This window comes from Plutella xylostella, chromosome 28 (assembly GCF_932276165.1).
Source record: "Plutella xylostella chromosome 28, ilPluXylo3.1, whole genome shotgun sequence".
Lineage (NCBI taxonomy): Eukaryota > Metazoa > Arthropoda > Insecta > Lepidoptera > Plutellidae > Plutella > Plutella xylostella.
Genome location: NC_064008.1, coordinates 8,345,521 through 8,595,544, shown reverse-complemented (window position 1 = coordinate 8,595,544; position 250,024 = coordinate 8,345,521). Strand labels below are relative to the sequence as shown.

General features: G+C 37.5%; 11 protein-coding genes and 2 long non-coding RNA genes across 21 annotated transcripts; 7 read left to right on the top strand and 6 right to left on the bottom strand.

The window, feature by feature from the left end:
- Nucleotides 1-10,159: 10,159 nt before the first annotated feature.
- Nucleotides 10,160-34,429, top strand: LOC119692059. Of its 3 annotated transcripts, none has more exons than XM_048631231.1 (7): nt 10,160-10,595; nt 17,249-17,604; nt 29,239-29,378; nt 30,977-31,152; nt 31,495-31,681; nt 32,203-33,747; nt 33,923-34,429. In XM_048631231.1, the coding sequence occupies exons 1-7, from the start codon at nt 10,531-10,533 to the stop codon at nt 34,040-34,042; spliced, it is 2,589 nt and encodes an 862-aa protein (XP_048487188.1). In that variant the 5' UTR covers nt 10,160-10,530; the 3' UTR covers nt 34,043-34,429. The 3 variants fall into 3 exon arrangements, with proteins under 3 accessions (XP_048487188.1, XP_048487190.1, XP_048487189.1); XM_048631233.1 differs by lacking the exon at nt 10,160-10,595 and adding an exon at nt 13,537-13,666; XM_048631232.1 differs by lacking the exon at nt 10,160-10,595 and adding an exon at nt 13,601-13,662.
- A 228-nt stretch (nt 34,430-34,657) lies between these two features.
- Nucleotides 34,658-43,290, bottom strand: LOC105384598 (titin). The gene is made up of 7 exons (XM_038111228.2): nt 39,640-43,290; nt 39,159-39,370; nt 38,585-38,789; nt 37,735-37,862; nt 37,133-37,311; nt 35,378-35,487; nt 34,658-35,030 (listed from the first exon to the last, which is right to left on the bottom strand). The coding sequence occupies exons 1-7, from the start codon at nt 43,079-43,081 to the stop codon at nt 34,732-34,734; spliced, it is 4,575 nt and encodes a 1,524-aa protein (XP_037967156.2). The 5' UTR covers nt 43,082-43,290; the 3' UTR covers nt 34,658-34,731.
- A 12,273-nt stretch (nt 43,291-55,563) lies between these two features.
- LOC105384597 (ELAV-like protein 2) lies at nt 55,564-63,085 on the top strand. The gene has a single exon (XM_038111227.2). It carries the CDS (start codon nt 55,692-55,694, stop codon nt 56,751-56,753), a length of 1,062 nt encoding a protein of 353 aa, XP_037967155.1. The 5' UTR covers nt 55,564-55,691; the 3' UTR covers nt 56,754-63,085.
- Nucleotides 63,086-68,794: 5,709 nt separating this feature from the next.
- Nucleotides 68,795-75,382, bottom strand: LOC105390159. The gene is made up of 7 exons (XM_038111002.2): nt 74,688-75,382; nt 74,347-74,492; nt 73,925-74,031; nt 70,691-70,812; nt 70,197-70,324; nt 69,584-69,671; nt 68,795-68,885 (listed from the first exon to the last, which is right to left on the bottom strand). The coding sequence occupies exons 1-7, from the start codon at nt 75,292-75,294 to the stop codon at nt 68,839-68,841; spliced, it is 1,245 nt and encodes a 414-aa protein (XP_037966930.2). The 5' UTR covers nt 75,295-75,382; the 3' UTR covers nt 68,795-68,838.
- Nucleotides 75,383-75,954: 572 nt separating this feature from the next.
- Nucleotides 75,955-77,532, top strand: LOC125490846. The gene is made up of 7 exons (XM_048631209.1): nt 75,955-76,052; nt 76,161-76,270; nt 76,396-76,627; nt 76,760-76,843; nt 76,936-77,109; nt 77,201-77,318; nt 77,498-77,532. Exons 1-7 carry the CDS (start codon nt 75,987-75,989, stop codon nt 77,530-77,532), a joined length of 819 nt encoding a protein of 272 aa, XP_048487166.1. The 5' UTR covers nt 75,955-75,986.
- A 1,088-nt stretch (nt 77,533-78,620) lies between these two features.
- Nucleotides 78,621-79,689, bottom strand: LOC125488593. Its single transcript, XM_048631207.1, has 2 exons — nt 78,995-79,689; nt 78,621-78,799 (listed from the first exon to the last, which is right to left on the bottom strand). The coding sequence occupies exons 1-2, from the start codon at nt 79,599-79,601 to the stop codon at nt 78,621-78,623; spliced, it is 786 nt and encodes a 261-aa protein (XP_048487164.1). The 5' UTR covers nt 79,602-79,689.
- Nucleotides 79,690-80,261: 572 nt separating this feature from the next.
- On the top strand, nt 80,262-81,839 carry LOC125490845. Its single transcript, XM_048631206.1, has 7 exons — nt 80,262-80,359; nt 80,468-80,577; nt 80,703-80,934; nt 81,067-81,150; nt 81,243-81,416; nt 81,508-81,625; nt 81,805-81,839. Exons 1-7 carry the CDS (start codon nt 80,294-80,296, stop codon nt 81,837-81,839), a joined length of 819 nt encoding a protein of 272 aa, XP_048487163.1. The 5' UTR covers nt 80,262-80,293.
- A 1,585-nt stretch (nt 81,840-83,424) lies between these two features.
- LOC125490880 lies at nt 83,425-85,489 on the top strand. 2 transcript variants are annotated; one of them, XR_007267947.1, is made up of 3 exons: nt 83,425-83,888; nt 84,430-84,589; nt 85,367-85,489. It is a non-coding gene; the product is annotated as an uncharacterized LOC125490880 (long non-coding RNA). The 2 variants fall into 2 exon arrangements; XR_007267946.1 differs by having other exon boundaries at nt 83,425-84,589.
- A 584-nt stretch (nt 85,490-86,073) lies between these two features.
- LOC125490881 lies at nt 86,074-86,846 on the bottom strand. Its single transcript, XR_007267948.1, has 2 exons — nt 86,555-86,846; nt 86,074-86,422 (listed from the first exon to the last, which is right to left on the bottom strand). It is a non-coding gene; the product is annotated as an uncharacterized LOC125490881 (long non-coding RNA).
- Nucleotides 86,847-91,849: 5,003 nt separating this feature from the next.
- LOC105390158 (endoplasmic reticulum metallopeptidase 1) lies at nt 91,850-115,146 on the top strand. The gene is made up of 20 exons (XM_048631303.1): nt 91,850-92,091; nt 96,019-96,126; nt 97,017-97,124; nt 97,399-97,579; nt 97,964-98,125; nt 98,674-98,801; nt 99,356-99,454; nt 99,884-100,028; nt 100,424-100,575; nt 101,757-101,904; nt 102,349-102,469; nt 102,973-103,075; nt 103,425-103,515; nt 104,018-104,119; nt 104,571-104,752; nt 112,375-112,521; nt 113,021-113,235; nt 113,852-113,970; nt 114,347-114,528; nt 114,924-115,146. The coding sequence occupies exons 1-20, from the start codon at nt 92,017-92,019 to the stop codon at nt 115,083-115,085; spliced, it is 2,730 nt and encodes a 909-aa protein (XP_048487260.1). The 5' UTR covers nt 91,850-92,016; the 3' UTR covers nt 115,086-115,146.
- Nucleotides 115,147-116,266: 1,120 nt separating this feature from the next.
- Nucleotides 116,267-136,065, top strand: LOC105390168 (bromodomain-containing protein 4). 2 transcript variants are annotated; one of them, XM_048631304.1, is made up of 19 exons: nt 116,267-116,318; nt 116,530-116,728; nt 117,156-117,329; nt 117,599-117,662; nt 118,183-118,275; nt 118,877-118,992; nt 119,488-120,022; nt 120,688-120,756; nt 121,450-121,552; nt 121,908-122,024; nt 123,353-123,440; nt 124,019-124,137; nt 124,943-125,165; nt 125,562-125,740; nt 126,240-126,370; nt 132,897-132,985; nt 133,228-133,299; nt 133,473-133,856; nt 135,858-136,065. In XM_048631304.1, exons 1-19 carry the CDS (start codon nt 116,308-116,310, stop codon nt 135,987-135,989), a joined length of 2,898 nt encoding a protein of 965 aa, XP_048487261.1. In that variant the 5' UTR covers nt 116,267-116,307; the 3' UTR covers nt 135,990-136,065. The 2 variants fall into 2 exon arrangements, with proteins under 2 accessions (XP_048487261.1, XP_048487262.1); XM_048631305.1 differs by lacking the exon at nt 120,688-120,756.
- Nucleotides 136,066-139,371: 3,306 nt separating this feature from the next.
- Nucleotides 139,372-170,800, bottom strand: LOC105390167 (endoplasmic reticulum metallopeptidase 1-like). Its single transcript, XM_048631298.1, has 20 exons — nt 170,626-170,800; nt 168,708-168,776; nt 168,351-168,404; nt 167,025-167,141; nt 166,497-166,677; nt 165,730-165,888; nt 165,454-165,581; nt 165,002-165,100; nt 164,368-164,512; nt 162,771-162,922; nt 159,568-159,712; nt 158,471-158,591; nt 153,002-153,104; nt 152,432-152,624; nt 150,933-151,114; nt 149,562-149,696; nt 143,847-144,052; nt 143,271-143,389; nt 142,547-142,737; nt 139,372-139,573 (listed from the first exon to the last, which is right to left on the bottom strand). The coding sequence occupies exons 1-20, from the start codon at nt 170,677-170,679 to the stop codon at nt 139,406-139,408; spliced, it is 2,721 nt and encodes a 906-aa protein (XP_048487255.1). The 5' UTR covers nt 170,680-170,800; the 3' UTR covers nt 139,372-139,405.
- Nucleotides 170,801-176,748: 5,948 nt separating this feature from the next.
- On the bottom strand, nt 176,749-234,819 carry LOC105390156 (insulin gene enhancer protein ISL-1). Of its 5 annotated transcripts, none has more exons than XM_048631345.1 (10): nt 234,319-234,819; nt 191,592-191,781; nt 187,162-187,292; nt 186,719-186,786; nt 185,626-185,713; nt 181,996-182,113; nt 180,510-180,684; nt 179,900-179,986; nt 179,221-179,328; nt 176,749-177,784 (listed from the first exon to the last, which is right to left on the bottom strand). In XM_048631345.1, the coding sequence occupies exons 1-10, from the start codon at nt 234,422-234,424 to the stop codon at nt 177,674-177,676; spliced, it is 1,182 nt and encodes a 393-aa protein (XP_048487302.1). In that variant the 5' UTR covers nt 234,425-234,819; the 3' UTR covers nt 176,749-177,673. The 5 variants fall into 5 exon arrangements, with proteins under 5 accessions (XP_048487302.1, XP_048487300.1, XP_011559701.3 ...); XM_048631343.1 differs by having other exon boundaries at nt 185,611-185,713; nt 234,319-234,818; XM_011561399.3 differs by having other exon boundaries at nt 180,519-180,684; nt 185,611-185,713; nt 234,319-234,818.
- Between the last annotated feature and the right edge of the window lie 15,205 nt (nt 234,820-250,024).

Genomic DNA, 250,024 nt, shown 5'->3' with positions numbered 1-250,024 from the left:
TCTTCATCCTAAACTTTTTGTGAGGAAGTTTTAGAATAGTAAACTTTAACTTTAAGTACCTATTATTAAGTATTTATATGAATATATATATTTCATTACTGATGAAATTATGATACTACTTACTACTACTCATGTTGATATTATTTTATTATTTTATTTATTTATTTATTTATTGGCATCACACAACAGGTACATTACACAACATGCAATAAAAATATATAAGTTCAAGCTTAAAACTAGTAATGCACCCTAATGGTGTGTAGACAGCATGCTAAGTTACTTTAAAAAAGTGAACGAATGACTTAAAACTAGTTACAAATTAAACACATAAAAGAATACATGCTATGGTTGAAACACTGATCGAAAATGGCAAAATCAAATAGCATTTTATTAATTGCGATCTGAACTATTAGATACTCATAGCAAGCCATACACGTATGTATAATACTTACATAATAATCATGTTATCTATACATAATAATAATTTTATTTCATAGACCTCTACTCGTAACTACTGTGCGTAGTCTCTCTAATAAATAAATAGACATCACATTCAATGCATTTTCAACTGTTTTTACTTTTGTGTGTACCTGATAAACACAAAATGGAATGCACGATAGAATTTCATTTCGAGCTTGAGGTACGGTTAGTAAAGATTCTAGGTTCAATCAGGTAGCTTCGTTCTCTCATATGCCAAATAGTTTAGTTCCATTGCCTATTGCCTTAGGTTCGATCAATGATAAAAATAATTCCACCTGTAATAGTCTGCATATAGGAATATCTAAAACGGAAATATAAAAAGGTATACTTATAGTATACATACGCATTCTGAAGAGGAGGTGTTAAAAAAGTAAATAGCACAGTCAGTGAACCTGGGTTTGTGTAAACACTGAAACCAGACGCTCTTCAGTTAGTAAATAAATATGTTTATTTATAAACAAACACCTCACATTACGAGACTCAATATTCTTATTAATTTGCAAAAAATTACATGTGATAAACAACGTAAATTTACAGGTTTTGATTACCTAATTTCCTGGACCTTTTGAAAACATGTTGCCTCATTTAGGTAGTTTTGATGATAACAGTTGACTTATGATGTATTCCGTGTTTGCAAGTTGTTGACAAGATCGAGTGTATCAGAGTGACAAACACAACAGCTACCAGTGGTTTGTCACCGTGGGGAAATGACTCGTCAGTAAGCGTCATTAAAATTTTCTGACTGCTTAGGGTTCGCCGGTAGAATAGGAGTGCGTTCCTCCAGAAAACCCAGAGTTAGGTTAGTGCGTCATCTAATGGCACTACTACACGTCTGCGGATGCATGAGCGCACAGGAACCTTTACTTCATAGAACAACGCTGACTCGGGTGGATAAAATATATATTCAAAGTTTGTCATGTAAGCCAAATAAAAATCGGCATAATAACATAACGTTGAATCCATCAATGAACAGTACCTATTAGTAGTATTAGTCTCTCTCTCTCTCTCTCTCAGCCTTCCGTAGTCCACTGTTGGACATAGGCCTCTCCTAACGATCGCCACCCCAAACGGTCACCCGCCATCTGCATCCAGCGGCTTCCCGCTACCTTCCGCAGATCATCAGACCAACGGGTTGGGGGGCGACCGACACGCCGTTTGCCGACACGGGGTCTCCACTCCAGAACCTTTCTACTCCATCGGTCGTCGGCTCTGCGGGCTACGTGGCCAGCCCATTGCCACTTCAGCGTGCTAATCCTTTTGGCTATGTCGGTAACTTTAGTTCTCCTGCGGATTTCTTCATTACGAATCCTATCTCGCAGGGACACGCCTAACATAGCCCTTTCCATAGCACGCTGAGCAACTCTGAGCTTGTGGATAAGCCCTTTGGTGAAGCACCACGTCTCGGCTCCGTAAGTCATCACTGGCAACACGCACTGATTGAAAACTTTTGTTTTCAGACACTGAGGTATGTTTTCAGTGAAGATGTGTCGTAATTTCCCGAACGCTGCCCATCCGAGTTGGATTCTACGAGCTACCTCTTTATCGAAGTTGGATTTACCTAATCGGATCACTTGTCCTAGGTAGGGATACTGATCAACAACTTCGATGGTGACACCTCCTACAGTTACGGGCGATGATGAAACATGTTCGTTCGACATGACCTTTGTCTTGTCCATGTTCATTTTCAGCCCAACTTGTTTAGAGGCATCATTGAGGTCTGTGAGCATTTCGCCTAACTCCTCCAGCGTTTCCGCCATAATAACTATGTCATCAGCAAATCGTAGATGAGAGATATATTCGCCATTGACGTTAATGCCCAGTCTTTTCCACTCTACAAGCTTAAAAACATCTTCCAGTGCACAGGTGAACAGTTTCGGAGAAATAACATCTCCCTGTCTCACGCCCCTTTGCAACTGGATCGGTTTTGTGCTATGTTCGTGTAATCGAACTGACATTGTGGCAGCATTGTACATACATCTCAACACCTCGATATAGCGATAGTCTATATGGCACCGCTGAAGGGATTGAAGCATCGCCCAGAGCTCAATAGAATCAAAGGCTTTCTCATAGTCCACAAACGCTAGACATAAAGGTAGATTATACTCCTCGGTCTTCTGTATAACCTGCCGAAGCGTGTGTATGTGATCTATGGTACTATAGCCTTTTCGGAACCCGGCTTGTTCGGGTGGCTGGAAGTCGTCGAGTCTTTGCTCGAGACGATTCGTAATAACTCTCGAAAACAGCTTGTACACATGGCTCAGAAGTGCAATGGGTCTATAATTCTTCAATAGGGCTTTGTTGCCTTTCTTGAAGAACAAAGTCACTACACTTCTGCTCCATGCCTCCGGGCTTGTGCCTTCGAGTATGACGGAATTAAACAGCCTCCGAAGTGCTATTAAAATCGGTCTACCGCCGGCTTTCAGAAGTTCTGTCGTTATTCCATCATCTCCCGGAGCTTTGTTGTTTTTTAGCTGTTTGAGAGCTATACTAATCTCGTCTAGACTGACGTCCGGAATATCTTCGGTATAGTGTCGGGTGAGTGGCGCTCGGCTGTCGTGAGCACCGCTGGTAATAGGGTTTTGTGTTGTGGTGTATAACTGTCCGTAGAATCTCTCAATTTCTCCCAGAATTTCGGGCACTGATGAAACGGTGTTGCCAGTGTCGGTCTTCAGTTGGGTCAACAGAGTCTGCCGAACAGATCGATCTCTAGCAAAGACTTTGGAGCCCTTGTTTTGCTCTATTGCGTCTTGAATGCGCTTGCAATTGTAGCGTCTCATATCGCAACGTCTTGCTTTGGCGATCTGTCTGTTTAGACGTCTGTATTCGACCATATTAACTGAAGACTGCAACCTCATTTCTCTCCGTTCTCTTATGAGACTCAGAGTCCCATCTGAGAGTTTTTGAGGTCCTCGGTTGGTTCGGGACGAAAAATATTTCGATCCTACCTCTCGGACAGTTTCCACAAACCTATTATTTAAATCGTCAACTGTAACGCAATTCTCTAAACATATCAGGCGGTCGCAAAGCTCAGACTGAAAGCTTTCGGGATCCTGGATTTGAGCAGGAGTAGGACGGAGCGTGGACTTCATTAGACGGGAGCGTTCTATTTTGCAGTTTATATTCAAAGTGCCTCTTACGAGTCGGTGATCGCTGCCGGTCTTAACCCTACTGATCACTGAGACATCATTGAATATGTGCTTCTTATCCGTCAATATGAAGTCGATCTCGTTTTTAGTCTTCCCATCGGGGCTAATCCACGTCCACTTCCTTTGTGGCTTCTTCTTGTAGAAGGAGTTCATCATATAGAGGCCCTCCTTCTCCAAGAAGTCAGCCAGCATTTGCCCACGATGGTTCCTGACTCCAAATCCATGTGACCCCACTTTCGTCTCGTCGCCTTCTTGTTTTCCGAGTTTCGCGTTAAAGTCTCCCATCACCACCGTGAAATGAGTAGTGAACTTACGCAGGGCAGACGATACGTCTTCATACGCAAGTTCGACCTCATCATCGGTGTGCTTAGATGTGGGTGCGTAAACCTGTATGACCTTCATTGAGTATCGTTTAGATATTCTCAGGATGAGGTACGCAACCCGTGCCGACACACTTCCGATTTCAACGATGTTGTTGACGAGGGACTTGTTGACGATGAACCCGACACCCCCTTGGGACAGTTGGTCGCCCTCCCGGTGGTACAGCAAGTTTCCGGACTGGAGAATTTCCGTATCCTCTCCCTCTCGTCGGACTTCGGATAACCCTATAATGTCCCATTTTAACTTGCTGATTTCCTCTTCCAGCTCCTTTATCTTCACGTCTTCCCTCAGTGTCCGTGCGTTATATGTTGCCAGGTGCAAGGGTCGGTTGGGCTGGTAGCCGACTCTCTGCCGGAGATTCTTCGCACCCCCTGCCCCGCCGTTACCGTGACCGCTACCGGAGTCCGGGATAGCGGGGCTGCCGGGGACTGGGGGCCGGGGCTTTGTTTTTTCCATCATTAGGAGGTGTATTTGCCATAATCACCGCGCTTGGCAGGCGTGTTGGTGATTCTCCTTTTTTACGGCGGGAGATCGCCGCCTCTGCTAGGAGAGGAGGTCGGGTCGATTTACCGCCGCCCGACATTCGGCGTTGTCACTCGTTAGCACCACCCAGTAGTAGTAGTATTAGTACCCAGGTACAAAGGTAAAATAAAATCATAGCAAAACAAGCAATAAATATTATGCGAGCTAATGCATGCATGTATATAAACCTAAGAATGTCTTAGGTTTATATACAGTATATGCATGCAGTGCTATTACAAAATGTTTTAAAAACATGTATTTAAAAGGACGTTAGACATGGTGATTTAATAAAGTGTATATTTTTTCGAATGGGTAGTTTTGTTACCTAGGCATTAACTATAATATGAATGCAACTCAAATATCCCACTAACCTACTCATATAAAGTAAACTGCAGTTTCTTTTAGTTTATGTAAATTTAAAGAACAGTAAGTAAGTAATTCATAAACTAAGAAAGCTAGTTTGTTTAACTACATATTTACTTAACATTTTTTCAAGTCTCGTCTATGAAATCACGTTTTTACATATTTGTATTGACAAACAAATATGTAAGGAAACGTGATATATTTGCTGAAGGCAGAAAATACTGTATAGGTTGTGGACATTGTCTAGAATGTAACACTCGATGTTTTAAATTAACTCGTATGGAGTGAGGATTAAGATCGATACAGTATGGTTAGATAAAGTTAGCAAGTCCCATTTAATGTGCTATGGATACAGTGGACTTTGAACCGGTCTTAATTCCTTCTTCATAAGATATAATTTCAAACTGCTGAAAGCTTTGTCTTGCCACATTAAAATAGTTACCTATAGCTATTTGAATGTGGCAACGTGGCAAAGCAAAGCTTTTTTACCTAGTCTAACTCAAAAGCTGTTAAATGTCGAATGAAAGTAGGTGGTTGATAGTTTACTAGGTACAACAGTGTTTAGCTTGTTATGGAGCTGACTGTAAAAAGGATTCCCCGGCGGCGGCTACGCACAGTCCAACACACAGAAAACACATATTCTTTACGTGCATTCATGCTACGTACCTACCTACCTATTATTCATGCAACATGCGTGAGAACTCTCTTCCACTGTGCATCAACTCATTTCTCGTATATTTCTATGACGTAAAAAACAAAAGAAGGCTTCTAACGTCATCGTAAAGTATGTTTTAATGAATAATGTGAACGAACTTCGAATCGGTTTCCAATGGCCTACGCCATTATCATGAGGGCGGAAGGAAGAACGCAATATTCGACGTCACAAATTATGATATCCCAGGAAATAGTAGCGCCCGCATGAATCTTTCACTGCGAACATTGCACTTGTATGATGTGATTTGTGATTACTTGTAGGTTAGGTAGTATACCTACCACCTACTTAAGTTAAGTATAACTAAGCTAATTTTAAAATTTGACAACAAACTTAGTTAGTTTTAAAACTGAACAAGGTTTGTAATTCAGCAATTTCAGAATTTGTATAATGCGTAATTATTTTTTATTTCGGTTTAGTTTACAGTTTTACTGACCAATATTTAATATATTATTATTTTACCTTTAATTTTATAACTAACTAATCCAGTTTAATTTTGAATGTTATTGGTTTATTTATTGTTAAAAGGTGGTCATGACCGTTAAAATAAACAGCATTATCCTGGATGATTCACAAAAATATAAGTCATGTTCCCATGTTACAGAACTTTCCATGTTTGCTAACAGTCCTTATCAATTTACCGGTAACTACTTATAATCTTTATAGGTATTTATTTTATATAGCTGTTCCCGCGCGCTTCGCTTCGCCTTAAAAAGTTTTCCCGTGGGAATTCCGGGATAAAAAGTAGCCTATGTTCTTTCCCAGGGGCTAGACCGTATGTATACCAAATTTCATTCAAATCCGTTCAGTAGTTTTGGCGTGAAAGAGTAACAGACAGACAGACAGACAGACAGACAGACAGACAGACAGACACAGTTACTTTCGCATTTATAATATTAGTTAGGATTTAGTCATAGATAGAATAACAATATCATTTCCAATAAATGGCGTAATTCTTCATTCATCATTTGAAAGATTTCCCATTGCTGAGAGAAGACCTAACTTTTAATGTTCCTGCCATCCCCCAAGGCAGCCATATCACACCATATTTTATTCACCCATGGGATAGGTAATGAACATAAAAGATACAGATAAAATTTACACACCAAAACAAACACTTGGTAAGTAGAATAGAATAGAATAGAATATATCTTTATTGAACACCACAAATTAAAACATACAAAGAGAACTTATAAACTAGGAACAATGAACAATAGGCGGCCTTATCGCTAAGAGCGATCTCTTTCAGACAACCTTAGTATATATGAAAAATAAGAAGTAAATGGGCAGTTCTTCTTTTTAACCTACATAACTTAGTCTCCATCAGTTGTGAAGAAAAAATCATGAGTTTTACAAATATTTATTTATTTATTTATATTTCAGCGTGCATTGTACTAAAAACACAACGGCTGTGCACGTTTACAAAAATATAAATTTATATTTTTGTATTTAAAATTACGTTACAGAGTGGTAAATCCGCGTGACAGAGGAGTATTTCATACGAATCTTGGCTGTCTCCCGCCACTTCATCCTGCGCATATTCGATAATGTTACAAAAAATATATATGACAACATAAAATATAAAAATTTATTTAAACTCCAGAAGATATTACCTATTTAGTAAAACAAAATATATATTTTTAAATGATTTCTGAAATATTTAAAAAAAAATTTGAAAAATTGTCTCTTACTACCTAATGTTTTAGTAGTAACATTCTGTCACGTAGGTTGCCATTTAAAATATTTGTTTGAGCCACTCGTCCTTATTGCCATCGATCTGAGTTTAAGGTCTCCTTTTCCCCTTGGTAAGATTTCCCCTTTGAGATCCAGACACCGCGTATCGGCCACCCGCAAAGTGTGACAGGAGGTGCGTGTGTTTATTCGGCGACAGCTTCGTCACGTAGGTAATTGTTAAAATAAAATACAATGAAATTATAATTTTGTTATTTACTCATTGGTAATAACAATTACTTTGAAATCAACATGTGAATATTACACTTTATGTTACTGTTTAAATGCTAATCGACTTTGCAACACATTTTACCCCTCTGTCACCCGACAAATCTGTCACATTCTTACCAAACACTCCAACCTGAGAATATTCATCAAAGAAAAATTGAAGAGAAACTACACGTTTTGGTTAAAGTACGAAGCGAAAGGAACGTCCAATACACTTGCGCTTCATTAATAAAAAGTTTCGTTAGTGAAAAAGCTAATTTCGTGCTATTTTTCTCAAGAACAGACGATGAATGTGGTAGACTGTTTAATATGGTGGAGAATGATTTATCGGATGTTTGATGATAACATTAAAGTCCTTCCAGCTTCTAAGGTAATTAAAAAAGGAAAGAGTATTTTTTTCAAGTTCTAAGAGCCACTGCTGTATTTTCGAAATATGGCTGATTAAAACTTTAACAAATTACGTAATTTCCATTATGTTACTTAAATTTTAGGTTGCCGAAAATATTAATTGTGCAGATAAACATTATTTTATGTACTTGGAACAAATTTGTCCTTTAAGTTCCTGAAATACGGATATTTCACTCTCCAGAGGTTCTCAAGTTTGATTTCATTAGTTGTACTAATAATAAAGATATCTCCAGTAAATTTTTTGACTAACTTGAAACCATAATGATTTATATGTAAGTTACTAAATTATTATTTTTAAATAAAACTGTTTTATTCCAAAACGCTGCCGCATATTTAATAGAATAACAACTATGTCACATCGTTTACCACTCTGTAACGATTGGTGTCTCCTGGTAGTCAACTTATTTTTGGTCGTTTATATGTTATGTTATAAATAGTGCGACTTTGGAAAAATCATATTAAATTTAGTCATTGATGTTAACGTCTATGCTGTTAATTTTTTACTGTAATTAGTAGCGAAAAAATATTTATAGCAAAAACAAGCTTCATTTTAGCTGAAATTGTGACAGAGTGGTAATAACTACTTAATAAATATTTTGTTATTACTAAAAATCCATTCTTTCATATGTTTTCTAAAATGGTATTTTGTTTATTAACGTATCAAAAAAGTTTCATTTTAATCGACGAAGACTATTTCGTTAAAATAAAATAAAAGATTCTGTGACGAAGGTGTAATTTTCTTTGCCTTATCCACGTATTATGTTCTGAAAATCTTGAAAAAATACTTAAACTTCGCGGCCAACCACCTTTTTCGATAGAATAGAAATGTAGCTATCATAAAAATTATAAGAGTTCACCAAAAAGCTAAAGTTATTTTTTTCAAATTCGGGATAATTTTTTATCCATTATGTAGGTTAAAAAGAAGAACTGCCCAAATACCACCTAAGAATATAATACTACCTAACTATCCTAAGATCCTACGGCAGGCTTGTTGTCTGATGATAGTGAATGTCTTAACTGAAACCAAAGAAGTACCTAATAACTTTATGAGTTGACTAACTAACTTTTCAAGGTTGCAACAATCAACGTCTCACGCGTGTATGCAGGCAGTGCATTCGATGATTGATTCCACGATTACTTACTCGATTAATTGGCAATAAAAATCGTTTCAGCATTTGATTGGATTATGATTAGTCACTCGTATGAATCATTTAGGTATTATTCAATGAAGGTTAGAAATCATATTATATTTTTCAATGAATACCTATTATGAAATGAAATATTTATTTTTACAGAAAAATTGATACATTTGTCACACAGTACATCCTTATTTCAACTAAACTTAACTATTGAGACTATTTGTGACAAGTAATGTATTATAACCTTATTGAGTAGATTGGTTTGTTTGTATTTTATTGAACTGAAACACCATAGATAGACTTGTTTTTCCTGAAATGATGAATCATTATCACATTTACCACCAATGATCTAATTAAAGGGATCTAATTGCTACTCTGACTATGCCAATTAGAAATCTCTGGTCAATTAGTCATGAGAGCTAATATTATAGTAGAGATACCATGACCAGTCTGGTATTAAATTGGTGCAAGAATTAGGATCCTTAAATGCCTTATGAAGTGCTAGTGTTAGCTTCCACCTATCATTATCGTAGGTATCAGACCACCAAACGAATTTTCAATAAATTTATGGAGAAACGACGTGGGAAATTTCTATACAAAGAATAATGAATGCAATGCGTCGTAATGTATGCCGAAAGGTGGACGCTTTATTAAGGATCCGTTCCTAGGAGAACTGTTTGTCGTCACTAGGCGCGCGTAACTCTACAAATTGCGTAGAATAAACGCAAAATTCACAAACTGCGTGATTTGGGACACTGGAACTATTTTCAGGGACAAATACTTGTTTTTTTGCGATGCAAAGTTTCTGGGCAAAATGGTTATTCACGTTGACAAATAAAACCAAACCAGACAAATATAATGTCAGGAAAGGGCTAAGCAAACATTTTTGTTAATTGAATATAAAATCCTTATCTAATCAAACTGGAACTCTTAAATTTTCAGGAAAACTTACACAACTAGGTTAATTCCAGCTGATAAAAATAAGTATATATTTTTGTCTAGAACTGATAATAATGATAAGGATAGGAAGGCATCAGACCAAACAGTTTTGTTATTGTTTACTCCTCACCTGAAACCTGGAAACGATAATTCAGTAGGCTGTCAGCGTTGTATCGATAAGAGAATCGTTCCTCGGAACTTCAGTTCCGGTGCTCGTGAATAAAACAAACATTGGATCAGAATCGAGTATTTAAATCAGTCATAATCGAGACACGAGGCGACTGCCCCGCATGCCGCGGCACGCACTATTCGTCAAAAAGAGGCGGGAAAAGAAAAGCGCGCGGAGAAAAAGAAAAAGAACTGTCAAAACTTTTTTCTTCTTAAATTGATAAATTGTGTTCAGTGCCAGTATTTTTTTAATTGTAGTTTTTCACGAATGGAATATTTTAGTTAGTGTTTGGAGTGTTGGTGTAATTTGAAAATGGAGTTGATAGCCGTTTTGTTTTTTATTTTGGCGGGCTGTGCGGTGCGGTGTGATGAGTCCAGGTTTGTATCAAGATAATTGTGTAAATTTAAGATAGATTTAAGTATATTTTAATGTCCTCTATATTCCTCATTGATACTTTTACGCAAGGTGTAATAGGGAAACTTTCTCTTAAACAGAACGTGTTAATAAAAATGCAAAATGGATTGTTTACAATCTTTCCACGTTGCTAGGCAACGACATGCGTCGGTTACAAACACTATGTACTGTCACTGTACTACGGCATTTTCTATCTTAAGTTCTTTAGAATTGGAGTTATTTTTTAATGTAGTACACAATTATAATATTGCTTACATTCTCACGTAACTTTATTTTATTTTAATTCACAAACTTATCGTCACTTTATAATATACATATTATTATACTTTGTATTATTAATACCAGACGCAGGTGCAAGTTCACTTCATCATCATCATTATATTTATATTTTCAGGATCAGGATTTTTCTCATATAGGCCAGCAATACTTTGTAGGTTATTAGGATTTTTTGTTCTTTGAATCATGTATTGTATGTAGGGTATGTTCAAAACCCCAAGTTGTACCTTATAGAATTACAACGTAACGTATTACAACGTAATTTGTAAAATTTCGTTGCACCATGTGCGGAACAAGGCAAGTAGGTAGATCTATACGTTAATAAATAAAGTTCCTAATTAAATGTATTGAACACCTGTTAAATTTTCTTATGGATGCAATAAAAGATTGAGTATTGAATACGTATAGGTAGGTAATTATCATTGTTTAGGTAAGTGACCAATACATAAAAAAAATATTATCAAACAGTATTGATCAAAAGTGTGCCGTGATATTATATCATAATTATCATACGGGTACCTTACTTAAAATTAAAGGTTAGTACTGAAATAAGAAAATAGTTAACAATTTTCTTTTACTATTACGTAGGTATTCTTCAGAGCTTTATGCCGTAAAAGAAATGGAAACCTGCATTAGGAAATTAAAAATACGTACCTAATTATTTATTTATTTATTTATTTTTATTTTATTTTAAATGGAAAACTTACAGCTATTTTGACAAAAATACTTATAAATAATAGACAACAGAGAGCTAATTACAAGTTTTCACTAGTAAACAATAAAATACAATATAAATTTGTCTTCTTGGGGTCACACATACGAAAAAAAAAACAGACAAATATAAGAGTAATACCTACATCTTAAATTAAATTAAGTAAGTTAATTTAAAAAAAAATGCTTCATAACTTTTACCTTATACTGTGTAAGCATTGTGATTATATCCTATACCGTAACCGTTGCCACTAAGCCAGCGATGCCACGAAATTACGAACGAATGCCGCCCTAACAGCCTCGAAATTGCTGTGAAAGATATCGATATCAGTATCGTTAGACTCGCACAACCGATTGACCATGATACTAGCCCTTACTACAAAAGAGTTCTGCCTGTAGTTCGTACTGCATTGAAGCACATGCAAGATATCTTTTTTACGCGTCAATCTCTCTGGAACTCTAAGTTTGATGAGCTGCAACAACTGGGGGCAGTCTATTTCACCTCTAGCGACCTTAAGCACAAATATAACGTCAGCCACAGATCGCCGAAGTTCAAGAGGTAAAAGGTGAAAATGCTCACACCGGTGCTCATAGGGCCTATAGGGGACCTTGAACTTGAAACCAAGATACCGTGTAAATTTTCTCTGGATCCGCTCTATTCTGTTGATGTACACTGCATATCGAGGGTTCCAGACCTGACTGGCATATTCCAGGTGACTCCGCACGTAAGCACAGAAGAGCAACTTTACCGTTTTCATACTCTTGAATGGCTTAGACGATCGCATAACAAAGCCAAGTGCCCTACATGCTTTACCTACCACACTATCAATGTGCTCGTCAAAAGTTAACCTGCTGTCAAAAATTACGCCAAGGTCACGGGTTGAATAAACCCTCGCTAATTTCTGACTTCGGATTCGGTAGTCAAATTCATATGGTGACCTTTTCCTACTAAATGAAATTATCAAGCACTTGGTTACGTTCAGATCTAGTTTGTTGTCAGCACAATATGCGTCCAATCTAACTAGATCTTCTTGAAGTGAAGTGGCGTCCGCTGCATTGTTGACGGTTTTATAAATCTTCATGTCATCTGCAAATAGAAGATGGGAGGAATTCGCGAAGCAGGAGTCAATGTCACCAATAAAAACGATGAAGAGCAGCGGCCCTAACAGGGATTATGAAGGACTAACTACCTATAAAATATGGTATTTTTAAAACTTACAATTTTTTTCAAACAATACATGTTCTTGGTAGGTTCTTCACTCATATATAAACTTACTTTCATGAAGCTTTTAAAATAAAATTTTAATATGTTTGTAAATTAGTACTTTATTAATTAATAACAGTGATAAGTTGATAACCTACTGAAACCGCCAGTTATCGTGCGGACTCAATCCACTAAACATCCAAATTAAATATTTTCCATACTTACTTGTTCGTTGATAAATAAACGATGTGTAAGTTTTTTCCTATGTTTGTTTTTACGCGGAGTCTGTATGACCTATTTATTGTATTTTACGTATATTGTTATTTTAAATCGTAATTCAGTAATTTACCAAAATCACCAATCCTATAGTGTAATAGATACGACTTTTCTCTAAATCATCATTTAGAATAGGTAATAGGTATATAATATATATAGTCTGTCCTCTGAAATACAGAATTATATTCTAGTTCAGGGGGCAATTCTCAACAAATTTGTACCTTGTAATTGGTTTAATAAATAAATTATTATTATACTTAAATAAAATAAAAAAACTGTATTTTAATGTTTCTTTTTTGGATACTGTAGCTTTATAGTTCATTATACACCTGATTAAACCACTTTATCAGTTTATAAAATAAATAAAGATGTATCGATAACATATCCTACAGATAAGCAAACCGTGCTTCTATGATTATCTATATTAGTTCCTTATTAGTACTAGGATAAAATAGACTAGTGTACAGTGAGTTAGTGTTTATACTGAGCCTATTAAAAATACTTTTTTAATTAATTATGTTGTTAAACCTGTGGTGTATATTTAGCAGTTTGTGTAACGTAATGTAGGTCTGTATGTTATAGTTATTGTTATTTCTACCTTATTATGATAATTGTGTTTTTGGGATACGTCTTAATAGATCTAATTATACGTAGTTGTAGGTACTGAGCTTGCTCTTTGCTAATAAAGGTATATCTTAGGCGGGTTTAAAATAACACTGGTGTAAAATTGCACACTGTATAGATTTTGCAGCATTTTTTCGGGATTCAGAGATTAGAGTTTGTCTTATACTGGAATTTGCCTGTTGGACGACACGGAAGATGCATTTTCAAAAGTAAAAAAAAAGTCTGGTAGGTAAAACTGTACGGTTTCTTAGCGTTTATTTTTTTTGAAAATATAGCATTTTCTGTATACATATATTATTGAGTTTTTATATCAGTACGCGCATATGCGACACAAAAACGCTGCGAAATGACATGACTGTATAAACGCGACTTAAAAATCGTGTCGCAAAAAGTCGACACTCGTTAAACATTGTTAAAAAAATCCACTACAAAACAAATGCCTACACATTGTTTTTTTTCTCTTGACCCTGAAATATTAGGTGTGCTCTAATAATGCTTCGTAAGTTTGTACGTCAAGAGGTCAATGTTCTGGGTGTTACATCACTCTGTGTGTGTAGAGATTAGTTATAGAATATCAATCTTTATTGACTTTAAATTAGGGCTTTATTTTAGAAAATAAGAATAAAATATAAAGGTACCCCTACCTACCATAATTATGTAATAGGCAGTAGGTATTTTCTACTTGTTGCTTTTCTCATGTCGACAATAATAATTACTGCCCATAAGAATAGAAGTATAAATAAGTCAAAGTCAAATATTTTTATTCATCGTATAGGTAAATAGGGAATATGCAAGTGGTTCAAATAAAGGTCAAATATTATATAAAATAAACTTTGTTGTTTCATAACTACGACTCCATCATTAATTTTGATTATAATTTATTTTTGAGCAAGTAAATGAAGTTGAAAAGTACAAAAAAACTTCGGTAAATTGTAACTTCCGAGAAACGTCACCCATTTTCTTAGGGCGGATGTGACGTCATAATTCTTTATATATCAATCTCAGAATAATAACTTCTTTGCGTTTGCGTATAGTTAAATAAATGTCAAGTGTAAACAAAGAAATGTTAATGTCACCGAGTATTGGTGATGCTCGTTGTGATCAGATACGATGGATCACATAAAAATTCTTCCAATACGAGTAGATCCTAGCCTCCTATAACCTCTCCACTTCTTGTTTGATATGCTTGTTTGTTTGCAAAGTTTAGTACTTTTTATATTTTTTGTTGGTAGTGTATGGGCTGCCACTAGTTGTTCTATTGTAATGAGGCGTAAACAGCCATTTGCTAGTCAACGAGCCACTCAAATATGCTCCATATTGCAACACAATAAAATTAAATTTGTAGGTATTTTAAGTATTATGACATGAACATGACACAAGTTGCTCTTTCTACTTTTAGGTTATAATGGCAGTCGTTAGTATATTTCAAAAGTTGTTATTTTTTTCTAAATTAAGTTATGGAAGAATTCTCGTAAGGGGCCGTCCATTAATCACGTGAGGTAGTTTTTCTCATTTTTTGACCCCCCCTCCCCCCTTGTGATATTTGGTGAGGTTTAGGACTACCCCCCCCCCCCCCCTCCCCCTGCCTGGATCACGTGTATTTTTTTGGAAGTCTATGTAAAGGCTATTTTTGTCTAGAAAAAATATAAGCCATACTACAAATCGTTAAAATTTTTGCGCCGTTCAAAATTTCGGTTCAGAAATAGCGCTTTTTGACAAAAAATTAATACACGTGATGTCTTACGAGACCCCCCTCCACCCTCGTGATGTTTTGTTAGGTTTTCCGTACCCCCTCCCCCCCCCTTTTGAGCCTCACGTGATTAATGGACGACCCCTAATCAGAAGAACTGGACACATTAAATTTATTACGTAGTATGAACGAGTAAACTGTGGCCAGCTGCGGAAAAGGACACCAAAGACTATTGAAAAGTCGAGAGCCGTGTGCCCAAATATTAGGGAATATGCATATATTTTTATACTCTTATTCGATAGTTTAGATAAGGGGGTTTAGACCTTTGAGATATGCACAATGGTTCCATTCAAGAGAGCCAGGTGCAGGTTCTTACACCCCCACAGATAATAGAATAGAATGACCCACTAACCCTAGTCTCTCTTACTGAGAACCAAAGTTACAGTAAGTACTTACATACAATACAAATATTACTTTATATTCATATTGCCATAATAGCGTAATATTGTGTACAAAGGTCCTCTGGTTTGCGCGCTCCCATTTCAAAAGAGCTACTAGCAGCTATTTACGAGCTCCCATTACAAAACAGCCACTGGTCACACTTTATTACCATTACAAAACAGCCACTGATCACACTTTATACACTTCCTTTTTCGTTTGTTACCATGACAACATTGGTTTGTTGAAAATACAAAAGTACTCTGTGATTACTTGATTAGGTAAAAAATCTATGCCGACTGACGGGACTCATTATTCTGAGCCGTGAAATTAAACGATTATGACGTCACGACAGCCCGCCATCCTGACGGGAATTTCAAAGTGGTCGTGATGGTTGTAATTTTTTAACTTTCTTTAAAATACCTTAAATTACTTATTTTGGCGTTGAATTTTTTTTTTACTATAATAAAGTGATGTAAAACTATCCAATAAAAGTATAAAAAAAAATTACGCATGTTCCCTATTATATAAAATTTTCTGATGAACGTCAATTTTTACAAACTACTCTATACTTAGGTACTTACCCTCAAATAAGTTCAACTTATTTGTTTTTAACTTTCATCCCAATAGTAGGTAAGTTTTTTCGCACTTACATGTGAAGAAAGCTAGCACACTAAGTGCCAATTTCTCCATTCTCGGTTAGAGCATAACCAGGGAGTAGTGGTTAACTTTTGACACATCTGTCATGAATTTTATATGGAGATGACGTTTAATTTATAAATCAATCCCAGTCGGTTAGATAACCGAATATGGAGAAATTGGCACTAACTGTAAAGATTTAACGGTGACATTCTCAATTTGTCGCATCCTCGTCTTAACTGAATCTAACGGACACTTTCTTTGTCTTCAAATGAAATCATTTCCACAATCACTCTTAATCCACAGTGGAATGACGACAATCTCTTCATTATTAGGTAATTTGCTGAGATGTCACCTTTTAATGTAAGTCATTGTAAGTAATCCAATCTTTCCACGTGAGCTTCGCTTGCCCGTAACAGGTTGACCTGTGCGATTTTTTTTATCAATCTTTGAACTTAGATACTTAAATATGATTAATTTGGACCAGGTTTTTCAAAATTAGGTAGGTAGAGATTAACCCCCTTATACATAAAATATATTGGAAGCTTTAGCTATTGAACTGTTCTGTCAATAGCTATAGTAATAGATTCCTACATCATTGTAAAATGGGTTAACAGGCATCCCTCAAGGTCGCATCATAAGCCAGACGTCCACAAACCAACACAATAAAAATTACGTTCGTAAAACGTTTTACGTTCCTCACATAACATCCAATATTAATCACCGCTAACTTTTTTTCTTTTTTCTCGTCTCCCCAGTAACTATTACGTCATCGAAATGCCAGAAGATGAGATACAAAACGAAACATCATTCAGAGCGAAACCTTTTAGCGTGTATTGGAACGTGCCAACGATGCAATGTCGTTCTAAAGGCATTCCATTCGAAAATTTGTACGAAAAGTACGGAATTATTCAGAATAAGAACGATGAGTTTCGCGGCGAAAAGATCGCCATTTTGTATGACCCGGGGTGGTTTCCCGCGCTTCTGAAGAACGAGACGAGCGGCAAGTTTAAGTTTCGCAACGGGGGCGTCCCACAGGAAGGAGATTTGGACAAGCATTTGGAGGTTTTCAAAAGCGTTTTGGAGCAGAGCATTCCTGATGAACAGTTTGATGGTGAGTTGAACTTTGTACATGTACATACGGTTATGTCGTCAATAATTTTGCTGATCCCATCCCTTTTGGCAGTTCATTGCTATGATGACGCAAATACCTTAATATTTTATTTAGGTATAGGTAGGTACCACATTCAATCAATAAGCATTAAATGCTTTTAATTCGTTAATAAAATTATTATTATTTCAACAAATTAATTATTTAAAAAATAACAACCTTATACAATAGCGTTAAAATGTAAATCAGGGATAACTAGGGTCATATATTTTATTCACGATGTATTTAAACCTAACGTCGTGTGCCTTTCGGCTAGCTACGCATTTTTGCATCACCCTGTAAAGAAGCTTAAAAGTTTGATTGATTAATTAAAATGTAACACCTACGACTAAGATCCATAAATAAATTACGGTTTAAGACATTTATTTCTCAAAAAGAATAACAAATTCACTTATATGAGAAACAACATATTTTCTAAGTACTAAATCTATCTATATTAACAGCATGCGTAATTATGGATAAGTACATTATATAAATGAAGGGTAGTCCTAAAATAAGTAGCATAAACAGATTTTAACAAAGAAATGTTTGCTTAGGTTGTGTTTACATTGATGGCGATTATGGCGAATACAAATGAAAAATATTACAGTGCGTTCTATAAAATTTGTGCTATTTAAAATATAAATTCATATTATAAATAGGGTATAATATTATATGTATGTATGAATTTACACTTGAAATAATATGTAAGTATGTAAATAGTTTTTTTTTTCTTAACATGGTCTTATGTAGTATTAATAGGAATCTGACGTAGTATTAATATAAAATATCTATATATCCAGAATAGGCTGGTATAAATCTTATTTTATTTATTTATTAAGTAACGAAAAGTCGTTTAAAATGTGCAATTTTAGTAGTTTCTTAAAAATTGTTAGTGTTTTTGCTTCTTTTATATCTTTAGGTAATTTATTGTACATGCGAGCTCCTTCGGCTATTATGCTACGCGTGCCGTAATTGGTTCTGTGGCGTTGTATGTAAATATTATTAGCTTGTCGGGTTGCGCGTGTTTGCAGTTGCATTTTTTTAGTGAAACATATTTGAGTGTGAATGTCTTTTGTAAGGATTTTTCGAATAATTACACAGGTATTATATTTATAAGTTTGAGCAATGTTAAAAATTTTAGTTTCTTTGTATATTTTAGCTGATTCTGTTAAATAGTCGTAACCAAATAATATTTTTACAAGCTTGTTTTGTCCAGTTTGCAGAGAACGTAAATTAGTTTTTGCAGCAGATCCCCAAACTTCAATGAGATATTCAATGTGTGGTTTTACAAGTGAGTTGTAGATCATGTAGCGGACTGGCGTTGGAAGACAGCGGGAAATGCCGCGCAATGCTCCTGTTAGGGATGTAAGTTTGGCTTTTATTTTCTTTAAGTGGGGTTTCCAAGTGAGACGATTATCAAGAATCAGGCCTAGATACTTTTCCTCATTGCTACTTTCAATGGTTTCATTGTTTATTGTAAGATGATTATGCTCATTAATAGTTTTGTTTTTGGTTGCAAATATCATATATTTGGTTTTTGATGTATTAATTGTTAAAAGGTTATCTTGAAACCACTGATTTAACTTGTTGAGATCAGATTGGGCTATTTCTACTATGGACTCAATGTCACTACCAAAATAGAAAAGACATGTATCATCCGCATAAAGTGTGATGTCACCACTAAGCCCAATATCTTTTATACTATAAAGATAAAAGATAAAATACACTTTATTGCACACAAACAGAAACAGTTTCACAAACATAGTAAAGAAAAATGGTACAATTGGCGGCCTTATTACTAAAAGTAATCTCTTCCAGACAACCACATTGAAAGGAAATATAAAGTATAAAGAAAGGGGTAACGTGTGACAAGACAAGAGAAAATACAACATAATTACTATGAACAATGTGTAAATACCTACATACAATAATACTTAAATATATTATGAACACATATAAATACTTTAAACCTACATAGCTATTAATAATTATATACCTAGACCTTATATGTAATAATACAATACATACCATAAATAAATATCTATATATATATATATATATATATATATATATATATATATATATATATATATATATATTATGCTGGTTTATTCTAATCTGGATAAGCTAAATTTAAATAATGCTGTCTGAGCTGGTTTTTGAAGGATGGTAGAGAGGGTGCGAGTCTGATTTCCATGGGCAGATCGTTCCATTATTTAACAGCCTGAAAAGTGAAGGAACCCTCATAAAACACCGTGGTGCAAGAGGGAACATGAAGGCGAAAGTTATGAGATGAACGTAGTGAGCGGCTGTGTGTAGAGCATCTCAACTCAAAACGCTCCTTAAGGTATGTTGGGGAACAAGGATTGAACAGTACCGAATAAAGTAGTGAAAGTATGTGAGTATTCCGTCGAAGACGAATTGGGAGCCACTTGAGTTTTTGTCGGAATACAGATACATGATCATATTTTCTTAAGCCAAATATGAATCGTATGCAATAATTTTGAAGACGCTCAAGCTTGTTAAGTTGCTCCTCAGTGATATCAAGATAGCTGGCATCGGCGTAGTCAAGAACGGGAAGAAGGAGTGATTGAGCTAAAGCAATTTTGGTGGAGGTAGGAAGGAAATTGCGTAGTCTTCGAAGTGATCCCCCGGATGCAAACATCCTCCGGCTAACCGCCTCCAGCTGAGGACTCCATGTCAGAAACTTGTCAAAAATAACGCCAAGATTCCTGACCGTATCACTATAGGGTACATGAACCCCGTCAAAATAAATTGGCGGCACCATCCGAAGAAAATTATTGTTCATCAACCTAGAACTTCCAATAAGAATAACTTGAGTTTTCTTCGGATTGACCATAAGGCCATGGTGTTTACTCCAGTCTACTATTTTAGTCAGGTCAGTGTTCATAGTATCAATTGCTTGAGCTAGATTAGAAGGAGAAGCGTGTGCATAAATCTGGAGATCGTCTGCATAAAGATGGTAGGAAGAAATCAGTTTATCAGAAATGGAGTTAATAAAAATAGCGAAGAGCAGAGGAGATAGCACACCACCTTGTGGGACACCGGCTGCGATATCACACCATTGGGAGTATGAATCCTCAATGCGTATACGCTGCCGTCGCCCCTGCAGATAACTGCGAAACCAGTCAATTACCATTGGAGATATGTTAAGTGATCGAAGTATTCCCAGCAAGATTTCGAAGTTAACAGTATTGAAGGCATTACTAAAGTCTAACAAGGAGAGGATTGTGATTTTACCATTGTCCATGCCCTGGCGAATGTCATCAGAGATCTTAACGAGCGCTGTGACAGTGCTATGGCCAGGGCGAAAACCGGATTGGTAAGGATTCATAAGGTTATTGCGGGTAAGGAAATTGGATAGTTGGAAATGTACAAGACGTTCTAGGACTTTTGAAAGGAAAGGAAGAATAGATATGGGGCGATAGTCGGAAAATGAGGTTGGGTTGGATTTCTTAGGTAAAGGGACAACTTGAGCTTCTTTCCAGGCAGAGGGAAATATACCACAGGAAATAGAGGAATTGAGGATATTTGTGATAATGGGAAGGATAATGTCTAGGATAGGGATTATCATGTTACGACTTAAACTGTCGCTTCCAATTGCATTGGAAGTAATAGAAATAATGACCTTCTTAACATCACAATTGGAAAATTGACTTAAATGGAAAGAAGGAAAGTCAGGGGTTGGTAAGGCTGATAGGCGACCGAGTGTACTAGATTTCACGGCATCATTCATGGCCGAAGACGATGAGAAATGTGAATTCAAGGATTCAATGTCTAAATCTTTACGGATAGAATTGTTACGAGATTTACCAACTCCCAGTGACCTAAGGAACTTCCAAACTTTGGCTGGATCGCCATTTTCTACAGATTGATGGATGTGGCGGCGTTGTGCATCCCTACACAACTTATTGCAGCGATTACGAATAGCAATATACTTCTCCTTGTTCGCTTCAGAGGCACGGAGTTTATACTTGGTCTTGGCAGAATTTTTTTCAAGAATAACCTTCTTAATCTCTTCAGTGAGCCAGGGAGCCGGAAGATGTTTTAACCGAACCGCTTTTACTGGTGCATGCACATCGTATAGGCCGGTAAGGAGGGAGTTGAATTTTAAAACCTGTTCATCAACGCTGGCTGCGTTGAGAACAGATGTCCAATCCGTACGAAGCGCATCACGACGCAAACTGTCCAGGTCCATACCACCAAAACTACGCAGCATGAGAGTTCTTGACTTCGCCTTAGGGGGGCGGACTTTATACGATAGATATATTAAGTCATGATAAGAGAATCCAGTGGACCCGCACTGGCCGTGCTTAGCAACATGATCAGTAGAAGATACGAGAATAAGATCAAGAAGAGAGGGTTCGCAATTAGGAAAATGATGAGTGGCACTCAGAGGGAGAATATTCATGTTGCTAGACTTGACTATAGATTGAAAGGTAGAAGACCGAGAATCATTTTTAAGGAGACAAGTATTAAAATCACCCATAATAATGGTATGACTATAATTAGGAATATAATTGACCAATAGCGTTTCAAAAGAGCTGAAGAAATTTACACGCAATGAGGAGCTGTAATACACGCCAAGTAATATTTTGGCGTGTGACATCGTTACTTCAATAAGTAGATGTTCGCCCGCATTGCCTGGTGGTGGTTGAGTGGACAAGCTAAGTATGGAGTAGGGAATGTGCGAGCGGAGATAGATAGCTACGCCACCGCCACCACTGCCAGTGCGATCATTGCGTATGAGACTAAAACCAGGCAACGCGTACGAAGCAGACGGGAGACATGGCTTGAGCCATGACTCGGAAACTAAAATTGCGTGTAGGTTTTTATTTTCAAAAGAAGTCAGCATATCAGAAAAATGAGACGGAATACTCTGGGCGTTTATATGAATAACGTTGAAATTATCCTTCACATCCGTGAATACGGAGTCAAGGACATCAGGTAGATCAGGAAGACTATGAAAGCTACTACCGGCACTGTTCAATTCATCTGACTCGGAACCATCGAAATATTCAGAAGCTAGTGACTCTTCATCACTACTCACGTCAAGAGCTACTTGCATTAAATACCAGCAAAAATAAATATAATTTACTATTACTATTGATGTAGATAAGGAATAGGAGTGGCCCTAAGATAGAACCTTGCGGAACACCATAGGTCACCTGTTTTAATTCACTTTGACAATTTTGAATTTTAACTACTTGGTGTCGATTAGTCAGGTAGGACTCAAGAATTTTTAAAGCACGGTCTGTGATACCTACATTCCTTAGCTTCATCAAAAGCAAATCATGGCTAACGGTGTCGAAAGCTTTCCTCAAATCGATAAATATACCCAAAGCAATGTTTTTTTTATCAATATTTAGTTTTATCGTCGTTACTAAGTCTGTTGCAGCAGAGAGAGTATTAGATTTAGGACGAAAACCATACTGTTTTTTGAAAAGAAAGTCAATAGATATTAAATGTTGTTCTAATCTGTTATAAATTATGCTTTCAAATATTTTTGATGCAGTCGGTAATACTGATACAGGCCGATAATCTTCAGGATCTGTTACTTTACCAGATTTGTTGATTGGAGCTACTCTAGCAAGTTTTAGGGAGTCCGGGAAGACTCCATCCAAAAGACACAAATTTATGCTTCTACACAATGGCTCAGCTATGAGATCCTTTACACATTTTATTACCTTTGGTCCTATTCCATCGATTCCAGAGCTTGTGTTTGGTTTAAGTTTATCTATTAATTTTGATATTTCGTCACTGCTTGTGGGATTAAAGAGTGTAGTTACGATATTTGCTTCCACAGTATCAAAAACAGGAACAGAATTACATGGCATTTTTGATAAAATATCATTGGCCAAAACAGAACCTATGTTTGCAAAAAACGAGTTAAAATGCTCACATATTTCCTTAACATCTGTGATAACCCCTGCAGCAGTAACAAGTCTGGTGGGATTAAGATTTGATTTATTTTTATTATTCGAGAGTGAGTTTATAAGATGCCACATTTTTCTAGGACTTTTCGTGCATTTTTTGAAAGATTCATAGTAGTACTTGTTTTTAGCAGATTGTATATTATTAGATACTAAGTTTCTTTTTTTCACAAAATCTTCTTTCAGTGTTTGATCATCCGGATTTGCCTTCATATTTTGCCAGACTACGTTTCTTTCATTTATTCCTTTAATGAGTTCCTTATTAATCCATTCGGTTTTAGGTGGGTTTTGTACCTTGTTTTTGATTATTTTACTACCAACCAATGCTTCTGTTATAATGTTTTCAATTGTTTTATAGTCGGAACAATCTAGTTCGGATTTCTGATCTTTAATATGTGTATATAGTTTATGGTAATCAATGGCTTCATATTGGACTCTTTGCAATGGTACAGGTTTGTAGTTATGAACTTCCAGATAAATCTGTTTGTGATCTGATAGGGACGAGTCAATTATAGTCATATGAAATTTATGCTCTTTGAGATCTGTGCTGATGTGATCGAGAATAGTTTTGGTCGTCGAAGTTTCTCGTGTACAATATTCCTGGCTTATTTTATTCAGTATTTTGAATCCATTTTCTTTAACAACTTTCTTGTAGTCTTTCACAGGTTTACCATTTGTCAGTAGATCCAAGTTATAATCTCCAAGAACGATGACTCTTCGCCATTTTGACAGAAAATATTCATATGTTTCTAGAAAGTCCGTGTCATTAGTTCTTTCTGGTTTGTACACAGCTCCAATGTTAAGTGAGAACTTATCAATATAGATCCAGATATAGTGGTTGTCATTTTCGGATTTTTGTTCTAGGAAATGGTGTTTAAGATTGTTATGAACGTAGATGGACACTCCACCTCCAGTTGTTGTTGTTCTAAAGTTATAGTAATGTGTATAATTGGGGATATTTAGTCGTTTAGCCTCTTCGTCGCTTTTTATCCAAGTTTCCGTAACAGCTATTACATGAATTTTTGGTAATTCTTCAATAACACATCTAAGTTCATCAATTTTTCCTGGCTTTGCTAAACTGCGTGCATTTAGGTATATAAATTTTAATGATTTTTTGTTAGATGTTATATTTGTATAGGTTTTAGCGATTTCGTAGGTTATACCTTTGGAAGTGTCTGTGACGCAACTTGGTGGGAGTTTTTTGGCTGTATTTTTACAATTTTAGGAACACCCCTAGTGTATTTGATAGTCAAATCATTTTCACCACTTTGGGTCCGTTTTTGTAATTCTTCACGTAAGTTTTTCACAAATTTTTGTTGATATGGTGACTGATCCGAATAAATTTTAACTGCATCAACTTTAGATCTATTTTTTAATATTTCTTTGGCAGTAGTTGCAGAGTCAAAACATACTTTGATTGGACGGGTCTTCCCTGCATCAATTTTTCCCAGTCGTGTAATTTTTAATGGTTTAGGTGCCAGACACCCGGAGAAAATTGCTGATATAATTTTGGATATCTCTCCTTTGTCGTGTTCTTGTCTTTCTGAGGAAATTGTCGATAAAGACTCTGGGATTCCAGCTATCACTATGTTTTTGTCTCTAATAGATCGTTCCTCCATTTCCGCTAATATATCAGCCTGAAGAGTTGCGCATTGTGTTTCAGAAACTGGTTGCAAATTCGAAACTGATTTTAATTGTTGCAGGTCATTTTGTATGTTACTAATCGTTTCATCAGTCGTAGTTTTTGATGATTTTAGTGCCGCAATTTCCGTTTTCAACATATTGTTTTCCATAGCAAGGGAGTCAGTTGTAGATTTTATATCAGCGAGTTGACTGTTGATTGAGGAGATATTTTGAATTATTGTTTGCATATTTTGGTTCTGAGAGGTAGTAAAAGACTTAAGCACTTCCATAATTTCACCTTTGAATTGATCAAATTGGTGCATATAATCGTCCTCGGGAGTCTTTCTCTTCCGAAAAGTAATTGATTGGTGGTCATCTATGCTGGATAAATCAGGTTGCGACTGCGATCCATTACCATCTCGTATAGTGATTTTTGGCGTCTTTGTAGGTGAGCGCATAACGTTATTCATGATCTTATTGTTAGGTATTGCTTGATTATGTTATTCAAAAATATGTGCTCAAAGAAATGTGGTTCAAAAAAAAGAAAATCGCTCCGCTTATCGCTCCGCTTAGTTCATATGGTCGCCTCCGATAAGACGGCAAGCACGGTCAACGGGAGTGAGCGAGATGGTTAGATGTATGCAAGTATGTTACCTGCGAGCCGGTCAATCACTCGGGGAGATCGCGAAATTTGCACTTGTTGACTTGAAGTTATGGATTAGAATGAATTGTACTCATTTACACATTTAAATAATAAAAAGTAAAAACTTTAGGACACGTCCGTGCTCGGCGCGCACTGCTGTTGCGAGATATTCAAGTATATTTCCATGTACACCATACCATTCTGACCTTGCTATTGATGTATTATCAACACAGTCATATTACAAAAATACACCTATCATCCCTGATAGATAATAAACCCTATTGTCAGCCATTAGGAGTTGTATTCGAGTGCATGGACGTAGGCTCGACAGTAGTTAATTTTGCTCTAATTGTTAATGTGCTAGGATTTATTCTGGGGTTACTCGCGTTGAGCGTTTACGTTTAAAAGCTTTTATGAATAATGATTTAAGTATTTATTATATTGTTATTGCCATCAACTCATCACTATTCATCAGCTAAATAACGACATTGCTGTAAATTAACCCTCCCTCAGATTACCAACACTAAAGGCAATAAAAAATCATTTTTACCAACTTAAATATCCATGATTCTCTACGTATGTAGGTACTTACTCCGAAGAAGACTGTAGAAGGATCTCTCAGAGTCAACTAATAAAATAAGTTTGACACAAGTATACTAAAATTGTAACTTCAAAAATCCAAAAAAAAAACTTATCAAAATATTTAGATTTCAAAAAAGTTCTTTTTCTCATGGTATCAAATCCATAGTCCCTCGCGCGAGTGTGGCACATTCCTCAGAACAATGACATCACCGCACCAGGTCGATGTGTCGGTGAAACCAATCAGTCCCTCAGTCTCTCAGCCAACACGCTTTCAGAGATCCTTAATTATAGAAAATGCAATAAAAATAGAGGACAATCAAGACTGCAATTAAACTCACATCCAATCTCTCCTAATACAGGGTGTTGCAAAAAGGGTAAGTATGCTAAGCCAAAAAAAATATTTCCTTTTCCATACAAACTTTTTTGGTCACGTGACTTTTTTACTATGGAGAACGAATATTTTATTTTGCGAATTTCCAAAACTCGCAGAACAAAAGTTGTTCAGAATGACCCCCTGAGTCACCCCCTTTCGGCTTAGTATACCCTTTTTGCAACACCCTGTATAACAATAGTATGTGGGAACATCTCACACGCGGCCATCCCACCCCAAGCTAGACAAAGCCTTTAATGTATCGGGTAGCTGATAATATCTATAAAGATATTATAATATTCATATTATACAACAACGAAAAGACCCGATTCAAATACTGTCTTTTAACAAATTTCTGTCGAACCCGAGACCTTCGGCATAGCAGTCAGAGTCACTAAACTCACTAATAGGATACCTACACCATTCGATCGTCATATCTTTCATTTCGTTCCAATCCCTCCTAATATATTATGGTACCTACATAATGGTGCCATGGAACTTAGATCTGCCTACATTGCCGTTTTGATGACGAAGACATTAAAACTTATTATATATAGCTCACACCTGAAATTACACCTTTTTTAAATTTATTTTTTATTTTAATTATTCTAACATTTTTATGGAGAACCAACAGCATTTTCTAAAAAGTTCACAACATATCTTAATAATAACTTTATGCCATTAATAGGTCCCCGCATATAATATTAACCAGGGTTGTTTAGTATAAAATATAAAACACAGTTAATAAGAGCTACAGAACCGTGGACGTTTTAGACAGTATACTTTTGCCATGATTTATTTAAAGCATCTCACAGGTACACTGACGAAGGGCAGTGAGTCATGGCACCAATCCTAACTAATATTATAAATGCGAAAGTAACTGTGTCTGTCTGTCTGTCTGTCTGTTACTCTTTCACGCCAAAACTACTGAACGGATCTGAGTGAAATTTGGTATAAATACGGTCTAGACCCTGGGAAAGAACATAGGCTACTTTTTATCCCGGAATTCCCACGGGAAAACTTTTTAAGGCGAAGCGAAGCGCGCGGGAACAGCTAGTTTGTAATAACATAACTCTAACAATTCATTTAAGAATACAATAATTCTACCATCATAATTATTATGACGCTAGTCTTACTGGCTATAGTCATTTAACCACGGTGGGACACCCTAGACGCATTCTACCCATTATTGCAATCCTACATATACGTATGTACGTAGTAATGTTACTTACAAGAAAAGCTTACAATAAAATTCTTCAGACGTATCCAATAAACCTTTCAATTCAGTTACCAAGCAAGAGTCATCATCATCAAAAACAATCAGTATAGTATTTCCCAGTTTAGATAAGGTTAATTGTGACAGATGATGGTATAGTTGTAGTCACTCAAAGCTCTGTTAGATTCAAGAACTAATGGAAACTAAACGGTGGCCTAATGTGTACAGCCTTGGGCTATATCCGATTACATTTAAAAATATATTCCTATTGTATAAATAAAAATATATTAAAGAATATGTTAGTTTGTAGGTGCAGTTTCATTTCCTTCTATTAAATCTTTTTTAATGTCTTCTGTTTCCGCAACCACAGATCAGCTGATCCTAGTTTAAAATTCCGTCTTTAATTTAAAGTTTTGTTAGTTGGTTGCTTATGATTGATACTTCAATAATTTTACCGAGCTGCTATGTGCACTTATGTACCTTCTATCTAGTAAGTAAATCGTAAAATTTTGAGCGAATATATAAACTGAATATGCACTTTTTGAACACAAAAGCTACTTATAAGCCGCTGACTATAGGTACTCTTATAAATTGAATATTTAGATTCTTACTACAATAGGTAGTGTCTACTCGATAAGCCTTTTCGGAAGAGCATCAAGTTATCACTCCATCACACACTCGACACAACAATAACATAAGTGATTCATCAACTTGTTCACTTCTTTGTAGGTATAAGTTTATACTTGATTACTTCAGCAAATATTTGGATTTTAGCACTCGGCTTTGTTATTTATTATTGTATCGTAATTCGTATCGTAAACATTTTTATTGTTGTAAGGTGATTATGTTTATCTTGGTTTGTTTCTATCAGCTAGGTACACTCCGTTCGACCAATTCCAGTGCAGTTTCTCTTAACTTCAGTAACGTTACTGTTACTTAGATGAAATAACAGTACAGTAATATAATACAGGGTGTTACAAAATTAGTATACTAAGCCGAAAGTGTGTGTCTCTGAACATTGGTCATTCTTGGTCATTCTGAACAACTTATGTTCTACAAGTTTTGAAAACTCGCTAAAACAAATACTTTTCCAAAATCAAAAAGTCACGTGACGTGACAAAAAAACTACTGTGGCATGACTTTTACAGAAACATCAAGTTCCCCTCAATTCTTCACACTCCCACCTACAACCCCTTTCCTCTTCCAGGGGTTGGCATCATAGACTTCGAGTCGTGGCGGCCTGTCTTCAGACAGAACTTCGGAGTCCTGGTGCCCTACAAGGATACCTCGTACGAGATCGAGCGACGCAAGCACTGGTGGTGGACTAATGACTGGATCAGGACTGCTGTGAGTATCATATTTATTCAGAAAACTATAGGTAGTAGTTGGATTGTGGACTTTATGTACTTACCGCAATTTGAATAGCATTTTAGACAAAAAAAAAATGAAAGGTCACGACTGTAATTCCCGAAGGGGTAGTCATAGGGTGACTCGCAAACGCAAGTCTCCCGATTTTCGCTGTACTTGTACTCACATGATAGGTAGCAAGACTCGCAAGCCGTATAGCCGTTTTTGAGTACAATGCACTTAGAGTCCCTGCACATCTACAATCTAGATGTGAAGGTTTCCTCACGATGTTTTCCTTCACCGTCAGCATTTTAGACAAAAAGTCTGTGACATAAATCACCATTTCCTGATATGCCTATAGGTACCTGCCTGTTACTGACGCTAATCTGACTGAATAAAAATTATCCAGATTTGCAGTCAGGGATGCGCTAATTTTAAGGTACACTCACCAGCAATGAAAAAGTTACACTGACAAAATACCGATACTAAATAATGTCCCCCAATGTTTTAAAACATAAGTATAAGTACTATTAAGTACCTATATAATTTAAATTTAAACAAAATATTTACATTTTTAGTTGGTTATATTCTGATGCACTGTTAAATGTACTGCAGACGGTAGCGTCATTAAGCTAGCCTTGTCCATTGACGAGTAATTTGGTGCTACGAGTATTGTCACTGAAACTTTTTCATTGCTCGTGAGTCTATTATCTTATCAATCTTAATAAGTAACTGTGACAGTTTCCATTCAACACAACTAATCAACCCATAAAAACCACCGCCCATTCAAATAATCATAACAAGAAATCATAATCTGTAACAATTATACCGGATGGCGTAATAAGACTTGAGCAGATGTGCAGTTATTTAGGTCACACATTAGCCAGTCAGGAATATCTTGCATAATAAGTGTGACTGTTGTTACGAAATACGGAGATCCGGCCATTTAGGATTATGATTTTTGGGCCAATGAAGTTTACTACCGATTTACACTGCAGAAATAGATGCGATTAAAAGATTTCTTAGACTTCATCTAAACATTACCTAAGTGTACCTAATAACTTAAACCTTAGATATGTTTTTGAAAATAATTAGGTGTATACACTGTGTAAGTACTTATTTATAGCCTATGTTATTTCAACTAACTTGGTAATTGGTAAGTAGGTACTTATACTCGAGGAGTTTTTCTAAAATAGCTACAAGGTACAGTCAGAATTATAAATAAAAAATAAATAAATACCTTTACGGTTTTGTATATTTTCAATTTCAAACTCACAAACCGAGTTTTGCACATTCAACCAAGATTCAACCTCTGACAGTGCATAAGTTTAACAAGTAATGTAACAAGGCAATCCCTAGTTTCACCATACCCGGTTAGATCATTAACGCCCTGTTATATTATAACAAGGGATTAGTTGTGAATTTTATACACATCTGTCAAGAATTCAATATGGAAATTTTATTTTAGATGACACTTTACAATGTAACAGGGGTACTAATGATCTAACAGACTATGGTGAAACTAGACATAATCCTTCCACCTTACAACCAAAAAACCACCCAAACTAAAACTACAATCAACGCCATCTACATTCCAGGCGAAGAACAACTTCGAGTCGGCAGCGCGTGAGTTCATGCAGGCGACCATCACGCTAGCGCGACGCCAGCGCCCGCGCGGCCGGTGGGGGTACTACGGGTTTCCTTACTGCTTCAACGGAGCTTCGGCTCAGAGCATGGAACATTGTAGCAAGGGGGTTAAGGAGGAGAATGATCAGTGAGTTTTAGTTTAGAACCGGTTTTACAATCTATTGATAATAATATGGCACCAAAAGAGCCACCGAGTGGTGTCAACTGACTATTATGTATGTCTGAACCTTTGTCTGAATAGACAGCAACGGACATAAATTTGGCTTTCAATCAGACTTTTAAGTGCAGTAATAAATAACTGTTTGACGAAGTTTTAGTTGTTTATGACACACTGTAGGTACAACCCTAGTTAGAAACATTATTAAGCTTAGTGCAAAACGAATACCTACCTCCTACCACTCTTCATCTATTTCGTTTCCGTTTAGCGTTTCCAATCCCCAAAACTGACCCATTCACCCCCCTCTTCCAGAACCAGCTGGCTCTGGTCTTCAAGCCAGGTGCTCCTGCCCTCAGTGTACAGCTCTCAAACCCTGGAAACGTCCCAGCTTACGGCGTTCATCCGCGGCCGGGTGACGGAGGCGGCGCGGGTGGCGCGGGGGACTCCGGTCCTGCCCTACTTCTGGTACCGGTATAGGGATGCCGGGTTTTTGACACAGGTAAGATGGTAAAGCTTTACTGATTTTAGCCCTCTGAAACTACCCACGTACTTTGCAATCATCTAGTGGCAGGCACTAAAACCAATGACGCAGTGAAAAAAAAAAGAGAAAAAAGAACAATATATATATAAAAGAAAGAATATATAAACTAAAGACAAAATAAATATATATAAAAGATAATATATATAAACTAAACTTCCTTACCGAGTAGAAAGTAGATAAAAGAATTAAAAACTATCTCATAAAAATTACCACTCTTCAAAAGGCACGGACATAAAGTCTGTGGAGTGATAATCATTTATTAAAAAAAAAAAAAACCCATGACGTTTACGTATAGGAGCCCGCTCTTAAGGCAGCCACGAATTCCCTGTGGCAGCCAATACGACACGCCTGTTTACACGGCAACAAAATGCCTATATAAAGCTTGTATTGACTACTTCATCATCATCAGATACCGTTATAAGATTATAGTTATTAGCTTACAAAATACATAACTAATGGTTCTCATTTCATGTTCACAGAGAGACCTGAATGCGGCGCTGCAAACTTTCTACAAATCTCAAGCTAAAGGCTTCATCATATGGGGTAGCTCCGGGGACGTCAACACGCCAGAAAAATGCACAAAATTACTAGACTATGTCGACTCAATACTAGGACCTGCCATAGCCAAATATGCCAAAACAGGAATGAGGGATGAAGAAAATACAAGTGATAGTGAAGTAATGAATGATGGGACCACAGAAGATCCCATCAATATGCATAATATTACTATAGAACCTATATTTGGGAGTGATAATACTACAGACGTAAATGATGATAAGAACAGTACACCCGATGCAGTATCTAAGAATCCGTTTGAAACCACCACTAGTAGTATTCAAACACAGTCTATTAATCCTGAGCCGGAATCTTTATGGGTTCCACCTGAGAATTATGAACAGAACATAATTCAGCATGTAGCTGAAGAGTTGGCAAAAAAATATGGACATGAACATGATAGTCCAGTTATTAAGACGTTTGAGGAAAGTGATTTATTACAGTTAATAGTTAAAGTAGTATTGAATGAAACTGAACATAATAGGACATCCAAACCAATTAATAATGATCACAGTGAACCAAACGTTATGACTTCACAGGCTGAAGTTAGTACAAAATCTGTTGCTAATCTACTTGAATTTACCACTCAAAATCCCTTACCTAATGTAGTGAAATCAAATCAAAATATTGTTATCAACGTTACTAAAGAAAGCAGTGATAACGCTTACAACTTTACAAGTACAACTGATAGTTATATTTCAATAGAAAATAAATATTCATTAGAAAATGAATACGCTGAAAATGAAGAAAGTTCTTTAAGTACAACAGAAAGTTACGATGATACAAGTACAAATACTTACTTTAAAAATGAGGACGACGCAACAAATTTTAATGTGGATTCTGAAAGTGTGACGAATAAAATTAATATTAATACACCAACTGAAGAAGTTGTCAAGGACACTGATGATGTATATACAACTACTAGTACGGACTCTTACAGTTCTACAACAGAGACATACGAAAATGTTATAGAATATTTTGATAACGAATTTTTCATGGATGAAGAACTTGACGTTAATAAAAACAATACTAGCACTACAGAAAGTACAGTCATTACTGAATCTCTTCCTACTACTATAAATGCTGATACGCTTACTACTGACACTACTTTAAGTACTGACAATTACAATAAAGACAACGAAGATAACCCTTATGCACAATTTGAAACAGATGTAGATCAGGAACCTTTTAATGATCTCAAAAAAGAACTCCCTTCACATCATCACAGACACAATAGAATGTATACTCCAATTAAAATTGATATAACAGAAACAGAAACTGAAATCACTAGTTCTAGCAATGATATGACTGAGCCGTTAGTAAGTAGTAAACAAACTTATAGTGTTGGGTCTAAAGATAAAAAGAAAGGTTTGCCAAGAAGGGAAGAAAGTGAAAATGAAACTACAGATGTTAAACGATCCGTAGATGATACAATCAGTCTAATGGGAGCAGATTCTACTATTGATCAGGTTAATATTTACGTTACAATTTAGAAAATAAGTTAATTACCTACATAATATCTAAATAATGCATGATCTGATTTACTTATATTTCAAATACTAACATTATTGTGTTACTAACTATTTCTTTCAACTATCTAGTCTATCATAAAATTTATGAGCTTTTTCTTTTTTTGTCACGTAGGTTTCCAGTTCTGCGGTGAAAATCAACAGTTTTAGCAAACACAAATATTTCTTTTGCATCTTCTTCTACTTCTACTCTATCAGCCGGTGTCTGTGTGATGTCTACAAACATTGTACATAAAACTCTGTAATTTATGACGTAGAACGGGTGAAATACTGTGAAATTGATATTAACATTGTGATTTATTTGAAAAAAATCTTCGTAATCTCAAGAGTACTCTAGATTGTTTGTTCCTCCAATAATATCTCCAATTCTCTTCTGTTAATGTACTTTGTTGTATTCCAGAACTAACTTTTTATATTGTTCTATAAGTACTTAGTCTATACCAGTGTTGTTTAGGGATCTCTTTATTCTTGTTATAATAATTATGTAAATAACTTTCAGTATCATTGTTAACTAACAATTTATCTGTGATATTATGAATTAATCGTTTTTATTATTTAGAAATAATAATATTAAGACAACGTTCAGTAATGCAATTTAAATACATAACGTATTTTAATAATATATTCTTGAGTTTTATTAACAAAAAAATGTTTCGATTTAAGTATGATTTTAATGAGAAAATTTAAAAGAAAATACTTTGGGTATTATATTTATTAAACAAACCTTACCATAGAATACAAAAAAACATCAACATTCAAAACACAATAGAAATCACTACAGTATTTTTAGGTTTTATAGATTGCACTTTGATAAACACAAAACAAAAGAACATAAATTATGTGACACAGGGATTCAGTATTGCCATAAACATTATTATCGATCCAAAATCTTATTAGAACAATAGTATAATTCCTAAAATCGATTCAAAAAGCACCAATAAGCACCATATAGCAATAATTCTTAAACAACAAAGGCATCTCATCATCGCTGATAAAATTCCTATCGGGCCTGACACTGGCAAAAGGATTGAACTTAGCTTCAGAGACAGTATTAAATTCGACCTTAGAGCTAGTCTTGATAGAGGTGAAATCCCTTAGCATTTCGTTCATGGTGTAGGCTGTGATGACGAAAGGGACCTTGAGCTTGAAGATACAGTTGATGGTGGATGACCAGGTGTCGTCATAGCTGGACGAGCGATTGATGGAGGGGTTGAAAGCGCAAACTGGAAAGTTAATGAGAATGTGAACTGTGAATCTTGTGATCGTATATCTTCAGTGATAGATGTAGCTTATGCTGAGTTTCAGGAAGCAACAGGAAACTATATGGTTAAACAACAGACAACAACAGAGTTACGGTCGACCTTGGTTTAAAGTTCCTTTACCGGACTCAGCATTTAATTGTTTTTGAAAGACAATGAAATAAATGAAACAAAAGAAGTAACTTTAGAGAGCTACGCAAAATTATAGCACTGGCGCTTATCATGAAACAAAAAATACACATTGGAGGTGCTACTCTCAATGATGACAAATAAGGATATCTTCATAGAGCTGGTAATAGGTGCAATCTCACCGATGTCGGGTCTGGTGAAGTCATCGCTAGTGGCGTACTGGTGGTAGAACTGACGGTCGTGGAAGTGGAATACCACGCGACGCTTCTCCACGCGACATGTCGGGCAGAGTCTGGGAGGAAGATAATTGAAATAAGACAATTTTATGTTTAGGTGTATTGGTGCAGATTTAGGAATGAACGTTGAGCGTAATGATTATGAATTATCATTTTCATCAGCCAATTATCGTACACTGCTTGGCGTATATTACATAATCATTGGTCAAATGGACATAATAATGTACTTGATCACACTGCATAGTCTCAGGGATCACCACTAAACACTATCCGTGGCCTTCCTCGTCCAATCTCCACATGTAGCTTTGATTTAATATGTGTTTGCAGTTTGCACCTTCTAGAACTAGATATATTTTTATTTTATTTTTATTTTTATTTATTGCATGGAAAACCAACAGCTTTATACTAATAACAAGTTAACCTTATTTAAACATAAATAGACAAAAAGCTAATTATAGGTTTTCGCATATGGAGACGATATAACAATAACAACACATACTCACCTAATAATAAATTCTACTTAGATTATACTTATGCTACTTATATATTTGGTATCTATTACGTACTAAAGTTGGTTATAATATGTTTTCTAATAGAACATAAGCTGCTGCTAAAGAGGTCCACACTATTACTATTACACATCTGGTTAAAAGTGTTACTAGCTCTTACTAAATATGAATTTTGTCTGTAGTTGCTGTTACATTGAGGAATACTAAGAAGCGGTCTGTTACGCGTTCTTCGCCACGGAACTCTTAAACCAAGTTTGCCTAGCAGATCCGGACAGTCAACGTAACCTCGAAATATTTTAATTAAATAAATTATATCGCTAACATCCCTTCTTAATTTAAGAGGAAGCAAGTGAAGTTTCATACATTTACATTCGTAACTTGAATCAATAAGTTTGAATTTAAAGCCGAGATACCTAATAAACCTTTTTTGGATACGTTCGAGTCTGTCGATATACCTAAATATCATACTGGGGATTCCAGATCTGGGAAGCATACTCAAGGTGGCTTCGGACATAGGCGCAGTATAATATTTTAACTGTCTTCATGCATTTGAACGGGCGAGAAGAACGTATTAAGAAACCGAGGGCCTTAGAAGCTTTTGTGATTATGCTATCGATATGTGAATCAAAAAGAAGCTTACTATCATGCACTACACCAAGGTCTCTAATTTCTGATACGCTTGTAAGGCTCTGATTCTGAAGCATGTACGTACTCATATGTTTGTTGCGTTTATATACTCGTGAACATCTCATTCACTCGTAAACATTTATCTAAATTGATGTCGAGTTTATTATTGAGGCAGTACACACTAAGTCGATCTAGATCATCCTGCAGGAGTACCTCATCAATTGAGCTATTTACAGCTTTGAAAATTTTCATGTCATCAGCAAACATTAGATATTCGGAATTACGAAAGCAATAATTGATGTCATTGATAAATATAATAAATAGAAGGGGCCCCAGAAGAGATCCTTGCGGAACACCAGATGGAATGTTTATCCACGAGGATACTAGGATTTGCCACCATGGTGAAAAGATTGACCAGTTACATTAGCATCAGTCGCTGACTCCCTAAGGTGCGTACTATTTATTTCGTACTATTTTTTTTTACATTTCGTACACCAGTCTTTTCAAGGCTTTCAATCCAGCAGTCTGTATGATCTAAAATCTTCCTGCACCAACACAAACTCACTTGATCTTCCCAAGCAGGTCCACCGGCAAGTTCGAAGGGTTCAGCTCAGGCCCCACCAGCACCACCCTGAGAGTCGCCACGTCTGGACGCAGGTGAAGGAAGAACGTCTCCCACTTGTTGAGGGAATCCGCCTCGAATTGAAGTTCCGCTCCCACCACGTGGATTGTGAATGTTGGGGACTGGAAGCAGATGGATTGAGTGGGTGTAAAAGAGGAGTATTCCTGATTGATGTACCTTATTATGGTGATTAAATATTATGGTGAAAACTGGTATGCCGCCTGAACTGCTCATAGCCACCACATAATCTGTAATCTGATTACAAAATAGTTCGTGCAGCCAATAGCTGCCGAAGAAAGACGAGCTCTGGAGCGGAGACCACGATCAGGAAAACGTACATAGATAGGTAGCCAATCATGGATGAACTCTATTAGGCCATAATTCTACATGGGAAAGCTGCTAGCATTGGCAATATGTACCGAATATCCAGAATATCCAGGGATTTATTTGTTTCGACTGTGACCCTCTTCCTGGCATGTCGGTAACAAACACTTGAGGGTTTTTCAAATGTTTTGTCTAATTACGAGCTAGGTAATATCACAAACCTTATGAACCCCGTTCCCGTTGACAGCGACAGTCTTCATCTTATCGCTGTAGAGCTGGTAGCAGTGCGCGGCGGTGAGCGGCGCCGTCGCGAGCTGGGTGAGCGCCGCGTACTGCATGTCGGTCATGTCTGGTGAGGGGAGGGCTTGATGAGGTTTTAGATTTGCACAATACACGAAGACAGAATAGAATAACACTTTAGTGGTCACTAAAAATAGCAAAACATACAAAAGAATATTAATTATAAACTAGGAACAATAGGATATTTCATCGCTAAGAGGGATCTCCTAAAAACAGCAGGTAACATTAGAGGGTCATACATATGGCCATACTATACCAACTGGCTGAATACTGCCCGTAAATACTTGTATGCAGAGCATGGACCTCTTCTTAGACTGGAGGATAATTGATATAATCACCGTAGGCGGACGTTTGACACTCAAGGAGAGATACAATTCTAGCCTTAGGGTCAAACCCTGAACCCTCGAAAGCAAGTCTCTGACCAACTCGAGATCCAATCCAGTCTTCGACGGCATTGCGCAAATTAATGTCTAAATTTACTAGAAAATAAAGAAGACTTTGTGGATACTAAACAGAAAAATAAGGAGTTTATAATTCCGGTATTGGAAGACCTGACGAAAACACAACAAAAGTTGTTGTTGTTGTCGTCCTAAGGTACCCCAGTGGTACAGAGGGCCTTCACGAGAGTGCGCCACGCAAACAACAACAAAAGTGTGTAATCAAAAATAATTCTTGAAACCATGTCGATAAATTATCGTTGGCATTTTCAATTCTTGGCAAGGTAAACATAAACAAACAACTTATTGCAAAATCAAAACAATTCACACGTACCAATTTTCTCGTCATACATGTCAGCGAGTAGTCTATTGATGTTATCTCCGATCCTCTCTCCCTTCATGAGTCTCCCAGGGAGCCGCGGGTCGAGGCGGCCGCGGGTCAGCTGGTATACCACCAGCTTCTGGTAAAGAGAGTAGGACTTGCACCAGCGAGCGTGGCTCTTGGGCAGATGCTCTGGGTGTTCACTGCAGTACGATATCTGTTGAAGAGGGCGAGGGTATGCAAAGATGTTTATAGGAGTTGGAACTACTATCTGCACTTATACTGCTTGCTTATAAGCTTATAGGCTTCAAGGAACGGTAGTATTATTTCATTAGCTGTTGTCATCTTGCCACTATGCATCTTACTGTCTTAGTTAGTCGGGTCAGAATGGGCTGAAAAACAGCCTCTGAATTATAATTTATAAGACTCTGAGACACGACTAATATACCAAAAAGATAATACATTTTCAAAGATTTATCCCTAGGACCTTCAACGATAGATATAATAAATAGACCCGCCAGCTTGCTATACGTCCGGTCCTTTGTGCGTCTATATCTATTCACCACATCAAGCAAATCTCTCTCACCTGGCCACAAAGCTCGCAATCCTTCAGCTGCCCCTGCCTCCACTCTCTACACCCGACATCAGCGCAGACCCTCGGGTACAACAGGGCCTCCTGCTCCCACGGCAGGAGCTTGCGTTTGAGGATCTTCTCACAAGAGACTATGGTCTGCATGCGGAGCAGCCGGTAGTTGTGACCGGTGACGCCTTGCGAGTCCGCGTAGATGTGCTTTAGACCTGAGACGAAGATAACAATAGAGGCAGGAATCCATACGTCAGTTACCGCTACCGAACATTAGCAATTAACAATCCCTAAGTAATCTGTGTGTGAGCGATGCTGCTTATGGATTGTTCATTGCTAAAGGTGGTACGGTAGGCTGAAAAGAGTTCATGAATATGCTTTGAAGTTGTATGTTCAAGGCATTTTGTCATGACATCCATAATTAAATTGATTAAAATAAGATAGAAAGACAATAGTTGATGGTAGTTATAGTGGCAATACGTACCTTTCAAGCGAATAATCGTGGAGATAGCAAAGCAAAGCGATTGGTGCTGATCATAGTCATCATCTTTATGTTTCTCGCTACAGTAGAAGGTGACATAGCAAAAGTTACAGGGCACCCTGGATTCCTTTAGCTCTTTCTTGCAAACGTGGCAGTTGCTTGACAGAAAAACCTTTCTAAAACTGTACTTGTACACATATTCATCGTTTTCACTAGTTACACAGGTAACTGACTCATTTGTACTCTTGTCTTTCAAAATTTTCGGCTTGTTGTCAGTCTGCGATTCTTTCGATTGCTTAATGCCTTTGTCAATTTCATCTGCGTCTTTTATTTTCACTCTAGCTAGTTTTGTATTCGGTGGTTTATTTTTTTCCTTTTTGTAGTCAGTTTTATTCGATCGTGCAGGAATAACGGGATGGCCTAGCAAGTTTTTTGGCTGCGAAACAATTGGATTTTCTTTTTGTTGCTTTTCTTCTTTTGCTTTTTCATGTTCATCTGGCGCTGTTACATTTATTTCAGGATTGTTCCGAAAATTTGACGTTTCATCTGTATTTGAGTCATTTAAACCATCGTTCACAATGATTTCAAATGATTTATTGACATCATCTACGCTTGAGGATGAAGTCATGGCATCTTCAAAGTTAACAATAGGATCAAATTCGTGTAAATCAGTTTCTTGAGTATCCTTAGACTTTTGTTCTGTATTATCACTTTCATCTTTTAATGATTGTGTTTTTTGTTTTCCTTTATCTTGACCTGTTGAAGATTTGTCTTCCTTTTGTTCAGTCTTATTTTCTTTTTTTGATTCTTGTGATGAGGTATCTTTTTTCTCAGTCACTGAAGTACTGGTTGTTGTGTCAGTAGCGGTTGTAGTTTGCTGCTGACTCTCTTGCTTGCCCTTTTTCTTTGATTTACTTTTACCTTTGTTGTCTTTTCTTGCCGGTGGTTCTGGAGTGGACGCTGATTCTTCTTTCTCTTTCTTTGTTGAATTATCAGTGGAAACACTATCTTGTTCAGTAATGGTCGTACCTGTGACCTGGGCTTGCTCTTTGATCGTCTCGTCCAAAATAGTTAGTTTCGATTTATCTTGCTTCATTTCTAGTGACTGAGCAGCATATTTGTCTTCTACCTCTTGCTCTCCTTTTTCTAAAGCTGTAAATTCAGCTAATGACCTCTCAATGGACCTTCTCAAAACCTCCATATCTTTATTTACTTCCATAACTTGAGATTTTAAGTCTGTCTTTTTAGGAACTTTTTTCTGACGTTCTTGAAGTTCTTTCTCAGATATTGGTACGCAAGTAGCTATAACAATCGGTGAAGGAGTTTCCCCTGAACCTTGTATATATGGAGTATCCGGAATAACGAAGGGAATGTGTAATGTTTGAGGTAAATTCACTTCTTGAATTACAGTCTTATTGTTATTATTACTGTCGATAATATCAGCACTGGTTGACCGTGGATGCTCTATTAAATCTGGAGTTATCTCACTGCCACCGCTTTGAGTCATGACTGATTCAATCATTTCACTTTCTGGTAATATCTTCGGGGGTTCTGTCGAAGCAGTCTCAGTTGTTTCTTTTTTCTGTTCAATTACAGCGGAATTCTTTTCTTCAGGTATGATGAAGGTTTCCTGTTTTTTCGAAGGTTTTGGAGACTTTTTTCGTTTTTTATTGGATTTATCTTCTGGAATACTCATGACTTCTGTCGCTTTTTTTTCTTCACTTTGTTTGATTTCTGTAGTAATCGGACTGATGTTTTTATTTTCTTCAGATTTTAGTGCTGTTTCTGATAAATTCTTGGAAGTAGTCAATTCTGGCACTTCTTCTATTATATTTAAACTTGTTTCTAGAGTTTCAAATGGTTTGGTGATATCAAAAGGAGGACGAGCTACGTCAAATTGTTTTTCTCTCTTTTTTTCGGTATCAGAAGTGATAATATCAGTTTTTTCTGGTGTCATAGCTTTGTCATCAATATTAAAAGTATTATTTTTGCCTTTCCCTTTTTTCTTGGGATGCTTGACTACTTCAAACGAATCCGTACTAACAGAGTCGCCTTCAAGCTCTTCAGATTTATTTTCTGCAGATTCAGGTTTATCTTCCGCTATTGATGTAGGTAATGTCGTTTGTACGTCAGTTTTAATTTCAGTAATTGTTTCAGTAACTTTGGGGACATCACAACTGAATACGTCAATTTTACTGTATTCTTTATCTAATTCACTTAGTTGATAGGCTTCATCTTTTTTAGATTCAGCCATCTTAGGACTCTCTTGTTTCGATTCTATTTCAATAGATTTATTTTTGTTTTTCTTTTCAACAGGTTTAGCAATCTTGGCTTTACACTTTGCGTCTGATTCTTCAGAAACTGTAGACTCTTTCAAAGGTAATATTTCAGTTACGGGTAGAATGTCTGATTCAGGCATTTCTTTCATTTCACATTTATGTATTGACTTAGAATCTGAGTCCGAAATATCTTTTTGCTCATTTTCCTCTGACTTTATAATTTCTTTTTGAGGCAAAATATTGCTTTGAACATTTTCATCTGCTGATGAAAAATGTTTTTTATCTTTTTTATTCTTCTTTTTATTTTTAGGAACATTATCATTAGATGTATCTTCTATAGCACTCTCCTTAATAATATTTTTATTAGCATTAGGGACAGCTGTGTCAACTGACAAATTTTCAGCTATTGCTTTTTTTACTTCTTTTACTGTCGGTTCAGATATGCTACTGTCACTCACAGCAACAGATTTTACATCATCTTTGTTTACCTCCTCTTGTTTTTGCTCACTTTCGGTTTTTGTTTGTAATATCATTTCAAAAGCTGAAGTGCAAGTTAATTCATCTGCCTTGTCTGATCTTTCTGAATCATTGCGGTGTTTTTTATTTTTCTTATTTTTTTTCTTTGCTGGCTTTATCTCACCTTCTAGTAACTCACTTTCCTTAATGTCAGTTTTAGGTTTATCACTTGGATTGATTTCGAGTTCCGTAGATTTTTCTGTTTCATCTATTTTTGTTGTTTCTTGATTTTTGTTCTTGCCTTTCTTTTTTCTTGCAGTCGGTTCCACGGGCTGATTAGTTGCATCAATTTTCGTATCAGCGACTGTGGATTTATCTGGTTTTATAATGTCTTTTTGAACGTTATCAGTTTTGATGTCTTCAGACAAACTTACAGTTTCAACAGGGATTTCACTTGAATCTTCTTTATCGCCCTTTTTCTTACCCCGGTTTCGTTTCGGTTTTTTCGGTCCTTCATTTCCAGTATTTTCTTTCTCTGCTACAGGAGGTACTACAACTTCACTCACTATTTCAGGAACTCTCTCTTCGGCTTTCGAAACATTTTCACTTTTTTCTGTCACATTTTCACCCTTTTCACTATCAGGATTCTGTGCCGGTTGACTTTGAGGCTTATTGGGGCGGTTTTTCTTCTTATTTTTTCCCGTATTCATGGCAACACTTCCACTGTTATGGCTATAAAACGGGTTTACTTAGAATATGATAATTTTTGACCAGTTTAACGTTGACACGGAAACGCGACTGGGCAAATCTAAATGTGGTGGCTCTCTGCCGCGCGTGTGTTTCTATTCTACCACTTTATTCTTGTCAGAGTCAGCTCTCGACACTTTGCAAATGTCAGCCAAGCGATTTAATCTCTAACGCCATTCGTCTCAACAGCTATTATTGTCTGGGCGGTGGTTTTATGCAACTTATTTTACTAGGAAGTGTCTGCTTTGCCAAAACTGCATAGAAAGCTATGCAGCGATGGATACAGTCGCTATTTATGTCCCTTTATTGATGTATAGGTATCGCATTAAGTTGATATACTGTGCAGATTATGTTCTCTACATTATTGTGTCTGTTGGATATCAATCATTTAGAGACAATGGGAATGTGCCAAAATATGTAGTAAGACACTTTAAAAAGGTATAACATAAGTGTCTGTTGATAAATGAAATCTATGGATTTTGGACGATTTGTTTCATCTGGAGTTTCTCCTTTTAGAAGTTTATTCAAAATTAATTAACTTTATATCAGAGGGAGATGAGAGGTGCCTTAGTTAATAATGAACCATCATGAGACATTATTTAAAATGAATCTCCATCACAACCCATCACGTCACCACGGCTGGGGCACGGGTCTCCTTCCAATGAAGCAAGGGTTTAGGCCTAGTCCACCACGCTGGCCAAGTGCGGGTTGGTGGACCCCAACACAAGCAAGCTTGTGCTGACAGAGTTGTCGGGTAAGTGGCAACCCGACTGTCACTCTGGAAGACATGGGCCTCCTCCGAAACTGGGCGGTTATTGCCATAATTTGACATTCAAGACCCGAGTACAAAATTTGTACTAATAAAATGTAGGTTATGAGTAAAACTTACAACTAAGCACGAGCTTCTACTTATATTTTCACATAATGCTGTTTGATATAAATGTAAAAGTTTAACAAATCCCCATTTCGCTCCTGTCTCGCCTTTGTTCTCTTAACTTTTTTATGCTTTGTTCAGTTTTGTGACACGAGTCAAAATTGTTAACAATACAATTGCATGCAATTTCGCTCTGACCTGCATACATTCATCTTTTATAGTTTTACTGCGGGGCCATTCTGTATTTAAACGGCAAGGGTGAGTAAATAACTTAACTAATATTATAAATGCGAAAGTAACTGTGTCTGTCTGTCTATTACTCTTTCACGCCAAAACTACTGGACGGATTTGAATGAAACGTGGTATACATATGGTCTAGACCCTGACAAATAACATAGGCTAAATTTTATCCCGGAATTCCCACGGGAAAACTTTTTAAGGCGAAGCGAAGCTCGCGGTAACAGCTAGTAATGACTATGAAGGTTAAAATTTGATTGCTTGCTAAACGTAGCATAAAATGGTAGCAATTTGACAGCGGTCAGCGCCGCCGTCGCTCTGTATCCTCACTTGGAAGATTAGTATCAATAACTCCAACTTAAACTTTTGCCTACAAGACTTTGATAAGTACCTTAAAGTTTCAATCTGTCAAAAATGTATGGTCGATTAACTGCCAGTTTCAATAACTCTATCTACCGAAGACTGGTACAGTGCCACAAACTTATCTGTTCCGGTGAAAGCAAAGTAAATTGATCCATATCTCATAACTTACTAATTAATTGTATATTTTAAAACATTAGATGGGTTTATTAACACCGCAAGAGCGAAATAACAATACGAGCAAACTTAAAATCTTATAGAATTAAGAAATTGACGACCGAATGGCGTAGTGGTTAGTGACCTGACTACTGAGCCGATGGTCCCGGGTTCGATTCCCGGCTGGGGCAGATATTTGTTTAAAGACAGATATTTGTACTCGGGTCTTGGGTGTTGATATTTATATTTAGTATCTATCTATCTATGTATTTGTGTAGATATATCAGCTGTCCGACACCCATAACACAGGTTCTGCCTAGCTTGGGGTCGGATGGCCGTGTGTGAGATGTCCCCACATATAAAAAAAAAAAAAAAAAAAAAAAAAAAATATTAGAGATTTATTTGAGCTGTCACCGGAACAGACAAGTTTGTGGCACTATAACTACCAGTTATCGGTAGATAGAGTTATTGAAACTGGCAGTAAGTCACTGTTCCTGTTACTGGCAGTGAGTTAAAGAATAGAACTGCTGTATATTTTCGCATGAGTTTTTTTTTACCGCGGGTCGGACGTGCCAACCCCTTCTTTTGAAAGCTTAATTTAAGGGCTGGTCAGTCATAAGCACTTCGAGCTGAGGGGAAACGTTTATTTTAATATTTATAATTTATTTTAATACGATAAATAGATGCATGAATTATTAAAGCTTTTGAGAGATTTAAAAATTTATGATTTTTGAGAGGCATAATATTATTCTACGGTTTTACATATATTTAAGTAAATACAGGTACACCTCTACTAAGTACAGTTACTTACTTATAAACCGGGGTTTTAATAAGTTTTTCAGTCACATATTTTATTTTTTTAGTTCGGACGCAAATATTAGGATGAACATCGTCACTCATCAATAGTCAATCTACTGATCATGATATACGCGGAGGCTACATGGGGATTAGCTTCAGTTGGCTGGATAATGTAAATACCTAAGTCCACATTGATGTTGACTCTGAACTCTGAAGGCACAAATTAGTGTTACTAAAACCTAAATTCTTTGTTAACAAATGGACTATATCAACGGATTCTGCACTAGTGTTACCTACCGTGAATTTTATTTTGCATAATTTACAGTTTCAAATTGTTAAAATTTAATTTTTTGCCGTGAGAATCGACATCATTGACCAATGTCCACGTCACGTCACAATTTCACTTCATTTATCATCATTGTCTGTAGTTTCCAACTCCAGCTCATATTTCACCATCCCTACTGAACCCACTGCAAGGGTTCACGGGTTGGTGAAGGGTTGGGCCGGACCGTGACTAGCCCTTTCTTTAGCCCTTGCTGAGGGGTTCACTCTAATCAGTGCGCACACGCACCGATGTAAGGGATAGTTAGTGTGGAGAGCATTTGTTGAATTTTATATTTCTTTTACTACGATATCCGCAGATGGATTTATATTAACTGCATTACGCCTGCTCTTGAAAGGCAATGTTGCGTCTGTCTTTCGTTCCTAAAATTAAAACAATCATATCTTCTCTTGCCTTTAAAGAGTAGGGGTAGGTACAGATCCAGCCGAGCGGCATCTTAACCTATACATAAACTCGTATAGTGCACCAATTACATAGCCATATTTTGAGAATCGCCAATTAGGTAAACAATCCGCGCCGTGGAGACATAATTATATACGTTGCAGATACTTTTCAAAGAGGAGTTTGTTTTTGGATTTCTTAATATTTTCTAGAGGCTAATAATCTGAATAATAAATAATAATACTGCAAGTACAGCTAAATTTTAAATTTACCTAGAACCGTGAGCGGTGCTGCCCTCTTGCATATCCGTACTCATAGTACTTAATTACCTATGTACAGAAGGTATAACATAATTGTTACAGTAATGAACACAAATTTCCCTAACACTTGTTTAGAATGCTACAAATTCCGTGCGAGTCACATAACATTCCGTCTCCATACTTGCCCAGCGTGTACAGTCGGCGGCGCGTGCCGGCCCCACTCATTGTACACTCGACGCTCTGTCCTATAATGCGGCAAGTTACTTGGCGACCCTCCTTGCGGGGTGAAAGAAGTGGCGGGGGCGAGGTAGCACGACATGCTACACACGTAGAAAAGTGTGCCCGGATTAATCTCGCGATAGCTTGTAACTATTTCTGACGTAAGTAAAATTTTATTCTATGAGTGTTCCCGTAAATGTCATATTTAGCTTAAAATTTATAGTTTGACAGCATTAAAATTTGGATGTTTACCTTCAGAATATCTACCAATTTGAATTTATTTATGTAAAAGTGTTTTATTTTATAAATCAATTTCCATGTCACTTTCATGTTCACTCTCTGTTTGAACTTGTTCATCGTCGTCGTCATCCTCATCTTCATCATCGTTTTCATTAACTTCAATTATAAATCTAAGACAAAAACCAATTTATGTTTAATTTACAATAAATTATAAATAAACAATAACATACCTGTCCAATACATCGTCAAATACTCTATCAGATTTATAATATTCGTCTTAATTTTTTATGACATGGTCGTCACATTTTCTCCACTTTTTAGGCGAATAATTAGAGAAAAGCAACTCTAAGTCTTTTATCTCTTTATCTAATTTAGAGTCAATCGACGTTCTTGCGAGCTCGCCTTTCACGTACCGCCACACAAGTTCAATAGGATTTAATTCCGGGTGGTATGGGGGTGGGCGAAGCACGATATGACCATTTTCTTTCAAAATTTCATCAATTTTGCAATTTTTCTCTGTGTTTTGCTCATTAATTACTTTCATTAAATCACATAAATTTTGGTTGCTTTCCTAGTTACAAGAACTGACAACTGACGCACTGTCATATGGACTCTTCGTCTTTGTTGTTTACTTTTTCGTATCTGACTGCGCAGTACCAACCTTTAGCCGCGTAGCATGACTGATCCGGTACGCTGTCTGTTCTACAAGAAGCCCCTATATTGAGACATTATACGATTTGTTGTTATTAACGTTATTTTGTTGACGAATTATAGATACCTAATAATAATATTAAAAAGGCCTCAACACTCATCCTAAGACTAATGGTCTCAGGATCAATGATCTCATGTGGGTCGCACTCAAATTATGACAGACTATATAAGACATGTGGCCGCCTCGGCTGCGCGGCCGAGACTGCCGTAACAATGACATGCAGTGCACGCGTTGCCCTTCCCCGCTACCCTCCCGCTACCCGCTGTCGTCTTGGGTACCTCGTCCCCTCCGCGTCTTTCACCCCGCAAGGAGGGTCGCCAAGCAACTTGCCAATCTATAGAGTACAGATGTTGTAGAGACTGATAGTATAGATAATACTTTCATATAAATAGACACAGAAATAACAAAAAGCAACGAACAAGACATACAACCAGTAGGTGGACTTAGTGCTAAAATCATTTCTTTCAGTCAACCTACAGTATGTACAGAGAGTGGAAAAGGGCGGTCTTATTACTATTTGTTATTTATTCCCGACTACCTCGGAGTGCTTTACAGTGTATGTTTAGTCCAACTACCTAACTAGTCCATGAAATAGTTGTGTACAGTGTCGCGAGCATAGGATTCGATACTATTTTCGAATCTACACGAAGGGTCACTTTTACCAAACGCTAAACGTATTTAAATCAAATTTTAAATACATTTTGTACTAACTGACAGACGTATGACAGGCTACTAAATACGTTTAGAGTTTGGCGAAATTCCACCTAACATATGGAAAAAACAAATGTCACTTTTGGAACTAACTTTGCCTTACATTTTGACAGTGACAGTTGACGATACGCAACGTTAACGGAGGTTCGAAACTTGTGCTCACGACTCAGTTCTCCCATATTAATAATGCGCATGCAAATCTTAAACGCTCGGGAAATACGACCGTTGCCGAACAATGACGAAGATTTCTATGCGCATTATCAATTTTGGGGAACTGTACTTATTGTTGACGCTACTTAAATGTACTGGTATATTATAGTAGCTTTTCCCGTGAGCTTCGCAATTCGTATCGCCTGGGAATTCCGGGATAACAAGTAGCCTAACGTAAAATTGTGTTAGCCGTTTTCCCTTGAAAGCGTAACTAACATCCTTCCACCTACAATCTACTTTCAAACGTTTGAAATATTAGTGGAAGCTCGTTAGTAAGCAATTCAGAAATAAGCTCTCACTGTATTGATGACTACTCTACACGGCACGCGAATGCAAATGGGAACACGTAATATTAATGTACCTACTGTTGAATAATTCCTGCTTAAAATCTGCATCGAAGGGGTGCGGGTTCGACTCCTGACCACGACTTTCACATACTTCGCCTGTGTGACACAGTTTCGGTTTTGATAAGGATTCTTTTTACGGAGTGATTTAATCAATTTGTAGTTTATTTAATTGGGTCAACATAACAAAATGAATAAAATAAGTATATGTAGGTAGGTATTTTCTAAAATGCCGATTAAACTGCAAAATTGCTATAAATACGTACCTAGACTACCTAGTAAGACTTGAATGACTCAGGGGCTCATTACATTTTGTTTGATGAGATTTAGAAAAAAATATGTTCGGTAGGAGGTGTGGCCGATCTACAAATATCCTCATGTCTGTAAGGGTACCGAAGGGTTAAAAGAGAACTTACCAACAACTAACCTTCAAAATACTTACATAAAAAAAACAAATCCAAACGCAAAACTTTTTGCTACCGCAATAAAGACACACAAGGCCGCCGGGAAAAAAATAAACTTACAAAAAAACTTTGGCGAACATTCCGCGCGCACCATTTTGTAAGTAGATGTCGTTGACCCCATTCCCGAGGGGGTGGGGAGGAGAGGGGAGGGGAAAGGGGCGGCGGGGAACATTTGGTTTATACGACTTGTTTCCATTGTACAATGGAAGATACAGCTTTAGAGGGAAAACTCTATTGGAATGACTAACTGATTAATTTGGTTTCACACACACAGCTTTTGCGTTTTCATGCAGATTTTTATATTTTGATAAATAAAGGAATGATTCCTCAAATTGAAATTAGCTAACTTAAAAATTTAAGGGACACTTCCCACCAGGGCGTGTTTTATCTTTCCACCCTGTAAATACACATCAGCGAATATTTATTAAGAAAAACTGCCATTGCAAGTTTAAATCTATAAATAATTAGAACTACATATATATATAAAACAAATAAGTAACTGTATTTGTAGTATTTGTACAGAAAATCGATCCAATTCTAAAAATATCAGATTCAATGGAAACAAACTACCACCCCAACTCAATGGTAGATAGCGACCAAAAAAGGGCAATGCTACCAGCTTACATCTCCAAGCCAATCACAACTTTAACTACCACACTATAAGGCATATATTAGTACGATTTCATGACGAGATTGTGTGTAAATCAAATTCGCTGATTACTTACAGAAATCACGACTTTAAAGTGTAGGAAATTAAGTAGAATATACTTTACCCGGTAGATGTATTAGTTAATAGTTCCGTTCTGTTAGAACGAAGTAATATATCACTTAAAATTTCAGCAATAAGGTACATTTCACGTTGATGATGGTTACGAGTAGTATTTTATAGTAGGTGTACCATTTTCGTTTACTGGATGAAAAAGTGTTTTTATGAAAGGAGCAGTTTTTGCGAATTACACCTTTTCAGGCGGCGAAAAGGTCGAAGGATTTCAGGAAATTTCAGGTTTCAGTCACGTAACAAGTTGCTGTCGGTTTTCTTCGCAAAATGGTGGTAATTCGCGTCTACTTTTCCTTTTTTATGTACCTACTTACTAACCTATCCACCCCTCTATTTTACCTTAAAACGCTAAAATGGTAAATTTCATGTTTTTCCTTTTTCCTGGTTACCAAAGTTGTAAATTGGAAGAAAGTTATTTTATTTAATACTGGCCCTGTTTCACAATGTCTGGTTAGTGGCTACCTGTGAGATAAAATACATGCTGTCACTTTCTGTTATTATTTTTTTGACAGTGACAGCATGTATTTTATCTCACAGGTAGCCACTAACCAGACATTGTGGAACAAGGCCTAAGTATACTTACTTAACCCAAATGTATGCAATGAAGAAAGTTTTTGAAGAACTTTGGAGACCGTAATATAGACTAGGTAGGGTATTAAAAGCTCCAAAAGTTAGGAAAGCTTTGTAAAAAAATATGAACGTTAAATTGTGAACTTTTTTCTTGGTAATGGACGAAAGTCACGTCAGTTGCTGATGTGTTTATAAAAATAACTACAAAAGAAATACATTTTTTGTAGTAAACTTTCAAAAACTAATAGACTACACTCTCTGATTTAGCGCGTGGTACTTATAACGTATTTTTCTTTTGTTTTTATATTATGTAAGTATTTTTAAACTTACAAGGAGTAGGTACTTAACAAAATAAAACCAAAGAGGTAGGATTGATGTAGCTCTCCTGGAAAAGTCTTAAGTATCCAGAAGTCTGAGCCAGAGGTAGACTGATGATGATTGAAATGAATTGTATAATTTTTCTTCTTTATTTATTTAATTTATTTAAACACTTTATTGCATACACATAAAAACATACAAAGTAGGTACAGATCATTACAGGTTGACAGTCTATGAACACAAAGGCGGACTTATCGCCTTCGATTTCTTCCAGTCTATCTTTCTAAATAAAGTTAAGTAATTCATGGAAAATGCTCCTTTGGGAAATAGCTATCGTCACTTTGTTCATTTTTGAAGTCGCTACTATTAGGTAGTCCCAAGTCCTATAAACACCAATCCCTACACCATTCATCACAAAGCACCAAAACCGGACTACATATCAATATAGACCATTCATTATTCATCACCCACCCTGCCTCTGACGCCCAAACCCTGACAGACAGAACCAAACCCCGCATTCACTTCAAAACAACCACAGTGTCCCCTCAAAACATATGAACACACCCTAAAGTAAGCTCTAAACCTAAAGTAATAGGAGCGAGGAGCAGCATTTGATATGGGACAAGTTAGAAGGGACGGGGCTAATATAAAGGCTCCGAGCAAAACGGAATATTTCAAATTAACATTTAAATTGTACCGCCACGGGTTCCGCTCTTCAGAGGTCTAGGGTTGGTAAAGTTGGAACTAGATTTTAAAACCTTCGACTGAAGTTAGATCAAATCACCCTAATATTTTATTATGAAGGCAAATACACTACATGTGACTACACTGCACCGGGGTATGTGACTTTTTTAGCTCTACATCCAAAGGTTGTCTGGAAGATTTCGCTATAAGCGATAAGATCGCCTTTTGTACCCTAATTTAGTTGTCATGTAAAATTGTTATTATTATTTTTTGTGCACAAATAAAAAGTACTCTTTCTAAAAACTAAAGTTTTGAGTGTGTATGTTTGTTAATCTTTCACGAAATACAACTGAACGGATTTCGAAGCAACTTGACAGGAATATTGGTTAATATGATTTATGAATAAGAATTACAATAGACTACTTTTCGTCCCGGAATTTCCAGGGTTACGAGGCTCACTCGAAAAACCAGTTTTTTTTTATGTTTTGAACTTTTTTATTGCCCGTAAGTGTATGTTTTTCCTGAAATCACACCTGGCAGCCCTACCCGTTCACCTGAGCAGAGCCTCGGCGCATCCTCACAGCGACGATCGTTTCAGCCATCACTGAAGCTGTAAACTTGTGCAAAGCGCACCGAAAATTACATGTATGTAGGTACTAGAGGAAATGTTTGGAAATTCTGTGGATTGTTGTTGTGAGTTTTGATTACAAGGACATCTTAAAAGGTTTTCCGTGACCAAGATTTAAAGTAAGTTAGGGTGCTTACATAGAGAGACTAGGTTCCCTGTATCTACCCGTACCGGTAACTTGATGTTTAGCTTTCTGCGAGTGCGCTAGAGCATTTCCCGGTTTTAAATCTCTCAGTGAGCGCTACCTAATCAAGTTACCAGTACAGGTAGATACAGGGAACCCGATTCTTTATGTAAGCACCCTTAAGGGGCAGAACCAGGAAAAAATGATCTGTAATTTTTTTAATATTGTAAAAGCAACCTATTATAGGATGTATAGGTAAACTGAAAATATATAAAACGATCGGAGTTTCCACTGCAACGATTAAAATTAAATAATGGACCCATTGCCCGAACTAGGGTTTACAATCGCTCTACATCTGAACTCGGTCACGTAACACGTAAATCGTTAACCTCACGTAACTTTCAAGCATTATTTCATTATTATTCAATCGCAACTAGGCCAAACTTTGGAGGAAGAAGTGAGAAGATTTGCTTTTCCCTAGCAGGATGGTCCAGGAAGATAAAATTTTATTAAACATGTTTAATTTAATCTGATAATACCATTACGGTGCGGTACTATTCGTCTTCACCGTATTTATGAAGACGGAAAAAGAGGGGTGTTATAAGACTTATAAGTTTAGCGTGCCTGTGTATCTTTTTAGCGTAGCCCCCAAACTGCTTAGCCATTTTTCGTGATTTTTTTTCAGTTCATAGATAATGCTACCCTGAGTATTCTTAGCAATATTTTTGAAAATCGGCTTAGCCGTCCTAATGTTATGCGACTTTTGGTATTGAATATCGGAACATTTTAACATTTGGTTATGTTATTATATTAGAATATAATTGTTTCCAATGTCCCTAGTCTCAGTGGTGGCTGGCGCTGGTTCAATATCTCTCTTCGTCGTTTTTCCTCCCGATGTCGACCCGGAACATTTTCGCAGTAAAAAGGGGAATTGTGTGAGAATTCTAGAAGCTGAACTATTCTGGACAGCCAAGCGTTTCTTAACCATCACCTTTACTATCATATTATAAACTTTATGACATCGACTTAAGGTCCAAATCATACAATAACAAGTACAGTAGTACTCGGTTATTCTATGGTCCAAATTTAATTAAATATTTGAACTTACTCTACCTTATGTATGGGCATAAGGGTTAATAAAGAAATCGTGATGTCCAGTGCTTCGCTGTACCGGTAGAGAATGACAAAGGTAACTACGAAGCTAATTATTTATTCTCTCCAAATTCCAAATGCCAATGGAATAGATTATGAGACACCTAACGATCGTTAAAACGATTAAGGGCTGATTTTTCAATGGTCAGATAAACGTTATCTGAGGAATAAAAGTGTTTCTGTTACTGTCTAAAACAAATATACAGATGAGACAGCATCAGAATTATTCCTCAGGTAACGGTTACCTGACCATTGAAAAATCGGCCCTAAAAATCTTAAAGCAAGGACCACTTATTCTGACGTAACTTGTATGGATCTGACAGATGTTTGACAGGGGAGAGACGCTGCTCGAGGATTATTTTATCCAATTTCACATATTTTATCCTATTCCATACATGGGATATTAATTAATAATGTGTTAATTGGCGGTAGTACTGTACCGTACGTTGTCACTCTTGAAGATTCCTTCCGTGCATCGCAATTAACAAAGAGTAAGTGAATATTTTACCGACTTCTGAAAAAAGGAAGAGGTTTTCAATTATTATATTTGTATTTGGTACAGCTCTGTGGTCCTGAATACGCCATCGCCAGCGGGTGGGAGGTGGTAAAGTGGAAATTACAGGTGGAGAGGCGACGGCTACTTACTTTGTTGTTTGATGCCTTTATATTGAGAGGAAGCGCAATTTCTCTGCAATTAGAATTCAAGAGGCCAGTGCGATCACAGGATTTGATACTATTTTCGAATCTACACAAATATATGGAAAAAACAAATTTCACTATTGGCACTGACAAAGTTGCCTTACATTGACAGTGACAGTTGACGATAATGTTCTTTTTCCATATGTTTGTGTAGATTCGAAAATAATATCGAATCCTGTGATCATGCTTCAGATTACCTGTTTGTGTACGAGAATTTATGGAATACTTTTTTTTTCATCTCTCGTTCTTCATGTATTGCCGAGTTACAATACATAGTTGATTTCATAAGTACACAACCAACCTCATGCAAGAAAGTAGGTCCCTATTATTGAAAACGTGATGAACTTAGTAATTTTCATGCCTAAAAAGCAATAAGTAGATATCTAAAGAGAAAGTATTAAAAAGTAGTTTGGCAAAAGTGGCCGATATTACTGTGAAAGAAACAAGAACGTCTAAATCAGGAATAGTGTGAAAATAGGAAACCCAAAACCACAAACATTTTCGTTGACCCTCTTGAAAAAACTCTATAAAAACTAATCTGACATCAAAGAGCAAGGGTTAACCCGGTTAACCCCTTGTAGACCTCAAAGAGAAAGTATTACACGGATGAATAAAGAAAAGGCCAGCAAACAGAATTCCTTCCCCGAAATGGTGATAAAGAGAAATTCTTATCTTTACCACAAACGCTACAAAAGAGGATCGCTTTAACATAATCTCGTTCTGCGCAAATAATCCCGCCCACGGAGATTAAACCTGAAAGAAAATGTCACCAAGATATCTCCGCATTTCCTTAGGAAAATAATCCTTTTGTATTCTCTTAACGCGAAAGCCTTTGTTATATTTTTAGAACTCCTCACAATTCTTTCAATGCTTTCTTGTAACAATAGTTGGACTAGGAAGCCCTAGCTCAATCAAATTGATTACCGGAATTACCTGCGGCGTCAACGAACCCTCACCCCGGAAGGAGCCTTTATACTACGCACCATTGTAGTACAACTAGCCGCGTACACTCCACACTCCATTGTCACCAGGTCTAGAGACCTAGAGGCCGAGGCAAGTGTCGTTCAGAGCGGATCAATGCTCCTTGTAGAGTATGTAGTTTTTTCGGACAGTATACCACAGGGTTGGGGTGAACGGCCGGCGTTACGTAAGGGCGGCGCGGGTCGATAGCTCGCGCACGCGCGGCGCACAAGAGCCACCCCTCAGAATACTCCGCGAGCGCCACTACGCCGGTCGTGTGCCCGTCATTTTATTTTCCGGCATTTTTCGTTTCCCTTTCGTTCGTTTCCGTTTATGATTTGAGCCGCCACCATGTCTAAAGGCGACAGCGAGCAGCAGAATGGCTCCGGCGAGGAGTCCAAGACGAACCTGATCATCAACTACCTGCCGCAGAGCATGACTCAGGAGGAGATCCGGAGTCTGTTCTCGTCCATCGGCGAGGTGGAGTCGTGCAAGCTGATCCGGAACAAGGGGGCTGCTTTCCCGGACGCGTTGAATCACGCGCTGCACGGCGGCGGCCAGAGCCTCGGCTACGCCTTCGTCAACTACCACCGCCCTGAGGACGCGGAGAAGGCCATCGCCACCCTCAACGGGCTGCGGCTGCAGAACAAGACCATCAAGGTGTCCTACGCCCGCCCCAGCAGCGAGGCCATCAAGGGCGCCAACCTCTACGTCTCCGGCCTGCCGAAGACCATGACTCAGAACGAGCTGGAGCGCCTGTTCAGTCCGTACGGGCGCATCATTACGTCGCGGATTCTCTGCGAGAACTCTGGAGGGAGGCCGTTCAACGGCGGCGACCAGGGGCTGTCTAAAGGCGTCGGGTTCATCCGCTTCGATCAACGCGTGGAGGCAGAGCGCGCTATTCAAGAACTCAACGGGACGGTGCCCAAAGGAGCTACAGAGCCGATTACCGTGAAGTTCGCGAACAACCCGAGCAACAACGGCAAGGCGCTGGCTCCACTCGCCGCGTACCTGCCGGCGGCTCTGCGCTTCCCGGCTCCCCTCGGCCGCTTCAGCTCAGGCAAGTCTCTCCTAGCCATCAACAAGGGGCTCCAGCGCTACTCGCCGCTGGCGGGCGAGCTGCTGGGCGGCGTGCTGCCCGGCGCCGTCGGCTCCGAGTGGTGCATCTTCGTCTACAACCTCGCCCCCGAGACCGAGGAGAATGTCCTCTGGCAGCTATTCGGCCCGTTCGGCGCCGTGCAGAGCGTCAAGGTCATCCGCGATTTACAGACCAACAAGTGCAAGGGCTACGGCTTCATCACGATGACCAACTACGACGAGGCGGTGGTGGCGATCCAGTCGCTGAACGGCTACACCCTCGGCAACCGGGTGCTGCAAGTCAGCTTCAAGACGAACAAGATAAAGACGATCTAAGCGGCCGTAGCGCGTAGGACGGCACCGCAGCACCCCGGACTTGACCAACACCTCTATACGACTGTGTCTTCCCGACCACCCGCCGCGGCCCGCACGGGCTCGCGTGTATTGTAATTATTGTATTCTAGCGAATGTTCTCCACTCGCTCGTCTCATCGCCGCCCTCCTCCGTGGTTCATCGTCTTTGTGTGAATTGGGTTAAGTGAAGGAGAAAGCCAAAATGGCGGCAGTTCCGCGTTTACTGCGCATGTCCGGATAAGATGGCCACCGCGGGGGCGGCGGACGGGCTCGCAATAAATTAAGATGCGGCATCAAATGCCCGACACCATCACTCTGACTAACGAAAATATCATACATATTGGTAATAGTCAATAACAAAATAATGATATTAAACTTCGCTTATGAACGGTTGTGGTTAACGAGAAATAGTTTTGGAATAATAATAAATATTAATTAGCAATAATAGCCTAAATCGTGTAGTGCTATGCTCCAATTTTATAAAAAACCATATCGTGTTATAGTAACGTAACGAGTAGGAGACGGCCACTGCAATCGATGCCAAACGTGACCTCCGTCACTTCCTGTTTCCCTGGTACCGAATTACACGGAGTATACTCCTCACAGGCACTAGTCTCATCAGAACTGGCAAACCCTAATCTGAATCATAAAATGACGGTAAGATAGCCACTCAGATGAGCTATATCTTTATAAAGAATTTTAAGTTTTGCCAGATCTATGTTAAAGATTGGTGACCCAAGGATCAGTCCCTGTGGGACAACCCCGTCGATCCCAGACAACCTGGCACTGACGGACCGGCCAAACCCGCCCTGGCCTCTATACGGCCAAGGAAGGCATTTAATCGAAGTAAAATAGTGTTATATTGTTAAAGATTGGAAAATATATATTGATCTATGTGTATATTTTAATCATATACTTATTACTAATTAAGGATGAAAACTAATCAAAAACTGTGATAGGTTTTGATAAAATTTTAAAAATGAGAAAGATCTGTCAACAGCCGCGCGTTAACACTGACGTAGGGTAGATTTTTGAGATTTTTGCTTGAGAAAATAACGTGGGATGGGACTCCAAATGATACGCTTAAAACACGGGTGACTTAAGTCGCGGTGTCGGGAACCTCGGATTTGACACGTTATATGTATGTAGGTATTTGAAAGATGGCGGAAGGATGGTGTAAAATCGATAGAGCTCAGCCGGCCGGGCCCGGGCGGGGCGCGCGCGGGGCGCGGGGGCGCGCGGGGGTGTGGGGCGCGGGGCGCGGGCAGGGGGGTAGCACACTCCTGGGTCACGGGAATAAACTCCTACTTAGGAAACATGGTGCATAGACTAGTCTTACGATGCAAATTTTACGTCGATGTCTTATAAACATATGATCGGTACCTGGTAAAATAAATTAAAAAACATAATAACGTACGGATGCGGACCTGCGTCTGTTCGAATGTAGGCTTTAATTGTCTTAGTCTAAATGAAAATTTGTAAATAAAAAAATAATGATGATTTAAATAAACACGGAAACGCCATCGCGCCAGCAGCGAACTGTCGCTACAATATATATCAGATAACGCAATACTTTACGACCCGATAAAGACCTATAAAAAACATCGAACTTGAATAGATTTATATATCGTGCCGTCCTAACGACCCTACGATTTTTGTAAAAAAATATATACCTAATATATGTAAAAAAAAGTTTTGTAACATTTCAGATATTAACTAATAGGTACTCATTATTACATACCAAAGATGGAGATTAAATTTACAAGTATTTATATATTTATTATAATGGTAAAACGTGCAATAACTAATAGCCAGTAATTTAATAAAAATATATTAAAATAAATGACTCTGAGAGGCGTTGCGTTGTAGACAAATTGTCGTGTCGGTAAATGTGTTAGTCAAGACTATTCGTTTACTTACAATTTATTGTAATCGTTTAAAATACGCGGTTAAAACCATTTTTCGAATTTCATTTAAAATCTTTAAAAATCTCTCACCAAAAAAATATCTAGTTTCGTCGCTTTGTTCCATGATAGCTGCAGATATGTGCTTCGACATTCCATCTCAATTTAGTCGTATAATACCTAATTTACGTTTTATTAGATCGTACTTAATTTAGATAAAAATGTGAGTTACCTTTATTTATAAGCTTCATTCTATTACGTCACTTTATTGTATGCGGAAATGTAACGGAACGAATTTGTTCCAGATTTCTGGTAGAGCCGTAGAGTACCAACAGGTAGCGCGACACTCGGGTCGGCAGTTCATCCAAAAGAGAACGGTCCAGAAGAAAAGAAACTCGAGTTTTAAAGTGACGTTTTGGAAGAAGCATCGATGTTTAATTAATTCAATTTAAATTATAATTATAATATATTAAGCGTAAGGTCGGCCATCCCTAGTCAATCAACTGAGGTGGTCATAGCAGCACAAGTTTTGCTAACCGACGTATTATTAATATATATTATTATCAACGTGGTAGTCGTCTTTTATTAGGTTATAATTATGTAATAATAGTTGTTTTGTGTTAATATATATTCAACATGGAGATTACAACTATTCTCACTAGTCAGTCCCTTAGATGGGGCGTAATTTATAATATGCAATTTAAAAGTGAATAGTTGGACTTACGTAATAACATAAATGTTGATATAAATAATAACCGTATGATAATTTCTCATGTATTCTTTGTTCTTAGTGTTACTGTATAATTTAGTATTACGTGCAATTATGTCATTGTATTTTATGTGTATATCTAAATTAGGTGTGCATTTAACTTATTTGTAATAACTTATTACATATTATAACTTGTCAAAAGATCGGTTAGGCGACCTAAATTGATTTATTTATTAGGGAAAATATATCGGGCGATTTTTCGATTAGTCGAAAGAGATCGTTGAATGTTAAAAAATCATTTTAAAACTAAAACCAATAATTTCACGTTGATTTCCGCTAACGTTTGTGTCCATCTTACCTTGTATTAGTGCTGTATATCGTTTGTATGGAAACGTGAACACCAAATAATCACTGATAACCATCGACTATTTAGATAATAAAGAAATCAAAAGTATTTTGGAATGAAATAAGTTAGGAGTTCAGTAAGGTTTAGGTACGTGAATAGTATTGTTCGTGAATTAGTAGAATGTTTTGTGGTAATTCATGGAATACTGATAGCAAACCAAAAATAATAATTAAAATAATAGAAAATGCTCAATAGTGGATGAGCCCAGCGGGCAAGAGCCAAAAAGCAATAATATTTATAAATATGAAAGCGAATGTGTGAATTTTTTAAATCCATATGCAAGACGGGTATTTAACTAACATATTTTTATATGTATTTTAAAGTGTATTGTAACTCATATCTTCATAGTTGTAAACTATTGTATTGCAAAACGTTCTACTAATGAGTTTTGCTAAACGCGAATCAGTCGAAAGATAAATCCGAGAAAACACGTTTTTCAGGATAGTAAAGTGCAGACCCCAGAGCGAGGCAAGCGATAATCACATCTATTATCAAACCATTACGGCTACTTTTTGATCGCGGTTTTGATGCATTTTATATAAATGTAAAATATAATAAAATTTTAAAAATAAATTTAATAAAAATTAATAATTGGCAACACAGAAACAATACTAATACGCATAGGCTAATTTAAACGTGAGGCTGTGAATTAGCAAAAATAAACACGTGACGTTTGATCTTAATTAAATATTAAGTGAAGTCAACACGTGTACAAACATGGTTGATGGCCCATATGTAATAAGTAAATCAATTAAAAAAATATAACAGACGAAAAGAAGCACTTTTGAGCTTGACTGTCCAGCGATTTTTAAACCAGTGATGTACAATACTCGAAAAAGCAGTTAACGCAAAGCAGTTATTTCTATGCGGTTATGATAGCAGCTTGATGTGCTTAGGTGATAGGAACCGCGGCCCCGGGCACGGCACAAAATGCACAAGGTGACCGGGGCCCAGGCGATTCCCATAGTTAAGTCACAAAAGAAGAAATCAAATCTTCCATAGGAAATAAATACGTAAGTTTTAAAAATTCTACACGTGAAAGTATTTCAAGTCGTTGCGTCGGGACATTTGAGTCGGTTAAGTCTAGTCAAATGCTCAATGAAAAATACAAACGGCCCCAGTGTCACGACGCAGGAAAAAAACAGTGATAAAAAAGCAATTTAAATTCGGCAAAATCTTTTTTTATAGCATTGAAATATATTTCACGCCGTAGAAAACTCGAGACATCGACTAAATGTGTTACTATTACTGTACGTGCAAACGTCAAAAAATCTAGCTAAAGTTTAATAAGAGAAGTAAAAAACATTGCACAAACCTTTTTCGGCGCTGCCACTGGCTATATTGTTGTAAAATTATTCAAAAAACTCTTACCATTTGCTCATCACTAATACTTCCTGTCTTTTTCGAACGGTATCTATGTAGTTGTAGCTTTTGAATCATATTTTTCAATGGTAATTTTATGAGATATAGCTCTGAACCGTGGCAGCTGTTTAACCCCCCTCCCGTATGTCACTATGCTCTCAGTATAGACAGTGAAACAAACAATCTTGTCGCATTTGGCTTAGCAGTAACTTCACTAATACAAACTCAAAAATGCTTGTTTTCTAGCCAGATACGACCCACCGACGCAAATGTAAAAGCAACAAGAACAGCGATGGAAATCGATTGTTTTTTTTTAAGAAATCAATGGAGTCGAGTAAAAATCTGATTGCAAATTAAATTGTAAATAAATGAAATAGTGTCGTCAAAGCTCTTTTCACGGGCTGCGCGATTTTGAAGTTACCAATAGTTTCGAATTTAAAAATAATTATTAAAAATATCAAATAATATCAATTTCACTGTCTATTTATTAGATTTTATTCGTTTTCGGTGTTGATTCCTCTATACCTGCATGGCTGGTGATGTTCGCTTATTTCGTGAATTTGTTCCTTAAAAGGTCACGAAATAAGGATGAATTTCGTTTGCGCTGTAGCATGTGATACTCATAGTATGTTACCGTAGTGGATCCCCATTGTATATCTCTCCTTTAACGTATTAAACTCAGGAAAAGTACGGACTTGATCTTCGAAAGCCATCCAACAAACACAACAGAACCATAATTTTCGACTAACGGTTTAACAAATCAATTCATATTATTCAATCCAAACATTAACAGAATCATTCAAAAGTTACAGTAAGTTGAGCCCGCACTTCCAATATTAACTGAGTAAGAGGGTAAGGCTAGAAATAAATAAATGCAATGTGTAAGATAAGAATCTCAAAGTATTGAATAAGTATTTTAACAACTTCAACTTTAAGGTGTACTAGACAATGAAAGCAATGATTATTTATAATTATAAATGAAATTATGAAAAAAAAATTGGTCAGCCATTTTTCTCGTTCGTGCTAGCTGACTTCACTTTGATACAAATACGTATTTTATAAAATTTTGAAAAAATTAAATACAAAAAAATATATAAAAAACACTTAAGATCTTCCCAGTAATGAATCAATGTTGAAGTTTCTTTTCGTCTTTTTATGATTATTATATAAAATTAAGAAGTAGGTGTCTGTGTTGGTCATATTAACCGTATAATTTAGTTGGTATGTACCTAATTGTTAGGTATTTCGATATATTGTGTCAGAAAATAATTACCTCTATTTCAGTATAGCTTTTGTGGAATAAATCGTTTGAGTTGCACAACAAGTAGCGATGATTAAGGTCTTCACTGTGCTGAGTTCGCTCCTCAGAATGTTCACCAACACTTGTCTATGGTCCGGCGGATCTCAGAACAAGTATTCGTGAACAGCGCGCCCGCGAGAAGGCGTCGAGCGAATGTTAACAGTTATTCAGCATCAGTGTGGTTTTTAGTGTTTAATGTTGTTCCCAATAATTTATAAGAACTCTCGTTTAAGAACTTTTGAATCATTGTAAAAGTTTTCCAAAATTATTAAATAAATAACAGGAGCTTTTTAACGCTCTCGCGTTGAGCAAAAAGCAGTTATTTTGGAAAACTGCTACGCGCTAATTTTTTTCTTACATAGAATTTTTGAAATACTCATTCCTAAAAGTGTAAGCATTATTAACCATATATTTACATCTGTAGACGTTACTTGGCTGTTTTAAGTAATTTAATTAAATATTTTAACGTAATTTATGTGTCTATAATTATTAATTTATTGGACTTAATTATAATTGAACGTAAAAAAAAATTAAATGTCACATTTTCTTCACTTTATACAATAGTTTTTACAATATGATATTTAATATCCTCAATGGTTGTAACTATACATTTCTTGTTCTAAATATATAAAAAAACCCGATATGATCTTTTTAATTTCCAACCCTTTTGCGATTCGCAATAAAGTAGAAATTTTCGCGATACTATATGGTAATAATAACAAAAAGACCACTTCAGTACGTATCATGGAAATTTTTACATTATTACCTTGAAGTTAAAGCATAATGAAATCCTGATGTCTGCCAATGCTTATAATGGGGGCCGATCCTTAGTCTTAGGGTGATATTTAAGTAAGTAACTGTTGTTATTTTTTTATATAAATACCAATAACTCTACAAAATTTACTCCATAAGGCAGCTTTAATCTATGGTTTACGCCTATAAAAAACAAAGTCAGTGAACTCGTTTTTTTAAATCGTACAAGTATAAAAAAATTGCACCCTATTTTATTTATCAGATACGCATTAAGAATGACAATAGATACAATATCCATTTATTTAAAACTGTCTCATGGTGTCTTTCCAATATTTAGTCTTGCTCTCTTATTTTTACTCCAATAAGGACTATTTTTTTACTGTTTGGTTCGATATCATGAGAAAGGGATATTATATTAAATTTATAGCTTGTGATATCCATATGTAGGAGATTCTTTGTTGAGCTTGGACCCTCTCAACTCCCCTACAGTTTCAGAGTACAGACAACAGGTAGGGTTGTTCTGCAAAAGCTTTACCCACAGTTATAAAGTTAGAGAGAATAAAACACTGTCAAGTGCGTGTTTAGAAAATATTTATAACTTTTACGAGTGAAATGTCCGACTACTATCTTTCATGTTTTATAAACAATCTCATAGAATACATAATCAAAGTTTTTTTTAAACAATACTTTCGTGAATTAAAAAATATAAAATATTATTATGACTTCTTAATTTGGTCGGATAACCGCTTCAAAAAGTTATAATTTCAGCCAGTGTCAACGAATGACTACAGACATTATTTTAGACATTTCATACGCAACAAAACCTACCCAACGCATAGGGTTAAAACCCTTACATAAATTATAATTTGAATGCCAAAACTGGGGTGACCTACCCCAACATGCATATATTAGACGCCCTAAGTTATACCTAGATCTAAAATGCATTGACTCACACTGAATAAACCAGGGTACCTAAGTACTTACAGCCTACCATGTAATTATCCTCGACGTAAAAAGAGGAGCGCTATGAGTTTTAAAACAAGTACTTACATATTTATAATTATTTATAATATAATTTATAGGTACATTTATGCAATAACACCGACTCAGAAAGGAACAATAAAGGTAAGCGTCCACCTATCGATATCGTATGTATCGCACCAAAAGGATTATCATAAATATATGAAGAAACGGCTTCGGCAATGCCGATGAAGTGGACGCACTTGTGTGAATTTCTAAACAAAGAATACTGAATGCGATGTGTCCATTGCATACGATTCCGAAAGATGGACGGTTAGCCTTATGCAATAACCACGACTCACAAAGGAACCAGTAAAAGGCCCAATTGGTGATGAACGATAGGATTTTGCAGTTGTCGCTAGATGCCAAATGAATCCTACAGAAATAAGTAAGTACATGGAACCTGTAGAAAAATTGCGACACGTCAAGAAGAGATCATCTTGACTTTACACGTAAGTATTTTACATTTATCCTAATCCTAACTAATATTATAAATGCGAAAGTAACTGTGTCTGTCGGTTTGACTGTCTGTCTGTTACTCTACGCCAAAACTACTGAACGGATTTAAATGAAATTTGGTATGACATATGATCTAGACCCTGAGAAAGAAAGAAAGGCTACTTTTTATCCCGGAATTCCCACGGGAAAACTTTTTAAGGCGAAGCGTAGCTCGCGGGAACATCTAGTCACCAATAAGAACGAAAATTGCTGGACACATTCGAATGCATTTTCGACACACTCTCGTAAAGAGATTCGAAGGTATGATTTTAATCCAGCCACCCCACAGGAAATCAGTTTAGGGGGACGGAAGGCTCACAGGCGATAGCTAGCATTAAATCTAGATATCTAAAGGACCTAGGATGACTACGAGACAGAGAGGTTACATTTCGACTTTTATTACAACCGAATAGGAGTAATTTTGCAGTGAAAACGGACAGGTAAAGGGGCGAGCAATGGTCATAATTGGACTCATCCTGTATATAGGGTTATACAGCTATCGATTGGTGCTTCAAAGAGGATTTTCAATTAAACACAGACAGGTATTTCGCAGGGGGATTCACCCCACGGGCAGTCGTGATCAAATATACAATATTAAACTGGTGTTTACTAGATATAACTGCTTCTGTAATGTAGTAAGTAGGAACCTATGAAGGAAATGCTATGTAAAATTTGCATAATATTAATATTTGCGGGGTGCAAAAGAAGTTTCTTCGAGAGAGCCTGGGCAGTCAGCGACTGACGAATTTCTGACTGGCTAATCCTTTCAAATACCTATCAAACGTTGAGTTGCAGAAAGGAACTTTACGCTAATGTTGTAGGTACTTAAATGTACGAGTATTGCTGCCTTGCTTTGACAGTATACGGATAGAAAGAGACTGACAAAGATTTAATGCCGAAATTAGCTTAATAAACATGGAAGTAGAATGTTAATAAATAAAGTTCTATAGTTTTGGCATTCATAAACTTAGGGATAGTTTATGCAATAGGATTCAAGTCAAGTCATTGCGTAGCAGTTGCTACGATCTGTGCTACGATGCTACGACGCTGCGTAGCAAATGTAGGAACATTGTATAAATTGAACCTCTTCCGAAAGAAGTCACGATAAGAAAATCCATGTAGGAAGTATATATTGGTAAAATATGCAACTACCTATGTAGAGCCCTATTCACTTTGCCAAATTGCGATAAATCCATCCCACAGACAAAAGCCAAACAGAGATCCTTTCAAAATGTATAACTAATCAAGCAAATACCGACTGCAGACATGAAAACAATATGATAATGGGGTCCCCCCATTGGCTAGCTGCCCCTACGAGTGAGTGACATTACGATATTAGGTAACTCTACGTCAAGGTCGATGACCGACCGGCGCACCCCATGGAATAGTGGGGTACGGGAGAAGTGACTTTGTAAGCAGCTAAATAGAACGGTTAAACGGAAATCTTGGGTGTGACTTTTTTGATAGGTACTTATTAGTTTTCTGTATTTAATGAAACTCTACGGGATAGCTTTACGTTTCCAACCTAATACGTATCGATTCACTATCTAGATACGTATCGTTCTGTTATACAATTAGATCTCCATCTAATCAAGGCTTAGACTGTGAATTATACGGGAGTAGTACGGGAAATATACTGTTTTCACAGATTTCCAAGTTTTATCTAACAATGTCGAAGCGAAATGAAGCTCGTGCGTAAGACGTTTTGAAAAAAAAACACCCTTTAATTCACCTATTAATTTAACCGTCACAGATAATGAACAAAACCTTGGTCCAATCATAAGGCCATAGATTACTAAATAGATCACAAATAAATTTAGTAAGAACCTAAATAGATTCACACACGCCTAAATAATTTTAGTTACATACTCCACCCATGGCGTAATCCCATCTCTTCTCCCTCGCTCCGCTACTCCACAAACACCCCAAAATCCGTAGCCAGTGCGGGGTGAACGACCCTCCACGGGGGTTGAGATAAATATCTATTATTGCGCGTTGCCGGCGGCGGCGGCGGCGGCGGCGGCGGCGGCGGATCGTGTTTGCGATAGAACACTGTTTGGCACATGTGATGTGACTGACGCGTGCGTAGGTATACTATACTATACTTAATACACTCATCATGAGCAATGAAAAAGTTCCACTTAGAAAATTTCGGCACCAAAAAGACCTAATTTTTTTATATTAGTTTTTAGTTGGTTATATTCTGATGCCCTATATGTAAATTAAATGTACTTCAATATAGCAGACGGTGTCATTAAGCAAGTCTTCCGTTTAGGAGTAGTTTGTGGAACTTTTTTGTTTGCGATAGAACACTGTTTGCTACATGTGACGGATGCGTGTATTGCATATCTCTTTCTAAGTTTTAAGCTAACGAAAGTAAAAAATCTAAACGCAATGATTTAGCTATAACACACTGCACATTTACCGAAGCCAAAAATCTAGATGTAATGTTTTTGTTAGCTTTTGAATGATTGAAGCAGCAAAAGTTGAATTTAGATTAGTCCATGGTTTTGAATTAGGTACGTGGATTTACATATTTTTTTAAACCAAAGTGGTATGGTATGAAATACATAGAATAGAAACGGTTAAGTTGCATTTTTATCAAATCTATTACACACAGCATTAGGTAAGTATATTTCCCACTGAGCATATTGTGACTATACCTCTAGTGTAAAAAAAAACAAAACTTAAATATGTAATATAAAATACCCCAAATTATAAATGGTACCTTATGATTATTTATAACTGTAGAATAAGTACGCACGACATACGTTTAAAACCGATAGCTACTTTTAAACAACAGCTGATACTGTCACTAAGTACTTACTCCTAATGTATTATTTTGAATCTTTGAACCGTGAAGCTAAGGGGTTGGATGTAATGAATGGCTTTACTGTGTCGTGTCGTACTGTGTGAATTATTAATAAGGGAGATAAATGCTTATTAACTTATTATTATACGCATTGTTTCTGCATCTGTTTTTGTGAGTGTTTAATTTAATTTCTTAAGTATACTTATTGTATAAAAATAACTGGGCCTATGTCAATAGATACCGGATATTCTGCCCACAAAAACCAGACAAACGTTAAACAGACGTTTACCTTATGCATTGATCAAATAACGTAAATTAGATCTCATATCAAACTACCGCTAAACTTGGTTTAAACTTTTTGTGGTAATGATTAGGTATCGGACTTTATTTTCTTTATGTTAATAATAATACATATTTAATAATTAAACCGAGCCTGTGAAAGTAATTTCGTCGTACCTATTATCATATAAGTATCTGTTAAACTACTGCTAGTATATAGCAACCCAAGCATCGAACCCGGGACCTTCGCCCTTTTGGCCAGTGTAAAAACTACTGCACCGATCATCTACATCAACACTCTGTCCTCGGCCTTCCTCATCTAGCGGACCGGAGAGCGTCCCACGTTTCAACATTTTGACATTTCAAACCTTTTTGGCCGAGGATAAAAAGGGAACCTAACCCAATATACCTCCACAGCTTTTGCATAATACAATTTATGCAAGCCGTGTCTACATTCACGTAATTATATGCTAACAAAACAGAGACCCGCCTCCCAACCCCTTCTGTACCCTGGGGGGGTAGAACACATGTTTGTGGTTTGTTTAATTAGTTATTATTGATTTCGCGTTGCCATGGCGACGGTAGGAAATGCTAATTTTGTTGTTACGTGCTAATTTTAGACTTTTGTTTAACCACATTGTAGTAGGTTCGTTTTAGGGGTGTTTCGAAATGAATTGCAGAGTGAATCGGGGTGAGATAGTACCAGTAGTAGGTACTTAATTAAGCTCTTAAAACCCTCTTTCCATTTACGAGTAAAAAGTCCGTCCACCAAGTCTGTGTTTCATAATAATAAATTGGCGTGATTAGAAATCACACTAATATTATAAAGTTTGTTTTATTTTTCTTTTGAACGGTTTGCAATCCTATAATTACTATACGTAACCAATACAACTTAGCATGATTGTTGATTTTTGGTGATTCATAACTACCACAGTCATATAAAACTAATAATAAAATGAAACTATCAAATTTTAATTAAGAATATATTTATTTACCTTACACACATACATTTCATAGTCATCTCGTTAGAACGTCCAGTGGTTGCCGACCTCGCATAGGAACTTCTCAGTAGCTGTAAAGAGAAAGTTTTTATTAATATCTACTAAAAGGAAACGATGTCAGTATCAGAAATTACAAAGAATGGTCGCCCTAGTAAACTTTTTATGATTTTATTGAAAAGTTAACGTTGCCGGACTCTATTCGTGAATTTCTACAGATAAAATGTAGGTATAGTGCCACAAACTTATCTGTTCCGGTGACAGCTCAAATAAATCTCTAATATTTCTTAATTCTATAAGATTTTAAGTTTGCTCGTATTGTTATTTCGCTCTTGCGGTGTTAATAAACCCATCTAATGTTTTAAAATATACAATTCATTAGTAAGTAATGAGATATAGATCAATTAAGTTCGCTGTCACCGGAACAGATAAGTTTGTGGCACTATAGGTATATTTTACAAAATGTAGTTGCGAATATCCAAACGAAACTATTCATTATTTACTTTAACAAACCAGTGACTCCATCTATACTTAAATATACGAACTAAGAATGAAAAACTCTCCCAAAACTGCTAACAGATGGCGTTGTAATGCATAAATACTATTGCTTCGCCGCCTTATTCTAGTAAGTTAACCCATAATCGTCCACAACTGGACATAGGCCTCAACATTATCCTCGGCCTTCCTCATCCAGCCACTACTGGCTTAATCTCATAGGTCAAGCGAGCCGGAGGGCGTCCCACGCTAGGAAATGAAGCAGTAAGTGAGTTACCTCGGTGCTTAGTGACGTGCTTGCGTAGATCCTTGATGAAGGGAAACTTCTGCTGGCAGATGCGACACTTGTAGTGGTATTCTACTATCTGTGGAAGAAACGGAAAGAATTAGTTTAATTATATAGGGTGATGCAAAAGCAGCTGTAGTAAAGTATGCTATAAGCTGTAAGGGAGAGACTCAGCTCGTCATTATGACTCTCTAAAGTAGTTCTCAAAAACGTTTTCATAGTAAACTCACGTGACAAGCTAAGTTAATTATGATGAAGTAACATTTTGACTTATTATTTTGTATGGATGAATAAGCTCTAGTTTCACCATAGTCTGTTATATCATTAACACCCCTGTTAATTACACCTGACTCTGTTACATCATAACAAGGGATTAGTTGTTGACTTTTGTCACATTTGTCAAGAATTTAATATGGAGATGACGTATAATTGAGGAAGGACATTGTCATCAAACAGACTGGTGAAACTAGAAGTGAACAACTAATCCTTTGTATAACGTAACAGAGTATAGTGAAACGTGGATTTATACTTTTACTTTTCTACATACAAAAGGGCAACTTCATAGATACATTACATAGCTAAAAACCTAATATTTATTTCTTACCTTAGCCAGCGAACTGGAGATCTGCCTCTTCTGGCGGCGTATCTCTCTGGGCTCGTGGCAGCGCGTGTGCGACAGCAGGTTGTACACGCTCACGAACGAGCGCTGGCACACCTTGCACGGTATGCTCTCTGCGGGGGAGGTACTGCGTTAAAATTTGATAAATGAATAGAAAAAAATATTAAAATATACAATAAATCTGTAAGGGAATTCATTAGTACAAGGTGTGAGTGTTTCTCTTATTATATATAATAAATCTGTCTATTTTTCTGTCTGCCTTAGACAGGCAGTCTAAGGTCTGTCTTTCTATATATCTGTCTGTCTGTTTATCTACCCATCTATCTGTCTGCCTGTCTATCTATCGATCTGTATATATGTCTATCGGACTGTCTAACTATCGGTCTGTGTATCTTAATATCTGCCTGGCTATCTATCAGTCTGTCTATTAGTCCGTCGTTCTTTCTATCTGTCCACCAGCTGTCTATCTATCTACTCACTACTGCTCCCCCCCTCCTTGGCGGGTCTACTGCTGGCCTGGTGGCAGGCGGCGCACACGCGGCACGGAGCCACCTCGTGAGCGTAGCGGCGGGAGATCGATGCGTCCGCGTCTTCTGTTTCACTGTGCGGGGAAAATGGTGTTTATTTGACGTAAAATGTCGTGCAACTATTTGTCGATAGTTACAATACAACCCGCGCGAGTCTACTTGAGACCTTTCACTCTCACGTGATAATAATAGAAGATCAGAATAGAATGGGGTGAAACGGTCAGGATAATTTTCCAGGTGTCAAGTTAACTCGCGCGAGTTATATTATATTACTCTACCACTGTTTCACAAAGGCTCTGCCTAAGGTGAAGAAATGGCGAGAGAAATATCTTGAGCATTAAAGATTTAAGGACAATAAGAAATATTTTTATTTGTTGTAAAATCAATACCATTCTTGTCGAAAGTCTACTTTCAGTGGTACTTTTTCAACGCAACTTCACCAAGCTCGATGCTGAGAAGCTTAGATCCGATGCCGCACAAATCCAATGGAGTGACATGCAGGACTTGCCTGATGTTAATGACAAAGTTGAGTTTCTCTGCACTAACATCATTAAACTTTTCGATACTCATGCTCCTGTTCGACCAGTAAAACTCAAACATCGACCAACTCCTTGGATAAATGACACTATCCGAAAGTTTATGGTTAGGAGAGATAGAGCCTTTCGTAGGTACAAAATGTCGCGTACTGACGAAAACTGGACTGCTTGTAAGGTTGCTAGAAATCGGTGTAACCAGATGTGTAGGAACGCCAAACGCCGATACATCGCTGAGCAACTTGAATTATCCTCGCCTGCAGGCATTTGGAAATTTCTCAGGTCTCTTGGCGTGGGTAAGCCTCCCAAACAAGATGAGCACATCCCTTTCGACTTAAACAATCTGAACAAACACTTCACATCCTCTTCCACTGTCGACACCTTTACTAAAACATTAACTCTAAACCATATTCAAAATATGCCCACGCCAGACATCGATACCTTCAATTTCGCACCGGCAGCAGCGGAAGAGATCAGGAAAATTATATTGTCCCTTAAATCTAAGGCGGTAGGTCACGATAACATTGGGCGCATTATGGTGGTCAATCTACTCGACATCCTTCTCCCTGCCATCACTCACATCATCAACCATTCCCTTACCTCTGGACATTTCCCTGATCTTTGGCGTAAAGCTTATGTTATTCCTCTCCCTAAAATAGCAAATCCTTCTTCTCTTAACCATTACCGTCCCATATCAATATTACCTTTCCTGTCCAAAGTCCTGGAGTCGATTGTCCACCGCCAGCTCACCGCGTTTTTGTCAAATGGTGGTCTCCTTAACCCATACCAGTCTGGTTTTCGGGCTGGCATAGCACGACGACTGCCTTGTTGAAAGTCACAGAGGACATACGAAGCGGTATGGAGAAAAGAATGATTACCGTGCTTGTTCTTATTGATTTCACCAATGCATTTAATGCTGTGGACCATGACCTTTTGTTAGCTGTACTAGAAAAATCCAAGATCTCTCTCGCTGCTGTCAGCTGGTTTTCTTCCTATCTTCGGGGTCGTCAGCAGGCTATTCGGAGCTGCTCGGTACTATCCGACTGGTCTGATCTGTCTGCTGGCGTCCCTCAAGGCGGTATACTCTCTCCTCTACTTTTCTCAATTTTTATTGATCTAGTTTCCTCAAACCTTTTCTGTTCCTACCATCTATATGCTGATGATCTGCAACTGTACAGTCAAGTTAATCCTGATGACCTCGTCTCGGCTATTAGTCACCTAAATGGAGACCTAAACAGGATACTAGAGTGGTCAAATCGGTTCGGCATTATGGTAAACCCTACGAAATGTCAGGCAATAATAGTTGGAAGCTCTCAATTAATGTCAAACCATGACCTAGTTTCAACTCCCTTAGTTTTCGATGGATGTAATATTCCATTTACATCTACAGTCAAAGACCTTGGAATCATAATCGATGAACATTTGAGTTGGGTCCCACAGGTTGACAGTGTGTCGCGTCGGATCTACGCTTCGATGCACTCTCTTCTACGCCTTAAAAACTTTTTACCTTTTCAGACTAAGCTTTCTCTGGCCACCTCTCTTCTCTTACCCATTCTCGACTACGCTGACGTGTGCTATTTGGATGTGACCGAGGCACTCCTTAATAAACTGGAACGCTTGCAGAACACCTGCATACGTTTCATTTTCGGTCTACGGAAGTATGATCACGTGTCCAGCTACCGTGTCAAGTTGAAATGGCTTCCTATCCGAGATAGGAGAAATCTACGTATTCTCTGTCTTCTGTTTTCTGTCCTCCATGAACCCAAATCCCCTCCATACCTAAAGTCCATGTTTAACTTTTTGTCTGACACTCATAGCCGACACCTCCGCTCCTCCCACAACCTTTTATTATCATTACCATCACATCAGTCTGGCTTTATGCTACATTCCTTCTCTGTCTCAGCAGTCCGTCTGTGGAATGACCTCCCTGAGTCTATCAGGAAGGCTCCCAGTCGTGCACTTTTTAAATCCTTAGTTCGGTCTCATTACCTCAACAAGTTAGGATATAATTAATTACAGCCTTTTCATGTACCTCTGTTTTAGTGTTTAATATTTATATATATATATATATATATATATATATATATATATATATATATATATATATATGTGTGTATGTATAAGTATATATAAATGTATTATTATATATTATTAGAATGTTAGGTATAGGTTTATATATATTTTTTTATATATATATGTAGGTATAATTATGGTAGATTTTGTGTAGGTTTTTTTTTTTGTGAGATTCATTCATTGATTGTGATTTTTGATATTTTTTTGCACTTCCCTACTTTCTGCTCCTGAACCTCCTGCAGGTTGACTGGTAGAGAATGCTCTTAGCATTAAGTCCACCTCATTGTACAACTACTTTTGTAAATTGTGCAATAAAAGCATAAATAAATAAATAAATAATAAAGTCAACTGAAGGTCTCCCCAGAAAAAGGTCTCTTTGTATAATACACTCATAATACACACACAAGCAATGAAAAAGATCCACCTGCCATTAGCATTCCTTATTATGTCACTGGGTGTATCATACCATATTATTTTGAGGAATTCACAAGATAGCAGTTCTGCCTTTTAATGGTTTCCTGTAGAACAAAGGATATCCCATAGATTTATAATGATGGAAAATGAGTAAACAGATACTTACGGAGCCTCTTTCAATTGGTATACAGCTGAAATGGCCTCTTCAGGTTTGTAGGCAATCAGAGCATCTCCTTCTTTGGTCAACAGTACTGTGCTAGATGTCTTTGTACCCTGTAGAGAGAAAACATACACATTAATTACCCACTATTATGAAACTTGTTCAAGGTATCTAAGGTAAGGTATCTAATCTTTAAACCAACAGCAACCAATCCTAGGAATCTCATCAGGGACCCTCAGAACAACAAACAGTAGTTATATACCAATCACTGTGCCATTCAGTTCTCATGCCTATCAGTGACAAGTTCAAAGGTCTTGTCTTGAATCTAGAGCGGTGGTAGGTCAGTCAGTCAGATAATCCCACACTGGACCAGGGTGATGGGAAATGGTCCAAGTTTAGGAAGGCACTTTAGAAGGTATGATACTTGCCTGTTTCTTCTTGGCAGGTGGCATGGTGAAGTCTAGCACCGTCTTCTCGCGGAACCTCGGCAGCACAGCCTGGAATACCTCCGAGTTCTTCTCCCCCTCACTGTTCTCCACCGATGTCTTGTTCCAGACTGTTAGCTCTAGTTTACCTGTAATGATTTTATGAAAAGAAATGAGTTTTGTTGTCATCTTCACTTCTTCACTTTTAATTCTGACATAACCTAAAGTTGGCTGTATTATCTGTGGCACAGGTCCTCTTCCAATGAAGGAAAGGTTTAAGATTAAGGTGGATAAATAGCAAGTAACTAAAACTATTAAATAACAAACAGACCAAAAATACACACCAGTCTGACTATGCTTCACATGTCTCAGCACAATAGACCTCCTTGACCCGACCGCCTCCCCAGACTTGGGGCTCAGGCCCTCATCAGCAACCTTTAGGCGGTCCAGACACAACTTATTCCAGGTTCTAAGCATTCTCACGTCTGCACCATCATGTTTAACCAACTTGACCGGCAAACACAATGGATCCTCGTAATCCGGGATCTTTATGTCAAGTTTTCTCCGTGACTCTATGTCTTTCGGCTCAATAGCATTAGGCTCGGATATCGAGGTGGCTTGTTTTGGTTGCTGAGCTTTCGGTGTGGTGGCCTGAAGAGATTTGTTTCCGCCGGACTTATTAAGGCTTTGGCGGGATCTGTTGGGTCTCTTCGCCGGCCTTAAGTCCTCAGAAGGATCGTAATCGGATCCGGCATTATCATACACACGCTTTTTCTTCGAGGACCGCTCAACGAGCAATGGTTTTGCTGTAGCATCCGGGATAGAGGTTAGCTTTTCAAGTGCCGGCTTTAACACCACTTCAGGGACCACCGGGAGCGCGGTTTGAATGCACTTCTCCACGATGTCGGCATCTTCGTCTAAATATTCTATTTCCCCGTCTGATTCAGTCATGTTTGCAAAATTTAATTGAAATACACACGCAAACAAAAACAAAATTCACAGCTCGCAACACAGAACATTATTTGGAACTTTTGACAGCATCTGACAGCTAGAGAGAGAGAGTCTAGAGCAGCTATACTCAAACTGCGGCCCGCGGGCCGCATGTGGCCCGCCGAGCCTTTATCAGTGGCCCGCGTGCCATGAGAGATATTAGAGGATATACATTCTGTCATAGACTAACAGTCAAATTCATAGAAAATAGTTAAGAAACATTTGATGTGCATTTTAGTTCCGACACTCTTTAAGGATAAAAGAGTGTTGTAAGTGAAGGTGATTCATAGACATCTAAAAATCCTGTTTTAACTAATACACCGTTGTTATACAGATTACAATACGAATGAGCGGCAACGTCGCATTTCATTGCACCAGAGACAATATATTTTGTTTTTTTTGTAATGCTGTATAATTGAAAAGCCGTTTTTTATTGTGGTTCGCTCTAAGGCTATGGATATTTAATTTTTCTGCATTACAATTGGCATTTGACAGTTGATAGTGACATTGACATTCATTTCATATTTCATTACTTATTTTTGTTTTGGTCAGTTTCCTTACAAATTATTATAGATTAAATAGATTTATCGCCTTGTTCAGTGCTGTGCCTTCGTTCATTATCTGAGCCCCGACTCCCGACTATCATTAGAAAAATGGAAGGAATACCGAAGCCACTTGTAAAGAAAAGTAGGAGCGCAAACTGGCTTACCGAAGAAAAGGTACGAACTCTTTCTACTACTTACGGGATTGGTTTATTACGTACTCATTTCAATAAATTTGTGTTTACCAACAGTTGAGATGTCACAGCCTGTTATTCTTTATTATAGGAGCTATTGAAGACGTTGGTGAAGGAGCAGGTATCAGTCATCGAAAATAAAAACACGGATGCCAACACCAATAAAAAGAAAACCGATGCCTGGAACAAACTTTGTTCTACGTAAGTATCTACATGTGGAATGTGTATGTCACGGAAGTACTCTTTAATAATTTAGAAAATCTTTATGAGATATGTAATAGAAAACCCTAATGAGCCTGAGATTTATAAGTATGTATATTTTACAGATTCAATGAAGTGAACAGCACTGGGCTACCACGTACTGTAAAGAATTTAAAGACCCAGTGGTCTATGATAAAAATGGACAAGAAAAAAGAGCTATCCAAAGAAAGAAAATCGATTATGAAAACTGGGGGTGGCAGCCAGTCACCAGTCAACCACGACGATGATGAGTTACTGAGCTGGCTGCCAAATGAGTTTGTTGTCGACTCAAATGAATTTGACAGCGACTCAGTCAGAGTAAGAAATGCCTTTTTAAAGAAATAGTGGTGTCATGCATGTTTTGACTTGCAGATATTAAGTTGCACACAACAGAGACCACTGAAATAGTTAGGAAATTAACATACATTAATATTTAGTGTTCTTTTTCAGGCTAATATACCTGCAGAGACACCAGCAAAGGCACCATCTCCGCTTATAGAAGTAATTTATGTGGTGTCTCCTGAAGCTGTAGAAGTATGTATACATATTTACTTTAAAATCTTATTGCATTCATCTCATTGTGAAAAATGTATTTATAAGATTACCCAACTGTTTGCTCCTTACAGAATAATGACAATATAGAAATGGACACCTTATTGTCCACCCAGCTACCCCTCACTGAGAGCCACCCACAGCCGGAGACTACACACACAGCGCCTACCCCCAAACAACCTAACCCCAAACGCTCAAAGGGTAGTAAGAGGAAACGGCAAAATAAATTGAATGAGGACAATGAAAATGTAAGTGTATTTTTTGATATTATACAGGTACCATTTGCATTTTTTGTTAGAATGATGAAGATGTATTAATAATATGTATTATTATTTACAGATAGATCTAAATAAGCCTATGGAGACATTAATTGCGATGCAATTAAAAAATGAGGAAAAGAGATCTAGGATTCTCCACTTACAAGAAATTTTTTGGGAAAAAAAATGTGGTTCTTTAGGTATGTACAAATTTTTGTTTATTATCTAAAATTATTTCTTATGAAATTTTGTCTTGCAATATTTCCAGCTATGTTTCGATCATTTTCATTTCTCTCCTCTGGGTTGTTTCTGCCTGCCTCAATGTTATCCATGATATCTGAAAATACAAGGCATATTTAAATGAACAATTCTTTTCCAGATTTGAAGACGGCAACAGAGGAAGATTGTAATTAAAAATTATAATTAATTAAGAATTATTTATAAGACTGATTATTTATACAACAATTATATGTGATTATTCTGTGATTTTAGTAAACTTAATTAATAATTTAATAGCTAGTTATAATTTAGATTGAAAAAAATAAAAAACTCCCATAATTACATTAGTTTATTTTCTGTTAGCCCCTTAAAAAACTTAGTAACACTTACCAACATGATCAGCCATATCTATGGCAATATTATGCAGTACTGCAAGTGCCATGATGACCACTTTTCCATTTTGCAATGAAATAGGTAGTCCATGTAGGAGGCATCGGAATCTCTGTTTCCACACCCCGAAACACCTTTCTACGGTGTTTCTTGTTGCGATTTGTGCCTCATTATATCTTTCTTCTTGTGGTGTGCGTGGATTGGGCACAGGCGTGAACAGATAAGGAGTACAAGCATAGCCCGAATCTCCAAGTAATCTGCCATTCATAGCATTATGCTCAAAGCGATCTTTGATGCTGGACTCATTGAAGATTCGGGCATCATGCGTACTCCCTCTCCATCTAGCCACAATATCCATGATCCGCAGCCTGGCATCACACACAACCTGAAAGTAGAAAGACATATTACTGTTTTTTTTTTATTAAGTCACATTACTATTGATTATGAGTTACATGAGACAATATTAAAAGAGTGGTTGCCCCAAACTTGATTAGCACAAGACAAAGGCTCAGTGAAAACAAAATGGGTAGGTACATTCCACAAATAATTATTAAAACAGTAGTAAGGTATACTGAATTTTAGTCACCTGAACATTCAATGAGTAATATCCCTTCCTATTGATGTAGTATTGTGCCATATCTCCACCAGTTTTTTTAATTTTGATGTGTGTGCAATCTATTGCCCCAATTACATTTGGGAAGTTCCTGATTGCTCGGAACTCCCTCATCACCTGCTCTTGTTCCTGCAGCGTGTTGGGCATGGCAATGAACTGGTCACTTAATCGGGCAAGAGCTCTTGCTACTCTAGCGCAAATGCGGCATACAGTAGCTTGGCTTATGCCATGAAGCTCACCACTGTCATCCTGAACCTGGGTGATGGGAAATGGTCCAAGTTTAGGAAGGCACTTTAGAAGGTATGATACTTGCCTGTTTCTTCTTGGCAGGTGGCATGGTGAAGTCTAGCACCGTCTTCTCGCGGAACCTCGGCAGCACAGCCTGGAATACCTCCGAGTTCTTCTCCCCCTCACTGTTCTCCACCGATGTCTTGTTCCAGACTGTTAGCTCTAGTTTACCTGTAATGATTTTATGAAAAGAAATGAGTTTTGTTGTCATCTTCACTTCTTCACTTTTAATTCTGACATAACCTAAAGTTGGCTGTATTATCTGTGGCACAGGTCCTCTTCCAATGAAGGAAAGGTTTAAGATTAAGGTGGATAAATAGCAAGTAACTAAAACTATTAAATAACAAACAGACCAAAAATACACACCAGTCTGACTATGCTTCACATGTCTCAGCACAATAGACCTCCTTGACCCGACCGCCTCCCCAGACTTGGGGCTCAGGCCCTCATCAGCAACCTTTAGGCGGTCCAGACACAACTTATTCCAGGTTCTAAGCATTCTCACGTCTGCACCATCATGTTTAACCAACTTGACCGGCAAACACAATGGATCCTCGTAATCCGGGATCTTTATGTCAAGTTTTCTCCGTGACTCTATGTCTTTCGGCTCAATAGCATTAGGCTCGGATATCGAGGTGGCTTGTTTTGGTTGCTGAGCCTTCGGTGTGGTGGCCTGAAGAGATTTGTTTCCGCCGGACTTATTAAGGCTTTGGCGGGATCTGTTGGGTCTCTTCGCCGGCCTTAAGTCCTCAGAAGGATCGTAATCGGATCCGGCATTATCATACACACGCTTTTTCTTCGAGGACCGCTCAACGAGCAATGGTTTTGCTGTAGCATCCGGGATAGAGGTTAGCTTTTCAAGTGCCGGCTTTAACACCACTTCAGGGACCACCGGGAGCGCGGTTTGAATGCACTTCTCCACGATGTCGGCATCTTCGTCTAAATATTCTATTTCCCCGTCTGATTCAGTCATGTTTGCAAAATTTAATTGAAATACACACGCAAACAAAAACAAAATTCACAGCTCGCAACACAGAACATTATTTGGAACTTTTGACAGCATCTGACAGCTAGAGAGAGAGAGTCTAGAGCAGCTATACTCAAACTGCGGCCCGCGGGCCGCATGTGGCCCGCCGAGCCTTTATCAGTGGCCCGCGTGCCATGAGAGATATTAGAGGATATACATTCTGTCATAGACTAACAGTCAAATTCATAGAAAATAGTTAAGAAACATTTGATGTGCATTTTAGTTCCGACACTCTTTAAGGATAAAAGAGTGTTGTAAGTGAAGGTGATTCATAGACATCTAAAAATCCTGTTTTAACTAATACACCGTTGTTATACAGATTACAATACGAATGAGCGGCAACGTCGCATTTCATTGCACCAGAGACAATATATTTTGTTTTTTTTGTAATGCTGTATAATTGAAAAGCCGTTTTTTATTGTGGTTCGCTCTAAGGCTATGGATATTTAATTTTTCTGCATTACAATTGGCATTTGACAGTTGATAGTGACATTGACATTCATTTCATATTTCATTACTTATTTTTGTTTTGGTCAGTTTCCTTACAAATTATTATAGATTAAATAGATTTATCGCCTTGTTCAGTGCTGTGCCTTCGTTCATTATCTGAGCCCCGACTCCCGACTATCATTAGAAAAATGGAAGGAATACCGAAGCCACTTGTAAAGAAAAGTAGGAGCGCAAACTGGCTTACCGAAGAAAAGGTACGAACTCTTTCTACTACTTACGGGATTGGTTTATTACGTACTCATTTCAATAAATTTGTGTTTACCAACAGTTGAGATGTCACAGCCTGTTATTCTTTATTATAGGAGCTATTGAAGACGTTGGTGAAGGAGCAGGTATCAGTCATCGAAAATAAAAACACGGATGCCAACACCAATAAAAAGAAAACCGATGCCTGGAACAAACTTTGTTCTACGTAAGTATCTACATGTGGAATGTGTATGTCACGGAAGTACTCTTTAATAATTTAGAAAATCTTTATGAGATATGTAATAGAAAACCCTAATGAGCCTGAGATTTATAAGTATGTATATTTTACAGATTCAATGAAGTGAACAGCACTGGGCTACCACGTACTGTAAAGAATTTAAAGACCCAGTGGTCTATGATAAAAATGGACAAGAAAAAAGAGCTATCCAAAGAAAGAAAATCGATTATGAAAACTGGGGGTGGCAGCCAGTCACCAGTCAACCACGACGATGATGAGATACTGAGCTGGCTGCCAAATGAGTTTGTTGTCGACTCAAATGAATTTGACAGCGACTCAGTCAGAGTAAGAAATGCCTTTTTAAAGAAATAGTGGTGTCATGCATGTTTTGACTTGCAGATATTAAGTTGCACACAACAGAGACCACTGAAATAGTTAGGAAATTAACATACATTAATATTTAGTGTTCTTTTTCAGGCTAATATACCTGCAGAGACACCAGCAAAGGCACCATCTCCGCTTATAGAAGTAATTTATGTGGTGTCTCCTGAAGCTGTAGAAGTATGTATACATATTTACTTTAAAATCTTATTGCATTCATCTCATTGTGAAAAATGTATTTATAAGATTACCCAACTGTTTGCTCCTTACAGAATAATGACAATATAGAAATGGACACCTTATTGTCCACCCAGCTACCCCTCACTGAGAGCCACCCACAGCCGGAGACTACACACACAGCGCCTACCCCCAAACAACCTAACCCCAAACGCTCAAAGGGTAGTAAGAGGAAACGGCAAAATAAATTGAATGAGGACAATGAAAATGTAAGTGTATTTTTTGATATTATACAGGTACCATTTGCATTTTTTGTTAGAATGATGAAGATGTATTAATAATATGTATTATTATTTACAGATAGATCTAAATAAGCCTATGGAGACATTAATTGCGATGCAATTAAAAAATGAGGAAAAGAGATCTAGGATTCTCCACTTACAAGAAATTTTTTGGGAAAAAAAATGTGGTTCTTTAGGTATGTACAAATTTTTGTTTATTATCTAAAATTATTTCTTATGAAATTTTGTCTTGCAATATTTCCAGCTATGTTTCGATCATTTTCATTTCTCTCCTCTGGGTTGTTTCTGCCTGCCTCAATGTTATCCATGATATCTGAAAATACAAGGCATATTTAAATGAATAATTCTTTTCCAGATTTGAAGACGGCAACAGAGGAAGATTGTAATTAAAAATTATAATTAATTAAGAATTATTTATAAGACTGATTATTTATACAACAATTATATGTGATTATTCTGTGATTTTAGTAAACTTAATTAATAATTTAATAGCTAGTTATAATTTAGATTGAAAAAAATAAAAAACTCCCATAATTACATTAGTTTATTTTCTGTTAGCCCCTTAAAAAACTTAGTAACACTTACCAACATGATCAGCCATATCTATGGCAATATTATGCAGTACTGCAAGTGCCATGATGACCACTTTTCCATTTTGCAATGAAATAGGTAGTCCATGTAGGAGGCATCGGAATCTCTGTTTCCACACCCCGAAACACCTTTCTACGGTGTTTCTTGTTGCGATTTGTGCCTCATTATATCTTTCTTCTTGTGGTGTGCGTGGATTGGGCACAGGCGTGAACAGATAAGGAGTACAAGCATAGCCCGAATCTCCAAGTAATCTGCCATTCATAGCATTATGCTCAAAGCGATCTTTGATGCTGGACTCATTGAAGATTCGGGCATCATGCGTACTCCCTCTCCATCTAGCCACAATATCCATGATCCGCAGCCTGGCATCACACACAACCTGAAAGTAGAAAGACATATTACTGTTTTTTTTTTATTAAGTCACATTACTATTGATTATGAGTTACATGAGACAATATTAAAAGAGTGGTTGCCCCAAACTTGATTAGCACAAGACAAAGGCTCAGTGAAAACAAAATGGGTAGGTACATTCCACAAATAATTATTAAAACAGTAGTAAGGTATACTGAATTTTAGTCACCTGAACATTCAATGAGTAATATCCCTTCCTATTGATGTAGTATTGTGCCATATCTCCACCAGTTTTTTTAATTTTGATGTGTGTGCAATCTATTGCCCCAATTACATTTGGGAAGTTCCTGATTGCTCGGAACTCCCTCATCACCTGCTCTTGTTCCTGCAGCGTGTTGGGCATGGCAATGAACTGGTCACTTAATCGGGCAAGAGCTCTTGCTACTCTAGCGCAAATGCGGCATACAGTAGCTTGGCTTATGCCATGAAGCTCACCACTGTCATCCTGAACCTGAAATTATTTAAATAAAAAATTTGTTATTGTGGGTGAAATACGTATACAATTATTACATTAAAATATGAACTCTGTACAGGGTGTACATGGCTTTTCTTCACACGAGATGTCCTCTATGTAATACCTATCGCCTTATAGTGAGATTTTCTTTTGTGAGGCAAGGAAAATAAAGAGGCAGAAATGGTCAGCATAATTACATCATTCACATCCTCACTCAGATGGAAACACACTTTCTCTACTAACCTCATTCCTCGCCCAGCACCGCAATGCTGTCAGCACCTGTAGCTCAGGGGATACTGCCAACCCTCTTGGCCCTCGCGTAATTTCATGGCGAACTAAATGGGTAATACGCCGTACAGTATCTTTGTTAAATCGATATCTTTTTTTAAACTCAATGTCGTCCAGAGTAAAAGGGTCTTTTCTTCGCCGGTACACCTTTCTCCTACGTCGCACTCTATTGGCATCAATTCGAGCTATCAGCTGTATGTTAATGAGATTGTTCATCACATCCATCACTGAATCACTGCAGCCTTACTCCCAGCGATGAGTGGCTGAATCGATTTCAACAAGATCGCTGATTTCGTACTCCCACCGCACATTTTTGCGGCTCATTGTGTTATGACGTCACGCAAACCGTTCAGTGAAAATTATAGCGTTACTAAGCTAGAAATTCGCACCACGAGCTCATCATGAGCTCATCACACAGAGTAGATTATATGTCAAAGTTGCGACTCAACGCCTCTTTGAAAAAAGTTCCTATTCTTGCAACGCAAAGCCATTACAATGGCTAATTTTTCCTATTTTTGTAAGAAAAAGAGCCTGTAATTACACCTACAAAGTGATGTGAAAGTAGTAACTGAGTATACGTGAGGATTGCAAACCAGTCTCCCTGGATATTTAAAGCATATTTAAAGGAGTTGACGGACAATTTGATTAAAGACTTTAGCTTCATGAAACTAGCTGATTTGAGCGTAACAAATAAGGTGAGTATCCACGAACATAATAGAGGTACATGTAAAAGTTTCTTCAACTAAAGGCGGTGATCCATTCGCGAGCAAAACCTCCAATAACCTCTAAGTCCGCGGTCTAAAAAACCTCCAACGATGTTACAAAAAGCACGCCACGACTTTGCCAATGATGAGAGTAGACTGTTTGGTTCGCTAATGGATCACCAACGAGATTCGACAAGCCAACAATCTATACCGTCGCCTCGCCAATGGATGACCGCCTTAACTCTCATGTTCTTAAGGCATGAAGAAGAAGCCTTAAAGGAAATATCCTTCAAAACAAAGACAAACCTTCTTTTACCATTGTTGTAGTCCTATGGCACCCCAGAGGTGTCATAAAATCTGCCACCTATCTATGTTTAAACCACCTATGTCTGGTCTCGCTCCAGCTAAGTCCAGTGGCTAACAATATATACCTACTAATAATAATAATAATAAGATAAACCTTCCTATACTATCATAATGTCTGTAACCTAAACCCCATGATATCTACTAACCAGAATTTTGGTATTTGTAGGTTTTTACTGCGTTGCAACTGGCTCCAGACTGGAATTTATAACCAAGACTAAATATTCAAGTGCCTATGTGAAGTACCTACTTAACAACAAGTTGTATTAAGATCTTATGAAGTTAATACCTACATAAGAAACTAAATTGGCATATCATTCTGCTACTGAGTAAGTCACTTAAGCTGATTTCAATTTATTTGTAGCAAAAAAGATATGAAATACTACCCTAGCACAAACACTTTAATTTTATGATGCACTGACAGTATGAAAAATAATTTACTTGGCTTGCTTATCTAGATTCTATATCTATAAAATATTATTTGATTCATCTGTTTTCTAAGTACCTTAGGATTAAACTGTAGTGCTGTGGTGGGTATCTTTTGTAGTTAAAAAAATATACCTATGCTGGCTCAATCTCCACCTACTACAGTAACTACAGAAACAAGACTATCTATTCTTGGACCAACAGAACGCCTATCTCAGCTATTGGAACACCCAGGCTTGCTGCTCCATTTTACTCGAGAGCTAGGCTGGCTGAGCTAAAATTAAGGGGATATGTACAAAGGTTCCACTCAAGAGAGCCACGTACAGGAGCTTCGCCACCTCTCAGAATAGAATAGAATAGAAAATCTACTAAATAAAGTTGTATCAATACCTTGATAGTACAGTCAGCAATAGATATTTATGCCACCACAGCAACAAAAATTTAATCCTCATGGGTGGAATAATAATATTTTATCAATACTTACTAACTTAAGTATTACTTACCTTAATATTAGTTATCCTTATTTTTCATGTTACATAAATATTACATATCAATTGTCATAATATCTAAGGGCTTGCGTTGGGGTGGCATACATATCTCTTTGGCTGACTGTACAATATATTATTATTATATCCTAACCTATAGAATTACTATTAATCTATATTCCTATCTTATTTCAGATAATCAGAAAGCAGTTTTTTAGCTAATAGAAGAGAAGCTTATGCTTGATATTTCAGAACACTGATAATAATTGTGATGTGATTTAATATATGATACTTAATAAACACAAAATACAGCAAAAACCATGTTTCATTTCATTATTTAAATGTTGATGTTGCACTTGACTAAGAGGTCATTCATGATACTATTGATTTATAAAGGCTTGATAGGAAGTATTCCTTCTTAAGAGTCCAGCAATGATAACATTGCAACATGGAAGAAATTGTATAAGTAGGTAACATTGTAAGTTGTACTTTTAATATATGGATACCTACCATATCTTCCTCATTCCTTAGCAGACTTGAGGCCCTGTATACTTACTTTTACCTGTTGCAATGTAATACCCTTGTAATCACCTACTGAGTAGAGTGGCAAGACAGTACTATCTTAAACCATTCCGTGGATCACAATTTAACAGTGCTCAGCGGAGGACACTGTCTCGGGCCGCTCTACTTGGTGGTGTAATCAGGGTGTTAGCATTATCTGCTTTATGAAGATTAGGTAGACACATTTTTTATGTTTAAAGCAGGGTTTACTTACATGATAACATTGTGTTTTTACATAAGCAGACACTTGGTCCATGCATAATGTTACAACTATTACTAGTTATTACTGCTTTTTCTTAGAACTGCTTTAAACATAAAGAATAAAAAATAAAACAGCCGCATTCAACTTTTAATATGATTAATACATTACGAGTAATCGTTTATAGAGTTTACAATGCATGAGTCTAATAAGTACACACCTAAACTATGATCACTTACGACTTAGGTACGAACTTTTGGATTTCGATATGATTATGGAATTGTATTAAGTATGTGGTTGAAAGCACGATCTTAGAGTATGGGTTTGCACTTATTATTCAGAAATATTATCACGGTACAAGATATTTTCAGTATTTCACTGTAATTGTAGGTTATGTTGAGTATTTTTTCAATAAATTTCCGCCTTGAGTTAAAACTTTCACAAGATATTTCCTTGGCTATACGGTGACACGCAACGTCTTCTTCTTCTTTCTGTAAACAATGATTGATAGTTTAATATCTATAACTTTGTAACAAATTATCGTAATATTTTATCGGTCTATTTTATAAATCGAGTCGATCTGAGTCTGCAACTTAACCACTCCATCAGAATACTATACTTACGTCATATTATTATGTATTTAGTGCTAAAATATCTATTTAAATAAGGAAATTCCATTTGTAATTTTGTTTTATCATTGTTATTGTAAGTTGTATGAATGAAGTGGAGGGAGTGCAGTGTTGCCGCAACGGAGTTCTCAAAACGCACATATCCAGCGCTGAAAACGTACATTTAGGGTTAAAACCGTACATGAGCTGTTTTTTTACTAAAATCACTCAATTTAGCTTTTCCAGCTCTTTCGCACCTGCTCGTCAGCAGAAGTACTATATTTTAATAGATTTTAGTCGTGAGAAACGTACACACGGCAACGTCAAATAGTCGGCAGGGCACACTAACGTAGTGTATATGTGCACACTAACGTTGTCTATGTGTGCATAAACGCAGAAATCGGTTTACACACCAGTAACAAACCACACACACACACACACAACAGCACAAACGAGTTTGCGCGTAGGCAAACGCCCGTATACCAGCTGTGACATAAAATATCAACCGGTAGTGTTAGTGAAATAGTTATAAAATTGATGTGAAGCAAAATTTCACTACCTGTGTCTAAACACTTCATAGCTCATTGGTAGAATGTTGGACTAATGAAACATAGGTCGTGAGTTCGAGTCCACGGATGGTTATTTTTATTTAACTTAATTCAAATTTTGCGTTAATTTAAACACTGTTGAGTATAAAATTAATATATTTGAAACTGACAAATGACTACAAGCTGCATAGCTGTCGACTATTTCTCTTCGCCAAAAATATATGATTCGTTCTTCATTTGAGAATTAAAACCATTCTACCCTCATACAATATGAATAAACGAAATTTGTTTTTAGTTTTAGTTTCAATTCACCTCTGCGTCTGCAAAGTGATTCACTTTGTGATTTGTCAATTTAATTAATTACTCTTCGCAGTCAGTATGGAAAGTCACTTAACCATGTTCAAAAAGGCGGAGATAATCGTATTTATATGAACAAAACATTAAAATTAGTGAAATCGCAAGACGTTTAACGGTAAGTAACATAGAATTGTAAATATTTTATTTGACTGTTAGAATATTTGTATTTGTATAAGCTAAGTATTTGTTTTTTTTTGTTTGCAGAGGAGAACTGTTCAATTATGGGTTCACCGATACGCAGATTCGGGACATGTAGACAGTAGTCGTCTATACGGATGCATCACCACGCCATCGAGATATCGTAGCTGCACATAGCGCTGATCCGTTCTGCAGCACCCGTTCTACGGCCACAACACATAATCTATCCCTACAAACCGTACGGGTTCACTTGCGTGCTGCTGGGTTGCGGTGTCGGAAGCCGACGAAGAAAATTGCTCTAACCGATCAGATCCGACGATGTCGAAACAGAGTGCGTTTTGCGACTGACTATTTTAAACTTTGATTGGTGCAACAATGTGGTGATATTTAGTGATGAAAAGACCTTTAAGTCAGACAAGGATGGATGGTAAGATATTATGGCGAAAAAGTGATGAAAATTATAGTTATTGGGGTTAGCTCAGTAATTTTTATTTTTTCATTTGTATAAGATTTTAGTTATTTTGTTAAATACTTATTATTATTTACAATTATGGGTAAGCCATGTGTTAATGATGTTATTGTTACTGAGGTTGGAATAAGTTATCTTATTTCTAGCTAATTAACATGTTGATTCATATAACTAATGACTTGCCTATTTACTTTAGTAAAACAGCCAGTCCATCCTTTTCTGTAGTTTATTATGATTTAAAACTGCTAATTGAAATTTTTCCTTATTAATATAAACTACAACTATGTTTTAAAACGAAAAACAACAAAAACGTAACATCCTTACCCCCTTATTCATAGAGAAGTTACAGAACGTTTTAACTAATAAACTGTTTTGTCCCTCTCCGACAAAGAACAATTTGTTCTTTGACTTTAGTTTTGATTATTGTAACTTTTCTATGAATAAGGGGGTTAATGTTTATGTTACGGCAAGAATAAATTTTGTAATTTTAACACTTAATAACTTGTTTCATTTACTTTCTGTGTTGCTTTTATTCGTATTTACTACAATACTATTATTAGCCATATTAAAAATAAATTAAATCTATAAAAAAAAAACAAAAAAGGAATTTTGTAAGTTCAGAGGGATTTGAACCACCATACCGATTATTGTAAATCTTGTATCATACCAACTGAGCCATTCAATCTATTACAATGCATTGCAAAATTTTGCTTCATATCATAAAAACAATGAATCATTGTCACTGGCACAACTACATGCTTACAATATCCGTGTGTGGGTTGCCCAGAACTAAATAATTACGTCGACGTCGCCGACACACACATACACTACCTACGTTAGTGTGCCCTGCCAACCATTTAACGTTGCCGTGTGTACCTATATTTATTATAGCATTTTAAAAAGTGTTACAATGTCCTAAAACCTTCAGAGTAGGTACCCCGCAGTTTTATGTATGATATACTTATACTCATTGTAATCATGTAATAATCATATTGGTTGAGAAAATAATCATACAAGAAAATCAAAATCGTAACTAATTGTGGTTAATAATTTTTTTGCTGCGATTCCAAAAAAAATACGTAAAATAGTCCATAAACAAAGATTTTACACATGATAATCATGATATTGGAAGTTAAGTTTAAATGGTACATTACATGGACCAATTATATACACATTACACATGGGAGGCTAAAATAGTACGTCAAATGTGTAAAATGTACGCTAATGGCAACACTGAGGGAGTGTTTTCACAGGTTCACAGAGTATTTTGATTTTTAGTTTGAATGCGTTCAAAAGCCCCTAATTTCATATTTTAACGTTTACAAAGTTAAGTTTTTGTGAATAATAAGTAAAAAATGGCATGAGTGATGACTTTAACCTAGTGTTTAATAAGTATTTTAATTAATATTTTACTAACATTGAAAAAATAAAAACATAATATGGACTGATGATTACCGGATTTCTTATTTCAAGCTTCGCTAGTACTTCGAACGCACACCAATTTTTTCCTTGTCAGAGCGAGAAAAAACACAAGATCTTATACAATTTTATAGAGCGACATCTCTTTCTTTCACCTCTATTGAAATACGGAACGCAACATCGGCCTGATATCGGCTTACTTCGGCTACCGTTTCAAAAATAATCACTAGTCGTTTCTTGATATATTTTCTACGTTGTCCCTGGTCCGCGGCTCAGTCAAAACCGAGGTGGTGGTACCAACTGAATCGGCCTAAATTTTTCAACTGAGTTTTAATTGGCTTTTTTGGATAGCGACTATTAATCGCTGGGAGTAAGGCTGCTGACCACCGAAAACAATTATCACAGGGAGGAAACTAGAAGGAAGGCGCAGAGTGAACATAGGGAAAACAACACGAGGGAATGTGAAACCAATGTGAAACTTAAATTATCGGCTGTCAGTTGTCAATATCTCGTTAATATTCGTTATTAACCTTCGGCTAGATTCGGCTGGTAAAATATGCTTAAAGTTGGCTTAAAGAAGCCTCATCCTGATTGTAAATTTGAGATGTTTAGAATGCCGTTATAGTATGATTATAATGTCATTTGTCGTCTATGAATCATCTTTTTTTGGTTCTGCTTTGTAAACCCTCAGTAACGCTGTTTTAACGTGGACAAATTCTCTATGAATTCGACAGTAATATTGTGCATTCTGTTTAAAAATTATCAGGATTATATTCATAAAACAAAAAAAAAATGTTATTCATCCAAATTTATTTTATCACCTTCAAAGTTTGCTCCTTCAGAAACGATGCACATAAGTAGGTACACCCAATGATTTCAAAAGGAAGGAAACGCCCTTCAGAATATTTTACTGAAACTCTTTATACAAGAAAATAACTTTCATCTGTCATAATTTATTTGAACTACAACAGACAGACAACTGACGACTGAGCAGCATTGGCCCTAAAATGCATATTTTAGCGCCAACGCGTGGATGCCATTTTATTGAGTGGTTTGCTCAAAACATTTTTATAAACGCTGTTTTCAGAGTTGTGTTTAGTAGGTACTCGCGGCGATTTTCCTTATTGTCTTCTATCGATTGAAAACAGTGCCTCGAAGTTGTAATTTGAGTTTAGAAAAAAAAACTAGAGCCGTGAGCTGCAGCCATAAAATATCTGGTTAATATGGTGGATGCTCGATGGTATTTGTTGAGTGTTTGCTCAAAAATTTATTCACAATGATGATCCTTGTGCGAAAGGCGCGATATCGTGGTGCAAAATATTTTCTCGATTTTTTTCCGCAAATCTGGCCTTCTTGTTCTTCGTCGGATTTGCTGTATTAAATTCTACATAACCCGCAAATAATATTATTTTCCTACCGTTTGACTTTCTGGCTAGAATTCCGAGTGCACAACACCACAATAGTCAAAGAAAACAGTCAACATGATTTTAACTAACAATCGATAGAAGACAAAAAAGAAAATTCGCTGTGAATACTACACACAACTCTGGAAATAGCGTTTAAAAAAATGTTGTGATGATTGGATAATTCGTTGGCGGATGTGTATCGTTTCTAAAGAAGCATACTTTGAAGGTGATAAAATAAAATTTGGATTAATAACAATCATTTTTTGTTTTATTGATCCCGATAATGTTTACACAGAGTAGTATATGCATATGTTTTATTTATATTATTATTCGATAGTTTACATCGTTTTATAATAGTTAAATAAAAAAAATTGCTTGCGGCCCGCGACACCATGACTTAAACGTGTTTGTGGCCCTTATATAAAAAAGGTTGAGTACCAATGGTCTAGAGTCTAGCTAGACACTCTTTGGTCTAGACTCTAGAGCTATTCTGTGATCAAAATTCGTTTCGTTTCACTCATAGAAACATATAAGTTACTAATATTTTTTGTGTCACTTATTCCTTTTATTTATTTAGGGCTATAAAAAGTGGGTGTTATGATGTGTTGTGCAAATACAAAAGAAAAACATAGGTACTTACCTACTATTTTTAAAGATTTTTAAGGATTTTGAATGCAATGTTTTGCTTTATAAAAATATTTTATCGTTATAGGGAATTTCGTAATTTGGAACGTTGTTGATCAGCTGTGAATCTACCTGTCATAATATTGAGCTTTTCAAAAAAACAGTATACATTGCTGTTTGTATTCTGATTAACTTATCAGCTCTGTGACGATTGCGGCAATGTACCAAGTAATAATAAAATGTCGTTTAAGCACTCTAGATTACGATTCATGTTTATTTTTCGTTAATTTTATGAAATGAAATAAAAGGTGAGATAATGATTTTATCATTAAATTTTTACTACCTATAAAGCGGTGAATTACTTTATTGATTTCTGATAAAGTTTATTGATGGTTATCAGTTCCTGCTTTAAATTTGTGCATACATTTTGCCGAAGGCTTGTTACTCATGATTTTATTCCTCGTATTTCTTTAGTTTAGGCGCTGTGAGTGAGCACGGTGGCAGTGGTTTGTGATCATGAAGTATAAACTAGATTTTTCAGAGGACCCCACGCACTCAACATACAAAAATGACGGGGAAAAAACATCTAAGGTTAGTAAAACTTTTTCCTGTTTTTAGGCCTTATCGCCAATAGAAATCTCGTACAGGTCGTGTTTGAGTGAAGGAGATGCTTAGGGAGAAAATGAACATAAAGCGCCTTTGGGTGCAAATATACTACACTGTTATTTCATTTCATAAAAATATAAAGAAGTGGTATAGGTTGTTTTAAAGGATAGGTAAGGAGCTATTCTTATACATGAAATTGTATTCAATTTTCTTGGTAAAACACCTAAGTACCTTGGTTAACTCTTAAACAATGCTAATGTATAGTGTAATGTAATGGATCCCTTATAGGGAAATAAGTTATGGAACAAATACAAAAAATAAATTGTAATGTGAAATAAACAGAGTGGGTTAAGGGTCAACAGTATCTTGCATCAGAACACATTACAGTCTCAACCTACTTAATTATCTAGTAAATCTGGTTTGAAATTAACTATATATACTCTTCACTGCTTATTTGGATCTTGTAGGGGGGATATTTTGTAACTAAAACTTTCAAATAAAATAAAATACCTACTTAATTCTTACTGCTTTAGACCCAATCATTCATATGATTTTTCTCTTCTTGCTGAAGAAAGCATAGAAGTAGGTACCTACATAATAATATTAATAAGAGACTAATATCTTGATGTACTTTTTATTAATAGGTACTTAGTATGTTGTTTAAAATACCAATCATTCAATTACATTAATTGTTTTTGCACTAATTTTATAACCATTCATAATTTTACTGCTTGAGTATGTTATAATAACATGGACTCATTTTAGAATGCTTACCTAATTACATACTACAATCTGGCTGTATTATTAGATTTCATTTTTACTCATATCAATTAATTTTAAATAACTGAAAGATCATAATGGTTGGCATACTAAAATATTTCAATAGAGTATGTTTTACATCTTTAAAATGTACCTATCTGCCCATGGAAGCTGATCTCAGAGTAATTTTAGTGAACAGATATCATATCTTCTACTATCTTACACTAGCTAAACAACAGTTAATACGGAACTCATAAAATAGATTGCTCACCTAACATAAAATAATTTGAAATATTTTATTATAGGTACTTAATTGCCTTGGATATCTTCTATATTATTCATCTATCCATCAGATGATTTACTATGATTGCTATTTAACTATGATTACAGTAAGGGTGACTGAGTAACTAATATGATGCTCTGTGAAATAGGCATAAGTCCAGTAGTGACAATTATGAAAGTAAAGTACATTTCAAAAGGTACATACTTCATGAGCCTTGCAAATCATAAGCCTAGCAGGGCAATTCTCATCCCCCTGCCTTTAATTCATGTGACCTGTTGGTGGCATAACATCATAATATTAAAAAGAATAATGCCATATAAAAGAGACTATTTTGAAATGAATACAAACACACAAAAGGAGAGTTAAGATAGAGTTTGTTGACTATTTGTTGCATTAACAAAGCTATCGGCATTTGTCTGTTAACAATTGACAGTCAACTGTTTCAAGATAAGGATGAGCGATTGGTTCATCAGCATGGTTGGTTCTTCTTGTGATGTTTAGATTAATACATATAATATGTTTTTGACTTGTTAAATACCTATGTAGTTAAGGAGGAAAAACTCGAAGGTACACGTCCTACAGTACACCGTTTCATATTACACTTATTACTGTTTTCTTCTAATTGCTACGCACACTACGCAGCAACGCTCTGTAATATCGTTTTCGCGAAGCTTGAGTAAGTATCGAGATAGATACCTACGCATTCCTTCTCAAACATGTAGTATATCTTAAAGTTATGCATACGTTATATAACAAAAAAGGCCTTCATTACTCACATTACCAACCAAGTATAGCACTGATGACTCAAAACCCGCGGAATAATTCCTACCCGTAAATTTAAAGGCAAAGATAGCAACGAAAAAGTTCAAAAAGGAACCGTCTTTAATATCTTGTAGGTATTGAACTGATAATGGAATTTGTGGGCAATCGATGCTTCAGATAAGGCTTTAGTCGACTGTATGGCGTGATACGATGGCATTAGGCACAATATAAAAGACTAGTGTTCACGATAACAAGTGTTTATCTACGCTTAGTGACAAAAGAAATGATTGTCGATGGGATTTTATAAGCCTATTACATTATTTACTGTTGCCTTTGTGTGTTTTAGGTAAACTTACATATAATGACCGATAAACACGACCACCTTAAATAGGTAGCCGGTAGTGGTTGGATGAGGAAGGCCGAGGGTAGAGTGTTGCTGCGGTTCTGTGGCTATGCCTTGGTCCAGCAGTGGACGATTACAGGCTGATGATGAAATGCAACGACCGATAATAAGCTAAGATACGTCGGGAATATTGTCTGTCTATCTTCTATGTTCAGAACCAAAACAAAAAACGTGTAGGATAATATTCTAGATACCCAAACTAAACTACCTACAACTGAAAAAATTAAGCTTGACTTTAATTCTTAATTCATAGTGATTCACTACTGGGTTTTACTATCGAAAGATAATAGTTTACAACCCATTATTATCTGCTTACTGAATTTTATTATGTCATCAACACAAGCAACTCATAATGCGAGTAATGCGTCCTATTTCAGGTAGATCTTTCACTGCGTCAGTAATAATAATATCTAAGATTGCATTTTATTTATTTTCATAACATACATACATACCTAACATTACGGGCTAGACAACTAGTAATAGCAAAGGGTCTGAAGTAGGTATAACTATAATGTGTGAATAGTCACCTCACTCACCTCTGACTCTCAGATAACTATAATATTACTACGTAGTTATACCGAGTACTTAGGTATAGTTGTAAATGTAAATAAGTAACAATATTTTTCTGAAACGTCTTAAAATAACGTTACCATACTTTGCTCCACTTGCAATGACTATTAGACTTGAGACGTTTGTCCAGCCTTCGAGCTGTGAAACATTTAAGTACGAAGATACCTATTTATCAGATTGTAAACCTTTCCAAGGTTGGGTTATGATAATCATCATCATCTTCATCAGGGGTTCCTACCTAATATAATTGGAAAAGGAGCTATCGGAATGTAGGTATACAGTCGGAAACCTATTTTCAGAGGTATTATCTCCACTCTTATCACACAAGTCACAACACAGCATGGGGTAGATGATTAAGCATACCTATGGCCACTTACAGGATCACATCTATTCTTCGACATACTGGAAAAGGCAGATAAATCTTTAGCACTTAATATCATTTCGATTTAAATGATTCCGGGTCCAAATATCATGAATATTTTTCAGCTATCACTGATAAGATTATGATCAACCAGACATCACTTATAATTAGATTAATTAGATAGATTAATTATAAAATGAACAATTGGTATTGCGGTGCCTTTGTCATCAAAGCTAAACAAAGATTTGTATGCAAATTCGGTAAGTATCCTATTACGCTATCATCAGTGTATTCGGATACCTACATAGCTTCATAGATAGGTAAATTGCGCAATTGCGTATCGGTGTGGTCCAATATGCTTGGTATGAGATTTAATTCTAATATTACTGCGATTTCAAAGGATGGCGTCTGATGTGATGGCACCTGATATAAACCTAACTATAATTTATAATAATCCTAATAAAATAAAAATAAAATAAAATAATCCTAACTAATATTATAAATGCGAAAGTAATTGTGTCTGTCTGTTACTCTTTCACGCTATAACTACTGAACGGATTTGAATGAAATTTGGTATACAGATATTCTAGACCCTGATAAAGAACATAGGCTACTTTTTATCGCGGTATTCCCACGGGAAAACTTTTTAAGGCGAAGCGAAGCTCGCGGGATCAGCTAGTAATATATATTTTATCCTATTTAGTTAAAGTTATTAAAGTTTGCTACAAAAGTAACTAGTCAGTAGAAATTAACATAGCTTTATTTTATTTTAAGGAATGTGTTGCATCAACATTACACACTGAATATGCGGCCAGCGACGTAGACACGAAAAGTGAGGCTCAGATCGAAAATATCGAGATTCAGGAAAAGATATGGGAATCGGTGCATATAATTTTTTTCAAATTGTTTATATCGCTTAACTTTTTTCACATTTTTAGCAAGTCTTTTAAGCTACGCTACAGTATAGTTTAAATTTTATGCACATTATGAAAATATTTGTATCCATTAAAATAAGATTTAAACACAGGCTTTTATCTAATTAGGTCATCAGTAGGCTTTTATTTCCATACCTTTACGGTGTTGTTTATTTTTATTTGTATTACTGTATTTCTATTCCTTTTGTTTTCTAACACAAAACTAGCAAAATTATTCTAAGCTTTACCTAAATCCTTTTTTGCGTGTCTTCCGTTATGCCTATTTAGACGATGTAATTTCAATACTAACCTATAACAAATATTTAGTTAGTTTCACTCGCCATCGCCCGATATTATATGTTTTGATATAATCATTATATTAATCTACATTTATAACCAATCAGCACTGATCACGTCTTTCGCCTCTCGATATCACATCCCTATTTCATTATTTTGTTGTTAAGGCTCTAGGTTTTTTCTTGCTTCCTGTCTCTATGCTAAAGTGGTAGTCTTATACACTCACGGGAAATGAAAAGGTTCCACTGAGAAAAGCACCAAATTACTCCTAAACGGAAAAAGCTAGCTTAAAGATGCCTTCTGCAACATTGAAGTATACATTTAACTGAACATCAGGATATTACCAACTAAAAACTGATATATTTTGTTAAAATTTTAAATTAAATGTTTAAAAAAATTGGGGTCGTTTGGTGTTGGCATTTTGGGAGTGGAACTTTTTCATTGCCCTGAGTGTACCAGTAGGTACTTTGTCCAGTACAGAGCTTTCTCTATCGTACCAATTGACTTTGTTAATGTCTCCTGTTATATATGTATTGAAAAAGTTATATTTTTCTTTTCCAGCTACCATGCTATTACTTAGCAGCTCTGTTTGGATTTCTCTTCCTGTTGGCGTATTTCGCATCGCTTATCGACGATGCTATGCCCACCGTTGTCAGTGACATTGATGCGGTAAGTTTTAATGCAATATAATTATCTTTATCCAAAGAACAAGGCTGGCTTTAGAGTAGGTACCACCCTCTTCTGTTATTTTTTCTTAACAAAGTAAGATGTATCAAACCTCTAACATCCCTGTCTTAGGTCTCACCCTATGTTTTATTCTTTAGCTCATCAATACATATATCTAAACTTATTTACATCATGTGGGCGTTGTGTGATAATTTATAGAGCAGTTTTGTGCTACAATAAGTAAATAGTACTCTTACACCCCTTTTCTCCTCTCCAGGGCACAACAGCCTTCAGCGAAGAGCGTTCCTGGGGCTACCTCCGCACTATCGTCGGCGATGGGCCGAGAGTGTGCGGGCGCCCTTACCATAGAGAACAGACGGAGAAACTGAAGACTTTGTTGGATGACATAGCCAAGGAGGCGAAACAGCCTGTGAGGGTTGAGTGGCAGATTGTTTCTGGTAAGAGTGGAATTTTATCAGTAGACATTATGCCTAAAGGCTTCGTCAAACAGAAAGTGTAACTAGCGCGCCTCAGAGTAGCGAGGATTTTTTTATAGTAGTACAACACATCTTAGCGTCATAGCGCGGCGGCGGCGTCAAGTTAGCACTCTGACGCACGCTAGTAACGCGCTCTATTTGGGGAAGCCTTAAAGAATGAATCTCCTAACTGCTCACTTTAATGGCTAAGAACTCACGGCGCAACATTACCTATCGCCCAAAAAAAAACGAATCCAAAATCGATTCAGCCGTTTCGGAGACACACAGTCACGTTTAACTTATAGCACGCCTTTTTTGTCGAGGGTTAAACAATATTAAATTAACATATCTTCATCCTTCTCCCAGGTGACTATTGGCTAGACTACAAGCGTCCCTTCACCAACTTCTACGACAACTCGTCCAACATCGTCGCGATGGTTGAGGGTGAGAGCGGGCTCAACGATGACGGGACTACAAACTCGAGCATACTGTTCAACTGCCACTATGATTCTAGGCCTACTAGTCCGGGTAAGTACTCTTCGATTCAAAAGCTAAAATTTTATTCTTTTCTAATTATTTTATGCAAAGTACTAAGGTAAGGCCTTGTTTAAGCTTACCATAGTCTGTTACATCATTACATAGTAAGTTACATTGTAAGTGTCATCTAAAATAAAATTATAGCCATCTCCATGTTAAATTCTTGACAGATGTGTCAAAGGTCAACAACTAATCCCTTGTTATGATGTAACAGTAGAGTTAATGGTCTAATAGAGTATTGTGTTACTAGGCCTAAGACTCTCTTGCTAATGTTACCAAGAGACTGACTAATGGTTTCGGAAAGGCTATGCAAATCAAAATAATATCACTATCCTTTGTTGAAAAATCTAGTAAAAAACTTGTTTGTTTTTATCAAACAAAGCAAAAGTTGCCCATAAGTCCACCCTTTTCCGATTACAAATTACAAATATCCATCTCCTAACAACCTGTATCTGTATAACTCTCTGTGTGTATCCAGAAAATTAAAAACACTCTTTTCCTAACACCCTGTATAACAAGTTATGTTTATACATATCCAGGTGCATCAGACAACGCGTTGTTCTGCGCGGTTCTAGTCGATGTGTTCTCGATACTGTCCAAGAGCGAGACCAGACTGAGGCATAATGTCGTGTTCTTGTTCAACGGAGCTGAGGAGAATCCTCTGCAGGTGAGTATCGTGACACCACATTAAAGTAAACTACAGTGAAGTGAAGCAAAGTTATTGTTTACTGTGTATGAGCGAACTCGATTCAAAATTTCATTAAAATCGGTTCGGCCGTTTTGACGTGAAGAAATAACAAACATACAATGTAGGATTTGGATAGGTAACAATTAAATACAAAGGCTTTCTGCAGCGCTGTAAAACTAAATGATATGGCGTAGGCCAAAAAAAAGCGAGTCATAATACCTATCTAACATTGCGACTATTTTCTAGTTATTTGCCATGTATGTGAGCAATACTGTTGTATTTGTTGTGTGTGTGCAGTGCATTGAGGCTTTTTGGAAGATTGAGATTTGATTGAATTTCTGTAAATTTTCAGGAGTTTTTGGGTTGATTTCAGTTTATTCTTAGGGCCGTGGGCTATAGACATGCTAGCCTATTTTGATTGAACAACAGCATGGATATTTGTTTGTAATGAAATTCAGTTTCTTATATACGTCACAAAATCCAAAATAATGCTAAGTCGACTGTAATGACCAACTTTCCTCACTATTCCACAGGCGGTGCCCGGGTTCCTCAAGCACCCGTGGTCGAAGGGAGTCACCGGGCTGGTCAATCTGGACTCCGCCGGGATCAACTGCAAGTCACTCATGTTTCAGGTCAGTTGCATTATATTATATTATTCTATACTATTGGCCTACCTGGCCATGGCTTCCATTCGTGTTAGGTACCTTTGTCATTATACATTTTATATTTCAACTGCTTTCCTAAGCTGCAAAAGGAATAATTCGGCTGGTCATCCTGAAAACTTATATTGTAGAAATTATGTTCTACGCTACTCATAAATTTTTGCTTTTCCATAGTAAAAAGTTACGTGGCTAAACAATTTTTCACAATGACTCCCTGAGTCACCTCCTTTCGGCTATACCACTTTCCAACCTCTTACCACTTTCCAACATGTTGTAGATACCTAAAAGTATCACCATGAATATGCTTTGCAATACTTTCTGTCATGAACCATATAATTATAATGTTTCAAAATAGGGTTTTATAGCTTTTTAACCTGCATCTTTCCCTATTATGCTCAGGTAACAGACACCCGGGTAGCATCAGCCTACAGCGCGTCAGTGCCTCGACCAAGCGCTCAAGCATTTGGCGAAGTGCTTTTCAAATCAGGGATAGTGCCTTCTGACACCGACTTCAGGATATTCAGGGATTTCGGCGGCATACAGGGTGAGTGTGTTTATACAGGGTGAGTGTGTTTGTACACAGGATGTTGCAAAATAAGCAGGTAAAAGATGAAGACGTTTATAAACTCGTTTAATGCGCATTCGACCAATAAGAGCGCCGTATTTATGCTGAATGGCGATATAGTGGCATTTATCTACGCATTGACAACGGACCCGAACTTCGGCTGTATACAGGGTGAGCGGGTGTTTATACAGAATGCTGTTAAACTAGCAGGTAACAGACACCCGTGTCTCTTTATCTACTTTACAATTTACTATTCGCAAAATCCTGGATAAAAAATTATCTATATGTGTACAAATAAATAATATTCTATATATCTATCTATCTATATATATTTTTTCACTTTCCTTCTAATGTTTCTTTCCTTTCTTCTCCAGGTGTAGACATAGCCTTCAGCAAGATGGGCCACGTCTACCACACTCGCCTAGACTCACTAGAAACCCTCAAGGAAGGCGTTCAACAACATTCAGGGGACATGGTGTTAGCATTAGCTAGGACTATGGCTGGTGATCCACAGTTTGATACTAAAGTGAGTCCACGTGCTTTTATTGTAGAACCAAATATGAATTTTCTGAAGAATGCTAAGGGTTTACAGTCAGCAGAAAAGCCACCCCAGCGCAAACACTTTAATTTTAAGATCCAGAACAGAGGTAATAGGTATGGAATAGAATAGAATAACCTATTGTTTGTATTCATCGATCAAATTTTGCTGACTGTACCACACATATCTGTTGCTGACTGTACCACACTCGCTTCGACTCATTAGAAATACTCAAGGAAGGCGTTCAACAACATTCAGGGGATATGGTGTTAGCGCTAGCTAAGCGCATGGCTGGTGATGAACAGTTTGATACTAAGGTGAGTCGGATAAAGGGTGGGGCTTTCTCAGTGGACAAGGAGGAATTTCATCAGTGAGCTACTTACTACTAGGAAAGAAAGTTTTTATCTACGGTTAGTTCACTGAAATTTATGACACCGCGTGACGTGTGTGTATTTACTTACGAGTTGACTAGGACTCAGAAGACTCTTATCGTAAAAACTTTGAGTTACTTACCTGAAAATTATCTTCACCATTATCATTCCTAGATATAGATAGATTTATAAATTGATTGGTCAAATTTAATTATCATTGAAACTTATATCTATGTTATCTATTAATCCTTCTAAATACAATGATTAATGGATGTAATTAACAAATATTAGTATGTATTGCTTGGAATTAAGATAGCCTGGCTATTGTCGGTGGCTTTGATTTCAAACATTACCATTACGATTACATTACATAAGCTGTAATACCAAAAATGGGATTTTCACAAGGTATTTGATAAATGCATGAGGAATTTGACATGTTTGTCTAGTTTTTGGCACAATGGTCAAAGGATAAGCCAGTCAGAATAGCGTCTTTCGCTGACTGCTTAGGGTGCGCCAGACGAATATTATTATATGGAACAGTTGATGCGACACTCGAAGAGACTAGTAGGTACACCACATTCGTTTCACGAAAATTAAAACAAAACTTACGCCTCACCATCAAAATTTACGACACGTGCTAAACTTTGGGAAGAGAGTTGAACGTGGTTTTGACTTTATTATTTAAACCTAGATTAAGCACCTCAAAAGATTTCTAAGCAATTCGAAACCTCTAAACATTTTATGGAACACTTTTTAAGGCCCTAATTATTATTATTTAAAAGGTTTCTTTCCATCCAGGCCCCGGCCCCAACATCAGCGGTATACTACGACTACTTAAACCTGTTCATGGTGACCTACAGCTACACTACAGCCGCTGTAGTGGACTCTCTGGTCGTGATATTCGCCTTCTGTACTGTGCTGTATTACCAGTATATTGTTGGTTTCCGTAAGTAACTTTATATACTTAAGAGTTTATTTATTTACTAGTTTTTCGCTATAAGTTTTCTGAGGATAAATAGTAGCCTATGTCATATTCTGATGTCTCATACATATTATTATCATACCTGTCTCACATTGAATTTTCATCCAAATCCATTCTGTACGCCTAGTAAAAGTTTAGGACCATCAAACCCATACTGCGCTGCGGCAGTGCAGTTTACGTAGCGCTAGATAGCGACTCCCAACATCCGCTTTTACAATAACAATACCATAGTGTTTCAACTCGTAGGTATTAAGTAACATTAAATTTAAAAAAATGTGTGGCAACAATATTTTGCGTTATTTGTAATTTGGTCTTTTTATTCATAATTAATTTACGGATCCTAGGAGATATAAATATATCAACCGTCTTAAAGTTATTACTGTCTGACCTTATTCTCTCCCATTGCAGGCAAATCAACATCAACAGAGCTTCTCTTCAGTATACTGAGCCGGGTACTGTCGGCGGCGGCGGGATGCGGCGCGCTGTGGCTCGTCACCGCCCTCACTGTACAAACTACTATACAGCTACGGTAAGATCACTGCCGTCTATTATACTAAACACCACAAATGTACCACCATATTTGTATGAAAACCACGCGTGCCGATTTTTGACAATGATGAAATACATGATGAACCAAAAGTTGAGAAATGCTCAACCTTTGGAGTAGTTATGACACGCTAAACAGTACGTACACTTGGAGAATCTAGTATAATAGACGTCTGTGGGTAACATATTCACATAATATGACATAAATATCATAATAATTATCAGCCAATGTAGTGCACTAAAGGGTTGTGATTGTGATGTTGTTAAACTAGTGTTGAGAACACCGTCAAAACTACTGTTCAGATTAACTCATCACTAAATAAGAGATAGCAACTTACCAACATTTTAATATTTAGAGTTCCGTACTTCTAACGGTAAAAACTGAATTCGTAGAGTCTTTAGATCGGTATCCTAACTTATACTAAATTAGGTAAATGTGAATCAAAAAGTGTAAATATTACAGTAAACTGTGTTGTTATTCCGCAGTTACCTGTCTAACGGGTGGATAGTGGTCCCGATATACTGGATGCCGTATTTAACTGCCGCCGTCGCCACTTCACAGCTTTTCGACGCTTGGAGGTGTAAGAGGGTAATTATAAAAGTTTATTTGTCTACACAAAACTATGTTTCTTTTCATAACATGAGTCTAGTGCTGGTCAAATTCTCAAATATGAAGCCATTCAGAATAGCGTCGACGGTGCGTTGGTAGTATGTAAAGAACAATTGATACACCCCAACTATATTTTGTGTATTGGCGCTTGATAAGTATGAGTGTAAAATGTGTAATACTAAAAGATTAAACGGATTCTGTCATAATTATGAGACAACGAAGGGGTCCTTTTATTTACTTTTCTATAGGCTTCTGCCCGCAAAATAACGTCCTTGTAAACGCGATTATCATTAGTTTTAATTATAAAACCATCAATTTTTCCTTCCAGACAGGCCTAACCCGCACTCTCCGAGTAGCGCAAGCAATGGCGGCCACCCGGGCTATAGTACTCACAGCTGTGGTGTTATTACTGCTATTAGGTAAGGCACAACCATTAATTATAACAATAATATGTGAGGCCGTATACAGAAAAAAGCTGGGAACTTATAAGCGCTTACTTCACTATGGATATTTTTCCCGTGCTTATCAACGCTGCGGCCGCTAAACGAATTCGTTATCGACTTCGATAAACTTGTTTAATGCGCGTTCCACCAATCATAGTAACGTATGTATGGCGAATCGCGATACACTGACGTTTATCTTCGTCGATAACGAACCCGTGTAGCGGCAGCTGGTTCGCCAAGAACGCTTATAGGTAAGTTCCAGCTTTCTTTTGCCTTACCTTAGATTTTAATTGAAGTTTGAAAGGAATTTGGAGGAGAAGAAATAGTGAAAGAAACTATTCAGTAGATGAATCTACTGAATCTAATGAATAGTTTCTTTCACTATTTCTTCTCCTTAGTGACAGAGACTTTGTGAAATGGTTGTATAACAAACAACAAATAATTGTAAAATACGTCAATAATATTTAATTTCATTCAGGTGGCACGGCGACGCTAAGGTACATAGTGGTGATACCGCTATTCCTGATGTCTGCAGCTTCAGTGGTCTCACTCAGCGTGATCAAGTGGACTAGGATTGCAGGTGAGGATTGTGTTGGTGGTGGTGTGAAATGTGTAATTATGAATATTTATGACAGCAACGGTAGAAGTTTTGTGTTTTTGCTATAAGTACTTAGTTTTTCTAAATTACGTGAAAAGTGTGATTATGCATGACAATAATTATAATATGCTACAAGCCAGTTGCGTTGTGGCTATAGCAACTGCTCTTAAATACATTATACGTATAAAAACTGTAATTATGAATATATGATAATAATGCTACAAACAGTGTCATGGCTAATTGGCTATAGCAGGTTATTCAAAATTATGTAAAAACTGTAATTATGAATCTATGCTGTAAGATCTGTTTTTCAAACAATCTGAACGGTATTTAACATGTGCATAAGACATTGTTCAGCCCTAAATATCAATCTGTTTTACATGCTACAAATTATTGTTTTAATACCGCATAATTATATAATTATTTTTTCCAGCCTGGCAACAGATCCTGCTAGAAGTGACGCTGGCAATACCGAACTTGCTATTCCTGTTCGTGATCGCTATAAAGATCAACACTCTGATGTTGCCTATAATGGGAAGAACCATCTCCACTACCCCTGACTATTTAGTGGCTTTGCTGAACATGATGACTGTTATATTGGCCTCTATGTCTTTGGTGAGTAGAAAGGTTTTTAATGCGGAGAAAAAGTAAAAGCTAATTACAGATGGCGCCTTAGGCGACTGTGCCTAATTCCCCAGTTCTAATTGGTTGGTTCAGTCGCCATTTTTTCTCCCTAACAATGTAATTGGTCGGAACCAGAAAAGCAAACTCGCTGGTGCTGCCAACGTTTCACTTGGTTTTCTTCCCCATTATTGGAGTTTGAATAGTAGGATATTTTGGTGAGCATAAGCCGCGCCAATCAAGAATCGAATTTAAAATGGCGGTCTGTTATGTTTTAAAAGCTCGGACGATCTTTAGATGTTAGATAAGGTGTGTGAATGTGCATTTTGTTTTTGTTTCTTTATTTGTATGGCTTATAATTATTGGAATCTATCTGAAACTTCGTGCTTATAATTTGCCATAATCATATTAGCATGTTAGTTGATAGTTAGCTGTAAGTAGCCATTTTCCACCAACACGCTAAGAAACGGCCACCAATGGCCATCGGCTATTGTTATGATCAGTCAGTGGTCACAAACCATAGTCCAGCTCTAGCCTTTAGAAAGAAAGAAAGAAAGAAAGAAAATACGTTTATTTCACACACCCACGGAAACAACACAAAAATAAACGTCTTTAACGCCGATGCCCATGTTACTTTAAGTAACATTTATTTTAAACTTATAACTACCTATTTATATGTTGTCCACAGTGGGGCATAGAGCTGCTATTCCCCCGCGCGCGTCTCTGGACAGTACTAGCGCTGTTCGCGGCGGTCTGTCTCGTCGTCTCTTTCATTCCCTTCAACCCGGATAGAGACAGCGACACTCGGCCCGCCGTGTAGTGATCTACAATCCTTGAATGTCAAATTGGACGTTATTATTGTATGAATCCGTTCAAAATGACAGATATTTGACGTAACTTGTATGAATCTGACAGATATTTGACATTTAAGGATTCTGGATTGCTAATATGTCTGCAGCAGAGACAAACCCTAGTCTAGATCCTATAGCACGAATTCGTTATTTACGTCGATAAACTCGTTTAACGCGCGTTTATTTATTTATTTATTTCACAAAATCCACAGCACAAGACAAAATAATAGCTTAGGTATTCAATAAGCCATACATAGGGCAATTACGGACTTACATTATACAAACGAATCACAATTACATCAGACAGAAACTAAAACATAAAAAAACACATGCAAAATTTAGGTTACAATACAGTCACACGAAAAATTACAAAAGATTACAAGCAATTAAAAATTACAAGCAACAAAAGATAAAACAAAAATTCATTTAGAGTTGACTCATGTATATTAAACACAAAAGTCACCAGCATGTCATTTAAAAATTCTAAATTTGTAAATCAATAACTATCCTTGGCGAAAAACCATTCCCTTATTCTGTTTACAAAACTCATTTGCGTTAAATGAAAAATGTCAAGGTCTGAGAACTGTTTATTATAAGTTTTAGGTAGTCGGCAACTTATGGAGTTACTTGCGTAGTTTGTATGCACTAAAGGTATGTGGAAAAGGGCTTTGCGAGTATGACGTGTGCGGGTGGATGGTGTATTCAGGGATAACATTGTGTTTACGAGTTCAGGGCAGTCCACAATGCCATGACATACATTATATAGTAGTTTCATGTCCAAAACTATACGACGATCCTTTAAGGTCATAAATTTTAGGCGAGAACAAGAAGACTCATAATCATCCTGCAGTCCAGATCTATAATTAATATGGTTTATAAATCTTTTTTGAATGCGCTCAATCATATCCATATAAATGGTGTATTGCGGGTTCCAGACAGAGCAACAATATTCTAGGACACTTCTAACGTAGGCAAAGTATAAAACATAAACACAGTTAATGTCCTTAAATGGCTTACTGACTCTCAATATGAAACCAAGACTTTTAAATGCCTTATTGACTATGCATTCAATGTGGTCGTGGAAAGTTAGTTTGGGGTCCAATAACACACCCAGATCTCGCATCACATACACTCTTTTCAGTGGAACATTATTCAGGGAGTAAGAATAGGAAACAGGTGTTGTTTTCCTAGTAAAACTAATGTAGGTGCATTTATCGGCATTCACGTTAATTCTGTTCCTATAATAATATACTGATAGACGATTCAGGTCCTCCTGAAGTAGTTGGCAGTCTTCAATTGATGCAACTTTCTTGTAAACCTTTTTATCATCGGCGTATAAGAGAAATTTCGAATTTTTAAAACAGCTTCCGATATCATATAAATATGCTACATAAAGAAGTGGTCCCAAAATAGACCCTTGTGGGACGCCTGATGGCACATGAATTACACCTGATCTACAGTTGCCTATTCTAACAGCTTGGTTGCGGTTCTTTATGTATGATTCGGTCCAGCGCAGTAGATTGCCGCAGATTCCCAATGTCTCAATTTTATTTAGTAAGATCGTATGATCGACTCGATCAAACGCCTTTTCAAAGTCGGTATAAATGGCGTCCACTTGTCCTCCTTTGTCCATATCCCTTAGAACAGAATTTGTAAATACTGCTAAATTTGTAGTGGTCGATTTAGACTTGACAAAACCATGTTGTTCGCATGGAATATTCAACGAAATGTTGTTGTATACACGCTTATGGACCACTTTTTCCATCACTTTACTGAAAACATTTAGTACAGATATGGGTCTATAATGCTCTACCGGTATTTTGGAACCTTTTTTATGAATCGGTACGATATCGGCTAGTTTCCATGCTGTTGGTACCACCCCTTCACGAAACGATCTGTTTAAAATAATTGTTAATGGCTCAGCTAGCGTGTCTGCACAGTTAACCACTAGAACTGGTGGAATGCCATCACTACCAGGGCCCTTTGTTTTGTCGAGACTACGTAGCAGACGCAGTATTTCGTCGCGGGTGACTACTATGTCACTCGTAACTGAGCTATAGGGCGGATCTACCAAAGTAGTGTCAGGATATGAGTCAGCTGGCAATCTAAACATACTGGCAAAGAATTCATTAAAGGCATCGCAGGTGTCTTGTTCATTTTTTAGGGTGTTATTATTATAAGTCATATCCTTAGGGTAGCTGGATGTACCTTTTCGCTTAGATTTTACGTAAGACCAGAAAAGTTTGGGATTCGTTTTTATCCCATCTTGAGCTGATTTTATATAATTTAAGTAGCATTCTTCTTGCAAAGACTTTTGTCTTGTGCGGAGAAGGGCAAAAACATTATAATCGAGAGGATTTTTATACTTTTTCCATAGCCTGTGATACTTATTTTTTTCTTTGATCATATTAATTAGCGCACGTGTAAACCATATTGGGTATTGATGTCTCCCCCCCATAATTTGTTTTGGTACATGTTTATCAATGGCTTCATTAATACACGAATACAGTGCTGACAGTGCATCATCTATTGTGCCCTCATACAGTGTCGAACAATCAAAATCTGCTATAATGTCGTTTATGGCATTATAATTTCCTTTTCTAAAGCACAATTTAAATGATTTCGTATGTTGCATATGCTGGAGACCAATGTCTTTCAAATCTATTTCAATAGCTGGATGAAAACGATCCTCAACGACTATCGAGCTATTTGGCTTACTTATATCCAGGACTAAATTGGAAAACACTAGATCTAGTACATTGCCGCAGGTATTTTTGAAATTATTATATTGCATTAAACCGAGAAAGTTAGTAGTATTAACAAGATTGCCGAATTCTGAAGTTCAACAGAACCCTTTTTTATACATAATGGCTCTGTGGAGTCCCAATTCAAACAAGGTAAGTTAAAATCACCAATCAGCAGGAAGTGGTCGCTGGAGTTATTTTGTGTAATATCGCTGAGGTTACTTATGAAACATTGCATGCGGTCAGGCAGATTACGATCTGGCGGTATGTAGGTTAAGCATATGTGCAAATCTCTTGAGGAGCCCAAAGATTTACTCGGGATAGTGAACCAAATACACTCAAGATCATCGCACCACCATTCTGGGCGCGGTCGCATCTGCAACTGGCGTTTACACAGAGCCAAAACTCCGCCACCTGCCCCCCCAGCCCCACGGTCGCGACGTATGATATCATATATTTCTAAATCTACTAGTTCTGAATCAAAGAAACCATCACAGAGCTTGGATTCGGTTATAAGAATTATGTCATAGTTACAAGCGGCAACATTATTGAAAAAGTTAGCAGTTTTTGTCCTCAAACCATTAACATTCTGGTAGTAGATATTAAGGGAAGAGAATTGTCTGTAAACTCATGTCATAGTAGACCATAAAGTATTTTGTTTTATTAAGTTCGCCAAAGACAATTACATCTGTTACAAATATTACAATTAAATTTAAACAATTTAACTCATTTAATAACATGCTGTTAAGGTTGCTTGCTTTATAGATGGGTACCAACAAGGAGAAACTTACATATAAGGCATTCAGTAAACACGAAATTACAGTATACAGACATATATTATTTCCTAAGATATAAGCTTTCTTAAATCGGACTCCGACAGAACAAGCACAGGCGGTGATTTTTCGTTCTTGCGAGTGTAAATACGACAGTTTTTTGTCCATACGAAACGGACATTACACTCTTTAGCTTTGGCCTTACATATTTGCAATAGTTTTTTATTATTAAGTGTAAGATGCTCGTTTACATAGACTCGTTTTGAATCACCACCCATGCCTAAACTGACAGTGGTTAGATCCCGTGATTTGCGCGCTGAGGCATAGAGCGCATCCTTAACATGGCGTTGCCTGAATCGGACCACTATAGAGCGCGGCTTGCCACCGGAGGATCGGAATGGTTGAATACGGTGCGCAAAGTCAATGTCTTCAGTCTTTACAGTAACACCAACATTTTTGGCAATTTTTTGCACAATATTCACTGTTGACTCGCCTTCGGACTCCGGGACACCGACTATTTCAAGGTTTTGAAGTCTCGCCCATTGCTGCTGCTGTTGTCCGTCGCGCTCGAGGGCAGTGACACGGGTCTCAAGTTCCTTGCACAGGTTCGTCAGTTTTGTATTTTCTGTACGAAGGCTAGTAATTGCGGTCTCACATTTTTTCACAGAAGACCTCAGCATCTCATTGGCTTCTTTTATGTCGTTTACCTTATCGCAAAGCTCCACCATTTGGGTATTTAAACCCCTGAGTTCGGAACTTAGAGCATCTCTTAAAATAGTGGGAAGCTCGTCTTTGATAAATTGCAACAGATCATTACGAAAATCTGACGGTAGTTTATCGACCTGATCCCCAAATCAGGTCGATAAACTACCGTCAGATTTTTTTTGGAAGCGGGATCGTTCATGTCCATTGGTTTGATAGTTTTTCTGACAGTAATATTCATAGACGATGGTTGCGATTCACTATTAGTCGACGCAGTTCCCCCCGATGATAGCGATGAAGGGCTAGAGGCTTGATTAGTTCGCAGGGGGGTGTTTGTGTTATCTCCTTTTGGACGTTTATTACGACATCCATCACATACCCATGCCTTGCGACTGTCTTTTGTCATAATTTTAAATTTGCTGGCACTGACGCTGGCGCACATTAGGTCATAAAAACCATTACAGTTAAGGCAGTGTAAATATTCTTGGCCTTTGATGGGGTTAGGGCAAGCACCGCATTGTTTAGATGCCATATTGGTACAAAAATAAAATAAAAAAAGTATTTGTTGTGTTGTCGTGGATTCGAACCCGAGTCTCTTGGTTAAGATGTAGTGGGCTACTTGACGAACACAGCTAATTCTCATATACCAAGGTCTGTGAAATTTTCGATATGTTGGTAGGACAGTTAAAAATGTAAAGATAGGGTACGCTGAGAAAGTTATGAGTGTTAATTATTGCGATTCACCGCCACTTCACAACACTGCACTATTGATTAACTTATTGTTGTGGTGTTTTCTCGAGATTGACGATCACTTATACTTAGATAATAAGTGCACTGATGACGCTAGGTATGGTGAATATTTCAACGTAACTCACAACTTCGTACTCTTTGTTTTGGAATTAATTTAAATGATAATCTACTGAGGTAATGATTACTGTCTGACGTACGGCGAGGAAAAAAAGTTCTAAGCGTTCTACCTATCACAACGCCATATTTATGGCGAATCGCGATATAGTGACTTTTATCTACATCAATAACAGTCCCGTATCGCGGTGCCTGTTCTAGCTTTTATCGATACCCATACTTATTTATGGGGAATCGCGATATAGTGACTTTTATCTACGTCAATAACAGATACATGCCGCAATGCCTGTTGTAGCTTTTGCCTATACATATTTATTATTTACTTAGTTTATATTCGTCCACAGTGGGGCATAGAGCTGCTATTCCCCCGCGCGCGTCTCTGGACAGTACTAGCGCTGTTCGCGGCGGTCTGTCTCGTCGTCTCTTTCATTCCCTTCAACCCGGATAGAGACAGCGACACTCAGCCCGCCGTGTAGTGATCTACAATCCTTGAATGTCAAATATGACGTTTCTATTGTATGAATCCGTTCAAAATGGTTTATTTTTCATTTACACACCATGTAAGCATAGACAATATTTATTTTAAAAAAAACTGACACATATTTGGCGTAACTTGTATAAATCTGACAGATGTTTGACATTTAAGGATTGAGGATGGCTAATATGACAGCAGCAGTGACAAACCCTTATCCAGATCCTACAGCACAGATCCGTTATTTACGTCGATAAACTCGTTTAATGCGCGACGGATTCTTTATTGACGTCGATAAACTTGCGTTCTACAAATCACAGCGCCATATTTATGGTGAATCGCGATATAGTATCTTATATCTACGTCGATAACATACCCGCCGTTCTGCAATGCCTGTTATAGCTTTTATCAATACCCATACTTATTTATGGCGAATCGCGATATAGTGACATTTATCTACGTCGGTAACGAATCCGTGCCGCGGTGTCTGTTAAAGTTTTTATCGATACCCATACTTATTTATGGCGAATCGCGATATAGCGACTTTTATATACGTCGATAACGAATCCATGCTGCGATGCCTATTCTATCTATTATCAATGCCTATATTAATTATTTACTTAGTTTATATGTTGTCCACAGTGGGGCATAGAGCTGCTATTCCCCCGCGCGCGTCTCTGGACAGTAGTAGCGCTGTTCGCGGCGGTCTGTCTCGTCGTCTCTTTCATTCCCTTCAACCCGGATAGAGACAGCGACACTCGGCCCGCCGTGTAGTGATCTACAATCCTTGAATGTCAAATATGACGTGACTAGTGTATGAATTTTACAGATGTTTGACGTAACTTGTATGAATCTGACAGATGTTTGACGTAACTTGTATGAATCTGACAGATGTTTGACGTAACCTAAATAATCTGACAGATGTTTGACAGCGATGCTGCGTAAAGATTATGGATTGCTAATGTGTCAGCAACCTAGACTAATCCCATAGCACGGATTCGTTATTTACGTTGATAAACTCGTTTAATGCGCGACGGATTCTTTATTGACTTCGATAAACTTGCGTTCTACAAATCACAGCGCCATATTTATGGCGTCTCGCGATATAGTGACGTTTATCTACGTCGATAACATACCCGTGTTCCAATGCCTGTTATAGTTTTTATCGATGCCTATATCTATTATTTACTTATATTATATTTGTCCACAGTCGGGCATAGAACTGCTATTCTCACGGGTCCGCCTCTGGACAGTGTTAACTCTGTTCGCGGTGGTCTGTCTAGTTGTCTCTTTCATTCCCTTCAACCCGTATAGAGACAGCAATACCCAGCCGGCTCTGCAGAGGCATGCGTGGTTTGTAAGTATGGATTTAGTTGTTTTATATAGTATGCTAGTTTTAGATAAAAAGGTAGCCTTATAGAGTTTTTTTGAGACAGAAAAGTAGCGTAAAGTGCCATGTCAAATTTCATGATAATTGGATCAACAGATTAAAAAAATCTTACTATAGAAAAATACTTGAAGTATAATCTCTACCTACAGGCTGTTGCAATATGGAACAAGTTTTGCCTCTTTATTAACCATAGAGATATACAGTGCTCCAAAATTGATAATGCGCATAGAAATCTTTGACAGATCGGTTGTTTTCGATTAAGTGACACATAATATTGATTCCTATTTCTTTCGAACAAGGTGCAAAATGCACGTGTTTTTTAAGGCTCTTACGATTTAATTATTCGGGTGTGAAGATCTGCATGTGCATTATTAATTTTGGACAAGTGTACCTCATTGTTACATACCTACTTAATTAACTAAATATGTAATTCTTTGTTCATAAACTATCCAACTTATCTTTCCAGCATTCAGAAATCTTCACCTACAACCGAGCGGGTGAATTAATAGACCAGAAGTCAGGCATATGGATGGGAAAGACAGAAGTGAACACCCCACTTAACGTCTTAACATTGGCGGCACAGAAGAACATCACTCTAGAAACCATAGACTTTACGAGCGATTGTTCTGAGTTCACGTATTGTAACCTGCCTGTAATTACTCCGAGGACTATAGATTATGGGTGAGGTTATTTTTGTAAATGGGCGTGTTTTGTTTAATTTTGCTTGTGTTTGTCCTATTGCAGGTTTTAATTGGGTAAATTGTCTAAACTTTGTTTCGTGAGTATTTTTCAGCGTTTGTGTGGATCTTTGTGAGTTTTTTTATAGCTATGTATTAATGTTTGACGTATTAAATGCCCCAAGATGCAATGGAACTTTTGAAAACGTTTTTAAGTTAATTACTTTAATATGGCTGTATTGTATTTAATGTATACTTAGTATTTATAATATAATTAGCTTAACTAAACTTAACTTTCAAAGTTTTATTATATTCAAATTATATTCATAATGTCGCTTAGTCATTTTTGCATTTCCACCGTTGATATACCTATTGTATATTTGTATGCCTATTTAAAAATATATATCATGTTGTATTATGTAGGTACCTATTTACCTAACTTTTATGTATAAATGTAGCTTATGCCAACATGTTTAATATTATTATGTACCTATGTAGCTTCACTTACCTATCTATTATGTACTTACAACTATTATGTAGCTTCACACACCTATCTCTCTCTAACGCACCAACTAACCGCCACCCATCCTTGTCTTTCGGACGCTCTCTACACATTGCAGGGACAACAGCATAGTGGTACAATTCGGAGCGCCGACGGTGGCGTCGCCGCGGCCGGCACTGGAACTAATCAGCAGGACTTGTGAGGGGGGGAGGTGTGTGTTGGAGTTTAGCTTTGTTGGTGAGTTAACTGACCGCAGTTGGTGTAATAGAGTCGTTTTGTTTGGTATACAAATAATAAAGAGATACTTTTCTTGCTAACGGGTGCTAACGGTAAAAATAGTGTCCATTAAATCTAACTTTGCAACAGAAACAGTGCCAGCGCCAAAATAAGTTTATTGTTAATTTCTGACACTACCGTGAAAAAAACTCCAATCTTTTACCCGTTGCAAAGTTAGCGTTATTTTACTCTAGCTATGTTTATGGTAAAAAATTTACATAATTACAACTTTTATGATATCTGCCATCATTGCTGCCCCATTTATCTTATCCACCCCGTATATATAACCATTTATGTCACAATAATAAAAATCTAACCTTCTTATCCCACCCCACAGGCCCACACCACATGTCGCTAGTCCTATCTCCATACCCCTCAGTGAACCTGACTGGCTGGAGCCTCGAGTCTGAAGTGCGTCCAGCCGACCGGTTCAAGGACAGGCCTCTATACTTCATACACTACGGCAGGAATACGTACAGTGAGGTGGTTGAGAAGAAACTCGTCAGCTTTGAGTTTGAGGTTAGTTTTATATGCATGGTTACTTATAGTATATCTTTGATAGCCGGGCACATACTTACAGAAAGATTTCAATTTCACCTGTGTTCATAAATGCGAATACCGTTATTAACCATTTTAACGGAGGAATAGCTCCTGCGTATTAACGTCATGACGAATATGAGGACAAAACTAGAGAAATAATTAAAATTTTACCTTTAAATTTAACGGTCTAATTAAACCTTGTTAAAAGTGTTGCCATACTTAACTCTTTTTAATTTTGAATGTTGCCATGTACCTAATTAATAAATCTTGAGTAGATTCCGAACTGATGCCTAATAGTTAAACAAAAAATTGCTACTTACCAAAAAGCGATTAATTCCAGCCAACCTTCACTAACCATTTAATCTCTTTTTCAGGTATTAAACTCATCTGACCCAATAGTGGACATAGCATTCTCGGCTCACCGAACTGATAGCGAGAATGAATTCACGCCCGAATTCAAAGCACTTTTTGATGCCATGCCTGACTACTTCAACATTGAGGCAACGCTTAGCAGTAGATTTAACTATGTGTTTTAGGGTTAGTAGAGGTGTAATACTCGAATGTTTGGCAGTTGTTGTTTTTGTTTTGTTTAGGATTTTTATAAAATATGTAATTTGAAAGGATGCAGGTTTTACTCATATTTCTTTCTAGTTTTATTTCTAAAACTTGACCAGTGATATTAAATCTTGAAATATACTTACTTACTACTTAAAGAAGTACCTATTTATAGTTAGGACATGTTTGTGGTAGATACTGATTGTGGTGGATAGCTCAAAAATATGTTTGTGAACGTTTATATTTAAATATATTGTACATAATAATATTTACATAAATATAATATTTACTACCTACTTACAGTACCACAAACTTATCTGTTCCGGTGACAGCTCACATAAATTTCTAATATTTCTTAATTCTATAAGATTTTAAGTTGGCGCTTATTGTTAATTCGCTCTTGCGGTGTTAATAAACCCATCTAATCTTTTACAATATACAATTCATAAGTAAGTAATGAGATATGGATCAATTCAGTTCGCTCTCACCGGAACAGATAAGTTTGTGGCACTGTACAGTAATTGTAAGACTATTTTAATAAACTTTTTTACAAACCTGTCGTCTATTTAATTTCTAACGCCTCTAACAGTAGTATAGACACCAGCTGGACCGACGAACTTAGAATAGCCAGTGTAAAGGGCCGCCGAGAATAGAGTGTTGTGGCGCTCCTTTGACAAGTAGGTAAGTACTGTGCGTAGTGGTGATAACTGATGAACACAGGCGGCTGATGATGATACCAGCTTGCCTTGTGGTTTGTTGAATATGTGAAAGTTTAGATAATAATAACTATAGACCGGTAAGACTAGCTAAATGGTGGATAATCTAATCATAATACAATATACGAGAGCGTATCAGAACAACGTTAGAGAGACACCATCACCAGATTTTCACCTGAATCTCAAAATAATAATGTAGCAGTAGTGACGAAAGAGAAAGAGGTAGCGACTGGCGAGTAGATATCCTAGGAGTAGAGAGCCTGCTAAAACTCATCAGACCCAATAGTTTTATATATTACCTATCGACACAAATTGACACAATGAAAGTAAAAAAAAGATTGTATTCTATTTTGTTCGACCAAAACAAGTTTATCTCGGAATAAGTACTTTGTTCGAACCACAGAGTATGGTCAGTTTTTGTTGTCTGCAAGCAAGAAAAAATATAACTGTCATAGACAATTAAAAAAGTAAAACATTTCATGTCAACATGTCGGACAAGTTAGTATTTTGTTATTTTTCGATATTATTTCAGTTTATTTGGCTTAAAACTCGCTAAACTAATGTAAAACAGTAAACCAAACTTCCACATTATCGATTCACAGTTTTATTTCCAACCTGACGCTTTTAAATTTCCCGATAAATGACAACGCAAATCTCGGTCACCAAAGCGTGGTTTTGCATTTGTAAACCAAAGTGATTTTCTCGGCAGTGACGACTTGCTAGGCGATGATTTGGGTGACCAGAGCCTTGCGGACTACAACCTCGGCAATGAGGAAGAAGAGCAGCTATTGGCTGATGACTACGACGGCGGCGCGAGCCAGAATGTTCCACCTTCCGTCGGGGTGGCCTATGGAGAACCTGCACAAATGGTTGGGAACGACTATTCCGGCATTGACTATGGGAGCCAGGTAAGAGACACGAAGATTGTAGCTTCTTAGACTAGCTGGAGCATTTATTGAGAGAAATGTGTACAGATTTGAGCAAGATTCAATTGTTTTAAGTCATTGCTTATTCAAGTTATTCAATGTTGTTTAGTACACACGCCTAGCCTTGTGGCCTACTAGGATGAAAATTACTCATTCAGAAGGAGTTTGTGAGCTGAAGTATCAATTTCTGGTTATCTGTCTGGATTTCTTTCACTTTGGTTGTTGTGAATTTCATAATATTTACAATATATTATGTCAGATCAAGCTAGCAGCAAAATTTTCCTAAATGCTCCTTTGCATCATGAAAGTTTTAAATTCCCCAAATAGTGTTCATGTCTACCATTTGTCCTGAAGACTAAGCTTTATATGAACTAAGCACTCAAGAGTCCCAAATTTTCTTCCTCTACAGCCAGAGCCATACATAGCAGCGGACACAGAGTGTGTAGTCCCCAACATCACAGTAGAAGTGCCGAACATCCCGGCGGCTCCACCGATCACCACTCCGCTACCAGAACATTCCACGTATGCCCCATACGAACCAACCAGATATGAGGTGGAGAATGCCGTTGTGCCGCCTGCTATTGTGAGTTGGAATTTATGTTCTGTGGTTTTTGTTGTGAGTTTGGTATACTTTACTATTACAAATTGAGTGATGCTTCAATGCTATAGTAACTGTTTCATGTGAACTTTTAGAGAAATGTTCATACTAAACTGTAAGTATATTGTTTGGTGGATTTCAAAGATTAATGTAAAACCTCAATTACTAAATATAGCAACTATCATTGAATTTTGATTAGCTCTCAGTCTATTACTTACAAATACTAATGTTTATTGTAATTTGCCTTTTTACAGCCAGCAGCTCCAATGGAATCTCCTCAGATTGTGCCATCAGAAATGCATTTACCACCAGTTAACAGTGAGTACTGATTACAACTATTATAATTATTATTATACTATACTGGGGTGGAAGTACCTGCATCTGTGTTAATCCATGAATCTTGATTCATATGGTAAGGTCATAAGGTCTAAACTGCCTTTCTAAGCTTGGCCAATAAGCTGATTCACTGTTTCACACATCTAGAGGTGCATTTTTCCTCACAATGTTCTTGTTCACCATAGTATATGTATAGCTTGTATACATACATTGTACATAACTTCCAAAGAAGTCATTTGTAAATATTGTGTTTAAACATTGTGCATTTAAACTCTACTAGCCGTTGCCGCGAACTTCACTGCACCTTATACAGTATTCCCGTGGGAATTCGCGATAAAACATAGCCTATGTGTTAATCCAGGGTGTCAGCTACCTTCATCAAAACTTTCGCTTTTATAATATTAGTGAGATATCTGTTGTGAGAAGTGGGTGCTTACCCGAATTAGCTACAAAAACTACTGTTTCTTTAGGATTAATACTCAATATAATAATGATTCCACAGACGGTGAAGTGGGCCCTCCTCGCGAGCGGTTCCCGTCAGAGCGGCCTCCCAACCAGCGGACGCCGCAAGTCAGAGACATACCCGATACACTCGGTAAGTTCCTCTTAGCGTGTCGACGATAAACTAACCCTGAGTCGCCAGCAACTGATGCTATTCTGACTAGCTAACCCTTTCACCAAGGTGACCAAATCAGCGATTCATACATGATTTATTTGAATTGTGCCCCAAAAACTGAAAACTTCCACATTGCGAAGACAGTTGTATTACATATCTCAATATTATGATGCTAGGTATATAAATTATTTATGTAAATATATTGTAGGTAGTATGTTTTGGTATATTAAATATTTATGGTATATTCTTTATTCCTGCTACACTTTACCCTTTACATCTAAATATCCTTCCACCCAAAGGTTGTCTGGAAGAAATCGCTTTTAGCGATAAGACCGCCATTTGTACATATGTGTTAGATTAAGTTTTGTATTGTTGTCCATATTTTGTGTGCAAATAAAGAATATCTTATCTTATCTTATCTTCCACCCAAAGGTTGTCTTGAAAAAATCGCTTTCAGTGATAAGACCGCCTTTTTTGTACCTATGGGTTTGTATTTAAGCTTTGTATATAATCTATTCTTGTGTAGAAATAAAGAATATTCTATCTATCTATCTATCTATTATTATTACCTCCATTACAGACAAAGTCTACGTCCCTAGCGGAGCCCCGGGCCGTGGTCGTACGTCGTGGCGCAACCCGCAATACAACGCGAGGCATCACCAGCAGCACCCGTACCGACGGAATAACGTGCCCAGGGTAAGTAAAGTAGGGTGGAGTTATTACTGTGCGGGATTGATTATGTAATATTCTGGTTGAGGATGAGGGGTCAAGAATGAAAAGACTTCTGTGAGATCACCAAAGGCAGGGAGTGAGGGTAGAGCTGTTGCTTGCTTGCCTTTCTTTATCAACTATGACTGACTGTTTACTAAGGAATGTATGTCTATTTCTCTGTTAACTATTTTCTGTTTGGCTATTTTATATTTAACAACTTAACTATAATATCAGAGCGTGAGGTGTTAGGCCCAGCCCAGCACACATGGTGAAACGCAACCGCAACGAAACTGCAACTATACTAGTTAATTTTGAGTTTCCTTTGAGTTTATGTCATTAACTTGACTGGAATTAATAGTCTAGGAGCAGATAATATGTCGGGCGCAGCCACATACGTATACAAATACTAAATCACAGTCGCTAAGCACAGCGAAAAACGTGCATTGCCCTTATTGCAACAGTATGTATTTTTTGTTCCAGGGCAACTTCAACCCGCGCCAATCATTCCCCCCTCCGCAGCAGATGCAGCAAGAACCGCCGCAAATTGCACCGGAAATGCCCCCGAGGCCGCAAATGCCCCCGAGGCCACAAATGCCCCCACGGCCGCAAATGCCCCAAGAAAGGCCGAACTTGCCCCACCCGCAATACCGCCCCGAACGACCAATGTTCCCGCCAAACCAACGTTTCAACCAGCCCAACTTTGGACCAAACATTCGACCGATGCCATACCAATTTCGACCACAGTTCAACAGACCTTTTGGTCCGAATATGAGAGAGATTGGGCCAAATAACCACCACATGCCTCAAGTGACGATAAGACAGCCGCTACCTCCTAACCCTATGGGTCCGAAAATGGATGAGTTTCCGGGCAAAATGTTGCCGTTGCCAGGCAGAGAACCGGAGGTCAGAATGTTGCCGGTGCAATTGCCAAATAATTTGCCCCCTGGAGGGCTGGCTGGGAAGAAAGTACTGATTAACCCCCATTTTAAGGGGAACTTCCAACCACCAGTTGAAGGTAGGATTGGATTTTGTTTATTTGTTTAGTTTCTATGGGTGATGTATCAACTGTACCTTATAAATCTGGGCAATCAGTAACTGAGCTAATCTGACTGGACAATGCTTTCACCACGACGGTGACAAACACTAATCTAGATCTAGTAGTTTGCCATCGACATGCTAGCAAGAAGAATGCGATCTTTAGAAGTGCCTTTCCAAAGTTATCCATTCATCATTACTTTCAGATTTTGGCTACTACTATAATAATAATAATAATAATAATAAAAACGTTTATTCCGTGCCATCGCACACACACAGAAAAAAAAAAAAGAAAACATAATGAAAAACAGTAATAAATGAACACAAAGACCTTATGACTAAACAAAAGAAATAAATGAGAGGATATGTGTGCGTTGTCTGGCACCGAAACGGACGGCGGCTCAGCTAAGGCGGTAGAAGATAATATGTTACCTACTACCGCGCTGATTTTCAGCCGCTTCCCTTTATGATGCCACTGACTATAAATAAAAACTAAAAACTAAAAACTAAAACTATGGCAAGTGCACGGCCGGCAGCTGTGAACCAAGGTCACCCTATAGTACTAAGTATCAAGTAAATTCTCACTATAAAATTATTATAACTAAGTAACTCTTATAATGAAGCATAATTTCCCATACTCCGTAGGTCTAACCTACATTCCGACCAGAATTCCGAAGTCTCCACCGATAGATCCCACTTTGGAGAACAAATTCGGTAATTTTGACCAACTAATACAGTTTTGTAGTTGAGTTTAACAAATGCATGGTGTGACCTTCCTAGTATGCAACTATTTGTAGATAATTCTTGCAATTTTTGAACGCAATTTGGAGTATTACTTAGAGCTTTTTGTAATTCTTCTTTAACTTTTTGTAAATCTTTCTTAAACACTATTTTTTGTACGCATTTTAGCCACGTTTAATGCCACACCTATCTAGACCTACCGATATAATTTAATTATGATTATAACAATAAATATGTAAATAACACTTTGCTCCATGTATCTATTGTATGTAAATGCTTTAGAAAAAAATATTAACCTATTTTGTCGCTAAACATTTATATACCTAACGCCTATACCTAACTTTACAGCCACTCCGATAGTTTTCGTAATTAATCATTTTCGAGCACGATCTTGCAGTAGTCGGTATTTAGGTACTTTTATTTTAATACCAATAAATTATATGAAAAAGTATACAGGGGGTTTAAAAATGTTTGCCTACAGCCGAATGGGTGTGACTCATTCATGGTCATTCTGTGTTCTACGACGTTCGAAAATTCACGAATAATTGCGTCACCCCCTTTCGGCTTACTCTTATTTGAACATCCTGTATAATAATGGTCTATTTCGGCTTACCCTTTCTTAACACCCTGTACAACATATGTAACATATCTAATTCTGCCCAACAGGTCCTGTAAAAGACATAGACGACGCGGCCGAGCGATTTATTGCAGAGCAAAGGAATGCTCTTGCGCGCGCCGCCGCCCGCGCCCAGAGGAAATCTCCACAGAGGTATGTTATTTTATTAGATAATATTAATGATTAAATTCACCCCTAGACATAGATCACGCAACGCAAAGGCGGCAACTTTTTTTGGGTTCCGTAGTCTACTAGGAACCCTTATAGTTTCGTCATATCTGTCCGTCTGTCTGTCCTGGCTAGTTCTCGTTTTTTTTTTGTGTCAAGCTGTCGGCCCATCTTATGACTACGGAACCCTTTCATGTGCGTGTCTGACATGCTCTTGGCCGGTATTTTTATAGCTACTTATATTAATCATATCTAGTATATTATATCTATATTATATTATATCTAGCCCATGAATATGAAACTCAATAGTCTTCTAACAAAATCCTCTTTCCCCCAACAGATTCATAGAGAACACGACCATAGAGATAGCGAACGAGCTCGCGTCCACCCGAGACGACGACTTGCTCCGGAGACAGGAGGCGTTCATCAACGCCAACAGAGCCGGCCTGAGGAGACGGTGAGTAGCGGAGGGGGGAGTTTTATCAGTGACCTACCCGTTGTTACATAGAGATAGCGAACGAGCTCGCGTCCACCCGAGACGACGACTTGCTCCGGAGACAGGAGGCGTTCATCAACGCCAACAGAGCCGGCCTGAGGAGACGGTGAGTAGCGGAGGGGGGAGTTTTATCAGTGACCTACCCGTTGTTACATAGAGATAGCGAACGAGCTCGCGTCCACCCGAGACGACGACTTGCTCCGGAGACAGGAGGCGTTCATCAACGCCAACAGAGCCGGCCTGAGGAGACGGTGAGTAGCGGAGGGGGGAGTTTTATCAGTGACCTACCCGTTGTTACATAGAGATAGCGAACGAGCTCGCGTCCACCCGAGACGACGACTTGCTCCGGAGACAGGAGGCGTTCATCAACGCCAACAGAGCCGGCCTGAGGAGACGGTGAGTAGCGGAGGGGGGAGTTTTATCAGTGACCTACCCGTTGTTACATAGAGATAGCGAACGAGCTCGCGTCCACCCGAGACGACGACTTGCTCCGGAGACAGGAGGCGTTTCATCAACGCCAACAGAGCCGGCCTGAGGAGACGGTGAGTAGCGGAGGGGGGAGTTTTATCAGTGACCTACCCGTTGTTACATAGAGATAGCGAACGAGATGTAAGGCCGTGGCCACAGCTTTCAGCGGTGCGGGATGAGGTGCGGCGTGAGGGGCGGCGGGCGGTGCGGATTGCGGTGGTATGCCACAGCTCGACCAGTTGCGACCGCGGCGGCGTTAGCGCGTTGGCTAGTCCGTCCACTTGATGCCGCCGCGCGCGCCGCTTTGAGCTGTGGCCGCCTCGATACTCTCTAGTACATTTGTTTCGCTCGCACACCGCGCCGCCCGCCGCCGCCGCGCACCGCGCCAGTCAACCCGCGCCGCTAGCCGCGCCGCATTTCGCGCCGCGGCTAGCTGTGGCATACTTCGTACGTTGTCTAGCGTTTGTTTTCGGCGCTCACCGCTAGCCGCGCCGCTCGCCGCGCCGCACGCCGCGCCGCAATTGGCTGTGGCCACGGGGTAAGACAGCTGTTTTTTGTTGCGATTTCGGTCCTTAGCATTTGAAACTTCACCAGAAGACCTAGCATAGGCCGCAAGATGCGACGCGACTCCAAGATGTGACAAAAAAATCTGTCACGATCACTCACATTGAGCGGTTTCCAGAGCGAGTGCGACGGAAAACTTTTTTTTCGTTCATGTCACGCTCGCAGATATAAATATTTCGTGTGATTTTATCCTATTTTATCTTCAACTGTATAAAAACCACAAATAATTGAATTTGACTATTGTTTGTTATCAACAGTATGCGAACCCCGTCGCCCCCGCGTCGCTCGCCGTCGCCGCCGCGCCGCCGCTCGCCGCCGCCGCGACACAATAACCCGCCCGATGAGGTAATATACAGTGACCACGTGATATTGGTGCGTTATACAGGGTGTTAAAAAATATATAGGTACTAAAAGCTGGGAGGGGTTATTTAGAACAACTTCAGGATATTGGAGTAAATTATTAATAGGAAAATAAAATCTGTACCTCAGAGGTAAACAGTAATAAGTCCACTTTTTTTTGTTTCTTTTTTTACACTAATGCGATAGAACTCATTCTCACCATCTTAATACAGTAAAAAAATTGCACTTATTACTGTTTACCTCTGAGGTACAGAAATGTGACCAACAAAGTTTTGTTTTCTCCATAGTAACTTTGTTGGTGTTACCGCCTGAGTTGTCCCTTTGTCTTTGTCAGCTTGCTATACCCTTATACTCTTTATAAAACAGTTAATTTATTTACACATGCGGTGTAAATAAATTCATGTTAATAAATTAATTGTCATTCAGTATTATCACTACGCAATCTTTTAACTTTCGGGCATTCCAATGTCCAATTGCCTAAACCAATGATGACAATGCATTATCCTTTTGTCCCAATTCTCATACGAATTGATTATACAATTTAATAATGTATTTGTCCCCAGGAATCAGAATACCGTCGTCGCGTGCGTGAGCAAGAGAGCCTTCGAGAAAGAGTCTTAAGAGCCAAGGAGGTGCGGAGACGGAAGAACGCCGTCACACTGCAGAAACAACTGCAGGAGAGGTAACTACTACTCTTTATGTCTCTCTCTCTCTCTTTCTCTCTCTCTCTCTCTCTCTTTCAGAAGCACTAGCACGGGGTGCAAGTCGTGACGTTAGCGAAGCCGCGCGATTTGAGCGAGCGCGACGCAAAGCTTTTGTGGTGTCTTGGCGTGCGTGTCTTGCGCCCCGTGCTATGTATCCTGTATGGTAGGAGGGTGTGCCTTCCTTATCAGAAGACAAGGAAGTGTAGACAGAAGTCTACACTCACCACTTTGCTTTGTCTGCAACGTTATCCTAAGATACTCTGCAGTGTCGTTGGTCTTTTTACCATACATCTACTGGAGGTGACTTCAACTAAACTATAGTAATACCGTCGTCGCGTGCGTGAAAAGAGAGCCTTCGAGAGAGAACGATGTATTGAACACCTGTTAAAATAACTTATGGATGCAATAAAAGATTGAGTATTGAGAGTGCTGAGAGCCAAGGAGGTGCGGAGACGGAAGCACGCGGTCACACTGCAGAAACAACTGCAGGAGAGGTGAGAGAGAGAAAATAAAGAAAGAGACAATGCATGCAATGCATAATTATAATAAGACAGAAAGAGGAAAAAATATAATGCGTCTTAATCACAAACAACAAGATAGAAGATTTAAGAGATTGCGCGGTTTGTCGGTTTTAAATAGGTCTTGGGTTATGCATCTTTACCAAAACACTGATTTTGAGAGTAAAACATTTAAAAAAACTTTCACCTCTTTAACAACTTTATACAAAAAATGAAAAAATAAATCCAAAATTTTGTCATAATAACAATTTTCTTTCTTCCACAGACAACGCCTAGAGAAAGAGCCTACAAAACCCGACTCAGAACCCCCAAAACCGACCGACGCAGCTCTAGACAAGGACAGAAAACCCGAGCCGCTCCGGACAGACAAGGACAGGAAGCCCGAAGTTATACGAACTGTTCCGAAGTCTCCCGAAAGAGTTAAGTCGCCGCCGCGACCCGCGTATGAAGATCTTACGCCGCCTAGAGAAGCTAGTCCGGTTAAGGAGGTTAGTTTTGTTATTTATTTGGCAAACAAAGCGGCTGATCATAATAGAATAAAAGATAACTATTTAGCTAAGTAGTAGTTATGTTCTAGCCTGTAGACCAAAGTATAAATCAAATCGGTGGTATGGAAAGTGAAATTTTTCGAATTTCCTAACCGTCGCAGAACAAAAGTTGTTTAAAATATGGCACCCACTTTTGGCGTACTGTACAACTTTTGCATCACTGTAGGTACCTATATACAAATTCACAAACAATGAAGTATAAGGGAAACAACTATCAAAAGATACAACCGTCGTATTACAGTTTGTGCGATAACACGCATCCTTTAAGCATACAGATGTATAAATGTACATAAGAGTGACTAAATGCTTATTACACCATAATCTTTATCCCCACAGCCGCAACAAAAGTCCCCTGAACGCAACATGACGCCCCCCCTCCCGCCCCCCTCGGCGCGCGCCGTCGACCGCGCCGCCGACATAGACCTGGAGATAGACGACCTGGATCTGATCCTGGGCGATATCGATGGGATCCTGTCTGATGATGAAGATGTGGGGCGGAGCAAGGGAGCCAGCAAGTTAGTATAGATCATTTATGTAGACGAGGAAAAGAGTAGGGCTTAGAATACTCCCTTGAGGTACTCCATAGTATTAGTCTGACAAGCAAAGTAAGATAGTTATATGCTATTAGAGCTCGTGACTACGGAAATAGACCTGGAGATAGACGACCTGGACCTGATCCTCGGAGATATAGATGGGATACTGTCTGATGATGAAGATGTGGGGCGGAGCAAGGGAGCCAGCAAGTTAGTACTGATCATTTATGTAGAAGAGAAAAAGAGTAGGGCATATAATAATGCCTTGTGGTACTCCGATGAGGAACGGAGTAAGGGAGCCAGCAAGTTAGGATTATATTATTAAAAGAGTAGGGCCTAGAATACTGCCTTGAGGTACTCCATAGAATAAGAAAGTGTGATACTAGATTTAGGTTTGAGATGAGTGTATTGACGGACGTAGACCAGAAAGTAGCATCCTGAAACTTAAAAACTAAACTTTTCTCTATCATTCTTCCAACAGACAAGCGGACCCGCCCAAGCCCAAGACCGACCTGCGCAGCCGCCTGCCGCCCAAGCCCAGCGCCCAGGATGTGCGCCCGCCCAAGCAGAGGATCGTGTTCAATGAGGACAGGGATGAGAAGACGAGGAGAGGTGAGATATTATAGATTATACATAATTAAAATGTAAAAGTTTGTAACTGCTTGCAAAGAATCTGCAAATTTAAGTGTTGGGATGCTCCCTTCAGCGTGCGCTGTACCTCATTGTTACATTGTTTTCATTTAATAAATTACTTGAAAATAAGGTAGGTACGAGGGCGATACCGAAATGATCGGGAATAGAAAAAAGTACAAAGATATCTATTTATTTATTTATTTTATTCAGGAAACAAACAGTCACTTACTAATAATTTAACAAACATTTTTGTAAATAGACCTGGAGTTCCATAAAAAGATACACTAATATTACATTAATTCACACTAGGTACATAGCTACGTTTACACTTAAAGAATAATAATACAGTTTAGTTTAAGGTTAACAATAAATTTAGTAAATATAGGTAGCTATATTATAATAATATATAATTAGGTATTATGTATTATGTATTAGGTATTATGTTTAACGAAACTTATCACATTTTTTTAAATCTTTCTAAAACTTCTTTTTTGTATTGGCTTAAGGATAAATCAAAAATGTCAACATCTGTGAGGTGCTTGTTGTAACTATCTGCAGTTCGTCTAAAAAAAGTATTTTTTGCATAATTAGTGCTGCAACAGCTTGAAAAAAAGATAAATTTTGTACGAGAAGCGATTCGTGGTACTTTAAATTCTACTTTGTTTAGTAATGGAATTGAATCTACATGGTTGTTTATTAATTTATATAAGAAAATTGAATCTAAGTAAGATCGTCTGATTTCAAGGGAAATTATATTGTGTCGCTCAGCTGAGATTTTGTAGTCTTGAAACCAGTTACCTAATCGGTAGTCTAATGATTTTAAAAATTTGTTTTGTATTTTTTCTAATCTATCAATGTGAATCCTGTACTGGGGATTCCATACCACGCTGGCAAACTCCAAAATGCTTCTGACGTATGAGTTATACAGCGTTATAAGTGTAGAAGCACGATTGAACGGTTTTGATACTCTAAGAATAAATCCAAGACTCCTATATGCTCTTAGAACAATGTTGTCAATGTGAATATTAAAATGTAATTTAGAATCGAGAGTCACGCCGAGATCCCTTATTTGGTTAACTCGTTTTAATATTCTGTCAGAAAAATGATAATCGTACAATATAGGATTATGTTTACGTGAAAAGGTAATTGAATAACATTTGTCGGGATTTAAATGTAAATGGTTTTGATTACAGTAGTCTAGAAAAGAGTCGAGATCAGATTGTAATTGGTTGCAGTCTTCTAATGAAAGTATAGCTTTATAAATTTTAGTATCATCTGCATACAAAAGATGAAGTGAGTTGTGCAAAAAGTTATCAATATCATTTATAAATAAACTGAATAGGAATGGGCCCAAATGGGATCCCTGCGGGACTCCCGATTCAATGGTAAGAGTCCTGGAAATATATCCTTTCAACGATACCGCTTGGCTCCTATTGCTAATATAAGACGATATCCACCGAAACAGATTTCCGTGTATACCGATCTTTAATATTTTTTTAAGAAGAATTTTATGATTTATTTTATCGAAAGCTTTAGAAAAATCGGTATACACGGCATCCACCTGGCAACCAGCATCGAGAGCATTAAGGATAAAATCTGTATAAGTAATTAAATTAGTATTTACGCTTCGGCCTCGAAAGAATCCGTGCTGGTTTGGTGAGATATGTGGTGATATGGTTTTTATTAATTCGTGTGACACAATTTTTTCAAATATTTTACCAATAAGGCACAACTTTGAAATGGGACGATACTCTTTAACGTTATGTTTATCACCCCCCTTTGGTATAGGCGTTACTATATAGCTCTTTTCCAAATCAATGGAAAAGAACCTTCTGCAATTGATTTTATAAAAATAGTTTTTATAGGGGAAGCCAACTCATCAGCACATTTATATAACACAATTGGATGCACTGAGTCATGACCAGGACCTTTACTTAGATCAACAGACTTTAAATGTTTTCGAACGAGCTCTGTACTTATATTTACTGAAGATATTTCTATGGGACAATCTGTTGGAATTTCATTCAGTTCGTCAACATGACCACTGTTATCTGGTTCAAAAACTGAATGAAAATAATCGTTGAAAAAGTTACATATAGTTTCTCCGTCAGACGAAGATATATGGTTATAATGCATTTCATCTGGGATGTCATTTATGGGGAATTTAGATTTTACGAAGTTCCAAAACAGTTTAGGGTTTTTATTTATGTTTTCTTCAGCAAATTCTACGTATGATTTATAGCAAAGTTTTTCCATTTTTTTTTCTCTATTTCTTAACATTTTAAAAGTATCATAATCCAAAGGATTTTTATATAGTTTCCATCTTGTATGAAATTTTCGTTTTTCTTTAATGACTTTAATGAGAGGCCCTGAGTACCACCTAGGATAGAAGTTACTTGAAGAGTTTACCTTCTTCACAGGAATATATTTTTGGAAGGCTGCATTAAGCACCGAGTAAAAATATGAGACAGCTTGATCCACGTTCATACTAGACAGACTATTCAAGTTAATGGATTTAATTTCTGTTTTTATACTTTCAAAGTCAGTGGCGTGATATAGCATCTTATTCTTCTTTGCATTCTTTAGAAAAGTGAGAGAGGGAAGAGAGATAGTGAATTCGAGCGACTTATGATGAACATTTTCAGGTATTATAGGGTCCTCACACTGTTTTAAGTCACAACTTAGATTAGTCAATATTAGATCTAGAATCCGGCCATTGATATTTTTGCATGAGTTATATTGCTTAAGATTAGTAAAACCCATAAATTCTGCTAAAGTAATCGCTAAATTATTATTGTTAGTGATAAGAGACAGTTCTTTAGTGTCATCCGACGGAATCCACGAAGCATAAGTGATATTGAAATCCCCAACCACAAGAAACAGATCATCAGGGTATTTAAGCATTAAGTCTGAAACGTTACCAAAGAATTTTTGTAAAGAAATTAAATGATTTTTGCTATGTGGAAAATAAGCGCATACAATATTTAACTGTTTTGTTAATAAAGAGGAATGTGCGGAAGCGGAATTAGGGCGCGTAGGGCGGGCGGCGGCGGTTGTGGCGGCGCCCAGGTCCACGCTCAGCCACAGCTCCTCCAGGTCCGGCGCGCACCACTCGTCCCGGCGGCGCACGCGCAGGTCGCGGCGCAGCGCCAGCACCGTGCCCCCCCCGCGCCGCGCACCGCCCCCGGCCGATGACCTATCACGTCTAAAAACATTATACTTATTGAAGAAATATTCAGAATCGCTATAGTCAGCTGTTAGCCAAGATTCAGTTAAGCATATTACGTCATAATCAGTAAGCAAAACACTCGACAAAAATGCTTCAGATTTGGTTCGCATGCCTTGCACATTCTGATAGTAAAAAGTTAAATTATTGGAATTACTCATTCTTTTTTATTCATGGGTAATAAAGACGTATATTGTTCCTGCCCAGAATTTGGCCTCTCATACAAAAAAAATATCCAATGCTACCATAAAATTGCATTTAATAAGTGTAGTTATTTGTATCTGATAGATATGAAAGCGAAGTAACAGTATGGTAGGTAAGCAAACAAGCAACTCATCCGAAGTTACAATAACAAGCAAGCGAAATACCAACAAATAATAATAGCTGTAAGAGTTAAATTCATATTTATGACTAACATAGTTTAATTTGCACCTTAAAAGTAATGCATTAAGTTCGAATTTTATATTACATAGAAGAAATACCAAGTATAGCTTAATGAAAAGTGATTTATCAATTATCAACTTTACGCTAATAACCATAAGATTCATCGTTAACGCAAGACAGGCTTGTTTACCGGTAGAATTATAACACAAGTACATAATATTATTACAAGTGCACAAAAAATAGTGTTGACTAACGTTTAATGACCTTATTAAAATCGTTCGTTACAAATAAGTAAGAGATAAATAGGATAAGTCATTTTAGCTTAAGTAGATCGGCCTCATTAGCAATACGCACTATTCTAGACTTATCATTTTTACGCATAAGAATTTTACAGTCGCGAATCCACAGGAAGGAATAATTAAGACTCGCTTTAAGTTCCCGAGCTTGTTTTAACAGCTGTTTATTTGTCGGCGTGAGATGGTCCCCGATGTACAGGTTGGCGGGAGCGCCGGGCAGCCCCAGGTCGGCGGTGGAGAGGCCGCGGCGCGCGCGCACGCCCGACAGCACCTCGTCCTTGCGCATGCGCCGCGTGAAGCGCACAATGATCGCCGGCGCGCGGTTACGGGTACCCGTAGAATTGTCACCGACCGTCGTACCGGAGTCAAACCTACGAACTCGATGAATCGTATCAATGTCGGAATCAGACATTTCTATTCCGATTTTTAGGCAGATACTTTTAAAAATTGAGAATAGATTTTCCCCCTTATAGTATGGCACACCTGAGATCTCCAAATTATTCATCCTGGAATATTGGTCTCGATTGTTGTTCTCACTTTTTAAAGTATTGATTTCGTCATTCGCCACATCCAGTTGTTTTTGAAGTTTAGGTATGGAAGATAACTTAGCCTCAACCTGTATTAGTCTGTCCTCCATGTCAGAGAAGCGGGTTTCCATTTCTGACCACTTGGTGTTCAGCGCCTGTATCCCGACGGAGGTCTCCTGGACATCAGACTTCATAAGCAGGAAGTCACTCCTAAAAGCTCTTATTTCATTGAGCACCTCGGTGATTTGGCTGGAAGATGCAGCGCGTGGTGAGCTCCCAGCCGTTTTACAAGTGTTGCAGCGCCACGTCTTTTGCCTGTCCCCAAGCCTTCTATACCCTGCCTCTGTGATCCCAGAGCAGGGAAAGTCCAGGAACTGGTTACAGTCACTACACTTAGCACCATCGTTACAAGTATTATTGCAACGTGCACAAGTAAACATTTTTTAAAGTTGTTTTCGTAAAGCTTTAAGTGACCGTACGTACACAAGCAGCGCGGCTGAGTGCGACAGCGAGACTGTCAGCGATATCATAATATTATTTACTTTTATTGTTTTTCAAAGTAGTCTCCGTGACATTCAATGCACTTTTTCATTCGATTAAACCAATCATTGAAACAGTAATTCCAGTCTGAAGTGGATACTGTCAAAACAGCTGATTTGTAAGCTTCGACCGCCTCTTCTGGGCCGCTAAACCGTTGACCACGTAGCATATCTTTAATTCTTGGGAATGTAAAATAATCATTGGGGCTCAGATCAGAGCTATACGGAGGATGGTCCATCAACTCCACGTTTTCCATATTTAAAAACGTTCTTGTTTTGCGAGCGGTATGAGAGCTTGCATTATCGTGGTGAAGGATTATACGACGATTCGGGTTAGTTTTACGAAGTTCTCTTACGACTTCCGGCAAACAAACTGTTGTGTACCAATCAGCAGTAACCGTCCTTTGTTCTTGTAATGGAATCGTAGCCACATGGCCAGTTTTCGATACAAACGAAGCGACCATTTTTTTCGACACGCTGCGTGAGCGAATAACTTTTGTTGGCTTGACCTCATCTTCGAAGACCCAAACTGCCGATTGATGTTTTCTTTCGGGCTCATATGAATAAATCCACGATTCATCACCAGAGACGATATTGTAGACAGCATTTGAACTGCCTCCATTGAACCGTTGCAGAGCAGATCGACACCAATTAACACGAGCCGACTTTTGTTCCTCGGTCAAACGGTGGGGCACCCAGCGCGAAACTAACTTCTTGACACCCAGTTCTTCATGTAAAATGGTTTGAATGGCTGTCATACCAATGCTGAGAGAAGCCCGAATCTGCTCGTATGTCACATGTCTATCTTCTTTTATTAACTGGCGTACAGCATCGATGTTATCTTGTGTTACCGCTGTTTTTGGCCGACCAGTAGAAGGGACTGTGGTAAGAGAGGAACGTCCACGGCGAAACTCAGAATACCAACGATATATAGTCGTTTTACTTGGTGCTTCAAGTTTATAAATAGAAACAAGCTCGGCGAGACATTGTCCTTGAGATAAACCTCGACGAAAGTTGTGAAAAATTATTGCACGGAAATGTTCCCGCGTAAGCTCCATTTTTTACACCGACTTGTCAAATTCAAATGGTCAATACTCTTTTATTTTTTACTTTTTTTAAAATTCGAAAATGGAATTATGTTTGAAAAAACACTACATTTGATACACCAAAAAGGTTTCACTCTAATTTATTCCTAAGTATTCTATTCCCGATCTTTTCGGTGTAGCCCTCGTATATAGAGTTATAATTTAATTTTGGGTGCATAGAATAGATTCGAAAATACAGCGACAAAGTGTATAATTTTTTTGTTATCATCAAATTTCTTAGAAGCTGTCCCGTACCTAATATCTGCACTTATTGACACTAATTAGTCAGTAAGTGCAGAAAGACAATAGAGCATCTCTACCTACAGTTTATCAAATACAAATAACAACAACAAGAATACCTCTTGTTTAGGTAAAAACATTTATCTGCAAATTCCACCAATATCACGTTTTTGTAAGAAACCATCCTGATGTACGATATTGTCCACAGATAAATCACCTCCTGCTAAAAAAGTCGCGGTTGAGAAAACCTCGCCTCCCGTTGAAAACAACGAAAATGTGGAAAAGAAGCAGGCCAAGGTAATTGAACCATCACTATATTTATTAACTGAGTTCTCCATACTAATTCGACGAAAGATTTAAGGATGGGATAGAGCCGTACAAGTTATAAAAAGAAGATGGGAGCCTCATCTAATTCTTGCATCAGTTCGGGGTCACCAATTTTATCTATTTCTTTGTTGTGCAAGTATGTAGGGAGGAGTTTTTAAGCATTCATCAACATTCAACACCTATTCACATAATGATCAAATTTTGTATTGCAGGCTAAACAAGACACCGATACACTGTCTTGGAAAATGCGTCAGCGAATCACCTACGAGAATAAACAGAAAGAGGTAAGATTCTTTCATATCTTGTTATTTTATTGAACTATATTTAAAATGGACACTTATAGAAAGCGTGGAGATACTTACATAATGATGTACAAAGGCTATTTGTATCCTTGAAATCACATAGGAAAAGGTTTTCGTATTTTTTCACTAATATCTTTTATATTTCCCCCCAACAGCCAGAAAAGGAGGAGAAACTGGATGACGCAAAGAAACCGCAACCGTTCCTGAACCGTCGCGTCGTGCTCCAGCGCAAGGCGCCCACTCCCACCAAACTGGACAAACCGGACAAATCCGTGTTCTCCCGGATAGAGATCAAGACGGACCCGACCAAGCCCAACCCGGGGATATTCAGCCGGGCAGTCCGCACTGCCATCGGGACGGACAAATCAAGGATCGTTCTCAAAAAGCAAGAAGAACCCCAAGTGGAATATGAGTCTGAATCCGATGTGGATGAAGAGAAACTGCTCAGCGAAGAAGTTGGGATGGTAGCGGTGGTGGTGAACCTTCCGCATGGCATGACCGATACCAGGCTGAAGACGCTGGCTGGCAGCGATGTGCAGGTAACTGATTTGTGATCTAGGCTAGGGTGAGGTTTTGGTGCTTTGAATAGGTCGTGATATAGGTTTAAACATATCGGTATCTGTCGAAGAATATAAAACGAACCAAGGTAAACGTAGTGTAGGACTCCTTCCGGCTAGATGGGGTGGTGACGAGTTGCGAAAGGTGGCTGGTAATGATTGGTTGCGGGAAGCTATAGATTGCTTCCAGTAGCGTGCCTTGGGAGAGGCCTTCGTCCAGCAGTAGGCTGCTATATAGGCTGATGATGACGATTACTATTATGGTAGGTATAGAGCCTAGTTTTAAAAAAAGTTGTCACGTCGTCAAATATCGCGGAAAAGAGAGACCAAGAGAAGAGTATGGTCAGAAATCATTATAAGTTTCAATTTTCACCGTCGACTGAAAATGAAAGGAGTTTTTGAATGATAGTGTCGGCGATATTGAGGTTATTAGACCACACAGAATGTAATGAATATGGAAAGCATAGACAGAGCGTTGAGGCGCTGCTTTTGAGAGCCCTATGTCCTGTAGTGGATGATTACGGGCTGTTGACGATGATCTCGAATATAAATAGGTATTTTATCTGTAAGTTTCTTTACTTTGTTTTCCGTGAGTGTAAAATCACGGTAAAAGAATTCAAGGGCACACGCCACCACGGCACTAGCTTTTTAATGAATTTTAATCCCCCTTATTTCCTTGGGAAGTCAGGGATAAAAAGTAGTCTATAGATGTTACTTAGCGATAATACACGTCTCACTGGCATAAATTGAAATTAAACCGTAGGGTTTTGATGGGGCAGCTATTTATTTTGACGATTTAAATACAGAAATAGGAATCTGTAAATATGGGACAGAAGACGTGGGACATGGCCTATTTGGAGCATCAAAACTTAGCATTTCTGTGATACACAACTGTGATATTCTATAAATCTAGAATCTTTAATAATTGTAATGTTTATTCATATCTATGTATGTATTTATAATAGAGTGATTGCATATTTAGTCACCTCTAATAATATTATAAACCCCAAGTTACTCCAAGAGGTATAATTGTGATTTTTTATCACTGTACAGTGTACACACTAGGTATATTTCCTGTGTATATTATTGTAGTGTGCCTGAAAATTTACGTATTATTTGTATATTTTAGAGCCATTTTTAATCCAGTTTCATATTTATAAATACTTTTATTGTATGAATCATAGTCGTAAGTTTTACTGTTGGAATGTTTTTGTAACCATACCGTAAATAATATAATAATAATGTATGGGATTAAAACCCATCATTACCATGGAATATACACATGAGTATGTGAAACCAACTGTGAGATTATGTGTTAAAATATATTATGATTAATGTATAATAAAGCATGACTTATAGACATATAGCATTGACTACTTACATTTGTTTTAAAAGTATGTCTTTGCAAGCTGTGTAAAGCTTTTAGGAAGCTTTTTAGGAAGATGGTTATAACAATCTGCATGTCACATACTATTGTTCTGATTGGTAAATGAATTAATAACAAACCATACATCTTAACCTTGAAGATGTGTACATTACGTACCTATGCCCTTATATGTATTGTTGTACCTACTCTGGCTGGGTTCAAACCCGGCCTGTTCCAAAGCAAAATACTTATAATATTTTTATTATGATTGCATTTTGCAATAGGAAAAGTGTTAAGTGCAGCTATGCACTAAAATTATCTATGTATGTATTTGTATTCTAGTTCCTACATAGGTAAAGTCAGGATGCATAAAATTGTAACAATGTTATAAATAAATGTATGTTACCTTCTGTATTCAATAAGCTGAAATCGTACTGACTATTATTAAGTGTCTAATACATGTACTGTTTTATGTGTAGACTGATGCTACTTAACATTTTTCTTATTGTAAACTCAACTGTTAACTTATTCTACATGCAACTTTAAGAATATAGTACCATAAGGCTAGATGTAAAATAACGGTAAAATCTTATCTCCATTCCGGATTGATGTTCCAGAATTTAAGTTTGGATAAAGAAGAGAGAAGTGCAAGGATCACGTTCAAAACTACAGTCGCAGCTGAAAGCTTCAGGAAGAAATTCAACAATAAAATGGTAGCTGCGAGCCGTCTCACCGTCACGTTAAAATAACTGCCTAAATGTTACGCTGAGAATATATTTTTTGTGTTACATTGTGTTAGAATTGCGTACATGTTACTGTGAGAACATGTTAGAACACATTGTGTTTCATTAAAAATAACATCCTGTGAGAATAGCTACGTTATGTCTCATTATGTATATGCTTCAAAACTTAGACACAACACTGTCAAGAGTGGTCAAGAGTGTCACACGCCTTACAAATATGTGTTTGCTCTAAACATCCATTAAACGTGGTTTTAGTCTTGTTAATGGTAAAATACAGTAACTACCTTAATGTTACAGTGAAAATATTATGTTACTTTCAGTAATGATTTTGTTACATTAACTACTATGTTACACTGAAAATTATTAGGTAACCTGGTTGAAACTTTTATTTCGCACATATGACACCGAACACATAAATGTTACTTTAAAAAGTGTATTTTATGTAAAATTCATCCTTTAAAGCATTTAAAAATGTATGAATAATATGTGTGCTGTTGTTTAATGTGTTTACAGTTCTGATACAAAATGTACCTTTTATTTGAAATGTTTTATAGTTTTGCTCACAGGTTTTTCTGTTTTTAAGTGATACAAAAATTGGTGCATTCTCAAATAGTTATTCTTTAATTAGTTGCTAAAACAGGGTTCAAAACAATTTAAATCGAAATAAGTACATGATAAAATTGGTTTTAGATATACTGCATAGGTAATTAGCCTTAAATTTAATGTGTTTTAGTATTAAGCTTATATAGTTACGCTTTATCTGTAAAATAAAAATAGTTTTCGGTCATATTTTATTTTCAACAAATTATATGTTTAAATTCATAGAATCTGTGTGTCTTTGAGTAAAAAACATGTAAAATTTCGCAGTTTCATGTATTTAGGGTTTAAATAAATTAGTGTATAATGAATCATCATCATTATAATAAAACATTCATCAATTTATTTAGGTACCACACATTTTTATCATTACCAATTGTTTAAAATAAGAAAGTAGGTACATACTATACCTAACCCTAAACCTTTATAGGTGTATCCATTGTTTGTTATATAAAACAGGTTAGGTATATTTATTTATAATAATCTGCTTGGATAAACAACTGGTCTGAAATTAGCTGCTAACATAAGTTAGTTGTAAGTTCGTAAAATATTCAATCTATCAACATTGCTTATAAAATATACGGTTTGTTAAATATTTATCATAAAACCTACGTGTATAACATACACACTTATGCCCAACATTGTGCTCTAATGTACTACTCTCATACACTTAACGGTAAGTTGCACTGTCTTAAAGTTATTTAGATTTGAGGGCCTAGTGTAGGTTTTCCTTAACCGTTCGAGCAGTGAAAACTTAACGCGAATTTTATAGGTTGCGTAAAATAATGTAAGCGCTTCTACTTTTAACTTAATAAATAGTTCTATCAATATAAGCTACTTTTACTTCTTTTTCTCCGTTTTGACTTGTAACAAGATTTGTAATAGAATGATAGCTTTGAATACTGCCACTACAATGTTTACTTTATAAGTACATATATTACACAGTCCAAATACAACATTTACAATAGGTATTGTATACGTCCGGTAACTATTTTAGTTTATGTAATAGAAATACCGGTGCAGTTTAATTATGTACCTAAATCCATGTTCTTAGCCTTGACAGATTAGTTAACTATAGTGATTTATGTATGTAGGTCCTCAAATATACTTTATGTTCACATGTACTACAAGAATTAGTTATATAATTAAGTTTTTATTCTTTTCTGTTTACTAGAACGTACGGTAAGTAACCAGATGATTTTCTAATGTATCAAACTCTCATAAAGAAATAGGAGCTAAATGGTGTCTGTAATACATTCATTATACAACATCAGTGGTAAAAGAAACTAAATCATAGTATTTTTTGGCATCAAATTTAATCTTCTTACTATTTGTGTACAAAATAATATGATGTATATGCGTACCTTTATAGCTATGATTTTAGACCTATGATATCGATGCTAAATTTATTAGACAAATCTGGGAAAATTTAAAAAGTGACAACAAAAAACTGACTTTAAAAATTATGCTATCAGGTTCCATACGAGTACCTATAGTTTTTTTTATTATTTTTCTCTTGTTAGTTTTGTCATATTTAATCATCAAGTACCTACATTTAATTTTGTTTATCCTGTAACATCAATATGATTAGGTACCTACTATTATTATTTTCTGTTCCAAAATATATATTTTTTCTTTATATTCATATTTGTCATAAAATTTAATAAATTTAGAACGTATCTACCGGAGATCGCCTAAAAGTTTATAATGTAATGATGCAAGTACATAAGAAACATTATGTCACCAGCTTTCTACAACGATTATAAATATTATAATTCACCGCTTTCATTTGTCAAGGTCCAATAGTGTAGGTTAACTACATGTAAGTGTGTGTATCTGTAGCTAAAATTGAACACCACTTTCCTCGGCAAATTTAATATCTAGATACATAAGGGAATCCTTAGTTATGTTTATGTAGTTATGCTATAATTACATACTTTTCTAGCTTATTAGATAGCTTTTAACGAATAAAGTGTAGTACAGTTTAAGTGTTTATTATTTTTACGGTTAAACCTGTTAGACTGTCTGTACCCTATCTTTATATTTTGTGAAGATCTCGAAATAAAACCAACTCGACGAGTAAACTTATGAAATGCGTTTTAATTGTTGTGTTTTACGTAATATGTAACCCCAATATTTGTAAATGAATGTACAAAATATTAGATGTAAGTTTTATTTTCTTGTTTTATAATTTTACAAAAATCATTTCAGGTTGAATGTTTAAAATATATATCTTTTATAAAATCTTATATTATATATTTTAACTATTCAACTCTAAATCAAGTTGATATATCGTTAGATATTACAAAACAAAAGACTGGTCATGAAATAAAACAATTTTTTCAAATCTTTTTGCATTTTATTTGTATCTTTCATTAGTACGTATAAAATATAGGCTTAATATTCACAATACTTACATAGGTAGGACCTAATATCACAAATTTAATTAAGAATAGGTAAAGAATAGATTTTTACCAGTGAAATTCCTGAAGGCATGTATATATTAGAACTCTAGTTAGAAAACCTATTTATCGATTTCAAACTTGCTCTCGAGGTGAATGTTAATCAGTACACACGTCCCAAGTAGCTAGTTACATTGTCCTGCCTTCTGAAAGTACACTGAAAAAAGTAGGTACCTAAAACTCACAACCTTATAGCTCGCTCCAATAGACACATCGACATCGTACGCAACGGACGCATTCAGTATTCTTTGTATAAAAATTCACACAAGTGCGTCCACTTCATTGCCGACGCTGATTCTCCATACATTCATGACAATCCGTTTGGTGCGACATAATTATGATACCGATGGGTCGACGCTTTTCTTAAAACTGATAGTTATACCTAAAGCTCATAGTACTGGCTATGTTGAAGTAGCTGGGCATAGAGTTGACGAGGTTCCTGTATTGAGGCGTGAAGGTTTCAGGACTCTGCATGTTGTGAGCGTGGAATGAAATGTGGAGCATCGGCATAGATTGTTGTGATAGAGGGACCTGGGTACAGAAAATAAACCTTATTAAGGGTCGGCAATAGGCAATCGAGGGTTGGCATTGTCATAGAATTATGTAGTAAATGATGCTCTACAGCCTTGAAAAAAATCACACAGGTAGCCGAAGAGTCTAGCTAGGTGCTGAATCATTCGAATTTAAGTAAATGCTTATGGATAGCTGTAAATTAATTACGAAAAACCAGTAAATCACACTCCCGTATTGTAACAACTGTGTCGTAATTATCAAGAATTTTCATATGATTCTTATCAAATTATAAAGATAAATGCTTGGACTAGGCGCTAAATACCTTGTTTTTTAATAAACACACACCTATTTTGTGTAAATTAATCCCAAACTTGAGCAATTTTTTTCCCTCAAATCTTCATACAAATATCTATGGCGGCTTTCTGTGTTATAAAATCATAAACACAAGCGACGTTTGACTCAGTCGGCCGGTGGCCTCCAAAGAAGGGTCACGTCGGTTTAGGCGGCACTGACAGCTCGCGATCTTATTGTGTACAGACACAAAATCACTGCACATTGGTTGTCATTGCACTTTTTCAACTTTTATGACACCAACATAATTTGATTTGAAATTGAGGAAGCATAATTCTTATACTATATTCAATAAATTAAATGATAATGTTTTTTATTAGTTAAGTCCATGGTACTTCTTGATTAAATTATAATTATTAATGCCTAACTAAAACTCACTAATATAAAATTAAAATTAAACTAAAAAGAAGATGCTGGCCAGATCGCTGCCACTGTCGGGTAGGGTACCCAAGACGCTGGCCGCGTTACCCCGCTATATAGCGATGCTTAGCCTTTGTGATAGGTAAGTGCCAGCCCTAGGGTCCCTTGAGACTTCTATTAGTCTGCTGCTGATGTCTTTAAAAAGCTGACGTGCCTCCCCACGGCCCTGGGATGAGGAGCAGGAATATAGTGAATGGATCTAAGTGATGACAATACGTAGGAAGATTAGGTTAGGATTCAAAAACACAGTCTCATGGTGCTGGTTGAGGCATGGTCTCGTGAGGATCTGATGAGGGCAGTAACACGGAGGTGACTGAATTTTATTTCAAAGATTTAATAGCTAAAAGCATCGAGTTTGGGCGCGGTGGTAGCTCAGTCGGGTAAGCGCCCGCTTCTCACGCAAGAGATGCGGGTTCGAATCACGGCGCTGACATGTACCAATGAGTTCTTTTAACTTAAGTACAATGTATACCATCGCTCTAACGGTGAAGAAAAACATCGTGAGGAAACCTGCATATCTAGATTTAGCACATCTAGATATGTGAACCCACCAACCCGCAGTGGACCAGCGTGGTGGGAAATGGTTCAAGCTTAGGAAGGCAGTTTAGACCTTGGGGATATGCACAAAGGTTCCACTCGAGAGAGCCAGGTGCAGGTACTTACACCCCCACAGAGAATAGAATAGAATCGAGTTTGGGCTATTAAGTATGTTTTTCAAAGAGAGAGAGAAAGATATTTGAGGTTTCCTCTGGATTAGTTAGGTTTACTGGGTTTACTAAATTCATTCGTAACGTAAAATTGTCAATGACGGAATTTATTCTATAGACAGTAGCCACTAATAAAAACAACGATATATGGCGTGATTTGCAAAAGTACCTATCTAGTCAACCTGCCACGGGGTGACTTCGGTGGGTAACTCAGAATAATACTAATTATATGTTATTGCATCAATAATAAAAAAATCAAGAAAATATTCAAAGTTTGCATCCTCGCTTTTCACGCACACAAATCACAAACTCATGCCTTGTTCTAGGAGCAGGGTCTACCCTGGTGCATTTCCATGACCACTTTTCATTAGCGTCCCACCGGTTTCGATGCTCAGCGGAATAGCACCATTAACCATTATTATTCTGAGACATCATCACTTCTTATTCTGAGTTACCCAACATAAAATCACGCTATCTATTGAAAACATTTTTTAAATTAGGATTTGTCTATGGTGTGGTCCCCAAATTTAAGGGTAAAAGCCAAATAATTATATTTTAACCTTTTTTATACCTATTATATTAAAAGACCTATTCAACGATACCCTACCTACACCATCAAAATAACCGGAAAAAATATCAGCCCCAATTTACTTGTATGGGAGAGGGAGTACCCCAATTTTTTTTGGGTACCCCTCATATCTATGCGAAATATCAGCTTGATATCTTTACCCGTTTCTGAGAAAAAGGGCAGTGACAGACAGTCAGTCAGACAGACGGACAACAAAGAGATCTTATAACGGTTGCTTTTTTCCTTTTGAGGTACGAAACTCTAAAAATATGAAAAAATATTATTCTGCCACCAAAAAATATACTTACTTACAAACATACATACATACAATCAAAAACATTACTCTCCTCCTTCGGCAGTCGGGTTAAAACAAGTGAGACTGATTCTGAACTTTTGTTCTACGAGTTTTAAAAATTAACCAAAAAAAACTTTATCATAGAAACTTTGTTGACACGTGACCTTTTACCATGGAAAACGATTTTTTTTTCTTCGCGTTTTTGCAAAACTCGTAGAACTAAAGTTGTTCAGAATGACCCCTTGAGTCATCCCCTTTCGGCTTAGTATACCTTAGTATAACTTATTATCTACACTTTAATACCTGTAGTTACCTTTCTACAAGTAAATACCACATTTGTTTAGAAATCTAATCGGGTTCCGAGTATGGAGAAAAGTGGCACCCCTATTAATTTCTACTCTTTCCTGGTGCCTACCAGTGTAAGTAAGAATTATACTTACTTACCCTAAAATCACCCAAAATGTACTTGAACATAATTGTCAATAAAGTTGGCGAGTAAAAGTTTATCGACCCACTGTGCAAACTAACATGTGTGCGTGTCACTGCGTGTGCTGTGTGAAGAGCATTGAAAACCCAAAATTGGCGCGGCACGTCACCCTGTAAACCGACACTACAATAGTAGTAAAGTAATAACAACAACCAATACTCACAGTAGCATAAACCTGAAACCGGTACCAAGTCACCTCTCGACTGTACAGCGACGTCGAGTGTACAATGGTGTACACCGGGCGACCGTTGTGGTGCGTGGTGGCGGAGAAGTGCGCGAGGGGGGAGGGGTACACCCAGCGGGTGATGTTTGTGTGCGCTGCTGGATGCACGGTGATCGTGTTGTGGGGGCCTCCTGGGGGAAAATTGGGGGGTTTTAGGTCACGGAAGGAATGATGTTTCAATTGGATTCAGCGTATGTCCGGAGCAACCCTGGGTAGTCAGCTACGGACGCTAATCTGACTGGTTAATCCTTTGACCACGGTTGAATAATATATTGTTTGTCACAGAAAAGGTCGTAGAATGGAATAAACAATGGTTATAGTAGTGAGTGAAGTAGAAGTAGCTAGGTTCCTAAGTACAATATAGATATTCCTAGGTACAGTAACACCAGAACTAACTTAAGATTCCTAATAATGAGGGACGTCCTCCACTGGATAGGCCCAACTTAGACTGGGAACTGGTAGTCGTATATAAAGTAATAACTGGGTAACTACGAAGATTCTAAATTCAGTTGGTTGTTAAGGTAGTAACGTAACTTCCTTTCAAGGTTTATAGCTATATAAGTAGGTACAGTAAGGGGCAGAGAAACCTAACCCCTCTCAGGAGCATTGTTACTATGAGAGGGGGATCAGGTTTCTCTGCACCTGACCGTACATAAGAACTAACCAATGAAATCGAACGTGAACCAGCAAGTCTCCCCGAAGCAGTGTTTCTGCGTGAGTCGGAAGCTCGGCTCGAAGTCGAAAGCGGCTGGAGGATCCATGGACAGGAACAGGGAGTCTTTCCTGAAATAACGACAGAACAGTCAGACACATCCATCAGTGGCCACAGCATCTTAACGGACGATAATTGGAGCATATCCAGAGCAGAGGCACTAGGTGTAGAATGGAGCAGCATATCTCTTTATTTCCTGTGGCTGAGTCCAATCGCGGCACGACACTTCCTCCCACAGTGATAGTAGGTGAATTGCGAATCCGCACAAGGTAGGTATACACTACATTTAAAGTGGCGGACAAGGTCAATTTAATCTTAAGTAGTCTTCATTCAAGTGAATTTTAAGTAAGTAGCTATAAATTACTATACTTACCTCTAAGTATATCCGTGTTTTGTTTGTTGCCGTGCCGATTACAATCGTATAAAACGTACTTACTTAATACCTACATATTAATAAAGTTACAAGTATTTCCTACTATTTGCCTACACCATATCTGTATATATAGATATACGATATACGATACTCACAAAGTATCCCCATACCGGGGCCTATACAGCGGTAGATTGCAATACACTTCCACTTCACACCCGCGTATCTCCGACATGGCATATCCACTGCCCTGCAGAGCCCTCCTAGCGTGCTCTATGGTGTAGGCGTCGTGCCTAGTGATTAGCACGCCTGACGTCCTGTCGGTTATGACTCCCTGGTAGTTGTAGCTTTTGATTTCTGTGTGCTGGTGGGGGAAAGAAGTGTTAGATGTTAGTAACTGTATAAGGTAATTGGCACTTATGAAATAGGTGACTGACATGAGTTTGTAAGCTAAAAGCTGCAGTGGGCTGGACTAGATATATCTGCCCAAGAACCGATAGCTTTTAGCTTAGTTGTCGAGCAACAACGAACAGACAAACGTAGCGTAAAAATATTACCCTCCAGCTTGCAAAACTTAAAACCTCATACAGCCGGTTTTTGGATGAATATGCAAGGCCAAGCATACAGCAGCATAAGTACATGCAGTTCTATAGAAGTTGCCTTTGTCCAGCCGTACGCGATTAAGTAGGTACAAAAACAATAAACAACCTTGCACTACCTAAACTGACTGAAGGTCAACATAGAAGGGCCAGCTGAAAATAGACGCATTTTTCCTGAAATAAAAATGACATATTATGTATCTAGCCTATCTGAAACCTAGTTAAACATTGTGAGATATGGCGTTTCGACTTTCTCCGTGTTCGGCATCATAAGGGTCACAGTGACAGTTAAATAAAGTCCATTTTTCTCTCCACCTTTATTTGCAAGGTGCGGGTGCCTATATAAATAGAGTGAGTCGCCCGCGCGCCTCAGTTGTAATATCACCATGCAGAAATGACTAGGTTTCAGATAGGCTAGATACATAATATGTCATTTTTATTTCAGGAAAAATGCGTCTATTATGTAGTCTGAGCCTATCTGAAACCTAGTTAAACATTGTGAGATGTGTTTATTATCGCATGGTGGAGAGAAAACCAACTGTGACCCATAAGCTACTGATGAGTATATCAGTAGATAAATATTTGAATCTATAAATTTATAATGCATAGATTTCTAGGTAATAGATATACTAAAAAGAAAGGTATAAGTATACATAAGACTTAAGTACTTCCTTATTATTCCTGACTTGTCAGAAAGTTATGGAAGGTATGTACCTATACATATAGGTAGGTATTTATACATATGGATACACACAGTGCCTCTTCGAAAGCAATACTTATTAGTAATTATTGATCAAAATCTTGTTATTGTCAAGGCAATATTTTTAACATACACTAGCCGAATGGATGGAACCAGTGAAATACTTTGCAACAATATTTAAAAGCTGTAAAATGTAGAATATCGATCCAGGCCGCTGGGGCTCAGGTCAGCACATGCTGACTAGGGTATGTAATTCTGGACAGGACCTGCTCAGTCAGCCCTGTACGAGGACACGGCCTGCAACACCTGGCGCGGCATCTAGTCCTTGGAACGAGGAGTGGTGCTTGAAGGGAAGATAATTTTACTAAATATCTCAGCCTCATCAGCTCTGGAAAAGATTAGATGAAGGCTGTGACACTGGCGGATAACTAAGTATTCAGTTTTTCAAAACATGATGCAGGTTACTATATTCATATTCTATATTGACAAGTACTCGTAACACACAGTCTAATTTTGTATTATAACTAACTCGGCGGTTAACGAGTTCCTGTGCAGTCCTACTAGGAAGGAAAGTTATTTTATAAGCCTTTGCACTGATCATTCTGTATCATCATGTGTGAATATTATGAGCTCTGGCAGCATTCCTTGGTAGATGACATCAATTAATAAAGATTGATTAACACAACAATAGCAATTATAATAGTTGATAAATGAAACCCGGCTAACATGTCTTAACTGGGTAAGTAAATGATCAGTCATGCCACCAGGATAAGTAAAATGTTCAGTACTTCATATGAAAAATATTAACAAGGTCACCTTTAGGTATGTTCGTCAACACTAAGGGCAGGTCTCGGCCAAAACCCTAAGGCTTCGCCTTGTTGCAACTTCAAAGGTAAGTACGTAGGTAGGTACCTACTTACATTGTTGTAGGTTCGATTTTGAAACCATTAAGTCAACCTGGATAAAACAAAATAAAATAGCTCGATTAAATAAAGATGGTACGTAAAGATGTTAGTTGTACCTGATCAGACCTGATGCAACGATAGCCAACATAGACTCTCTAATCTGTGGAAGCAACAATCATGGTGGCGGGAACATGGACAGTTGGACGAGCCACCTCGAGCCTGACTTATCAATCAGAACTGACAGTTCGCCAACAGCAGATAGCTTGCGGCTATCTATAGGTAAACTTAGGTAGTTAGCTATACCCAAGAAAAAGTCCTTGGACATCGATATGACAGTGGAACGGCGAATAACTGTGACCTTCTTTAAAACAAAAAGGCTTGTTGTTGTCCAGCTAAGGAAGGTTACCTACTTCAGCGACCTGGTATTGCATTCTGAAAGAACTGCGAAGAGTTAATATTATGACTAATAATTATTACTTATTTAGAAAGTTTTCCGCAAACTCTAATAAATCAAGCAGCTACCACGTCACCGCTGCCCGGTTATAACTCTGTACTAGCTTAGTAGATATATATACCAGTTCTAGCCTTCAGCTAGAGGCCAGAGAGCTCCTAAATGTGATGCGAGTACGAGCATGACACAAGTAATTTTTTACTTGGTAACTAGTTACGTAACTAACTGAAAGATCCATAAAACAGTTGAGGATTACTCAGAATGGAATTGTGAAAACGGCACGTCTGCATCTTAACCAGTCAGTCTAAGTAGTTTCAGCAGATACAGTGTTGAAAAATAGTTATGAAACGTTTGCGCCAGAATTGAATTAAAAATACATTTTCATTAGAGAAGCCGTCTAGGCATGAATAGGTACTTTCACCCTTTGGATTGTGCTCCAAATGATGACCTTCGAAATTCATAGAAATTTAATGACGACTGCCATTGTTTATTATCTAGCCCCGTACATTGAGTAGGGTCGCGGCTACACGTGATGTGATACACAGTACACAATAGGTATATGCATGTTCCCAGAATAGTGGAAGTTATAATTTTACCAAAAGGTAGTCGTCTCGTGCAAGAGCACCGTTACTCGATTTATTCGATACACAACTAGTAGACAGCTGCTGCGTAGGAGGTTCACGCATTTTTCAACAAAGAGCTCGGATTATACACACTCACAATCCACTGGAACATAAGGAAGACAGCTAATATGGTGCCACTCAGAAACCGCGATGACACTCCGATCATGATCACCCGACAGTAGGATCATAATAAATTCGGTAACTTGTGAAGCGGTATGGTATAGCAACAGCGACTTTCACGAAATCAGGAATTAGCTCAGTGCTTTTAGGTTGAACACTCGCCTGTGGGATTCACTTTGCTCACAGCCGAGAAAAGAAAAGACTCAAAGCTGGAATCTGCCGATGTGTCATGAGACTTAAGATAGTGTCTGGGGGGTCACTTTATATGACGAAAAACGAACATTCAGTGCACTGCGGCGCGAGCCGCTCTATCTGTTTGTATGTATTAAACGTGCCGATTGCACGACAGCTCTCGTTCGTTCGTTTCTCATCAGTATAGAGTAACGCTCCTGTACTTACCGTGCGTCACCATTCCCATGAGCAGTCCAATGATCTTTAGGCAGTTTAGAACAAAAGCTGCATTAGACAGTTTCTTCAGCAGAGACATCGAAATAAAAAATTGATTGCACAACTATCCCCAGGAGCAGTCTACAGGTCACTTTGGGGAGTTCAGAAGAAAGCTGCTTTAATAGAATACCCTACCTCAGCGGAGGCATCAAATTGAAGTACTATAACACTTTTAGAAGCGGTACACGTTACCCGATTTGTCGTCATCCATGCCGATGCGGCTACGGCGACTGCAGGTGGTTACCCAGGCTTCGTTGGTGTGCCCTTGTATGGCTAACATGACCAACCTTGGCAGTAAACGTTCGTCTGCATATGCCAAAATCATTGATGAATAGCGCACGTTACTCGATACCTTCTAAATAAGTCACTCATAATGATGGCTGATGATGATGATGACCGTGCTAGCAATAGTGCAGGCGGTTCCGCTGAGCATAAAATCTCTTCCCAGACAGGGGGCGTTTGGATCTGGCAACCAGAACAGGAGTGCCAGGTGTGCGCAGCGATGCAGGTGGGACAACACAGCCGCCAGGGCAGGAGTACATGGCTGGGTCTATGCAGCGATGCAGGTAGCACAAACCGGTGGCCAGGGCCAGGACCGGGTGTACGCTGCGATGCAGGTGGCACAAAACGGTGGCCAGGGCCAGGACCGGGTGTACAGCCGCCAGGGCAGGAGTGCATGGCTGGGTCTATGCAGCGATGCAGGTACCACAAACCGGTGGCCAGGGCCAGGACCGGGTGTACGCTGCGATGCAGGTGGGACGAGACGGCGGCCAGCGCAGGAGCACAGGGCCGGGTGTATGCTGCGATGCAGGTGGCACGAACCGGTGGTCAGGGCAGGAGCGCAGGGCCGGGTGTACGCTGCGATGCAGGTGCCACGAGACGGCGGCCAGCGCGGGAGCACAGGGCCGGGTGCAGGTTACACGAAACTTTTATTTCACCGAATCGGCCTGCCTACCCTCAGCGGGTAGGTAACGGCGGATCACATTACTCGCCGCACATGCCACAATGTCCCAACATACTGAAACTCGGAGCCACGTGCTTCCTGTAAAAAATCCTATGACGGTCCTGGAAAGCTCCTGTTTGTAAAGCCTTACATAAGCTATAATCAAGTGCATTATTGTAATAGCAAAGTTTTTATCAACAGTTTTCTAAAAATATTAGAAATTGAGGGTAGAAAAATATATTTTTATTATTTTTTCCTGTATAAAATTAACATATGCTTTACTTAAAGCGGTCATTAATGTAAGTATCTAGCTCAAGCGCCACTAGTAGGACCGGAATATGTGATCAATCATCACCACGACTATTGAATCGGACCCTACTGCGTGGGATAAAAACCCCAAGCGCCGGAGCATTATGACCAGTGGCTGAGCTTTTAAAAAAAGTAAATAATAGCATTTTACTCACGGCTTATCAACTCAAACCTTCGTTGCGAAATCCTCAGCAATGGCTGCGTGCGCAGCAGCCGGCAGGCCCCGCGCCGCCTGGTCCGCATCACGCTACAGCTCCCGGCAGCGAGGACTCCGCAAATTCAATATTATATTTTTCCCCGTCGGAGCGAAGCCGACGAGAACCGTGGCTACATTGAGCCATTTTGCCGAAGTGTTCACTTCAAAAATCAAAAACCAACTGAGGCGCGCGGGCGACTCACTCTATTTATATAGGCACCCGCACCTTGCAAATAAAGGTGGAGAGAAAAATGGACTTTATTTAACTGTCACTGTGACCCTTATGATGCCGAACACGGAGAAAGTCGAAACGCCATATCTCACAATGTTTAACTAGGTTTCAGATAGGCTCAGACTACATAATAAGCGCTGTGGCCTTATTGTCCACAGCACATGCTGAGCTGGTGCCGTTTTGACGCTCTGAACAGCAACTTTGTTTGTTTGTTTGTTCTGTATTGTATTATTTTCTGTATTATGTTGTGGTTCCTTTTTCTTTCTTTTTCTGTTTTTATTGTTCTGCTTCAGTGTGTCAAATGAATGTTTCTTTCTTTCTAAACTCGAAGATGCGAAAACAACTCACAAACCAATAGTGCCGCTGCACCACGTCATCACTGTAGACGCTGAAGGGCACCAGCATGAGGGCCAGGCTGGCACACAGCGCGGCCGCTAGCGGAGCCCACGCGAAGCGCCGGGAGAACAGCAGCTCTGTGCCTGACTGCGGGGAGAGAGATAGAGGGAGATTAAGCTCCAGTTTCACCATACTCTGTGAGATCATAAGAAGGGATTAGTTGGTGACTTTTAGGCGTCGAAAGACAAGCAGATTTGTGCCTGACTGCGGAGAGAGAGGGAGAGAGAGATTAAAACGTGCAGCCCGCGCGGTGTCGGTGGGAGAATAGGAGCTCTGTGCCTGACTGCGGAAAGAGAGAGAGAGAGATAGAGAGATTAAAACGTGCCGGCGTCGGCGGGAGAATAAGAGCTCTGTGCCTGACTGCGGAGAGAGAGGGAGATTAAGCCCCAGTTTCACCATACAAGGGATTAGTTGTTGACTTTTAGGCGTCGGGAGACCAGCAGCTCTATACCTGACTGCGGAGAGAGAGGGAGAGAATTTTGCAAAAAGGGAATACTAGGCCGAAACTTACGTGTGTGTGCAGCATGGTGATCCCGGAAATGAAATCAGAATGTAATAATTCGTATTCATTCGCCATTGTAATACTAATAAGTCACGTGACCAAGTAACAAAAAAGTTTTAAATTACTTAATAATTTTTTTCGCGTGTTTTCGTGGGTTTCATTTCCGGGCTAAGATATAACATGCTGCACACGTAGGTTTCGGCTTACTACAATTACACACTTTTAGCAACATTCTGTATAATAGGGGCCTATTTTAAAGGCAAATGCAGATACATAGAAGTGCAAGATAAATATAATACATAGTACATGCCGACGTGAATAACAAATGACGCAGCCATCCTACCTATGTACTAGCAAATTTATCTGATGCTGAAGTGGATGTAGAACCGAGAATATCTACTTATAAGTGAAGTAGGTACTTAGTAATAATCCCATATCTTTGATAATGGAGTAAGTACTTATCCATAAAGGCAATATTATAAGCCTTCTTTGCATATCGGTGACAAACACTTCAACAGGGTCTGTCGCTGTGTTGAAAGGTAGCCAGCGAGTTTATATATTTTTCAGTCGTTGACTGCTCACGGTAAACCGGGCGTATATTACGTGCAGTTGATACGTCACTCGAAGAAATGAAATGAAATGAAATATTCTTTATAGGACGTAAAATTTTACAATTATTTTTCCATTGTCATAATATAATATTACTCTGCCACCATTTCACAAAGGCCCCGTCATTAAGGAGGAAAGAAATGGCGAAAGATGCTTAATATATTAATGCGATTCTTAGGTTTTTAACAGTAGCATAGTAAAAGGATACTCACAACAGGCACACACGCTAGTACAATCAGGGCCACATTGACGGCAGCCACCAACAAGTCGGGGTAGTCCGTGACAGTCCGGCCCATGACGGGCAGAATCAGAGCATTCACTCGGATAGACACGGCAAACAGCCACAGGATAGAAGGAACTGATAGGGCTACTTCTAGAAGGAGGTGGTGCCAGCCTGGAAGATAAATTTGATTATGGTTTACTGCTAGACACCTCATAACTTAAACAATACGTAGACCAGTGGGAGATGCGGTGTGAGGCGCGGGGGGAATTTATCAAAACCGCAATGATTTTGATAAATTCTCGCGCAATTTTATTGGACTATAGTAACATAATAATAATAATAATAAAGCGGCAGGGCAGCTTGTGGCGAGCTGTTGGGCATTAGCGACCCCACCCACCCGATGCCGGGGAGAACCCCTGTTCCTCATCTCTGGCTTGCCTTTATTGGTTGTCCAGAGTGAACACTGACGAGGAACAGGATCTCCCACCTCTTGCTTGCCTTCATTGGCTGGCTTGAGTGGTGTACCGCTAGAGCAGAAATGCTCGGAGGAAGGAAGTATATCCAGTAAGTGCTTGTAGGGGTCTTGACCGGCATCCGCGATTGCTCTGAGAGCCTTGGTATACCTCTCCATCCTTAGCACCTCATGCCATGTTGCCCCCTTGTTGCTACGTCACTGTTATGTGCTAGCGACTGTTTTGGGGGGCCCATTTAATGTGTGTGCGAGTCACCCCCTGCCTTTTTATCCGTATGTAAAACATATAGGTCAGGCAGGGGTCATAGTCCTTCCATAGTCCCAGTTACCCAGTCCATTTAGCACCCCACTCCATAACCCTGTATTAGTTTTCTCCATATCCTACAATAGTCCTGCACTAACCGGAGATTTTCCTTGGGTTTACTTCTATAGTTTTCACAGGGAAAATCGTCGGTTGGTGTCACATTTCATATAGATTAATGTTGTCAAACGGGCCTCTACATGTTGGCTTCGGCCCCATGCACGCCTTCCAAATGTCCAGGACCCCATGGTCCTGAGATGGTAACGACACAACATAATAATAATAATAAACCTTTATTTCAGGCATCAGTGGCCCATATTATAAACTAAACACATACATTTTAAATCATACAAAATAATAAATAAAATAACATAATTATAAAATGTAACTAACTTAAACTCTAGCACTGTTAATAGCAGGGGATTTAATAGTCTTTTTTTACATAAAAGCGGATCTTTCCTCTCAAGACAAGAGAGGAAAGATGGATGTGCAGATGACCGCAATTTTATTTCGTAGGTATAGGGTTTACCCCAGAATTCATAATACGAACTGTCAGTTCTATTTACAAGTCTTTCTCTGTCCTAACACAAAGAGTCAAAATACCAATATCACTTTTTTATTTATTAATAAGCTAAGGACATTGTTACTAATATACCTAGACCGTTAGTTGTCTGTTGAATAAAATAAATTAAATTAATAACTAAAAACCACTAACCTTCCAATCTCCACATCCTCAGCACAGTCATGCTAACACACGCACAGACAGACATAAACAGCAGCGGAACTGACAGTATGTATCTGAGCTGGTGGGTACCAGGCACGCAGAGTAATACTAGAAGTATGAACGCGAGGATCAGTCGAGTGGCGGCCATCGCTTGGATAGTGCGGATTGAGCGGTTTAAACCTGTCTGGAATAGGTAGAATAAGTTGTAAAAATTGTATAGAAAACCTAAAGCTTTATAGCTACACAGGCTGAGCCTAGTGTGGAAGCGACCGATTAATTAATTACAATTAACAATTATAATTAACAATATTTGTATTCAATACTCATGTAACTAGGTTACTCGTAAGCTTTAAAGATGTTTTAATTTATTTTACTTTAAAAAAAGCTCATTCACGGGAAAGAATAACTCATCCATCCATAAGTACTTAGAAAGTGTTATTGATTATCGAGTCAGAATAGCGGTATTCTCTGACGAGGATAAAAGCTAAGATCACGCTTTAATTTGAATGTAACTATATAAATCTCTCAAATTAAAAATAAGTAATTATGAGTAAGTATTACCTTTTTAGAGGTCCAAGCATCAAACAGCTGAGAGGCAGTGATGGCGCCGACAAAAAATGGAACCCAAAATATTGGAACCACAATCCACGGCTGAGTAAGATATCTGTAATTTAAAACAAGATTCATTCATAATGTTGCGGATAAGTAGATTTTATACCTTAATAATTGCCTATAATTTCAATATTTGAAATAGGTACACTTATGAAATGAAATGAAATGAAATGAAATGAAATGAAATGAAATGAAATGAAATGAAATGAAATGAAATGAAATGAAATGAAATGAAATGAAATGAAATAGTTTATTTGCCAGAAATGTCGTACAATTGGTGGTCAGTATAATAAATAACGATCTACACATTTCACCTGTTCAGGTATGCAAAAATTATGTCTAGAACTTATGTATAAAATAGCATATTTTTACATTTCTGATTATAATTATTATAATTAAGTGACATTAGGTATTCGAATATTAGTTCTTAGTCCATATTTATTTTATTTAAAGAGAGGTACTCATTTACATTATAGAAACACATTTTAATTAGCCATTTATGTAGTGAGACCTTAAATCTAGCTAAAGGCAAGTACTTAATTGACTGTGGGAGCTTATTATATATCTTTATGAGCATATGATAGCAACCTCTTTTGCAAAACTCAGTTCTGCATGGCGGAACTATAATTTGGTTGGGATTTCTAGTATTAAAAGAACAAACATCACAGTATTTAGTAAGTGTATGTCTTTGACAGTGGGCAAAACATGCCATTTCATAAATATAGAGACTTGGCAGTGACAGTACTTTTAGGTTCTTAAATAGTGGCTTGCAAGAATCAAGGGGATGTGCTGAGCAGATGGCTCTTATGCATTTCTTTTGTAGAATAAATACCCTGTCTATATCTCTACAATTTCCCCATAGAATTAAACCATATCTTAATACGGATGCTACATACCCGTGGTATGCCATCAAAGCTGTGTGCAAGTCAGATGTTTTCTGTAGTCGGTGTAGAGCATAGACAAATCTACTTAATCTAGTACACACATTTTCAATATGCTGCAGCCAAGAGCAATGTTCATCAACTACAATGCCTAAAAAAGAGGTAGATGGCGTATGATTAATTACAATATTATTGCATTTCACATTGATATTTTTTAATGCCATTCTGTTATTTCTAAATTGAATATATTTAGTTTTATTTTCATTTACATGTAAGTTATTAGCTTCCAACCATTTTGTTACCTTATCTATACTAGCATTCACATCTGATTCAAAATTTCTATCGTCAATACATTTGATAGTCATGGAAATGTCATCAGCAAATAGTATACATTTATTATTAGTTATGTCAGGTAGGTCATTAATGTACAGTATGAACAGCAATGGTGCTAGGACACTTCCCTGAGGGACGCCGTATTCATTTATTTCAGGAAAAGACTTGTGTACTTCCATTTCATTGGCATAAGAGAGTGCTGTTATCTCTACAGTTTGATGGCGATCGGATAGGTAACTGCTTAGCCATTTCAATGCCAGACCTCTGATACCTATGCTTTCACATTTGTCAAGTAGCAATTTATGAGAAACATAGTCAAACGCCTTCGTCATATCAAAAAAAATTACAGCTACTGGTTTCCCCTTATCTACATACTCTATAATTTCTTTCATTAACTGAAAACCTGCCAGGCTGGTTGATTTATGTTTCTGAAAACCATTTTGCTCTAATTTAATTATTTTGTGTTTGTCTAAAAATTTATTCATCCTATTCTGCATAGCTTTTTCATATATTTTTGAGAATATACTAATAAGGGCAATAGGTCGGTAGTTATTTATGTCATGAACATCCCCCTTTTTATGGAGAGGTTTAATGATTGATGGTTTCAAAGCTTTTGGAAATCGACCCATGGCAAACGACCTATTTATTAAATAACACAATATAAATGCTATTTCATGCTTACAGTATTTAATAATTTTTGTGCTAAAACCATCGTAGCCGACGGAGTTGGTCGGATTAAGCGTCTGAATGATTTTAATTATTTCTTCAGGGTCACAGGGATATACGAACATTGTCTCCGGGTTTCTGGCTTTTAAATTGTCTATATTTTTTGGGTATTTATAGAATGATTTGGCTTCTTTTTCTATGAATTTATTGTTGAACGCTGTGGCTATCTCAACGGGGTTTGTAATTATTCGATTATTTAATACTATTTGGTTTATGTTACTTGATGTCATGGATTGACTATTTTCTTTAATTATATTCCATATAGCCTTACATTTATTTTTTGATTGCGATATGTAGCGTTTGTTTGTTGTTGTTTGTGCTTGGTTTATGCATTTTTTTAGAGCTTTTGAGTAATTTAAGTATGTATATTTATCTTCAAGGTTTTTTGTAGAGTAGTATTTATACCTGAGTTGTCTGCTTTTTTTACATGACAGTCTTATACCCGGTGTTAGCCATTTCAATCCTGTGATATTTGCCTTAATTTTAACTCTAATTGTAGGAAAACATAGTGAGAAAAATAAATCGAAATACTCTTTGAACTTGTTAAACGCTAAGTCTGGATCTTCAATTTCTAATACTTCAGACCAGGATAGTGATTTTAAACAGTTCTGGAACTTCTCTAAATTTTCCTAATCTTTCTTTTTTATGAAGTAGTTTTTTTTTTGTATCTACCTTTTTTTCTGTTAAAAACGTCAAAATTTGACAGGTATTGTGATCAGACAACCCACTTTGCAGAGCTTTAGATGTCTCTATATTCTGTATGTTGCTTGCAATATTGTCGATACATGTCCTTTGCCTGGTGGGTTCTGTTATGTGTAATTTCATGTTATAGTTTTCGAGTAATGTCATAAGTTCCTTGGTTTCTTTAGTACTTTTAAGTATGTCGATGTTGAAGTCGCCACACAGAATAGTGTTTTTTTATGCTTGCTGTTAAGTCTTTGAAGAATGCATTCCAGTTGGGTAAAAAACACGTTTACGTTTGAGGCTGGAGTGCGATACACACATACTATTATGCATTTTATCTGTGGAATTTCTATGGCACAGCATTCAAAGGCCTTTTCTATTGCATAGTCTTTAACATATGTCACTTCTTTTACCGGTATATCAACCCTAGTAAATATACAAACACCTCCTCTTTTTTGTGTTTTACGCGAGTATGAAGAACTCAATTTATAGCCAGATAGGTGTGCATTATTTTCCGCACCTTGTTTTAAGAAAGTTTCGCTTAGGCAGACAAAGTCGTTTAATACATTTTTTGTTTTTAAATCATACAGTAGTATTTCTAGGAGTTCTCGCTTGCCTAGTAAGCCGGCAATGTTTTGGTGGAAACATGTCAGAGTATATTTAGATGGGCGAGGAGAGACGAAAAAATATATTTTTATTCAAAATGTTTTGTATTGGCGTCGTGACCTCACCTTTAGGTGTGTCAGTGTAAATATTATTAATTGTTATGGTTTTTTTTGAGGATATCATATTTTTTTGTATTTCAGTTTTAATGTTCTTTATAAATCTATCATTATAGGCTGTACAGTCAATAGCAAAATTTATTGCTCTAGACGTGTATGTGAGGTATTCTTTTTTATCATAGTAGTGTGGATAAGTATCTGAAATGTCTAGAAATCTGCAGTTTTTAGAGCTGTTGCACAATGTTTTTAAAGTGCTATTTAGCATAAATTCGTTGAGATGAGTACTACTGATTACACTTAACACTATGAGATGAGAGTTTTCGCACAGTTTTAGAGCGTAACTAAGTTCTTTTATCACCTTAGTAGGGTTTGAGTCATTTTCGCCTAAACAAAGGACAACTGTGTCCTGATTTCCAAAGTCTTCGGTCCTCATGGAGTTGACGATGTCCTCTGACTGCGCGTTCGGTTTGATAAACGAAGAGACTTGGTAGTTCCCATTCGGTGAATGTGTTCTATTTATACTGGTCGCTTTAGCTAAGCCTCTACATTGTTGAGAACCAAAAATAATAATTCTCCGGGGATTTTCTTTGGCCTCAGATGTCTTGACTGATTGAGGTGATTTATTCGATAGATCTGATGAATTACCTTGATTTATAGTAAAGCGGTCTATTTTATTTGTCACTTTTGATTCGTTTTCGTCACATTCAGATGATATTTGACCCGTTTGTAATTCTTCAGCGTCCAGTGTAAAATTAATTTTCTTCTTTTTAATTCTTAGCCTTTTTGCTTTTTTACCTTGTTTTTTCGATGTTGTCACATTTTCTTTGCAAATTTTTTTTAGAGTATTTATCCTGAAATCATTACCTTTTGTTTTGGAACTTAACTCTGCATTTTCTAGAGTAAGTCGCTCAATTTCATCATTAGCACTTTGCAGCTGTAGTTTGAGTTCCGATATTTGTTGTTTTAGTTCTTCCATTTCTGATACACAGTGGTAAGTTGACAAATCTGGCAGGCTCGTGGTGTCGTAATCAGAGAACGACTGGCAGCTTGATTCGGATTCTGTCGGAGTCGTGATGTGTTTTTTTCTCCTCATGGTTACATTTTCCTCTTTTGATGGTGAAACAGTATTGCTCGTCGTGGCATTTTGGCAGAGACATTCACTGCAGTTCCAGTTTTCTTTACGTTCCTTTGGCATGAGGCAATACAACTTGTCACTAATACCGCTACAAATCAAACAAAGTATTTTCTTACAGGTTTTGCATGTCAGTGCGTCGTTTCTTTTTAGTCCTGTTTTTCCACATTTATTGCACGGATCATTAAGAATTGGTATGAAATGATTTAGATCTTCTTCTGTTCTTATTGATTTTTTGCATTTTGTGTACTCCATTTTACCAAAACGCGTGGCGCCCTCTTGTGTTAAGTAGGTGTAGTATTTAATAATTCATCACATGACACTGGCAGAATTAGATGCACGATATAACGTGACACTGGCAGAATCAGTCGTGGCGCCCTCTGGTGTTGAGTAGCTATACTATATAATTTAGTACGTGACACTAGCAGAATCACGACAACCACAGAGTAGGTAACGACAACTTGACAAATTGTGTTGTTTACAATTTTACAATATTATTTTAAATTTAAACGATTATATTCTGTTTTATTTCACTGTTTTTGTCCACTAGTACGTGTAGTCTAGCGAAGATAACACTATCACTTGAGAGTTATTCACAACAGAACATTTATACACTGTTAAAATCACTCGAAATTATTTAATTCAAATATTTATAATTATTTGTTTAGGAGTTAGTGAATCTGTATGTTTACACGGAAAGCGCCACCTGGCGAAAAAAAAAAGGTAAAGACGAGCTATGCCTTACTGCCAGTTTCAATAACTCTATCTAACGCGGACTGGTAGTCACTTTCACACTATTTTGACACAATTTAAGCAGTCATCGGTAGATAGAGTTATTGAAACTGGCAGTTAGTGGAGGCATGAAAAACCTAACAATATTCTTGTCAAATTCAGACCTTTCAAGGAATAATCAATTCAAGCTAACACCCTGTATACTGACCTCATTTGCACAGTGGTAGCGATCATAAAGGGCACTAGTACAGCCAGCAACAGCACCCCGCCGGCCATCGCAGCTATTCTGCCGACCGTACACAGAGCCAGGTCTAGCATGTTCGCTCGATCTGTAACCATGTAAGTATTTAATGTATTTATAAACACTCACAACTTGTACTAATGTACACCCTTGCGGGGTAGGCAGAGGTGCATTGCTGCACCCACTTTTCGCCAGTGTTATGTTAGTCCCAATGTAATAGGGGGCGGGCATATTGCCATTTTACGGGCACATCCAAGACCCGAGAACAAATATCTGTGTTAAAAAAATATCTGCCCCAGCCGGGAATCGAACCCGGGACCTTCGGCTCAGTAGTCAGGGTCACTAACCACTACGCCATTCGGCCGTCTCGGGTCTACCCCGAAAGGGAGTACATTAGTAAAAGGAATGTGGTGCGTCTCCACAGACCATGGAGCACCTGATGGTGTGCCCTGGATGTCCCAACACCTGCACCCGGGAAGACCTCCTCAAGGCCAACCAGAGGAGTATCGACTGGGCCGCGGAAGTGTGACTGTTGCCATCGACACGACAAGAAGAAGAAGAAGTAAAAGGTGTGAGTGTTTGTATTATTATTGTATTATCATCTTCCTTTTCTGTGGATGACAAACACTAGAGCTGGTCTAGCGATAAAAGGATTGGTCCGTCGGATTTACATCTCTCGCTGACTGCCCGGGGTGCCCGGAGGTGTATAAAGTACAATTGAAACGTCATCGGGGAGGCTTCTTACATGCACCATGCATTTATTTAAAAATGGATGATCCGTAGTAGTACATTCGTAGCAAGCCTACGCCGTAGCCCGTAGCACTCGTAGCACTAGCTACGACGCGCTACGCTTTTCGTAGACGTTTCCTGTTTTTGTAGTTTTATTATTATTGGATGTCATTCTATACTCACTGATAAATACATTGATGTAATTAATACAATGATCAAAAACTATTTTTGAATTAAATTCCAATATCAACCTAAAGTTCTGCTCTAAAATTCGTCTAAAATATTATTTTTAAACACACTTTCTCATGTTATCACTTAAAACTCAAAATACTTACGGAACCCAACAAGCCACATGTAGTAAACCACGCTGACTACCGCCGCCACCGCGACCACCACGTCCACGTAGTAGGAGGCTCGCTCGGAGTACACGAACAGGTATATGTTGAGGTAGTCGAAGTAGACTGACGTAGTCGCCTCCGACTGGGCATGGAATAGAAAAGAAAAGGGATTAATTTTCTGTATTGCCAGAAAAATTTTGAAACAGCATTTAACGGGTCTTTAGGTTCGTATTTCATAGGCCAACTAACCTTTATTTTATGAAAAAGTTTACTTTTTCTCTTTGCTTTAAAGCCTTTTTTTCATAGGCTGTATCTAATTTCACAAAGTACTAACAATTAAAATGTTTTTATAATTTAGATTTTAGATTATTATGATGATGATTTAATTATATTTAATTATATGATGATTATACCATTTTTTCCAATTACCGTAGATCGCTGAAATGTAAAATATCTGCTGCTTATGATCAATATCATAGACGCATTGAAACTAACCTTAGTAGAGACCCAAAAACCTTCTGGAAAGTGATGAAATCTAAAAAGACCCATATTAACAAAATGCGGCTACAAAAGGAAGGTGTAGAGGTACCAGAAGACGAGGTCGCGCAAGCATTTGCCGACTACTTTCAGTCAGTGTACGACCCAGCGAGGCCTGATCTAAACGTAGAGCGCGCTAGTTCCTCTTACAGCGCAGCGGACGGCGGCGGCGGCGCCCGCGTACACATACCAAATCTTGATAAACACCAGATATTACAGGCGCTTAATCGTCTACCCGCCAAACACTCGATGGGTCCGGACGGTATCCCACCATTTCTCGTAAAGGATTGTAGTAAGGCATTTGTCTCTCCCTTACACTACTTATTTAACAGGTGCTTGGAGACAGGGCACTACCCTGACAGTTGGAAAATATCCAAAGTGTCTCCAATTCCAAAAGGCAAAATAAGCGATGAAGTGCATAAATATAGACCAGTAGCAGTACTCTCTACATTCCCTAAAGTCTTTGAATCCGCTCTACAAGCGTGTATTTTGAAAAAGGTAACACCCCAACTAGTGGATGTGCAGCACGGATTCAGGCCGGGACGCAGTACCAATTCTAATCTACTGGATTTTATGTCAGTGGTGGCCCCAGCGGTGGACTCTGGAGTGCAGGTCGACGTCGCTTACTTCGATTACCGGAAAGCGTTTGATTTAGTCGATAATGACGTCCTACTGTCGAAATTGGCAGCAGTCGGCTGTACTCCGCTTGTACTGAGATTCTTCTCTAGCTATCTGAAGGACCGACGTCAAGTAGTCGATGTAAACGGACGTCTATCAGCACCGTACTATACGCACTCGGGAGTGAGCCAGGGTAGCAACCTAGGGCCCCTAGAATTCCTAATACTGATCAATGATCTTCCGAAATCAGTAGTTAACGCCGAATGCTTACTGTTCGCAGACGATCTGAAATTGTTACGGATCATAACCAATGTCGAAGATTGCAAACTCCTTCAAACTGAAATAAACAACGTTATTGATTGGAGTGGATTAAATAAGTTGCAGTTTAACGTCGACAAATGTGAGGTTATGAGCTATGGCCGAGGCAAAAATCTACTACTCCACGAGTACAGAGCGGGGGTTGTGCCACTGGCGCGAGTTTCTGCCGTGAGAGACCTCGGGGTGCAGTTCAGAAGTGACTTGAACTTCCGAGAGCATATTACTAGTATCTGCAAGCAAGCATTCCAAAGACTGGGTTTCATCCTTAGACGATGTCAGAGCTTCTCTAATACGGTGGCCGTCAGAACATTATACAATGCCCTGGTAAGAAGCAAACTGGAATGCAATGCAATTGTTTGGAGTCCTCACCAGGACAAGTATATTACGATGTTGGAACGCATGCAGAACAAGTTCACAAGGTTCTTGTATCTAAAAATGTACGGTGTTTACCCCCTCTACCCACTCATGTATCCAACATTGTTTGTGCTGGGAATGGTGGGGTACAACAAACTCGAAGTCAGAAGAAACTTAGCCCTGGTGATGTTCCTTACCAAAGTAGTGCGGGGACTGGAATGCAACCCTAATGTGCTAAAATTGTTAAAATTTGTCGTACCAAGCAGTTCACTCCGCCGCCGCAAGAACAGAATGTTCGAGGTGCCGCTGGGAAAGACGGCTCTGGTCAATGAAGCACCCCTCTAGTAGAGGCATTCGCCTATTAAACATACTGGCAGATGAGATCGACATCCTGGTATGCAAGATGAGCGAGCTAGAGAAAGCAGTCATTTATCTCATGTGCTACGGAAATACAAAATAATATTGTTATTTATTTGTTTTTTAAATATTTTTTTGTGTAAATATTATAAATGTATATAAAATCTATAAGATAGAAAATTATTTAAGTAATAGTAAAATCAAGTAGGTATAAAATTATTTGATTGTAAAATTTGTTATTGTTGTAAATTTGTAATTATTGTTATTTTATGTGCGTAAAGTTTCTATATTTAAAAAATGTCGCATTGGTATCTACTGTAATGGCATTTATTTTGTAAATGTAAATAAATAAATAAATAATAAATAAATAAATAAATAAAGATTGTACTCTATCTTCCTTAAACGAGCTATCGACTACGCGCTTCAACAGGTATATCGAGAAGAAAATTTAACGATAATGGACATTGTATTTATGTTTATCTTTTTTTAACTTATATAGGACTTACTTCTGAAATTGTTAGCGGATTGCGTTGTTTCGAAATGTATTAAAACATAAGTATTTTTGAAAACTTTACTGGTGTGTGTGTTAGATATAGATTTCTATCTGTAAGTTTAAGAATAAACACTGTATGTTTTCTCTTCTAATAAAATAAAAATAAATAAAATAATAAATATCGAGAGTTCCATGGATACCACCTTGGAGCGCGATCCATATTGTCCTTTTGTACGGTAAAACCTGGAGCGGACCATTCCATCAGGTATAAACCGCTATAGCAAACGCGTCAGGACGCGCCTAGTGGATATTCAGCTTTAGACCCCCCGATTGGATACCCAGCTTTAGAAGATACCTACTAGCTTCTCCTAAGACAGGAAGAGCCCCTTATCCGAACGGAGAGTAGTTTGTAAAAATTGACGTTCATCAGAAAATTTCATATTTAATCGATGAATAAATATATTTGATTTTGATTTTGAAGCGCAAGTCGTAATACTTCATCCCACTCTAACCTACTCCTTACCTGCTCCCCGATGCCCTCATCATCAGCAGCGTCCGCCAGCAGCCCCAGCACCGCGTCCCCCGCGGTCTGGAGCACCCCCCCGCGCAGGGAGGGGGGGCGGTCGAGGCGGGTGTGGTACACGTGCCCCGACTTGAAGAACGCTATGTCTATGCCTGCGGGTGGGGAGAGTTGGGGGTTAAGTATTTTAATAGTAGCAAAATTCGTTTAATGTGCATAAACGTGGTGACAAAGTAATCTGAAGAAATATGGCACCAACTTCAAAAAAGAACAGTTCCTGCTTAGGTATATTTGTACTGTCACATACAAGTAGAATTTTTGTAAACCTTAAATTATTTCTTACATTTTAGTGGATTTTTGAAGTCAGTTTTTTAATTTTTTTAATTATCTCTCTAAAGCCCCATCCACACGCTTGCTGTTTGTCACAAACACGGCAAACAGCAAACAAAGTCCCAAACACCAACCACAATCACCGAACACAAACAGCCATCCACATGCTCGGCGAACGCTCATAACATTCCGAATCGGAAAACACGGCGGACGACGAGCTATTACTTTCGGGTTGACATATTTTTATTATATAAATTAAAGCAAGAGAAAAGGAAAATAAGAAGAAAGCAAAGACGATGGTGGGATAGTAATAATAATTTAAAAAAACTGACTTCTTCTTTTTAATTATTATTTTATTTTATAGTTTTTAGTTTATTTGCAATAATTTTTAATCAAAAGTAAGATGCAAATGATACCAAAAAGTCCTACTAATCAATACGAATCATTCAAGCCTAAACACGAGGTAGTTGCTATATACCGTTGAGGAGTTCCCTTGACTGCCTTCCGTTTCCATCATCAGATCAGCTCAAGGTCACCATCATATTTTTTTGTTATAAGAACTATATTTACATATGTTCTTAATTTCATTAGACTCGGTTAATATGTGTCCAAAATGGAAATTCATACCCTGTTTTTACCCCTTTACCCACCCTTAGGGGTAAGATAAAATTCTGAAAGACCATCTGGGAGCTCAACCCAATACAACAAAAAAAGAAATTTCAAAATCGGTTCATAAACGGCGGAGTAATCGGTGAACATACATATAAAAAAACCCGACGAATTGAGAACCTCCTCCTTTTTTTGAAGTCGGTTAAAAATACATAGAAATCGTACAATGTACTGCTTTATTTGGGCTTTAATTTGTTTTATATTTTTATTTTGATAAGCCCCCAAAAATTACAGAATCGTAGGTGCTGATCGATCAGACATTTTTACGCTTTGCGCGCCAACGAAAAAGTGTAGCAAGTTGATACGTCCGCCTCCCGCAATGCTAGCGCGCATACTGACCGCTGCCAGACGTGTGGATACGTAGCAAACTGTTTGCCGAACATCCTTTGATCTGGCAAGAAAAACCGACACCGATGCCGAACACTGGCGAACACAAACACAAACAGGCAAACAACGACAAACACCCATCCACACGTCAGTGTTTGCTGTTTGCTGTTTGCTGTTTGCCATTGTTCGCCAAGCGTGTGGATGGGGTATAATGATTGGTCATTGGCCAAAATTATACTACGTAAATGGCCATTAATTTCAAGAAGTCTCTCACCCTGTAACCCTCCAAAGCTGCTCCATACCCTGAAGTCAGTATCCGAGGGTACCAGCCCCGAGTGGAACAGCAGCTCGCCCAGCGCATGCGCGTTGGGCCTGCGCACGCGACGCCGGTAGGAGTCTAGCAGCTTGGAGTTTGTCGCCTGGAGTTAGAGAAGAAGTAAATAAATAAATATACGTCTCACACATGGTGCACATCCGAGCCCAAGCTAGGCAGAGCCTATGATATGGGTGTCGGACAGCTGATATATACAGATACATACTTAGATAAACACACAATAAATAGATAAACGACAGCCAGACACAAGGCAAACACAATTTTTTCAAACTACCGCCTAAGCTACGGAGCTGTCGTAGCGCGAATTGGGGAAGCGAATAAGATTTTGTCGATATTAGGTACAATAAAAATATTTAGTAGTGGATAAAAAATGTAATAGGCAGCTTTCGGAAAAACTCAAACGTTCAGTGGATACCCAAAGTACACAAATAGTATCCAAAATTGTATCCCATTTATAAATGGGTGCTTGACTGGATTTATAAGTACCATTCTAGGTGAAGGGCAAGGTTTACAAATCTTGAAATCCACGTCGATTTCCACGTGGATTTGCATAGTAAATTAGTTAAATATTTACCTGAAACAAATTTGGTTTTCCATTGATCCCGACAGAATCTAGGTTTATCACAGCTTTTACTTCCTTGAACCACGTGTGGTTCACGAACGCGTAGCTACCCTGGAAGGGTGAAAAGAAAAATATTTGTTATAATTTACAAATCTTAGTTACCTAGAAGGAGCAAAAAAATTAAGACATATTTGTGTTTTTTAGGCTGATACAATATGAGGCCAAGTAACTTTAGCCCTGACTGGCTGTACATCATTAAATAAGCCTTGAGTGGGGTTACCACCACCGAAAGTTAGCAATTAACTAACTAATCCTTAAGCAACGTCTCCCGCTTGTCAAATGTAACGTAACATGTATGGATCTGGCAGATGTTTGACAGTCGAGCGATGTTGCATATGAATTGTTAATTGCTAATATGCCCGTGGCGGTATGGTAGCAACACTTATTGAAGACTGTATAAATACCTGCAATCCAACTTCTTCAGCCCCATTGAAGAGGAAAATGACATTATTCTTGTATCTTTGCTTTCTTCTGGACATTCTGTTCATTGTTTCCAGCATGACGGCACAGAACGCCGCGTTGTCTGATGCACCTGGACATATTTGGAGAAAATAGTTAATTGTTACCCAAGGGGTGTAAGCCGTCTGTTTAGTCCCCAAAGGAGAGCGTAGCTTTGTAAAAGAGCTATAAAAACTAAAACATAGGTTTTATTTAAAATTACAAAAAGGTTCCTCACTCACCCAGAGCAAACGGCACGGAATCGTAATGGCAGTTGACCAGTATGGATCGGTCCGCCCTGCCGGCCGGTTGTGTCGGCTCGCCCTCTATCATGGCGACGAGGTTAGATGCGTCCGCGTACGCTGTTATATGCGGTGTAGACCCGGTTCTCAGGAAAGCTCCTGTGGGGAATTAAATAAAAATGGTTTTATTTAGTTTTCGATTACTTGTTCGCCTATGTCTACGCTTATAAATAATCGAATTAGCTGTTAAATAAAAGTCATTACTATCTTCTGACAAAAACTCATTCACGCCTTCTAGATCGCTAGGTCAAAGATCAGAATGAGAAAGACCAATCTATCATGGCGAGCTGATTTTCCGCATTCAGCCTCTAAGGTGGGCCATTATGCGTGAAATACCTGTGGGGTGACTAGCTATTAAGCCACCCAAGCTCACGCCAGAAAGCCAGTAGACGACCTAGGTTACGACTTCCCGGAGGGACCCCGGAGATCCGAGGATTTTTGATCGCAGTGTCTCCACGCCTTTGCAAGACAGAAAGACAAAATACAGTGTTCAGCACTGCATTTTAGCATGGGGCGCAAGACGCGCACGTCAAGACGTGCAAAAATGTTTGAATGAGAGCGAGCGCGAGGCCAGATTTTTGAAACCTCTTGTTTTGCAAGTCTTGCGTCCCGTGCTAGGTATACAGGAGAAATTTTCCGTAGTGGAAGTTTGTTGGCTGAAGATAATGATTTAACCACAACTCTTTCTATATTAATGATTTACCTACCCCCTTGTATCTGCCAGTCAGTCCTCACAGGCACAGCCGCTTGTTCAGCGATACCGTCCAGTATACCCTTGAGCTCTGAACTCTTCTGCAGGTGATACGGAGTGCCGGCCACCCGGGGCTGGTCACCGACGAGCTGATTCAGGTACCTTTGGGCGCTTTCTTCGCTGAATGATGTGGGGTCCTGGGGGTTTGAACAACGAAATGTTACACTCACGAGCAATTAAAAAGTTTCAGTACCAATAGCAGAAAATTACTCCTAAACGGAAAAGACGTTAGTGTGATGACGCCGTCTGCAATATTGAAGTAAGTACATTTAACAGCGCATCAAAATATCACCTGACTTTCTGCTTTTTCTGACTTATTTCGATGAACAACTTATGTATTGCCGAAAAATTGTGTATATTTTGGTTCTGAGTTCGAGTCCTGGCCAGGGAAGATACTTGTTTAAAGACAAACCTACTTAGGTATATTAGCGCTCGGGTATTGGATCTTGTATTATAACTTGTGTTGTGGGCAGTTTATACTAACACCGTGTGCGATGTCCGCGTCAGCTACAGGGTGTGCCAGGTCGTCCTCGATCAGCTGCGCGAGGTACCCCAGCAGCAGGTACCCTGCCAGGAGTAGCACCAGGAATGCTGAGGGGACCTGGAGTATAAACGTACTGATGGTTATTTAAAACACCCTGTGTGAGAACGTTGATGAGTTCATACCATGCATGTTCATACTATCGGAGGACATTTTTTTTTAAATTCTATTGATATTATCAGCATTTAAATTAGTTTAACACGTTCACGGACAATTGATGGTTGGAAAATATTTTGATATGACACCTAAAAATCCCATACATTTTATCGTTCCGCCTTGAAACGTATTGCCGTATCTCAACATATTTTATTTACGTAATGTGACAGTTACGGCCATAGACGGTATCGTCTACAAGCGGTCCGCCACATCATGCATATCCAACAATGAGTATAGTGACATCTACGGCTACAGGCGGCAGCCGCCAGTTTTTTTCAAGGACCGTTTCATTTTCAAATAGGTTTGGACGTTTTTCAGATACAAAGTTCCACTTTTAGCATGCTATTTACAATAAATAAAGCTGATATAGTAAGATTAAACAAAGAGGTTCATCGACAAAAGCTAAAATTTTCTAGTTCCTCATTACAGTTATATCTTCGCTTTTCTTTGTTTCATTTAAGTAATTATAGTATTTGAATCGAATAGGTAGGTATCCTATATGCAAAACAGTATAATATTTATCGATTTATTATTAATTTACCTCGTAATTTGCCACAAAAATTACCAGACTACCACCCGTTCTACACAACATTTCCGCGACGCGCGCGCCGTGACACTAAACTTCTGGAAGGTTATTTTATTTGTAACGGTTACGGCGACAGGCGGTATGTCACTATACAGTTCACTTATGTGTGTGCAAAAGAAACCCCGACAAGTTCTTTGTTATGACACCTAGAAACAAATGAATTAGCACAATACGACACTAAATCATGCATCTCCTGTTAAGAATACGGAAATGATACGGCTGTTGACGGTTCGTCCGTTTCAATCAATAGAAGTTGGACGGCCACAGGCGCGTAGTCATATTACAAGGATACTTAATTACGGCCCTCGACAGATTGTCCGTGAACGTGTTAACTTATTCAATAGATATACAGGATGTCCCATTATAGTCGACTTCATACCGGTAAGAGATGATATAAATTTATAATATGTAAGTAGGTACGGTCATGTGCAGAGAAACCTGACCCCCCTCTCATAGTAACAATGTTTCTGAGAGGGGTCTTTCAGGCCTTTACTGTACCTATATCAAGTTAATAAATTGTAACTTACGGATTTTACGGGTTCATACAAATGTGTCCCCTTTCTGCTAATTTCATGGACCGCCTGGAAATTGTTAAACATTCATTAAATACCTACGTTATCTTATTTTTCTAATTAAAAATCTTATAATCTTATAGTTCTAGCGTATTGATACGTACAGTCTGGGTAAAAAAAAACGGATCCCTTTTAGACTAAGCTTATGCTTATATGCTAAATCTTAGGTAAATATTTATAAAACATTGTATAAAACAGACTGGGGCAAAGATATCTGGCTCCTTACTAAGGGGGTCAGTTTTCTTTGCCCCAAAACTGTAATGTCCATCAGTTAGCAATGACTAGCTGATGATGATGACGACATGGACTCACCCGCTTCCACGGCCGGCTCTTCCCTCGGGGCTCCGCTGTCGGCACCCCGATGTACACTGGAGGAATATTCTGTAACATAACATAATGGAAACATATAATATGTACTGTAATATAATATGTACTGTGTGCTAAAGATCCCATGCTAGGTATATGATGCATTTTAGGCGCTTTGCTCACTGCTAGCGTCGAGGCGGCATCGAAAAGATGTCGCGGTAGCATTGCTTCGGCTTTAAGGCGCAGTGAATTATGTCTCATTTACAATGTCAAGTTCTCGCCTCGCCTGCATCTCGCCCGCGCCGCGACTACGCCTCGACTTCATTAGTAAGCGTCGACCTGGCTTCGCTTCGCCTTAAAAAGTTTTCCCGTAGGAACTGCGGGATAAAAAGTAGCCTATGTTCTTTCCCAGATTTCATTTAAATCCGTTCAGTAGTTTTGGCGTGAAAGAGTACCTACCAGACAGACAGACACAGTTACTTTCTCATTTATAATATTAGTTAGGATGTGGTGTCTTTTTTCGCCGCTCTACCTCGACTCTCGCGCAGTGAGTGGAGCGCCTTAGTCTTATTAGTCATGGCGTGGGAGGATCAAGGAGTGAAGTATCAACTGTACCTTTCAGCGCAGCCTGGGCCGTCGTCGGTGGCCGAAAGCTAATCTGACTGCCTAATCCTTTCATCACGGTGACAAGCCCTACTCCAGCTCTAGTAAACACTAACTGCCAGTTTCAATACTCTATACAGGGTTATTTGCAAGTAGACCTGATCCTTTCAGGAGGTGATAGAGGAAGGCATTTCCAGTCGATTATACCCTATAATGCATTATCCGAAACTTAACCATTTCTAAGATATTTAATATTTAAAGATTTTTAGAATTTTTGCCAAAATTTCATGTTTAAAACCGAAAATAAAAAAACTAGCCATATTTCAATACTTTTTTTGTTTGTTTATGATTAGTAACATCTTAATTAACTAATTAAAATAATCAAATATGCATTATTCGACTTAAATTAGGCACAATACCTCAAAATAGATAAACATTTTTAAAAAATATTCAAAACCTAAAAACGAATAAGTTAAATTAAAAAAGAATTTCATATAACAATTTTTTGTGTACTTTAGCTTAAAAACATTGTCAACTTATAAGCTTCCAAATGAGATATTTCAATATCAAATCGATTTAGGTATCACCAAGATATGGCCAAAACAATCAGAGAAGGCGGAGAAAACTCAACAGGGGTTTCCATACTAAAGTGAACAGGACTGAAAACCATCACACTTTTTACCTTTAAATTGCGCTAATTTTGTTAGTTTTTCTGATGAATATTTTTTTAAAATGTTTATCTATTTTGAGGTATTGTGTCTAATGTAAGTCGAATAATGCACATTTGATTATTTTAATTAGTTTATTAAGATGTTACTAATGCTAAACAAACAAAAAAAGTATTGAAATATGGCTAGTTTTTTTTATTTTCGGTTTTAAACATGAAATTTTGGCAAAAAATCTTTAAATATTAAATATCTTTGAAATGGTTAAGTTTCGGATAATGCATTATAGGGTATAATCGACTAGAAATGCCTTCCTCTATCACCTCCTGAAAGGATCAGGTCTACTTACCAATAACCCTGTATATCGATAGCTGACAGTTACTATAATACGATTTTGACACATAAAAAGTTGCATTCTATCAAAATCATATGAAAGTAACTGTCAGCTATCGATATAGAGTATTGAAACGGACAGTTAGTGTTTACTATAGATAGAGTTATTGAAACTGGCACTAAGAAGGTATATTGTCTTCTAATAATTATTGAGTACCTAGGTACTTACTTTACTTAGCATCGTAAGGCAAGGCACTCGAATGACCACCGCTTAGTCACAGTCCTGAATGTATGTAAGTATTGTGTGATAGTTAGGTACTTACAGTATTAGCATAGATCCTTTCATTTCTATTCCTGTTCCTCAAAGGAATATCCATTTCATAGATCACAGAATATTCTAACCCACACTTGAACACGCATTTAAAATTGTATTCAAACACGTTTTTGATTGAGTTAGTATGGAGATCGATAGGCGATTTGTCAATACTGAAGTGTTATCTTTATCAATACTTATCGCGGGGACTTTGAAAATCGTAGGTCGTGTAGATAGCGATAGATAACAAAGATAATGTTGCCAATGTTAAAATAAGATTTTTGCGTTTTTTTTTTATTTGCGGTTAATGAGTCGTTTTCCTTGACAGCTGTCAGTTGAGCTTTTGGGTAAGCAGAAAGATGGCGTGAAAACGCAGTGTACCAACTGTCAAAAATTACATAGAGAACAAAGAGTACTAAACTCAGAATAAGAACTCACTAGTTGTGATTAAATGTCGGGTGGTAGCGCGAGCCATCCTTCCGAGGCTCAGACTGCATGTGGCTTGGGATAGTGCTAAGTATTCTGTGAATAGTTCTACCCGCGCCGTCACGTAGTGTTCTTTTCTCTATGCGCGCCGTTTGAACGGGTGCTGCGTGCGAGAACTGATTTTCTATTTTTATTTATTGTATGATCCTAAATAAGATCCCAAAGAAATACTTACAAGACAAGATGAGAATGTGTGCCGTCGCAACTTGTAAAAATAAAGGACATCATAAATTTCCAAATGATGAAAGCCAGGTGCAACAATGGATTAAGGCGACTCGGATAAATGTGCGAAAAATTGATTGGAAACTGCGAAAACATTCATGGTTGTGTTCGGATAATCTACCTACCTACGTCACTTTCACATTTCGTTAGCCTCACAGAATAACATATTGTGATCTGAGTGTGTTCTGAGGGTTTGAAAGTTGGTACAACCCCAGACAACGCCATCTATTTCTCCAAAAAGGAACTTTTTTTTTTTTTAACAAACGCCTCATTATATCTATCGAAGAGGGCGCTGCTGTGCGCAACGTAAACATTAGCTCCGTGTAATTTGAGACTTTTTATTAAATATACTGCTTTTAATTGTGAAAATAAGACACCAACAGTTAAATATACGTGAAATATAACAGTGTGAATAAGGACAGTTAAATATAACTCCAAAAAAAGTCACAAAAACACCAAAAGTGATAAAATTTATAACCCGTGAATAAAGTGAAAAATAAACAAATTGTGCTGTGTGAATACTATAAAAAACACTCTTTAAGTGACATTCACAAGTGGACACATAAATATAACCAAAATAGTGAAGTTTGTGATAAATAATTGGTTTCATAACCTAAAAGCTAAATTGAAAACGCACTATCATCATACAAAAATAATAATATAATATTTTACTATTAACAACGCCATCTACAAATTCTCCAGAGCGATTCATATTCAGCGATCAATCGTAAAAGCTTTGCCATTCGACAACAGATGGCGCTGCATCTAAATAACGAAAGTGCTGCTACAATGGCCTAGCGGCAAGTAGCGAAACTAAAAATTGTAGAGATTTACTGTTGGTAAATTATAGAGCAAAACTCAATAAAATTGTAGAGATAATTTGTAGAGATACTAAATAAATAGTGTATAAAAATGGAAGACATAAAAAATATGCTTAAAAAAATCCAAAAAAATATGGAACAACAGGAAATAAAAATGAAAAACATGGAAGAAAATATTACGAAATCCATAAATAATAACATAAATGATAAATTTTAAAGTCTAGAATTAAAACACAATGAGCTGAAACAACAAATACTCGCGCAAGAGAAACGTCTAGACGATCTAGAAAGGAATGCTAGGAGGAAGAATATTGTTCTCTTTGGGTTAGAAGAAACAGAAAATTCATATAGAGATTTAGAACAAAATGTTATTAACTTTTTGAATGATAAAATGAAAATTTCGTGCGATGAAACAGAAATAGACACAGTTAGACGAATGGGAAAAAAAGGAGATAGAGCCCGCCCAATTGTTGTTACTTTTTCAACAATGAAGAAAAAAATAGACGTACTAAAAAAATAAGAAAAAATTAGATGGTACACCATGCTACATAAAAGAAGATTTTCCTTACAATGTCCTACAGAAAAGAAAAACACTCAAAGAAGAACTATCAAAACATCTAGAGCAGGGTCAAAATCCATAATAAAATACGATAAAATAGTTCTTCTAAGCAATACCTATACAAACAACAAGAAACACGACAGTGAAAGAAAACATGGAAAACGAAACTTATCGGAATCTCCCGAACAAATCATAAATGTAGAGACAAACAAACAAGTAGCTAAGAAAAACAAGATAACGTCTTTCATGTATAGGAAAAATGGGGACAACATAAACAAGAATCCAGAAAATTATTCCACCAACGTCACTGAAACCCAATAGCAACTCCCATCGGCCCCTCTAAAAAATTTGAACAAACACAAAAAAATTAACAATAAAATTATACCTCTCCCAATACGGCCGGTCACCGCGGGAGATAAAGACTACACTCCTTCAACCACAGAAAAGTTGAAATCAAATAACGGCAATCTCTACATATCAACCCTTAACGCCTTAACGTTGAGAACGGATGAAAGCCTAATAGAACTTAATACTGCTCTACAAACTATAAAATGGGATATATTGGGCCTCTCAGAAGTAAGAAGATTAGGAGAAAAGATTTATGAAAGTCCAGAGTACATATTTTATTACAAAGGTGAAACACCTGGAAGAAATGGAGTGGGATTCCTTGTTAAGAAATATCTCAAAGAGTACATCGAGGAGTTTATCGGTATATCTGAAAGAATTGCGATACTAAACCTAAAACTTCCTGGTTATGAACACAAGTGGTCACTCGTCCAAATTTACGCCCCTACAGAGGAAACAAAGGAAGAAAAAATTATAATGTTTTATAACGAACTCAACCAAACAATAAATGGTAACCATATACATAAAAACCTAACTATACTAGGAGATTTTAATGCACAAGTAGGAACACAGCAAGCAAGTGAAGAACAAATAATAGGAAATTTCGGGTTTGGAAAAAGAAGTAAGAGTGGAAAAAAATTGGTAAATTTCGCAATCCAGAATAACTTGACAATCCTCAACAGCATATTCAAAAAGAACCAAAAAAATAAATGGACATGGAAATCCCCAGGGGGTAAATATAAAAACGAAATTGACTACATTATCACAAATAACCCAAAATCATTCAAGGACACTTCAGTAATAAACCAACTTAACTTCAACACCAACCACCGCATGGTAAGAAGCTGCATGTACTTCATCAGCCCAAAAAAGAGTAGAAAACACTACGGAACTTTCAATAATACTTTTACCGACGATGAACTGCACCACGTGAAAGTCAATCTCCATAATTCACTTCATTTCTTCTCTCACGTGAAAGTATGCATATGTCAACGCAAGCTAAATACAACCTCTTGGAGAAAAATATTAAAAACTCGATACAGAACAACAAACAAGCTAAAATACGGAAAGAAGTTAGTCATCAAGCCTTAGAACTAATGACTGAAAGGAAAAATATTCTAGATAAGCCAGAATGTCAACATGAAATAGCCAAACTAAACAAGAAAATTAGAAAGACTTTGAGAAAAGACAGGAAACGAGAAAGAATGAAAACACTAAATGAATGTATAATCAAAACAGGCGGCGTCAATAAGGCTATAAAGAAACTTGAAACTAATAAGGAATGGATTCTGAAAATAAACAACAAGAACAAAAAACAATTCAGTAACAGGAAAAAAATTAACGACATGGCTACTAATTTCTATCGGAAACTTTACTCAAGTAATTTAAAAGATCTAACTACTTAATCCAGGAAAAACTAGTGAAGATGAGGCAGTCCCAGAAATATTAATCTCTGAAGTCATAGCTGCCATCAAAAGCCAAAAAATGGAAAAAGCTCCTGGGCCGGATCAAATCACGAATGAATTGCTCAAAGGAACACTAGATGAAATAGCACCTGCTCTCACAATAATGTTCAATGCGGTAATGGATTCGGAAGAGATACCAGATCAGTGGACCAAATCTTGTATAATACTACTACACAAAAAGGGTGACGTAGCTGACATAAATAACTACAGGCCCATCAGTTTAATGTCTAACATAAATAAGATTTTTTCAAAAGTCATACTTAACAGACTCAGCAAATGTCTTGATGAAAATCAACCCAAAGAACAAGCTGGGTTTAGAAGCAATTTTTCAACCACAGACCACATACACGTTGTGAACCAGGTTATAGAAAAATACAAAGAGCACGCTAAAACATTATACATTGCCTTCGTCGATTACAATAAAGCCTTTGATTCTCTACATCACAAATGCATATGGGACAGCCTACTGAGACAAGGAATACACACTAAATATATACAACTGCTGATAAACATTTATAAAACTAGCACTGCCACAATACAAACAGAAACAATGGGAGACTCCTTTCCTATAGAGAGAGGCGTGAGGCAAGGAGATCCCATATCACCTAAACTATTTTCAGCAGTATTAGAAACAATATTTAGACAGATGGACTGGGATCATTATGGTATTAACATAAATGGGACACTATTTAATCATTTAAAATTCGCTGATGACCTTGTTCTGTTCGAAGAAGACGCACATAAACTAGAAGCAATGCTACAAGACCTAGCAAAGAATAGCAAAATAGTTGGCCTATCCATGAACATTGAACACAAGCAAAACCAAAATTATGTCAAACACTGTGAACAGGGAAGTGATATGTATAGACAACAATGAAATTGAATATATAGAGGACTATACCTATCTCGGACAAACTATGTCTTTCCACGATAAAATGACAAAAGAAATAGACAAAAGGGTGGCAAATGCTTGGAAACGGTTTTGGTCATTGAAGGAAATAATGAAGAGTAAGACAACTAAAATGTCTATCAAAAGGAAAGTCTTCAATACCTGCATTTTACCCGTCATGACATATGGTTGTGAAACATGGGCCTTGACAAAAGCTCACATGCATAAACTACAGGTGTGCCAACGAAGCATGGAGAGAAGCATGTTGGGATTGAGGATGATACATCACATAGAAATTAAAGAAATAAGAAAAAATACAGAAGTTGATGATGTAACAACTAAAATTAAGACCCAAAAATGGAGATGGACTGGACACATGATAAGAGGTAATCAGGAAAAGTGGACACAAATGGTAACAGTTTGGTACCCTAGAGACCAAAAACGAAAAAAAGGAAGACCTTACCAAAGATGGGATGATGACATAAAAAAGGTAGCCGGTCCCCTGTGGATGAGAACGGCCAGAGACAGAGAGGCGTGGAAACGGTTGGAGGAGGCCTACGTCCAAGGGACGGACTGAATGCATGAACTTTTACATTACTATTTATTTTCCATGAATATTGAATAATTATTTACTTAATAGAATATTATTATTACCATATCATTATTGTAATGTTGATGCATGATTAATTAATTATTTAATAAGTGTGAATTAATTGTAATAATAAGTATGAATTAATTGTATTAATAAGTATTAATTATTTTTGTTTTAAATATTTAAAATTTGTATCAGACGTAATGGAATGCATGTTTAAATTCAGTTATTGAATAAAGGATTTAATTATTATTATTATTAATTCTATCTACAGCCAGAAACTTTTCTAAACTAGGTAAACAATTCTAAACTAGGTAGGTACCTAAATGATTTAGCCTGGGAGGCATCGGGGCTAATGGCTATCCATTGGACTAACAGACTATCTGCCCCTGTCTCGTTGTGGCTCTGTTTCAACACCCAGAGGTCCCGGGATCGATTTAAATACAGAAAGTGATTAATTATGTTTCTGGATTGAATTCAAAATACACAGGTTGTTGGAAAAAGGGTATACTAAGCCGAAAGGGGGTGACTCAGGGAGTCATTCTGAACAACTTTTGTTCTACCAGTTTTGGAAATTTGCGAAAAAAAATATTCGTTCTCCACAGGAAAAAGTCACGCGACCAACAAAGTTTTTATGTATTTTTTTTATTTTCATGAAACTCCCTGCGTCACCTCCTTTCGGCTTAGTTAGTATACCCTTTTTGCAACAACCTGTATAATTAACTATCTTAATAAAACTGCGTGGTTAATTTCATATTTTATTGTTATTATGCTCACGAGCTAAATACAATGTAGGTATGTTATTTTCTACTTATTAAATTAAATGGTAATTTATTAACTATTTAAGTACTTTTGAATTAGAGTATGTAGGTAGTAAAAGTTTATACATAGTTCGCTTTAGTAATTTATTATTTCAGAAGATATTTTTACAATATTTTTTATAGATGGTGTTCAAGAGAGTTTATCGTTATAGTGAAAATACACACTCGTTGAAAATATAAAAACTGGATTGAATTGTATACTATTTATATCTACGATATATGAATATTGCTAAAGGATACTTAAAATAAAAATATTACCATTTATTTAAAATACACAGTACTTTAATTAAATACAATAATACACGAAAGGTTTATAGTATAGTATTTATATTATATGCAATTTATTTTACATTTATTTACATAGAAAATATATACAATTAAACAGATCTTTAACACAAATTACTAAGGGGTAAAATACCTCAAGAACTAAGTTTAAAAACTTAGGTATATTGGTAATCATCACAAAGGTAAATATAGTTATCTAGGTACTTCTAGAATTTATACACAGTATCTTTATACAAAGCAAGATTTACAATACAATCTAACTATAATGTCCATTAATTCTCAAAGTAACGTAACCAATTCGAGAAAACAACTTCAAAACTGGCAAGGAATTTACGCACTTAAAACTAAAACTTTGCACTTCCCATTAACACCATTCGGTAGTCAACATAAAAAAAATGTCTCCGTGTAACCTCACCACCATTTTCACAAATCAACAAGCGAGCGTATAAAGTCAGATCTTGTGGCAGTTTCAAATAAACAGCCGGCGCATAGCTGGAACAATCTACCTCCCCCAGATTGGTGAGCTATATATTGCTATCCCTGTCTCTGGGAGGGGTTTAGGCGAGACGGCACTAGGGCGAGGGTGGCAGGCTGTCGTCACTCTCGAGGTAGGTCACGTAGTTGTCTTCAGCCCCGTGAGGCGCGCGCGGCGGCGGCAGCGAGGGGACGTCGTAGCCGTGCATCTGAAATAGAATTCAAATGGAACGTTTAAATAAACAAAAAAAAGCAAAAATAAATTATCAAACGACAGTAGGGTGGCCGATTGATGCGACGCTGTCTAAATCTGCAAGCATTTTCGAAGTGCCTACAAAATAGCCTGTCTGTTTAGCGGTTACTTCTTCATAATCATCAGCCGCCAATGGCATCTAAAGGATGTACAAGAACCTGTACTATCTAACCACTGTAACTGTAACTGTAATTGAATCCGATTAAATACTGTGTATGTATTTTTAGTATATTTATATTAGTGTTGCCCAAATGCAAAAACAAGACGAGACTTAGCCAGTCTTGGTCTTGGTCTTGCGCCAATACACCTGGTCTTGGTCTTGGTCTTGGTCTTGCGCCAATACACCTAGTCTTGGTCTTGGTCTTGGTCTTGCGCTCTCAGTCTTGGTCTTGGTCTTGCAGCAAGAGTCTTGCAAGTCTTGCAATTACCTATTAGTCTATTACTATTTATTAAAGTTTACTTTTTGATTTTAATAGATATTTTTATTCGCTATATTTATGGTATTAATCGTAATGCGCATAGGTCCAGTTTTTCATATTTTTTGATACAGTTTTTTGCGTCTCATAGAATTCCTAAGCGTACCTACCTATACACTGAACTGTTACACCTAACTACTCAGTAAAATAGCGCTAAGTCCTAGCTGCAAGACGCAAGAGTCTTGCAGGCTATCCCCCTTATTCATAGAAAAGTTACAACACGTTTTAACTAATAAACTGTTTTGTCCCTCTCTGTCAAAGAACAAATTGTTCTTTGTTGGAGAGGGACAAAACAGTTTATTAGTTAAAACGTTTTGTAACTTCTCTATGAATAAGGGGGTAAGTCACAAAATACGTCTTGTTCTTGCTCAAGTCTTGCACGGTCAGGTCTTGGTCTTGGTCTTGCTAAAAATACGCGGTCTTGTTCTTGGTCTTGGTCTTGCAAAAACGCAAGAACAAGACCAAGACTGAATTTGGGCAACACTAATTTATATATTGTATGTATGTTATATAATATATGTAATATAGTATGTACCTGTATTTAAGTATATTTGTAATATTTTAGTTAGTGTGTAGTATATTAAATAATCTACATTCCTTTTTAACATGTACACTGCACCCAATCTCAATCTCTGTTTCCCTCCATCCAAAGGTTGTCTGGCCGCTTTTAGTGATAAGACCGCCTTTTGTACCCTAATTAGTTACATTTTGTTAATTTTATTATTCTGTTTTGGTGTACAAATAAAGTGTATTCTATCTATCTATCTATCTAACCACTACCCACTTACACCACAAAAACTTTCAAACTACCGCTAGCATGTTTGCCATATTTACTCTAAAATTCACCAGCGATGTATCTTTTAAATTCCCCACAGAATCAAGTACCAGGCTCCCATAGCCACCCAGAAGTTCTCACCTGATTGACAAGATGTTGGAACGCGGCCGAGTGATGCGGCGCTCTGTCCAAGTCGGCGTGGAGGGCGAAGTCCGAAAGCGCCTTCCACGGGGGCTGGTAGGCCGTCACCTTTGTAAAAGCAACACTATTTAGTAAAGTTTATTATAGTTTAAATTATTACTTAGGTACTAAAATTATAAAAAATGTGTGATCTTGATTCTTGTCCACCTCAGGCATGGCTGTCGGAAAAATGAAATGGTACTAGATATTATCCAAGCAAAAAGTTTTTTGAGCAATATCATGACTACCAGCAAATAATTACATACACAGCACACATAACAACTAGGAAAGGGATCGTAACCGTATCAATTCGTTTTTATTCACACTAACGGGAATCGTAATCGACACAGGACTAAATAAAATAAATATGTGGGGACATCTCACACACGGCCATCCGACCCCAAGCTAGGCGGGGCCTGTGATATGGGTATCGGACAGCTGATACATGTACACAAATACATAGATAGATACACATTTTTATACATATTAACACCCAAGACAAAAAAACAATATCTGCCCCGACCGGGAATCGAATGCGGGACCTTCGGCATAGCAGTCAGGGTAACTAACCACTTCACCATTCGGTCGTCAATCTTAGGTTTATGTATGCTGTGACCTTAAAGTATGATGTTGTATTCACCTCGAGTGCCGCCGCCGCCTCGTGCCGCACCGGCGAGCCCGCAACTAGGGGTACCCCCATCGACATGTAGCCCATGCGCCGGCCTTCCTGTTGGGAGACCAGATAGGTTAGATACTTGAGATGGGAGAGTGTTGAGGTGACTAATAGAGGAAGGTGAATGTAGACCAGGCCTAAAACCCTTCCTTCATTGGAAAGAAACCCGTGCCCCAGCGTAGGGACCTGATGGGTCGTGGTGAATGTAGACCTCTGTCGGCCTTAAATGAGGTATTAGCAGCGATGGTTGTGTATACTAGTAGTAGTAGTGTAGTTCAGTTAATATTTAGAAACTGTCCTGCCAAGCGTTGATATTATGACAGAGCCCTTCATATATGGACGGACAAAATGAAATGTAATCTATTTTATTTGTATTGTTATGCTTAGTGAATGCTCTGCCCAGTCTCCGAACCATGACATCTTTAGATGCGAATACAGTCTAGGGATTGGTGGAATGCTCATGCTCATTATACCAGTTTATCCATGTACATAAAGGTACTAAACCACGGAGGCAGCACACTCAAACTTTCTTCTCCTCTTTAAAACATGAATTGTAATAAGAAAAGGTATACTAAACGATAAATACCACCTTCTCCTGTTGCATTTGCATCTTCAGCTGTATGGTCTTCTTCTTGTCCTTGCAGCGTTTGTTCTGGAACCAGACTCGAATGACCCGGGGGCTGAGCCCAGTCATCTCGACCAGTTGCTCCTTCATCAGCGCGTCGGGACGGGGGTTCGCCGCGTAGCAGGTCCTGGGGGTCAATTGGGGTGGGGCTTATTAGTGGTGATGGGTAGGGGGGGATAAATTTATTGTACTGTGTCACTGTGTCAGAGAGGGTAAAGTAAGAGTCAGTTTTTTGTGGCCCTGACTGTACTATTCTGAAAGCAGGGTTACTACCGCTTCAGGGGTTTCTTTACTGGCATGACAAATAGGGTGTTCCAAATCTAAAGTGAATTTACAGATTATATGTAGCTGGGACTATAAGGACAGTAGCATTTTGGAAAGTACATAGTTAAATAAGAAGAGGCAAGGGCTATTAGAATAGTCGTGCATGTATTTGTGAATGAATAAATACATTGAAAGGAAGAAATGAAAAACAGTCAACGGATCACCTTAGGGTGAGTCCTTAGTAACAATTTCCGAACAAAATTATTTGTATTGTTTAGTTTATCACGAAAATTTAAGCATTGGTGTCTATACGCATTGTTTAAAATCGGGTCTTCGAACATCATAACCACGACTAAATTCAGTCCCCTTGAAGTTATAGAAAATCTAAAGCTTTATGTAACTTTTCGGAAAAACGCACTGACTTTTTGATTTTTTCACAAGTTCTGTTCGAATCCTAATCCTTACCACGCGCTAACCATGAGTTGACTACATGAAATACTGACTGACTTCCGACGACATGTAACACCGCGCCTTGTGATTGGTCGTTCACACAACATCGACGAATCACACAGCGTGCTGCTAGATAACATCATTACGCAGTCGCTTAGCCAGCCAACCACGATCAAGTTTAAGGTCTCGTCCAGTCCCACAAAAGCAATGCGATAGCCATCTGACGTGCGTTCTCTTCTTTGAATGACGAAAACGCAAGACAGAAACAATGCATTACTGCTCAAGTCTAGCGGACAGTAAACTTGGAGGCAGACTTGATCGAAGCTAAACGTATAACATGCCTTTACCACCACCAACACATTAGCCATCAACAATCCTTAGGGTGCTTATCTTCAGATATGTGCGACGTTGGTATGGAAGCTTTTGATATTAATTGGTCCAAATAGCATAGCACTGGTGGGAACGGATTTCTTTCCCATCATCTCATCCAAAGGCTGTCTGGCAGAATTGCTAAAAGCAATAAGGCCGTCTTTTTTACTGTTAAAGTTTTTGTAATGTTTGTTCTTGCAGAATAGCTGCATAACATATTTCTAGTGAAAAAGCACTCTAACGATTTTAGATTACCAACTTGTCGGTAGCAGCAACCTGGTCAACCCACTACCAAGACACCAATGCCCAAACCCCCAACAGACAACTCTATGCGGAAACGTCACACAGCACCCACCTTAACGTATGTAGCTGTTTCTCATTCAACACGGTCCTGACTCGGGTGGGTTTGCCGTCAGCGGTTGCGGCGCCGCGCGCGCGTCCCGACTTGTGCGAGCCAGACTCGGAACCACTGTCTGCAACAAGGGAGAAAGGGGGTTAGGGTAAGGGGGAAATTTCGGTGGGACCTTATAATTTAGGGCAATAGGTACTAGTTACCTAAGCATTCAAAAATAGAAAAAACGATGTGTTTTATGAAAGCAGAAACGTCAAAAGCCACATTGAACACCCAAGACGCGAGATCAAATATGTAGGTATATCTGCCATAGCCGGTGATTGAACCTGGGACCCACAGCAGTTACAGTTACTAATCTCTGAAAAATGTGATTGCTTTCAGAGTGAAAGTAATGTTATCTGAGAGTGGTCTGATTTGTTTGCCCAAGACTGCACTCTCTTTTCAGACTTTATTCAAAATATTTTTAAACGCCTTTTTTGTATCGACAGGTCCTTTTATGCAAGCCAAGAATACTCTCACATGACCCAGACAAACGCATAGGTAGATATACCCAGGGTTTAACTAATAACTTCTAACATTCCTCTTTTTCAGTTGGGTATAAAAACACATTTCCCTCATACAAAATAAATTACATGCACTATCTCAATTAACAAATGGTCCGTCCAATGTCCATGCTAATCCGGGACACGCTACATAAAGGCCGTTTCACACTCGCCCCGCTGACCGGGATTAGCGCCTTGTGTGCACGCGCCTTTACGAATGGGTTATTAGGTGTTAAAGGGGGATTAGCATTTATAACTTTATGAGAACGAAGGAGTAAGGTGCATCCTATTGGCAATTACAAATGAAATATTTTGCATATTTGTTGCTTTAATAAAACACGAGTATTTGTTCTCAGGTTTTAGTTGAGCCTGAAAAATTGTTAATACTTCACTGCCCTTTTTACATTGGTCTTTCATCATTCATTGAAATGTTACGGCGAATGAGTGGGGCAATGCAAAGCATCTTTTCCTAACCTCTGAGTTTATGAACAAGTAATGTACAATGATGTAACATGTAGGGTAACGTAACGTACCTTGGGACGCTTGTACCTCGGGACATTGATTGTATTTTAAAAACCGGCTTAATAAACACATTAAAATTCTACCCTAGGCATAGTATTTTACTCGCTTGGCAAAACTAGTGAGTCTCGTGATCATACCAGCATCGAGTGTGTGGTGAAGACAATATGAAGTTTTTTGGAGTCAAAAGTAGCTTTTGTATAGTTTTTTGAGTTGCGTTATCTCATTGAGGCATGCTCAAAATAGAAACATGGATGTCACGTATAAATTTTCAGTTATTTAATTTTATGACATGGCAATTATCTGAACGATTTCTAAATTAAAAGTAAAGATATTTAAATTTTGGTTAAATATTGCTTTTTTGTACCTTGGGACACGATTAAATTTGTACCTTGGGACACTGTTTCCTATGGCTTTATACTATGGAAAATGCAAACTTCTAAATAACGCCTTATATCTCTGTTCTTATTACTTCTTATTAGTGGCAGAGTGAAACTGGACAGAAGAGAGATGCAGTCAATCAATAAGAACAGAGATATACGGCGTTATTTAGAAGTTTGCATTTTTCATAGTACAAAGCCATAGGAAACAGTGTCCCAAGGTACAAACGTGTAACGTACCTTGGGCCAAAACAAGCATTTTTACTTTTATCTTAATTTTATAAAATCTGGCCACACCAAAGCTCCAGCACAAATACTACTGATAATAGATTATATATCCTACCGAATAAAGAAAATTTCACATTAATATCTTAGTTGTACGCTGCGATAGCTTCATTCAAAGTTGGGGTAGTCGAAAATGTCCCTAGGTACGTTACGTTACCCTACTAAGTATTCATTGAAGTGCAACTTTTGCGACATGTCGTCGTCTACTACAGCCTTATATCGTCTGCCGCCAAACGGCACCTTTATCCCAAACACATAATATTCGACATCGGGCTCAATTACATTATCATAAAGTATTATAATTACAAATTCACAAAGACAGTAAGGTGTGAAGTGGGATGGAGTGGACTTAACTCATTATCACCCCTTGGACACACGAGGGATTAAGTGACCTTTGCTTAGCTTTTAACTGATTAAGTCCGTATATTCGGGGCTCATAATTTACATTGAGATATTTTTGATCCTGATCTAAATGGAAGGTGTTGTAGGTTTGATTGCGTATCTGTGTGTCTGTTTGTGATACTTATGCGAAACTGTTTCAAATGTTCAATGAGAGTGTTTTTAAATATTGGAGTAGATACGGTCAGCTGCATAAGTCGTTATACACTTCTGTACCTTGTCAAACTGACGAACCGTCAATGTTTGAATGAATTGATAGTTGATTGATAGGCGGTTTCAGATTGACAAGGTACAAAAGTGTATAACGACTTATGCAGCTGACCGTACCTTAAAAGCTAATATAGCTTAATTTGTAACGGATTTAAAGGTCACTCCGATCATTGTGTCAAATCTTAGTCCTTTAATCTTAGTTTTATTTACAAACACGACACATTCATTACAAGATAAGTATTCCATGAAATCCTTACATAATCAAATAGCCGAACCAGGAATAATTAGTATTACTATCTATCACCGAATGTGATCGAGTACCGAGATATCCGGAGATAGGCGAAGATAGGCGAGTAATCGTCCCGCGATCGCTTGTCGTGATTGTCGCTATCGCGGCTTTGAAGTGCCGCGTCAAAGGCGCCGCGTGTTTGATCTCGCCGCTCACTGTAAAATCCCGGTTTCGCAACTGATTTTTCGCCTTTATTGCGCTTATCGGCGGGTTAATTTGCAACTTTTACTGGTTAATCGGTTCTGGGCCAGTTATCGGAGTGACAAGATGAGTTTGGTGAATTCCGATACGGGGATTAATGAGTAATTTTAATAACACTTGCTGCACTCTTAATTGGTTCGGGCACTCGACCGTTTCGGTTAAAGTGATATGTATGTAATGAGTTTGACTTTAATAAGTTTGTAATTAAACTCAATCAAATAAGGATTGATTGTGAAATAATTTCGTAAAACACTTGGCGAGAAACTTTTTGCAGGCGCAACTTATCTTATTTTTTTAAGGTGCGCAAGCTAAAAGTAATAGTGTGCACGTAGGTGAACTTAAACTAATAATAAATTACTTATTTTATAGGTATAGGAGCGATTCCGAAGCAACCATTCTTAATTTAAGAACTGAAAACCATAAAAAATAGGTGATAACGGCGTAAGTAACCAAAAAATGACAGATCAAATAGTATGGATTTGACAGCTGTCATGGGGACTCGTGCTATATTTTACTAAGTGAGTACCTACCACCTATAGTTGCCCTTTAAGCTCTCAACGTCAAACTGGTTGCTTCAGCATCGACGTCCTTAACATTCAACCAGTGGAGGTACTGTGGATGTACTGTGAAGGTACTGTGCAGATACTGTGGATCAGTTCTAAACCTAAAACCGGTTGCTTCAGCATCGACGTCCTTATTCAACCATGAGGACGTGTTGATCATCAACGTCCTTATAATTAAACCCTGTGGAGATACTGTGGAGGTATCGTGGAGGTATGTTGGAGGTACTCACTCAGGGAGTCCTCACCTGACATGGAGCCGAGCTCGAGGTGTGGGTTGTTGTTGCTGAGCGTCGTGTTGTTGTTGCTCTCGCCGCCAGATGGCGTTGTCGTGCTCTGGAACATACGGGCGAGGGGTTAAAGATATAGGGAGTTACCGTCAAAACTTAGACACAATATGCTAAACGCTGTGAGTAGCTGTTAAACGCCTTGAAGTGTGTACAATTTTGATTTAAACACCCATTAAACAAGGTTTTATTTCTTTGATAGTAGCACAGTAACTGCCACCGACACAATCTGTCTACTACGCCGGAGTGGGCTAGCGGAGCTGTGTACCACTGAAATTGCATAAAAACTCCGCTCATGTAATTTCATTAGACGATTATTGCCTCGCACACCGCTCTGGACAGGCATATTATCAGTCAACAAACTGTGAGTGTCGTAGGTACAATTTATGCCAGTTTTGATAAATAAAATGGAGTGGAAAGAACAGATGATGGGGTTAGAGGTTAGGTCCGAAGAGCGGTGATGGTGCAAAGGAAGGATTCAAATCTTTTATTCGAATTAAAGGTGGGCTAGGGTTTGTCACTGTGGTGAAAATACAGGCCACATAGATTTGTTATCAGCTAACATAAATTTTACAAATTAACATAGGTAACTAATTGGTGGTCTTAAAATAGATATCCACTATGTTCACTATAGTCGTAAATAGATTATAATACACGTTATTAGCTCAAGGCCAATCCTATTCCTATCATTTTATCGCGAATGATCGTAATCAAGATTAAGATTAGATTCTGATATAAACTCCAAACAATAATCAGTGGGTAGATTAAGAAAAAGCAATGCAATATTTCAGGACTGAAAAATGTCTCCACTTCACTCGTCCTGCTTACTACCTCAGATAGATAGATAAATAGATAATTATTTATTGCACACAAACACAGAAATTACAATAGAATATGCACAACATAGACGGTACAAATGGCCAGGCTCAGATGTGTGGCCGATAAAGTTGGATGAAAAAGGTTCAGGACAGAGTATTGTGGCGCTCTCCGGAAGAGGCCTATATATTTCCAATAGTTGATTAAGTACCTTATTGGCTGATGTGAAATAACTTACTTTTTCTAAAACATCGTGATCTTCTCTACAATATAACGCGCCGCCTTCTCTTAACGCAAATTCATCACCTGAAACAAATAATTATACCTATTAGATGATGCTATTGTTATACCTAATTAGGGTGCTTTTCCATCGGAGATCTGCAGATACTCTAGGACTTTTGATAACAGCTCTATGGCTCTATCATTTCTATCAATATTATTATTTTACCGTGACAGTGGCGCGCTTATTAAAGGCGTATTCAACAATAGAATCGCTATTTAAATTATACTTTCCACAGATAAGGCGATTCACACACGGTGAGACAGCGGCAGTGTGTGCGGGTAAGCGTTTTTTTTCTATTATAAACTGTAATTTTCTCATTCAATGATAATTCGCCCTCCGCGGCGGTGCGCGGTCAAGTGTGTGAATCGCCTTAACAGCTATCTCTACTAAATACTGACCGGGTATAAGTTGTCTTGCGCAAGCGCAGCACCGGAAGCAGTCGATGTGGTAGATCTTGGTCTTGGCGCGCATCACGAAGTCGTTCTTGCTGAACGATGCGCCGCACTTGTCGCACTTGGTGCCGAATAGCCTGCGGGAGGGAGACGGAGGTATGTTAGTTAGAGAGAGAGAGTGTGTAATGGGTAGCGCTAAATTGGTTAGGCTAATTGCATAGATTGATTATTAGTCTTCCCAAGAGGGTGAGACACTTATTTGGTAAGGAATAATTTCATAAAAAGCATTCATTCATTCCTATAATATTTAATTAGACGTTGTAGTGTTGGATATGTAGAGTTGGTTTGTAGGTAGATCACATAATATGTATCTAACTAGCACCTCTACCAACCAACATACATTGTGGCAACTCAAACCTGAAACGTTACTTTAAGAAAAGAAGGTTTAGGTACCAGTTACCAGACTAATTGGTAACATAAAAATACATACATTTATTAATATTTCATTTTATGCTCACGACTATAATACCCGAGGGGAAAATAATATAGGTATAGGTAGTAAGACCCTCGCATGCGACTCTTTCGATTGAAAATTGAAAATAATTCACTAGTATACATGCCAGGATTTTAATCCACGGCCTCTCCAATGCGAGGACGAGACCTTATCCATTAGGCCACCACAGCCCTACAAACCCACAAATCAATTCATGAATACACAACAAACGTGTTGTATAAGCGCAAATATATCCAGAACCTTTAAAACCTGTAGGTACTGTATGATTTAATAGTATTCCTACAACAACTAAGTATTTGTTTATATGTTTATTGGGAATATTATAATATCTAATATATAATCTTATAATATCTGGGGAATATTATTAAGCTCATTTCAAAACAGAGACCTTCAGCTATCTATCTCTACGTAATACCATTTCCCGTAACTTCAGTGATATTTTTTCAGGGCCCCATAATCGCTATACAACCTCCATAGCTTGTAACAACCCTACCCCTATATTGCTGAATACTGCGTATACCTACTCTGTAGTGATGTGACGAAGTTTGATGCTTTTATGACAGTCGAGTTTTTAAATGAATAATACGGTGAGCTTCTTATGTAGCTCTAAACTTTTGTACCTAGTGAAAATTACAAACCACTCATGAATTTCACTCAAACATTATTTTGACAAGCTTTAATATTAAAGACAACTTACTTATGAAGCTGGTGATATAGGTATGGCTACTGCTTTTCAGTTGCTGACATTTTTACTCCTGATGTCTTCAATATTAGACTTTGTCAAGTGAGAATTTTATACATCCAATCACAGTCCTGAATTCAGTATAACATAATAATCCTACTATGTGTGTATGTTTGTTACTTCTTCACGTCCAAACGGGAGAACCCATTTTAATGAAATTTGGTATGGAGTTAGCTGACACCTGGATTAACACATTACGCTACTTTTTTTCGTGGAATTACCACGGGAACACTTTTTAAGGCGAAGTGAAGCTCGCGGGAACAGCTACATCAGTAATATATTTTGATTCTTCAATTGGAGCAGTATCCACACCCCATCACTACGCTATACACCTCCACGCGTTGTATAGGCGATGCTTTTAGCTAGATTGGGGGGTGGCGTTTCATTCTCTAAGTGGCGGTCAATACTCCACCGGTGGGTTTAAAATGCGCTTAGGCGACTATGCACCCCTGGTACAATGTTTTGCCTTCTGCGATGGTATTTTGCTGTTTTTTAGAGTATAGTTATTTTTCGACGGGATTAATATAAAGTATGACACATACAGGGTGTGTGTGAAATGGTGTTGAAATCACAAAGGTGTAAAAGCGTTGACAGCTTTTGACATTCAAAAAGACAAAGTGTAAAAGTATAGAGAAATAAAATGGCGTCATAACTTATATTTTGCGAGTAGCAAACCTATGAAAATTCATAAATTATGTTTTTGATAAGAGCTTTACGCAGTTTACGCTTCTTCCGGTTCTATTTTAGGTAACTATTATTAAAAATACTTCGTGGGAGTTCTATACAAAGCTTTCCAACTTAAACTTTCTTAACACCCTAACATCAACAAGGACTATCATCGTACCGTCTGCATTAGCCGTACATTATAAACCACAAACACTATCAACAAACGTCAATCAGCCATTTTGCCGGCGCCATCTTTTTTAAACAAAAACCGGCGACCACAGACAAAAATACCACAATGTTTACACTTCCACCCTTCCATCTCGCGCGCTGAAATATAGAATTACTCTGTGATGTGCCGGTAAGAAAACAAACGCGGTTTGATTTTGACGAAGCGCTATGTATTTTGGCGCCAAAATAAACGTCAAGTTGACAGGCGCGCGGGCGGCGGACACCCGATACGTCTGTTCGTTTGTTTGTCCCCGCGAGACGGATAAGCCGGTTTTCGGTTACACTTTTTTCTTGTATTTTGACATGCAAAGCCAGTGAACAGTTAAGCCTTTGCCTTAGAATCTGCACTACACTGCAACGGAATTTACTCTTACAGATATTTTTAATATCATCCTGTATTTTATTCTTAGTAGGTTAGCAGCTCCGAAGATTTTAGATTAACTTTTCAATCTTCCTGAATCGGTTATACTTGGGACTTCATCTAGATCTAGGTGTTATTCCCTACCATCGCTAATGTACCTACTTATGTCCAGGTGCTATGCTCTATACAGGGGGTTGCAAAAGTGGGGTGAAAAGGTGCAGCATTGTAAACCATTCCTCAATTTTATTTACAGATGTATTATAGCCATCTGACAGCTGCATAAATGTATATCCCATCGCACAGGAGTTTGACCCCACAATTAGCGGAATTCGATATCGTCCCGACATCTCCCGTTTCTGTTGATGTCACTGTGACAGCTGACGTCAGGGCACGTCTGTCAAACTGACGCATATCTTAGTTTTGCAGTAAACGGGTTATTTTCAGGTGAGGAAATAGTATTTTACGGTTTTCAGGTATTAAATTTCAGACCTACCACGGACATCGACCCAAGTTGAATTGATTGTAACCGATTATGTGAAATTCTTTGAATGTAGTTTGTTTGTTAGTCCTGTTAGTAAAATGCCCTATTCAGTACTTTAGGTCATATGGCATCGCCTGGGAACAGCCTGTATATATACGTAAATGGTGGGATCATGTACTAATTTTGTTACTTAATTAACTTATAACAGAGAATAAAATTGATGTCCTAATACGAACTGTGTTGGCAGTAGTTGGCACTTGTTTCTGTTGCAAAGTTAGAGTTGTCAGACTATAACGTCTCAATCTTCTTCTGTTTTTTAATGTTATCCCTCAAGCTTCGGTTCACTGACTCCGTGAATAACTAGTGTAGTTAATTCATTAATTAATTATTTATGGAAACTGGATATTTTTTTTTATAATAAAAACGTTTATTTATGAAAAGTTACAATATTTGGCCTTATAATATTACATTGTAAAATATTTTATTTGAGATAGGTTTAGTGAGGAATAAGGACATCGTTATCCAAACTAGGGTAACCTGTATTTTGGGCACAACATCCTGTATCCCCTACTTTTGGGAGTATCAGTTTATTATAAGGCTAGTGAGCACTTGTTCCCAGACTAGATCAAATCTGTCTTCTGGGAGAAAGTTAGGTAACTATGATGTTTTACACAAAATAATTAGGCAGGTACTTATAACAATATTGGATATGGACTCGGCTACCGAGAATGATTTAAGCATCTACAGTTATTAAGACTTGCATCATTAAAAGTTTATACGTTACGAGTAGGTACATTTCAAATATACATAATTAAATCAATATAACGATGTAGTGTATAGAAAATGTATAACTGGTCATGGAAGTAAGTTTATCGCGAACTTGTTTTGACAACGGTTTTGGATTTAAAATCTAATGAATTTGACGCTAATTACTTCGTAGGTAAGTACCTAAATGTTGATTCGTTTTGACTTCGCGATACGCCCCCTGACTGGCAAATCCTTCTACCACGTTGATAATTGACAAACCCTAGTCCATCTCTAGTGTTCATCACTGAACCGACACGCAAGGAAAGACTTATTATTTGGTGATACTTCCCTAAATACAATCATGTGTAGGTATGGTGGGATTGGGTATAGAGCCGTGGTGGCTTAACGGGTAAACTCTTTACATGATTACTCTCATTTGCGTGGTGTGGGTTCAACTCCTAGCACTGTTTGAAGAAAAGCATAGGTAAGGAAATCTTTCCATGTAGATCTGTACTTAATAACGGCTTGCAACCCATGAAGTTAGTAAAAATGTGTAGATAAATATGAGTGGCTCATTTGCGAGTCGAGTTGCTCTCGCTATCTCCTGCGATGTGAAGCGCTATACAAAACTATTGTCACGTCTTAACATTGCGCGCTTGCGCCCCGTGCTAGCCCACGCCCCAATTCCTCCACTCACCTAGTATAATCTCGTTTACAATACGTCTTCCCATCCCTCACGAAGCAGGTACAACTCTCGTCCAGAAACTGCCGGCACTCCTGGCACTTCAGACAAGCCGCGTGCCACTCCAGGTCCGGGGCCACCCTGAGGATGTACTGGTCGTGGATCTGGCCCCCGCAGCCGACGCACAGGGAGAGACGCAGCTTTTCTGGGGAGAGAGAGAGATGGTTGTAGGTTTGGTGGTTTGGTAGTGGTTGAGGTTTTGTGATTGGGGGTTGGCTTTTGTTTTTGAGTTCAAAGAATATGTAATTTATGGTCTGTCATAGAAGGCATGCTTCAAGAGATGGTTGTAGGTTTGGTGGTTTGGTCCGTTGGTGATTGAGGTGAGAGGTTTGGTTGGCGGTTGGATTTTGTTTTTGGAGTTAGTAGAGTCTGACAATCCAAAGCGTATCCTGAGAAAATGCTGAAAATAAAAATATATTACCTATGTGGTTCTAAATATGAATTTATGGTGGGTCATAGAAAGCATGCATGGTTTGTGTTTATAAAATATCCTGTCCAGTAAATATCATGTAAATAATGGTGCTGGTATTATAGCTGTGGTGTGGTTAAGTACATAGGAAGTAAGTAATATGAACAAAATTTTACTAAATTAAAGTAGAAATTAAGCTTTCAACTAAATTGCATTCAATTTCCCGATACCTATCTTTTCAATTACCTACATTTTTACTCAAAACCTAAATCGACCAACTCCCAAAATAACCTACTAAAAACCCGCTCACGAAGATAAAATCCCCAAGGCCCACAAAAAACCTCCCTAAGGCCACCTAATAAAAAGCAATAACAGTAGAATTATGAATAAATGATAGTCTGTGGATCGATACTCTGTGATAGGCGTGGCGGGCCCGCCTGGCCGAGCGGAGCTGAGAACAGCTGTCTGTCTCTTTTGCACCCGGTGTATCTCTTTCTTACACGCTGACTTTAAAGCTATGCTGAAGTTTATTTGTTTTATGATGATTTCTGCCCTTGAGATGGGTGTAGGAAATAGGAAGTGTAGACTGGAAGGTATAAAAATTATGACTATGTGTGTTATCAGGAAATGATCGCGATACTTACAAAATTATGATATGTAAATAAGTACCTACCTAGTTCATGTTGTTCTGCATTTGGACATTATAGAAATGATTGTATCTTTGTATCTAACTGAAGTTTAAAAATTCTGCCCCGATGATGAAAGTATATGTAATATGTATAATGTTTTTATTTCAGGGTTTCAATGATTCTTTCGTCTGTCTCATGCAACGCTATAGAGTTAGTAGTACTTAACTCGACTGTAAAGAACTGGCAGATAATTGAAAATTAAAGATATTTAGGTGAGTATTTTCCATTTTTAGCAAGCACCTAATAATTATTTACACAAAAATCTTAATTCTCTGCCACAAATAAAACAATAAGAAATATGCATCACAGAAGTGCAGTTTTTGAGCAATAAGTAATTAAAATGTCAAGAGGTCCATAACCTCAGATGGAGGTCACGATAAGAGAAGGATTCATTTTGGGATTGTATGTTTATGATCCGCAGTGGCTTGGCTGCACTAATTTGGATTTAACCAGCGTGACGAGATGTTTTTATGCACTTTTGGATTAAACAACGTGGACTGCAGTTTTATCAGTGACCGAGGGCAATGTCCACAGTGGACGATTAAAGGGCTGGTGATGATAAAATTGAAATATTTTTATGATGATGATGTCCTCTTCGTCGTATCCGACAACAGCGACTCTTGCTACACTCTGTTATGTGCTCTTATGCGGCTGGCAAGTCCGAACTTCGTCTTGAACACCCTGTCACACTGAGCACAATAGAGTACGAATATTTTTATACGTAGGTAAGGAAGGTACATAGGGGCCGTCCATTAATCACGTGTGGCTCAAAAGGGGGGGGGGTACGGAAAACCTCACGAAACATCACGTGGGGGGAGGGGGGGTCTCGTTAGATATCACGTGTATTAATTTTTTACTAAAAAGCGCTAGGCATTTCTAAAACGAAATTTTGAACGGCGCAAAAATTTTAACGATTTGTAGTATTACCTTGATTGACTCGCCCGCCGTTGCGTTTCAATTCAAAAACGCAATTTTCGTTATATTTTTTCTAGTCAAAAATAGCCTTTACATAGACTCCCAAAAAATACACGTGATCCAAGGGGGAGGAGGGGGGGTTGGTCCCAAACCTCACAAAATATCACCAGGGGGGAGGGGGGGTCATAAAATGAGAAAAACGACCTCACGTGATTAATGGACGGCCCCATACATAATATGCTCACACGACCCTGTAGTCCCCAAAGGAGTAGTCAGTGGTGATTCGCGAGGTGGGTCACCAGCTTGTCGCTGTACATTTGACGACGAACGAATGGCGTAGTGGTTAGTGAACCTGACTACTGAGCCGAAGGTCCCGGGTTCGATTCCCGGCTGGGGCAGATATTTGTTAAAATACAGATATTTGTTCTCAGGTCTTGGATGTGCCCGTAAAATGGCAATAGGCCCGCCCCCTATTACATTGGGACTAACATAACACTCTGGCGAAAAGTGGGTGCAGCAATGCACCTCTGCCTACCCCGCAAGGGAGTACATTAGTACAAGGCGTGAGTGCGTGTTTTTTTTACTTTTACTTTACTTTACTACTTTACTTTATTTGTACTGTACCCAAATTAGGTATATGCCATAACATGTTAACATGTAGGTAGGTATATGTTTATACGGTATAAGAAGATAATTAGGTGCATCCTTTCCGAAGTCATAATTACATTTTTACACCGTTATCTGAAAAGTGCACGGCACTGGTTTTTTAGGTTAATTTCGAAATTATTACTTTATAATTATTTAGCTGGAGAGCTTTATAACGTTTCCTTAAAACAATTGTTGAATTACTGTTTGTGTAATAAATCATTTCGCCATTCTTTACTTTACAGCCGCAATTATTAATGAAATCTGCAGTATGAATTACTGAAACATTATATTTGTAAGCATTTTACATTAAAAATAAGTCAGTAGTTCAGTCAAAATTTACTTTTACAACAGCTCGATTTAAGGACGTTAAGAAATCCATACGAAAAGATTTACCTACTATTCCATACATAGCAGTCATTAGAAAAATCTAGAACTAACGAAAACCTGACTGTAGCGAAATCTAAATTTAGACACTAGAAATTCCACTGAATATTAAATGTCATCCATTTATTAGTTCGGCTCACTTCGCCTAATAAAGGGAAATGTATTCTTAGTTTTAATTTTAATTACTCTCTAAAAATACCGAGCTTTAAGTCTTTATCGGTGACCCTTTGAGGTTGCCGCTTCGTTACAGATGCCGGCATTTTATTGCAAAAAACTTCGCTTTTCAATGAAATTAATGATTAATTAAAAGCTAATGGTTATTTAGTGATCAGAGTTGCCGGCGAGCTGTGAAGATACTTGGTGTGTTTTGGATGTGGTAATTTTTATAAATCTTTTTTTAGTGTCTATATTATTATATGTACGACTGTTTTCTACATACTTTTGATCCGCATTGGTAATTTGACCTCTACTTATAAAATTCATACTTCATTGGGTTACTTTAGCGCTCATATTAATGCTACCTATAAAAATTAAATCCTAGTATTCATAACATAAGATTAGCTCTGGCAACTCTATCTTTCCTTTCCAACAACCAAAGTCAGAATTTGAAAATTCGAAAAAGAAACACAAAAACTAAGGGCCTTGCCACATAAACTTAAACAGTATTTAACAGGTGTTTAGCGCTGTCAAACGCCTACAAAATCTATCTATCAAATTTCGTTTTAAGCACTTGTTAAAACAGTGTTTAAAGTTTTTTGTGGTAGTACAGTAAAAGTTTAAATTGTAAAATAAATGCCACGTCTAAAACTTCCCGTCTCTACCCTCCATGATGAACGTCTGTGCGCGGGCGCACGCGTAATTGGTCGCATTTGAATACAGAGCGCCGCCGCTCCATATCCGAACGATATTTTTTGAATTTATTCCGAGATCCTCGAGGGTTACTCTATCTCTACAGGGTGTTGCAAAAAGGGTATACTTAGCCGAAAGAGGGTGACTCGGGGGGTCATTCTGAACAACTTTTGTTCTACGAGTATTGGAAAATCACGAAAATAAAAATTCCTCTTTCGTAGAAACATTGTTGGTCACGTGACTTTTTACTGAGGAGAACGAATATTATTTTTCGCGAATTTCCAAAACTTGTAGAACAAAAGTTGTTCAGAATGACCCCCCGAGTCACCCCCTTTCGGCTTAGTATACCCTTTTTGCAACACCCTGTATACTAAAAAAACGAACAAACGAGAACAGCTTTCATGCAATCGGCACGTTTAATACAACGAGATAGAGTCGTGGTTCGCGCAGCAGCGCTCCGACTGAGACTTAGTTTTTCGCCATATAGAGTGACCCCGTCGCGTCGTCCGTTTTAGTATCGGCCTCTATCGACGTGTGTAGATTGCTTATCAAATTTATATTCGCCAAATTAGCTAACTACTGAGGAGTGGAATTTTATAAATGATCAAGCAGCCTGGTATATGTAGAATTGCTACCATACCTATGTACGTAAGTATATACTGCGAATCACATGATAAATTGCGACATGATACGCTAAAATTATGTCAATATCACAGCAGTTGATTCGGAAATATAAGCACCTAGATCGCAGCGTATGAAATTATTGTAAAAAGAGTTTTTACTATACCTAGGTACCTATAGGTACATTGCCATTCTGGTACTGATAAAGGATAGTATTTTGGTAGTACCATAGAATAACGAGTACTAGTATACTTGTTATTCTATGGTAGTTCTGAGCTAGTCCCACAGCTTTCTATGTACCTTTGAAAAATAGGTCGAACTTATGCTCCAAAAGGGCAAACTTATTTGTCAGATCGTAAAGCGTTCAACTCAATCTATAAGTTACCTTTACACATAAAATAAAACAGAGAAATACCAACTTAAACTACTGAGCATATATTTGTCATCACTTTACGCCTCCAACAAGGCTGAGTTTCCCTTGCAGTCTCAAGGCTGATCCCTTTGGAATCTCGTTGTTATTTCGTTGCAACTGCAAGCGATTTACAACTGTGTGGCTTGTTGTGTTAGTTTAGAGTTCTGTTTGTGAAGGACCACGGTTAAAATTAGCAATTCCTACCGCGGTGAGTCTTAAAGAACCTTCTCATTGTTAATAGTTAAAATAAACAAACTAATATTACAACTTCAGTGGGGCTTTAACTGCAGGTTTTGTTGTGTTCATAGTGCATAGGGCCAGCCATGTTGACTGTCGGGGTCGTACTTTATTAACTTATTGGTGACTATTTGACATCATAGTTACCAATACTATGGATGAATTTCATCATAGAATAACGAGTACTATTGTTATTCTATAATTTTCATTTAGAAGGGATAAAGTTCTTTAAAGAAAAGGCTTATTTTAACTACTACTGAAAAAAGTCATTTCGCTATTTCTTCTCCTTAGTGACAGAGCTTTTGTGAAATGGTGGTAGAGTAAAATTATGACTAGACATTATATTGACAAATTATTGTAAAATTATACGTGGAATAAACCACATTTTATTTGATCTGATTAAGAAATAAACTCTGATATAGTAAGGTAAGATGCAAGCTCTATGGTCCTAAATAACATTGTATTGTAACATGTATGTTAAATCATGCTAAATGTAAAGTCCGGGGGTCCTTTCAATGTGGTCAGTGTGGCCGGTAAAGGTGTAACCCAATAAAAATAGCCAAACCGTGGAAGCCCTCATTTTTTTGAAGTCGGTTAAAAAAGAGGCACGTGATTTCTTGGGTGGATCCTCGATTAGGGCTTTGGAAGAGGAAAATATAATTTATTTATAAGACTTAGCCCCTGTTCCACAATGTCTGGTTAGTCGCTACCTGTCGGATAAAATACATGCTGTCACTGTCTAAAAAATAATAACAGAAAGTGACAGCATGTATTTTATCCGTCAGGTAGCCACTAACCAGACATTGTGGAACAGACCCTTATAAATGCACAGTTTATAAGAGGGATAATAATTATTGTTATAGAATTCACTGCCGCTATTTGGTTGCAGTTACAAATAAGTTTAATTAAACAAATATATGACTTACAGATAAAACAAATTCTATTCTCCCTAACACTATAGGTATATAAGAAAGATATGCTAGTAGTTATTTTCATTTCAGATATACTTAGTTAGATGTAGGCACTTTACCACCCCGTATATTATAGAGATCAATAAATCTCGTTACATCAATCGTACCAAACTATAGATGGCATTGCAGATCTCGTTCGTTCGTTTTTGTCAAGATAAAGTGACTCTCCTGTGCCTGCTGCATGGGTCCGTTATCGATGTTGACCAACTCGTTTAATGTACCATTTACAAATAACAATACCGCGAATCCCCATAATATTATAGTGGGTAATGTTATCGTATTGATGTCGATAACGGCCCCGTGCAGCGGGGACGGGGCCGTCCCCCGCGCCCCCGCACCCTCAGCTCATTGTCCGAGACACAGATAAGAATACTCTGTGAGCGACCGACGACGCCACAGACCAGTATTGGGTGTAGGGCTGTCACGAGCAAGTCAAATAATAATAATAAATATTTATTTTCAGACCACATAGTCCATAATAAGAGTTAGTAACATACTTCTCTCCTCTCAGCCTATCGCACACTTTCTCCACATCACTAAAGGTTAACTGGTAGAGATTGCTACTAGCATTAAGATCGCCTTTGTTTTATGTTTTTATGTGCAATAAAGAATTTATAATAATAAATTCTTATACATAAATATAGCCTCTTTCATAATGGAGAGTGTTTATGATTTGATGGATGGATGACATTGAGTATGAATGGTCAGGAGACGAAATAGGCAGACGTTCCCCTCTGGCGGGGTGGTAGGCCAGAGAGGCCCACCGATTTATAAAAACTAGTTGCAGTCTCAGTTTTCACTAGACTCAATCTAGTTGGCAAAGCGTTCGTTTCATAGAAAATGATTTGTTTACATACTAAAATGACAGCTTCAATTCATAGAATATCCGGATTCCGGATTTGATCACAGATTTGGTCATGGTTTATTGTTATTAGCTGTTTCCTAGCAACCAATGTGAAAAAAATGCAATAGTGATGTACCGGTATGTAGATATGTATTAATCGACAAAAAAGGTCATAGTTGGGAAGCGTCCGTAGTCGAATTGGCTTCAGTAATCGTAACTGATCACTGAGGTTAAGCAACAACTGACACGTCAGCCATTGGTAGGTACAGCATGAATAACCGATTTCAAATGGTTCTTTTCTGGACGCTTCCGTGCTTCGGACGGGACGTTAAGCCGTTGGGTCCCGGTTGCTGCTTCGGCAGCAGTCGTTAAGCCTAGTCAGAGGCCGCCCGAAGGGGCGGCTTGAAAGCATCTGACCGTCGGGTTGCCCACTTACTCGACAACTTCAGTGCATTGTACTCATTCAAAAACGGCGATACGGCTCGCGACCTATCACGTGAGTATAAATGTACAGCGAAAACCGGGTGACTTCGTTTATTAATCATTCCTACTTAAATTTAACTATACCTAATTAATTTGAAATTAGTATTTCTAACCCATGTTCTCGAATTCATCGATAACACTTATCGATAATTGTTACATCCATTGGCAAGAAAAATGAAGACACTGTGTTCATTATTAAATGTCACTTCACGTAACCCTTATTGCTGGGAATTAAAACTCATAATGATATGTCCCATGAGACATAATCATGGTAAACGGTAAAATTTCCCCCCGCAAAAATTGGCAGACTTTTTTGTATCAAGAAAGATCGCTATGACGCTTCCCGAGGGTACACCCGAGTCCGCGTTGTTCTATGATGGATGAGTTAAAGATAAAAGCATTGACGTCTGTAAAAAGAAATATACTTTTACAGTTTTACCTACTACACTCACGAGCAATGAAAAGTTCCAGTGGGAAAAGCTCCAAATTATTTATAAACTAAAAAGGCTTAATGACGCTGTCTGCAATATTGAATTACATTTTACAGCACAACTCAAAATAAAAATATAGTGTTCAATTTTTTTAAATATATCGGCATTTTGTAAGTGGAACTTTTTTATTGATCGCGAAACTCTGTTTTTATTTGATTTGCAATCATGTGGCACCCCTAGCAACCGGGCGGCTCCTCAGTGTGTTATTGACACTATAAATTCTAACGCACAACCTTAAACCAGACACACACACACACACACACGAACGTATACACACACATATTACAGTGTGTACATACAAACACTTCGATCTTTTGCGGCCAGAGACATTGGAAAAAATAAGTTGGTAGGTACTAGTAGAGTAGGTAGCAAGTGAAAATTATAGGTGACTTGCTGATCCCGCGAGCTTCACTTCGCCTAAGTTTTCCCGTGAGAATTCCGCGATAAATGTAGCCTATGTGTTTATGCAGGGTGTCAGCAAACTCCATACCAAATTTTATTAAAATCGTTTCATCCGTTTTGAGGTGAAGAAATAATAAACATAGACACACATACTCACAAACTTTCGACTTCATAATATTAGTAGGATGATAGAAGCAGGACCAATAACAATAACTGTTTGTTGTTCCTAGCCTGAAAATTGTACTGAAACCAAAAGCTGCATCATTTATATTTTGTTCGGTGCCATTGTGCTTTACAAAATAAGTAGGTAAGTATACATAATTAAATAAAGATTGTTAGTTAGTAGTTTGTATAAGTAATTTTTTAGATAACCACATGCTGCTGAAATTTTAATTGATTACTATTTTATATTAGGTTTAGTAAGTTGTAGTGATTAAGTAAGAATTATTAGGTATCAAACTTTGAACTAATCTTATATGTTTTTTAATGAATCGTAAATCTGCCTGCAGGTATTCTAAAAAACTCTAATTCGAAACCTAATTAACAGCAGAACACTGTCACCGAAAACAAAACCAATAAAAAAAACACCCGCTCTGTCGATCCTGGACATATTTTAAGGCATAAAATACCCATTTTTTTAACTTTTTCAAAGTTGAGAAAACATTGAGGTATTTTTTTAAGTCCGCAGGTTCTTTAAGGTACCGCCAAAGGTGCGCCGTCTCGCCCACGCGTGTTCAAACACGATCGGGAATATTCAAGAGTGAGCACCATAAAAAACCTACTATGTTCGAGACTTCGAGAGTTTTTTTTTCGTAAGTGAAAATGCAAGTGGCTTGGGAATTCAGTATTCGCTTCCTGTTATTTTTCGGCGTTGTTGAATGTCTGTGCGCAGGATGTGGGATTTCTGTAAATTATTGACCGTTGCTTGTGTCGATGTCAGTGACTTTTACGTTCAAAAACTTCCTGGCATCCGACAAAAATAATATCCGAGTAATTAAAGTGTATCTACAGAGTATTATTTTTATGAAGTTCAAAAGTACCTACTTCGGATTAAAACCTAATCAAAATTGTCAAATACCTATTTACTAGACATAAAGAACATAAACAGCTGTCCCAGTTCTAATAGGTAGGTACATAGATAAATAAATTAAGTAAGTACATTTTAAGCAAATATTTAGTAAACCTTAATAATTTTCTTTCTCTGCAATTTTCTTCGTACTTACTTGGATTAAAATATACCATTGTTATAAAAAAAAACAGTTGCTCAGCGGTAAAATCAAAGGGTAACTTAACATTTTATAGGCTGCAATCAGTAACACATCGTGAGAAGCACGTTAATTCAGTGTTCATATCGGTGCATCTAGATATTATCAACTTGACAACCAAATGCTACCGTAATGTCTCCATTTGAAATGTACAAACTTAAGTAAGGTTGAACGCACGCAGATAAAGAAAGTAAATATGGAATTTGCGGCCGGTATATTCTTGCGTGCAATGAAAAAGTTCCAGTGATATAGAACCAAATTACTCACAAACAGAAAATGTTATGGTTAATGGAAATGGTCAATGGTGTCTGCAATATTAAATTACGTTAAATAGCGCATCTGAACATTGCCAACAAAGAACGTAAATATAGTTTTCAAAATTTAAATTAAATGTTTAAAAAAATGAACGCCATTTGGTGGCAGCTTCTTATGAATGGAACTTTTTCATTCCTCGTTACATCGTAACTGAAAGAAAGTTTGCGTGCTATGGAGAGAGCTAGGCTTGGGGTTTCTCTGATGGATCGTATCAGAAATGAGGTTATCCGCCAGAGGACTAAGGTTACCGACATAGGTAGCTGTCAAAATATGCAAGCTGAAGTGGCAATGGGCTGGTCATTTCTGCCGAAGAACCGATAACCGTTGGGGTAGACGAGTTCTCGAGTGGAGACCACGAACAGGCAAACGCAGCGTGGGTCGCCCTCCTGCCCGTTGGACCGACTACCTTATAGGCGGGAGGACGGTAGTGGCTGGTTGAGGAAGGCCGAGGACCGAGTGTCGTGGCACTCCTTGGAAGAGGCCTATTTTCAGCAGTGGATGATTATTGGATGATGATGAATGAAAGTTTAGCAAAAACGTCATAGTAACAAAGTCGAAACCAGTCGTGACTTAGGAACATGAACAACTTTTATTCCGCGACTTTTGGAAATAATAAAGCGTAGGTATACAAAATAAAAACGAATGATCATTCAATAATTATTCTAAGATCATTGATACGATATGCATCTCCGATGCTACAGATATCGGCATGATTTGACAACTAAATTTTTAATTCGGCGCCTATCGCCATCTTGGAATCCGAATATGTAAAATATGGCGTCATGCATGTGTCAAATGATCGGAGATAAACGTGTTTAAGATATTAAAGGACAGAGAATTTGTATTTTGTGAGTCATCGTGTTGTAATTAGGACAAATGAGATCAAAAACCGAAGATTAAAAAGAAACTTGAAGAATTGATGGATTATTATGACTTTCACAAAGGTAGGCTATGCATTCAGTTCCCAGGCATAAATTTGGGCTAGACTTTGTAATGTAAATTTTATATACTATCAAGTTATATCATACTCGCAAGGACTAATTTCAATTCGTACATTTTAATCGTTATATAAATTGAAATGATTATTACTTATTTTTTATTAAAGTTACATTTTACAAAATTATATGTTTTGTAAATATTATAGTGTAAGTACATACATACATATGGGTGTTGTCAATATTATTTGATGCGTTTTTACACCTCAAATTACTAACTCGTGTGATCCATTCGTAGTTCAGTAGCAGATTGTGATTGTTTTTTCACTAAACCCAAAAAAGCCGTTTATGTCAGATCTGGCCGAGTTAAATATTTTCTAGTTTACTACTGATGATCATTCACACAGTAATAAAGCTCATAAAACCCTTTACCAGTAGCTTTGGGCTGTCAAAACTTTTTTATAAGTCCATCCATGTTTAGGGCAGACGTACACTGCGCACTGGTAGAATATTGAAGAAGTTTGATCAAAGTTGGTCATTATAAAGACATAGGTACTGTATTAGCACAAAACACTGATTTAAATTATGTTTTACGGGTGTTTAGTAGAATGGTATTTGACAGATGTATAAGGCTTGACAGCGCAGTAAAAAACATGAAAACTTTCTGATCAAAGTTTTTTGGTAAGGCCCATAATGTTTATAGAAATCTCGTTTTATCATCAGATTCATCAGTAGTGATTTGGAGTCATTGTAACCGTATTTTCGAGTACCTAAGTAGGTACCTACCGTATGTATAAAAAGTAGTTGAAGAACACATTACTCAGTGATTTGGTGTCGTTGTAACCGCAATTTCAAGTAAGTACCTGCCGTATGTAATAAAGTAGTTGAACATTCACATCACACCTTACTATTTCGCTGTATTTTATAAATATACATTCAATACTATGGAGCTTTTCGCCGTCGCCCAGTGTGCGCCGAGCTTTATCCGTAAGCTCCTCACAATCCGTCGGCCAATAATCTGACAACTGATATTTTTACCTGCATTTTTTATATTTTTTCTTAAATATACGTCTCAAATTCCTGTTGAATGACATCTCGGCTGCCCGAGCTGAATATTTAAAACAGAAGCAAGGTCTTAGAGACTACTTACTATAAGTTACCTTATTGTTTTGTAATATAACTGTATGGATGTTATGTATTCGTGATGTGTATTTTGTGAGTAAATAAATGAGAAAATATGTCTATTTCTATTTGAGACAAAGACATCATTTCAGAAGGAGTTCTTCTCTTAGCTTAATATCCATATATCTACGGCTGGATATAGGAGCGCCTTAAATGAAAAGGTTTTTATAAAAATAAGACAAAATCCTTCAAAAATTTAGTCAATCTTTTTTTTTCTTAAATTAAAGAAAGACTAGGTTTGTAGAGATTTCATTGCTTTTGTTAAATAATGAATAGGTTCATTATGCAATTTATGCATTATTCGTAAAATAATTATGTGAGACCTGTTGATAGTATTCTCGTTAAACACCAGTTATTTAGCCTTCAATAATTTTAATATCAAGTAATATACTGTATACAACAACCAATTTAAATATAGCCATATTTATTTCAAATAAAGTCTAATAAACTACTTGTTTATTAACCAGCTTAGTTTTCAACCGAACCAAATAAGGGTGAGTCCACACAACCGGGCCCAATCAGAAAACAAAAAGCCTTAAACCAAGAACCTGTCTACAATTAAACCCTTTCTTATCAGAAACGCGTAAATTCCACCAATTACTTGGCTGAATGCGCCCAGATTTTTGCTTTTCGAAAAATAATAAAATTAAAAAAATGTCCGCCCGGCTACCATCATGGCGCCACGGAGAGATAAGCTCATTTTTTTTACTTTTGTTTTTTTTTCTTCGGGGACATTATAGGTCTTTTATGGGGCACACGCGATAAGGTTGGTGGGATTATATTATAGTTTTTTTCTGGTGCAACCCGTTTCTGGCTTTGTTTGAGACAGAGCGGTCAGTCTCGATTTTGTTTTTCTAATTTCTAATTTCTGATAGCGGCGGCCTGGCAAAATACTTCACTCAATAAGTTATATAAATATAATTATGAATGTACATAGTTATCGACAGTAAACATTTTCCATGGGTTATCAAATTGAATCTCCAATAGTACTGTACTCATAAATTTCAGAGATAATATTAGGAAAAACTAAGTGAAGATGTAGGATTTTAGTACTTTGAATATCATTGGTATAATAGCCACAATGTCGTATATATGTTCCCAAAAACATTTACTTACCTAGGTAGCTGTAACTTTCCTTTCAAATATAAGTTTAATTTCGTTTTTATTTAATATAGACAAAGGAACCAAAATAAACAAATAAAAAGCCCGTTTAACGTTTCTCGTTATGTTTTGCTACAGTGTGTTTTATGAACTTGGTCTGAAATGAAATCTATTCAGTTCTTTATTATAATATTGAGCTTAATTATTATAGATAGATAGGTAGATAGATAGAATATTCTTTATTTGCACACACACATGAAATAAAAACTTACATAACTTAAATACTAACACATATGTACAAAAATGGCGGCCTTATCGCTTAAAGCGATTTTTTTCAAGACAACCTTAGGGTGGAAGGATATTTATGATCAAAGAGGGGTCAAGTGTACTAAAGAATTCTAAAGGAAGCTATTCGCTTATGAGGCTGTTAAATTATGTTTATAAACTCTTGCATAATATTCAAGAAAATTACAATATCCTTGCCATTTTATTTTGTTACCGGTGACAATCCCTAGCTCAGATCTAGTGTTTGAGTGTTTGTCACTCACCACTGTCACGCTAAGTGCCAATTTCTCCGTAGTCGGTTAGAGCATAACCAGGTATTAGTGGTTGACTTTTGACACATCTATCAAGAATTTTATATGGAGATGACGTATAATTAATTGATGTATCAATGCCTGGTCGGTTAGATAACCGACTATGAAGAAATTGGGGCTAAGAAGAACATTCTACTTTGTGTTCAGTATGGAAATGTTCTGAACTAGTCAGGAACGCATAAAAAATGATGGCCAGAAACGACAGAACAGAAGTCAGAACACAATAAATCATTAGGGTGTGTGCAGACACGACAATATTTTAACGCGTTGGTCGTCGACCTGGAGGGGTCCTTTAAAAAAAACAAAAACAAAACCTTTTTTGACCGGATATCATCGGCGCGACAATCCAACGGCGCCTCGGTTTTTTTTTTCTAAAACAAAAACCGTTCCTAAATCTTAGTTTTAAAACTTTAAGTCCTTGTTTAAGGAGCAATGTTGACGATGCAAATCCTGTACGCAAATAACGACGTCATATTAAATTACCTAGGTACTATTGTTTATTAGCTATGTCTAAGTAGAGATATAGGTACCTGGGTATGTTAACACCGTTTTAAACTTTTAATCACGGTGTTCTATACAAATATTTTTTTGTATGTAGGTACCTACTTAAATATATTTATGTATACATATAATAAAGTTTTTTAAACACAGATATTTGTTCTCGGGTCTTGGATGTGCCCGTAAAATGGCAATAGGCCCGCCACCTATTACATTGGGACTAACATAACTCTCTGGCGAAAAGTGGGTGCAGCAATGCACCTCTGCCTACCCCGCAAGGGAGTACATTAGTACAAGGCGTGAGAGTGTGTTTTTAATAAAGTTTTTAACTTTGTCATAAAGCTCTCAACCTAAACTTGACCCATATTCCCAGCCACTTTACAAACATCTTTCGATTCGCTTTCCAATTGAAACGTATTTTTTTGTAAAAGGAATGCGCCTAGGCGCCTATTTATCTCTGTTTTCGGTATTTAGCGAATGCCTCGCCGCTTCGTCACCCGCCTGACCACCCTTGCAAAGAAGACAACAGATAAGAAAAAGTTATAAAGATGTCAAGTGTATTTGACAGCTGTCAAAGTTTGCGCGCCTAGTGACAAATTGATGAGTCATTTTGTTTTGTTCAAAATAGAAATAATTTCACTTTTTTGGGTGAGTGTGTTAGTGGTTTTAGTAACGGCATAAGTAGGTACCTTACCTAGTTATAGTTTTTCTTTAAAGTCTTGTTTTCAGATAGGTTTACCGTTTACCTATATGTTTACCTTCAGGTTTAATAAAAAAATAAAAGAAAGATTTGACTAGTAACTCGACGCGACCCTGTCTGCAAACAGTGATCCATTAATTTCTCAGTTTTAATATTGTTCCTTCACACGAAAGGTACATGACGAAGATACGTGACTGACAGATGGACACTGGTTCTCAAGATTGCCAAATAAATACACCGTGTATATTTATAGACTGGTATTTTATTTAATGAACATGAAAATGTGAATACCTAAATGTACATAGGTTTTCTTAACTTGTTTCTCAATCTACATTGTTTCTATTAAATCTTGGACCACACAAAATAAATTAAGCTTCATTGAAACACTTTTAAGCTAAGTGAAGATAAAATAAGTTAGAGAATTTGTACATAAATACTTTTGTATATGTATTGTGCAATAAAAAATAAATAAATAAACATTGGGCTCAACAGAACACTGGTAAAAGTAGGTTAAGCAATGTATTTCATCTGCCTATCTAGCTCTCGCCATTTTAGGCCTCCGTCGAAGATTGAGGCAGTGCACTAACATGTCATCACAAACAAAGCATTGGACGCCCTACGGCCAGACAGATCAAATGGTTGGATGAGGAAGACCGAGGACAGAGAGTTATAAAATAGTCAATATTTTAAAAGCCATATTTTATATATGGCTTAACATATTGTGTGATTTGTGTATTAAGTGATGTTTAAAAAATTATTATTATAATAGGTACAACATCAACTCGTTTTTATTTTTATTGATTACGTTGGATTGTTCAGTATGTATGTACCTACCTATCTATCTCTAGGGCATACGAACGTACCAGACCTTCGATGTCGTTGATAACAAAAATAAACAAAATTAGAATGCTAAGTGAAACCGGAAACAGAATTACAATTCCGAGCTCAAAGAGTCGGGATTCGAACCCCGACCATCAACGTAAGAACCGGTCACTCCTAAACACCGCACTGGCTCATAACTTACCACGGCGAGGACCGCAACGGACCTTGTGGGGTTGGGCCCAACAAATAAATCACCACAATTTATGTAAGCAGCACCTATAGGAACTATTTTTTTCAATTCAAATCTCAGCATTAAATATATTGTAGGGTTCTAATGCATACCCTACCTTATTATGTACTATAAAGCCTAGAGATGTCTTCAAATGATTTAAAGCACACTGGACAGGCCTGGAAATTATTCAGAGGCAAATATTTGTCAATACAAATCTATTAATATCTAACTCAGAACAAATTTATCTTTGACAGAGAGGAACAAAACAGTTCAATAGCTAATTTAATATGCCTATGATTAATATTGGAACCCATGTAAGTTATTTGAACCTCACAATTCTTGCCATTGACTGAAGGCCCAACCGCCATATCCGACCCGCCACAGCCCGCCAGCCTCCACAGGCTTTGATCTCGCCGCTTCTCGCCTGCACCTTATCTCGAGATCTGCCTTCGACTTCCGTATGTTAGATCTCGAGATAAAATGGCGCCTTAGAATAAATACTGGCCTCTTTTATTACTTTTTAACGGACCCTCAAATGAATTGGTCACTCAGATTCGATATTCAAGATTCGAATTCTAAATTTTGAAAATGTGCCGTTTAATTACCCGAGGTGCAGTTGGCTGTTCGATTTATAAATATTTGTGGAGCTTTTTTAAAAAAGGTAAGTGTAATTAAAGTTCTTTTCCTAAGTTTCTCTGAGTTAAATCTTTCTATAATAACATTAAAAGCTCTACTTCTAATATTTTAATACTATTCTAACGGAATAGACTTTCACTGGCTCCTATCATTCACGTTTTTTTTCACTGGCCACTAAGAATAAACATAATATATAAAAATAATCATGAGAGTTCCTACATTATCAGTGATAGTCAAAATTACCAAAAAAAACGCCATATTGTGCAAATAGCCCAACTAAGTACCAGTTAGATAAGACAATTTGCACAAACTACTGAACCGTGTAATAGCCACTAACTATGACAAGTGTTGTGTGTCTGTTTGTCTGTGATAAGCGGAGATACGTTTACTGAACATATGTCCAAACTTTCATATCGTCAGGGGTTAAGTAGGTACCTAATAATAATAAAATATGGTTTGTGTTAATAGTCTGTTGTCGAGTTAAGGCGAGGATCTATCATCATACTTAAATCCATTCTAGGTAAATATAATTATGTCATGGATGGGCATAAGAAATTAACTGTCGAGACAAGAGTTACTTGCGAAAAATGGGTACAAAATTTGATGTTTGCCATTTGACTTTAATAGGTATATCATCTAACAGTAAAGTTGAAGTTGAAACAAGCCTTATGGACAAAACCTACCTCTTTTGCCGTCTTATGTACTTACATTGTACAGTCAGCAAAAGAGATAAGTGTATGCCACCCAGTGCATAGGTAATATAGGTATACACTTTAATTTCATAATTTACTAACCGGTAATACGTGATATGATAAATATCGTTGTTTGTACGTATTGATAAAATATTGTTAATTAATTATAATCTATCTTCCTCCCAACGAGACTGTAACATGCACTGGGGTGAAATGGAATACAAGTTTTTGACTGACTGTACCTGAGCTACCTGTTTACTATTTAGTATGACCATAAAACTACGGTGGTCGCTTCGAGACGGCAAAGACTATATGATTCAGAATTTAGGAGAAAATATTGGTGATTTCGACCTATTTGATGGTATTCTGATGGTACGGTCATATGCAGAGAAACCTGACCCCCATCTCATAGTAACAATGGTTCTGAGAGGGGTCAGATTTCTTTGCCTTATACTCTCTGTACTCTTACGAATCGAACCTCAGATACCGTACCACGACGCTGCCTAAGGATTTTAATGGCTTATGTTCGGTGGTGGTAAGTTACCACTACCTCTTTTACCACTGGTAACCCCAGAGCATTGTTTTATTCGCTATTTAAAAAAACAATAAATAACATTGCAATAAAAGCATCATCATGTTAACCTGAAAGTCGTAAATATTTAAATTTATTTACATAAGAAAATGATAATAAAATAATTGATGTTGGAAAATTAATTTTATAGGCTTTCTATAAAAACCAGCTATTAAAATTAACGGTTTTTAAATTATATGCGTTTAGTTAATGAGAAAGTTTAGCTTTATGTGGAAAAACATTTATGGCTTATAAAGTAGCTGGATATTTATTTGATGAGCCTGGATTGGTTGCCGTACACTTTACGTACTTAAATTACTGTTTTTATTCGATAGCGCTAATACACTATTATTTATTTATTTCAACAATACATAAGTGTAGGAATATTCTATTCTATTATAGAATAGAAAAAAATTAGAGAATAAGTGTAGAAACAAACCCAAGTAACATTTCATTAGAGCTTAGGTTGTAAGAAATGCCTTTAGGTTTTATAAGGGTTGTGAAAAGGTTAATGCTTTGCTATCTGGTCATATTGAGTACTTGAGAATGATTAATAAGTCCTAAAACCAATTGTTTATTAATACTACCTTGGAGCTGCTAATAAGAGTTTAAATTAACGTTATTTTAACTTGTATTTCAAGAGCATATAGTTCTAGGATCTTATAGTTGTCGTAGACTCCTGATAAGGTTCTAGAAAAGCTAGCATTTATGCTAAAGTGAGAGCTTAAGGTTAAATTTTTAACCTCAATACAACCATAAAGTTATGGAATGTTGAAATCACTTATAAGTAATTTTTAAAACCTATCTTAAACCTTTAGGCTGATGAGAGTGGTCTAGGCAAACAAATTAGGAATACTTGGTGAAAACCAAAAGCATTAAGCACTAGCTATGAGCTAAACGCATGATTTAAGTCTTTCAAGAATATTTTAAAGCTTTAGAGGCATCCTCAAAATATGTTTAATGCTTTTTAGTAATTTCCTAACGGCCGCCATATTTTTTCACTGAAATAAAAATAAAACATGGCAAAAAGATACATTTTAATTAAGTAGGGGAAAATTCAGTAGCGTATGCTATACTATTCCAAATATATGTTTTTTATATAGACAGTACTTTTATTTCTAATATAACTTTACACCAAACATAATTTTTTTCTATTTTTTTAAATTAAAATATCTTTAAATTTATTATTTACAAAAGGCCCGTCACGTATACAGAACTATTATTCAAAAGTACCACGATAAAGTGCTAGTCGCAAAATTTTCATATTTCCTGACTTCAGCCTAACTACTTACTATATTTTGTATTAATACAACACTTACAAGTTAGCCATTTTGAATCTTGGAAAGTGTCAGGTAATGGCGCCATTTATTATAATTATTATAAAATCTTACACAGAATCATTTTAAAACCGGAGAGTCCTGGAAAGGCATTACAAATATCCATCAAATATGTTTCAAGTTATAGAAGAGTTACGAGTACATCCAGGACTAATTTAGAACTTAAAAGCTGTCTTCCAAGGTTATGTTAACGTTAAATTAAGGTTGTGCAGGTTGTATTTAGGTTCTGTGTAAGTAGTTCAAAAGGTTCTGGGTTTGAGCTATAGGTTTTGCTGTAGCTCTCAGAAAGGTTCTAAAACGTGGGCCCTTTTTGCACTCAGGAGGTTAATATAAGGTTAATATAAGGTTATCGAGACTTCTAAGTCTCACGAGTTGATTTCCATACAAAGGTTCTAGAACCTTTTCAAAACCTTTCTAAAACCAAAAAATGTTACTTGGGAAGGGTGCACCTGATGCTATATGCATTTTCTACCAATCAATCCACAAGAGGTGCAAGAAAAGTTAGTTACAATGTAATATTTTATATTGTTTGTGGGAATGTTATGAAGTAGTACCCATACGACCTGCCCATATAATCCTTTGTGGAACCTTTAACCAGTGTGAAGTTGGCAGCCTAAAGTTAGCAGCCTAAGTGTAGGCGACCAAATTAAGTAGGTTACGATTTGTACCACACATATTATTCAAAATTAAGGCTAATTTCATATTACTAATAAATACAAATGTATTAAATAATGAAAATTTAAAACATCAAATAACAAAACCGCCAAAAAAAAGCAAAAAATTTTTTTTTAAATCTATTCTCCATAAGTGGATGACGTTTCAACCACGAAGGAGTCGGAAAGCCACGACCAGACCTAGTTTAAATCGAAGGCTGGTTAAGTAACACCACCTGAAAGAAGTTTCATCAACATTGAAAGAGGATTACAGGTGTCAATAAGAAGACAAATGCTGAAATCTGGGGAAAAAATACATATTTCACAAAGTTTTTTAAAAATTTCAGCCGAAAATGCATATAAGACAACAACGTCTGCTAGTTTTTATGATCGGCAATGATGATTACTGAAAACCATTTTCAGGATTTTCAGCTCACATGAGTACCTCTTCAGTTATAGGTAAATAGGTATTTAGCGGCCTAAGTCGAAATATTACACTCATACCCTCAGATACCCAAGAAGCAGGTGGAAAGCCACAACCAGACCTAGTTTAAATCGAAGGTTGGTTAATAACCAACAGCTGAAAGAAGTTTCATCCACATTGAAAGAGGATTACAGGTTCCTGTAAGAAGATGAATGCTGAATTCCGGGAAAAAAAATACATATTTAATAAAGTTTATTGACATTTTAGATGGAAACCCTCATGGATCCCCTAGAAGTAGTTGGAAAGCCACGACCAGACCTAGTTTAAATCAAAGGCTGGTTAAGTACCAACAGCTGAAAGAAGTTTCATCAACATTGAAAGAGGATTACAGGTGTCAGTAAGAAGAAGAATGCTGAAATCTGGGAAAAAAATACATATTTCAGAAAGTTTTTTAAAATTTTCAGCTGAAAATGCTGATAAGACCATAACGTCTGCTAGTTTTAATGATCGGCACTGATGATTGCTGAAAACTATTTTCAGGATTTTCAGCTCACATGAGTACCTCTTCAGTTATAGGTAAATAGGTATTTAGCGGCCTAAGTCGAAATATTACACTCATACCCTCAGATACCCTAGAAGTAGTTGGAAAGCCACGACCAGACCTAGTTTAAATCAAAGGCTGGTTAAGTACCAACAGCTGAAAGAAGTTTCATCAACATTGAAAGAGGATTACAGGTGTCAGTAAGAAGAAGAATGCTGAAATCTGGGAAAAAAATACATATTTCAGAAAGTTTTTTAAAATTTTCAGCTGCAAATGCTGATAAGACCACAACGTCTGCTAGTTTTAATGATCGGCACTGATGATTGCTGAAAACTATTTTCAGGATTTTCAGCTCACATGAGTACCTCTTCAGTTATAGGTAAATAGGTATTTAGCGTTAGGAGAGGCCTATGTCCAACAGTGGACTACGGAAGGCTGAGAGAGAGAGAGAGGTATTTAGCGGCCTAAGTCGAAATATTACACTCATACCCTCAGATACCCGAGAAGCAGGTGGAAAGCCACGACCAGACCTAGTTTAAATTGAAGGTTGATTAAGTACCAACAGCTGAAAGAAGTTTCATCCACATTGAAAGAGGATTACAGGTTCCTGTAAGAAGATGAAAGCTGAATTCTGGGGAAAAAATAGACATTTCCCAAAGTTTATTGAGATTTAAGGTGGAAATTCTCATGAATCCCCTAGAAGCAGGTAGAAAGCCACGACTAGACCTAGTTTAAATCGAAGGTTGGTTAATAACCAACAGCTGAAAGAAGTTTCATCAACATTGAAAGAGGATTACAGGTTCCTGTAAGATGATGAATGCTGAATTCCGGGAAAAAAAATAAACATTTAATAAAGTTTATTGATATTTTAGATGGAAACCCTCATGGATCCCCTAGAAGTAGTTGGAAAGCCACGACCAGACCTAGTTTAAATCAAAGGCTGGTTAAGTACCAACAGCTGAAAGAATTTTCATCAACATTGAAAGAGGATTACAGTTGTCAGTAAGAAGAAGAATGCTGAAATCTGAGGAAAAAATACATATTTCAGAAAGTTTTTTAAAATTTTCAGCTGAAAATGCTGATAAGACCACAACGTCTGCTAGTTTTTATGATCGGCACTGATGATTGCTGAAAACCATTTTCAGGATTTTCAGCTCACATGAGTACCTCTTCAGTTATAGGTAAATAGGTATTTAGCGGCCTAAGTCGAAATATTACTTTTATACCGTCAGATACCCTAGAAGCAGGTGGAAAGCCACGACCAGACCTAGTCTCAATCGAAGGTTGGTTATGTACAAACATCTGAAAGAAGTTTCATCAACATTGAAAGAGGATTACAGGTGTCAGTAAGTGGAAGAATGCTGAATTCTGGGGAAAAAATACATATTTCACAAAGTTTTTTTAAATTTTCAGCTGAAAATGCAGATAAAACCAATACGTCTGCTGGTTTATATGATCGGCAATGATGATCACTGAAAACCATTTTCAGGATTTTCAGCTCACATGAGTACCTCTTCAGTTATAGGTAAATAGGTATTTAGCGGCCTAAGTCGAAATATTACACTCATACCCTCAGATACCCTAGAAGCAGGTGGAAAGCCACGACCAGACCTAATTTAAATTGAAGGTTGATTAAGCACCAACAGCTGAAAGAAGTTTCATCTACATTGAAAGAAGATTACAGGTTCCTGTAAGAAGAAGAAAGCTGAATTCTGGGGAAAAAATAGACATTTCCCAAAGTTTATTGAGATTTTAGGTGGAAATTCTCATGAATCCCCTAGAAGCAGGTAGAAAGCCACGACTAGACCTTGTTTAAATCGAAGGTTGGTTAATAACCAACAGCTGAAAGAAGTTTCATCAACATTGAAAGAGGATTACAGGTTCCTGTAAGATGATGAATGCTGAATTCCGGGAAAAAAAATAAACATTTAATAAAGTTTATTGATATTTTAGATGGAAACCCTCATGGATCCCCTAGAAGGAGTTGGAAAGCCACGACCAGACCTAGTTTAAATCAAAGGCTGGTTAAGTACCAACAGCTGAAAGAATTTTTATCAACATTGAAAGAGGATTACAGGTGTCAGTAAGAAGAAGAATGCTGAAATCTGACGAAAAAATACATATTTCAGAAAGTTTTTTAAAATTTTCAGCTGAAAATGCTGATAAGACCACAACGTCTGCTAGTTTTTATGATCGGCACTGATGATTGCTGAAAACAATTTTCAGGATTTTCAGCTCACATGAGTACCTCTTCAGTTATAGGTAAATAGGTATTTAGCGGCCTAAGTCGAAATATTACTTTTATACCGTCAGATACCCTAGAAGCAGGTGGAAAGCCACGACCAGACCTAGTTTAAATCAAAGGCTGGTTAAGTACCAACAGCTGAAAGAAGTTTCATCAACATTGAAAGAGGATTACAGGTGTCAGTAAGAAGAAGAATGCTGAAATCTGGGGAAAAAATACATAGGTATTTCAGAAAGTTTTTTAAAATTTTCAGCTGAAAATGCTGATAAGACCACAACGTCTGCTAGTTTTTATGATCGGCACTGATGATTGCTGAAAACCATTTTCAGGATTTTCAGCTCACATGAGTACCTCTTCAGTTATAGGTAAATAGGTATTTAGCGGCCTAAGTCGAAATATTACTTTTATACCCTCAGATACCAAAGAAGCAGGTGGAAAGCCACGACCAGACCTAGTTTAAATCGAAGGTTGGTTATGTACAAACAGCTGAAAGAAGTTTCATCAACATTGAAAGAGGATTACAGGTGTCAGTAAGTGGAAGAATGCTGAATTCTGGGGAAAAAATACATATTTCACAAAGTTTTTTTAAATTTTCAGCTGAAAATGCAGATAAAACCAGGTTTATATGTTCGGCATTGATGATCACTGAAAACTTTTTTCAGGATTTTCAGCTCACATGAGTACCTCTTCAGTTATAGGTAAATAGGTATTTAGCGGCCTAAGTCGAAATATTACACTCATACCCTCAGATACCCAAGAAGCAGGTGGAAAGCCACGACCAGACCTAGTTTAAATTAAAGGTTGGTTATGTACCAACAGCTGAAAGAAGTTTCATTAACATTGAAAGAGGATTACAGGTGCCTGTAAGAAGAAGAATGCTGAATTCTGGGGAAAAATTAGACATTTCCCAAAGTTTATTGAGATTTTAGGTGGAAATGCTCATGAATCCCCTAGAAGCAGGTGGAAAGCCACGACTAGACCTAGTTTTAATCGAAGGTTCGTTAATAACCAACAGCTGAAAGAAGTTTCATCCACATTGAAAGAGGATTACAGGTTCCTGTAAGAAGATGAATGCTGAATTCCGGGAAAAAAAATACATATTTAATAAAGTTTATTGACATTTTAGATGGAAACCCTCATGGATCCCCTAGAAGTAGTTGGAAAGCCACGACCAGACCTAGTTTAAATCAAAGGCTGGTTAAGTACCAACAGCTGAAAGAAGTTTCATCAACATTGAAAGAGGATTACAGGTGTCAGTAAGAAGAAGAATGCTGAAATCTGGGGAAAAAATACATAGGTATTTCAGAAAGTTTTTTAAAATTTTCAGCTGAAAATGCTGATAAGACCACAACGTCTGCTAGTTTTTATGATCGGCACTGATGATTGCTGAAAACCATTTTCAGGATTTTCAGCTCACATGAGTACCTCTTCAGTTATAGGTAAATAGGTATTTAGCGGCCTAAGTCGAAATATTACTTTTATACCGTCAGATACCCTAGAAGCAGGTGGAAAGCCACGACCAGACCTAGTCTCAATCGAAGGTTGGTTATGTACAAACAGCTGAAAGAAGTTTCATCAACATTGAAAGAGGATTACAGGTGTCAGAAAGTGGAAGAATGCTGAATTCTGGGGAAAAAATACATATTTCACAAAGTTTTTTAAAATTTTCAGCCGAAAATGCAGATAAAACCAATACGTCTGCTGGTTTATATGATTGACAATGATGATCACTGAAAACCATTTTCAGGATTTTCAGCTCACATGAGTACCTCTTCAGTTATAGGTAAATAGGTATTTAGCGGCCTAAGTCGAAATATTACACTCATACCCTCAGATACCCAAGAAGCAGGTGGAAAGCCACGACCAGACCTAGTTTAAATCGAAGGTTGGTTATGTACCAACAGCAGAAAGAAGTTTCATTAACATTGAAAGAGGATTACAGGTGCCTGTAAGAAGAAGAATGCTGAATTCTGGGGAAAAAATAGACATTTCCCAAAGTTTATTCAGATTTTAGGTGGAAATCCTCATGAATCCCCTAGAAGCAGGTGGAAAGCCACGACTAGACCTAGTTTAAATCGAAGGTTGGTTAATAACCAACAGCTGAAAGAAGTTTCATCAACATTGAAAGAGGATTACAGGTTCCTGTAAGAAGATGAATGCTGAATTCCGGGAAAAAAAATACACATTTCCTAAAGTTTATTGAGATTTTAGATGGGAAGCCTCATGGATCCCCTAGAAGTAGTTGGAAAGCCACGACCAGACCTAATTTAAATCAAAGGCTGGTTAAGTACCAACAGCTGAAAGAAGTTTCATTGACATTGAAAGAGGATTACAGGTGTCAGTAAGAAGAAGAATGCTGAAATCTGGGGAAAAAATACATATTTCGCAAAGTTTTTCTAAAATTTTCAGCTGAAAATGCTGATAAGACCACAAAGTCTGCTGGGTTTTATGATCGGCACTGATGATTGCTGAAAACCATTTTCAGGATTTTCAGCTCACATGAGTACCTCTTCAGTTATAGCTAAATAGGTATTTAGCGGCCTAAGGGCGGATTCGACCAACGTCGAGTAACTTTTTATTCACGAGTAAAGTACCAGTTACTCGCGAGTAAGCAGATTTTGCATTCTACCAAACCTGAAACCAAGATAACTAGCTTATTCCAAGAATAAAATGTTATACCGCCAAAATTGACCATGTAACGAGCTTATCCGAGAGTAATTTTGTAATGGCGGCAGCACATCAGCTGATTAGAAAACCGTCATAATGACATATAAACACATCTGTCAAAACATAAACAAAAGTACGTTAAAAGGCAAAGTCTCAGAAGAAGAACAGCGAATAAAATATTAAAACATAAACAATTTCATGCTTTTATAATCCAATCAAACTAAGTTGGCATGTCATTTCTATTGCATGCTTTGAAACGCAGCTATTTTTATTTTAGTTGCATTACAGTTTCGTTCCTCGTTCATTCAATTTAATCATGGTATAACTTGGTAGAATGCAAATGTACTTATCCTAGATATTTACTCGCGTATAATTTTAATTCCGGTATAGTTATTGTCGTGTAACGTGATGTTTGGACGAATTCACCCTAAGTCGAAATACAATAAACTTAAGGAAATGTGTATTTTTTTTCCCGGAATTCAGCATTCATCTTCTTACAGGAACCTGTAATCCTCTTTCAATGTTAATGAAACTCTTTTCAGATGTTGGTTATTAACCAACCTTTGATTTAAAATTGGTCTGGTCGTGGTATTCCAACTGCTTCTAGGGGATTCATGAGGATTTCCACCTAAAATCTCAATAAACTTTGGGAAATGTTAATTTTTTTTCCCGGAATTCAGCAGTCATCATCTTACAGGAACCTGTAATCCTCTTTCAATGTTGATGAAACTTCTTTCAGCTGTTTGTACATAACCAACCTTTGATTGAGACTAGGTCTGGTCGTGGCTTTCCACCTGCTTCTTGGGTATCTGAGGGTATAAAAGTAATATTTCGACTTAGGCCGCTAAATACCTATTTACCTATAACTGAAGAGGTACTCATGTGAGCTGAAAATCCTGAAAATGGTTTTCAGCAATCATCAGTGCCGATCATAAAAACTAACAGACGTTGTGGTCTTATCAGCATTTTCAGCTGAAAATTTTAAAAAACTTTCTGAAATATGTATTTTTTCCCCAGATTTCAGCATTCTTCTTCTTACTGACACCTGTAATCCTCTTTCAATGTTGATGAAACTTCTTTCAGCTGTTGGTATTTAACCAGCCTTTGATTTAAACTAGGTCTGGTCGTGGCTTTCCAACTACTTCTAGGGGATCCATGAGGGTTTCCATCTAAAATGTCAATAAACTTTATAAAATGTGTATGTATTTTTTTCCCGGAATTCAGCATTCATCTTCTTACAGGAACCTGTAATCCACTTTCAATGTGGATGAAACTTCTTTCAGCTGTTGGTACTTAACCAGCCTTTGATTTAAATTAGGTCTGGTTGTGGCTTTCCACCTGCTTCTAGGGTATCTGAGGGTATAAAAGTGATATTTCGTCTTAGGCCGCTAAATACCTATTTACCTATAACTGGAGAGGTACTCATGTGAGCTGAAAATCCTGAAAATGGTTTTCAGCAATCATCAGTGCCGATCATAAAACCCAGCAGACTTTGTGGTCTTATCAGCATTTTCAGCTGAAAATTTTAGAAAAACTTTGCGAAATATGTATTTTTTCCCCAGATTTCAGCATTCTTCTTCTTACTGACACCTGTAATCCTCTTTCAATGTTGATGAAACTTCTTTCAGCTGTTGGTACTTAACCAGCCTTTGATTTAAATTAGGTCTGGTCGTGGCTTTCCACCTGCTTCTAGGGTATCTGAGGGTATAAAAGTGATATTTCGTCTTAGGCCGCTAAATACCTATTTACCTATAACTGGAGAGGTACTCATGTGAGCTGAAAATCCTGAAAATGGTTTTCAGCAATCATCAGTGCCGATCATAAAACCCAGCAGACTTTGTGGTCTTATCAGCATTTTCAGCTGAAAATTTTAGAAAAACTTTGCGAAATATGTATTTTTTCCCCAGATTTCAGCATTCTTCTTCTTACTGACACCTGTAATCCTCTTTCAATGTCAATGAAACTTCTTTCAGCTGTTGGTACCTAACCAGCCTTTGATTTGAATCAGGTCTGGTCGTGGCTTTCCAACTACTTCTAGGGGATCCATGAGGCTTTCCATCTAAAATCTCAATAAACTTTAGGAAATGTGTATTTTTTTTCCCGGAATTCAGCATTCATCTTCTTACAGGAACCTGTAATCCTCTTTCAATGTTAATGAAACTTCTTTCAGCTGTTGGTTATTAACCAACCTTCGATTTAAACTAGGTCTGGTCGTGGCTTTCCACCTGCTTCTTCGGTATCTGAGGGTATGAGTGTAATATTTCGACTTAGGCCGCTAAATACCTATTTACCTATAACTGAAGAGGTACTCATGTGAGCTGAAAATCCTGAAAATGGTTTTCAGCAATCATCAGTGCCGATCATAAAAACTAACAGACGTTGTGGTCTTATCAGCATTTTCAGCTGAAAATTTTAAAAAACTTTCTGAAATATGTATTTTTTCCCCAGATTTCAGCATTCTTCTTCTTACTGACACCTGTAATCCTCTTTCAATGTTGATGAAACTTCTTTCAGCTGTTGGTACTTAACCAGCCTTTGATTTAAACTAGGTCTGGTCGTGGCTTTCCAACTACTTCTAGGTGATCCATGAGGGTTTCCATCTAAAATGTCAATAAACTTTATTAAATATGTATTTTTTTTCCCGGAATTCAGCATTCATCTTCTTACAGGAACCTGTAATCCTCTTTCAATGTGGATGAAACTTCTTTCAGCTGTTGGTTATTAACCAACCTTCGATTTAAACTAGGTCTGGTTGTGGCTTTCCACCTGCTTCTTGGGTATCTGAGGGTATGAGTGTAATATTTCGACTTAGGCCGCTAAATACCTATTTACCTATAACTGAAGAGGTACTCATGTGAGCTGAAAATCCTGAAAATGGTTTTCAGTAATCATCATTGCCGATCATAAAAACTAGCAGACGTTGTTGTCTTATATGCATTTTCGGCTGAAATTTTTAAAAAACTTTGTGAAATATGTATTTTTTCCCCAGATTTCAGCATTTGTCTTCTTATTGACACCTGTAATCCTCTTTCAATGTTGATGAAACTTCTTTCAGCTGTTGGTACTTAACCAGCCTTTGATTTAAATTAGGTCTGGTCGTGGCTTTCCACCTGCTTCTAGGGTATCTGAGGGTATAAAAGTGATATTTCGTCTTAGGCCGCTAAATACCTATTTACCTATAACTGGAGAGGTACTCATGTGAGCTGAAAATCCTGAAAATGGTTTTCAGCAATCATCAGTGCCGATCATAAAACCCAGCAGACTTTGTGGTCTTATCAGCATTTTCAGCTGAAAATTTTAGAAAAACTTTGCGAAATATGTATTTTTTCCCCAGATTTCAGCATTCATCTTCTTACAGGAACCTGTAATCCTCTTTCAATGTTAATGAAACTTCTTTCAGCTGTTGATTATTAACCAGCCTTTGATTTGAATTAGGTCTGGTCGTGGCTTTCCAACTACTTCTAGGGGATCCATGAGGCTTTCCATCTAAAATCTCAATAAACTTTAGGAAATGTGTATTTTTTTTCCCGGAATTCAGCATTCATCTTCTTACAGGAACCTGTAATCCTCTTTCAATGTTAATGAAACTTCTTTCAGCTGTTGGTTATTAACCAACCTTCGATTTAAACTAGGTCTGGTCGTGGCTTTCCACCTGCTTCTTCGGTATCTGAGGGTATGAGTGTAATATTTCGACTTAGGCCGCTAAATACCTATTTACCTATAACTGAAGAGGTACTCATGTGAGCTGAAAATCCTGAAAATAGTTTTCAGTGATCATCAATGCCGATCATATAAACCAGCAGACGTATTGGTTATATCTGCATTTTCAGCTGAAAATTTAAAAAAACTTTGTGAAATATGTATTTTTTTCCCAGAATTCAGCATTCTTCCACTTACTGACACCTGTAATCCTCTTTCAATGCTGATGAAACTTCTTTCAGATGTTTGTACATAACCAGCCTTTGATTTAAACTAGGTCTGGTCGTGGCTTTCCACCTGCTTCTAGGGGATTCATGAGGATTTCAACCTAAAATCTCAATAAACTTTATTAAATGTGTATTTTTTTTCCCGGAATTCAGCATTTATCTTCTTACAGGAACCTGTAATCCTCTTTCAATGTTGATGAAACTTCTTTCAGCTGTTGGTTATTAACCAAACTTCGATTTAAACTAGGTCTAGTCGTGGCTTTCCACCTGCTTCTAGGGGATTCATGAGGATTTCCACCTAAAATCTCAATAAACTTTGGGAAATGTCTATTTTTTCCCCAGAATTCAGCATTCTTATTCTTACAGGCACCTGTAATCCTCTTTCAATGTTAATGAAACTTCTTTCAGCTGTTGGTACATAACCAACCTTCGATTTAAACTAGGTCTGGTCGTGGCTTTCCACCTGCTTCTAGGGGATTCATGAGGATTTCCACCTAAAATCTCAATAAACTTTGGGAAATGTCTATTTTTTCCCCAGAATTCAGCATTCTTCTTCTTACAGGCACCTGTAATCCTCTTTCAATGTTAATGAAACTTCTTTCAGCTGTTGGTACATAACCAACCTTCGATTTAAACTAGGTCTGGTCGTGGCTTTCCAACTACTTCTAGGGGATCCATGAGGCTTTCCATCTAAAATCTCAATAAACTTTAGGAAATGTGTATTTTTTTTCCCGGAATTCAGCATTCATCTTCTTACAGGAACCTGTAATCCTCTTTCAATGTTAATGAAACTTCTTTCAGCTGTTGATTATTAACCAGCCTTTGATTTGAATTAGGTCTGGTCGTGGCTTTCCAACTACTTCTAGGGGATCCATGAGGCTTTCCATCTAAAATCTCAATAAACTTTAGGAAATGTGTATTTTTTTTCCCGGAATTCAGCATTCATCTTCTTACAGGAACCTGTAATCCTCTTTCAATGTTAATGAAACTTCTTTCAGCTGTTGATTATTAACCAACCTTCGATTTAAACTAGGTCTGGTCGTGGCTTTCCACCTGCTTCTTCGGTATCTGAGGGTATGAGTGTAATATTTCGACTTAGGCCGCTAAATACCTATTTACCTATAACTGAAGAGGTACTCATGTGAGCTGAAAATCCTGAAAATAGTTTTCAGTGATCATCAATGCCGATCATATAAACCAGCAGACGTATTGGTTATATCTGCATTTTCAGCTGAAAATTTAAAAAAACTTTGTGAAATATGTATTTTTTCCCCAGAATTCAGCATTCTTCCACTTACTGACACCTGTAATCCTCTTTCAATGTTGATGAAACTTCTTTCAGATGTTTGTACATAACCAGCCTTTGATTTAAACTAGGTCTGGTCGTGGCTTTCCACCTGCTTCTAGGGGATTCATGAGGATTTCAACCTAAAATCTCAATAAACTTTATTTAATGTGTATTTTTTTCCCGGAATTCAGCATTTATCTTCTTACAGGAACCTGTAATCCTCTTTCAATGTTGATGAAACTTCTTTCGGCTGTTGGTTATTAACCAAACTTCGATTTAAACTAGGTCTAGTCGTGGCTTTCCACCTGCTTCTAGGGGATTCATGAGGATTTCCACCTAAAATCTCAATAAACTTTGGGAAATGTCTATTTTTTCCCCAGAATTCAGCATTCTTATTCTTACAGGCACCTGTAATCCTCTTTCAATGTTAATGAAACTTCTTTCAGCTGTTGGTACATAACCAACCTTCGATTTAAACTAGGTCTGGTCGTGGCTTTCCACCTGCTTCTTGGGTATCTGAGGGTATGAGTGTAATATTTCGACTTAGGCCGCTAAATACCTATTTACCTATAACTGAAGAGTTACTCATTTGAGCTGAAAATCCTGAAAATGGTTTTCAGTGATCATCATTGTCAATCATATAAACCAGCAGACGTATTGGTTTTATTTGCATTTTCGGCTGAAAATTTTGAAAAACTTTGTGAAATATGTATTTTTTCCCCAGAATTCAGCATTCTTCCACTTACTGACACCTGTAATCCTCTTTCAATGTTGATGAAACTTCTTTCAGCTGTTTGTACATAACCAACCTTTGATTGAGACTAGGTCTGGTCGTGGCTTTCCACCTGCTTCTTGGGTACCTGAGGGTATAAAAGTAATATTTCGACTTAGGCCGCTAAATACCTATTTACCTATAACTGAAGAGGTACTCATGTGAGCTGAAAATCCTGAAAATGGTTTTCAGTGATCATCAATGCCGATCATATAAACCAGCAGACGTATTGGTTATATCTGCATTTTCAGCTGAAAATTTAAAAAAAACTTTGTGAAATATGTATTTTTTCCCCAGAATTCAGCATTCTTCCACTTACTGACACCTGTAATCCTCTTTCAATGTTGATGAAACTTCTTTCAGATGTTTGTACATAACCAGCCTTTGATTTAAACTAGGTCTGGTCGTGGCTTTCCACCTGCTTCTAGGGGATTCATGAGGATTTCAACCTAAAATCTCAATAAACTTTATTTAATGTGTATTTTTTTTCCCGGAATTCAGCATTTATCTTCTTACAGGAACCTGTAATCCTCTTTCAATGTTGATGAAACTTCTTTCAGCTGTTGGTTATTAACCAAACTTCGATTTAAACTAGGTCTAGTCGTGGCTTTCCACCTGCTTCTAGGGGATTCATGAGGATTTCCACCTAAAATCTCAATAAACTTTGGGAAATGTCTATTTTTTCCCCAGAATTCAGCATTCTTATTCTTACAGGCACCTGTAATCCTCTTTCAATGTTAATTAAACTTCTTTCAGCTGTTGGTACATAACCAACCTTCGATTTAAACTAGGTCTGGTCGTGGCTTTCCACCTGCTTCTTGGGTATCTGAGGGTATGAGTGTAATATTTCGACTTAGGCCGCTAAATACCTATTTACCTATAACTGAAGAGTTACTCATTTGAGCTGAAAATCCTGAAAATGGTTTTCAGTGATCATCATTGTCAATCATATAAACCAGCAGACGTATTGGTTTTATTTGCATTTTCGGCTGAAAATTTTGAAAAACTTTGTGAAATATGTATTTTTTTCCCAGAATTCAGCATTCTTCCACTTACTGACACCTGTAATCCTCTTTCAATGTTGATGAAACTTCTTTCAGCTGTTTGTACATAACCAACCTTTGATTGAGACTAGGTCTGGTCGTGGCTTTCCACCTGCTTCTTGGGTACCTGAGGGTATAAAAGTAATATTTCGACTTAGGCCGCTAAATACCTATTTACCTATAACTGAAGAGGTACTCATGTGAGCTGAAAATCCTGAAAATGGTTTTCAGCAATCATCAGTGCCGATCATAAAAACTAGCAGACGTTGTGGTCTTATCAGCATTTTCAGCTGAAAATTTTAAAAAACTTTCTGAAATATGTATTTTTTCCCCAGATTTCAGCATTCTTCTTCTTACTGACACCTGTAATCCTCTTTCAATGTGGATGAAACTTCTTTCAGCTGTTGGTTATTAACCAACCTTCGATTTTAACTAGGTCTGGTCGTGGCTTTCCACCTGCTTCTAGGGGATTCATGAGGATTTCCACCTAAAATCTCAATAAACTTTGGGAAATGTCTATTTTTTCCCCAGAATTCAGCATTCTTCTTCTTACAGGCACCTGTAATCCTCTTTCAATGTTAATGAAACTTCTTTCAGCTGTTGGTACATAACCAACCTTCGATTTAAACTAGGTCTGGTAAATACCTATTTACCTATAACTGAAGAGGTACTCATGTGAGCTGAAAATCCTGAAAATAGTTTTCAGTGATCATCAATGCCGATCACATAAACCAGCAGACGTATTGGTTTTATCTGCATTTTCAGCTGAAAATTTAAAAAAACTTTGTGAAATATGTATTTTTTCCCCAGAATTCAGCATTCTTCCACTTACTGACACCTGTAATCCTCTTTCAATGTTGATGAAACTTCTTTCAGCTGTTGGTACTTAACCAACCTTTGATTTAAACTAGGTCTGGTCGTGGCTTTCCACCTGCTTCTAGGGGATTCATGAGGATTTCAACCTAAAATCTCAATAAACTTTGGGAAATGTCTATTTTTTCCCCAGAATTCAGCATTCTTCTTCTTACAGGCACCTGTTATCCTCTTTCAATGTTAATGAAACTTCTTTCAGCTGTTGGTACATAACCAACCTTCGATTTAAACTAGGTCTGGTCGTGGCTTTCCACCTGCTTCTTGGGTATCTGAGGGTATGAGTGTCATATTTCGACTTAGGCCGCTAAATACCTATTTACCTATAACTGAAGAGGTACTCATGTGAGCTGAAAATCCTGAAAATGGTTTTCAGTGATCATCATTGTCAATCATATTAACCAGCAGACGTATTGGTTTTATTTGCATTTTCGGCTGAAAATTTTAAAAAACTTTGTGAAATATGTATTTTTTCCCCAGAATTCAGCATTCTTCCACTTACTGACACCTGTAATCCTCTTTCAATGTTGATGAAACTTCTTTCAGCTGTTTGTACATAACCAACCTTCGATTGAGACTAGGTCTGGTCGTGGCTTTCCACCTGCTTCTTGGGTATCTGAGGGTATAAAAGTAATATTTCGACTTAGGCCGCTAAATACCTATTTACCTATAACTGAAGAGGTACTCATGTGAGCTGAAAATCCTGAAAATGGTTTTCAGCAATCATCAATGCCGATCATAAAAACTAGCAGACGTTGTGGTCTTATCAGCATTTTCAGCTGAAAATTTTAAAAAACTTTCTGAAATATGTATTTTTTCCCCAGATTTCAGCATTCTTCTTCTTACTGACACCTGTAATCCTCTTTCAATGTTGATGAAACTTCTTTCAGCTGTTGGTACTTAACCAGCCTTTGATTTAAACTAGGTCTGGCTTTCCAACTACTTCTAGGGGATCCATGAGGGTTTCCATCTAAAATGTCAATAAACTTTATTAAATGTGTATTTTTTTTCCCGGAATTCAGCATTCATCTTCTTACAGGAACCTGTAATCCTCTTTCAATGTTGATGAAACTTCTTTCAGCTGTTGGTTATTAACCAACCTTCGATTTAAACTAGGTCTAGTCGTGGCTTTCCACCTGCTTCTAGGGGATTCATGAGGATTTCCACCTAAAATCTCAATAAACTTTGGGAAATGTCTAATTTTTCCCCAGAATTCAGCATTCTTCTTCTTACAGGCACCTGTAATCCTCTTTCAATGTTAATGAAACTTCTTTCAGCTGTTGGTACATAACCAACCTTCGATTTAAACTAGGTCTGGTCGTGGCTTTCCACCTGCTTCTTGGGTATCTGAGGGTATGAGTGTAATATTTCGACTTAGGCTGCTAAATACCTATTTACCTATAACTGGAAAGGTACTCATGTGAGCTGAAAATCCTGAAAATGGTTTTTAGCAATTATTAGTGCCGATCATATTAACCAGCAGACGTTGTGGTTTTGTGCGCGTTTTCAGCTGAAAATTTTAAAAAACTTTGTGAAATATGTATTTTTTCCCCAGAATTCAGCATTCTTCCTCTTACTGACACCTGTAATCCTCTTTCAATGTTGATGGAACTTCTTTCAGCTGTTGGTACTTAACCAACCTTCGATTTAAACTAGGTCTGGTCGTGGCTTTCCACCTGCTTCTAGGGTATCTGAGGGTATGAGTGTATTAATTCGACTTAGGCCGCTAAATACCTATTTACCTATAACTGAAGAGGTACTCATGTGAGCTGAAAATCCTGAAAATAGTTTTCAGTAATCATCATTGCCGATCATATAAACCAGCAGACGTATTGGTCTTATCAGCATTTTAGGCTGAAATTTTTAAAAAACTTTGTGAAATATGTATTTTTTCCCCAGATTTCAGCATTCTTCTTCTTACTGACACCTGTAATCCTCTTTCAATGTTGATGAAACTTCTTTCAGGTGGTGTTACTTAACTAGCCTTCGATTTAAACAAGGTCTGGTCGTGGCTTTCTGACTCCTTCGTGGTTGAAACGTCATCCACTTATGGAGAATAGATTTTTAAAAAATTATTTTGCTTTTTATTTTGCGGTTTTGTCATTTGATGTTTTAAATTTTCATTATTTAATACATTTGTATTTATTAGTAATATGAAATTAGCCTTCATTTTGAATAATATGTGTGGTACAAATCGTAACCTACTTAATTTGGTCGCCTACACTTAGGCTGCTAACTTTAGGCTGCCAACTTCACACTGGTGAACCTTTATACCTTATACATATACACATCGATAAAAGATATACATTTTCATATAAATTGCTATGATAAACAATTAAATACTGAGAACTTTCTCTTTGCGCCATTTTTCAAAATGACCACATTTTATCACATTTGCAACATTTATTCCCTTTCACTAAACACAAACACAAGACGTCTGCCGAAGTGCTAACCACAAGACCTAAGTTTACGACCTAGTGCACAGACTGACGGACTATACTAGTGTCTAATTTATTAGGCAAGCAGTAGGATACCTAGGTTGTAACTGGAATTTTCTTTGAGCTTCTCGGTAAAGGCTGTTAAGTTAATAGGGTGTCCACTACTGTCCAAGGTCTATTTATTATTACTCTAAGATTTTGAAGTAATTTATATTAAGAATTGCTAGTAGGATATATGATATAACGGATGCTGTCACGCCTAGATGATTGTGTCCGAATGAGCGACCCACAAATAATTCCCTTGTCAACATTTATCTATATATAAATACTAGAGGTCGCGTTGTGGCGCGGGCTGCAAGCAGCCGCGCGGGGCTTTGATGCTTTTGGTTCGGTTTCAGCAGGGTATTGACTTGAACATATCGTAGCAAATCTTTCTTGCGTTTTGTTACGCCTTAAAAACTGTTTTCACTATGAATGTCTTTATTAAAGGGGTACTGATGATTTTATTTTAGGTGGGATTAGTTTTCAGTATGAATTTCGGTTTCAGCAGCGTATTGACTTGACCATACCGTAGCAAATCCATCTTGCGTTTCGTTATGCCATCAAAGCTGTTTTCACTATGAATTTCTTTACTAAGGGGGTACTGATGATTTTGTTTTAGGTGGAATACAGTTTACAGTATGAAATTCGGTTTCAGTAGGGTATTAACTTTAACATACCGTAGCAAATCTATCTTGCATTTGTAGGCCTTAAAAAAGGTTTTCACTATGAATTTCTTTATTAAAGGGGTACTGATGATTTTGTTTCAGGTGTGATTACAGTTTTTAGTATAAATTTTGGTTTCAGCAGGGTATTGACTTGAACAAACCGTAGCAATTCTTTGCTGTGTTTTGTTTTGGATTAAAAACTGTTTTCTGTATGGTTGTTATAAAAGGGGTTCTGATGATTTTTTTCAGGGGGGGGCACAGTTTTCAGTATGAATTTCGGTTTTAGCAGGGTATTGACTTGAACATACTGTAGCAAATCTTTCTTGTGTTAAGTTTTGCCTTCAAAACTGTATTTTCCGTATGAATTTCGTTATCACGTGGGTATTGTTGCTTTTGCTTTTATTTTAAAAACTGTTTTTTTCAGTATAAGTATCGGTCAGCTTTACAATAACGGGACCTTTCCCGTACTCTTTCTAGCGTTTTTCTTCGCATTAATATTTAAATCATATTGAAGAAATACTGGCTTTAACTGCTTATGATTTTCTTTCAAAAAACGTTCGCTTCTTTAATAATAATATAACACCTTATAAATCTGAGTCACCGCCATTCGCGCGTTTTTCTAGCGTCTCGATTTTTCACTTATACTCCTGAGTTTTTTAGTAGAGAAACTACCTTCGTATATGAACTTTTTTTTTGATGAACTTTACCTAGTATCGAGGCGATATCTTTTGTATACAAATATTGGATTATTTAGTATTATTTGCCACATTCAGCTTTCAGATTAGTTTTGTTGATGAGGGTTTGAGTATTTTTGCCTCGCTTCGCTCGGCCCTTCAGGGTTTGGGTTTTGGTAAGTTAAATGGTTTTGCCTCGCTTCGTTCGGCCCTTATATTTTTACGATAAGTGTATACTGAAGTTGTATTGCCTCGCTGCGCTCGGCTCTTTAGTCGTTGTGGTATAATGTTTTGAAATGTTTTGCCTCGCTGCGCTCGGCTCTCCAAAGTTTGTGGTATGATGGCTTGGATTGTTTTGCCTCGCTGCGCTCGGCTCTCCAGTTAAATAGGCAGTTGGTAATTAAAGAAGTTAAGCCTCGCTTCGCTCGGCTCCTCTCTAGGTTTCGGAATGATAGTTTTGATCGTTTTACCTCGCTTCGCTCGGCTTTGCAGTAACATAGGCATTTTCTGTTTATTGCGCTTTAGCCTCGATTCGCTCGGCTCTTCGGGTTTTCGGTTGTTGATTTCAGTAGTTTTGCCTCGCTCCGCTCGGCTCTCTAGGTTTTGGATTGAGGTCTAGGTTGTTTTACCTCGCTTCGCTCGGCTTTCCACTTCTTAAACGGGACCTTTCCCGTAGTTTTTCTTTATTAATATTAATAATTATGATACGTAGTGCCTAGGGCATGCAATACCGGTAATATTTTCAATACTGGTATTGAGTTCCGGTATTAGAACTCAATACCGGGATCCCGGTATTAATACCGGTATAAGACTTCCTTGTTATAAATGGCATATATTTTGTTTTAAGGTCGTATAGGGCAAAATAAAACAAGAAAAAGCAATCAAATTCTGTATAATGTAATATTTTTTACGAGAATTGAGTATTAGAGTTAAAATTTTAGAACGCATGGACAACAAGTAGGTTTCCAAAGGCCAAAAACGGCATGTAACGGTTTAAAACAAGTGGACTTTCATAGTATATGGGAGCACAGGGCTAACTATATCTTAATCGCTTGATTTATAGCCTAAAAAATGTCCGATTCCGGTATTACTTCAATACCGGTATTAACTTTCAATACCGGTATTGAAAAAAGCGTGGATTTGTCCGGGATCCCGGTATTACGCAATACCGGTATTGCGGTATTGCATGCCCTAGTAGTGCCTCGCTTCGCTCGGATTTATTTTCTTTATGGCAGGGTTACTTGTCGGATGCCCCGCTGCGCTCGGCTGGTTTTATTTTGGTATAGCTTGTAGAAGGACTATGGCCTCGTTGCGCTCGGCACTTACACTGTGGTGAAGTTGATTTACATTTTGTATATTTTTAGGGAAAATATTTTTTCCTCTATAAGTGGGGAGTTTTTATTTAAAAAAAAATTCTTTGTATTTATCTTCACAAATGCGCCATATACCACAAATCTGTGTGACCACTTCAAAGGGGTCAAATTGCAAATGTTGGTAATTTTTTCTACGTTTTTAGGGAAATTTTGATTTTTTTCCCTACAAGTGGGGAGTTTTCATTTTAAATAATTATTGTTTGTATTTATCTACACAAATGCGCCATATACCATAAATCTGTCTGACCACTTCAACGGGGTGAAATTGCCAATGTTGGTAATCTTTTCTACGTTTTTAGGGAAATTTTGATTTTTTCCCCCATAAGTGGGGAGTTTTTATTTTAAATTAAAATGGAATGCATTTAACTGCACAAACACGCTATACATTCAAAACCCCTCAGACCATCTCAAAGTGCTAAAATTGCATATTTATGTAAATTTTCCCATGTTTTTAGGGAAATTTTGTTTTTTTTTTCCTATAAGTGGGGAGTTTTTATTATTAATTAAAAATCTATGCATTTAACTACACAAACGCGCCATACATTCGAATCCCCTCAGACCATCACAAAACGATAAAATTGCATATTTATGTATAATTTCTCATGTTTTTAGGGAAATTTTGTTTTTTTCCCTAAAAATGGGGAGTTTTTATTTCATAAGAAAACTAAATGCATTCACCTACACAAACGCGCTCTACAAGTCAAAACTGTCAGACCACTCAATACAGGTGAAATAGCCTTAAAACATGTAAAATTTATCTTTTACAAAATGGCTGCCACTTCATCCGCCATTTTGATTTTTGCAGTTTTCGGAATTTTCCCATGAATTTCACCATATATCCAACCATTTACAAAGAAAAACATCACCCCACCTTCCCCCCTTCTGGGAGATCAATTCACCTCAACTTGAATCGACGTCGAACTTTTTCAAAAATATAATCTCCCGTATTTCTCAGGGTTGCCAGCCGAAAGTGATAAAAATAGTCAAATGTCATTAGTATGAGCCTTTCTGACTAAACTGCATCATTTTTTTAAATCCAAAACGGTTATTTCTATTTTTCAGGTTTTTGGGGAAAATCTCAAAATTTTCCCTAAAAATGGGGAAATTTTATTTAACTGGTATAGTCTACTCAACATACTACACAAATGCGCTATACAAGACAAATCTCCCCAACCACTCTAAATAGGTAAAAAATCCAATCAAAAATCGTGAAAAAAAGTCACTTTTACAAAATGGCCGCCAAAGCAGTCCGCCATTTTGTTTTTTCAACTTTTCGGAATTTTCCCATAAATTGCACCATAAAACAGACGATGTCAAAAAAAAATCATCACCCCACCTGCATCCCTTCTGGGAGATCAATTCACCTCAAGTTGGGTCGACGTAAAAAAATCCGAAAAAATATAATCTCGCCTATCGCGCAGGGTTGCCAGTCGAAAGTAATAAAAATGGTCAAATGTCATTAGTACGGGTCTTTCCGACAAAATTGCATCAAATTTTAAAATCAAAAGTGGCGATTTCTACTTTTCATGTTTTTGGGGAAAATCTCGAAATTTACCCTAAAAATGGGGAAAATTCTTTCACATGGCAACTCTACTCGTCAAACTACACAACCGCTCCATACAAGTCAAACCTGTCAAATGCCTCGAACACAATAAAAAAATGCTTTGAAAATCCCCGAAAAAACACGTTTTTATAAAAAAATCTCCCCTCCCCCCGCAAATGAAAAAAAAACATTTTTTGGAATTTTCTCATAAATTTCATCATGTGCCCCACCGTTTACAAAAAACACCATCCCCCCACCTCCCCCCCTTCCGGGAGATCAATTCACCTCAAGTCGGGTCTGACACGCCCTAAACTTTACTTCACTGCAACTCGGCCGCCATTTTGTTTTTTTATTTTTTTATATTTTTTTTATAATCTGTCAGACATTCTAAATACACCCTCGAAATATGAAAAAATGTATGGTCACCAAAAAAGCGGAGCAAAAAAAATTTTTTTTTTTTACAACTTTTTTTAAAATTTCGGATTTTTTCTCTACTCACCCGAGCACCCTGTACATATCCCTAAAACATTTTCATATCAAAAAATGGCTCCTTCTGGGAGAACAATCATGTCAGTCAGTGAATCAGTGGTAATCCAGCTTTATATATATAAATTGAAAAAATTACTATTAGGTATAGTTACGACGGCATCTACAGATACGCCTAACCCGGCAAAACTTTTAACCCTAATGAAAAACGAAACCTGCCGACTTCGCAAACCAGGGGGGTCACTCCATATGACAAAAAACTAAGTTTGCAGCGAAGTAAAGAGTAACCCTCTAGAGCGGTGGTAGCTCAGTCGGGTAACCGCCCGCTTCTCATGCCAGAGATGCGGGTTCGAATCCCGGTGCTGACAGTGCCGATGAGTTCTTTGAATTAAAGTACAATGTATACCATCGCTCTTACGGTGAAGGAAAACAATGTGAGGAAACCTGCACATCTAGATTCTAGGTGTGTAGGAAGGTACCCTAAGTGCATTGTACTAATTCAAATAACGGCGATACGGCTCGCGACTTATCACGTGAGTACAAAATGTACAGTGAGAAGCGGGTGACGCTTGCGAGTCACCTGTGACTTTCGGGGGTCATAGTCGTGATCATACACTCACGGGCAATGAAAAGGTTCCACTGAGAAAAACTCAAAATTTCTCCTTGACGGAAAATGCTAGATACCTAAATGACGCCTTGTGCTACATTGAAGTAGGTACATTTAAGAGAGCATCAGGATATTTCCAATAAAAAACAATATTATTTTTTTCATTTTTTTTAATTAAATGTTTGAAAAAATTGGGTTTGTTTGACATCGACATTTTTTGAGTGGAACTTTTTCATAGCCACCTATGTAGAGTAGCCCTCGAAAAACTAGCGGAATAAATCTGTATCCCCGTAACCCTCCACTACCGACGTAACTTCCATTAGCAGAAATGACGCGCGCCGTCCCACAGACCCCATGATTGTAAATCAATCTGCCTCCCCCCCCCCCCCCCGCCGCTGTGGATTTATTTGTTTTATCTGCATTAGCGGAGTGAGAAGCTTTCTTTTGTGTGTACGTGCAAGATTAATGTGTAGAGTGCAAGTATTTTTGGGGGAGGGTTTTTAAAAGATTGTAAAAACACCTTAGTTAATCTTAAAATAAGTTTAATGTAAGTGTATCTATGCATGTTACATTAGGTATGTAATTGGGTTTTATATTGAAAGAATTTTTACTAATAGTAAAATATTTAATGTATGAAGTATTGTAAAAAATATGTGGTTGGAGATGGACACTAATGAAGCATTTTTGTTGATCTTGGTCTTGAATTAGATTAAGCTTTGGTAGAGTAAAAATTGTAATTAAGCATTATTTATTAATTATTCATTCACTTCACTTGATCTACTTAAATATCTTTTAGGCCTTTTTATAGTAACTTGTCTTATACTTTTTATGGATCTAATGGGTATTGTCACACTGAAAACATCACAGGAATCTTTACAGGTATTTGAAAATAATTGTATTGGATCAAGTGGTTGCACTATGGATGGATACTTATTTTTTTTTGTTTACTGTACTTACTAGTTGTTAATTGTCGTATACTTATACTTAGTGCCGATTTCTCCATAGTTGGTAATCTAACCGACAGGGATTGATTTATTAAATATACGTCATCTCCATATAAAATTCATGACAGATGTGTCAAAACTGTCAAAAGTCAACCACTACTCCCTGGTTATGCTCTAACCGACTATGGAGAAATTTGCACTTAGCCTAGGTAACAGGTTGAAAAGACAAAGAAACCCAACTCACTCGGCATAATCTCCACATGCGAGGACGTGTCCATGATGTTGTGATGATGCAGCATGTCCGGTGGGGACTGCACCAGCCCGCCACCGCCGCCGCTGGCCATCACCATCGCTGGCGAGTAGTCCTCACCGATGGTGGGAGCCTTCCCCAGAATTCACCAGGAACTATGAGGATGGCTAGGAAATGATGAACACTTTTGATCACAACTTTTTGTCTGACTGGATTTTTTTGTTTTGGAAAATAGATTTGTTTGAAGCTACGGTTTACTGGCTGGTAGATTAAGTTTATTTATATCAATGATATCACTTTTTTTGTAAATAGCTATTATTGCTTAGCACTAGAGTTCGTTCACTTAAAAGGTAAACACTAAAACCGACGCTAGAATTCACTAAAAAATTTGAGGCACTTCGTAATAATTTTTTTACAAAAAAAAGTCTTGAGTTCACGTGACGCGCACGTCGTATCCCGGCAGAGGCCAAGCCCACACTGCCGTATAATATCTATAAAACCATGGATTTACTCAGAGCGCAAGCGTGTGCCGTCCTGGCCAGCCATTGGTGGATATCAAAACGCCTATCCAGAATGGCTTTTGTGATTGGCCGATGCGTTTTTATTCCCCCGCCCCAATAGCTGGGACCCTCAATATGGCGCCCCCCCTCGATGATTTTTTGAACATTTTCTTCGGTAAAAAATAATCCGGTCTGGATATAATGAGCATGATTTATGGATTTGATCCGTTGATTTTTTTTTCATTTTAATCTGCGGATGCTAATGTTTGATTCTGTGGTTTGTTTTATATTAATCGCGGCCTCTCCGTGTTTTTGCAATGAGCTGGCTTGTATAAGCATTTATTGATTTTTTTGCTCGGTCGTGGACAGTTGCGATAAGAATTTTTTGTAACTCGTTTGTAGGAATGTAGTTAATCGTCTAGAGGTGGACATGTTTACGACGACGGGTCGCCATTCGCAATATTATTTAAATGCTGTCACAAGTTTTGCGCTCGCATTTACGGGTTAAATGAAGGTTTAAAACCAAAGCGATTACTCATGTTTGAGATTATGGTTTTGGTAAGTATTGGATATAACCTGTAAAATGTATACTTACGTACTGTAGTTATAATTATAATCATTCAAATTTATTTTTAAAACAAATTTTTGTAGGTTACGTACCTTAAATCTTAAATAATAATGATGTACCTATGTAGGTACCTATAGATTACAGGCTTGTACAGTTAACGTAGTACATAGTTAAGGTAGTACATAGTATAGTATAGTATTAATACCTACCTACAGTTATCACGTGAAACACACATTCCTAGATACAAATAAACTACAATAGACCGAAAAAATGCAAAATATAAATAAAACAAAAGCGTTTCACATTCGAAACAAAATAGAATCATCAATTTTCTCCCTAATTACTTTGTCAACGTGTGAGGTGTCTGACGCTTCGAAAAAATACAACATTTGGCGCCAAATGTTAGCGCCAAAACTCATTAGATTTTTTAACCCAAAGATAACAAGATGTCTCATAGACGATAACTTTATCTTTCGGAAATGGCAGATGTTCGACGGAGATTAAAATTGCAACATACCTTTGGGTTCTGAACGAAAATAGAACTTACCTACTCATCTTGTGATAAAATACTAAAGCGTTTATAGATTTTTATATTAAAACTTAGTAATTATCCCTTAATAAAGTTATGACAATATAATAAAATGATCACACATTGTTTTTAATTAATGGAGTTAGGTAATGGCGAACACCAATGAAACATTTTAAATTGTCTTGCCCTATTAAGGGTTAACTTAATTAGAACTTCCTACTTACCTACCCAATTCTCTAACAGTGAAATGAATGAAAATGAATATGACATGGAAATTAAATTATATAGGTTGGAATTTTGTAGTGCCACCTGAAGGGGAAGCAATAAGTAAGTTACCTATGATACCTACTGTTAATAATATAGATAGAAAATTATACTTTTTTATTTTTAAAGAAAGAAAACTGCATTCTTGAATCCAGGGATGTTTCCATAAAATATATTTTTTTTGCAAAAAAATAACATAGGTTTTCTTAAAATTGTCAAGTATTTCCGCACTTCAAAATTTACACTAAAAAGCCTTATCAAAGTCTTGTTAGGGCGGTTTTTTTTTACTCAATTTTATGTCTCTCCGGCGCCTAGGCGTCACGTGTGCGGTTACCCTTAATTTTTTTGCTCGTAAATTCATCTCGAGGACATTCTTTGAACGTGACACTTGGCCTCGTAAAAATAGTAGCCGGTTGTGGCAAAAAATCACTAATTAATCAATTTTAACGTAAGTATTGTTTATTATATAGGTTAGGCTCCAATTTCTCCATAGTCAGTAAGATCGTAACCAGGGAAAGGTTGATCAATTGTACGTTATCTCCATATTAAATCTTTGACAGATGTGTCAAAAGTCAAGCAATAATCCCTGGTTATGCTCTAACCCACTATGGAGAAATTGGCACTAAATCCTCTTTCAAAAATTGATTTGTAAGATAATTCCATCTTCGTAAGAAGAAGTTGGTAATTTATGTTCTATCTACTGGATGCTAATTTTATAAGGTTTGTATCTGTTAACGAAAACAGAATACCTATAGAGAAACATAAGGGGTGGTGTGTTGCCATATTTGTAGTTACTGTATAACTTTGAAAATGCACGAAAAAAATATTTCCTTTTGCATAGAAACTTTCTTCGTCACGTGACTTTTTACTATGGAGAAAGAATATTTTTATGCGAATTTCCAAAACTCGTAGAACTGAAGTTATTCAGAATGACACACTGAGTCACCCCCTTTCGGCTTAGTATACCCTTTTTGCAACACCCTGTATGATATTAAGATATTAAGCATCGGTTTAGCTCAAAAGTGTTACTTATTTACAAATTAAAAATCAAAGTAAAGATTATTACTTCTACAAACAAAACACAAATATCTTCCACCATCTTACTCAAGTCGCCCTACGGAACCCAAACGGATTAGCCACAATCAATAAGACTCTTCATTGACGTCACATCCGGTCAGCCACTTCCGGCGAACCGTTTCCGGTCCTGCCCTACCCCTGACTTCCGTTTCCGCATCGATTGAGAACCAGCAATTTTGGCGAAAAGGCTTATTAATATCTTTAATGGGTTTGGTATTTAATTGTTGACTGCGATTGATTTAATATTCTTTCACATACCTACAGCTGTGGTGGCGTAAAGCTCTCTTAATGTAAGTAAAGTAATACCCATATTAATATAAATATGTAAACAGGATCAAGTTTATTCCTCTGATAAACATTAATCTGACTATTCTTTCGCTGTTTAAACTGGCCGGAAGGAGTCCGACTTTACGTTTCGACCGAAATCGAATTGGAATAATTTGGGTAGGTTTTATGCATATCTTTACTATAAATAGGTTCAAGCAGTTTGTGCAAAAGTATAATAACTTAGTAGGTACTACCGAAACAGGGACACTTAGGGCGTCTTGCACAACAAAGTTAAATAAAATTAAATAGTTTGTCTCTTGCTTTGACAGTATAATGTCAGAGCAAGAGACAAACTATTTAATTTTATTTAACTTTGTTGTGCAAGACGCCCTTAGGGCCTCATTAGCTTTAAAAATATTAATGAAAATTTTAATGTTTTGATCTATTATTTTCAGAAAGAGATAATAGATGGTTAATTTAACTAAGTAATTTCTAAAGTGTTAGAACAAAAGTTGTTGTTCAGAGTGAGGGTTGGAGTACACCCTGCCTGTATAGGTATACTTATTCTCACAGCATTTTATAAGAATAGACTAGGTACATACAAACCATACGTGACAAAATGACGGTACCTTTCCAGACGTTTTATTTGACATTTCACCCGAACCTGACATGTCTAAATAGTTCGTTAAACAGGGTAATTTAATTAGTGCCTACTTCAGTCAGTTCACACAATGCCGGAGTGTGCACCGTACTGATACATGTGGGGCTATGATGAAACTCATGACGGTTTTATTAAAAAGTGCCGAAGATATTTTAGGGTCACTATTACAAAAGAGAAAGTCCATGGTTCTATTGATCTACATATACATAATTATATCGTTTTTCTAACACCTAACTATAAATTTTATATGTAATTGATGATACTTGAATAAATTTTAACGAAAAAAGCGTAACATCTAAGTACTCAATACTCAATATTTTATTGCATCCATAAGTAAGTTTTACAGGTGTTCAATACTCTTATTATTTTCGTAAATGAAACTGAAACCTGCCAAAAAAAACTAAAAGTTGTCTTAATACGCCAAAATGGACGAACAAATGGGGTCATCTATATACTTACACATAAAAATGCGTATTTTGCCAAAAACATCTACATCAACACAACAGTGCTATTGTGATTTTTGTATAAAAGAAGATAGAAAAAACATAATCACACTTTAAACAGTCACCGACAAAAGTGCAAGCGTAGTCGGCAGAGTGACAAGCTACAGTGTGTCAGGAAGAAAACGCCAAGTGTGTTTTGGGCTTTTCATAAAATAAATATTATGGTTTATATTTATTTTTATAGAATTTCATACTAATAGTATACCTAACAAGGTATTTACTTATTTTTTAAAATGCTGGAGAGGTTTAGTTATTTAATACGCGTGTATATAGCTGTATATCCGTTGAAACCATTATTTATTATTTTAAACGATTTAAAATTATTTATTATTTAAAAAATGTGAACCTACCTAACCAGATACACCTTATTACTAATAATAATTTTATTAATATAATTTAAAATTGTGGTGTTTCGCCTTTTTGGTAAAAAGATTGTTTATAGTTAGTTTATATTTCTAGTGTGTCTATGACTGAATATATAAATGGATGCACAAACTCTTGTATAATTTCCCTAAAATATCACAAAAATATATTATGATGGGCAATAAATTTTAACTACCTTTATTGTAAGTAATTTTACTACTGAACTCCAAACGTTAAGAAGATTATAGCAAAACCTCTTTTTGTCAAAATACGGCCGCATTTAACACTTCGATTGGCGCCATTAGTTCCAAAAGTTAAAAAAAAAACTTTTGACAGATCTGTTAACGGATTTTTAACCTTAAAATTGACGGAATAAAAACTATAAGCACCGCTTATTTAAAGAGATTTTGAGATTTAACTCTCCTAATAGTTTTCTGGTTGATCGGCGGAGCTGATTAATAAAAAAAAACTTATGAATACATTTTCGTGATCACTAGAAAAGCGCATCAGATATGGTCCATGACAGTGTCAGTATACGAGATTATGAAGTAGATAATAAAATAATCATTTTACTTAAGTAAAATACTAATGTTCAAAGGTAGCGACTACGAATGTGAAGGTGTGAATGCACAAATTTTAATTTTAATACTACCATAGCATCGTTTTAGAAAGATGAAAATTAGATAAGTAGGTATTCGCAGTCATTGAAAAATACGAATTTTAAACAACGAATTTTATCGTTTCGACATGTAACTTAATCACATCCTTACAAACCATATCTACAACATGTGGTGGATTTCAACGGTTCAGAAATCCATAGGTACTGTATCACAATAGAATTGCAATAGTGTCAACATGAAAAGACTATGGTACTTACTTACGGCGGTGTGGTACAGTCGGGTACAAAAAGCGCATCCTCACACACTTCACTGCCTGCCCGCACCCCGCGCCCCGCGCCCCGCACCCCCCGGCCGCACCCGGACGCGTGTGATGCGATTATGTGACATAATCCGTAAGCCGCTTCTGTGCGTGACTGTACAAAAAACTTCTACCTTAGTATTAGGTATATGTTTGGATTTACAAAAAGCCAAAAACAAAATGTACCTTCTTGACGATCTATATTGTGAAATTATTAAATTAACAAGAGGTTTTACAACACAGAATTGTTTAAGTATTATTTTTCCGTTGCGTTGTATAGTTTCCAAACGGATTAAAGGATGTTCTTCTTATAAGATACCGTGTTAGGGCATGCAATACCGCAATACCGGTATTCGTAATACCGGTATTCGTAATACCGGTATTAGGGACAAAATTCACGCTTTTTTCAATACCGGTATTGAAAGTTAATACCGGTATTGAAGTAATACCGGAATCGGACTTTTTTAGGCTATAATAAAGCGATTAAGATATAGTATTCCTATGTACTGTGAAAGCGCACTTGTTTCCAACCGTTTGATGCAGTTTTCGGTCGTTTGATATCTACTGTTGACCATGCGTAAACGGCCACTGGATGTAAAAATAATATTTTTTTGTAAAATTTAAACTCTAATACTCAATTCTCGTAAAAATCTATTACAAAAAACTGAATTTCATTGCTTGTTCTCGTTTTATTTTGACGTATACGACCTTTAATCACAATATATGCCATTTATTACAAGGAAATCTAATACCGGTATTAATACCGGGATCCCGGTATTGAGTTGCAATACCGGAACTCAATACCGGTATTGAAAATAGTTCCGGTATTGCATGCCCTACCGTGTACCGTGTAAGTACTAATCTTATTGCATTTCCTATTTGAAATTGATTTCAGGTAGGTAATAGCTTATATATACCCTTTTTGCAACACCCTGTAGAAAAGATAAACAATACTTCGCTGGATACAAACTTAATCCATTTGCTTGCCTCTTAGCATCCCATAAAAGCACAGACTTACCTCACAATGCCAACTATTCAAAATCACAGTAGCACATCAACTACACCTTGACAAACAACAAGATATTAACAAAACTCGACAAAAACCGTGAAAGGACAACGGCCGTATGTGTCAGCGGGTAAAAAGACGCACTGTCACATCAATCTGTGGAGTGGTGATGTGTGTAAGCCGGTTAGAGGAATGCACGCACTGCGTTGGAGACGGCGGCGGTTTTATAAACGCTTGTCGCTTTGTAAGTATTCTCACCTTCACTCTCTCTCTCTCTCTCTCAGCCTTCTGTAGTCCACTGTTGGACATAGGCCTCTCCTAACGATCGCTACCCCAAACGGTCACCCGCCATCTGCATCCAGCGGCTTCCCGCTACCTTCCGCAGATCATCAGACCAACGGGTTGGGGGGCGACCGACACGCCGTTTGCCGACACGGGGTCTCCACTCCAGAACCTTTGTACTTCAGCGGTCGTCGGCTCTGCGGGCTACGTGGCCAGCCCATTGCCACTTCAGCGAGCTAATCCTTTTGGCTATGTCGGTAACTTTAGTTCTCCTGCGGATTTCTTCATTACGAATCCTATCTCGCAGGGACACGCCTAACATAGCCCTTTCCATAGCACGCTGAGCAACTCTGAGCTTGTGGATAAGCCCTTTGGTGAAGCACCACGTCTCGGCTCCGTAAGTCAATCACTGGCAACACACCTTCACTAAGAAATAACAATTATCCGGAGCGCTGCTGTAATAACCTCGGCTCTATCTCGTTGCTCTAAAAATACAGATTGCATGACACCACTCGTTTGTTCATTATTGATTTATATTACGTAGAACTTGAGTCACTCTCCAGTTGTTTTATCAGTAGGTACAATGATAATCATCAAACTAGAAGAGCTTGACTCGTATAGTCACGGAAAAAAATAACTAGCTACCTATTCCGCATTTAAACCATACGGCTTACTGAACCTGAGTTAGGTGTTGTGGTGGTGGCATGACGAGAAAGGTTAAGTACGGAATTTTCTATCACACGTTTAGTTATCAAATGTAAACAAGGAAGCGTTTATTCGCCAGAAGAAAGACGTCGCGTTTCTATACCGCAGTGAATGTAATTTAGTCTCATTTTCCCTTCTGCGGATTAGCGCCGCAGTACGCGACACTGCTCTCATACGGCATTGTGTTGACGCGATAATCGCCCGTAATGCCTCCTGGAATGTTGCTCTTTTGGTCATTGCGTTGTATTGTTGGTGTGATATGAATTTTTATATCGCTTCTCTTAAGTAGCGATAAAGGAAAGTGCTTTCAGGCAACTTATATAAGTTCCTAATTCTATTGCTAGAGAGTTTTTTTTCAATTGATATTTAATTAGGTACACTGACGAGCAATGAAAGACAATTGCACCGTGATGATGAAATGACCAAAATATTAAAGTACATTTAACAGTCCATCAGAATACCAACAACTAAAAATGTAAATAATATAATTATGTTCAAATTTTAAATTAAATGTTTCGAAAATTTTGGTGTCGGTAATGTTGGTATATTGTGATTGGAACTTTTTCATCACTCGTGAGTGTAGGTATTACACAGAAGATCATAAATCAATATCTTGATACTTGCAGTCGTTTAAGAGTGCACATGTTTTTAGATTAGGACAGTCACATTGCTGCACTTGAAGTTAGTAAAACAGGGCAGCTTTGTTTGAAAAATGAAATTACATCATTGTCTCTATTTTCTTAGCGTGTGGTTATAATAATTGCCGAACACAATGGATTCCTAAAGGTCCACTAAACTATATCCTACATACATACAATACATACCTTTATACACAAACAGTAGACCCATAACTACATAATGTAATGTAAGTAAATATAAATACAGATTGAAAATATGTTTCTTTTTTCTAAACATAATCAGCATTAAAATTAAAAGCCGGTTATTACAATTTAAAAATCTTCCCTTTTTCATATTTAAACAAAAGATATAAAAGTAGTTCTGTGATACAAAACTACAGTAACCAAAACACCACATCAAGCCACTCGAAACAATATGCTCCACACACAATATCTGGAACAAAGTGACTTTAACGAAAATTACTGAACAAACATTGCAGGCTCACTAAAATAAAACCACTCCACAGATAACTATGATGTTTACAAAACGCTCCAGGGGGGTTACTCCAGCTTACAAAAAAGAACAATCAAATACTGTCATGCAATCGGTACCCTTACTACAACGCGATAGAGACGAGGTTAGCGCAGCTCTGCCAAGCTTCGGAAAAACCTGCAATCGGTACCCTTACTACAACGCGATAGAGCCGATGTTAGCGCAGCACCCCGAAGCTTAGCAAAAACGAAGTTTAGGAGCGCTGTTGCGCAAACCACGACTCTATCTCGTTGTATTAAAAGTACCGATTGCATGGCAGCTCTGGTTACTTAGTTTTTCGGAAGCTAAAGTGACCCCTCAGTCTATTATCGGCGCGCATTACCATCTATCAATGATGGCACTCGCCTTTCGCTTTTATCAAAATTGAGATAGCCGGCACCCTGCCCTCGCTCGAGCGTAAAATGTCGATTGAGGTATTTTAGGAATTCTGAATAGGTATAATAAGTTACTCGTGAGCAATGAAAAAGTTCCAGTGCCATAAAATTACTCCTAAAAGGAAAAGGCTAGCTCAATGACGCCGTCTGCAATATTGAAGTGATTGATTTAATTGATTCAATCCAATCAATAGAAGTACATTATAAGGCAGATAAATCTGACCCCTCTCAGAAGCATTCTTACTATGAGAGGGGGGTCAGGTTTCTCTGCACATGACCGTACCTACATTAAAGAAAGCATATTCAAAATTTAAAATAAGTATACCTACCTAAATGTTTTAAAATGTATGTCATTTGGTGTCGACATTTTGTGGGTAACTAATACGTATATGTGTGGGGTAATAAGTGAGTCGCCACTATGGTAGGGTTCCTTAAAAAAATCGGCAAAAACAGGGTTCTGTAGGGAAAACAATTCGATAATCACTGGACTATAAGATATATTCACATTATTAGGTCATTCCAAACCCGACTCATAGTCTTTTATGCACCGTCCTCTAAAGGACTAATTATAAAATGGTTACCCCGTGTAGCGTTGGTCCAAGCTCGGGGTAATTTATGCTCTTGATAAGAGAGACGCCGCGAGGAATGTGGTTGTGGGCCGACCTGGTATTGGAGGGTCACTACAGATTACGAAAAACTAGGTTTATTTACGCTGCAAGTCTGTCGCTGATTACAAAAAAATAACCCCCAAATTCATAGAGCTTTTTGACACGTTGCCATATAGGTACGAATTACAACCTTTTCACTGACGTAAAGAGTCTAAACTCGTGTGTTTCAAAGTGAATTTTAACCTTGTTGTAAATTTACAATACTGTCTATGAGTCTATTGTAGGACTTTATTAAATTAGCACCGAACACAAAAATGAAAAATAAAACAGTACAAAAAGGCGGCCTTATTGCATCTTCTTCGGAGGTTGGCGGTCAAAATATACTCCTCTATATTCTCCGGGTCATTCTAAATAATTTTTGTTTAATGAGTTATGAAAATTCGAGATTTTTTTTGTCATCTGCATAGTAATAAAGTCAAATGACCAACAAAGTTTTAATGGAAAGGTAATTTCCAAATCTCGTAGAAAGAAAGTTGTTCAGAAGATCCCTCTTCGTTACCCCCTTTCGGCTTAGTATACCACTTTTCCAACATCCTGTATAGGTAGGTAGTGTTTAATATATAGGCTTGTCTAAAAATCTGGCAGCACTCTACCCAATAGTCCCAATTACTAGAGTATTACAAAATATTAAATACATTCCGTAAGTATAGAAAAATTATTGTTGTGATGCCAAATTAAAAACCCATACAACACACTCCACCTATTGCTCAGCACATGGTCATAAGTAGGTACAGACAACAAAAAAGTCGATGCAATTATAACATAATTAATTAACTGTGCATCAGACCGACAATTTCGTAGTTTTGTAATGGGCAAGTAAAAAATACATGGATTTTTATTTCAATATATAAAATAACTCGTAACACTTACATTCGTGACATAACTTACTTCTACAAGCAGTATTTCTCGAAATTTTTCTTTTGCTGACTCTACAAAAGTTTGTTTTTTCTTTGTCTCCACAGACCTAATAAATCTTTTGGACACGCGTCGTCGTCGTATCGCAATTTTTTTCTTATTTTTTTAGGTTGTCTGGCTCTTAGGGACGTTGTAAAGTAGGAAACTGTCCTACCCGGAACTTTTATGACCTTTAGCCATATGTTTCGGGATACTTACATAAGTATTCTATAAAAACTTAACTCTACCTCACGAACAATCGAAAAATTCCAGTGAGAAAAGCACCAAATTACTCCTGCAATATATTGAACAGAGATAATATCGCCTCCCCTACAGTTAGGGTAAAGCTGAAAAAGTCCCTTATGGCTGACTTCAGCAAATAGTTTTCATTTAGAAAAAAAACCCTTAGAATACCTATTACGCTTTTTCGTTTAGGAGTATAATTTGGTGCTATGTCAATGGAACTTTTTCATTGCTCGCGAGTGTATTATAAACTACTACCGACTACTTGAACAAGCATTTTTTTTAATGCAGCGAGGTGTAAAAACCTATAATGCATGTTTGTTTACACAGCTCCCCTAAAAAGATGATTGTAAAGAAGCAGGATGACTGTCTATATTCGCGTAACCAGATCAAACATCATTTATTTCAATTTATTATACTTTTAGTTTATGAATTTTATGATCTAGCATGTTTTTTTAAATGTACCTATAGCGGTAACTAGGTTAGTATAATAACATAAAATCGATTCAATAGATTTTGATTGTCACGATCATTTGTTTTAATTTTTATAACAGTGTTATATTAGGGTTTTAACACCTTTTCTTTTTGATATAAAAATATGAGTAAGTACCTATTATATTAAAATGCCATTAGAATATATTATCTAATTAATGCATTACATTGGATATTCATACTTAATATAAAAAGCGCGCTGACCTAATTCACGGAAACCAAACTTAAAGTAACAAAAGACTTACACATTTTATTTTGTAGTAATATTTTGATAATATAATACAACAATCCTCTTTACAAAACGCGAAATGAACAAATAATTGAGCTCACTCCATTAAATCAAGGGGCATATTTTATGAATTATAAAATTGAATAATAAAAATCTCTTTCAATTAATATGCATGAATATAAAAAATGGTTTCTTTTCACTTGTCAGTCAACGTCGCCCGACATTTTTGCATGTGTTTGATAGTGTGTCTGTAGCTGGAATACACAGCTTTGATACTTTTTTATAAACAAAGTACAAATGAATCATTACGTCCCCACTGCTGGGGCAAGGGTCTCCTTCTATCGAAGAAGGGCCTATTCCACCACGCTGGCCTAGTGCGAGTTGGTGAACCCCAACACAAGCAAGGTTGTTCTGAGAGAGTGGTCGGGTAAGTGGGCAACCCGACTGTCAGATGTTTTCATGTTGCCTGAAGCCCATGCCGACTAGGCTTTACCTGCTGTCCGAAGCACGGAAGCGATTAGGTATTGATTTTCCGAAAAAATTAATACTTACAGCATTACAGCGTTTTAGTTTTGCGCAGTGCTACAGGTAAATAAAACCACAAGTATCAAGACTACTTGCGCTACACATATTGGCACTTAAGCGCCATATGCGCTGGCGCACAGAGAGAGGAGGGTCGCGCCTCATTGGGCCCTTGTGGAGGTTCGCACTTGACTACGAGGCGTTGTAGGTAGGCCCGCTACTGTAGGCCTAGTAGCTACTTCGGTTATGTTAATAGCCGCATGCGGTAAGTTTATGCGGACTTTGCGAAGATGTTACTATTGACTATTTTTAAATATTATTATAAACATGAATTAATGATAACAGTAATTTGTATACATTTGTATAAATAATTGGGCGAGAGTTGGTGATCATTAATAGGTCTAGAGTTGAGATAAACTTGAATCCCGATAATGGCAGAAATAACGGTCACATATCTGCACTGCAAAATACGATACTCTTTAAAAATAAAATACTTTTTGATTCCACGTTTAGTACAGTGCCACAAACTTATCTGTTCCGGTGACAGCTCACATAAATGTCTAATATTTCTTCATTCTATAAGATTTTAAGATTGTTTGTATTGTTAATTCGCTCTTGCGGTGTCAATAAACCCATCTAATCTTTTACAATATACAATTCATTAGTAAGTAATGAGATATGGATCAATTTAGTTCGCTCTCACCGGAACAGATAAGTTTGTGGCACTGTAATATTTTGTATTGGGTATTCACAGACCACAAATAAAATACAAGATGAAATTTTATCAGTATTCTGCTGACCATCCATCGCATCGTCGCTAGCTCAATATATAAAACTTCTACCTCTTAATTCTGAAAATGAATGTTTACTTATTTATATTTTTTGTTGTGGGTGTAATTTTGGATGATAATCAGCAGAAAAGTGCATATTGCACTATTACCAGCTGTGTGAATCTATTTACAATCACGGCACACGCCACGGTCATCGCTTCCTATCAAAAGTCACATCTACCTTCCCCATATATTCCATCCTTAACTTTAATTATCTACCCTTAACGTCCAGGTAACAGGGAGTATTTTGCCGCGTCCACCAACAGTATCAAAAGCCTAACATACAATTATTGACACAAACAATTTCCGTGATTGTCGTTTGATTAAAATTGTTTGTGTTTTTTTGTTATTTCCATCGTATCCTCTATCGGTGTGGGAATGGGATTCCCCTTCGTGTTTAGTTTTCACACCCCCAGGTTTTGATTAGAACTTGCATTAATGCGGAGTGCCGCAAGGGCGCATCCTAGCGCCCGTCTTATGCAATGCCGATGTTTTGGTTAAAATGTGCATGTTTATTTTGATAATTGAATCTATGAAGTGTTTGTGGAGTGGTTCTGTTTTTGATGGGTGAAACTGTTGAAATACTTATATATTTTAATTGAGTAAGTACTAAGTATACTATATTTATTTTTTCAATTCTTATGAGTTTCAAATAAGAAACAATATAGTTTTTCTTGCCAAAAACTCAACTCAACGTAATTCGAATTAGCAATATGGGTGCCCCATATGTCTAAACACCTTTGTCTTTCGCACAGTTTGTCAGGAACCGTTACTTAAAATTTTTCTTAGAATGAGCGACAGTATATTTGCAGTATAGTGAGTAAATGTTCCCCCGAGGGCCGCCGACTCACGGGCACGTGCCGTCACGGACGACATCTGTCGGCTGAAATACGCATTTATGGCGAAATTATTGTTATTGTTGGGAATACTTACTTGCGTACATAAACAATTGGGGAACAGACGGAAAATCTTGTGAGGAAACCTTCAGACGTATGTATGTAGATAGCAGATTGTTCGATTTGACTGAAAAAGAGGTATACTCGGGTGGCTTCAGTATCATAAGTACCTGATGATACTGAAGCCACCCGATTGCTATAAATTATTTTGTCTCCCATGTGCTGTATCGGAAACTTATAAGCGCTTAGGTACTATGGATATTTTACCCACGCTTATCAACGCTGGTTCGGCTAAGTATGGAAAAGTATCCGCTCATAAGTTTCCAGCTTTCTTTCAGTAACGGCCTTTAGACTAGGGTTAAAAAAAAACACAAACAAAATTAGCCAGCCATTCAACTCGCGGAAACATTAGCCGTGGCGACGGCGCTCGATCCCAGCATGCTCGCCACGCCCCGCCGCTTCCGAAAGAGATTCCAACTCGAAAACGACAACGCACACCGCACATTAATCTAATAAACACAAAACATTTCTAATGACTGACAGTTGTCGCCGCCATCTTGCCGCGTGGCGCGCACACGTCGTGAATTCCCGCCATTGTCGCAACGTTCGGAAACTAGTGTGTTGATGCACTTTTGTTTTCAGTTTCCGTGTTTTGGAGCTGAAATGTGCGGTTTTATCGCAGAAATAATAATAACGTCCTTGATCGCTACCAACCTTCTATGTTATAGGTAGTTATGTAAAAGCGGATCTTACTTAATAGGATTACTTACATGGGCTATAGAACAACCCGGACTCGCATATAGCAAGATATTAACGCAGAATAATGATAGCATTAATTACTTACATTATAACCCAGCTGAGGATGTACTGTACAGTGCAGTAGGTACACCTTTGGTAGATATTTCAATTAAAATTCAAATTTAAAGGCTACATTCAGTGTGTCCTCTGGGAATTATCCTGAGAGCAATCTATTTTTAACTCTACTTATGTAGATTTTAAGCTTGTTGTTGTTTGAGCTTAAGATTAACGGCTTGCTTATATAAGCTGGCAATAAGCTGGCTTGATCACTGTGTTGTGACGGCGGCGGCTATGGACTTAATAACTAAAGTAAGTGTTGATAATAATGTTAACTGGTCAGACCATTATCCACTTATAATCGATTTTGACATAAATTCTGTAGTACCAAAAATTAACTTAAAATGTAACACAATTAATAAAATACTATGGGGAAATAGGATTCCTTCCCAGATAGACAAGTACAATGAGTTAGTTATAAATTCCTTACAATTTATCTCTGATCCAATTTTTTTATGTACAGGTAAAACCTGTAATAATTTAGAACATTGTAATCTGATTAATACCTACTATGATAGCCTGGTGAAGTGTCTGAGTAATGCTGCTATTGACTCACACAGGGGGGCTGATGTTAAAAAGAAACAACAAGTTATAGGATGGAACTACCATGTGAAAAATAGTCATTCGTTGGCTAAAATAGCCCACAATGCATGGATTTTTTATGGATGTCCGAGCTCTGGCCCTTTTTATAATAACATGAATAATACACGGAAAGAATTCAAAAACAAATTAAAATGGTGCCAAAGGAATGAGGATAAGATAAAAATGGACATAATTGCTTTTAGTAGGCACAACAAGGACTTTGGTAAATTCTGGAAACAAACAAATAAGTTAAAGTATAAAACAAGCCTCCCTGTGTCAGTGAATGGCAGTCATGATGAATC

What these genes read in the sequence shown, in the direction of transcription:
- LOC119692059 (XM_048631231.1), top strand. Translation starts at nt 10,531, where the DNA reads ATGGAGTTGATAGCCGTTTTGTTTTTTATTTTGGCGGGCTGTGCGGTG. An exon ending in TCCTGATGAACAGTTTGATG is followed by an intron (nt 17,605 to 29,238) that starts GTGAGTTGAACT and finishes TTCCTCTTCCAG; the next exon opens with GGGTTGGCATCATAGACTTC. An exon ending in CAGATTCTACTATTGATCAG is followed by an intron (nt 33,748 to 33,922) that starts GTTAATATTTAC and finishes TTTGTCACGTAG; the next exon opens with GTTTCCAGTTCTGCGGTGAA.
- LOC105384598 (XM_038111228.2), bottom strand. Translation starts at nt 43,081, where the DNA reads ATGAATACGGGAAAAAATAAGAAGAAAAACCGCCCCAATAAGCCTCAA. An exon ending in ATTGCGAGCTTTGTGGCCAG is followed by an intron (nt 38,790 to 39,158) that starts GTGAGAGAGATT and finishes CCTCTTCAACAG; the next exon opens with ATATCGTACTGCAGTGAACA. An exon ending in ACGGGAACGGGGTTCATAAG is followed by an intron (nt 37,312 to 37,734) that starts GTTTGTGATATT and finishes ATCTGCTTCCAG; the next exon opens with TCCCCAACATTCACAATCCA.
- LOC105384597 (XM_038111227.2), top strand. Translation starts at nt 55,692, where the DNA reads ATGTCTAAAGGCGACAGCGAGCAGCAGAATGGCTCCGGCGAGGAGTCC.
- LOC105390159 (XM_038111002.2), bottom strand. Translation starts at nt 75,294, where the DNA reads ATGACTGAATCAGACGGGGAAATAGAATATTTAGACGAAGATGCCGAC. An exon ending in TGTGAAGCATAGTCAGACTG is followed by an intron (nt 74,493 to 74,687) that starts GTGTGTATTTTT and finishes AAATCATTACAG; the next exon opens with GTAAACTAGAGCTAACAGTC. An exon ending in TCTCCAGTTCGCTGGCTAAG is followed by an intron (nt 69,672 to 70,196) that starts GTAAGAAATAAA and finishes TTTCTTCCACAG; the next exon opens with ATAGTAGAATACCACTACAA.
- LOC125490846 (XM_048631209.1), top strand. Translation starts at nt 75,987, where the DNA reads ATGGAAGGAATACCGAAGCCACTTGTAAAGAAAAGTAGGAGCGCAAAC. An exon ending in TGAATGAGGACAATGAAAAT is followed by an intron (nt 77,110 to 77,200) that starts GTAAGTGTATTT and finishes TATTATTTACAG; the next exon opens with ATAGATCTAAATAAGCCTAT. An exon ending in AAAAAAATGTGGTTCTTTAG is followed by an intron (nt 77,319 to 77,497) that starts GTATGTACAAAT and finishes ATTCTTTTCCAG; the next exon opens with ATTTGAAGACGGCAACAGAG.
- LOC125488593 (XM_048631207.1), bottom strand. Translation starts at nt 79,601, where the DNA reads ATGACTGAATCAGACGGGGAAATAGAATATTTAGACGAAGATGCCGAC. An exon ending in TGTGAAGCATAGTCAGACTG is followed by an intron (nt 78,800 to 78,994) that starts GTGTGTATTTTT and finishes AAATCATTACAG; the next exon opens with GTAAACTAGAGCTAACAGTC.
- LOC125490845 (XM_048631206.1), top strand. Translation starts at nt 80,294, where the DNA reads ATGGAAGGAATACCGAAGCCACTTGTAAAGAAAAGTAGGAGCGCAAAC. An exon ending in TGGAACAAACTTTGTTCTAC is followed by an intron (nt 80,578 to 80,702) that starts GTAAGTATCTAC and finishes TATATTTTACAG; the next exon opens with ATTCAATGAAGTGAACAGCA. An exon ending in TGTCTCCTGAAGCTGTAGAA is followed by an intron (nt 81,151 to 81,242) that starts GTATGTATACAT and finishes TGCTCCTTACAG; the next exon opens with AATAATGACAATATAGAAAT.
- LOC105390158 (XM_048631303.1), top strand. Translation starts at nt 92,017, where the DNA reads ATGAAGTATAAACTAGATTTTTCAGAGGACCCCACGCACTCAACATAC. An exon ending in GGATTTCGGCGGCATACAGG is followed by an intron (nt 100,029 to 100,423) that starts GTGAGTGTGTTT and finishes TTTCTTCTCCAG; the next exon opens with GTGTAGACATAGCCTTCAGC. An exon ending in ATCCACAGTTTGATACTAAA is followed by an intron (nt 100,576 to 101,756) that starts GTGAGTCCACGT and finishes CTTTCCATCCAG; the next exon opens with GCCCCGGCCCCAACATCAGC.
- LOC105390168 (XM_048631304.1), top strand. An exon ending in CTTCCAACCACCAGTTGAAG is followed by an intron (nt 120,023 to 120,687) that starts GTAGGATTGGAT and finishes CATACTCCGTAG; the next exon opens with GTCTAACCTACATTCCGACC. An exon ending in AAGCTAGTCCGGTTAAGGAG is followed by an intron (nt 125,166 to 125,561) that starts GTTAGTTTTGTT and finishes TTATCCCCACAG; the next exon opens with CCGCAACAAAAGTCCCCTGA.
- LOC105390167 (XM_048631298.1), bottom strand. Translation starts at nt 170,679, where the DNA reads ATGGATATTCCTTTGAGGAACAGGAATAGAAATGAAAGGATCTATGCT. An exon ending in TGTATGAACCCGTAAAATCC is followed by an intron (nt 167,142 to 168,350) that starts GTAAGTTACAAT and finishes TTTATACTCCAG; the next exon opens with GTCCCCTCAGCATTCCTGGT. An exon ending in GTTCACGTTCGATTTCATTG is followed by an intron (nt 142,738 to 143,270) that starts GTTAGTTCTTAT and finishes ATTTTCCCCCAG; the next exon opens with GAGGCCCCCACAACACGATC.
- LOC105390156 (XM_048631343.1), bottom strand. Translation starts at nt 234,424, where the DNA reads ATGGTGATGGCCAGCGGCGGCGGTGGCGGGCTGGTGCAGTCCCCACCG. An exon ending in TGTAAACGAGATTATACTAG is followed by an intron (nt 187,293 to 191,591) that starts GTGAGTGGAGGA and finishes TCCCTCCCGCAG; the next exon opens with GCTATTCGGCACCAAGTGCG. An exon ending in GTCAGGTGAGGACTCCCTGA is followed by an intron (nt 182,114 to 185,610) that starts GTGAGTACCTCC and finishes CCCTTGTTGCAG; the next exon opens with ACAGTGGTTCCGAGTCTGGC.